The 228398-nt window shown below is 51.1% G+C and overlaps 9 protein-coding genes across 21 annotated transcripts; 4 read left to right on the plus strand and 5 right to left on the minus strand.

Annotated features, from left to right (window-relative positions):
- The first annotated feature begins 22365 nt into the window (after positions 1-22365).
- Positions 22366-88969, plus strand: UNC13A (unc-13 homolog A). 7 transcript variants are annotated; one of them, XM_036848803.1, is made up of 45 exons: positions 22366-22497; positions 31795-31824; positions 32422-32521; positions 34398-34515; positions 36166-36289; positions 36978-37051; positions 38224-38278; positions 40170-40205; positions 43769-43976; positions 50259-50798; positions 51310-51418; positions 53209-53255; positions 55743-55821; positions 55985-55990; positions 56475-56546; positions 56849-57068; positions 57652-57879; positions 58802-58943; positions 59238-59407; positions 60372-60487; positions 61800-61963; positions 62334-62484; positions 62795-62863; positions 63184-63273; positions 63500-63634; positions 65178-65311; positions 66417-66502; positions 66692-66818; positions 67492-67588; positions 67955-68098; positions 68971-69054; positions 69636-69713; positions 69969-70057; positions 70471-70623; positions 71613-71736; positions 72737-72742; positions 74287-74325; positions 75468-75497; positions 76894-76950; positions 77332-77412; positions 78315-78462; positions 79505-79561; positions 82525-82617; positions 83334-83493; positions 85207-88969. In XM_036848803.1, exons 1-45 carry the CDS (start codon positions 22476-22478, stop codon positions 85505-85507), a joined length of 5193 nt encoding a protein of 1730 aa, XP_036704698.1. In that variant the 5' UTR covers positions 22366-22475; the 3' UTR covers positions 85508-88969. The 7 variants fall into 7 exon arrangements, with proteins under 7 accessions (XP_036704698.1, XP_036704699.1, XP_036704701.1 ...); XM_036848804.1 differs by having other exon boundaries at positions 68971-69051; XM_036848808.1 differs by lacking the exon at positions 22366-22497 and adding an exon at positions 29729-29980.
- A 10431-nt stretch (positions 88970-99400) lies between these two features.
- COLGALT1 (collagen beta(1-O)galactosyltransferase 1) lies at positions 99401-119711 on the minus strand. 2 transcript variants are annotated; one of them, XM_036847932.1, is made up of 13 exons: positions 119397-119711; positions 117972-118082; positions 117114-117231; positions 112014-112148; positions 110660-110864; positions 109094-109213; positions 104325-104401; positions 104145-104251; positions 103746-103878; positions 102325-102452; positions 101252-101458; positions 100929-101024; positions 99401-100111 (listed from the first exon to the last, which is right to left on the minus strand). In XM_036847932.1, exons 1-13 carry the CDS (start codon positions 119657-119659, stop codon positions 100081-100083), a joined length of 1731 nt encoding a protein of 576 aa, XP_036703827.1. In that variant the 5' UTR covers positions 119660-119711; the 3' UTR covers positions 99401-100080. The 2 variants fall into 2 exon arrangements, with proteins under 2 accessions (XP_036703827.1, XP_036703826.1); XM_036847931.1 differs by having other exon boundaries at positions 99401-101024; positions 119397-119710.
- A 16-nt stretch (positions 119712-119727) lies between these two features.
- NIBAN3 (niban apoptosis regulator 3) lies at positions 119728-138296 on the minus strand. Its single transcript, XM_036847933.1, is given in 16 exon segments — positions 119728-120715; positions 120717-120774; positions 123120-123203; positions 124961-125072; positions 125871-125978; positions 126059-126175; positions 127223-127381; positions 128841-129031; positions 129640-129802; positions 130025-130129; positions 130213-130328; positions 130929-131096; positions 132954-133068; positions 133704-133829; positions 136792-136922; positions 138224-138296. Coding segments are annotated over 16 exon segments (1977 nt in total). The 5' UTR covers positions 138279-138296; the 3' UTR covers positions 119728-120546.
- A 2883-nt stretch (positions 138297-141179) lies between these two features.
- On the minus strand, positions 141180-147219 carry PGLS (6-phosphogluconolactonase). The gene is made up of 5 exons (XM_036849079.1): positions 146871-147219; positions 143102-143209; positions 142543-142644; positions 142101-142241; positions 141180-141538 (listed from the first exon to the last, which is right to left on the minus strand). Exons 1-5 carry the CDS (start codon positions 147156-147158, stop codon positions 141401-141403), a joined length of 777 nt encoding a protein of 258 aa, XP_036704974.1. The 5' UTR covers positions 147159-147219; the 3' UTR covers positions 141180-141400.
- A 5450-nt stretch (positions 147220-152669) lies between these two features.
- On the minus strand, positions 152670-183832 carry SLC27A1 (solute carrier family 27 member 1). Of its 4 annotated transcripts, none has more exons than XM_036848105.1 (13): positions 183647-183832; positions 181561-181728; positions 165950-166344; positions 165662-165823; positions 165497-165566; positions 164637-164728; positions 164455-164564; positions 157615-157824; positions 156345-156471; positions 156118-156255; positions 155881-156045; positions 155331-155477; positions 152670-154087 (listed from the first exon to the last, which is right to left on the minus strand). In XM_036848105.1, the coding sequence occupies exons 2-13, from the start codon at positions 181725-181727 to the stop codon at positions 153930-153932; spliced, it is 1941 nt and encodes a 646-aa protein (XP_036704000.1). In that variant the 5' UTR covers position 181728; positions 183647-183832; the 3' UTR covers positions 152670-153929. The 4 variants fall into 4 exon arrangements, with proteins under 4 accessions (XP_036704000.1, XP_036703999.1, XP_036704001.1 ...); XM_036848104.1 differs by having other exon boundaries at positions 183597-183831; XM_036848106.1 differs by lacking the exon at positions 183647-183832 and adding an exon at positions 182453-182473.
- Positions 183833-190099: 6267 nt separating this feature from the next.
- NXNL1 (nucleoredoxin like 1) lies at positions 190100-193820 on the plus strand. The gene is made up of 2 exons (XM_036848724.1): positions 190100-190710; positions 193502-193820. Exons 1-2 carry the CDS (start codon positions 190385-190387, stop codon positions 193818-193820), a joined length of 645 nt encoding a protein of 214 aa, XP_036704619.1. The 5' UTR covers positions 190100-190384.
- Positions 193821-198704: 4884 nt separating this feature from the next.
- TMEM221 (transmembrane protein 221) lies at positions 198705-205872 on the plus strand. 2 transcript variants are annotated; one of them, XM_036848934.1, is made up of 4 exons: positions 198705-199227; positions 201494-201579; positions 204416-204646; positions 205302-205872. In XM_036848934.1, the coding sequence occupies exons 1-4, from the start codon at positions 198908-198910 to the stop codon at positions 205361-205363; spliced, it is 699 nt and encodes a 232-aa protein (XP_036704829.1). In that variant the 5' UTR covers positions 198705-198907; the 3' UTR covers positions 205364-205872. The 2 variants fall into 2 exon arrangements, with proteins under 2 accessions (XP_036704829.1, XP_036704828.1); XM_036848933.1 differs by lacking the exon at positions 205302-205872 and having other exon boundaries at positions 198908-199227; positions 204416-204885.
- Positions 205873-215204: 9332 nt separating this feature from the next.
- MVB12A (multivesicular body subunit 12A) lies at positions 215205-218930 on the minus strand. Of its 2 annotated transcripts, none has more exons than XM_036845313.1 (9): positions 218742-218930; positions 218514-218612; positions 218287-218383; positions 217162-217288; positions 216684-216803; positions 216489-216595; positions 216197-216258; positions 215811-215867; positions 215205-215601 (listed from the first exon to the last, which is right to left on the minus strand). In XM_036845313.1, exons 1-9 carry the CDS (start codon positions 218829-218831, stop codon positions 215539-215541), a joined length of 822 nt encoding a protein of 273 aa, XP_036701208.1. In that variant the 5' UTR covers positions 218832-218930; the 3' UTR covers positions 215205-215538. The 2 variants fall into 2 exon arrangements, 1 of the variants encoding a protein (XP_036701208.1); XR_005019158.1 differs by having other exon boundaries at positions 215220-215601; positions 216082-216258; positions 218742-218918.
- A 4348-nt stretch (positions 218931-223278) lies between these two features.
- LOC118892607 (transmembrane protein 241-like) lies at positions 223279-225680 on the plus strand. The gene is given in 3 exon segments (XM_036847350.1): positions 223279-223458; positions 223460-224068; positions 225638-225680. Coding segments are annotated over 3 exon segments (816 nt in total). The 5' UTR covers positions 223279-223294.
- The last annotated feature ends 2718 nt before the right edge of the window (positions 225681-228398 follow it).

The following is a 228398-nucleotide window of genomic DNA, read 5'->3' on the forward strand; positions in this document are numbered from 1 at the left end:
GGCTTTGAGGGATGCATAGGAGTTTGCAAGGTGTGGGTGATGGGACAATGACATGTGAGGCATAAGTTAGATCATGTGCAAAGTTTTAAAGATAGGAAAGTACATGTGAATTTGAGACACATTCCAGAGCACTCTGGGCCTGGAACAGGGCACACTTATTCTGCACGTACTATATGCCAGGCATTTTACTCCCTTAGCTCACTGAATACATGCATAAACCTATGAAGTCGGCACTGTTATTACGGTCATTTCAGAAAAGGATGGAGAGGAAATAGACTTGGAGAGATGAAGTCACCAGGCCCATAAGAGGTAGAGCAGAGATTCAAATCCAGGCGGGTCTGATTCCAGATTTAGTCTGTGGCAGAGACTGACTGCCTGGCTCACATGGGTAGCACTCCTTCCCCAGACAATTGCATTTGGCCTTTTTACCCATGGTGGCCACTACCTGGAAAATTATATTGCAGCAAACATTTTTCTTTTATGAATTTTATTTTTATTTATTTATTTATTTTTGGCTGTGTTGGGTCTTCGTTTCTGTGTGAGGACTTTCTCCAGTTGTGGCGAGCAGGGGCCACTCTTCATCACGGTGCGTGGGCCTCTCACTGTCACGGCCTCTCGTTGCGGAGCACAGGCTCCAGACGCGCAGGCTCAGTAGTTGTGGCTCACGGGCCTAATTGCTCCGCGGCATGTGGGATCTTCCCAGACCAGGGCTCGAACCCGTGTCCCCTGCATTGACAGGCAGATTCTCAACCACTGCGCCACCAGGGAAGCCCCTCAGCAAACTTTTTGACAGTTGCCCATGTCCAGGAAGGGCTGGGCTGTCTCCCTGGGGAGTGAGCTCCTCATCTTTGGAGGTATACAAAACCAATCAAGACAAATGAAAAGATCTGCCAAGAAGGATCAGCCTCCCACTGCCCTTCATTATCTGTTCAGCACAACTTCCTCCCTGGTCAGTGTGTAACAGTCGCTGGCCACGTGCCATCTAATGTCTAACATTTGGGTGCTCCACTTCCTCTCTCTCTTTTTGGCCCTGGCATCTTTCCTCTATCCTGGTCCCTCCCCCTTGGCTCCCTTCCCTGTTTCCTGCCTGCCTGTGATTTCTTCTATTATTGCTCTCAGCAATAATGGGAATGGAAGTGTCTGTGTCAGGTTCTGTCTCCCCCAGCAGGATAGGAGATTGTTGGAGGCCAGATCAGGCTGAGGTTTCTCTGGGGTCCTGGCCTTTTGCAGGACAAGGCTGAGTATCTGGGAAGTGCATGATAAAGGGTTGTGAAATGGGGGTGAAAAGCTAGTTCATCCACCATTCATCCATCCATTCATTCATTCAGGTGTATTTATTGATTGGGTCAGGACTGGAACCAGGACCTTCTGCCTGCAGTCTATGCTCTTCCTTCTGCCCAAGGCTGTAAGTTATGATTGCTAGTGTTCATTCTAGTTGGTCTTAAAGGGCCCTGAGGTGCCAAGATGTGTCTCTACCAGGGGATCTGGGAGCTGATGTTCTGAGTGTTCTGGAGTCCTGAGGTTTTCCTGTCCCAGAATGTCCCCCCGTCTGGGGACCCTGGTCTGCGGAGTGTGGGGAGCATCTCCCAAGAGATGAAAAAGCATCTGGGAACCATTTCTGAAATCCCAGGCATCAGACTCCAGTCACTGCCCTCCTGCTTTTGTCCACACCCAGCTCCATGCCTGTTTCCAAGTCATCAGTCCCTAGAGGGATAAGGTGATGACATTTGTGGGGGAAATGGAAAACCCTCGACCTTCAGGACTGCTGGATGCTCTTGTGTCCTTCCCCTGGCAATTCTTTTTTCTCTCTCTCTCTCCCTCTTTTTTTTTTTTGACCACACCACACGGCTTGTGGGATCCTAGTTCCCCGACCTGGGATCGAACCCATGCGCTTGGCAGTGAAAGTGCGGAGTCCTAACCACCGGACTGCCAGGAAATGCCCCTCTTTTCTCTTTTTAACATTTTTGTTGAGGTTTAACACAGGCAAGGTTCATGAGTGTCAGGATTGGAGGTTGATTGAGGTGATGATACTTGGGTCAGGATATAGGACATTTCCAGCCCCTGCTGGTTCCTTGGACCCTCCGGTTGATTCTCCCCTCCCTCAAGGTGACCACTACTCTGACATCCATCACTTTGGTGAGTTTTACCTGATTCTGAATTTCACATATGGGATCGCAGGGCGTCCACTCTTGGCTTCTCTTGCTCCTCTTGTTGTGTGGAGCAGGTAATTGTTCCTTTTCATGCTTATGTAATATTCCTGGGTATCATTTCTTTCTTTCTTTTGTCTTATTTATTTATTAAAAAAAATTTTTTTTGGCCGCGACGCACAGCATGTGGGATCTTAGTTCCCTGACCAGTGATGGAGCCCATGCCCCCTGCATTGGAAGCGCAGAGTCTTAACCACTGGACTTCCAGGGAAGTCCCCATTTTTTTCTTTTTATATTGTGGTGAAATAAATATAACATATTACTTATCATTTTAACCATTTAAAGTGTATAATTCAGGGATATTTAGGACTTTCATGATGTAGCATGACCCTCACTAGTATCTAGCTCCAGAATACTTAAAAGAAGACCCCATGCCCATTAGCAGTCATTCCCATCCCCCCTCCCTCCCAGCCACTGGCAACAACTATTCTGCTTTCTGTCCCCGTGGATTTGCCTCATCTGGACAGTTCATACAATATGTGGCCTTTTCTATCTGGCTTTCTTTACTCAGCATGATGTTTTCAAGGTGCACCCACGTTGTATCATGTGTGACCACTCTATTCCTTCATGTGGATCTACCACATTTTGTTTGTCCATTCATCTGTTGGTGGACATTTGGGCTGTTGCTACCTTTTCGCTATTGTGAATAGTGCTGCTGTGAATATTCACATGCAAGTTTTTCTTGAGCATCGCTTTCAATTCTTCTAGGTCTATACCTAGGAGTGGAATTGCTGGGTCATATGGTAAGTCTATATTTAGCTTTTGAAAACTGCCACACTGTTTTTACACAGCAGCTGTAACATTTTACGTTCCCACTGGCAGTGTACAGGGGTTCCAGTATCTCCACCTCCTTGCAAACACTTGGATTTTTTCCTTTCTTATTTTAACCACTGGGTGCCAATTTTTCATGATTTGTCCATTTTACCTGTTGGTGGACATTTGGGTTGTTTCCAGTTTGGGGCGATTATGGTTAAAGCTGTTTTGAGCCTTTTTGTTCATGTCTCTTGGTAACTATACTCTTTTCTCCCCCAGTAAATGCCCAGGGGTGGAATGGCTGAGTCATGGGGTAGGTCATGGGGTAGGACATGGCCAGGCTATTTTCTCAAGTAGCCTGTGAGGGAGGCAATGCCACCCATGTCCTGCCAACACTTAGGTTTCAGCCTTTTTTTGTTTGTTTTAATATTTTATTTTATTTTGTTGAAGTATAGTTGATTTACAATGTTGTGTTAGTTTCTGGTGTTCAGCAAAGTGATTCAGTTATACATGTATATATATTCTTTTTCATATTCTTTTCCATTACGGTTTATCACAGGATATTGAATATAGTTCCCTGTGCTAGACAGTAGGACCTTGTTTATCCTTTCTATATAAAATAGTTTGCATCTGCTAATCCCAAGCTCCCAATCCATCCTTCTCCTACCTCCTTCCCCCTTGGCAACCACAAGTCTGTTCTTTATGTCTGTGAGTCTGTTTCTGTCTCATAGATAAGTTCATTTGTGTCATATTTTAGATTCCACATAAAACTGATATCATATGGTATTAGTCTTTCTCTTTCTGCCTTACTTCACTTGGTATGATAATCTCTAGTTCCATCCATGGTGTTGCAAATGGCATTATTTTATTCTTTTTTTATGTCAGCCGTTTTAATATTTGCCTTTCTTCCCTTCCTCCCCCATCTCTCTCACCAACCCTGTTCTTCAACATTCATTAAGCATTTGTGTTGACAACACTCTAGTTCTGAGTGCTGGGAGAGGAACAAAGTCCTTGCTCCTGGGTACAAATCGCTCTCAATCTGGGACAGGAGGGAGCCCGAGGGCTGTATGCTGGTATGTCAGTTCATTTCATTCTTGCAACAACTTGGGCCATAAGCTCTGCGAAAACACACTTAATACATGGGAAAAAGGGATTTGGAGAGTCAAGGGACAGATCCAGTGTCTAGCACCCCAGCTGGGATGTGAACCCAGGGTATGTGACTCCAGGCCCTGAAAGAGGCATTCATTCATTCATTGTTTATTCATTTGTTTATTCATCCATTCCGTAAACACTTCCTGACAACTTTACTGTGCCTCCAAGAGGTCTCAGTCCTGGTCCCCAAGGAAACCCCAGTCTGCAGGAAGAAGAGCTGGCCACAGATGCTCCCCAGCTATGGATTCAGAACTGGGCTAGAGGGTGCACCTGGAGCTGGAGGAGTCAGGAGTAGGGCAGTGAAGGCTCTGTGTGGGGAGACAGGGAAGGTATCCTGGGACAAGGGACATTGAGGCTGGGCTTTTGAAGAGTGCACAGGAGTTCATCAGGCAGATGATGGATTCATTAATTCGACAAACACCCTCAGCCAAATCCTCTGTGCCAACCTCACCTCAGCCTGGTCCCAGGGAGTCCCCAGGCTGGGTGAGAGAGTGCCAGACACGGACTCCCCAAAGGGTCATGGATGGGCTGGAAGGGGAGGGAGGGGCTGGTGGTGTCCCAGGTGGAGGAACATAGAAGTTCTTCAGCAGACCAGCAAGGGTCTCCTGGGAGGAGGACGTGGCTCCAATTTGCTCCCCCAGAGCAGAAAGAGCTGATGCTGAATGTTTTTGTTTTGGAATATATTGCTTGGGTTAAATGAGGCCAAGACGACATGATTCTGCCTCAAAGAGATGCTTGGATTTGCTCCAAGGCACCTCCCAGAAGTGGAGCCTCAGTTTCCCCGAGTGAGGAATATGGGAGGAAAAACATACAGCCCCTTACCCACGAGCCTGGCATGGTGGTGATAGAGGAGGACCTCAAATTGTTGCCTGTGGGTGGAGGTTCACGCATTTGAGATAAACAGGGATCTGTGAATGGAACAGGGTTGTCTCAACTACACCTGAAAGGATCTAGGAGGACTTCCCAGGGGAAGTAGCGCTTGAGTCAGTCAGGACCTCAGCATGAGTATGGGACAACAAGAGGAGAAGCACGTGGAGAAGGAAGAGCATTTCCTGTGCACGGGAACAGCATGTGCAAAGGCCCTGAGGCCAGAACAAGCTGGCTGTGTTGAAAGACTAAAGAGGACCACAGAGTGGCTGGCTGGTGTGACAGGGAGATGCAGGGAGGGGGAACCAGGGAGGTTGGTGGGGGTTGGGCCATGCAGGGTCACAGGAAAGGGTGTGGGTTTTACCCTGAGGGCCATGGGAGCCATGGAGGGTTTGGGAGCAGAGGGGACATGGAAAGTGAACCGCAAAAAGGACCATGAACTGGTTCCAGGCATTTTACACCATTAACATGTAACTATCCATCCCATTTTACAGGTGGGGAAACTGAGGATTGCAGAGAGTAAGTCACGTGCCCAGGATCACATAGACATCACATGACAGACCCAGGATTTGAATCCATATGCCCTCAGTTTTAGGGGCTGGGCTCTTAAACACCACACTATGGGGCAAAAAGGAAAGAGGGGTCTGGGAGTCCCCTGACAGGGGTGGGTGCTCACTTGCAATCAGTTTATTCTATAAAATCACCAGGATGTGAGGTGGGGTGGAGGTGGGGTGGGATAGGGGGAGGGAGGCTCCATTTTGTTTACAATACAGTCCTCTCTGGGTGGGGGAGCTCTCAGCCCCTTCCCATATCCCCCAATTAGTGCAAAGAGGCCCCCAAATGACAGTAACCTCCCCTCTCCTCTTACCAGCTCAGGGTCCTGCCAAGCTCCACCTCCACAGAGGATTGGACAAGACAGCCCACTTTGGACACCTAACAGCAGCTCAGGACATGAATGCCCCCCCCTTCCTCCCCCTTGGGCCACTCTAAATCTCACCTCAGGGCAGGCCCTAGATAGAGGGTGAGTAGGGAGGGAGGTGACTGGCTAGAGTGGCTTGGATCCCTGCGAGCTGCAGAGGACCATGAAGTGGAGCCATGAGTCATTGAGCACATACTGTATTCAATGTCATCCTCAGAAATGACCTGCATCCCTTCCCTCCTCTGTTCCACACACATGTATTGAGTGGCAGACCAGTAGTGGGTGAATCTCGGTCCTGCCCTCATCAGGAGCTTCTAGCTCAGTGCTCCCAAGAGTGTTACCGAACTGAACTCGGGTCCTCTCATCCAACACGCTGCAAAGCCAGTCTACTGACACCAGGTTGTGGTGAAGGAAAGTACAGCATTTATTCTCAGGGCAGCAAGCAAGGAGAACAGGCAGCTAATACTCAAAAGACCCAATCTCTGCAATGGCTTCCAGAAAAGGGTTTTTAAAGGCAACATTAGGGGTGAGGATCACAGGGTGTGTGACCACTTCATGGACATTTTTCTGATTGATTGGTGGTGAGGTAACAGGGTGATGTTTCAGGAATCTCAATCATCAACCTTCTGCCTCCAGCCAGTTTAGGGTCTATATGTTTGTGGTCAGCAGTTTCCATCTGGTGGGATCCTGGTTTCTGCAAAAACAACTTAAGAATGTGTGTCAGAAGATTATCCATATCCCTCAAGGAGAAACTAGGGGCTCTGTGACTCTTTTTATGGCTGACCTACTATTTAAGTTATTGTTATTATTTTCCTGCTTGACTGCTTCTCCTTTGTCCCTGCTTTTCCACTTCTCTAATCATTAACTGCTTGAATCTGCTCTTGAGGAAGGCCTGAGAGACTAAAGCTTTTTCTACAAGCAAGAAGTGGGGCACACAAGGGTCTGTCACTGGGAAGGCCCCCACAGGGTCCATTCTGTTTCATGAGGGCTGAGAGCTCCCTAATCTTTGATAACAGATTCATTCATTAATTATTCCAGTCGACATATATTTCTTGAGCACCTCCTATACGCTAGGCAATGGGGAGACAGTGTCCTCTGAGACCCCGTTCTAGCTTCTAAAGAACTTGCTGCCTGGTTGGGAAACAGACAAGAAAACTGGTATGAGAACACAGGATGCCAAAGGCCCAAGGGGCGGTCTCCACCCAGCCTTGGGCATCAAGGAAGGTTTCCTGGAGGAGGGGACATTTCAGTTGAGAGAGGGAGAGAAAGTAGCTTATACAGGAGAAGAGAAAGGAAGGGGTGTTTCTGGCAGTGGGAACAGTGCATGCAAAAGCAGGCAGGCGAGGCCTGTTGGAGGAATTAAAGATATTTAGGGAGGCCTAGTCTGGAGGAGGATGCAAGAGAAGGGAAGACCGGTTGCCAATCACTGCGCAAGAAGAGCCTTGTGGGCAGAACTTTCGAAGTGCGTCCTCTCATTGGCTACCAGCTGTTGTATGAAGGACTGCCCAAGCGGTTACACCTGTCCTGGTCCAATCAGCGACGGCCAACAGGGCGCAGTCAGGGGCGGAGCTACATCCTGTCAGGCATCCAGTCCAGGGCCGGAGGCAACCTGCCTTGGGTGGCTTGCAATCCGGGGAGGAGGAGGGGGACTGGAGGGGATTGACAGGAGTCCTGACCCAGTTTCCCACCATCGTCCAGATCTGGACCCCCAAGCGGTGCAGTGTCCTGACATCCAGACCCTATTCAAGTCAGACGGTCACCATTGTATCCGCATCTCCCATCCCAAAAATAATGCTGCCGTGAAACACAAGGTTGAAGACAGCACAGGGATCAAGGGTGCAGACCCCAAGCCTGGTGAGGTTCAAATCCCAGCTGTGTCCCTCCGCAGTTCTTTGACCTCCCTGTGCCTCAGTTTCCCCATCAACTGAACCTGTGTCATAACAGCCCCACCCAGTAGGGGCGCTGTTGGGATTAAACGAGTTAAAACACACCCAACAAGAACCAGATGCTGCATGTGCCAAGTGCTCACGCGGTTAGTTCTTTTCTTTTTTTTTAATTAATTGTTTATTTGGCTGCGTGGGATCCCAGTTGCTGCACGCGTGATCTTCGTTGCGGCGCGTGGGCTCCAGAGCACTGGGGCTCTCTAGTTGTGGCATGCGGGCTCCAGACTGCGCAGACTTAGTTGCCCCACGGGCATGTGGGATCTTAGTTCCCTGACCAGGGATCGAACCCGTGTCCCCTGCATTGGAAGGCAGATTCTTAACCACTGGACCACCAGGGAAGTCCACCAGTTAGTTATTCTTGTAATTTATCTTTTTGCTTTGGAAATAGACTGGCCACATGTAGCTCTCTAGGCAGCTGGAGGCCATCTGCCTGGGGTCTTCCCAGGGAGAGCATTCCAAACCCAGGCCTCTTTCCAGATGCATCCATTTTAACCCCAATAAAGTTGACATCCTGTTCCTAAACATGGTTAAACATCAGTTCATTTGGACTTTGCAGTTCCCCTTTTGCATACTAGAGCCCAAGTGTGTACGCATCTGGGTCTCAAACCTTTTCAAAGGACTCTGGCATTCTTGGGAGCCCTGAGCACCTGGGGACTGACACAGCCTTATCCTAGAGGTGTGGCTTCGGGTCCAGCTGTACCTCATACTATCTGCGCAGCTTGGGCAAATGCTTTGGCATGTCTGATCAGTTTCCCACCTGTCAAAGATGACATCATTGAAGCCCCTTTGTCGAGTGTTCTCAGACCTCTCCCCAGGCTGGGCGGGAGTCCACTGGGTCTTCAGCCAGTCTGGGGTGGGGAAGCAGGACTCAGAGGGGTGGCATGAATGGGGGTGCAGCTCTGAGTTGGGGCACGTCGAGGGGCTTGGCTGGGGCAGTGGTGGCAGCAGGGGCCTGGAGGCTGGAGAGGGCAGAGACCTGGGGTTCCTGCTGGCTTCTCCCCTGAGCTGGACCCAGACCCAACTGCAGATGAGCCTCACAAGCTCTTGGGATTTTCACTTTGGACATACATCCATCTCAACTCCCAGATGCCTCAGTTTTCCTGGAAAATGGAAATGACTGTACACACCTGGAGAGATGGCACATAAGTAAGGTAAACAAGAAGAGCTCAATAATTGTTGAGAGGGAGCCCTTACTTTAAACAAACAAACAAAAACAAAGCAAAACAAACAAAACTATCATTTTAGAGGATTTGAGAATGTAGGTGTTAAGGGTCCCAGCTGGATTCCCTGGGTTCACACCCCAGCTCTGCCACTTCCCTGCTGTGTGACCTTGGGTATGAGACTGAACAATTTTGCTCTCAGTTTCCCTGCCTGTAAAATCAATTTGGGGATTAAACGAGTGAACATTTGGAGGGTTCTGTGCAGCACCTGGCACACTGAGGGCACTTGCTGAATAAGTTAACTCCCCTGGAGGTGGTCCCTGGCTCCAGGTGACCCCCAGCCTTAGGATCGTCTATTGGCCCAGTACTGCCCCCTGCTGGTCACTCTGGGGACTTTGGGCTGAGCCCGCCTTGGAGGCCAGAGCCCCTTCTGCCATCCTGTCTGAACCAGTCCCATTTCTTTGCCCCCTTCGAGGCCTCATCCTCTTGACCAATCCAATCACTCTCTTTTATTATCAGCACTCTCCAGGCCAATCCAATCCCTTCACTTCCTCGAGTTAGTCACGCCCCAGAGTGATGCTGATCAGGGCTGGGAATTTGCAAGGGATCAGCACTGACCTTGTCCCATTGGCTTTCTAGGAACCAATTATTTTATAGGTGATAAACCAAGATTGCCCTTATCGATTTCTCTTTGTTACCACCGGCCTGAAAGCCACAACTAAGGCCATCAGAAGGTCCAGCCTCAGAGCATTTGCACTTGCCATGCTCTCTGCTAGGAATGGCCTTCCTCCAATTCCACCGTGCTTAGCGAGACCTTGCCACTCTCCAGCTTCCTCTCTTCTAGGACGCCTTTCCCAACATCCCAATCAGAGTCTCCATGCCCCTTAGTCATCTCCCTTCCTTTGTCCCAGCACTGACCTCAGAGACTGGGTTCTGTTGCCCCACATCCTCCTTCCAGACTCTAGGCAGGACCCCCACCCCCAGCCCCGCCCCGACCATGGACGTGGCATGGACACGAGTATGGATCCAGGCTGCGTTTGTTGAATGAATGAATGAATGAATGAATGGTTACATGAATATCTGTGTTGCAGAAACAGCCTATTCTGAGAGTTGGTCCAGCCTCACTTCATAACCCAGCCTTGTCTCTCCAATCTCTCAGGAACTCAGTCTTCCTATCTATAAAAAGAGCACAGTATTGCACCCACCTCTGGTTGCAGAGGACTGAGGGAAATAACATATGTCAGGCAGGCACCCAGCACATTGCCAAGCACACAGTAGGCCTTCAGGAACCACATGAATACTCTTCTCCTCTCCAATTATGAGAACCCTGGACTCGGGACTCATGTCCTGCTTCATCTACTTCAGTTCTCCCCCATGCCCCACCCTGCCCCAGTCCCCAGGGCAAGGCCATTGACAACAGAACTGTCAGGGGAAGAAGATGAGCACATAGGATAGTCCCAAGGGCTCTGAATTCCATGTTCCCCACACATCCCATTGCTTGCTACCCGGATAACAGGGACTGGAGTCAGAGATAGACAAACAGGTGGAGGGTGGACCCCTGGGTTTGATGTCTTGATTTTGGTCCTAGAAGCCAGGAGGCCCTTTACCCTCTGTCTACACTCTGGTCCCAAGTGGCTACACTCTATCTCATGTTGATGTTTCTTCCATTTGTATCACCAGCCCAACCTCTCCCCTGAGCTTCAGACTCCAATATCCAACAGTATTGGGTATTCTCATTGGGTGCCTTGTAAGTATCTCACATTCAGCAAGTCCAAAGCACTGGTCCCAGTTTCTCACCCTGAGATCTGCTTCTCCATCAGCATGGTAGATGGATGGCTCCACCATCACCCATGTGCCCAGGTCCCAAACCCTGGACTCATTCTTGTCACTTCTTTTCCTTTACCCCACATGTCCAGTCCATTGGCTGGTTGTGTAGGCTCAGACTCCAGAATGAACCCGAACCTTCCCTGCACTCCCATGGGCCCCGCCATCTCCCGCCTGGATTCTGCCCTGGCCTTCTGCCACCTACATTCCTGCCCTGACCATCCCTGCTCTCCTGAGCAGCCTTAGAAAGATTTTTAAATTATAAATCAGATCATGTCCCTCCTCTGCTCAAACCCCTCCCATGGCCACCCATTGGCCTTCAAGGAAAACCCACAATCCTCCCTGTGGCCAGGAGATCCCACTTGGACTGTACTCCTACCCACTACCTCCTCCCTTCCTCCCTCCCTCCAACCCTTCCTCTCTCCCTCTGACAAGTACTGATTCATTCACCTTTATGGAGTTCCAAGTGTGTGCTGAGACTGGTCTCAACACAGTACAGTAACCCCCCGCCAGTGCAGTTAGGGCATCAGAGAGGGGTCTGGGGTTAAGGTTAGGGTTAGGGGTTCATGGGTGAGGATGAGGCCTCAGTGGCCACAAGGTGTCCATGGAGCCTAGGGTCCTGCTGGGCCTATGTTCTGCCCCACAGAGCTGAAGTCCCCTGTCTCCCTCTCACTTAGTCTCCTTCTCTCAGTCTCTTTCTCTCTCTGTATCTCAGACCCCTCCCCATATCCCCCAGGCTCCTCACAGCCCCTGCTCATCTCCTCCGTCTCTCACTCTGCTCCAGCCACACCAGCCTCCTCGGTATTCCTCCAACACACCAGGCATGTCCCACCTCAGGGCCTTTGCATCTGCTCTGCCCTCTGTCTTGAATCCCCCTCCCCCAACTCTCCCCATGCCTGGCTCCTTCTCCTCCCTTGGGTCTTAGCTCATGTGTTGCCTCTGCCAGGAGGCAGTTACCCTCTCCTCCACCATTTCTCTCTATTGCGGGACCCTCCCGGTTTTCCTCATAATTTTCCTTGATTTCCTCTGTGCGTGCTTATTTGTTTGTTTCCAACTCTCGTGCTAGGGACCACGTCACTTGTTGGAACCTGTTGACAAGAGTAGTTCCCAGCATCACGGTGCCAACAAATATTTGCTGAACAAATTGATTGACATCTGATTTATATCTGTCTCCTCCATGGAGCTTTGCTCAGTGCCAGAAACCTTGCATGTACTCATCAAGGATTGGGAATTATTTGAAGACCAAGCAATGTTGCCCTGTGTTGGGACTCTAGAAGCAACTCCACTCCTTCCCCAGTAAAGAGCTGAGCTCAGCAGATGCTGTGGAGGAGGAACTTTCTCATCCAAAGACCAAATGTCTCCATAGGTTCTCTTGGCACCGGGGATTGGCAAGTTTTAATAAGAGCAGGGCCCCTGGGGATGGCCAGGAGCTTGGATGGCTGGGAGGGATGTGTGTGTGCATTTGGTGGAGTGGGAGGGGGGTCTCTTTGCACGCACATGTGTGTGTGTGTATGTGTGTGTCTGCTGTACTTTTCACCAGTCTGTGCACTATCTCCCATCACCTCTCTTTCAATAATTTTTATCTGTGGATTTCATAGGATGGTGGAGAGAAAGTGAGACATCAGAAGCTAAGAGAGATGGAAAGACAGACAGACAGATGGACGGACAGTCTGAGTTTGCAAAAGACATGAATGTAGATGCACAGTGAAGAGAGCTAAGGAAAGAGGGAAGAAGAGAGAAGAGAGGACAAGAGAAAACAGCAGGGCAGAATTAAATGGAGGGAAGAGATAGCTCAAATATGTAATTTGGATTGAGCTGAGTTGTTGGTGGTAGTGAAATGGGACACTGGGACTTAAAAATTAATTGGATCTGAGTGATCAGTTTATCAGGGGCTTTGGCAGAAGGAGGGAGATGAGGTGTGGGTAAGAGAGAGAGAACAAGAGATAGCCTCATCCAACAGAGGGCAGACAGCAGAAGCAAGAAGAACTACAATCCTGCAGCCTGTGGAACAAAAACCAGATTCACAGAAAGATAGACAAGATGAAAAGGCAGAGAGCTATGTACCAGATGAAGGAACAAGATAAAACCCCAGAAAAACAACTAACTGAAGTGGAGATAGGAAAAATTCCAGAAAAGGAATTCAGAATACTGATAGTGAAGAAGATCCAAGACCTCAGAAAAAGAATGGAGGCAAAGATCGAGAAGATGCAAGAAATGTTTAACAAAGATCTAGAAGAATTAAAGAACAAACACCTAGAAGAATTAAAGAACAAACAAACAGAGATGAACAATACAATAACTGAAATGAAAAATACACTAGAAGGAATCAATAGCAGGATAACTGAGACAGAAGAACGGATAAGTGACCTGGAAGACAGAATGGTGGAATTCACTGCCATGGAACAGAATAAAGAAAAAAGAATGAAAACAAATGAAGACAGCCTAAGAGACTTCTGGGACAACATTAAATGCAACAACATTCGCATTATAGGGGTCCCAGAAGGTGAAGAGAGAGAGAAAGGACCAGAGAAAATATTTGAAGAGATTATAGTTGAAAACTTCCCTGACATGGGAAAGGAAATAGCCACCCAAGTCCAGGAAGTGCAGAGAGTCCCAGACAGGATAAACCCAAGGAGAAACACGCTGAGACACATAGTAATCAAATTGACAAAAATTAAAGACAAAGAAAAATTATTGAAAGCAACAAGGGAAAAACAACAAGTAACATACAAGGGAACTCCCATAAGGTTAAGAGCTGATTTCTCAGCAGAAACTCTACAAGTCAGAAGGGAGTGGCATGATATATTTAAAGTGATGAAAGGGAAGAACCTACAACCAAGATTACTCTACCCAGCAGTGTTTTTATTCAGATTCGATGGAGAAATCAAAAGCTTTACAGACAAGCAAAAGCTAAGAGAATTCAACACCACCAAACCAGCTCTACAACAAATGCTAAAGGAACTTCGCTAAGTGGGAAACACAAGAGAAGAAAAGGACCTACAAAAACAAACCCATAACAACTAAGAAAATGATAATAAGAACATACATATCGATAATTACCTTAAACATGAATGGATTAAATGCTCCAACCAAAAGACACAAGCTCGCTGAATGGATACAAAAACAAGACCCATATATATGCTGTCTACAAGAGACCTACTTCAGACCTAGGGACACATACAGACTGAAAGTGAGTGGATGGAAAAAGATATTCAATGTAAATGGAAATGAAAAGAAAGCTGGATTAGCAATACTCATATCAGATAAGATAGACTTTAAAATAAAGAATGTTACAAGAGACAAGGAAGGACACTACATAATGATCAAGGGATCAATCCAAGAAGAAGATATAACAATTATAAATATATATGCACCCAACATAGGAGCACCTCAATACATAAGGCAACTGCTAAAAGCTATAAAAGAGGAAATCGACAGTAACACAATAATAGTGGGGGACTTTAACACCTCACACCAATGGACAGATCATCCAAACAGAAAATTAATAAGGAAACACAAGCTTTAAATGACACAATAGACCAGATAGATTTAATTGATATTTATAGGACATTCCACCCAAAAACAGCAGATTACATTTTCTTCTCAAGTGCGCATGGAACATTCTCCAGGATAGATCACATCCTCGGTCACAAATCAAGCCTCAGTAAATTTAAGAAAGTTGAAATCATATCAAGCATCTTTTCTGACCACAATGCTATGAGATTAGCAATCAATTACAGGGGAAAAAATGTAAAAAACACAAACACATGGAGGCTAAACAATACGTTACTAAATAACCAAGAGATCACTGAAGAAATCAAAGAGGAAATCAAAAAATATCTAGAGACAAATGACAATGAAATCAAGATGATCCAAAACCTTTGGGATGCAGCAAAAGCAGTTCTAAGAGGGAAGTTTATAGCAATACAAGCCTACCTCAAGAAACAAGAAAAATCTCAAATAAACGATCTAACCTTACACCTAAAGGAACTAGAGAAAGAAGAACAAACAAAACCCAAAGTTAGTAGAAGGAAAGAGATCATAAAGATCAGAGCAGAAATAAATGAAATAGAAACAAAGAAAACAATAGCAAAGATCAATACAACTAAAAGCTGGTTCTTTGAGAAGATAAACAAAATTGATAAACCATTAGCCAGACTCATCAAGAAAAAGAGGGAGAGGACTCAAATCAATAAAGTTAGAAATGAAAAAGGAGAAGTTACAACAGACACTGCAGAAATACAAAGCATCCTAAGAGACTACTACAAGCAACTCTACGCCAATAAAATGGACAACCTGGAAGAAATGGACAAATTCTTAGAAAGGTAAAACCTTCCCAGACTGAACCAGGAAGAAACAGAAAATATGAACAGACCAATCACAAGTAATGAAATTGAAACTGGGATTAAAAATCTTCCAACAAACAAAAGTCCAGGACCAGATGGCTTCACAGGTGCATTCTATCAAACATTTAGAGAAGAGTTAACACCCATCCTTCTCAAACTCTTCCAAAAAATTGCAGAGGAAGGAACACTCCCAAACTCATTCTATGAGTCCACCATCACCCTGATACCAAAATCAGACAAAGATACTACAAAAAAAGAAAATCACAGACCAATATCACTGATGAATATAGATGCAAAAATCCTCAACAAAATACTAGCAAACAGAATCCAACAACACATTAAAAGGATCATACACCACGATCAAGTGGGATTTATCCCAGGGATGCAAGGATTCTTCAATATACGCAAATCAATCAATGTGATACACCATATTAACAAATTGAAGAATAAAAACCATATGATCATCTCATTAGATGCAGAAAAAGCTTTTGACAAAATTCAACACCCATTTATGATACAAACTCTCCAGAATGTGGGCATAGAGGGAACCTACCTCAACATAATAAAGGCCATATACGACAAACAGCAAACATCATTCTCAATGGTGAGGAACTGAAAGCATTTCCTCTAAGATCAGGAACAAGACAAGGATGTCCACTCTCACCACTATTATTCAACATAGTTTTGGAAGTCCTAGCCATGGCAATCAGAGAAGAAAAAGAAATAAAAGGAATACAAATTGGAAAAGAAGAAGTAAAACTGTCACTGTTTGCAAATGACATGATACTATACATAGAGAATCCTAAAGATGCCACCAGAAAACTACTAGAGCTCATCAATGAATTTGGTAAAGTTGCAGGATACAAAACTAATGCACAGAAATCTCTTGCATTCCTATACACTAATGATGAAAAATCTGAAAGAGAAATTAAGGAAACACTCCCATTTACCATTGCAACAAAAAGAATAAAATACCTAGGAATAAACTTACCTAGGGAGACAAAAGACCTGTATGCAGAAAACTACAGGACACTGATGAAAGAAATTAATGATGATACAAACAGATGGAGAGATATACCATGTTCTTGGATTGGAAGAATCAACATTATGAAAATGACTATACTACCGAAAGCAATCTCCAGATTCAGTGCAATCCCTATCAAATTACCAATGGCATTTTTTACAGAACTAGAACAAAAAAATATTAAAGTTTGTATGGAGATACAAAAGACCCCAAATAGCCAAAGCAATCTTGAGGGAAAAAAACGGAGCTGGAGGAATCAGACTCTCCGACTTCAGACTATACTACAAAGCTACAGTAATCAAGACAATATGGTACTGGCATAAAAACAGAAATATAGATCAATGGAACAGAATAGAAAGCCCAGAGATAAACCCATGCACCTATGGTCAACTAATCTATGACAAAGGAGGCAAGGGTATACAATGGAGAAAAGACAGTCTCTTCAATAAGTGGTGCTGGGAAAACTGGACAGCTACATGTAAAAGAATGAAATTAGAACACTCCCTAACACCATATTTTATTTTTATTTATTAATTTATTTAAAAAATTTATTTATTTATTTACTTACTTACTTATGGCCGCGTTGGGTCTTCGTTGCCGCGCGCTGGCTTCCCTAGTTGCGACAAGCTGGGGCTACTCTTCGTTGCGGTGTGCGGACTTCTCATTGAGGTGACTTCTCTTGTTGTGGAGCACGGACTCTAGGCGCGTGGGCTTCAGTAGTTGTGGCACATGGGCTCAGTAGTTGTGGCACATGGACTTAGTTGCTCCACGACATGTGGGATCTTCCTGGACCAGGGCTCGAACCCGTGTCCCCTGAATTGGCAGGCGGATTCTTAACTACTGTGCCACGGGGAGGTCCCACAATTGCATTTTAAACTCCTGTTTTTTTAACAGGTAAAAAAAAAAGTAATTTAGGCCATTTACTCATATCGTCAAATACACAAAGCATCTGGAAAGAAATCTAAAAAACAAAGATGTGCAAGGTTTATGGAGAAAGTTGTCAGCTTTATTGAAAGATAGATAAATGGAAAGACTCATTGTATTCATGCTTTGGAAGAGTCAATATCAGAAAAGATGCTGATTCTCCCCCTATTTGGTTTGTAGATTCAATGCAATTCCAATCAAAGTCCCAACTAGGTTTCTCCATGGAACCCAACAAGCTGAGGAAAAAAAGTGAAGAATAACCCAGATGCTCCTGAAGATGGGGGACTGGCATTTTTAGCAGATATCAAAGACTAGTATAAAGTTTTGTAACAGGGATAGATGGTCCCAGGACAGAAGAGAGAGCCAGAACGGACCCCGGGTGGGGCAGACATCCTGAAGCACTGCATACACTCTGATTGACCTGTGTCCACTGTTAAGTCCACACGTGCACACAAAGTTGCTTTGTGGCAGTTTCATCAAAGAGTGTTGGGATGATTGATTACCCACATGGAAAAAAATACACAATTGGACTTTATCTCACTCCACACTCCCAAATCAGTTCCAAGAGAGGTCAAGGCTCAACTGTAAATGACAGAACTCAAAAAATGTAGAAGATGCTATGAGAATATCTTTATGATTCCAGGGCAGGAAAGAATTCTTTAAACAAGACACAGTGTGCATTCATCACAAGGAAAAAAACCCCTGTAACTATGTATGGCAATGGATGTTAACTAGACTCACTGTGGTGAGCATTTCAAAATGTACACAAATGTCAAATCATTATGTTGTACACCTGAAACTAATATAATCTTGCATGTCAATTATGCTTCAAAAAAAGAAGTGTGTGCAAAGGAAAATATTGATCAAGTTGAAGAATTTAAAATTAAATCCATAGAGACAGAAAGCAGATTAGTGGTTGCCAGGGGCTGGGGGATGGGGATGGGGAGTGACTGCTAATTGGGATGGGGTTTCCTTTCCAGGTGACGGAAATGTTTTAGTACTAGATAGAAGTGGTGGTTGCACAGCGTTGTGAATATACTAAATGCCACTGAATTGTACACTTTAAAATATATAAATGGTGGGACTTCCCTGGTGGCCCAGTGGTTAAGAATCTGCCTGCCGATGCAGGGGACACGGGTTCGAGCCGTGGTCCAGGAAGATCCCACATGCCACAGAGCAACTAAGCCTGTGCGCCACAACTACTGAGCCTGCGCTCTAGAGGCTGTGCTCCGCCACAAGAGAAGACACCACAATGAGAAGTCCGCGCACCACAACGAAGAGAAGCCCTGTTTGCCACAACTAGAGAAAGCCCGCGTGCAGCAACGAAGACCCAATGCAGCCAAAAATAAATAAATAAATACATAAAATTAAAATATATATATATATAAATGGTAAATTTTGTTATGTGTATCTATATATATATATTTTTTGGCTGAGCCATACGGGATCTTAGCTCCCCAACCAGGGATCGAACCTGTGTCCCCTGCACTGGGAGCACGAAGTCTTAACCACTGGACTGCCAGGGAAGTCCCTGTTATGTGTATTTTACAGCAATAAGAAAAAGGAATTTAAAATTAAGAGCTTCCGGGACTTCCCTGGTGGTGCAGTGGTTAAGAATCCGCCTGCCAATGCAGGAGACTGGGTTTGAGCCCTGGTCTGGGAAGATCCCACATGCCATGGAGCAACTAAGCCAGTGAGCCACAACTACTGAGCCTGCGCTCTAGTGGCTGCGAGCCACAACTACTGAAGCCCGCGTGCCTAGAGCCCGTGCTCCACAACAAGAGAAGCCACCGCAATGAGAAGCCCGCACACTGCAACGAAGACCCAATGCAGCCAAAAATAAATAAATAAATATAATTTTTTAAAAAAATTAAGAGCTTCCTAGAAACTTCGCTCAGGAGATGAATTCCCTCCCTATGAGCATGGGCTGGGCTTAGTGATTTGCTTACTAACAACAGAGCAGGGAAAGGGAAAAATGATAACTTGACGGTGGATAAACTTGGCAGACAACACCTCACCCAGGTAATCAAAATTAACATCCTCTGTGATGTCATGTGGACATCAGGGACCTCTGGTATGATGTGACAAGGAGGGAACCCCACTTCTGTGATCTTCCCCCCAAACTCCATAACCCCAGTCTAATAATGAGAAAACATTAGATGAACACAGTCAAGGGACTTTCTACAAAACATCTGACCAGCACTCTTCAAAGGTATCAAAGTCATGAAAAATAAGGAAAGACTAAGAAACTCAGAGAGGAGGAGACCAAGGAGATAAGATGACTAAATGCAATTTAGGATCCTGGATTGGATCCTAGGCTAGAAAGAGAACATTAGTGGAAGAACAAGTGAAATATAAAGTCTGCAATTTAGTTAATAACAAGTGCCAATGTTAATGGCACTTATTTTGACCTATGTACCGTGTAACCATATGTAAGATGTTAACATTAGGGAACACTGGGTGAAGGATATACAGGAATGCTCTGTGCCTTTTATAGCTCTGTACCTTTGCAACTTTTTTTGTCCATCTAAAATTTTTCCAAAATAAAAAAGTTATTTTAAAAATTAAGAGTTTTGCAAAGCAGAAATAGAGTCACAGATGTAGAAAACAAACTTATGGTTACCATGGGGGGAAGGGGGGTGGGATGAATTGGGAGATTGGGATTGAAATATATACACTACTATATATAAAATAGATAGCTAATGAGAACCTACTGTATAGCACAGGAAACTCTACTCAGTGCTCTGCGGTGACCTAAATGGGAAGGAAATCTAAAAAAGAGTGGATATGTGTATATGTATAACTGATTCACTTTGCTGTACAGCAGAAACTGACACAACATTGTAAAACAACTATACTCTAATTAAAAAAATAAAATAAGATAAAAATTAAGAGCTTCTGATCAGAAAATGACACCATGAATAGAATGAAAACAAGCCACAAAATTGGAGATTTTTACAACATGTGAAATTAACAAAGGATTTATATCTATATATGGATAAAGAACTATAAATCAATAGGAAAACACAGTCACATTAAAAAAAAATAGATAAAAGACTTCAACAGGCATTTCACCCTAAGAAGAAACCAAAAAATCACATAGTGTTCCACCTCATGAGCAATCAGGAAGCTAATCAAAACCAAAATGAGGCACACTTCACCCTCTTATTTTGGAACAATTCAAACACCCAGACAATTCAAACTGTTGGCAAGGATGTGGAGCAGCTGAAAGCTTATATGGTGCTGATGCGATGTAAATTGCCGGAGCCACGTCAAAAACAAGTTGAATGTTATTTCATGAAGCTGAGCATATAGGTGCCCTATGATCCAGCCATCACTACTCGTGTGCACCAGCCTACCTTCCTGAGAATGGTTATAAAAGCTTTGTTTGTGATAATCCCAGAGTGGAAACAATCTTAAAGTCCACCAACTGGGGCTTCCCTGCTGGCACAGTGGTTAAGAATCCGCCTGCCAATGCGGGGGACATGGGTTCGAGCCCTGGTCAGGGAAGATCTCACATGCCACAAAGCAACTAAGACCATGCACCACAACTACTGAGCCCACGTGCCACAACTACTGAAGCCCGCACGCCTAGAGCCCATGCTCCACAACAAGAGAAGCCACCACAATGAGATGCCCATGCACTGCAACGAAGAGAAGCCCCCGCTCGCTGCAACTAGAGAAAGCCCGCGCACGGCACCGAAGACCCAATGTAGCCAAAAATAAATAAATAAAATAAATTTATTAAAAAAAAAGTCCACCAACTGGAAAATAGATAATCAAAGATGTACTAATTCAAAGGAACACTATACAGCAGTGAAAATGCATGCATTACAGCTAACCACAAGAAACTCAGATGAATATCAGTAAAATCATGTTGTGCAAAAAAACCAAGTTATAACAATGTGAATGTTTTATTTTAGTTATGGACAGTTCAAGAACACACAAAACTAAACCCTGTATTGTTTGCTGATAAATATGTGGTAAAACTCTAAGGAAAAGTAGGGGAATGAAAAACAAAGTTAGATGTAGCTCTTCCTTCAGAGGGAAGGGACAATCGATTGGGGAGGGACAGTGGCCTATGGGGTCTACCATTATGATGGTATTGTTCTTTATTCAAGCCTGTCATTGCTGCTTCTTACTCCTTACCTATGGTTAATCAATATGTAATAAAAATTTTAAAAGCAATGAGAATCTCAGCAATGGTTAACATTATACATTACTATTCCAAGTGCTTTCAGGTGTTAACTTATATAATAACTCCTGCAACTCTGTGAGGTAGGTCCTGTTATCTCTGTTTTACAGGCAGGGAAACAGGCAGAGTGGACACATGACTTGCCCAAGGTCATGCCAGTGATTAGAGGCAGAGTTGGGTTTTGAACACAGGCCTCCCTTGTGACTAACTCCATATACATCTTGTGTTTATGAATCTCCGTCATGTGTGCTGGGGGCTGGGGACTCTGTGGGCCTCAGCCTCTGGGACTGTTCTAGGTACTGGAGATACACAATGACCAGGTTTGTGTATTAGGTGTGTTAGGGCACCGGCTCACACGGAACTGTCTGGTTAGATGTGTGGGGAGGGGTGGTGAGCAGAGCTGTGTTGGGGTCAGGGTCCAACCAGAGGAAGAGTCGGGGTCTGGGGGAGTCTAGAAATGTGGAGTAAGGGCTCAGTTTGGGGGAATTAGGTAAGGCTTTCTGGAGAAGAGTATATTCAAACTGGGCATTGATGGATGAATAGCAGTTTGCCAGTTACACAAAGGCGTGAAGGGTGGAATCCAGTCCGAGTGTGTGCCAAGATCCACAGGCTGAGAGAAACAGGGACACAGAGAGAGACCTAAACAGGACGTGGCAGAGACACAGAGAGATCGAACAGAGAGAGGCTCAGAGGGAGACACATGACCGAGAGACACGGCGAGACAAAGAGTCAGGGGAATAGAGAGACAGAGAAACAGAGGCAAAGAGAACGAGACATAGAGACAGAGGAATAGAGATACTCAGGGAGAGCAGAGAGACAGCAAACGACTCAAGATTGAGAGCTAAAGGAGAGACGAAAACACGCAGAACCAGAAGGGAACCTGCGTGATGGCCGCCCTCAGCTCCCACCCCGCTCCGGCCCTTTAAACCCCACCCCCACCCCCGAGCTTGCAGCACCCGCGCCCCATCAGGCTCCGCCCGCCAGCCCCGCATCAGCACCACGTCAGGAGCTGTCCGCGCCCCCGGTGCTGAACCAAGATGGCAGGCGGCGGAGGCCGGGCCCCGGCGTGAGCGGAGCGCGGGCTGCAGCCCCCGCCATGCCCCAACCCAGCGGCAGCTAAGCCCGACCTGACAGAGCCGGCCCGCCGGCGACTCTGGAGACATGTCTCTACTTTGCGTTGGAGGTAGGAGGCGAGGTTGCAGGGCGGGGAACCGATGTGGACCAGGGCTGGGCTCGGGGTCCGTGTGGATGCGGCTGGGCTCCTGAGGGGGTGACCCGAGTACACGCGGCTGGGTTTTCAGGGGGTAGCCCTTGTAGACGCGTCAGGGCGCCTGAGAGGGTGATCAGTGTAGATGCAGCTGGGCTCTCAGGGGGTCCTGGTTGCCGCTACCGGGGTCGTGTGGACACGGCTGAACGCGGAGGCCCGTGTGGACGCGGGCAGGGGTCTGGGGCTCCATCTGGAAACGGTCTAGACTGGGTCGTCTGTGTAGAACAGGTTATTAGCGGGTTCGTGTGGAAGGAGCCGGGCTGGGTAGTTCGAATGAATCTTGCAGGGTACTTGGAAGGAGTCTTGTGCTGTGGGCTGGGCTGTGGGCAGGGCTCGGAATTCGGAGAGGGGTGCAGGGGGAGCGGTCGCCAAGCCCTGAGCGTGCAAGATTTGGGTAGAGGGGCTTGGCCATTAGGACTACCATGAGCTCTAGGTATCCCTCACCCTGGGAGTGGAGAGGACTGGGGTGGGGGAGACCCCTTCCAGCATTATGAGAGGGCTGTGACTGGGGGGTCTGGGGGCACTTTTCCGGTTACCTCTTTGCCGTCTCTAGTGGAGGCTGGGGCGGTCGCCCGAGGGCCTCCCCCTCCCCGCCCTCTCTGGCCCCTCCGCACGCAAATCCGGCCTTCTCCGCAGGGAGCCGACCCTTTGGAAGTGCAGTACCACCTGCACCCCTCACGACCCATCCTCACCTCACCCACTTTGCGCTGGAGGGAGGAAAGGAGAGGTGGGGTGGAGCTATTTTGGGGCCGGAACGCCATCTGCATCGAGGCCCACGCCCAGGCCCACGCTCTGCGTTGGGGTGGGTGGAGGGAAAGAGACTCGGGAGGGGCATCACTGCGCCCCCCTCACCCCGGAGGCAGGGTGGGGGAGAAGCCAGCCCACCTGGACCAAGGCGTCTGGGGCAATTCTGAGTTCTCAGCAGGGGACCTTGGCGGTAGGGGTGGTGGTGAAACAGGGCTCAAGGCTAATAGACGTCTCAACCTTGGATTTTAAGGGTTGGGGTCCACCCCCTTCGCCTCTACTCCCTTCAAGAAGGCTGGGGTGGGAGAAGGGGTGTATCCGCCAAGCCTGAGATGGCAGGCTTAGGGAGACCTTAGGCAGCCGGGAGTGTGCTGTGTGTGTGTGTGTGTGTGTGTGTGTGTGTGTGTGTGTGTGTGTGAAAGAGAAAGAGAAAGAGAAATTGGGGGAGGGAGAGAGAAAGAGAGAGAGAGAGGGAGAGAGATATGGACCCCAGCCTCCTCCTGGACCCGGGTGGGCAGGCCCAGGAGCCGGGAACCTCCCCCACTGCCCCTCCCCCCTCCCCCCTCCTCCTGTGCCTCTCCATTCACAAACCCAGCCCCGCCCGCCCGCTCCCCGCCGCGGTGGCTTCCCGTGTGCTGCTCGCGCGGGGCTGGGCCGGCGTGGACGGGGGTGTTCTTAAAGGGACAGGGGCCTCCTTTCCTTGAGCTCGTTCCCAACGGTCGGGGCTGATGGTGGGAGAAGGGCCAGTAAGATCAAAAGTCAACTCATTCAGCCCCTAGCCTAGGGAACTAGGGGAGTCGGGAGGTGGAGTGGACCCCCATGAACCCCTCACAGACTAGGCCCAAGGGGAGGGGGAGGTGAACGTCCAAACCCCCTCCTGGCCCCTCCCCATCCTCTGAGCTGCCTAACACTTGGGAGGGGATAGCACTGGAGGAGGGGGTATGTGGGTTGCTGGCTGACTCCTCCAAGCTTGCTCTCCTCTGCCCCTCACCCCCGTCTTCGGAGCTGGGCTTCTCTAGAATCTCACCCTTAACTCTGATGCACACTGGAGTCTTGGCTGCAGGGGTGGTGTGAAGCGCAGGCAGTAAGAGGGGTGAGGCTTCCTAAATCGGAGGCCTAGGGGAATAATAGTGTTGGATGATTCTGTGGAACTCCTTATAGGGATTTTGTGGAACTTATAAGGAGTCAGCAGCTGAGTAGAGGGGCGTCGCTGGGAGGAGCAAGGCTTGGGATGAGGTGGGAGGTAGAGCCCTGAGGTGTAAAGGGAGCAGTGGATGCTGGGAGAGGCTGGGTGGGGGGAGACTGGGAGAAGTGGGGAGAGGGAAGTGCTGAGAAGGGTGGGGGAGATGCCCAGAGTGGGAGACCTTGAGGGCTGAGGGGGAAGGAAGAGGGAGCAAGGCAACTAGGCTGAGAGGGCTTTTCTTGGATCTGAGTTCATCCTCAGAGTTGAGGAAATAACCTGCCCCCGAACCAGGGGCCCACCCATGATTGCCCACATCTGCATACACTTGGACTGGTACGTTCAAACCCAGACTTGCCTTGTGTGGACAGAAATGCTCAGAATTCACCAAGTCTCTATGAAGACCACGTGCCTGTGACTGCACATTCATGGACACATGTACAGGTTCACATGCCCATTTGAACACACACACATACATATATACTGGACACAGTCACTCTACGCCATAGGCATTGTTCCCACAATACAGGCATGTGTGTCTGCACACATGCACACACATGGATATGTATGATTAATGTTCACAATAGCCATGTCGCCTAAAGATCTACCCATGCCTTACCCCTCAGGCATGTACATATATATATAGATAGATAGATAGATACCTGTTAGGGCCCCAAATCCCAAGAAACACATGTGTACACATGATCAAATGCCAAGGCCATATATGTACACACATGATAACACTTGCCTGGACACTCAAAGCAGTCACTTTGAATAGGTGAATAATGATGCACACATGAGTGTGTACATGTATGCAAGTAAACAAAAATACACAGGCTATACAACTGCATATCACACACCCCAACATGTGTTTCTACCTAACATATCACTCAAAAACCTGCACGTACCTAAACTCACACAAACCGGCCTGTCCCACATACAGTCACACCCCACTCCCCAGCACATACGTGCAGACCGTCACTTGCACTCAGATGGTGCACATGAGTACATGTCCCTCTACACATGCACACATACACCCATATACACTCACTTGCCTGCCCTGGTAACACGAGCAAATACACATTCAAGAACACACAAATGCAAGTTCTTGTGTGCATATCCTGCACTAACACATGGGAGACCACCCTGTACAGACCTTGCCTCTGCCCCCTCTCATTTCTTTATCTATGTGGAGCCCCATTGCCCCCCCACCTTAATCCACTTGCTAAGTCTTGGCAGAATTCTGAGGCTGCTAAAAGCAAGTGCCACCTTGTTCCTTTGTGAATTCATTCATATATTTACTCAGCAAGCATTGAGCACCCACTATATGTCAGGCACTGTTCCTGGCTCTGGGGACCCAGCCTTACTCCTGGCCTCATGCTGGTGGGGTCAGAGTGGGAGAGATGGGGAAAGGCTGTGGAAGATGGGGAGGAGCATTTCTATGGCTCTTTTCCTCTGGGAAGCCTACCCTGTTCCCATCATCACCATTTGCCTGAGTCTCAGAAGATGAGGGGGAACAGAGCAGAAGGGAGACCATGCTCTAAGTGGAGGGCACAGCACGCGCAAAAGCGTGGTGGCAGGGATTTGGTTCTAGACTTTCCTATGTGCATCACGACATTTTGCCAGGCCACTCAATGTTTAAAATGTTCCATAAATATTTGATGACTGAATATTGCATATAAATTAGCAAATGCGTTTGAGAGTGAGTTTACCGCACAACTAATAATAATATCTACAACAAGCCCCATCTATCCAGCATTCTATAGGCACACCGTTGAGGACTTTTATGCCCATTGCCCTCTTTAATCCTCAGAGCAACCCATTTTAGAGATGAGGAAAACCGAGGCTCTGGGAAGTTCAACAACTCACCTGGTGCCACAGAGCCAGAGGTGTAGCTGCCTGACTCCACAGCCTACTGGGAGTGAGAAGTGAAGGTCGAGCCTCCCCTCAGCCCCCAGAACCTGGAGACACCTAAGTCCCTACCATGGGGTGAGAATCTGTCCTGGGATCACCTTTTTCCTTCATCCACTAAGCAAACAGACATATCACGATCTCCCCATTCATCATGGCTTTTCCTCTGCCCCTCTCCCAGGAAGCCTTCACAAATCCCTCTGTCTCTTACTGCCCTGTTTCTGATACCACACAGCCAGGGGGGCCTGCATCTGATCTTTGCTCTCAACAACCTCATAGGATGCCTCCGGTGTTGGCTCTGATTCATCTTCAGGGCTGCAGTCTTAGCCACCTCCCTATCTTGCACCTCACTTGCCTCTCACACACAATGAACTTCCTCTGTGAGGTGTGAACCAGGACATCCTGAGTCCAGGAGGCCTGGGTTTGAATCCCTAAATCCACTACTTCCGGGAAAGTCCCATATCTTCTTCATTCCTCAGTGTGTCCATCTGTAGAATGGGCACACTAACAGTGCCCGCTGCCTAGGTTTGCTGGAACTCTCCAGTCATATGAGGCACGCAGAGAACTTGGCATGATGCCTGGCTTGTGGAAAGGGTCAATAAGTGTGAACCAAAGACAGGAAAAATCTGTGATGGTGTTTTTATTAATGGGGACTAAAAGCTTTCTGGAAAGAGGTCCGTGAGTGTAGGACATTTCCTGAGAGCTCACGGCGTTCTCAGGCCTGAGGAGGGCTCAGTAATACATAGGGGGCAAAAGAGGTGCCAATTCTTTGGAGGTAAGTGGGCAGGGATGAAAAGTTCAGCACCGTGGACAGTTCAGGGAGGAGACGCTGAGTTCAGCACATTGGACAGCGTCCGCTCCGCGGGACCAGGTCTTAGCGTAGGGCTGCTGGAGGAGGCAATGACGTCATTCCTTCAGTGAACACTATTTAATGGGCACGTACTATATGCCAGGTCTAGTTCTAAGTGGTACCTGGTAAACAACACAGACAGAATATCTGTCAAGTTTCTTGGTGTGTTTTACATCTAAGGCTTCAGTCTGGCTCTGGCTTATTTCTGTCCATGGAGGATGAGAGTCCTCATTTATCCTCTCCCAGATGCAAAGCCAGAGAGACCAGTGTCCTTATCCCAAAGCCCTTGTCTGCTATCGACATCACATATTAAATACCAAACATCCTAGAATCTATTTCTGAATTCTCTATGCTTTCCTTCCACCACTTGTAGTGTCTTCTGACACCTGATAAGCATGTCCTGTGGGTGGGCTTTCAGCCGCTTCCCCTGATGGCTGGAGTTCTCTATTCCCCCACTCCCACTCCCAGGGCTGGCAGGTTATGGGCCAGATGCCCCAAGGACTGGAGTCTACCTCAATTAGAATCCAGGGTCGTCCAGGCCAGGGGCACACTTCGAACTCAACCAAATCATAAAAATAGTAATGATACTAGTAATGGTAATGATAATAATAGTAGTAATAACAGTATGATAATGCTGATGCTAATAATAATGAAGAAGAAAGGGGAGAGGGAGGAAGAGGAAGGAAGAAGAAGGGAAGAGGAAGGGGAGAAGAAAGTGAGACCAACTAGGCTTGCCTTGCCCCATTTCCCAGATACAGAAACTGAAGCCCAGAGCCTGGCAGCGCCAATGAGCTCCTGCTCCCACTTCCACCGATTCTGCCCTGGGCCACAACCGCCTGTGCAACCACATTAATCAGTCAGCGCTGATGGGGGCGGGGGGTGGGCGGGGACCGGGGAGGCCGCGCGGTCTGCTGACCTGGCGTGACGCGGTATCTCCTGCCCGCCCGTCAGTGGGCACCTCCCCCACTCAGCACTCCCCGCGGTCGCGTCGCTCAAGCCCTCCGCGCCCACGTTATAAATAGCTTCGTGCTTGTGACCAGGAGCTCGTGAAGGAGGGGCGGCGCTTCCGCCCTGGTGACCCCGATACCGCAGGCAAGAGGAAGGCAACGGGCAGGGGGAAGGCAGCGGGGCGGAGATGTGATGACGATGACGGTGGTGAAGGCGACAATGACTCGGGTTCCGCTTGCTGATGGGGAAGAGAGAGGCAGAGAGAGACTCGGCTCTTTCTCTGAGCCCCATCCGACCCCCACCGCCCCGAGCCCCTACCTCCAAGCCCTCTTATCCCCTGAGCCCCTTCCCTGAGGCCACCCACCCTTCCGTTCCCCTCTCCCTTCCTGAGTCCCCTCCCCCGTCCTGAGCCTCCTCCAGCTCTCCGAGCCCCCTTCCCTTAGTCCCCTACCCTCCTCCTCCTTATCCCACACCCTATTCCCCGCCATGAGCTTCCTACTCTGAGGCTCCTTCCCTGACTCCCCATTCTTCTCTGAGCCCCGTCTCCCACCCTGAGTCTGCCCCTCCTCCCTCTGAGTCCCCAGTGATGAACATATATTGATGTCCTCACCCTGAACTTTCTGAAGGGGCCCGGGGGCTTACTGTTAGAGCCAGAGCTCTCCGGCAATCTCCCACTGCTTGTGGACCCCAACTGAGCCCATTACCCTCTGGCCCAGAGAGACTTAGGGAGGAGGAAAGGGGGAGAGATAAGGGAGTGGGAACAAGAAAGACAGAGACAGAGGGAGGAAGGGAAGAAGAAAGACAGAAAGACGTGACAAGGGGATGACAGGGCTGGAGAGAAACAGAATCGGAAGGAAGGAGACAGGGAGAGACTGCCTCCCTAGAGGAGAGGATGGAGGACAGACCTTGGACAACTGGCTTCCCCTCTGAGCTCTGCCCCTGGTCTGTAAAAAAGGGACACAGAGAGGGAGTTGCAGAGTGGGGCACAGGTTCGGTTATACCCCAGTGAGTCCCTCAGATCTCCCAGGGCCTGGCACCTACCTCCCCTCTGGTTCCCACCCCCAGCTTTTCTCTCCCAATCCTGCCTCTCCTCTCTGCAACATCTTCCCTGCCTGCCCTCCCTAATGAAAATCTGTGTGTCTCTCTGTGTCTCTGACTATCATGTCTTATCTCCCCTCACTTCTTCCTCCCTCCTTTTCCTTTCTCTCCTCATGTTGGTCCCTCCGTGTATGTGCCTTTCTGAGCCTCTGTGTCTCTCCCATCATTCTCCCTCCCCGCCCTCCCCCTGCACCCTCCTCCCCCTTCACAGAGTCATCAGGTTTGCAAGCTGGAGGTCCCCCAGGAGGGAGGCCTGGAGCTACTGCTGGACACAGTCCTAAGTGCCCCTGAGCCTCACTCAGTCCCAGAGATGAGGGGCTGGGTGGCTGAGCTCTCTGTGGTCTGGGTGGGGCTGAGGCTATGAGAGGGGGCATGTGGGACAAGGGTAGGGACCCTCTCCCGCAAGAGAGGGACTCTTGCATGTGCAGTCACGTGCCTTGAGTGGGAAGGTGGGGAAGACAGGACTCGATGACTGATTTTGGATGTGGGGGAAAGAGAAAGAGGGAGACAGAGATGGAAGCCCAGGGGGGGGGGTTCACTTGCCCAGGGTCACACAGCACCATAATCTGAACCCAGCCCCACCTGACTCCATGCTGAACAAGGGCTCACCTTTCCCGATGACCAGTCAAGGGCTCTATCTGTGTTCTACCTCCCAAACCCAAGCCCAGGTATGGTGGGCATAATGCCCAACCCATTTGCATTTAAAATCTGGGTCTTGGGGTGGTGGTGGTGTTGGCATAGGAAGGCACTCATTCCCTCTTCTGCTCTGCAACTCTGGGGAGCTCACTCAGTGTTTCTGGGCATCAATCCCCACCCCCAACCTCATCCTCCCCACAGTCTGTCTGCAACAGGAACAAATAGTATTTACTGACAAGTGTTTAGAACCACTCTACTTCCCCCACACTTGATGAGAATTCTCTCTTCACTGGCTCCATTCAGGTGCTTTTTAGAGGAAGAAATTCAAGTGATGAGGACAGAGAAATGAACCCCATATGGGAGGCCGGATCCCAGATAGGAGGCTGTGACACTTGCCCAGAAAAAGGCTGAACTTGACTCTCAAAAAAAAGAGGAAAGAATAGAAATGCAATTCTTATTCTAGGAATTTATCCTTCAACTTACTAGCACACCCTCTTTCAGACATACTGAGAAAAAGAAAGGTTCTGCAGAGGGTGTAGAATGCTACCATTTGTGTAGGAAATAAAATAATGCACATATGCACATGATTGCTGATGCATCTCTAGTACCACAAGGAATTGGTACTGTTGATTGCATCCAGGAGGGAGAGTGAGAGCTGGAGTAGAAAAAGCCTATCTTCATTGTATGATCTTTCAGTTGCTCTGGATTTTGTAAAATGTGGGTGTATTGCCTACTCAGACAAAAATATTCATTTGAAAATGTTAAAGGGAGAAGAAATATAGAAATCAAGAGAGAGGTCTCAGTTTGGGAGCAGGTTTCAGGTGCGAGTAGAGAGTAATGGTAGAGAAATGCATTGGGGGCAGATGCAGAGTTTGAGAGGTAATGAAAATGAAAGTTTAATGTCCTGTGAGAAAATCTAGTAAAGAGTGGAATTGCTTTGAATCACTTGGGGTTGTGGGGTTATGTGAAATATGAAGAGACTGGACCACGTGGAACCCTGAGGTATATTTGGGTTGCACCTTTCACGGGCAAGTTGGGCTGGACAAGCTCTAACAACCTACTGGCCAGGACTGGGATATCTCTATGTGCACTATGGAGTCAGCTCTCTGGGTTGTTTTTTCCCACCTTGCCCAGTCCCCTTTGAATATGGGACTCTAAACCCTGGAAGCATTCAGTAGGACAGGCTGAGCTGGACAATTCACGGAGAAGTCTCACTGGTCTAACAGGGGGATGGGAATCATTGGAGATTATTTTCTCCTTTCTCCCCTACCTCCTCCTCCCCAACCCCCCTCCTCCTTCTGAAGCAATCCTAGAGGACTTCCTGTAAGGAGCCTCTCCTGCCACCTGCCCAGCTCCTTCTTTTGAATCTTGTTCAATTTTGGTGAAGTCACAACCGGAGGGAGGGAGCTCTAGGGGAGTTTGATGGGGAGTAGGGTGGAACATGGACTGCTCCCAAGGTCCAAACTTCCTTCCAACCCAGGTCTGCCTGTGCTCATCTGTCTGATGGCTTCTCTCTCTCTCTCCCTCTCATCCCTGCCTCCCTCCTCTCCCTATTTCTCTTCCTCTCATTGTCTCTGCCTCTGTCTCTGATTTTGCCTCTGTCTTTATCTTGTTTTTGTCGTTGTTGCTGTTGTTGTTGTTTTATTTTGTTTTGTTTTTTAAATCTGTTCGGTCTCTTTATTGGCCTCTTTTGCTCTCTATTTTTTGCCTCTCTTCTCTCTGTCTCTTTCTTTCTATATCTCTCTCCTCTCTCATTATATCTCTATTTTCATGTGTCTCTCTGTCTCTTTCTCTCCTCCCCAACTCTCTCCCCGTCTCCCTTCCCTCTCTCTGTCTCTCTCCACAGTCAAAAAAGCCAAGTTTGATGGTGCCCAAGGTAAGTGGCCTCTATTCCTGTCCTCTCCTGTGTTGTCTGTCTGTCTGTCCATCTCTTGGAGAGACAGGAGAGGGGGTCTGAGCCAGTGACGGGGAACTTGGGCTCTATGTCCGCTGAGTGTCACAGAGAGTGTCAGACTTGATCTAGGGTCCCAGCAGTCTTCCCAGCCATCCCCTAAAGACTCCAGTGGGAGTGAGGCTCACCCTGAGCCAATGGTGCTTCCCAGGATCCTAAGAGATAGGGTGGGGACACTTAGATTAGGCTGCAGGTGAGAAAAGTGAGGTTCAGAGAGGCAAAGGAAGTTTCCTATGTCCAAGGATATTGGACGTAGTCATTTCTAAGCATCAGGATTAGGTATCCCCAAATTCCACATCTCCCTGCACCAAGACCCCTCCCTTGTGCTCTGAGGGGCTGGGGGTGGGGCTCTGGGGGCCTGGCCTGGGAGTGGAGGCACAGAAGCACCTCAGGGTGTTGGACCTGGGATGGGCCCAAGAACTCACAGCCCCTGGGGGATCATAGGGGTGTTATCGAGAGCTTGGAAAGGGGCATGGGGGAGTCCCTGAGCCCTTGCACTGACCTCTGTTCTCACCGCCACAGAGAAATTCAACACATATGTGACCCTGAAGGTGCAGAATGTCAAGAGCACGACCATTGCCGTACGGGGCAGCCAGCCCAGCTGGGAGCAGGATTTCATGTTGTGAGTCTGCAGCGACTGGACCTGAATGGCCACACCCCCTGGCACAGCCGGGCACTTTGCTGGTCCTGCAGGGCACAGCCGGACACCCGGGTGTCGTCTGGGACTCCCTTTGCTCTTCCTTCAGCCCTGTGTCTAGCCATCAGCTTTGCCTCCAAAGCACTTCCCGAATCCAATCACTTCCCTTTGTCTCCGAGGCCACCAGCCAAGTCCCCTCTGCCCGCCAGCCTCCACCCTGGCCTCCTGCTGCCATCCACCTCCTGCAATCTGTTCTCTTCCAGGCAACAAGGGGGATATTTTTAAAATTGCAAATCACATCCGGTCACTCTCCAAACTTGCCTGGGGCTTGTGGCTCATCAACCTAAGAACAAAACCCATATTCGTCCCTGCAACCCCCCAAGGCCCGGCCCCTGTGACCTCACACCAGTATCTTGCTTCATCTCTCCTGCCTCACCTGCCCCAGATACACCCACCTCTGCACTGTTCCTCCAACATGTCCAGCTTGTTCCTGCTCCAGGACCTTTGCTCTTGTTCTTCTTTCCCCCTCTTTCCCCATCCCAGCTGACTCCTTCTGTCCTTTGGGTCTCAGCTGTGTCACCTCCTCAGGGAAGTCTTCCCTGACCACCACCCTCAAGCTGCAATTGAACAGTAATTTCAGGCCTTGCCACCAATTGTTATTCTATTCATTTGTGTGATTTTTGACACCTTTCTGGCCCCTTCCCCTGGACTATGGGCTCCACGTGGGTAAGGCCCTATTGGTCTCTGTTCCCACTGTGATCTCCATGCCAAGCACAGAGCCTGGCACACAATAGGTGCTCGATAAATATTTGTCTAATAACTGAATGAATTCATGACCTGGACCCTCCCCTCAACCTGGAGCTACTCGGGGCCTCCTATTACATCCCACCTACTCTGATGATGGCCAACATGTGCCATGCCTTCTTCTAAGGCTTTGATTAAATCAATTTTGCTTATAATCCTGGGAGGGAGGGTGCTAACATAATCTTTATTTTACAGGTGAGGAAACAGAGGACCAGAGGGGCAAAGCCACCTGCTCAGTGTCATACAACCTGTACCTGGCAGAGCTGGGATTTGGACCCAGGCAGCCCTCAATCCCTGAGCAGAGCCTGGCTGGGGACTGTCACTAGTGGAGGCCATGAGGGAATCTAGAGTTGGGATTCTGGAGCAGAGGAGCACCTGGGGAAGGAAGAAAGGAGCTGGCTCTACAATTCTAGGAAAATGTGAAGGGGGCAGGACACAGTGGTCCCCAACTCCCCCTAAAGCCAGTTACTGAATGACCAGGTCACGGTCAACAGATATATTCAAGGAGAACATTCCTTGAGATAAATCTTTGGTAAATTGGTAGATTCAGTGAATTGAACATTCACCAAGGTTTACTACCAAATCTGCATATTTCCAGGATGGGGCCTGCAGGGAAAGTGCTTAGAGGTGTAATCATTCATATGCTCAAGGGTGTCTTCATATGATTGGATAGAGATGACACTGGGAAGGATGGAGTCACCACGAATGCCCTTATCTTGGGGTAATAGGGAGCCATGGAGGGCGTTTGAGCCTCTTCCTCACTTAACCAGCATTCTCAGGATCTGAGGGCTAGAGGAAGGGCCAGGTGATTTGGGGCTACAGGAGACATGTGACACCTGTCCCCATTCCTTCTTTCTCAGCTTGGAATCCTGGTTCTGCTGTGATACCCTGAGCATGTAACTTAGTCCTTTGGCCTCAGTTTCCCCTCTGTAAAACAAGAACTACTGTGTTACCTTCCTGACTAGGACTCACCCAGGCCTGGGTTTGAATTCTAGTTGGTCTGTATCCAAAGGTGAGTGAACTGACTTTTCAGAGTCTTCATTACCTCTCTCCACAGCGAAATTAACCGCCTGGATTTGGGGCTGACGGTGGAGGTATGGAACAAGGGTCTCATCTGGGACACGATGGTGGGCACTGTGTGGATCCCTCTGCGGACCATCCGCCAGTCCAACGAAGTGAGTGGTGGGATGAGGGCTGGATAGGAGTGCCTGGGAGGGGCCCAGAGGCCAGTGGTCTAAACAAGATGGACATCTATCTCCATCCCCTGACAATGTTCATGTAGACATCCAGGGCTGCAGTGACAGCTCCAGTCACCAGGGTTTAAACTCCTTCCATCTTGTCACTCTGCCTTTCTCCTCATGTGGCTTCCATCTCATGGCCCAATATGGCTGCTCAAGGATTACCATTACATCTGCATCCCAGTCAGGGGAGGGAAAGGTAACAGGGAAGGGGTTTGCACTCCTAATTAAGGGCCCAAACTGGAAGCTGGCTGTCATTGGCCAGAACTGTCATGTGGCACCACCTACCTGCAAGGGAGTCTGGAAAATGTAGTCTTAAGCTGCATAGCCCTGGGCCCAGGTAGAAATGCATCCCTATGGAAGAAAGGAGAAGGGATATTGCAAGCAACTAGCACTTTGTGCCCAGATGGGCATCAGGGAGTTTACGCCAGTCCCAAAGAAAATAACCTTGGCCTCCTCTCTAACCTCCTGGCCTTAAATTTCACCCTCTCCACTTGGCACCTAAGATCCAATCCTGCCCTCCCTGCCCATCACCCTTGGGAGGCCTTCCAGATGACACCAACCCACTTTGCGAGCCTTATTTCCCCCACACCTCAACCTACACTCCTCACAGGCCCCAGGGATAGCTTCTGAACTTTCACATATGCTGTTCGCTGGGTTTCAGGTGTCCTCCTTTCCATCACCCTTAAGCCCAGCTCCCTTGCCCTCTCCTCCAGGAAGCCCTCCCTAATTTCCGCCTGGATGCCTCACCTCCCCTCCCTCCTTCTGGCCTGGCCCTGACTTCATAGTGTTGCGGGTGTCTGTGTCAGGCTCTATCTCCTGTGACTGTGGGCTTCTCAGGCATTGCCCAATGTGGACCAAGCTTAGAGCAGGCACCAGGTAGGGTTTATTTTTTAATGAATAAATGGAGATGGAGGAAAGAGGCGCAATAGTCCAGGCGAGTCCAAAAGGAAGGCTTGTGTGTGACCCAAAATTTCCTCAGTGACCCTCCAAGTGTGAGGAAGGCCTAGTCACCTGGGACAACCATGACCTATGCAAGGGACCCTGGACTACTCCCCCATCACTGCCAGCCTTTCCCTGGGGCTGCAGAAAGAAGATTCTGCAGAGCATCATTCTCATTTCAGAGATGAAGAAACTGAGGTTCAGAGTGGACCCCACCTGCTTAAGGGCTCATTTCCCTGAACCAAGGGGGACTGGTTCATTCACTCAGGGGGTATCCTCCCTGAATGGTGGGAGGATCAGGTCTTTTATCTGAAGTTGGGGCCCCATAAGCCCTCATTAGGGATGAGGAATGCTGTGCAAGGCCGGGACCGCCCCTACCTGACCGTACAGGTCTCTCTCTCTGGGTCCTTGCTTCTGGGTTCCCTGGACCCACCATGTTGCCCTGGATTGAGACCTTCCTTCTCTGAGTCTTGGTTTCCTCATCTAAAGTGGGGACATGGCCCTTGCTCTTGGGGTAAGGGTAAGATGGGGTGAGGGAGACATTTCATTTGAGAATAGGGAGCCTGTTGGTCGGTGTGCAGCAGATACGTTACCCACCACGCCTCACCCGGAACCCTAACCCCTGTTACCCCACCCACACCCCAGGAGGGCCCCGGAGAGTGGCTGACCCTGGACTCTCAGGTCATCATGGCGGACAGTGAGATCTGCGGCACTAAGGACCCCACCTTCCACCGCATCCTCCTTGACACCCGCTTTGAACTGCCCTTAGGTGAGTGTGGCGGGGGGTTGGGTGGGGTGGGACCCTCACCCAGCCCCAGGAGAATGATCAGGTCTAGGTGGGTCCAGACAACACTTTATTCTGAGGATGAGGTTCCCCCTCCCAAGAGGAGAGTCTCCTGGGCTACAGCAAGTCAGCAGAGATGTATGCCTGCCGCACGCAGAGTACACTCCAGCTCCTGCAGGTCACCAGTGGGCTGCAAGTGCTTTTCAACGTATGGGGCTCAGGTCTGAGCTGTTTAGCTGGTCCTTGGTGAGGTCTTAAGCTGCAGAAGTGAGCTGGATATGGAGAAGAGACAGACAAAGGCAGAAAGACAGAGACAGAGAAGTGGAGAGAGAGAGAAAGAGAGAGACATGTAGAGATCAACAAAGGCAGAGACACAGAGAGGCCTCTTTACCTTTCCTGGAAGCAGCTCAGTTCTCCCACATCATCCTTCCAAGAACCCATGATGTCCCCGTCCTGGTAATGCTAGGATGCAGCTCCTCTCCCATCCTCCACCCATTCCCAAGGCAGTTCTGGGTGTGTGGTGGAGGGGGGTTGTCAGGGGTCCTCCTTTCCTGTCCTCCTTTCCTCTCCCCCACCCACTGGAGACCAGCCCCATAGGCCTGCAGGATGCCCTGGCTGGAGGCTGAGGGGCAGGGAGGGGCTTCCAGGTTCATGGCCAGGTCTCTGCTTCCAGACATCCCTGAGGAGGAGGCACGCTACTGGGCCAAGAAGCTGGAGCAGCTGAATGCCATGCGGGACCAGGATGAGGTGAGCGTTGGCATGGGGGCTCTTTTCTCCCTCTCTCTCTCTCTCTCTCTCCCGCTCTCTCTCCGTGTCTCTCCCTGTCTTCCACTCTCTGTCTCTGTTTCTCTTTCCACTTGTCTTTCCCTGTGTCTGTGTCTCTAACTCTTTGTAACCTGACTAAATCAGTGACCCATGTGGTCCAGTCTCGAACCAATGATGGCATCAAGGAACATACGGTCCACCAATGACATGACAATTTCAATCGAGTCGAGTTGTGTATATACCAAATACCGTCAAGGAGATACACCCCCTTTCTGCCCCTCACCCCTCAACTCCTTGAGTCACACTTTCAGGCTTTCTTCTTTTTATAAATTTATTTATTTATTTATTTATTTTGGCTATGTTGGGTCTTCGTTTCTGTGCGAGGGCTTTCTCCAGTTGCGGCGAGCGGGGGCCACTCCTCTTCGCGGTGCACGGGCCTCTCACTGCGGCGGCCCCTCCCATTGCAGAGCACAGGCTCCAGACGCACAGGCTCAGTAGTTGTGGCTCACGGGCCTAGTTGCTCCGTGGCATGTGGGATCCTCCCAGACCGGGGCACGAACCCATGTCCCCTGCATTGGCAGGCGGATTCTTAACCACTGCACCACCAGGGAAGCCCCAGGCTTTCTTAAAAGTTCTCCTCCCCCAGCCCCAGCCCTAGCCTCTGTACCTCTGTTCTTCCATGCCATCCCCCTTCTTCTACACTCTATATTTTCACAGTTCAAAGACCCAATGTGGCCCAGAAGACAATCTTCAGAAGGTGAGGGCAGGGAAGAAATAGCAGGCAAGGCTAGAACACCCTTTAGCGGGAGGTGGAGGGCAAAGGGGCAACGCTCACATGTTAGCAATTTTGGTCCAACCTGAGTTCTCATCACCGCTCTTCAGCTCCCCGCGTTGGTGTTTTCTCTCTCTTTCCTCTGTTTCTTTCCCTCGTCTGTGTCTCTTTTTCTTTTTTCTATATCTGTTTCTCATGGTCTCTGTTTGTGTCTCTCTCTCTCCCTCTTTCTTTCTCTGTGGACATCTGTATGCTTCTCCTCCAGAAGGAGAGGATTTAGGAGGCGGGGGAAGTCAGGATAGAACAGAACAGAGGACCATCTTGATCCCCTGGCTTCTGGCACCCCCCTGAGACAAACCCTCTCTCCTTCCCTCCCCCTCAGTATTCATTCCAGGATGAACAAGACAAGCCTCTTCCTGTCCCCAGCAACCAGTGTTGTAAGTACTTCTCAATTCCTTCCTGGGCTTCAACTGAAGGCCTCCTCCCTCCTCTACCCCATGACTGTCCTGTGTAATGAACGGGTCACTCGTCTCCAGAGATATGCGTCCTAAGAGCACACAGTATCCCCTCACAGTGCAGTGGAAAGAAAAAGGGATGTGGCACTTGGGTTTGAGTCCTGCTGTACTGTGTGGCCGCAGGCATGTCAGGGTCCCTCTCTGATCCTTAGAGTCCCTCGCTTTGAAACAGGGGCACCTGACAGCCCCCCGCATTCTGATGGTTTTTGGAAGGGCCCAGAACATCTGGAGGCTTGAAAAACAATTTGCAGACTCTTCAGTTCCATTCATTAGATCCTGGATGAGGACTTATAACTCATTCATCAAACTTCCATGAGGCCAACACAGACCACCCCCAAGCAGCCCACACTCAGATGGTGCAGACAATTCTGCCAACACATGTATAATAGGCGCCCATTTACTTAGATAAAGAAACTGAGGCCCAAGAGGAGAAGTGACTTGCCAAGGTCCCACACCTGGCAGGAGACAGAGCCAGGGTTTGAACCCAGGTCGGAGGGACTTACAAGTTTGCTTCTCTCTCCAGTGTGCTACATCTATTAATTATGATGATGATCACCATGTTTCTCTGTATATTGTCCCTCCACCAAGGCAGAAATTTTCAGGAGTGTCTATCCTCCTGTGGACACTCAGATGCCCCCCAGAGCAGGTCTCCACGGGTCTAGATGACTTTCTCCTAAAAGTGCCCTCCAAGTCCTCTGAAGTGAGGAGGAAGTGAAAATCATATAGTCTCAGGACAAAACCCCCACCCATGACACTTGGCCCCTACCCCACACTTCAACCTCTTTCTCCTTTTCCATCTGCTTCCGCATCCTCCTTTCCTCCCCTCTCACAGTCTCCCCTGTATCCGTCGTCCACCTCCCCCTCCCCCATATGCCCAGGATATGTGATGATGGAGCCTGGTGGAGGGAGGGGCTGGGGGAACTGCAGTTGGGAGACCTCATTCCTATACTAACTTGGGGTGTGATATGGAGAAAGTCCCTTAACTTCCCTGCCTGGGGAGGGGTCATCACTGCCCTGAAGAAATTACAAACCCCCTCTCTGGTGAATGGGGTCACTGAAGGATTTTGGTGGGGGCAGAGCCAGGCACGGCGGGGGCAGGAGCTGATGACAAACAGCACCCGGGCAGGTGACCTGAAGCAAGAAGTGGGTTCAATTTGAGAATGAAGACCTACCATCCAGCGTTTACCTCCGAGTTCTCTTGGGACTGTTTTACCATCCCCATTTCACGAAGGAGGCAGCCAAGTGTCAGAGGAGTCAGAATTCTGGTCCAAGTGGTTTTTCTGAGATGCCAGATGCTGGGGATGAGGTGATGAAGATGTAGTTCTCTCCCTGGTCCTGATGCTCAGGCTGTGTGACTTTAGGCTTTTCACTCTACCTCTCTGAGCCCTCTTCACCTATAAAAGGATAAGAATGATTAAAAATAAAACCCCACCCAACAGGGGTGTTTCAAAGTTGAGGATTTCCAGTTCAGTGTTTCTTTCATTATCTGGGGGATGGGGGAGGGAAGGAATGAGGAGTGCTGACCCCAAACTTCAGAGTTGGAAAACCCTGGGTCCAAATGCCCTCTTTATTACGTCCTGGCTGAGCCCGTGGTCTTGTCAAAAAATGGGGGTATCCTGCCTTCCTCCCAGGGTGGTGAGTGAAGGTATAACAAAAGTCAGTGGTTAAAGTGATACTCGGGGAAGATACACAGGGCAGAAGGGGATGGGGTCCTGGGTTGGGAGAAGGAGATGGGGAGGATGCGGGAGCCCCCCTCCCCATGCCTCCCCCTCTGCCTTCTCCCTTTTATTGTCTCTGCCCCTTCTCTTTGTAGGCAACTGGAATTATTTTGGCTGGGGTGAGCAGCAGAGTAAGTACTCAGCTTGATGTTCTGGGAGGCCATGGGGAGGTGGGCGCCTCGGCGACCCTGAAGCCCCTGCCCCATTGCTCAGGGAAATGGGGAGCCTGTGGCTGGCACACTGGGGCCAGAGGACTGGCACGACCCCTCTTGTGCCCTCCTGCCCCCTGATCACTAACATCTGTTTGAGGGTCCTGCTCTGTCTGGTGGGGAGTGGGTAACGCCAGTCTGGGTGGGAGGATTCAGCTGGGAGGAGTGGGCATATAGACGGGAAACCTGCCTGTCTCCAGCTGGGCACTGTGAGCCCCCCACCCCCTTGCTCCCCATGTATAACCTCATCTCCTCTCCTGTGATTCCCTTCCTCTTTTTGTCTCCCCACCTTCCTCCTCTGCCTGGTGCCCTCCTCCAGCCCCAATGTCACTCAGAGGCTGGTGGGCAGGGAGGGAAGAGGGTCTCAGACAGAGCAGCTGGGCAGAGACCCCCCAGACAGATATCACTCTGGAGACCTCAGCTCCCAACGCCCCCCCAACACACACACACATCTTCCTCCAATTTCCCCCCAGGGGAAAGAGACAAGCTACCTCCCCCAAAACTGGATGACCATTTTTCTCCTTAAGGAATAGCTCCCTTTTCCCCATGCCCTTTTCAGAGAAATCCAGTCCTCTAGTCTAAGCGTGAATCTACCTCCTAATCTCTACTCCATCAACTGGGGGGCCTTCCACCCCACCCCCATATCCTGATGGACAAGTTGCACCCCACCCTCCCTCCAGGAGCAGGAAAACTGTTTACAAATACAGTTGACCCTTGAACAACATGGGTTTGAACTGTGCGGGTCTACTTATATGTGGATTTTTTTCAATAAATACTACTACAGGACTACACAATCCCTGGTTGGTTGAATCCATGGATGCAGAATTGTGGATCTGGACGGCCGATTATAAAATCACATATGGATTTTCCACTGCACGGAGGGTTGGCGTCCCTAACCCTTGCATTGTTCAAGGGTCAACTGTATTTTGATCCAGAAGAATTTGTCAAAAACAAGTCAATCAGAAGCAAAGTTAGCCAAAATAAGCATTTGGCAGACAGCTAAGCTTGATCAAAACCAGTTTGCCACAAACAAACAATAGAGTAAAAAAAAAAAAAAAAAGACATTTTGGATTAAAACCAGTTTAGCAAAAGCTCATAATTGGGTCAAGAAGAGCAAAGACAATTAGGCCAAAAGCAGGCCACTTTGTCAAAACAAAAGTGGCTGAAAATGCCTTATCCAGAAGCAGGCAATTTGGTCAAAAACTATTTGGTAAAAAGCAGAGTCTGGGTAAAAGCAGAAAGAATCCAAGAGAAAGCAATCTGCCCCTCAAAAACAGACAATTTGTCAGAAAAAATTAATTTGGGGAACATGCACAGAGCCTCATGTGATTTGGTTGGAAACATCTCAGTCCGGTCAAGGGCAATATGGTAGGCTATAAACCCAAATAATTGGGTAGAAAACAACTTGGTCAGAGGGGCGATTTGGTGATATTGACAAATTGTCCCCAGTTTCATGATCCCCCACTTTAGGCCTTTATGGCTTCACAGTTTCACCCTGACGCCCACAAATCTGAGTTGCGGAAATTCACATCTGCTTCTGCCCTTGATGCCAGCGCTGTCAGAGCTCAGCGCATCAGAAGGTGGCCATATGGCAGCGGCAGGATAAAAAGCTTGCCGGTCACAATGGCTCAAGTCAAATGAGAAACCAGGAAACCAGAGCTACTTTGGTAAGGCCGGCTTTGCTGGCTAAAAATGAATTTAAGGTTTTTCTGAAGGCAAAATAGGGAATGAATCAAATAGCTAGATCTACATGAAGTACGAAATTAATTTTTTAACAGTTTACCACATTAAAATTTTTTGACCTATTCTTTTAATATATAGAAGTAGACTCTATTAGTGGGAAAAGAATTAGAAAGTTAAAATCAAGCAAAAAAATTGGGAAAAGAGCAAAAATACTTAAAGGCGTAAAAAGTACAAGCCACCCCCTTGGTGTTTTAAATCACCAGTAAATTGATACCATGGCCAAGCACACCGTGGGCTTCCCAGTCGGGTAGTTAATTTTGGGGATGCTCACTTCTTTTCAGCTCAACGGTTGTTTTCTAAATAAATTCAGTCTTTCCTGTTCCCACCACAATGCCACATCCTTTGAGACTGTTTTCTTTTTCCTAAAAAAGAAAATCTGTCTTCCATTTACTAAGGAAAGCAAACCGAACTGAAACATCCTTTAATTCTTACTAAACACTTGAAGTTTGGCAACCCCTCCCTGTTCCGTTTGAGTGATAGATTCTGGGCATGTGGTAGTCTTGCCAACCTAAGAATCTGATCTTTTTGAGGGAGGCAGCACCTTGGCAGAGCCCCTTCTTTGTTCCTGCGCATGTGAGTTCCGGGCTTGGGTCCCCATCCTCGGATATCAAGGAATCTCTGAGGGTTAAAGGGCATTTATATTCTACCTTGTGCTCTTGATCCTTCAACTTCCCCATGAGAGTCTGTGTGACTCCTGTTATGGGAAGCCTGATGGAAAACCCAATATTGTTTTCAGAGACCCTGGACTTCATTGAAAGTCCATTTTCACATTTGAGCCAAAAGACACCTTCCAATTTGTCCCTGTCCTCCTCACATTGTAGGACCTACCGTGGACCCCAGACTCTAGGTCCAGTTTGACCCACATACAGCAAAGCAGGGTTTTCACTTCCCTTCTTCTTTTTTTTAAATAGATGTTTACTGGAGTATAATTGCTTCACAATACTGTGTTAGTTTCTGTTGTACAACAAAGTGAATCGGCCATATGCATACATATATCCCCATATCCCCTCCCTCTTGAGCCTCCCTCCCACCCTCCCTATCCCACCCCTCTAGGTCGTCACAAAGCACCGAGCTGATCTCCCTGTGCTATGGGGCTGCTTCCCACTAGCTAACTATTTTACATTCGGTAGTGTATATATGTCCATGCCACTCTCTCACTTCACCCCAGCTTCCTCCTCCCACCCCATGTCCTCAAGTCCATTCTCTATGTCTACGTCTTTATTCCTGCCCTGTCACTAGGTTCATCAGTACCATTTTTTTTTAAGATTCCATATATATGCATTAGCGTACGGTATTTGTTTTTCTCTTTCTGACTTAACTTCACTCCGTATGACAGACTCTAGGTCCATCCACCTCACTACAAATAACTCAGTTTCGTTCCTTTTTATGGCTGAGTAATATTCCATTGTATATATGTGCCACATCTTCTTTATCCATTCATCTGTCAGTGGACACTTAGGTTGCTTCCATGTCCTGGCTATTGTAAATAGAGCTGCAATGAGGACTGTGGTACACGTCTCTTTCTGAATTATGGTATATGCCCAGTAGTCACTTCCTTCATTCTAAAGCCTATACCTCTATTAAAATGACCCAAGATCCTTCATTCCTTCTGGTAGATTCCTCTTCTTGGGTTAGCAATCAGTGAAGACCCCCTAAACCTGAGAGACTGTGTTGGCCTCCATTGCGTGCTCTCCCTCTCCCTCCCCTCCTCACTCTCTCCCCTCGCCTCCTCTCTCTTCCAGATGAGGACCCTGACAGCGCAGTGGATGACCGTGACAGTGACTATCGCAGCGAGACGAGCAACAGCATCCCGCCACCCTATTACACTACGTCCCAGCCCAATGCCTCGGTCCACCAATATTCTGTCCGACCACCGCCCCTGGGTTCCCGGGAATCCTACAGTGACTCCGTGCACAGTTATGAGGAGTTCTCTGAGCCGCGGGCCCTCAGGTAGTCACAGTGGAGTGAAGGATTCGCGTGTGTGTGTGTGTCCAGCTCTATCTCCTGGAGGGGAGAGAGGAACAGGGGGTTGGAGGGAGCTGGGGGTGAAGGTAAGTGGGTTCTAGGAAAGCAGCGTCCATACTTTCTTACAGGCAGTAAAACCTTTTCACCCAAAATCTTGCAAGAAAACTCCCCAAGCTTGATTAAAGGGGGTCTGCTTTGGCTGAAGAAAGAGACGGAAGTCAGGAAGCCCCTGAGAGTTTCCCCTGAAATAGGGGGGGCTCTTTGGCACTCTGCTTAAAAGCCCCTGGTCCCTTTGTACTCTCTAACTGTTCAGGGGAGGAGGTGAAAGGAGGAAGAGATGAGCGTTAATAGTGGTGGGAGGTGAGGCACAGTGATGTTGGAAAGACTCCCAGCAAGCAGCTGGCTCGTGGTCCTGGGGTGGTCCTACCTAGCCCTCCTGGTGACGCCTGACTCTGTGTTCCTGACCAGCAGGCATGGGCACAGTGACCTGGGAGCTGCTCAGTCCAGCCACCATCACTACTCTTTTCAAAGTAGGCTGTCCCTAGACCTACCCCATAGGTGGGTCCCCTGGCTTGCAAGGGTGCAGTGTGTTGGTCCTTGAGCCTGTGAGACTGAAACTTGTGCCTGCTGCTGCCCCCCCGCCCCGCTGACCTGATCGCCCCAGTCCTGGTTTCGTAACAGAACAATAGCAAACATGATATTAAACAGGTTGGCTATTTGTAAAGCACTTAGGGTGGTGCCTGAAAGTGCTACGTAGTGACTGTTAGATAAACAGCGCAAATAATAGTATTCGGAGCTAACTATGTGCCCAGCTCTGGTCCAGCATCTTCCCTTCATCATCTCATTTCATTCTCTGGCTGGGAGTATTATTGGTTCCATTTGACAGATGGGGGATCAAGGCACAGAGGGGTTAAGGCACTTGTCTGAGGTCACACAGCTGGTAAATCATCATAAGGACTAGTGTTTATGGTGAACCCACTGGGTGGAAAGCAGTGGCCTGGTGAATTTTTTTTTTTTTTTTGATTGTTTTGATTTTTGGCTGCGCTGGGTCTTCGTTGCTGCGCGCGGGCTTTCTCTAGTTGCAGCGAGTAAGTACGGGGGCTACTCTTCGTGGTGGTGCCCGGGCTTCTCATTGCAGTGGCTTCTCTTATTGCAGAGCACGGGCTCTAGGCGCGCGGGCTTCAGTAGTTGTGGCTCGTGGGCTCTAGAGCGCAGGCTCAGCAGTTGTGGCGCACGGGCTTAGTTGCTCCACGGCATGTGGAATCTTCCCCGACCAGGGATCGAACTCGTGTCCTCTGCATTGGCAGGCAGATTCTTAACCACTGTGCCACCAGCGAAGCCCCGCCTAGTGGATTTTGGGTCATGGGTCTTCTTGCAAAATATTTGCTCCCCAAAGAATACATTTCCTCCATTAAAGTATGAGCAGGATGAAAACTTTGAGGGCTCTTTACTCCCTCGATGTTGAACCTATACTTCTATTAATATGACCCCCCAAATCTCTTTAAGATATTAGGCTCAGTTCACACATACACCAGGGCCTCCTATTTGTGTGAGATCTTGATATACCAGATTTGGAGGTTAACCCTATAACTTAGGTCCAGCACTATGCTGGGGTGAGTGTGGTATGCTTGAAGTTGCCTCAAGTACAAAGCTTAAGAGGGTGCCAAGAAACTCAGTCCTCAAGATAAATAATAGATTAATGCAATATTTTAAAAAATCAAAATGGATGCCAAAAAAATCCAGGAAAAAAATATCACCAAAATGTTCCTTTGTAAGAGTAGATTTTCTTGTATGTAAGTTATACTTCAATGAAATTTCTAAAACTCCATGACTAGCAAAATATACAAATTTAAGTTAAAACATGATCTGACTCTGCACTTGCAGGACTCAGCCTCACCTACTTCATTCTGATCCTGGTCCTGCTATATCTAGTGTATAAGCAAGAAAAATAATGATGGTTAATTGAGCACTTACTATGTGCTAGGTATTCTAATGAGTCCCAAATAATATGCTTATTCTTTACACCAATCTTATGAGGTGAGAATTTACCTCTTCATCTCCCCATGGCTTTGTAGATAAGGAAAATGAGGCAGAGAGATTAAGTTACTTTCCTGAGGTCACACAGCTAGTAAGTGGCTGAGGCAGAATTTAAACCTTGTAAAGCAGGCTTCTGAGTCCACAGCCACAACGCCACACTGCCTCTCAGCCCTAAAAAAGGCACCTGGGGACCTGCAAAGTTAGCCTCCCAAGGTCCTACAGCTGGACAAAAGTGATGTTCCCTCTACATCATCAGCAAAGGACTTCAACCAAGGAGACTGTCCGTTCTCTGTGTTCCCAGCAGCATCTCAGAATCACCCCCATGTTACCCCACATTCAAAAATTCAGGGGCAAACTCGCTATTAAACATAGCTATCCAGGCTCCCGAATTGCAGGCCTTCTCCAACTCTTGACGAAGAGGTTAATTACGCAAACAAGTGTTTGCATCTGGTTGAGATTTGGAGAAACCCTCAGAATCGCTTTATTTCTAGTGCAGTAAGAAAAGAAATTTTAAATGGTTTATCTTTGTGCCATCAAGGTAAATGAGCTTTCAGAGCTATGCTGTCCAACATGGTAGCCCCATGTGGCTTTTTAAAGTTAAATTTAAAATAATTAAAATAAATAAAATAAAATTTCAGTCCCTCCATCTTACTGGACACTTTTCAAGTGCTCAAGAGTCATGCACATGTGGCTCGTGGCTACTATGTTAGATGGTGAGGACAGAAAACATTTCCATTTGCTGTGGAGAGTTTGGGTAAAACATAATTTGAAGAAAACCTTCATAAGCTCCCTACTCAGTCTTTACCATCATCCAATATAATATTTTTCTGCAGGTATTTGAACAACTTTTATATTGAATTTTCCTATGTTTTGTATATACCATAGAAAGTTTGGATAGTTAATAGATGGAATGTTTTAGAAGGAACTGTTTTAAAAGATTGAGCATTTTGGGTGCAACTAGAGATTATCATACTAAGTGAAATAAGTCAGAAAGAGAAAGACAAATATCATATGATATCACTTATACGTGGAATCTAAAATATGATACAAATGAACTTATCTACGAAACAGAAACAGACTCGCGGACATAGAAAACAGACTTGTCATTGCCAAGGGGGAGAGGGTTGGGGGAGGGATGGGGTGGGAGGTTGGGATTAGCAGCTGTAAACTATTATGTATAGAATGGATAAACAACAAGGTTCTACTCTATAGCACAGAGAACTATATTCAATATCTTATGATAAACCGTAATGGAAAAGAATATTTTAAAAAAGAAGGTATAGGGGCTTTCCTGGTGGTCCAGTGAGTGGTTAAGACCCCATGCTTCCAATGCAGGGGGGCGCGGGTTTGATCCCTGGTCGGGGAACTAAGACCTCTCATGCTGCGCGGTCGGCAAAAAAAACAATCAATAAAAAAGAAGAATATGTATATAGTATAACTGAATCACTTTGCTGTACAGCAGAAATGAACACAACATTGTAAATCAACTATACTTCAAAAAATGAGAAAAAAAAAAAGATTGAGCATTTAGTCTAACCTCTTTATTTTTTAGGTCCAAGGAAATGAAATGCCATACTCAAGGTAAAACATTTAGTGGCATAGGAGGGAGTAGAATTAGTCTTACCCTGGATTTATTCTAGCATTCTTCATTCAACTCCTTTGTGCTTGTGCTATCCTGAAAGCGAAAAACTAGATCCCTTTCCATTTGTATTCATGACTTCCTTATTCAAACTATCTTCAGAAGCACTCCTGTCTCCCTAACAGTTTCTCCTACCATTTTTGTGACTGCTACAATTTGTAAAGCATCATTCATTTGCACATTCAAGGTGGCTCAGACTTAAGCAATTACTGGAACAAAGTTTCAATGCACTGGAAGCAGTTGAAAGGAGAGTAAGACATCAAATATTAAGAAAATATTAACTCTTAGTAGATGGAAAAGTCTTCTCTCTCAGAGATGAAAAGCAGAAGGGTGCCCATCTTACAGATAGGGAAACTGAGGCTCAAAAAGTGGCAACGAGCTGCTTGAGTCTCAGAGCAGGATGTGCACAGAGCTGGTCCCAGATTGGCTCCCATCCTGTGTGCCTGGCCGTGTCTTGTCCTTCTCTGGCCTTGGGTGTGTCTGTCTGTCCTGGGGGGAGTCTATTTATTGTAAGCATTCCTGGGATGGAATGGGGGAGTGGAAAAGGAGGAGAACTCTCCACTCTCACCATGAACAAGTCACATGGTGGGGAGGGGATGCAGAGGCAGAGTTCCCCTGAGAGTGACTCAAGCCACCATCCCAGGCCACCCTGGCCTTGCTGCCCAGCGCTGGATGATGCTGGGCCCCCAGAGGGACAGGCATTCCATCCCACAGGTCAGGATTTGACTGGAGGGAGGGACACAGCTGGACACACTGGCAGAGGGGAAGGGCAGGGAGGGTTTCCTGGAGAAATGTGCCTGGGAGCCAACACTTGAAGGATAAATGAAGAGTCTTAGGAGAGGAATTCCAGGCAGAGAAGACAGCTCAGCTAAAGGCTGGAGAGGTGAACGGGGCCAGATCATGCAGGGAGGCCCTTGGTGGCTGACTCGAGGACATGGCATCCAGGGGAGGCACCTGGGGTCAGAGCTGTGTTGGGCCCCAATGTCAGAGCTGGGGTGGGAGGAGTCTCGGGGACCACTGGGTCCCGTTCCTGGGGCAGTTTACGTGGCGCCCAGGGTCACAGATGGACACATCCAGGCCTGTGTGGAGATCCCAGTCCTAGGCTGCCCCCATCACTTGGGACCCCAGAATGTGCTGGGGTGGACTTCGGGGGTATTCACCAGCAGAGGGAGTTTGGAGTCCTTTCCAGGCAAATAATACCTGCTGATCCCCCATCCCAGCTGTCTACAAAGACAGGCACTAAAAAGCAATCAACCATATACATAACTTAGCAAACAAGGACTAAAGGACTGTAGGAATCAAACCCCTGTTTGATTCCTACAGCATCCCAGGGCCTGGCCAGGGAAGGGGGTCCCAGTCACTGAGAGTGGAGAAAGTGTTTAAGACAAGGAATGCTGTTTATTGAATGACTGAATGAGTGGTTAGAAGGGGGATGAGAGGTGGCCCATGTGTCATGCTGTCTGCCCTCAGGCAGAGACAGATATTTCTTCCTGGTCATGTCGAGTGTGATCCAGGGTGCATATAAGGAGCATATAATGTGGGTGGGCGTGGGCTTGACCTGGCTGGAGGGTGGGGGAGACTCACTCAAAGAAGTGCTATTTCAGTGGGCACCAAAGGATTTTTCCAGATAAAGCAGGCAAGAAAGGATGTTCCTGGCAGAGAGCACAGCAAGTGCAAAGGCCCAGAGGTGGGTACAACTTAGGGTGCTGGAGGGACAGCGAGGATGGATACTGATGTAGCTGGAGCAGGGGGAGAGAAGGGAGGATGGAAGGAGATGAGGATGGAGACGTTGGAGGATTTGGGCCACACAGGGGTGCAGAGCACGGCACAGAATTTTATTTCAAGGGAGCCGTGGTAGGGTTTGGAACAGGGGAGGTCCGTGTTTGGGTTTATGATTCCAATAAGCCCCTTTGTGGCTTCTATGCAAAAAGGTACTGTCCAGGAGAGAAGTGGATGTTGGGTAGGGCAGCATCTAGTGGAGATGGCGGAGCCTGGGCTAGGGTGGGGCCCAGGGTGCAAGGAAGTGGATGCATTGCACGTATGTTTACAAGGTGGAGCTGAAGGGACCCGCTGCAGGATCAGCTGTGAGTGGAGGTTGGGGAAGGAGTGGAGGCAGGGAGGCCCAGGTCCCTGATGAACGGAGGGGGCTTGGCAGTGGGAGGACCAGGTTGAGGCGGAGGGTAGAGGGTACATCAAGAGACAGGGGCTACTATGTTTGTTTCAGGAGCGCTAGGTCTCCAAGGGGGCTGTGGCAGGGACACTGATTCGGGGTCCCAAACATGTGGGTGAAGGCTTTGCAGCCTCCACAGTGCATGGATAGGAGTGGTGCACAGTAGGTCACCGATGATCACTAATGTCACTGATCTGGTTTTATTGCCTGCCCCCCAAGATGGTAAATGCCCCAAGAACAGGTGTTTTTGTCTTTTGTTCACGGCTGTGTTTCCCTGGCAGCCAGAGGAGCTCCACCAATGCTGGGAATCCAGGGAATGACCAATCCAGGGAATGACTGGGTGATGGAACCTGTGTGACCGGGGCTGGGATGGGCAGTGGGTCTGTGCCCCAGCCCCTGAGCCCTTGGCCCGTTCCTGTAGCCCCACAGGCAGCAGCCGTTACGCCTCCTCAGGGGAGCTGAGTCAGGGCAGTTCGCAGCTGAGCGAGGACTTCGACCCGGATGAACAGAGCCTACAGGGCTCTGAGCTGGAAGACGAGCGGGACCGGGACTCCTACCACTCCTGCCACAGCTCGGTCAGCTACCACAAGGATTCGCCACGCTGGGACCAGGATGAGGATGAGCTGGATGAGGAGCTGGATGAAGAGCTGGATGAGGACCTGGAGGACTTCTTGGAGGAGGAGGAGGAGCTGCCTGAGGACGAGGAAGAGCTAGAGGACGAGGAGGAGGTGCCGGATGACATCCGAGGCTACACTGAGCGCGAGCAGGTGGCTGTGGCCGAGCCCAGGGACTTCAAGCGTGTCAGCTTTCCACCCGCCACCCCCAAGAAGGAGGACAAGGCCCCAGCCGTGCCCACCGAGGTCCCTGACATAGCCAAGGTGGCCCCTGAGTCAGCCGCCCCGGAGGAGGCACCTGCAGCTAAGCAAGAGCCTCAGCCTGAGCCCCCCAAGGCTGAGGAGAGGTAACGGGAAGGGGTTGAGGGCCTGTCACAAGGTCACAGGGTCAGTGGTGCCATGATGGAGTCAGTGTAGACCTGGGGAATGGGGGGAGAGGTTGTCACAGGGTCCTGGGTTTATTGAAGGGATCGGGATGGGTCTAGGAGGTCAGAAGTGGCTCAGTGGGGTCAGAGGGGGTCAAGCAGGGTCATGAAGGAGTCTTAGAGGTTGTGAGGGGCTGGAGGGTTTGCCAGGGTTAGAGAGGTCACAGAAGCATCAGAGGAGCCCTCGGATAGGGTTACAAAGTTGCAGAGGGGCCAGGAAGGTGGCAAAGGGACCCAGGAGAACTGAAGGTGTCAGAGAGGTGATGGGCATGTGGGAAGAGGGGGGAGGATCACTGAGGCTGGTCAGAGGGGTCACAGGTGGGTCATTGTGTCTCCGAAGTGTCAGGGAGGCCAAGGAGGGCCCAGCATCACTCGGAGGGTGGAGGGTGGAGGGAGTGCCGGCCCCGGAGCCTCATGAAACCGCTTGCCTCAGTTTCAGGCCACGAGAAGATGAGGAAGGCCAAGAGGGTCAGGACTCCATGTCTAGGGCCAAGGCCAACTGGCTGCGAGCCTTCAACAAAGTGCGGCTGCAGCTGCAGGAGGTGAGTGAGAGCAGCAGGGGGCTCACCCCCAGCCTGGCCGTGCCCAATGCCCCACCCACCCTCATTTCCCCACTCCTTCCATGCCCCAACCCACTCTGGTCCTTTCCCTGGCCCTGCCCACACTAGCCCATGCCACTCATGAGCCACCAGGCCACGCCTACTTCGCCACTCCGCCCACCACCATGCCTCCATACATCCTGGTTCTTCTATGGCTCCGCCCACCCCAACCTGTTCCCATCTGTGCCCAGCCTGGCCCTTCCTTAGCCCCACCCACTCCTGCCCTGGCCCCAGCCCCACCATTCCTGGCCCAACCCCTGCCCAATCTGACTCCTCCCTGGCCCTACCCATGCCTGCCTACTCTCCCCTGCAACCAGCTGGCCCCACCAAGGTCTAGTCCAGCCTCCCCAGGGCAGCCTGGGATTTCTAAGTGGGGAAGAAGGAGAGGCGAACTGGAGCCTAGAGCTGAAATTAAGCTGAGGTCATGGCTATGGCCAAGTTCAGCGGCCAGGTTCATGGATAGGGATAGAGGTTAGTGATATGGGTTATAGGTCAGGGTTAGGGCAGCAGTCAAAGATCAGAGTTCAGGGTTAGACTTGGTGATAGCGGAAGAAGTCAGTGCTTGGGCTCACAATGGGTGTCAGAGTTGGGGTTTGGGAAAGGTCTGAGATCTGGTCAGTATTGCAGAAGAAATTAGGTGAAAAATAAACGTCAGGGTCAGGATGACTGTTCAGATGGGCAGCAGGAATGAGGCCGTTCATTCACTCCTTCATTCACTCAACCTGCTCTGGGCTGGACACCAAGCAGTGTTATTATCCGGGGTGACCTTCCAAAGTGGGGTGAGGCTGGCAGGAGGAGATCCTAAACAGACTCCCAAAGTCTTAAGTCATCAGTTATCAGAGCCACAAAAGTTTCAAATCAAATTTCTTATCAGTTGTACAGTAGAATTTTCTTTTACTATACAGTCTCATGGTTCTAGATTCAAACAGTAGAAGAAAATATACTGTGAAAAATCTATTGAATAACTTTCACTAAGTCAACAAATTAAATGAAAAAGACAGCAACTACCCTTGTAATGGAACTAGCAATATGACAAGAAAAATAAACATGAGCAGGATCTCTGGGTTTCATAGAGGGGGCATAAAACTAATCCAAGGCAATCAGGAAGACTCACTGGAGGAGGTGACACTTAAAGTGACATGATATCCAAAATACTTAAACAGTATTCCAGAAGAAGGTGTCAGACCCTTCTCCCTGTCCCCCCCACCACCATGCCACCCTTTAGTTGCATGGTAGGGGGTGTTGACTCTGGGTCCACACTGAGACCTGAATGATAGATGGAGGCTGGTTCGGGTGCAGGAGGTGGGAGAGCATATATACAGGTGGCACCGCTTGGGCAAAGGTCCTGGGGCATGAGATCAGATAATCAGGTGAGGCAGGGGGAGTTTAGCGAGTGATAGGATCTTATGAGTATCGAGCCAGCCCCTAAGAATCCCAGGACTATAGAGCACGAGCTCTTGTTCAAGATGATGTTAACAAATCCTCAATTTTGACAGACAAGGAGACTGCAGTTCACTGAGGTTGGTGTCAGAGAGTATCTCCTTTCTTCTCATTTTACAGATGGACAAACTGAGGCCCAGAAAAAGCCAGTGGGCTCCCTAAGGACACACAGTGAGGACTAGGACCCAGGCCTCCTGACTCCCAACCCAAAGGGGAGACAGTTGTGGGTGTGGTACATGTGCTGCCCTGGGAAGGGGCAGCTACACTGACCATATCTGTCTTCTGTCCTGCAGGCCCGGGGAGAAGGAGAGATGTCCAAATCCCTGTGGTTCAAAGGCGGGTGAGTATCAGATCTTGGGGGTGAGGGAGAGGAAGTTTTGAACCCAGAGCCTAAGGCTGGTTTGCACCATAACCTCAGCCCAGCCAGGGCAGGGAGAGGGTCCATTTAGACAGGGGACAGATTGCACATGAGTGAAATAATGTAGCCACTGTAATAAGGCACTCATGACCAGCAGGAGCCGAAGATAGTAACACATTGAATCCTCACAACAAACCCATGGGGGGCCCACTACCCCTATTTTACAGATGGAGAAACAGTCCAGAGAGGCCTTGCTCAAGCCGCTCATATAATTCAAGAACATTTCCCCCTAGAAATAAATGTAAGGTAAAGAAGAAACCCATTTCCTGCACGATACATCTGCAACCCTGGAGTGAATTTTTTGCTTTGATTCTGCTTTTACATTTCTCAGATTATTGCTACAGTTGCTGGCTGTTTCATAACGATAGTTGTTGGTCTTACATGGAGCATTTGTCATATCTAATTTCTTTTTTTTTTTTTTTTTTTTTTTTTAATGTTTTAATTGTAGTAACCTTTATTTTTTTATTTTTTTAATTTATTTATTTATGGCTGTGTTGGGTTTTCGTTTCTATGGGAGGGCTTTCTCTAGTTGCGGCAAGTGGGGGCCACTCTTCATCGCGGTGCGCAGGCCTCTCACTATCGCGGCCTCTCTTGTTGCAGAGCACAGGCTCCAGACGCGCAGGCTCAGTAATTGTGGCTCACAAGCCCAGCTTCTCCGCGGCATGTGGGATCTTCCCAGACCAGGGCTCGAACCCGTGTCCCCTGCACTGGCAGGCAGACTCTCAACCACTGCGCCACCAGGGAAGCCCTCTAATTTCTTAAGTTATTGCTTTTCCAGGGTGTTTTTTCAGCACTTGTGTGGTGAGGTTAGAGGATGCAAAAGATATTTGTAAATTACACTAATGTTTTAAATAACAGCTGGAGAGTGACTGCCTTCCCTTGTACATCCTTTTCAAACAGAGGCAGGGACACAGGAGCTGTGACTCCCAGAGGGGCAAGTGTCCCGTGTGGGGAGCCCTGGAAGTGGGGTCTGAGATGGGGGCTCCTGTGTGCATGATTTATACAGGAAGCACTCTCAGGAAAAGCCTGTGAGGGCTTCCCTGGTGGTGCAGTGGTTAAGAATCCGCCTGCCAATGCAGGGGACACGGGTTCAAGCCCTGGTCCAGGAAGATCCCACATGCCGCGGAGCAACTAAGCCCATGCGCCACAAGTACTGAAACCCATGTGCCTAGAGCCCGTGCTCCGCAACAAGAGAAGCCACCACAACGAGAAGCCCGCGCACCGCAACAAAGAGTAGTTCCTGTTCGCCGCAACTAGAGAAAGCCCACGCACAGCAACAAAGACCCAATGCAGCCAAAAATAAATAAATAAACTTATAAAAAAGAAAAGAAAAGCCTGTGAGGCAGGCGGGACCAGGTAGGAGAAACAGCCAAGCAGAGAGGTAGTTCAGGAGTCACCAAGCCTCTGCCTGGTCCTTCAGGGAGCGCTGGAGCATGAATAGCACCCCAGGGCTTGTCCAGAGTCACTGGCTGCCAGGCATCACTCTCATTGGCCACTGAGAACTTTCTGGAGAGGAGCCACACCTGAACCCTCTCTGGGAACACCTGCACCTCTCAGTAGAGTAGATTTGGACAGACCACCGCAGCATCTGCCACAGCCCTCATTCTGATTAGCCAGATACGGCAAAGCTGCCAGGAGGCAACAGCACGAATACAATTTCCAGTTCCCTCTTTCTCATGGGCTTTGAAATCACTTCTTCCAGGATAGACTTTAAATATACACAAATATTTCCAATTTTGAGCATAAAGAAAGATTTCATTGATATTTTTGCATATTATTTAGATTTGCCTTAATTCAAATGTTCATTCAACGTGGGCCACTGTATCATCTCCCCATTTCTCAGATGAGGAAGTTGAGGCCCAGTGTCTTCATTTCTTAGGGCTGCCATAACAAACTACCACAAACAGAGGGCTTAAAACAACAAAAATGTATCTTCTCGCAGTTCTTGGAAGCCAGAATTCCAAAACCAAGGTGTTGGCAGCGCCACACTCCCTCTGACTTCTGTAGGAGAGAATCCTTCCTTGCCTTTCTAGCTTCTGGTAGTTGTTGGCAATCCTTGGTATTCCTTGGATTGTAAACGAGTCACTCCAATCTCTGCCTCTACTATCACACCACTGTCTTCTCCCTGTGTGTTTCTCTTCTTATAAAGACACCACTCATATTGGATTAGGAGCCCATCCTACTCTAGTATGAGCTTGTCTTAACTAATTACATCTGCAATGACTCTATTTCCAAATAAGGTCACATTCTGAGGTACTGGGGGTTAGGACTTCAATGTATCTTTTCGGGGGACACAATTCAACTCTTAATACCTGGGGAGATCAGGTGTCCTGCCCAGGCCTCAGGAGATGTCTGTTGGAGGAAGGGGAACTTTCCTGGGCCCTTGACGTCCCTGGGTGTGTCTTGCAGCCCTGGCGGTGGTCTCATCATCATCGACAGCATGCCAGACATCCGCAAGAGGAAGCCTATTCCACTCGTGAGCGACCTGGTGAGCGCCTGTGCCCTCCCCTGCCCAACCAGAGCAGCCCTGCCACAAGCGGTGCTCAACCTGTACAACTGCCCATGGCAGAACTGGGGCTGGGGACTGGCAAGGCATTCTCTGGGACTAATGTGATCTCATTTCTACCCTGCGTGCTGCGTGGACACTTCAGGCCATGGTGAGTGATGGCAACCCAGGTCCTTGAATCTCCTCCCGAGACCCCCGCCCCCCACTGGGATCTTCCAACTGGTCCCCATCCCATGGGTTCTGGGGAGGGGACCTTGCCATGTCCAACAGTTCACGGGTGGGGAAGAGAGCAGGTGACTCCCCACCTTGGTTCATGGCCTGGCTGGTGCTTTTGCTCTGTGGCTGTTGACCACGGCCAAGTGCAGTTCCCCAGTCCGGTCCATGGTGGTGGGGAATGGGTGAGTCAGAGGTGTGGGGCTGCTCCCTTTCCAGGGTCTCTTCTAACCTGGAGCCTCTGTCACCTCCCAATTCTTTTCTGGTTCTGCTCCCGCTGCTGTGACCTGTTTCCGATTTGTGGCTGTGGCTTGAATCCGTGGCTGGCGGCCCCAAACCATGGCTGGGGATTCTGCTCGCGGTGACAACCCCCCGGGTGCCAATCGACCCCTCTGGCTCCCTTGGTGACTTCCCTATTCCAGTCTCTGGTGCAGTCCAGAAAAGCAGGCATCACCTCGGCCTTGGCATCCAGCACTTTGAACAACGAAGAGCTGGTGCGTGGGGCACCTCCCCCTCCCCAGCTTGGAGGGTGGGCGGGGCTGGGGGGCTCCCGGAGGAAAGGAAGGGGGTGGGGCAGAGACAGGCACTCCTCGCTTTCCAGAATTCCGACAACGCAGCCGCCAGCGAGCACAGTCTGTGTACAGGAACCCGTGGATTCCGACAGTGTGGGGCGGGGGACGGACCGGGACTTTACCATACTCAGAACGGGGCGGGGGGCTGGGGGATGAGGGCGGGGCAAGCCAGTGCCCCCAGGTTAAGGCTCTACGCCCATGTCGCATGCCCTCCCTCCCCGCAGAAAAACCACGTTTACAAGAAGACCTTGCAAGCCTTAATCTACCCCATCTCGTGCACGACGCCGCACAACTTCGAGGTGTGGACGGCCACCACACCCACCTATTGCTACGAGTGTGAGGGGCTATTGTGGGGCATCGCGCGGCAGGGTATGCGCTGTACCGAGTGCGGTGTCAAGTGCCACGAGAAGTGCCAGGACCTGCTCAACGCAGACTGTCTGCAGCGTGAGTGCCGGGCTCCCGCTGGAGCGGAGACGGAGGGACAGGACTGTTAATGGTTAGGGGGCGGGGCTCTGACGAGGAGAAGGGGGCGGGACAGGGGGCGGGGCTGTGGGACGGGACGGGAGCGACAGGAGGGGAATGGAGAAGTGAGAGGGGTCCTAGAGGGGTGGGGCGGGACTCAGGGAGGAGCTAAACTGTTCACGGGGAGGGCTTAATGGGAGGCAGCGGTTTCCATGGAGAAAAATAGGGTTAGGGTTAGGGTTAGTTCAGAGGTGGGAGGGGGCTCAAGTTGGGGAGAGGAGTCCGAGGAGGGGAGGGGCTTGGAGAGGGCAGGGTGTCAGAGGGGAAGGGGACTCACGCGGACTGGAGGGGCTAAGACAGGGGGTGGGAACTTTAGGGGGAAAGGCCTGGTTGGGGGAGGATTCAGAGAGCAGGTAGGAGCTCTGGCAGCTCTGGCTTTGGGGGGAATGATTCACCTGAACCCCGTGTCCGTGGCAGCAAATGAGGAAGCCCTGGAGCGGGAATCAGGGCTCTCGCTCCTGGCAGGGAGTGCTCTGTGTACAGTGACGGCTGTCTTTGCGCGCAGGGGCGGCGGAGAAGAGCTCCAAGCACGGGGCGGAGGACCGGACGCAGAACATCATCATGGTGCTCAAGGACCGCATGAAGATCCGGGAGCGCAACAAGCCCGAGATCTTCGAGCTCATCCAGGAGATCTTCGCGGTGACCAAGACCGCGCACACGCAGCAGATGAAGGCCGTCAAGCAGAGCGTGCTGGATGGAACGTCCAAGTGGTCGGCCAAGATCAGCATCACCGGTGAGGCCGCGGGGGGGAGGGGGAGGGACGGCCACGGGGGTCCCTTCTTCTCGGCCCCCTGTGCTCCCTCCCACGCCCCTTCCTTCCCTTTGCTGCACATATTTGAGCGTCCCCGTGACTTTCTCATGTCGGTGTATATGCGTTTGTGCCCACAGCCTGGGCATATATGCCTCCAAACGTGTTTGCATGAAACTATCTGGGTGCATCTCGCTTGGGAGCCCCCAGAACCAGACCTCAAGAAGAGGAGTTGAGGGCACACAGTTTTTCTGGGAAGTGAACCCAGGAAGCCCCCAGGGGTATTGGGAAGTGAGACCAGGAGGGAATAATCCCTACCCAGGGTGCCACCGAGCAGGCGAAGCAGTGGACACCTAGGACCACTGGGGGACATTATTGACCTCCCAGGGCTGAGAGGTCCTTCCCAGGGGTGGGGGCCTTGTGGTGTTTATCCATTCCTCGCCGTCACTGGGATTTCCCTGAAAACAGACTCCAAGATGAGGATTTCAGGGCAGATGGGTATCCAGGAGGTGGTCCCAGGGAGTGCCAGTGGGAGGCGGAGACATGAGTTTGAGAGCCGGGAGGTAAAGAGCCCTGCGGAGGATGCCAATGAGTAGGTCATACTGTGGGCAACTGGGGGCTCAATCCTGCTGGGGACCTTAGGGGGACACTGTAGAGCACACACCCGAGTGTCCCACCCCAGGGGTGACCCTGGGGCACCTTCATATTCTTCATTGGGTGAGGGTTCCCTGGATGTTAACTCTAGCAAGCCGAGCATGCCCAGTGGGTGTGTCCATGGGCTCCTGTGGCCAGAACAAAGCCCTCAGTCCTTGTCACAGGCGTTCCCTGTGGAGCCTGTGACAGTGTCTGTTCTTGGCATGCCTTGCTCCTTGAGCCCACATTTATATTTGTTTTGTGTGTCTTCCAGTGGTCTGTGCCCAGGGCTTGCAGGCAAAGGACAAGACAGGATCCAGTGACCCCTACGTCACCGTCCAGGTCGGGAAGACCAAGAAACGGACAAAAACCATCTATGGAAACCTGAACCCCGTGTGGGAGGAGAACTTCCACTTGTAGGTGTCTGGCTGGACCCCCAGCCCCCTAGATGGAGCTCCCTGTTGGAGCAGCTGAAGGGTGGGCTTCAAGACACCTGCCCCGGGACTTCCCTGGTGGTCCAGTGGTTAAGACTCCATGCTCCCAATGCAGGGGGCCCGGGTTCCATCCCTGGTCAGGGAACTAGATCCCACATGTGACAACTAAAGATCCCACACGCAGCAAAGAAGATCCTGCGTGCCGCAACCCGGCGCAGACAAAAAAAAAAAAAAAAAAAAAAGCCCCCTGCCGCAACCTCCTCTTCCCCCCTGCAGTGAATGTCACAACTCCTCGGACCGAATCAAGGTGCGTGTCTGGGATGAGGACGATGACATCAAATCTCGCGTGAAGCAGCGGTTCAAGAGGGAATCCGATGACTTCCTAGGGCAGACGATCATCGAGGTGCGGACACTCAGTGGCGAGATGGACGTGTGGTACAACCTGGGTGAGCAAGGGTGGGGTTCTGCAGGGGAGAGGGGAGGGGGTCCCGGGGACCCAACCAAAGTGGGGAGCCCAGCTGGAGGGGAGAGACAGTGTCAGCAGGAGTTAATCTAGGAGCCCAGTCTAACAGAAGAGGCAGAGTCTGTGAGCCCAGTCTGATGGGGGCAGGAAGCACCAGGCTGAGACGGTGAGCAGAACCCAGGACTGTCTTATTTCGGTGTGGGAGAGTGAGGGAGGGACAGAATCTCCATATCTCATTCTGATGAGAAAGCAGGAAGCAAGACCTGAGGACCCTAGTGTAAGGAGAGAGGCACAGACCCAGGAATCTAACCTAAGAAAGGAGATTGAACTTTGAGAATCCAGTCTAAGGGAAGAGGTAGAGTTTGGGATTCCAAATCTGAGAGGGGAGCTACATACCCAAGAGCCCTGTCTAAGAATGATGAGGAGAATCTGTGAGCCCAGTCTGAGGGCAGAGGAAGAACCCAGTCTGAGAGGGGTGAGCAGAGTCTAGGAACGTCTTAGTTTGGTTAGAGGAAATCTAGATATCCTATTCTGATGGGGGAAGCAGGAAGCAAGACCTGGGGATCCTAGTCTGAGGAAAGAGGCACTGACCCAGGAATCCTGTCTAAGAAGATGGGTAGACTCTGGGGAGCTTAATCCGATGGAGGAGGCAGAATCTGGGAGCACAGCCTGGGGAAGAAACAAGGCTCCTAGTCTAAAGAGGGAGATGCAGACCAAGGAAATTAATCTGAGTGAGGAGCCAAGATCTGGGTTCCTAGTGAGATGGGAGAGACAGGGCCTAAGAATTCTAGTCTAATGGGGGAGACACAAGTCTAGGAAGCCAATCTGAGGAGAAACACCTCGGCCTTAATTCAGGGAGTCTGAGAGGGCTGCAGTTACGCATATGTTAAAATAGTCCAGGGCTATATTGGGAAGTTCTGACACTGCCATGCCTTTCTGCCCTGCAGACAAGCGGACTGACAAATCTGCTGTGTCGGGTGCCATCCGGCTACACATCAGTGTGGAGATCAAAGGCGAGGAGAAGGTGGCCCCCTACCATGTCCAGTATACCTGTTTGCACGAGGTGAGGCCCACTGCCCCACCCTGCATTTGAAGTTCACCTTTGTCTCCCACGTTACCTCCACTCACCATTCCTGCCTGCCCTAGCTCCTCCTTCCTCTTTCTGACCACACCATTCACATTCCCCTGGGCCTCTGAGACTGTCCCCTATGCCATTCTCTGTGCTCAGAAAACTCCCCGTCAATCAAGGTCCAGCTTCAGGGCCCCCTCCTCTGGAAGCCCTCCATGACCTCCAGGCAGACTCTCACTACAGAAATCCAGGTCTTCCAACTGTCCCAGCCCTGAACACTCAGGGTTAGGTTTTGTGTGCCTGGGTTTGTCTCTTCCAGCTGCCTAGGGGTTCCTGGAGAGAACTCAGTATGTTGAATGAATAAATGATTGGATGAATGAGTATTGAGTGAATAAAAGAATGGGTGGAAAGATGAAAGGATGGGTGGATGGATGTGTGCTTGATCTATTGGAAGTATAGATGAGTTGGATGCGTGAATTGGGGGTAGTTGGATAGATGGATGGGTGAATAGATGGATGGACAGATAGATGAAGTATGGAAGGATGGATGGATGGATAAATTGATGGGTGGATAGATAGGTGATGGATGGATGGTTGAATGGGTTGATAAGTTAGATGGACGGATTAAGCTGTGGGTAGTAGATGGGATAGATGGGCGTGTGGTTGAATTACTAGACAGAAGGATGAGTGGATAGGTGAATTTGGGGGTAGTTGGAATGGTGGGTAGGTAGGTTGGTGGATAGATGGATGGATGGAAGAAAGGGTGGGTGGATGGATGTATGGTTGAACCATCCACAGGTGTATGGATGGGAGAATTTTGGAGTAGTTGGGTAGGTGGATGGATGAGTAGATGCATGGACAGATGGATGATGGCTGGGTGGCTTGATGGTTGATTGGGTAGAAGGATGAATTATTGGATGGACAGGTGAAGTTGCGGGTAAATGTATGGGATGGATGGATGTGTGGTTGAATTACTGAAAGAATGGATAAAGTGAACAGGTGGATTTTTGGGTAGTTGGATTGACGGGTAACGGAGTAGATGGTTAGAGGGATGGGTGGGTAGATGGGTGGATGGACAGATGGACAGATGGATGGGTGTGTAGTTGAACTATTGGGAGGATGGATGAGGGATAGCTGAAATTTGGGGTAGTTGGATGGATGGACGGGTGGTGGACGGCTGAAAGGGTAGATGAATGAATTAATGAATAAACAGATAGATGGATGATGTAAGCTGCCCTATACTTGGGATCTCTGACCCCCGGTGTCCCCTTGCACTCTCTATGACACCTTCTCCCTTGTGGTGGCAGAACCTGTTCCACTTCGTGACAGATGTGCAGAACAACGGGGTCGTGAAGATCCCAGATGCCAAGGGTGACGACGCCTGGAAGGTTTACTATGATGAGACAGCCCAGGAGATCGTGGACGAGTTTGCCATGCGCTATGGCGTCGAGTCCATCTACCAAGCCATGACGTAAGGCTGCAGGCTGTGGTGGACATGAGGACGAGGTGGAGGAAACTGGGGGGAGGGGTGGTTACCAAGTGGACACTGGCAAATCTGGGGTGGAAGGGATTCTTGGGAGGAGGAGCCAGAGAGGAAGTGAGTGTGGTGGGGGTTATGTAATTTCCCTGGAGGTTAGACAAGTGCCATTGCTGGGGGCTAGAGTGACAAGGATGAGAGCTGGAGATAAGAGGCAGAGATAGGGCAATTCAGAGAGGAGACAAACTCAGAGGACAGAATCAAGCAGAGGAAAGGGGGACAGTTTGGGGGGTTGTGAGGGCTGTCTTAGAGGAATTCTGGGGGCTGGACACCAGACCCAGTGCTTCCCATTCCCTCCTACCAGCCACTTTGCCTGCCTCTCCTCCAAGTACATGTGTCCTGGGGTGCCTGCCGTCATGAGCACCCTGCTTGCCAACATCAACGCCTATTACGCGCACACCACCGCCTCCACCAACGTGTCTGCCTCTGACCGCTTCGCAGCCTCCAACTTTGGGGTCAGTCCCAGGGGTGGGGGCCTGGAGATGAGGGAGAGCTTGACCCTGTGCTGGTCACACCTCGTGTGATTTCCAGATCCCCAATCTGGACCTGACTTGCTGTGTGACTTTGCACCAGTCACTTCCCCTCTCTGAGCCTCATTTTATCCCTCTGTTGACCGGATGTTATGAGGGGTCAGTTCAACAGCGGATGGGGTACACATAACGTATAGCAACCACTTAGCCAATGTGGCAGCCACCTTTAGCTGCTACACTTGATCCCCAAGTGCCTGCTTTCATCCAACCTTCTCCTCCTCCTCTGCCTCCTCAGAAAGAACGCTTTGTGAAGCTCCTGGACCAGCTGCATAACTCCTTGCGGATTGACCTCTCCATGTATCGGGTGAGAAGAGCATGCATGATGATTTGCTCACCCCAGGCATGTGTGTGCCTGGAGGGGACAGCTGCCAGCAGGCATGCACATGGCAGGACCCATCTTAACATGTAGAATGTGTTCCTCTGACACATGTACACATATGTGGGCAGCACCTGCCCAAAAAGTTTGGTGTATCCAAGCAGACACCCCCAGTTACTTCAAGGTGTTCTCAATGACCCCTAACACACCTCCTGAAACTTGGAGGCTCTTGTGTCTCCCCTAAAACGCTGTCTCCCATCATCCCCCGGCCTTCTTCCATAACCCCACCTCTCTTCTCCCTTCCATAGAATAACTTCCCAGCCAGCAGCCCAGAGAGACTCCAGGACCTCAAATCCACGGTGGATCTTCTCACCAGCATCACCTTCTTTCGGATGAAGGTTGGTAAGGGGACTCAGTTCCATTAGCTCTCCAGGGAGGATACTCCAGGACTGTTAGCTCCTAAATGAGTAACATTTCTCCTGGAAAGCAGTGCCCTTTCTCAGTGACCCTCTGCTTTCACATTGCTACAACATTTCCTTAAAACCAGCTCCACTTGTAGCCACTTCCTGGGTACCCCCTGTCCCCACTGTGCACACCCATGCCCATGTCACTTCCTCCTGCCAGGTGCAAGAACTCCAGAGCCCACCCCGAGCCAGCCAGGTGGTGAAGGACTGTGTGAAAGCCTGCCTCAACTCCACTTATGAATACATCTTCAACAATTGTCATGAACTCTACAGTCGAGAGTACCAGACTGACCCGGTGAGGACCCCAGATGAGGCAGAAGGGACTAGGGGACTCCAACCAGACCCTGGTCCAAGTCCCAGATCTGCCCCTTCCCAAGTGATTTAACTGTTCTGGGCCTCAGTATCTCCGCCTGTAAAATGGGGTCATAAACCCACATCTCAGGATTAAGGAGGAGATTCAATGAGATACAAGCTTCAGATGAAACATAGTTAAATGCTTAGCACCTGGTACACAGTAGGAGCTCAATAAATTTAGTTTTAGTTAAACTTAGTTGAGTCCGGCATAATACAATGTGCCTAGAATAGAGTCCCTGTTCAATAAATATTGAGTTGAATTGAATTTCTTCAGTTCAGTCTTGAACTCAATTTATTTGAGATCTTTCAACACGCTGTGTACACATATAATGTCCCAGGATTGTCAGTAAGGTTTCCAGGAACTTATACTCTATTAGGAGGGAAAAATGTATAAATTGGAAATTTACAACCTGGGGTGATTAGCACTGGAAGGGAGGAATTGCAAGAGGCTGTGGGAGCTGAGCCCCTTCCTCAGCTTGGGCTTCAGATAGGAGATAACACGTAAGCTGAATTCAGTTCAATTTTATTTCATCCTGTTCATTTACATTCAGTTGAGTTGAAATCAAGTCGTTCTTAACTGGGTTGAGATGAAGTAGATTAAATTGGGCTGGGTTTAGTTCAACTATGATCAGTTTAGATCTATTTATTTCTGTTTGCTTGACTTAAAATTGCTCTAGGCTAATTAGTGAGCATCACTGAGTTGGACTGAGTTGACTTTAACTGAGTAAAAATGTATTCATCTCCATTCAGTTTACTTGAATTGAAATTGTTCTTGACTGGGTTGAGTTGGCTTGAGTTAGGATGAGCTAGGTTGTTGGATTAGGTACCCTTGAGTTCAACTGAGTTTGGTTGAGTTGGACTTGTTTCAGTTGAGTTTAACTACTTTCATTTCCATTGATTAACTAAAGTTGGATTGAGGTGGCCTGAGTATGTTAGGTTGAGATAAGTAGGTGGAGTTGGATTGGGTTGATTTGGGTTGAGTTGAATTAGATTACGTTGGGTTGGGTTGAGTTCAAGTTGATTTATTTCCGTTATTTTGATTTAGATTGATCTTGATCTTGAACAAGCTGATTAGGTTCAATCCAATTGGGTTCATTTGAGTTTAATTCAATCCAGTTAAGTTTAATTCCACTAATTCAGTGTAATTGGCCCAGTTCCACTGAATTAACTCTGAAAACTGCCATCTGTTAAGCTAAGTGGTCCTGATTTGCATTCATTTCAGTTCTGTTTGGTTTAGCGGGCTTGAGTTCGTTCAACTAAATTCAGTTCCATTCAGTTTTATTAGTTGAGCCTAATTAAGCTTTGTTGAGCTGTGTTGGGGCCAGTTTATGGGAGTTTAGCTCCTTTTCATGCAGACCTCACACCTGAAATTTACATATGTTAATGGAGCCCTTCCTCACCAACCTCCTGGCCCTCAATAATGAAATGTCTGAGCTCCCCACCCCTGGATCCTTTGTGGCCAACATCCCCACTGTTCTTTCCAGGCCAAGAAGGGGGAAGTTCCCCCAGAGGAACAGGGCCCCAGCATCAAGAACCTCGACTTCTGGTCCAAGCTGATCACTCTCATAGTGTCCATCATTGAGGAAGACAAGAATTCCTACACTCCCTGCCTCAACCAGTGAGTTCTGTGTCTGTGCAGTTAATTATCTGGAGGTCATCATGAATGTGTGTCACAGTTTTGTGTCTTGTGTGTAAAGGCAATCGTATCTAATTACATATGAAATGTTGTATATGTGGGGGCAGTTGTGGGTGTGGCTGTGCATGGATGAAATATGGCATAATTTGCAAACAAACAAAATTGTGTGCATGTACACAATCACTGGTCTAATCAGACATGTATTTTGTATGTGTTGATTTGTGTAACTGTGCACATATGTATGTAATTTTATATGTGTCTGTAGGTTCATAAATAACAATAGATCGTGTTGTTCAAGTATTTACTATGTTAGATACTCTACTAAATGTTTTGCATGTACATCACATATATATAATATATAATTTTGTGTATAGTTGTGGTTTATGGATTTAATTGTTATTTGTGTACAATTGTGGAATGTACTTTAATGTGCAATGTTGTGTATTGTGTAATTATGTGTGAATGTGTGCACAGTTTTGGTTTGTGGCTTTACATGTCTGTAGAATTTTCGCCTGTGTTAGCTGAATGAGCTATTGTGTTTTACTGCTCCCTGAGGTGAGCGCTAGAAAGGCTCCTGTCTCTGGGGTGCCAGCACCTCTTGGTTACTTAGATATTGAGTTAAGATGAGGGATTTTGGATGGATGGACCAAATGATGGATGGATGAATGGATGGATGGACAGATGAATGGAGATGTATGGATGAATAGATGGATGGATGGATGGACAGATGGATGAATGGATGGATGGATGGATAGATCGGTGGAAGGATGGGTGGGTGGATAAAGGAATGAATGCAGGGATGGATGGAGAGATGGACAGATGGGTGAACAGACAGATGGGTGGGTGAATGGATAGGTAGATAGATGGATGAATGGGTTAATGAGTGAATGGGGGGATGGGTAGGTGGAGGCTCAGAGAGAAGCAGGGCCCCAGTGCAGAGTCACTCGGCAAGTCTGTAGCTATGAATGAACTTGAATCCAGATCTCTTGCCTGTCCCGCACTACCCTCTGGGGCTGGGAAGGCCAAAGCATCCTGTGCCATCTGCCTTCTGTCTCCCAAGGTTTCATACTTTCATGGCCTTCACCAGGTTTCCCCAGGAATTGAACGTGGGTAAAATCAGCGCTGAAGTGATGTGGAATCTGTTTGCCCAGGATATGAAGTATGCAATGGAGGGTGAGTCCTCCCACCCCTGTATCTCCCAGCCTGGCTACAGCAGGTAGCTGTGCCTCAGTGTCCCCTCTAAGGCTGTGAGTGCCCTGGACCCTCATACCTGAGGCCATCAGTGATGGCCAGAGTGGGCACTACCAAGACAGAGAGTGGCAGACCCTCCCGGCTAAGCTGCCCCCTTGCTTCCCCCACCAGAGCACGATAAGCATCGCCTATGCAAGAGTGCTGATTACATGAACCTCCACTTCAAGGTCAAATGGCTCTACAATGAGTATGTGGCAGAGCTTCCTGCCTTTAAGGACCGAGTGCCTGAGTATCCTGCGTAAGTCCTGTGCCCTGAACCCAAGCCAGAACTGTAGCGCTGACAGCTAGACTGAGGTCCAGGGTGGGAGGGTTGACCTCCTCAGAGTTCCCTGGGCATCAGGGGCACAGGTGGGGTACAAACCCAGTGTTCTCCATTCTCAGTCATTGGACTATGGACTCCTATAGCCAGACAATGAATGATCACAAGTATCAGGAACCGAGCTGAGCAGTCCCACTTGTCTTTTCTCATTTAATCCTTTCACCAATTCAAGGAGATGGGAGTGTTGTCATTCCCACTTTGTGGATTAGGAAATAGAGGATAAAATGCTGAAGGATTTGCCCAAGGCGATGTCTAATTAGTGATGGAGCCGGGATTCAAACTCGGGATGTCTGACTCTCAGGGCTTTGTTGGAGAGTGGGATGATGGTCACCATTTACCAAGGACCTACTGTGTGCTGTATCAGGATCTCAGAGAATAAACCCACTTGCCCAGGGGCAGTTTATCCACCAGGATTTCCACATGTCTGGGCCTTGCTCTGACAATAGTCACATCCTTCATTTCAAGGATGAAGCAGCCAAGGCCTCGTGCAGGAGGGGAGCTGGGGAGTGGCCACCCAGGCCATAGTGTGAGTTTGAGCAGAGGGTTAGGGGGACAAGAGACGGCAGGGCCCCATCCCGTCTCGCCATTCCAGGTGGTTTGAGCCCTTCGTCATCCAGTGGCTGGACGAGAATGAGGAAGTGTCCCGGGATTTCTTGCATGGAGCCCTGGAGCGAGACAAGAAGGATGGGGTAAGAAGGTTGATCCACCACCAAGGTCCCAGTCTGCTCACAGTGGCCTCACTACTTCTGGGGTCCATTGGGATCCAATCTGGGGGCAAAAAAATGCCCTTGGGATGAGGCCAGTCTCTGAAAGCTGCCAGCCATCTTTGTCTTGTTCACAGTGTTGACGGTCTTTTGTTCATCCAACAAATGAATGACGGTTTATCAAGCCCGACCCCTCCCCCCTGTGTCCGCCTCTAAGTTCACCTTGCACACTGTCCATCTCATTATCATCCCAGGGCATTCTGGCTCTCTCTGTGGAGAGCAAGAGGGTTGGGCTCTGGGAGCTGTCTGGCTCTGACCTCTCTCCTCCCTCCTGTCCTCCTCCCAATGCAGTTCCAACAGACTTCAGAGCATGCCTTGTTCTCCTGCTCCGTGGTGGATGTCTTCTCCCAGCTCAATCAGAGCTTTGAGATCATCAAGAAACTTGAGTGTCCTGACCCCCAGATCGTGGGGCACTACATGAGACGCTTTGCCAAGGTTCGGGAGCGTGGATGGGGTCCAGGTGGGGGATGGAATAGGGTCAAAGTTGGGGTTGGAGTTGAGGTTAGGATTGAGGTCAGAGTCAGGGTTGATACTGAGGTTGGGACTGAGGTCAAGGTTGGAGTTGGTGCTATCACTGGTATTAAGGTAGGGGTTGAGGTCAGTGTTGGAGTTGGTCATGCCATAGTGATTGGAGTTGTGGTTGAAGTTTGAGGTTGAGGTTTGGGTTGAGGTTAGGGCTGGTGATATCATTGGGATTGGAGTTGAAGTTGGGATCAGGGTTTGGGCTGAGGTTGAGTTTGAGGTTGCGATTGAGGTCAGGGTTGTGGTTAAAGCTGGAGTTGAATTTGGAGCTGGGGTCAGGGTTAGAGATGGGGTTGAGATTGGGATTAGTTTTAGGGTTACTATTAGGACTGAGATTCAATTGGGCATTGAGGTTGGAGTGAATGTTAGGATTTATGGAGAATGCGGGTGAGTGTTGGGGTGAGTTTGAAGGTTGGGACCATTGGCCTGGGGTTGAGGTTCAGATGGATTGACTTTAACCTGGGGTGAAGTTGAGGACTGCAGGTAGGAATTGGGATTCCATTTGGGACTGAGTTATGCTTGTGTTTGGGGCTGGGTTAATGTGATTGTTGGTTGCTCTTGAACCCAGCTTAAAAAAGAGCTGGGTCTATGTAAAATAATCATCTTCACCTGGTGGTGTCTCCCTTTGGCCATGATGGTCATCCTGGGTGGAGAATTCACCCAGCCCAGTGGTCCATCTTAGGTGCTAGTAGGAGTTCGGGTTCATCCCTGATCTCACTAGTGGCTCTTGATGGGCCCATCCAAGCCCAGCCCCTTGTCTCACCCACCCTCTGTGTCCCCCCCAGACCATCAGTAATGTGCTCCTCCAGTATGCGGACATCATCTCCAAGGACTTCGCCTCCTACTGCTCCAAGGAGAAGGAGAAAGTGGTGACCTGCGGGGATCCCTGTCCTGTTTCCCCCTAACCCCATTCCATACCCCCAGAGGTCCATCCTTCCCTGGGCTCTGATACCTGTGTCTGCATGTGTGTCCAACTGTGTGTGTCTTTGTGTTGGACTATGTGAGTCTGGGGGTATCTGGAGGTGAGGGGATGTGCCTTCATGTCATTGTCTGGTTGTTGTGAATGAACCCTTCAGGATGTATGCTTCAGGGTGTAAGCTCAAAACTTTGAGCTTACAAAGTTTTGAGCCCATGTAGAAGAATACTGGTATGTGACAAGAACTCCCCTTCCTGCTACCCCCAGAGGTCCAGCCCCTCTCCTGGACCCACCAGGTTCAGCCCACTGGGGAGGAGTCCTTGCCCCTGATGGTCTCCAGAGGCACCCCCCCCCCACAACACTCCCAGAAATCTGATCCCAAATGCTGTCTTCCATTCTCAGATGACCCTGTGGGACCCCAGCTTCCTCCAGACCCAGACCCTGTAACCGTCTGAGGTCCCTGGCAGTGCGGGCAAGGGGAGGCTCTGGGGAGGGGTCCTGAGCACTGACTCCCTGCTCTGTTCCCATCCCCAGCCCTGCATCCTCATGAACAACACTCAGCAGCTGCGAGTTCAGCTAGAGAAGATGTTCGAAGCCATGGGAGGAAAGGAGGTGAGGCAGGGCCCCCGTGGGGTCACCATCATCCCCGTATCCCTGCAGGCCCCAGAGCTTGTACCTGATGAATTCCACTTCAGCTACTCCGTCAAACCCAAGCGAGCGGCTTAACTGTCTGGGCCTCAGTTTCCTCTCCAGCTCCTTGGTATCCCTTTCCCTGGATTGCATCCCTTTCCCTGGGTTGGATGGGAAAATGCCCCATCCGTGTGGATGCCCTATAAACCTGACCTGATGTCCCTTCTCCCTCCTCAGCTGGATGCTGAGGCCAGTGACATCTTGAAGGAGCTACAGGTGAAACTCAACAACGTCTTGGATGAGCTCAGCCGGGTGTTTGCTACCAGGTGGGGGCATCTCCAGGGCTGGGAGCAGAAGGGAGGGGCAGCTCTCAGACCTCTGAGCCTGCGGCATCTGGAGACTCAGCAGATGTAGTGGCGAAGATCTCAGGCTAGGCGTTAGATGAAGTTGAGTTCAATGCAGGCTTCACTGCTTACTAGCTGTGTGGCCTTGGGTGAGTTGCTTAACCTCTCTGAATCTTAGTTTACCCATCTGTAAAGTGGGGATGATGATAACAATAGTACCTGAGTAGGACTGTGTGATGAAATAAACAACACAGGTAAATATCTTAGTCTGATGTCCATTTCTGCTATTAAATCCCACCCTGGCTGTTATATGCCATCCACAGATCAGCCTCATCCTGCCTTTCTTCCAGAGGCCAGGAGAGTCTGACCTGAGCTCCTCCTCTCTGTGTTCCCAGCTTCCAGCCACACATTGAAGATTGTGTCAAGCAGATGGGTGACATCCTTAGCCAGGTGAAAGGCACAGGCAATGTGCCAGCCAGTGCCTGCAGCAGCGTGGCCCAGGATGCTGACAATGTACTGCAACCCATCATGGACCTGCTGGACAGCAAGTGAGCCAGGCTAGGTGGACTGAGTCCACCAGGGAGGGCTCCGGGGTCGGGCCTCAGAAACCTGGGGACTGGCCTGGAAAGGACACTCAGGGCATGTTTGCTGGGTGGTGGTTGAATGGTTTGGATGGGTGGGTGAGTGGAGGCATGAAGGGATGGAAAAATGGGTGGGTTAATGATTGGAAGGATTGGTGGGTAAGTATTTGTATGGATGAATGGATGGTAAATGACATGAGGGATGGGTGGGCAGATGGATGTGTAGATTGAAAGATAAATGCTTAGAAACCTAGATGGAGGGTGTATGGGTAAAAGGATGGTTGGATAGATGAATGGATGGATGGAGAGTTGGGTAAATATTTGGATGGATGAATAACTGGAGGATGGGTGGATGGATGTCTGGGTGGGAGGACGAAAGAAAGGAAAGAAGGAAGGTAGGGAAAAGTGATGGAGGAAGAATTAAAGAAGGTTGCGGGAAGGATGGTTTGGTGGATGGGTGGGTCAGTTGTTGGAAGGATGATGGTGGATTGCCCTCTCTCAATCCCATACAGTCAATCATGAACTCTGTTGTTTTCCCTCTCATTCCCTTCCTCTCCCTTCTGAGCATGGCCTCAGCCCCCTCATAGTCCCTGGTCTCCAACCTTCCTATTCCAGATCATCCCCCACTATGTTCTTTCAAACAGGAAAGTCTGGCTGTGTCCCTTCTCTCTTAAACACTCTCCCCACTGCCCTCATGCTAAGGCCCAGGCCTTCCTCCTAGACTTTGAGGCCCCTTCCAAGTCTAGCCCCTGCTCACCTGTCCAACCACCTTTGACTCTTCTCCCCATGTGTCATGCATCATAGCCCCATCAGACCACCCAGGGGTCCCTGTACAGGCTCTGTGCCCTCTTGCGTGTCCATGGAATGCCTTCCCACCTTGCCCATGTATTGAGGGGAAGGGGCTGCTCAGGTTAGGTCCATCTGGGCACTCTCTCAGCCCTGTCCCTTGCCCCCAGCCTGACTCTCTTTGCCAAAATCTGTGAGAAGACGGTGCTGAAGCGGGTGCTGAAGGAGTTATGGAAGCTGGTCATGAACACCATGGAGAAGACCATCGTCCTGCCACCCCTCACTGACCAGACGGTGAGGCCCACAGGGGGCCAGAGGGGACACCTGGGCTTCCTCCTCTTTGGGAGCCTAGAGAGCTTGGAATCAAAGGCATTGGGGGCTTAGAGGTCATCCAGGCACAAGGGCCATCTGAGGGTATAGAAGCCACCGGAGGTCAGTGGGGCCATTCAAAAATCAGAGAGGTCACACATGGGTCAAAAGTCATCAAAGCATCAAAGAGGTCATTCGGGGGTCATTTAAACGTCAAGTAAAGAGATGTCTAGGGGACACAGGGGTCACATGTGGGTCAAGAGATTATTCAAAGGTCAGAGATCACCCAGAAAACAGAGAGGTCAGCTTGGGGATCAAGGCCATCCATGGGTTACAGAGGTTATAGGGGCCAGTGGGTTCATCAGGGGGCTTTGGAGGTCAATCAAGAGACAAGGAGAGGAGATACCCAGATTTCAAAGATCAGAGACCAACAGAACAGAGAGCTCCAGGAAGTCAACCAGAGGTTATGGAGAGCACCCAAGTTCGTAGAGGTCAAGCAGAGGTCAGCGGTCATCCAGAGACCAGGACCGTGCCTCTGGGACTCTTCTGGGAACAGCCCAGAGATGGCGATCTGCAGGGTTGGCCGGGGGGGGGGGGGGGGGGGGGGGGGGGGGGGGGGGGGCGGAGGGCGGCGACATCTTCAGAGGGGTGTGGCTGGGCGTGGGTTCCAGCGGGGAGGTGTCGGTGGCCTGAGGACAGTGATGGCACGAGGTTGATGGCACAACACATAATGGGAGGACATTCCTGGGTGGATGAGAGAGGCTTGGGGGAGGTGGGGGGGCGGGAGTCCGCCTAGAGGCAATGATGGGGGAGGTGCCGGACCTCCCGCTGCCTGCCCGCCTCCTCCAGGCTGCTAGGCTGGGCTGGGGCACGGAGTCCGGGTCCGTCCCTCGGTGCCTTCTCCTCCCCTTCCCTGGCCTCCCTGAAGACTCATGGTGACTTATTCCCCCCTCCCCCACCGCCCTGCCCCCATCACGGCTGACAGATGATCGTAAGTAGAGGCCCCTCTGTCCGTCTGTCTGTCCATCCGCTCTGTGTCTGGACTCGGCCCACCGCGTGGCTGCACCCCCCCACCCAGTGCCCCCTCCTCACCCACTGGCCCCCCCATCCACTGTCCCACCTCCCGCCTAGATGTGCCTGTGTCTGTCTGGGGCGGGGCATGGGGAGGGGCGGGGCTGGGAGGGAGGGAGGCCACACCCACCCCCAATTATAAGTACGAAGGAGGGACCTCCCGCCTCCCAAAACCCAAAACCCGGGCCAGCACCTTCACATCTGCCCACATCCTTTAGTTAGAATTCGCCCTTACTCCCATGCTCAGACACCACCAGGATATCTGGGTCCCCGAAGCTAGAAGGAAGTTCAAAGTCAATGGAGCTCCTCTGACCTCTCTTTTCAGCTCTGAACTGTTAGTAGCCGCCTAAAATACAGGTCCTCACCACCCCGGTCTGTATAGCTGATCAGTGCAGACCCCACCACCAGCCCTGCTCACCGCCCTTCCACCACACATACTAACACACAAGAATCCCAGACACACACCCAGGCACCCAGGTGGGGGACGATGTTGTGACTCCTTGGTGTCAGGCAGACTTGGCATCAAATCTCAGCCCAGCCATTCTCTCTGTGACCTTGGGAAGTCACTTCACCTCCCAACCTCCATTTCCTTGTCTGGAAAAAGAGGTTAATTGTAGCAGCTCTCTGAGTGTTGTTGTGAGAACCAAATAGGATGATGCATTAAAGTGCTCGACTCAGTGACAGACTGAGGCAATGCTCACTAAATTAGAACTAATATTATTGGTGGTGGTGGTAGTATGTAGACACATAGGAGGGCAGAGATCAGTTAAAACCACTTTAGAGTCCTCTTTTGTAGGCAAGACAAGGCTGTTACAAGATTTCACCTTGTCAAAAGTTTGCTAGTGCTCATCTCACTTCTTGTGGCTGCAGTGTGGGTCTTTGGCTGTAACTACATGGTGGCAGCGTACCCAACTACAGACAATGCATTTGTGGGTAGACAGCTAAGGGAATTCACATTTATTGAGGATTTCCTGTATTCCAGACCTCATAGCTGTTGTTTCAGCTCACCTTCATGACAACCCTTTTGAGTGAGATGGATATTATTATTCCCATTTTGCAGATGAGGAAAGCTGAGGCTCAGAGAGTCACTTGCTCAAAGCCATATAGTAAATATATGCCAGAATCAGGATTCAAATTCAGGTCTGTCTGAATATGGAGCCTATTTGCTTTCCTGTTGACTCAAGAACCAAGAGCCTCATATATACAGTAAATGTAAATGGATTATATTTTGGCAGCAACTTCTCTCTCTCTGGCTCTTTCTCTTTCCTGTCTCTCTGACTCTCTTGCCCTTTTTAAGAGTCAGTCATTAAGGCACACACACAATCCCCCCAGCAACCCTGTTACCAGCCCTCTGTGCAGTGCAGATGCCCTTTACTTCCTGTCCCCATGAGTATGTGTTATCACTCTGGATTCCCATCCCACACAGCTTGCTAGGTTGATCACCTTGTGACATTGTCTCTGCAGGGCAACCTCTTGAGAAAACATGGCAAGGGATTAGAAAAGGTAATGAGGGCCTCGTCTGCACTGAGGTCCCAAGCTCTGGCGTCTGGGTGTGTGTGTGTATGTGTGTGTCCATTTGCATGGGCAGAAAGGCCAGCTGGGGGTCATGGGTAGGAGGAGGGTATCCTAACGAAGTCCCACAAAACTGCAAGTCAGAGACAAAGTGATTCCCCAGGGACATGGCTTAGAGTGTGTGTGCGTGTTGGTGCGCAGACAGCTCCTGCCCTCTCATGACAATACCCAAAGGGCTTATCCCAGCCCTGTGCTCAGCTGAAATTCTGTGGCTTCAGGAAGGGCCCAGACACTGGACAACTGCCCTGGACTGAGACATGTTTTGTTTTGTTTTGTTTATTCTAATGGGTGTTCGTTATAAGGAGATAGGAGCCGTGGCAACACGTGAATAGTTGCCCTTGCTGTGCAGTCATACAGGAGGTATCATGCCTGTGTGCATACAAGTGGGGTCTCCACTTCATGAACATGGGTTGTAGGACTTCCCAACTCACTCATCCAGCCCTTTGGGGAGCACATGCAATATGTCAGGCTCCATATACATGTACATACATCCCTGGGGGGGGGTGGAGAGTGTGTGGGTTTATGTGTGTAATTGTGCACGTGCGTGCAAGTGTTTAGTAGTGCACGTGTGTATTTTAGCTTGTGAATTCTTCTGCACATGTGTGTGTCTTTGTATGTTGATCTGGGGGTTTGTGTGTGCATAAACTTTCTGCACACCCATGGATGTGCCTGGGTGTGTGTCTATGTGTTGAGTGAACTGGTGATACCTGTTAGTACGCTTCTTTTAGAGCCAGGCCTGCTGGGGTAAGGTCTTGGGAGTTGGGGGAGGAGAGACTCTGAGCCTTCTCTTCTTTCCCCTCCCCAAGGCACCCCATCTTGGGGCAGGCTGACTGTGGGATTGGGCACCTGTCCCCAGGTGATGGACTGATTCTAGCCTCCTGACAGTCCAGAGTCTGGCCCCAGGTCCCCACCAGAGGACAAGGGAAGGTGCCTAGCTGGGGAGGGGGTCCAGCATTAGACCCAGAACCTGGGAGGGAGCTCGTGGGCTGTGCTTTGAGGGGGGCAGGGAAGTCCCACTGAGTATCCTCTCAGCAGCCACCCGAACTCTGACCTTCGCCTGATTCTCTCCACAGGGCAGGGTGAAATTGCCAAGCCACTCAGATGTAAGACCAGCCTCTCCCTGTCTGTCTGGCTCCCACCCCAACCCCTACCTACCCCCCACCCCACCCCGTACCTTCTTCCACCTCTGTGATCCGTGCCATCTGGGGGTGTACCGTGACCCTGTCTGTTGGTCTCTTCTTCCTTTGTCTGTCTGGCTTGTTCGTGAGGGGTGGCGCGGGGAGGGTGGCAGGTGGGGAGGAGGGTGCTGCAGGGGAAACCAAGGCCCAGGCTGGGCTCCCGAGTGACTGTGCCTTGTGACAGCCTTGCGGAATCACAGACAAGGAATAAGAAGAGTAGCGACAGCCAGGATGCTAATAATAATACCAGTAGTGACAGGGTGACCAGATCCCACTGGCCAGCTTGGAAAAGCATCAACTTGATTCCAGACATCCCAGCTGTAAATGGCCCTCCTCCCTGTCTAGCCCTGCCTAGGACCCCCATACCTCCCCAGGACCCAGTAATTCAGGACTCATAACTTCACTGATACTCAGCTCCCCCCACAGCTGTTATCCCCTAAGCTAGTGTAGGTGCCCCTATTAGCCAGGGGAGGAAACTGAGGCCCAGAAAGGGCCAAGGACATGCCTCAGGTCACCCAACATAGTGATAGAGGAGGCAGGACATGCAGCTTCCAGGCCATGACCCCGTCTCCCCTAACACTGCCCGTGACCTCGAAACCAAGTGATAAGAACCGTGAACACTGAATAAAGACACGATTAGTCCCAGCTAAGCTGGGATATGATTTCCCCCATCAAGATGGGAAAACTGGGGGTCAGAGAGGTTAAATGACTTGCCCAGGGCCACATAGCAGAGCTGGGATTTGAACCCATGCCCACCCGGTTCATCGGAGCCATAACCAGGATGTCTTATTGCTGATGTCTGTTTTGGGGAGGAGTGGGGGCGGGGTACTGAGGTGTGTGTTAAGGGGGAGGATTCTTCCTTTAAAAGGTCAGATTAACAGGCCCCCCAGATTACTGGGGGAATTCTTCTACAGAGGGAATGGGCCCATGGTGGGTAGTGGTTTTCACTACGCAGAGCCCATCCCATAGTTTTCGCAAGGCTCCATGACTTGGGGCTGGCAAGCCCCACCCATACCCGCAAACACCATCACAGCCCGCTCTCTGTTTTCTTCTCTGTCCCACAAACCTGGGGTCATGGTGGAGGTGGCAGGATGGGTAGCACCCCACGGGACTGAGATTTCTGGAGACAAGGTCACCATCTCCTTCTCAGCACTTCCTGGGGGGCTCCAGACCTCTGTCCCCAGGACACAACCATTGCCCTGCCCAGAGCCTTTGGACAAGAACCAAGATGGCGTCCAGGGCTGGGGTGTCAGTGGCGGCTTGGGCACTGGGCAGAAGGACCCCCCACCCTCACCCGGGTTATGTCTGTTGTTACCTACAGGGAACCCAGATGATCTTCAATGCAGCCAAGGAGCTGGGTCAGCTATCTAAACTCAAGGTGAGGCCAGGGGTGGGGGCAGGAGATTGGGGTGGGAGGCTTCTTAGGGAAGAGGTCCCAGAATAGTGGCATGCTTTGCAGGCTCAAAGGACAGAGACCCTACTCAGACTGGCTTAATCACAATGTATTTGCTCAGTGTATTGAAAAGAGGTGCAAGGTTCACCTTCAGACACAGCTTGATCAAGAATACAAATAATTTATTTGACAAATATTTATTGAGCACCTGCTGTGTGCCAGCCACATGCTAGGCACTGGGAACACAATGATGAAAAGACAGACCCACTATCCAACTCCTCAGAGTTTAGCAAGAATGAGACCCATAGGCAGATCCCCAAGGCAGAATTTGCTCTGCCCACCTGGACACTCTCTCCATCCATCCAGGACCACATGGTACGAGAAGAAGCCAAGAGCTTGACCCCGAAGCAGTGTGCAGTTGTTGAGCTGGCCCTGGACACTATCAAGGTGAGAGGCCACACCCCTGCCCATCCCAGATGGGGCAGGCAGAGGGTGTGGCTGGTGTGTGGACATGGACCTAGGCTCAAACCCACCTTAATTCATTCCATTTATAAACACTCCCTGATGACCCTTCTATGTCAGCTCCAGGCTGGCTGATGGCAGGGACTTGAGGAGCCCCAGGCTGGATGTCAGCTGGATGTGGACATCCCCAGCCCTGTGGGGTCAGGACAGGGTAGAAGAAGAGATGGGAGAGCCCAGGGAGGGGGCAGTAAGGGCTTTCTGGATTAGAAGGCATGTGGGAGGTGGTGGGGTTTGAGGAATGCATAGAAATTCACAAGGCAAAGCAACAGCATTCTAGGCAGGGAACCAGTCCATGCAAAAACATGGAGACATGAAAGGGGACGTGGTCTCCATGAAATAAAAAGCGTGAAAACTACTCTGAAGGAAATGTTTTGTTGAAATGGAGAATTACAGCACAACAGGGTTGGCAACACATTAAGTTGGAGTGGTTAAGGAAAACTCCTTGAAACCTTAATCAAAGAAAGACAGGGAGCCAGCCATGGCAAAATAGGGAGTGGGGGTGGGGCTGGGAGGGCCTTCCTGCCAGAGAGCATAGTAAGTGCAAAGGCCCTGAGGCAGGTATGTTCTAGGGAAGACTTTTGGAAAGAAGGGTGGGAGGGGTGCAGGGCATGGGTGTTATTCTGAGGGTGCTGGGAGCCCATAGGCGCGTTTGGGGCAGGGGTGGAGGTGAGGGAATAGCAGGACCTGGGTGTTCTGAAGATCTGCCCTGTCATGGCGTATCACAGCAGAGGGCAGCGGAGTGGGGGAGGGGGAGTTGGGGCTGCCCAGCCCGATGCGCGGGTAGGGGGTCCCGCCAGCCTTACCTCTCTCCACCCTGTTCCCCACAGCAATACTTCCATGCGGGTGGCGTGGGCCTCAAGAAAACCTTCCTGGAGAAGAGTCCAGACCTGCAGTCCCTGCGCTACGCCCTGTCCCTTTACACGCAGGCCACCGACCTGCTCATCAAGACATTCGTGCAGACGCAGTCGGCGCAGGGTAAGGAGCCACTGGTTAACGCGATGACAATCCCCGCCTGCAGGGGCAGCCGAGCCCCTTTGACTCACCTCCTCTGTGATGTCATGGGTCCGGGCCGAATTAACAGCTCCGGGGCGCACCTGAGCTCCGTAGTGTCACCAGGCCAATGAGCGATCTACAGCTCTTAGGGGCGGAACCTATGACGTTATTGGGCCAGGAGGGGATGATCTCTCCTGGGAAAATCCATGACGTCATGGGGTCAGGATGTGATTGAAAGCTGTGGGGCGGGATCTCTGACGGCCAGGACTAGGGAGTGATTGACAGCTCTGGCAGGGGCGGGACCTCTGACGTCATGCGGCCAAGGCCTGATTGGCAGCTCCCGGGGAGGGACCTCTGGGGGAATGGTTGAAAGTACCCCAGGGAGGGACCTCTGTACTGTCAGGGGCTAAGGAATGACAGCCCCAGAGATGGGAGGGACCCCGACCTGGAGGGGGCGGACGGAGAGGGAGTTCTCATTTCTCAAATTCTCTCTTTCTCTCTCTCTTCTCTTGCCTCTTTCTCCTGTCCCTCTCTGAGTTCGCACACAGCAGCTGGGGCTGGGGGGCAGAACTCCAGGGTCCTAGTTCCCCTCCCTGGGGACCACCCTTTTCAAAATTGGCCCTAAGAGTGCAGACAAGGGAGAGAAGTTTGGCCGCTGACCCAGGTTTAGTTCCGGCAGTGGAAGAAGAGGCCGGGGTGAGGGGAGCTAAACCCTGTGGCCGCAAGCGGCCCCCTTCCCCCCGAGTCAGCCCAGGGCCTAGGGCCCTCGGCTTCGTGCCCAGCCCACGCTGCTGCTTTTAGTGTCCCTGGTGTCCCCCCGGAGCAGGAGGCTGTCTGTCTGTCCTTCTGCAGCTGACGTTTCTCTCTCTCTTGTTTCTCCTCCCTCTCACTCGCCGCCCCCTCTCCGCGCCTCCCCTGCTCCCCGTCACGCACACTCGCCCTCCATCCTCGCCTCTCGCTCGCTCGTCTCTTCCCCCCACCACTCCTCCCTTCCCTCCTTTCTCCACCTCCCCACCGTGATTAGTCCATGGTGGAAAAGGGACTAGGTTTACCCTTAGTGAAGACATTTATCCTGAGAAGGGTACGTGCTTCCGCCGCCCACCCGCGCCCGGTGCCCGGTGCCTGCGCCCCTCCCGGCCCGGCTAGTAAAAGGCCCGTCCTTCCGTCTCCCAGGCCTGCGGGGCCCCGCCCAGACCCGACTGGCTGCGAGGGGGCCGAGGCGGACAAGGGGGAAGGACGGCTTGCTGGTTCCGCATGGGGAAGGAGAAGCGATTCGAGTCGGAATCCGTTTCTCCCTAGGTGCTTCTCTTAAACCAGATCCCGGGTCCCCCAGACAGGCCCCTGCCCGGTTAAGAGCGGGCTCAGATTACAGCTCTGCCACTCCATGGCTGGGCGCCTCTGGCAACAGGCTGCCTCCCTGAGCCTCAGGTTTCTCATCTGTAAAATGGGAACAGTCAAGGACCCTAATTCATAGGATTATTTTTAGGATTAGATGAGTTAAATTTAGCCCTGAGACTTTCCTGACAGGAAAGTTCCTGACGTGTACTGGGGGGCAACAATTGTTAGTTGTTTTATTATTATTGTTTATATGATTATTATGATAATGATTATTATTATTATTGATGTCACTTTTCCGAGCATAGAAAACCAACATTTTTTAGGCTCTAACTCTGGGTCAACCCTTGTGCCAAGCATTTCTCAGGGATTCTCAAAAACATTCCTCCTGGTCGCTCCACAGGGCGTCCATCATTCCATAGATGAGGAAGGTGAGTCTCAGAGGAGATTAAGCCCTTTGCCCAAGGAACCTTCCCCTGTAGGGGGTGTCCGGGACTTGGGGAGTGGGGATGGGGTTGGGGAAAGCACAGAGAAGCCCGCGAAAGACCCTTCCCCTTGGAGCCAGCAAACCACGGGATGGGGGTGCCCAGCACTGCCCCCCTCTCCCTTCTTACTAGCTTTGGCCATGATCTGACCCCTCACCCCACCCACCACTGTCCGACTCTCCCCTGGCACCCCTCAGTCTGGCCCGGATTGAGCTTGCTATGAAGCATCAGCCTGGGGGTGGCGGGTGAGGCTGAGCATGTGACTGGTTGGGGGAAGAGGGGTGGGAGCCTGAGATGACAAGGAAGGCAGCCTGGGGTGGGCAGCGAAGATGAGGGTGTGCAGGGTCTTCAGGCCCCTCTGACCCCTGAGCCTCGGTCACTTTCCTCCCAGAGACAGGTAACCCGGTCAACCTTGGACTGACCCGTTCTCCTTCCCCTCACCCACCCCTGCCTTTCCCCCTGTTCCTCCCCCCATGCATGGGGTGCTCCAGGTGTGGGGAGCTTCCTGAGGGGCAGGGGAGGGGACTGGTGGGGGTGCTGATGGTCACAGGTCCCCAGGCCCCACAGGATGCCCTTCCCAAGAGTCACAGAGGGAGGAATGGGGACAGAAGCTTTTAAACTGCTCCTTCAATGATCCCCATCAGAACTAATCAATCAGGATGCTTGTGGTGGCCAGAAACTGAAGCGTACCTTATCCTGACTCAGGCAGACTAGAGAATTTGTGAACCTGTAACTGAAAGATTAGGAATTGATTTGGCATCAGTAATAGCTGGATCTAGAGTCTCCAACAATGCCATTGGTCATTGGTCTCTGTTGAGACCTCTGTGGGGTGGACTCTCCCCTCATTGGGTAGAGTCAGCCTTGCCAGCCTAGCCAGAGAGAGACTCTTTCCTAAGAGTTACAGCAAAAGTCTCAGGGCCAATTTCTATTGGCCCAGCTTGGGTCACATGACCATCCCTGAGCCAATCACTGCAGCCATGGCTGGGGAATGCTCTTATTGGGCAGCCGTGGTTCGTTTAGCCTTACCTGAAGTGTGAGATGGAGCCACAAGGTCTGAGGTGAGGTAGGGACATTTCTCAATGGAAACTTGAGATGGTCTATTGGAAAAGGAATGGCAGGGAAAATGAAAGATTTCTCTACAAGCTGTCACTTCAGGAGAGCTGAGGATTCTGGGTCATGTTATCACAGTGTGTTGGAGGAGTAGTAAGGAAGCCTGTGAGGCTGGAGCCGACGTGGCAAGGGTAAGAGTGGAGGGAGGTGAGGCAGGAGAGGTAATAGTGACACATATCAGGAGTGACACTGAAGGTCATAAAAGGACTTTGATTATTTCAGAGTGAGATGGGAGCCATGGGAGGATTTTGAGCAGAGAAGGGACATGATCTGAGTTAGGATTTCTCTGGCTGGTGTATTGAAAGAAGCTGAGAGGAGGGTGCAGGGAGACAGGGAGGAGGCCACTGCAATATTCCAGGTTGGCCTAGTTGGCCCAGGGACAACTCCTATTGGCCTATCTTGGGTCACATGACCATTCCTGAGCCAGTCACTGCAGCCATGGCCAGGGAATGCTCTGATTGGGCAGCCATGGTTCATTTAGCCATACCTGAAGTGTGAGATGGAGCCAGAAGGTTGATGGGGGCTGGACCAGGATGGAGGCCAAGGAGGTGGGCCAAATTCTGGATGTATTTTGAAGGTAGAGCTGACAGGATTTTCCACTGTACCAGTACTTAGGGAGGAAATGAAAACAAAAAAGGGGTTGAGGACTAAGGCACCGGGTGCCCCAACAGTCTGAAGATCAACAGAGGAGGAGGAAATGGCAAAAGAGGGTGAGAAGGAGTGACTAATCTGTAGGATGAGAACCTGAAGAGTGTGGCATTGTTGCAGCCAAGAGGAGAAACTGAGGCACAGAAAGCCAGGGTATCAGGTGCTGCCAAGATGGTGTGAAAGATGAAGGCTGAGTTTAATGACAGGGAATGAGAAAAAGGACATTAGGCTCAGAGAAGTTAAAGAGATCGGCCTGAGATCACACAGTGAGGCAGTGAAAGGCTAGAACCCAGGATTCTTGGCCTCCCTAAGAACACCCATCTTCCCAGCCCACCCTCAGTGCCACCCTGTCACGGCTGATGACCTGGTGCCGCCAGCACATGGTGGGTGGGAGGCAGTCCAGGTCCTTTCTGGTGGGTGGGAAAGAATGAAGCTCATGCCAAGCATCCTCCCCTGCCCCGCCCAGGCTCAGGTGTGGAAGACCCTGTGGGTGAAGTCTCCGTCCATGTAGAGCTCTTCACTCATCCAGGAACTGGGGAACACAAGGTCACAGTGAAAGGTGAGTAACCTGAGGTGGGAGGGAGAGTGCCTCAGCCAGGATGCACTAGGTTCTAAGACAGAAAACCAAACTCAAAACTGGCATAAGGAAGAAATTTTTTTCATTAAAAAAAAATGTTTTTATAAAACTGAAAATTCCAGAAGTCACCACCTTCAGGCATAGCTGGATGAAGAGGTACAAAGAGTGTTACAGAACTCATTCCACTTGATCTCTCAGCTCCGCTTTCCTTTTGTTGGCTTTTATTTTCTAATTAGAACACAGATTGGGCTGTCTTAGCCAAGGCCTAAAATAACGGTGGCTTAAACAAGATAGGTGGAATAAAGCTTTCTCTGAGGTAACTCCGAGGACATTCAGCCCAGAATTGATGTAGAGGCTTCACAGTGTTGGGGATCCAGGCCCCTGACATCTTTTGTTGTACTTTTATCCCTAACGTGCGTTCTTCCTCTGTAGGGTCCCAAAGAACTCAGCCCCCATCAGCACCCCACCTTGCAGCTAGGAGAAGGAGAAAGTTTAGGGCATTCTCCCTGCCTTTTAAGCCACAACCTGAAAGCTGTACGCATCACTTCCTCTTACATCTCATTGGCTGGAAGTTAGTCATATGGCCACGCTTGGCTTCAGAAGCATTCTGGGAAATGTAGTCTTTCAGACAGGCTTTGAAAACCACAACTGTGTACTGGGGGACCCTAACCAATCTTACCTTCTAATTCCCCCAACAGTGGTGGCTGCCAATGACCTCAAGTGGCAGACTTCTGGCATTTTCCGGCCATTCATCGAGGTCAACATCATCGGGCCCCAGCTCAGTGACAAGAAACGCAAGTTTGCGACCAAATCCAAGAACAACAGCTGGGCCCCAAAGTACAATGAGAGCTTCCAGTTGTAAGTCTGGGATGCTTTGAGGAGAATGGCAAGGGGACATCTGCTATCTGAACCTCAGGGCCCACCAGGCAGGGGGGATGTCTGGTGGGCCGGTGGTACCTAGGGACAGGAACAGGAGGGATCACATCCTAGGCGGGTATGCTGGGAAGGGAGGCACCTTAGTGCAGGAGTGACATCAGTGAGGGGACACCAGGATGGAGGTGACCACCTTGGGGGGCAGACAGGTCCCAGAGGGCAGTGAGTGTGATATAACTGCATGATGAGGGCTCTTGAAGGGGAGGAGTCTGGCCAGAAGGAGCATGTTGGGCAGGGGCATTTCTGGGGCTGGAGATTCTGGTCTGTTTAAGAGGCGTGGTTGGTCATGATGGGGCGAGAGGCTTGTGGGTGAGGGGCTGAGGGGCATAGGCATGGACCTGCTCGAGTCAGCAATGAACTCTGTCAGGGCTATTGGGGCAGGTCATCTGGAGGAGTCTGCTCTGGGGGACAAGAGTGGAGTGTGGCTTGGTCCAGGTCATGCGGATATGTGTCATATGGGCAGGGCTGTGGTCACATCTAGGTGGGGCTTCCTAGGTCAGGGGCATCAGGGTCTAGAGGAGCAGATGATTTATGGGGAACATAAACAAGTCTGATCAAGATGTACAGAGGGGTTATCTGGGGGTGGGGGTGAGGGTCGGCGGATCTTTGGATCAGGTGTGAGCCTCACTGGGACAGGGTAACATTGGGGGGTGTTCTTGGGGGACAGAGTACAGTGGGGTAAGGGTGCATCAGAGCTGGGGGGAAGTGGGGGCGCCTGAGGGACAGGAGCCTGGCCAGTCCTGTGAGGGGAGAGCTCTTGGTCAGAGGACTTTGGAGAGGTAGGTCACCTGAAGCAATACTTGGGAGCGAGAGCACCGCCTAGGAGGGGGCAGATGTCTCCTGGGGTGGGCCAAACTAGTTGAGGGCTAGGAATGTAGCCTGGGCAGGAGATGCAAGGGATCGGTGTGCGTGTAGCCTGAAAGAAACGAGTTCTTGACTAGCCAGCATCAGGTCAGGACCCAGCGGCACTGGGGACTTCGTAGCCTGGGGGAGGGGGAGGAGTGCTGGAGTGGGTAGTCACTCATGGTGAGACATCTTGGCAGGGTTACATGGAGAGGCATCTTGGGTGTAAGAAGGGTAGGCTAGGGAGCAGGGGGGAGGGGTCACGTCAAGGGGAGAACTTGGGTTCAGACGGGAGCCTGGTAAAGGGGCTTCTTGGTGTCATATCTGGGGTAGGGTGGTGGAGGCAGCAGCTCAGCTGGCTGAGAGTGTGGGTGCTGGTATCACGGGGCGGGAGCATGGCCTAGCCAGAGGAGTCTGGAGGAGGGGTCTCTTGGGGGTGGGGATGTGGCTTAGCTGGAGGCTGGGAGTAGTTTGATGGGGGCGTCCTTGGGTGAGGGAAGGAGGAGAGACTTGGCAGGGACAGTGCTGGGGATGGAAGTTGTCAGCTGATGTGGGCGTGTCCCAGCGCGGGGCTATGGGGCCGGACATCTGGGTCAGGGGTGGGGCCCGGCCTAAGTGGCAGGTTATGAAAATAGGAGGCCACTCAGTGTGGGAGTGGCCCACCTCAGAATGCCCCAGCTCAGAATGCCCGGGTGTGGGCCTGACGGGGGGGGGGGGTGGGGAAAGCGGGGATCACCGGTAGGGGCGTGGCTGGTCAGTGGGCGGGACCTGTCCTCACGCCCCGCCTTCCCACAGCACGCTGAGCGCCGAAGCGGGCCCGGAGTGCTATGAGCTGCAGGTGTGCGTCAAGGACTACTGCTTCGCGCGCGAGGACCGCACAGTGGGGCTGGCCGTGCTGCAGCTGCGCGAGCTGGTCCAGCGCGGGAGCGCCGCCTGCTGGCTGCCGCTTGGCCGCCGCATCCACATGGACGACACGGGCCTCACGGTGCTGCGCATCCTGTCGCAACGCAGCAACGATGAGGTGGCCAAGGAGTTCGTCAAGCTTAAGTCGGACACGCGCTCCGCCGAGGAGGGCGGTGCCGCGCCTGCCCCCTAGCGCGGGGCACGCAGACGGGCACCACTGCGCCTGCGCAGAGCGCGCGGGGCGGGGCGGCGCCCGCGCGCTGGGACCTCCCAGAGGGCGGGTCTGTGCGCTCTGTGCTGAGGTTGGGCTGCCCCGCGCCCTGGATTTAGTTCCCCCTCTGGGGAAAGGTGAATGGCAACGCCCCGCCCCCTCAGGAGGCCACGCAGTGGGGCACGAGGAAGGAAGAAGCCACGTCCCCCTACTTGAGGCCACTCCCCCAGCGTCTAGTGGGACTTTCGAGCTGGGATGGGAGAAAAACCCACCCCCTAGTAAGGAGGCCAGGTCCCAGGGCTCTGGTACCGGGAGGCTCTATCTCCTGCACCCTGGCAAAGCCATAAGATGGGTCCCCAACCCCTGGGGCCCAAGATCAATTTGCCAAGTATGGAACTCTCAGCTCCCTCGAGGGGCGGGCCCTGGGCAAGGGGCAGGGCTTCCTGGAGCGCCCCCTAGGGTGGTCTGGGGCCTGGAGGGACTAGGGTGGTGGTTGGAGGGCCCCCGGGTGTACCAGAGTCCCTTTTGATGTTTGTGCAAAAAATAAACAGGGAAGGGGGGAGGATGGAATTTCAAAAGCACATGCGCCCTTGGGCGCCCAAACCCTGGGGACCAAGGGGTCGGCTCTGGGGCACCCGCGCCGCCCCCACTTCCCTATGGGGGTTTGCCTCCCTTTTTCCCCCCGCATACCCAATCCTCATATCATAGAGTTCAACCCACCCATTTGACGACAAAACTGAGGCCCGGAGAGCTGCCTGAGACAATGCCGAGGGTCCCAGTGCCACACCCTCTCCCCACTCCCTTTGGCCTGTGTGCCCCATTGAAGGGTGGGCTGAGATCGGATGACCCGATACAGCTCCCCATTGCTGCTAACCCCCCTTAGGGGACCTCCCCCAACCCTTAAAGGGATGGGGGTCCTGGGCCAAGGCCCCCAGTGCCCCCTCCCACCTCTGGTTGCCAAGCAAAACCCCTGCCCTCAGCCCTTTCCAGTGGGACCCCAGGGGGAGATACCCTGAGAACTCTTGACCTCTTGCCAAAAAAGAGTGAAGATTTGGGATTCCCTGGACCCAGTCCCCTAACCCAACCCCTTCTTCCTCCCCCAGAATGCTCCAGTCAGGAAAGAACAGAAAGAGACCAGAAACTCTAGGGGTGTGTGTGTGTGTGTGTGTGTGTGTGTAAATATACAAACTTGCTGGGAGCTTCCTCCCCATAATCCCATTCATTCATTCAAACACACAGGTCACAGGATACCCCAGGTGGGGCCTCTAGCTGTCTGAAACTCTTCCTCCTGCAGGGATGTTGGGGCAGTTTGGCCAGAGTCAAATTTCCCCATTTTAGCGCATGCAGGCATTTTGGGAAACATTTTGGGAAAGGTTGGCACAGCTTATCTTTGCCCAGAATCTGCTTTTCCACGTTGGACTAGCGTGTGTATGCCATGGGATTTTTTTCTGCCAGAATGATAAATACAGGATTGTGCTGTGCTAGGGAGAAATTAAAACAGAGGGATGAGATGAGGATTAGCTGGGCTCTTGGAGTGGTGGAGGCAACATCAGATGGGGAAGGTGAGGGAGGGCTCTCTCTGGAGGTGAAAAGTGGGAAGGAACCACCCATTGGAGAGAAAAGAGCTCCAGGCAGCTGGAACAGCAGGTGCAAAGGCTAGGAGGCAGGCTGACTTGAAGCATAGCCAGGTCGGCGAGGCTAGAGCTGAGCCAGCGCGTGGGGTACTGGGGGATGGTGATGAGGTTGGGGACACCTGCAAAGGTATCAAACCAGGTCTTGTACGCTGCCCTGAGGAGTTTTGATTTTACCCTCAGAGGCTTAGAAGGACCCAGGAGATTTTAAAGCTGAGGAGGGTCTGATTTCAGGTTTTGGAATCTCCCTCTGGCTACGTCATGAAGAATGGACTGATGGTGCGGGGGAGAGGACAAAATGCTTTCAGGACACTGAAATTAATTTTTGGAAAGACTTTGGAGTATATATTTAAAACTCTGCCTTAGATGAGCCCCAGGGTCCCTGGGTACAGATGTCCCAGTTGTGCACTGCCGAGGGGTTGAGCATCTCTAAGGAGGCCATGTGCAAACTGAGTGTTGTATGTTTATGATAATGGTTTCCCCATCCGTGAACAAGAATCTGGAAGAAGCGACACTGTTTTCTAATTTACCTAGAAGTATTTGTGCGTTCCTCTAAATTCAGGCAGGTTGAAGTGACTGAAGGTTCTGAACCAGAGATTAGGACGAAAGTTCTCATTCAGGATGGTGGGGGAGGTGGGTCCCAGCCAGGGGCAAGGGACAGCCTGGGAGGTGGCTTGGGGAGAACATGGAGTCTTGGTCAAAAGGACTGAGAGGAAGATTTGAACTTCAGACCATCCAAGAGGTGGAGGTGGGCTGGGCGGTTCACTTGGAGTTGAAAACACCAGCAACACCCAAAGGGGAGGTAATCTGTGATCTGGGGTGGGTTCTGAAAGATTTTTTGGATGACTAGCAGGAAAAGAGGGAGTTGAGCTTCTGCCGGAGAGAGCCAAGGTATTTCCCAAAAGATTCATTGGGAGGCTCTCTGATCAAAGCGTGTGTGTTTGTGTGTGTGTGTGTGTGTGTGTGTGTGTGTAGGATTCCCCAGCACTGGCCCAGGCACATGGAGGAAGCCTCAGGGAGTATTTGTCGAATGACACTTTCTGACTCCCAGGCTAGAACTGTTTTGGAAATTTCCTCCCTCTTCTTTCTCCCAGAGAACTCCTACTCATTCCTCGAAACTCATCACAAATTTTCCCTTCTGTAGAAAACCTTCTCTGATCCCCCTCAGGACTTCCCCAGCCTCTGTCCCTCCTCCTCTGTCTGTCCCTTCCCCAGCCTCTGTCTCTGGTGCCATGGGGCTAGGGGTGTCTGTGAAAGGCTCTCTGGGCACAGGGGGATGGCAGGGAGGGGATGCCTAGTTGAATTATGTCTCGGGCAGGGGGTTCTGTGTGTGCCCATGCATCCACATGTGTGTCTGTCCATACCAGCCTTCCCCTCCCACACAGATATGGGCACTCAGGAGATCTTCCAGCCAGACTGGCTGAGCCACAGGGCACAGGGTGAAGAGAGGACGAGAGGGGACTGGAAGTGCTTGAAATCAGGATGTCCCTGTATTGGAATAAGGAACAGGGCTTTCCCCAAGGCCACTCAGCATTAGATGATACCTTTGGGCTTTCACCACTTCACCTGAGGTTCCTGGGGTTCTGGGCCCAGGTGGGGTCTTGGGGTTGCATTTGGACCTTACTCCATGCCAGGAGCTCGCCCCAGATTTCCATGGATCAGGGAAATAATAAAGTAGGCTTGTACTGGGATTGGGGGGATGTAACATTGAGGGACATCTTGGACAGAGCCAATCCCCCCTCAGAAGGGACAGAGACAGAGTAAGGACACAGAGAAGAGCAGGGAGGGAAGGAGAGAAGGGGGGACAGACAGAAGAACAAAGGAAAAAATCAAGAGGGTAAGATCACGCCAGATAGGGACAGCCAGAACTTTGAAATGGAGAGAGAGAGATTCAGAGATGGGGAGATGCAGAGACAGAGAAGGGAGAAAAAGCAAAAACAGGTTTCTAGAAGGAAGAGGGTCCCCTGCTCTCTCTGGCTCTCACCAGTCTGTCCTCGAAGGATTTACCTAAAATGAGGAGGCGCCCAAGTCCTGATTCTCAGGCATCACAGCCTGAAACCTCACCATGCCTCCATCACAGATGAAAAAAAAAAAAAAATTAGCCAACTAGAAATCCTTGGGACCTCTCTCAGCTGCGACCTCAGAGACCTTTCTGTCCCCCCCAGCGCTGTCCATCTTACAGGTGGGAACACTGAGGCACGAGGCAGAGTGGAGACAGCCTGGAGTTGCCCCAACTCTGCTGTGCAGGCAGAGAATGGGGGAGCTCACTGGGGGGCTGGTCCACATCATGACCCCTGCTGTCCCCTGAACATCCTTTCCTAAGTATTGTCAAGGACCAAAGTCGTTTTCACTGATACGTGTTGCTCTTCTCTTTGCCTTTTATTTTTTTTAAAGAGACAAATCAAGTTGATGGTGTTAGGTAAGACTCCCTCCATCTTCCCCCTGACCCCCACCCAGCCACAGTGGCTCTCTCCAGGCACAGGTCACAGGCAGAGGGTCCCTATGCATCCCCGGCCACACAGCCAGGGGGATTCAGACCCCAGCCCTGGCCCCGGCCCCCTAAGACCCCCCCCAAACCCGGCCACGCAGTCCAGGGAGGTTCTTCCTCCACACTTCTCTTAGCATGTGATTGCAAATGTGAACTCAAGACGCTGTTTGTCTGTTTTAATTCCATCCCGTTGGTCCGGCATCTGCACAGATGCCCCCATTTCTCTATAAATATGTGACTTGGAACAAATGTTGAAAATCAACGAGAAGTGGTCATGAATGCATGGTGTTGAGATGTTTTGCACTATTCTGAATTTTTGGTCTCTGTAAAAATATTTTATTAACAGCAGACATTAAAAAAAAAGCACACAGCCTCAGATGCATGGTGGCCTCCTTCCCTCCCCTATTGGCAAAAAAATCACGTAGCATCTACGATGAGCAGCCACTGCTGAATACACTTCCCGCCCGCGAACGCAACTCATTACAACTACCATGGTCCCATTTTACAGAGAAGGAAAACAGGTCCCAGGGGCAGAGCCAGGATCTGAACCCAGGACACTGGGCAGCTGTTGCTTTTTAGCTCAAGCAAGTTAGGACACAAATGCCAGGGACACACTCAAATTCCACCCACACCCCCATGTTTGGAGGTGTTCTGTTTCATTTTTTTGCTGTAGCAGGTGAGAATCTCATTTCATAAACTTGGATGTGCAAAGAAGGAAGCTTCATTTTTCTACACCCGAATTTGACTTCTCTTTTGAGCCCCCATCCCACCAGGGAGCAGAAACGGAATCTTATTCAGCACAGGATTTCCTCCTAAGATCTGGAGTTGTTTCCACATTTGAGTGGCCAGGGCAGGGGCCATGTGATCCATCACTGGGAGTGAGTCTGATGAGTGCGTTTGGCTGCAAGTAAGAGACACAAGGACTAAAAGAAAGGGACTTTCCTGGCGGTCCAGTGGTTAAGACTCCACGCTTCCACTTCAGGGTGCACGGATTCGATCTCTGGTTGGGGAACTAAGATCTCACCTGCCACACAGTGCATCCAAAAAAAAAAAAACTACAACAAACACAGGGATAACCCATAGCTCAGCAACTCTGCCCTCAAGAGACTCTTGCACATGGGTAAGATTGGAAGCAGCCTCAACGCCGTGGTATCTTCACAAAGGGAGAATATGATACAGGTGTGAAGTGGATGAGCCACAGGTGTCTGCATGACGTCAGAAGGGGTAGCCTGCAGGTCTTGAGCTTCCCTGCATATTCTTGCTGACTGTGCCAGACTACAGACCTATACTTCTCCCAAGACCAAGCCGTTTCCGTAGCTAAGCACATAGGCTACTCAGCATGACTTTTTTTTTTTTTTGCCGCACGCTGTGCAGCATACGGGATCTTAGTTCCCCAAACAGGGATCGAACCCGTGCCCCCTGAAGTGGAAGCGCGGAGTCTTAATCACTGGACCGCCAGGGAAGTCCCCCCCACAGCATAACTTCTGAGTAACTGTTTGATCCCTGATGGAGGGAAGCTGGCTTGTTTGCTGCCTTCTACAAAAGGTGCTCAGCCCTTGACCCTGTGTCCCTCAGCATGTGGGGTCCATCGTGTCACCCATGGGGCTTGGGGACTGAGGCTCATGTTGCTTGCTGCCCTGTGAGGAATAAACCGTCTTGCTCTGATGCACTGAGTCCCACAGTTGACTCCAAACCTATGGATGAGGGACAGGCTTACTTCTCTAGGAAGTGAGCTTCTTCATTCTGACAAATGACATGAATGAAGTGTGATATTGAGTGAAAAAAAAGTCCCAGAAGGCTTCAGAGAGCATTACACTACGTTTATAAAGCTCAAAAGACATACAAGATACATCCACAGAGATTTTGTTTAAGGATAATTGTGTGATTAATAAAAAATAATAAGCATAAAACTAATGGTTAAAAAATTGAGGATTCTACCTCATACACATCAGGCTACTATCAAAAAACAAAAACAAAACAAAACAGAAAACAAGCATTGACAAAGACGTGGTGAAATTGGAACCTCTGTGCACTGTATGTGGGAATGTAAAAGGATATAGCTGCTGTGGAAAACAGTATGGTGGTTCCTCAAAAGATTAAAAATACGGAATGTAAATTGGTGCAGCCACTATGGAGAAGAGTATGGAGGTTCCTTTAAAAATTAAAAATAGAGTTACCATATGATCATGCAATCCCACTTCTGGGCATATATCTGGAAAAGACAAAAACCCTAATTCAAAAAGATACATGCACCCCAATGTTCATAGCAACACTATTTACAATAGGTAAGACATGGAAGCAACTTAAATGTCCATCAGCAGATGAATGGATAAAGAAGATGTGGTGTATATATACAATGGACTATTACTCAGCCATAAAAAGAATGAAATAATGCCATTTGCAGCAACATGGATGGACCTAGAGATTATCATACTAAGTGACGTAAGTCAGAAGTAGAAAGACAAATACCATATGATATCACTTATATGTGGAATCTATAATATGACACAAATGAACTTATTTACAAAACAGAAATAGACTCACAGACATAGAAGACAAACTTATGGTTACCAAAGGGGAAAGGGGGGTGGGGATAAACTGGGAATTTGGAATTAAGAGATACACACTACCATATATAAAATAGATAAACAACAAGGACCTACTGTATAACACAGGGAACTATATTCAATATCTTGTAATAACCTATAACTGAAAAGAATCTGAAAAAGAATATATATATAAGAATATATATATATATATATATATATATATAACAGAATCACTTTTTCTGTATACCTGAAACATCGTAAATCAACTATACTTCAATTTAAAAAATTAAAAATAGAATTACTGAATGATCCAGCAATTCCACTTCCGGGTATATGCCCAAAAGAATAGAAAGCAGGGTCTCAAAAAGATATTTGTACACCCATGTTCATAGCAGTGTTATTCACAATAGCTAAAACATGGAAGAAACCCAAGTGTCCATCATCAGAAGAATGGATAAGCAAAAATGTGGTCAATGGAATATTATTCAGCCTTAAAAAGGAAAGAAATTCTGCAATATGCTACAGCTGGATGAACCTTGAGGACATTATGCTGAGTGAAATAAGCCAGACACAAAAAGACAAATACTATATGATTCCACTCATACGAGGTACCCAGGAGTAATCAAAATCATAGAGACAGAAAGTATAATCGTGGTTTCCAGGGGTTGGGGGAAGGGGAGAATGGTGAGATAGTGTTTAACAAGTACAGAATTTCGGTTTTACAAGTGAAAAGAGTTATGGAGATGGATGGTGGTGATGGTGGCACAACACTGTGAATGTATTTAATACCACTGAACTGTACACTTAAAAATGGTTAAGATGGTAAATTTTAGGTTATGCGTATTTTAACACAATTTTTAAAAATGAAGGATTGAAAAAAAAGAAACACAAAACCAAGGGCAGTGATTGCCTCGGGGAGTGGGGGAGGCAGGGAGGTGGGAACAGGGAGCAGGGAAGTGTGTGTGATGATTTTGATGAAGATCTAGTGCTTAGTACACAATGCCATGTGGGCCTCTGCACAGGACAGCTCACAACATGGCATCTGGCTTCATCGGAGAGAGAGAGAAATCCCAGTCCTTTGTAACCTAATCCTGGAAGTGACATCCCATTACTTTTGTCATAATCTATTGGTTAGAAGGGAATCACAAAGTCCAGCCCACGTCAAGGGGAGAAGATTACACAAGGGCTTGAAAACCAGGCAGGGATGATTGGGGGCCATCTCGGGGGTTCCCTAACTATGGCCACATTCCCCTTGATTTCAAATTCCTGCCCTAACCCTGAGGCTTACAGGACTTTGGTTTCTGAGCCTGCGGCATTTTGGCCTGCTTTTTCTGCTGGAACAAATGCACTGGAATTGAATGACAATAGAGCACAACCCCCCATCAGAAATAAATTGGAAGGATAATCCTGCTACTGGTTTACAAGGGCTCCACTGATGATTTTCATTAAAAAAAAAAAAAGAAAAAGAAAAGACAGAAATGGAGTTTCTGTGTCAAAAAGTAAAAGTAAAGCATTTGAGGATCCTGGCCTACCCAACATGAAAGTATACACAAAACCCAACTCTGGGCGTATTAAAGATTTAAACGTGAAAAGCAAAATGATAAAGATTTTAGAAGTCAATGTAAGAGAATAGCTTCATGACCTTGACACCAGGAAAAAAATTTAAACAAGACACAAAAAGCATAAAAGGAAAATACAGGAAAAGATGATCAACTCAACACCATAAAAATGAAGAATTTCAGTTCATCGAAAGACACTGTGAAGAGAGTGAAACGACAAGGCAAATACTGGGAGAAGATATTTGCAACGCACGTGACCAAGAAAAGAATAGTATCTGTAAAGAACTCTGAATCAATAAGGGGCAGATCACATCCTGTTGAAAAATGCACTAAAGCATGAATAGGCATTTCCTGAATGGAAAACTTGATGGCTGATAAAAATATGGAAAGACACTCACCTCTCCTGGTAATCAGAGAGTGAAAATGAGAGCCACAGTGAAATTGTATTACCAGGGCTGACGTGGCCCTATGGGACCATCTTTCCATCTTGCTTCTTTCAGCTCAGGGTCCAAGATCGCTGCTCCAGCTGGTGGTAAAAGGGAAGGGTCTGAGGGGGGCAAATCTCGTCCCTTTAGGTAAGACTGAGAGGCTGTGACCATCACTTCCACTAGGAGTCGTCAGACCAGAACCTCATTACTGCATGTGCCTAGTTGCAAAGGATGCTGGGAAATGTATTCTTTGCCCTGAGCAGCCATTTCCCCAACCAAAGTTATAGTTCTATAGGAGAAAAGAATGCTTATTGGGGCAAAAGTAGAAGTTTCTACATGGTCCTACTGTATAGCACAGAGAACTATATTCATATCTTATGATAAACCGCAATGGAAAAGAATATTTTTCTAAAAAGAATGTATACATATATATGTATATGTATAACTGAATCACTTTGCTGTACAGCAGAAATTAACACAACATTATAAATCAACTATATCTCAATAAAAAAAATATTGATTATAAAAAAAACTAGACGTTTCTGCCAGCCGACCCAGCTCCCAAACTCATCCAACCAGGAGTCAACAAACTTTTTATGTAAAGAGTCAAATAGTAAACATCTTAGGCCATACAGTTTCTGACACCACTCTTCAACTCTGCCGCCGTAGCATGAAAGCAGACACACATAAATGAATGGCGGGGCTCAGTGCCCAGAAAACTTCACCTGGAAAAACAAGCAGCTATAGTCAAACAAATCCTTGTCCACACATGTTCAAGGCAGCACTGTTCACAATAGCCAAGGGTTGGAAACAGCCCAGATGTCCATCAACAGATGAGTGGATGAACAAAATGCATTCCATATAGTGGAATATTATTTGGCTTTAAAAAAGGAATGAAGCACTGATGCATGCTATAATGTGGATGAACCTCAAAAACATGATGAGTGAAAGAAACCAGACACAAAAGACCACATAGTATATGATTCCATTCATATGAAATGTTCAGAGGAGACAGAAAGCAGATTGCCAGAAGCTGCAGGGAGGAGGAACTGGGGAGTGACAGCTAATGGGTACAGGGTTTCCACTGGGGTGCTGAAAATACCCCAGAACTGGACAGAGATGATGGTTGCATAATTTTGTGCATGTATTAAATGTCACTGAATTGTACACTTCAATTGGTTACTTTGATATTATGTGAATTTCACCAAAATAAACACTAATAAATAAATATATATTTTTTAAAAGACGTGTAGCAGCTATGGAACACTGGATGAGAGTTCCTCAGAAAATTAAACATAGAATTACCATATGCTCCAACAATACATTTCTGGGTGTCTACCCAAAAGAACTGAAAGCAAATATGGAACAGATACTTGAACACCTATGTCCATAGCAGCTTTATTCAGAATAGCCAAAAGGTGGAAGCCATCCAAGTGTCCACTGGCAGATGAATGGATAAACAAAATGTGATCTATACTTACATGCAGTGGAATTGAGGCAGGAGATAGATGGACCCCAGGCTGAGCAGCTGTCCCCTGTGGACAGATAGATAATGGCAGGGGGAGAGAGAAGCTGAGTCCTGCCTGGATAAAAGATAAAGAGACCACATATTTCTCATTCTTAAGGTCAGGGAGAACTTCCCGATACACAAGCCCAGAAAGGCTCCTCGGGGGCCAACAAAGGAGGTGGGGGGGCGCCACCCCATATTAGATGGTGTCAACCTTCCCACAGGCCTCTACGCTGGAATCCATCTTGGCTAAGAGATGCGCGTGCACACAGGGGAGGACCCTGAGTTATACCAAATACGGACTCAGAGCCAGGCAAAGCAAGACGATTGACCAGAGGAAACCCAGCAGAAATGCCCTGTATAAATGATCTGAACTACCACGAAGGCGCAACTCTCTCTCTGAGCCCACCCGTGCGTGTCTATTCACATGTACTCTTTTTTTCCTGCTAGTAAACACTTTACTTTTTTCACTACTTTCCGTCCCATTATTGAAATTCATTTCCACAAAGCAGACAAGCCAGGGACTTGTCACCAGCCACTGGCCCTCGTAGTCTGGGAGCTAGGATTCAGCGCTCTCACTGCTGTGGCCTGGCTTCAGTCTCTGGTCGGGGAAACTGAGATCCTGCTTCAAGCCACTGCCGGCCGAGGCCGCCCAAAATCAGAATATTATTCAGCCTCAAAAAGGAAGGAGATTCTGGCTCCTGCTACAACATGGATGAACCCGGAGGGCTTTATGCTGAGTGAAAGAAGCTACATACAAAATGACAATTGCTGTATGATTCCACTTATATGAGGTCCCTAGAGCCATCACATTCATAGAGACAGAGAGTAGAAGGGTGATTGCCAGGGGCTGGGGGAGGGGAGAACGGCGACTTAGTCTTTACTGGGGACAGGCTTTCAGTTTGGGAGGATGAAAAAGTTTGGAAATGGATAGTGGTGATGGCTGCACAACAATGAGAGTACATCGACTGCCATGAGATTGCACACTTTGATATGGTTAATTTTATGTTACCTGAGTTTCATCTCAATAAAAAAACCGCTTTTTTTTTAAACAACAAAACATGGCTGGCCAGATTCAGGCCATAGTTTGCCAACCCCTGACTTAATCCATTCTTCTTCAACTTCCCCTCCTGTTTCTCCCCACTTTTCCCAACCTTAAGATAAACTCTAGCACCGCCGCCCTTATGCTCACCCCACCCTCCAGTCTCACCTGAACCCTCTGGTTCAGCCTCCCCCCCCCCCCCACCTTAAACTACCGTAATCCCGCCCCCACTATTTACCCAAGCCTCCTCCTCGCGGCACCTGCCAACAGGGCAGGACCACCCAGGGAATGTCAACAAAATGCACAGTCAGTTCCTGGAGGGTGTAACACAATTATGTGATTCACGACCTACGTAAGATTACATTTCATTCCATAATTTGTTAGATTGCATTATAATTATTCTGCTCCTAACCCTGCAATTACATAGAATGGTTGCTATGATTACGCAGCCTGCAATTACACCATCATTCTTACCATCACCACAGCGTACAGTCATAAACGAGGGGGAGTGGTGGGTTGACGTCAGCACCCACTCCCACCCAACCCCTTTCTGGGCAGAAGCTGCACACTGGAAGAGGTCCCTGCAGCTGTGCCTGTGCTCCGGTCCACCGGCCAGAGGTGTCCTGGGGGCGGTTTGGAAGGCAGAAGAAACCGGAGCTGTCTTGGTTTTGCTTCCTCTTCACTGGGCCGGCAGCAGGGCATGGAAGCATCTGATAGTTTGGAATCCAAATTCCCTTGTTCAGTGACAAGCTTGGAGGGCACTGAAAAGCAGTTGTGATGGAGGCGAAGACAGCATCCTATTCCTGAATCACAGAGACAGGGTGTGTGCCCCAAGTTGGAGGTTGCAAGGACCTCCCGACTGTCCGCCTTCTGTGAGCGTGGGGCGCCTCAGTTCCCCCGGTGAGCCAGTTCTGTGGAGTCATTCCTGTATGAATGTTCTAGAAGGAAGGATGCGGTTCTCCCGGATGTTCAGAGAGCAAAGGGGAGATCAGAGTTAGATAACTGGATGGGGCATCGAAAGAAAACTCAGGTTCCCAGGCACCACCTCCAAGCTTCTGACCCCTTCAGTCTGGAGGCAGAGCCCGAGAATCTACGTTTGAATCAGAGACATTTCATGGCAAAGGAAATTTCACTCATGCCACGAAGAAGACTCTTCTAGAGACTTCTGTCCCCAAATGGCTGAATGGAATTGGGTGTAGGGACTGTGGACTTTTGGGGCCGGATCATTCTTTGTTATGGGTCCCCCCTGTGCACTCAGGGAATTTAATTTCTGTCCACTAGATGCCAGGAGCACCCACCCCCAGTCATGACAACCAGAAACGTCTCCAGACATCGCCAAATGTCCCTGAGGGACAAAATCCACGCCCCACCCCCAATTGAGATCCACCAGGTTAAAATAAGATTTGGAAACATAACATGTAACGGTAACACATGAGAAACGACTCCAGTGTTCTACGAGAGGAGACTGGTTAATAAACTGGGATCATCCACCCTCGCAGATACATGATGAATAGCTAAGATTTAACAAGAAGAGAAAACATGGCAGCCTCTACTGAAACTTCAAGGGCGCATTTCTGTTAACCCAGCAATCCCACCTGTATCAACTTACCCAACTGAAATAAACACTCCAGGAGGAAAGATGGATTGTATAATACTGTTCACTGCCAGGCTGTGATATTCTTCCATCAGGATGATTGAATAAATGCTGGTCCATCCTGATCACAGCCTATTTTATTGTAACAATCCAAAAAGACCTGGTAGACATCTGCGCTGATTAGAATGTCTGCAATATGTTGTTAAATTTAAAAAGAAAATTGCTGAAAAAAATCCGGGTACAATTTGATCCCGTGTTTATGAAATTAAAATGTGTTGTGTGGGAGAAAAAGAAAAAAGCAGGTTGTAACAGAGTTTATGTAACACGAATTCTCTTTTTCAAAACATGTATATATTTGTACCATGCAAATGGGTAAGACTGAAAGGTTTGTCACTAAAAAGTTAGGAGTTGTCGTCTCTGAGGACGTGTGATTTAATTTTGCTTTTTTCGGTTTGTTTAGCTGTATGTTCTCGTTTTTCCACGAGGATCACACACCATCCGTTATTTTGTAAAAGCCTCAGGTATATGCCTGCACACCCTAAAAGGGCTTGAGAATCTTGAGAACCCTTATTTGACCCAGAAAATTCAAATGCTGTTGAGGATGGATAAATGCCCCACCTCCCTCGCCCCTGGGGTGGGACCACTCTGAGGTGCATGCTCTATGCTGCCCCTGCCCCCCAGTTGCCTCCCCCCACCCCGCCAACTGCTCACTGGCACCCCCTGAAGGGCTCCTTCCCTCTCTGCCTCACGTCCCCACCGCCATCAGGGTTTCCTGGGGTCACCTCTCGGATAATTCAAATCCTCATCTTGGGGTCTGTTTTCTGGAGACTCCAAACTATGACAGCCCCCCTCTTCATTCTGTTATTTGACCCCGCAGGACAGAGTGAGGTTGACCATCTGTCGCCCCCGGGCTATTCTGGGGAAGTTTTATGGGGCACACTGGAACCCCGGGGTCTCACTCCCCCCGCCGCACCTGGTTTCCTCCCACATCTTGGCCTGAAGCGGGGGGGTGGGTGGGGAGTGTGGGTGGTGCGTAGGTGGTGAGCAGAGCATTGGGCCAAGAAGGGAACACAGATGTATGTGAAAACCAACCGGGAACATTTAATAAAAAAATAAGCAAGTTATCCAGGACCCGACCCGGACAGCAGTTAGTTATCCCTCAGAGAATGAGGCACCGCTGGCCGGCTCTGACATTCGTTTCAGGCTGAAGACCCAGCGAGTCCTCCAGCCTGTGCCGGGGGACGTCCTGCCCGGGCCGTGGGTAGCACCCCAGTGCAGCGGAGCCCACGCGAGGCCCCAAACGCATGATCCCACCAAAGGCTTGGACAGAGGAACACCATCGAGCAGGCAGAGACCACACCTGACGTGCAGGGCAGGGCGGTCAAGCAACTGAGACCAGGAGTGGGCATGGGAGACCCTGCCCCCAGCTTCACCCCTCACCCCCTCCAGGGGGGGCTGGGTCTAGCAGGGGGGCCTTGCGTGAGGACATGGGGTTGCTGGAACCCATGGCTGCCCCTGGCAAGGGAAGAGCCACCCCCTCTCCTGGGCGGTGGACAGAGGATGTTATCTGCACACGGCTCGGGTGAAGGGGGGTGGCGGGAAATGAGGAATCAAACTCAGTCAGCCCCACTGGGAGTCCATGAGGTCAGGCACACAGCCAGCACTCAATAAATGCTTGCTGCATGAAGAAACGAAAGGACTCCTTCATCTCTGTTGGTGGTCAGATGCTGACTGAACAGCTGTCATCCTGCTTTGTATCACCAGTGCCCGGCACACAGGAGATGCTCTCTGGATGGGTGGGGAAGAAACCAATTAGGAGTGAAAAGCATCTTGTTTATCTTCAGCCCTAGCACAAAGCTCAGCTCCCAGCACACAGCAGGCACTCAATAAATGCACCGAGTCAGTAAGGACTTTTGTGTCACAAGTACAAGGCACATAGTAGGTGCTCAATATGTGTCTGAATAAATGAAAGTTTACCTCACTAGTCCCAGAGCCTGGAATGGTGCCCAGCATACAGTAGGCACTCAATAAATACTCGAATGAATTCAAACAGTGAATGTGTATCACTAGCACCTGCTTCTTGATGGGGGATCGATAATGCCTGACGACTGGATCCATCACCGAGGGAGGGAATAATCATGCCTCGTTCACTGCCGGAACGCAGGAACCTGGTACCCAGTACTCGCTTAAAGTGTTGGGCGCACGAATTGTTGCCACCCAATCCACCTGTTCCTGGCGTACAGTAGGCACCTCCGTTAATGCTGCCTGCGTGCACGTGATTGCTGAGCAAGAGCTGGCTGGACGCCGCCCTGTGTGGGGAGCCCTCCTTGGCCTGCCAGGGGTCCACAGGGGCCCCGCTGTCCCCGGCGGGCGTGCGGGGGCCGGGCCAGCGACAGGCTGCTTTGGATTCATGGCCACCGCCCCTCAGAGCTCTCAGAGCTCATCCCGGGCAGCGCTGTCCAGCGGGGACTGCAGCACGTCAGAGTTCTTGGCCTCGCGGCTCAGGGCCTGCTGCTCGCGCATCTTCTGGGATTTGGCCCGGTCCCAGTCGGTCTTGACGTGCTCGTTGTTCCACACGACCGAGGTCTCCGTGTCGCTCACGTACCCGTCGTCCCCTGTGTAGTGTGTGGGGTAGATGAGCAGGGGCTCCACGGAGAAGGCGCGCAGGTCCCGAGGGGAGAAGTGGGCCTTGTATTCAGACCTGCAGGGGAGGGGAGCACGGGGGCCGCAGTGGGTTGGGGGGTGAGAGACGAATGGAGACAGAAGTGGGTGGCAGGGGTGGGGGGAGGGCGGCGGAGAGGGACCAGATGGAGGAAGAAGCAGGCAGAGGGAAAGCCACCTCCCTGGGACCCACGAGCCTCACGCCCCCACCCAGGCCAGCTCCACAGCGAGACCCCAGCCCGCCTGCCCACCGCCAGCCCCTCTCACACTGGGTGCTTGTCGAACATGACCGGCAAGAACTCGTCCACGGGCAGCATCTTGGAGAGCGGCCGGGCAGCCAGCAGCTTGCGGGCGCCTGGCAGGGAGACCACGTAGGCCAGCGTCCAGTACGAGTAATCGGCCTCCACCAGGTTCCTCACGCGGGGCACAGCCTTTTCGGGGTGCTCCACCTGCATCCGCTTCCGGCCCACGTAGCTGGGGTGCAGGATGGGGGCCCTGTCACCTTCCTCCCGCCTGCCCACCCAAGAGTGCTAACGCAGAGATCCACTGAGCCCCTGTCAGGCCCTGGTGGGGTGGGGAGCAATGAGGAGGCTGGTGTGACTGGACAGGGTGAGAGCAGGCCCACAGGGGTCTGGGGCCGCAGGGAGGAGAGGGGGCTTTTTCTGAGGGCGCCAGGGAGGATCTGGAGCTGGGGAGGCTGTGCCACAGGAAGGAGAGCGGAGCTGAGAGGGGAGCTGCTCTGGGTTCAGAGGGCTGTGAGGCAGGCGGGCAAGGTGACGGATAGGGTGAGCAGTCAGGAGTGAAGGGGAGAAGCTACTGCTCCTATCAAGAGCATGGTCCTGAGTCTGAGGCCCAGAACCCAGATCAGGGCCCTGCACGTGGTGGTGGGGGCAGGGGTGGGGTGGGGAGGATGAACCAACCCACCTACGTGAGATGCCAAGGGACTGTTCCAGAAACATGCTGGCCATACTCTACCTAGCACTGGTCTGAGACCCAGGCTCCCGTGGGCATACCCCACTCAGCCAAGCCCCCAGGCTTCTGGCCCTGCATCCAAGCTCGGATCAAACCCACCCCAGGCCACACCCCAAGTTCTTTAGCCACGTTCCCCAGGCTTCCGGGTCAAATCTTAGCCTTATTCTCTACCCCACAGGCTCCAGTCAAGTCTCCAAACCCTGAACGAGCTGGCAGGCTTCCACCAGGTCCCTAGACTTCTGGGTCAAGAACAAGTCCTCCTGCCAAGCTCCCAAAAGTTGGCCCAACATATTAACCTGCAAAGGCCCTCCGACCTAGAGGCTCTAGGCCACACCTTTGAGTTCTGGCCCCTCCCAGGCCCCACTCACATGAGGTCCCAGTCCAGACCCTCCCGCTCCACATCCTGCATAAGGTTCATTAGGCGCCTCTTGAAGAAGATCTCGAAGCGCAGGTCGTCCTCGAACACAAGTGATTTCTGCAGCCTGCGTTCCACAACCTGAGGGAGGAGGCCCTGCTGAGATCTTGGAGAGATCAAAGCCAGGCCTGACCCCGAAGCCAGTTCTGCTTAAAAGCTCTGGGGCACCAGGAGAAAAGCAAACCCCACCCCCCCCCCCCACACACACCACCACCAGTTTGGATCTACCTCCCGGCCAAAACTTCCTCCTCACAACTTGGCAGCAGATTCCACAGCCTCACCTCAGCCTGGCCGCTCCTTCCCAACCCAGGGCCTGGGCCTACGCTGTGCCTTTGACACAGAGCACCCTTCCCCCACACAGCAGCAGACAGGTTCCCTCTCACCCTTCTGGCCTCAGCTCACCTGGCATCTACTCAAGAGGTCCTCCCTGACTATCACCCAAAGCTGCCAGTTGAGGATAATTCATAACCCTGGGCCTCTCCTGTAGATGCCTCTCACTTATTTCATTGTCATTCATTTCTTTGTGGATTATCATCAGTCTTCCCACCTCCCAGGGCTGTGAGCCCCCTGAAGGGGGCTGGGTCTATCTTGGTGGCTGTCGTGTCCCCAGCACCAGCAGCAGGCTGGGCACACAGTAGGTCCTTGACAAATGTTCCCAGAATGAATGAACTAGAGAATCTTCACGACTGCCCCTGAAGTTGTGACTCCATCATCTGGGGAAACTGAGGCTCAGATTGGGAAATGCCTTCCTTGCTCACAGAGCTCACCCCTCTCAGAGGCAGGGCTGGACTTGAACCTGGATCCCCCCTGGCTCTACAGCTACCCGGACACTGCAATCCCTGCCCCATGACCTCCATGATGAATATCAGAAAAGGAGGGCAACCTGGCTGAGCACCTGTCGCCTCAAACACCAAATGCCCCATCTGGCCTCACGCCTGCTGGTCCCAGGTTCCAGCCCGTGCCTGGCATCCTCGCCCATCATAACCTTTCCTTCCAAGGGTGTGTGATGAGCCTCTGGGGCTAATGGGGTACCAATGTGTGGGGTTTGCATTAGTTATCGTCGGGTCGCCATGGCTATTACTCCTACTAGTAAGCTTTGAGCACGGTGCCCAGGCTCTAGATATTTGACAGTGGGTGGACATAAAGAGGTTTTGCTTCGAGGTCCTGGGCCTCAGACCCTACCTGTTTCTAGAGTCAGGCTCAACCCTCCCCAGACTCAGGCTCCACATCTGCACAGGAGAAGGACGGCAGCTCACCCACCCAGGGTTCAGGTGACACATTCACTAAAGAGACAAGACTGTCTGGGGTGCAGGTGATTCCCTCCTTGAGCTGTTAAGAAGGCTGAGGAGGGCCCTGCCCCGCTGCGGGACCCACCTCTTTCCAGATGTTATAGTGGCTGAGGAAGCAGCCCAGTTCGCCCTTGGTGAGGGGCCGCCCGTGGTAAGGATCCTGGTAGCCGGGCAGCATCTGGATGCCCAGTGCCTCTACCTGGCTGGTGTTCATGGCTCTGCAAGGGGGGTCAGGAGGGGGTCAGTGGAAGACTCTCTCTGCCCACAATTCCACCATTAGCGACATTCCCCCTTGCCACCCCCCCCCCAACCTGCGCACCCCTCTTGGACCCAATGTGGGCTGCCAGGGCGTGGTCTACACCATGTGTGCAGACCTGCCAGCACCCCGCGCAGGGTCAGACTCACATCCGCTCCACAGCCGCCACCCGCGAGGTCTACACACCCACACATGGAGCCACCCCTCCCCCGCCGGGGTGGGACTCACTTGCCGTCCACAGCCTCCACCAGCCGGCACTCGATCTCCTGCTCCTGCAGCGCGCGCAGCATACGTTCCCGTCGGTCCTGCCGCCGCTTCAGGTTGATCATGAAGACCTGTGGCCCAGAGCCTCGGTTGGACCCTCCAGGTCGGCCCCCGGCCCCACCCCTGAGGGAAGGCCCAGCCTACCTCGTCAAAGCCCATCTTGTCTGGCGTCTTGGTGGGCGCCGAGATGAACCGCGAGGGCTCCGCGGGTGGGTGCTTCACTGGGTGGCAGAGAGAAGCCGAGGGGTCACGGGGGTCACTGCGAAGTGGGGGGGTGTCCAGCCTCTTTCCAACGCCCCCTCCCCACCCTCTGCGTGGCTCCGTCATCCCGAGCTCCTCAGCCTGGTGCTGGAGACCCTGTCCAACACGGCCCCACTCACAGCATCAGTGCTAGTCTCTCTCCTCCGCCTCCCACCCACGCTGGCTGTTGGCACTGCTCCAGACTTACCCATCCCCCATTCCTACCTCTGGACCTTTGCACACGTTGGGCCTCTACTGAAATACCCTTCTTTCCTCCCCTCCTCCCCCTGAGTTATCAGCTAAGAGGCCTTCTGGGACGGGGCGGGGGGTGGGCGGGTGGCAGCAGAGGAGTCTCCTGACCTCCCCAGGCTGTCAGGTACCTCTTCGGGGGTCCCCACAGCGCCTGGGCTTCCGTCAAAGCCTCATTCTGCTGTCCTACCTCCCCGGCTCCCTGATTATCTCCCATGAGCTCTGCCAGACGGATACCAGGTCTGTCCACTCACACTGGCTCCCTACGCCCAACACAGAGCTCAGCACAAACTCATAAAATGAACAAAGGAATGACCTTCCTCATCTATAAAATGGGCTAATAAATCTCTCAGAGGTTTATGTCATGATAAGATGCCATGAAATCACACACATTGTTTTGGGTGAAACTGTATCCTCCCCAAAAAGATACTTTGGCATCCTGACACCCCGGTACCTCAGAATGTGACCTTATTTAGAAAATAGGATCTTTAATGAGGTCATTAGGGTGGGTCCTAAGCAGTTTGACTGGGGTCCTTATAAAAATGGGAAATTCGGATAGAGACACACACAGAGGGTAGATGGTGTGAAGACACACAGGGAGAAGATGGCCATGTGACTGGAGTGACACACCTACGAGCCCAGGTATGCCAAGAATTTCAGGGTGTTCGTGATTGTTCCCCTTTTAGCTGCTGTGAGCAGTGCTCAGACCATATCCCCGGGGCCCTGTCTTGGTACATCCCTGACGGTTTCCCACAGAAGGATCAGATCCACAGGGGACTGTGGGCCTGGTGAGGCTCCTGGTCATCTACCAGGCTGGCCCAGAAAAGGTGAGTGTGGCATCTGCCTCCCCAAGAACAAAGGCCCTGTGTGAGCTCAAAGGACACACAGAGGCCCCTCTGTCTGGGAGAAGCCTGGGCGAGGCCCAGGGTCAACCTGGCACCTCCCACCTCGCAGCCCGGGCCTCCTCCAGGGACACTGTGCCCTGGGGTTTCTTCCTATCCAGGGCCCATCACAGCTCCCTGCCACCCCGTCCTCCTCAGGGGAGCCTAGGACCCAAGGGCAAGGCTTTGGGATCTGAAGACCCAAATTCAAATCCCAGGTGCCCTTTCCCTCTCTTTCTCAGCCTCTGCCTGCCCACTTGGGGTGTGGATGGTGAAAGGACCTGCTGATGGGAAGTGGGGGTATCTCTTCATCCTTTCTTATCAGTTCTGGGAAAATGGAGCATATTAGGGTCCAGAAGGAGCAACACAATGCAGCCTTTCCAGAGAGCCATGTCAAGAACTGCAACACCCCTAGACCCATCATAGGGTGAAGAATTAAACTTGACCACAGAGAGGTCTGGCCTTTGCTCCCAGCTCCTGGGAGGTTGAAGCCCTTGGAAACGTCTTTGTTTATCTCAGGGCTTGGGCCATACTGGGTATGTATGCCAACAGTGTGATTTAGGGTGGAGGTCTTGGGCTACTTGGTATTGGCTCAATTTCTGCAGGGACTGGAGATGGAGGTTAGCCACGTGGCAATCATCTGTATCTGTGTGTAGGAGCCCCAGTAAAAACCCTGGCCATGGAGGCTTGGGAAGCATCCCTGGTGGGCAGTACACCGTGCACGTTGTCACATACTGGTGCTAGGAGAAGCAAGCACTGCCCATATGACTCCACGGGGAAGGGACAATAGGAATCTCTGTGCTTGGGACGCTCCTGGGTGCTGCCCTATGCACCTTTTCCCTTTGCTGATTTCAATTCGTGTCCTTTGGCTGTAATAAATTGTAACTGTGAGTATAATAGCTTCCAGTGAGTTCTGAGTCCCTCTCGTGAATTATCAAACCTGAGCATGGTCTTGGGGACCCCAGATTTTGCAACTGGTGTAAGAAGTGAGGGCAACCTTGTGGATATTCCCTAACTTTGCACCCACTGATGCATGTCTAGAACTCTCTCGCACATGGCAATGTTGGGAAAAATGGGAAATGCCCCCCATGCCGCTCAGGAGAAGACTGGTAAAGTGACCTATGACACAGCCAAGAGTGAATGAATCTGGGGCTGAACATCTACATGGAATACTACGCAGCAAGACAAGAGAACGAGCCACAGCCACACGCAGCACCCGGTGACAGCACAGACGAGGACATGGGGCAGAAGACACCGCACTTGAGCAGCTTGACTGATGAGAAGCACAAAAAGGGAAAAAAACCGTCAGCTGGTGGAATCATGACAGTGGGGGACCCTGGGGAGGGCCAGAGCCTGGTCCGTGTCTGGTGACAAGGATATTAAAAACAGAGAACGGCGAGCTCCGAGAGGGAATGCAGGCTTCCTTACTGTTTTCCACATACCTTGCCCTATGCACCTCTTGCATCTGGATGTTCCTGAGTTGTTTGCTTTTAGATAAGGGTATTTTTTTGGTTGTCTATGTTTTAATTGGGCACAGATTGATCAATAAAAACATGATAACATTGAAAAAAATTTTTTTAATAAAAAAATTAAAAAATAAAAAACAATCATCATGCTGCACACACATGACCTGTCACTGCTGTGTATGCTAAAACTCAAAGAACAGGATTTACACTGAGCCAAGTTTATGGGGCCAACTGGGAAAGACACCCCGTAGTCCATGAGCAGGTAGGGAAGGAAGTTGCTGGATTCCCCACACACAGAGGGCATCACTCTGAGCTTTTCTCTAAGCTTGAAATTTCATTGTAAGAAAGATTTTTTTCTTTTTTGGGCCGTACCGCACGGCTTGCAGGATCTCAGTTTCCCGACCAGGGATCAAACCTGTGCCCCCTGCAGTGGAAGCGCAGAGTCTTAACCACTGCACTGCCAGGGAAGTCCCGAAAGACTTTTGAACACGTGAAAAATCACATGCACAGCCCTGGAACAGGTACCCACACAGAGGTGGAGAAAAAAGGTGGTTTTCACTAGAACTGTAAGGAAGGATTTGCACAAATATCTGAAACCTCCAGACCCTCCTTCCGTCTGTTCTGTGTGATTTGCTCTGGCGCTTGAGAAACAGGAAAATATTCACGCTTCTGTTGTGCCTTCCGTTTATAACGGCAGCGTAAACAGTCTTCTGACCAAAAATAACAAGGGAAATATATGTGAAAAGTTAAACTAGGAAAACTATGGCAGCCTGGAGAAGCTTCTCGGGTTCCGCTCGCCCACAGGAGTTGGCAAGAGGCACAGACCCACTTCTTATGACTACAGCCTGGTGGGTTTGCCAGGCTGAGCCTGGGCAACTACATGGGACAGACACTTGGGTGTCGCGGGGGTCTTCACACTGATGACCTTGCAGCCTCCAGGTGTCACCTCAAAAGACCCCAAAGCCCCCACAAAACAAAGAAGGCAGGGTGTCATTCCATCTTCAGCCACAAGGGGGAGCCACAAACAGAACCTTCTAGAAACAGATCAGAGCCGGGCCCAGGGGGTGGGGCACGGACTGAACCTCAGGGCAGGGGCCTGGCCCTCCAAGGCCCTCTCCATCTGTGCAGTGGGAGGACCGGCCATGCTGCTTCCCAGGCCTTCACAGGGATGTGGTCAGCACAGGGCAAGGCCCCTATGGAAGAGGACGCCGTACCACTATCCAGTTGCTTCAGAGACCCTCAGCTGGGGCAGAATCCCCTCCTCAAGCAGCATCAATGGCAGCTCGGCCCTGTGCGTTCAGCCCACCTCACCAGAGGGACAGCTGCTAGTTTAATAGTCTACGGATTTATCTGTATATGTGTTAGAAAGACATGAGCTTGCAACCACGGTAAAAGTATGTAGTCTCCAGGACCAGGTATAGTCTCCTTTTTAAAATGTATTCAAGTTAAAAAAAAAAAGTGTCCGTTAAGATAGATATTAAACAAACAATAGTGGGTCTGGAGGTTGGCAGGGACATGAGTGACAAAATGGCCCGAAATGGCTGTGTCCTAGACGCTGCCACGCACATGCAGGGCCATCAGTGAAACCTGCTGCCCTCACTGCTCCTACACCCTCCATGGCTCCTGACTGCCCCAGGGGAAAAGGCCCGCTCCTCAGCCGAATGTCTGAGGCCCCCGCCCTGGCCCTGCCTGCCAGCCCTGCCCAGCTCACCAGCCCCACTTCTGTCCCGCCGACCTCACCTGTTTCCTGAGCTCACAGCCCCTCCAGCCTCCCGGCCTCCGCACGTGCTGCTCCCTCCGGCTGCAATCCTCTTATCGGCTAACTCCTACTTACCCTGCATCTTAATGCCACCTCCGCCAGAAAGCCCACCCTCATTTCCCCGAGCATGCCGTGCACAGCTGCTTGCAAGCCAGCACTGTGTGAGACGGGGGACAACCGTCCACCTGTTCACACTGGGTTCCCAGTGCCCGGCGAAGAGACTGGCGCCCAGCAGACACTCAGTCAGTGTTCACAGATGCGAGATGGCAGGGAGAGGGAGGCGACTCAGCCCTCCCAGGTTGGCGCAGGCAGACTCACCCATGACCTCCAGCTGCACGTGCATGAAGCTCTCGGCCTCATCCTGGAGGGTGCTGTGTGCCCGCAGTGGCACCGGCAGAAAGCCATACACCTCCTTGTTGCAGACGTACATCTGGACCTCTGGGGCCAAGGAAACAACAATCAAAATTGAAAACAGAGCAATAAGGCAGTGGAGGCAACCTCCGAACAGAGCATTAGCCTCACGGCCCAGCATGGGGCCAGAGCGTAAAATGGGTCCAGCTGTTCCCAGCAACCGGCAGACCCCGCCCCCCCTCGGTGCTCCATCTGGGAATTGGAGCCAGAACAGGGGTTCGCAGTGCCAGGAAAGAAGACAAAAAACTCCAGAACTGTTAACGAGTGCCTTGCACCGGTACTGACTCAGTCCTTGCAGGATTCCACGACCAGGCAAACCGCAAAACTGCGGGTGAACAGTAAAGATGCACATTTATGCACAAAAATGAGATGTAGTTGGACAAACCATGAGTAACATTATCTCTGTGTTAGTGCTTTTCTGAATGGTTTCAAGTTTTATAATGAGTATATATCTTTTTTTAAAGTGATAAACCCAACGAAAACGATTTTCATTGAAGGGCCAGACAGTAAATATTTAGGTCTGTGGGCCAAACAGTTCTGTCTCAACAACTCAAGTCTGCCTTCGGACCATGCCCAGAGAGGGCGTGGAAGCTCTGCGCCCCTTCCCCCAAACCTTGCCCCGTGCACCTCTTCCTCTGGGTTGTTCCCGAGTTATATCCTTTTATAATAAACAGTAACCTAGTGAGTAAACAGGCTTCCCGAGTTCTGTGAGCTGCTCTTGCAAATCAGCAGAACCCAAGGAAGGAGTTGTGGGAAACTTTGATTTCTAGCCATTTGGTCAGAAGCACAGGTGACAACCTGGACTTGCGATCAGCATCTGAAGCGGGGTGGGGGACATAGTTTTGTGGGGCTGAGCCCTTAACCTGTGGAATCTGAGGCTATCTCCAAGTAGGCAGAGCCAGAACCGAGTTGGAATTGAGCTGAATTCTCAGACACCCTGCTGGGGTCCCAGAATTGCTTGTCGGTCTGGGGAATACACCCCCACCTCCAACCTACACACATAGGAATTGGGTCCAGGAACCCAAAAGACATTCTTAGCTTGCGTCCATACGAAAACAGACAGTGGGCCAGATCTGGCCCATGGGACATAGTTTGCTGACCCGTGGCTTAAAAATAAATGACAGGTCAGCATATGGCTATGTTTTCTTCCTCTTTAAACTTTTTTTTTTTTTGCCCGAAGTATACCACTAGGGAACAATTATGCTCAACCACAGATATTTGGGGGAATATAGGAAAATATCAAGATGGAAACAACTTTCAATAAGCAGATCTTAAAGACCTGGGGAGTGAAGCCACCCAGCAAAGCCAGGGCTGGAGAGATATCCTGGGGATATCATCTGAACACCTGGATACAGCTGCACCTGAAGTCATCACTGCACCCTGCAGTTCTGGTTCTGTGAACCTTCTGTGGGCTCAGCACTGGTCCCAAAGAAGCAGAGAGACACCCCATGATGGCAAACCCCATGGGCTCACCTGCCTGTTTGCAGGAGAAGGCAAAAACAATGATGTCGTCGAAGGACCAGGTATAGTCGGGGTGGGGAGGGTAGAACGCCAAGTTCCTGGATGCCGCCTTCCTCAGGTCAATCAGGAAGGTCGAGTGCACCATGGGGACTGCAAAGCAGCCCCGGCGGTCCCGCTTGCGGATGGGGATGTAGGCAGGCGTGCGCTTGTAGTAGCCCTGTGGGGAGGCGGGCAGAGTTTTGCATGGGGGTCCCTAAAGGTGAGGCTGGAGGCCCGGGACAACAGGAGGCACAGAACACCCGGAGAGTAAGACTGGGTGCCAGTTTCTGGCTGTGGTGGGCATTCCCTGAGCACAGGGCTCTGAGCAGGGCCTGTCAGTCTCCAGCTCCAGAGTCTCAGTTGCTGGGCAATGGCACAGAAACACAGGGAAACAGCCACTCATTTGCAGACCCAGCTCAATACTTCTGATCAGAAAAGCAGCATTTGAGAAAGGAAATTAAAAAGCTGAAAAAGGGACTGGATATTTGAGATCCTTTGATTTTAAAATTAAACATCAGAAGTGGGAATTCAAGAAAGTCGGGGGGCAATCTTTTAGAAGAGAAGTTTTAGAAGCTTCTGGAACAGTCCTCTCTCTTCCTCCTACCCTTTACGAACTGGAATTGTTAGCATATAACATTTAGATTTCTATGACATACTTTAAAATATAGAAACCACTGAATTATTCACTTTAAAATGGTGAACTTTATATTTTGTGAATTACACATCAATTCAAAACAAAAAGATAGGAGGAGATAGGATGGGTCAGTATCCTGGCTCTAGCCACCCAGCCCCCTTCCCCTGGCACAGCCCTGCTCCATCACCAGCCCCTCACTCTCCCTGGCTTTGCCTAAAACCCCACCCTCATCACTGGGTGAGACAATCAGAGCCTGACATTTTCCTGACTTCAGTAATTGGTTCAGGGGTAGGAGGAGACTGGACAAGGTTCTATCAGAGTGGACTTTGGCTGAATGCTGCTGGGATCATTCCCCAGGAGTTTGGAAATGAAGCCATGCAAGGCATGGAGGAAGAGGAATACTGTTTGAACACCTGGATCAAGCTGTGCCTGAAGTCCCATCCTGGCACCATCACGTCATAGCTATGTGAGCGCAGGCAAGTCCCTTCCTCTCTCTGCATTTGTGTTTCTGCCTCAGTAATGGGTGTAGGGGCAGGGGGCACACAATCGTAGACCCTCCCTCAAGGTCTATTTAAGGATTATCACAATAGTGTTTATCAGATGCTCACCATGAGGCAGTGTGAGGATAAGTTAGACTCCAAATCCAGCCCCCACCACCCCCAGGCCCCTGCCCTACCACGGTAACCCCCTGACCTGGGAGGTCATCCCACACCAGAAGTTGGAGTACGCAGCCCGGGAATCCAGCATGGGGGCCACCACCGTCTTGTTCTCAGCGATGAGCAGGGTCAGCGTGTCAGGGTTGAGGATCAGGTTGTCCGCGTCCACAAACTGCAAAACACCCGACATGGCATCAGTGTGGGCCGCCAGAGTGAGCCGGGCTAGGCCACAGCTTGGAACAGCTGGGGCAGAGGCCGGAGCCCTGGGGAGGGGGGGCGCCTGGAATAGCACGTGCGGCCCTGGAAGCCACCCGCTCCTCAACGGACAGCTCTGCCTAAGTCACCAGCAGAGTTACGTTCACACAATGAAATACACGACACTGCAAGAGAAGGGACGGACCACACAGCACGAAGCGACACAAATGGGTCCCACACACGGTGCTGGCGAGCCACGGGAAGTGACAGCGGGTGCATCACGTGGCTCCTTTTAGGGGAACTTTTAAGATGGGCAGCACTGGTCAATGAGGAGGACAGTCGGGGCTGGAACACACTTTTTTCTATGTAAGTTAAATGCCAACAAAAAAATTCGTAAAAATGGGATCTTTACATAAAGCTTTTTTTTTTTTTTTTTAACACCTTGAATGTTGGGGTAAAAAGATGATAACTTGTTTGCTGCAGCCTGGAAGGAAACTCACCAACCCATGAATAGGGTCATCATGGTGGGGGGTGCCTGCTTGTCCCCCCAAAACCGTATGTCACCAACACCTTCCAGAAAGGCCACACCAGAATATTCATGGCAGGGTTGGTCATCACACAAACTGGGAACGACCCAGGAGTCTAGCAGTGGAGAATCAGCTACAGAAACTTTGGCCCTGCCCTGCTGTCCCCTTGCAGAATGTGTCGAGACAACTGAAAAATCAAGCCACAGGAAACAATTAGGTAAGGACGTCCCTGTCTACTGGGATGTGAAAACACACACGGCATGATATATTATACAACTATTAGGAGGTGGGTTTTTTTTTTAATGCATCTGGTCCACAGATATGCTTTCCGTTACCCATGCAGGGTTTTTCTGGGTTTTTAAAAAAATTTATTTATTTTATTTATTTATTTTTGGCTGCGTTGGGTCTTCGTTGCTGCGCACGGGCTTTCTCTAGTTGCGGCGAGAAGGGGTTACTCTTCGTTGCGGTGCACGGACTTCTCACTGCGGTGGCTTCTCTTGTTGCGGAGCACAGGCTCTTGGAGTGCGGGCTTCAGTAGTTGTGGCACGCAGGCTCAGTAGTTGTGGCTCACGGGCTCTAGAGCGCAGGCTCAGTAGTTGTGGCGCACGGGCTTAGCTGCTCCGCGGCATGTGGGATCTTCCCGGACCAGGGCTCCAACCCATGTCCCCTGCATTGGCAGGCGGATTCTTAACCACTGCACCGCCAGGGAAGCGCCCCATGCAGGATTTTTAGAACGTATGAATCACTTGCCATAAACAAGAGCAAAAACTAGAATCCCTGCCTTCTCCAGCAACGCGGGAAGGGCATTCCCACGTGGCACGCCCCAGCTGGAGATGGGAGGTGGCTGTCCCTTGGGACAAGCCGTGTGGTCCTGTTATGTTCCTGCCCAGACCCCTGCGGACATGTGAATTTGTGACCTTGGAATACAGCTGCAGTGGAAACAGCCAGAACAGTCTGGCAGTTCCTCAGGAAGTGAAACATGGAGTTACGGCAATTCCTGTCCTAGGTACAGACTGAGAGAACTGGAAACAGGGACTCGAACAGACATCTGCACACCGCGTTTATAGCAGCCTTATCCACAGACGCCGAACTGTGGAGACAACCTAAGCGTCCGCTGACAGATGAATGGATAAACAAAACGTGGTCCATCCATACAATGGAATATCACTCAGTCAGAAAGAGGAGTGAAGCACTGACACACGCTACAACCTGGATGAACCCAGAAAACATCAGGCTGAGTGAAGCCAGACCCAGAAGGCCACATAGCGTATGATCCTGTTTATGTGAAATGTCCAGAACAGGCAAATCCACAGAAACAGACAGCAGATCAGCGGTCACCAGGGGCTGGGGGAGGGGATGCAGAGTGACTGCTCATGGGCACAGGGTTTCCTCTGGGGTGATGGGAACTAGTTTTGGAAGCACATAGAGGTGAAAAAACGCAGCCAGAGAGCAAGCCTCTCTGGGAGGTACGACTACAAGGTATGATTTTTTTCTTTCTTTCCAAGCTTCTTGTTGTTTCTTGTATATTTTCTTACAAGTAACACCCACAGTGTTTGTAAAAAGAGAAAAAAAGAGGCCATTTTAATAATAATTTAAAAACACTAGACAAATGATTTCACATTCCAATATGGATTACTGAAATCCCCGATTACAAAAATATACGGCATGTCAAAAGCTGCTTTGAGTTCTGAACCAAAACCTTGAGTTCCACCCAGGTTTGCTGAGAGAAAAAAGTGAAAACCAGCCAACGTCAAACCATGAAAGCAAAACCCAGGGAAGCAGACAAGGTGGCCCTGGGCTGGACGGTTCTGGGAGGTTCAAGTCCCACCTCTGTTCTTCACTGTTTCTGAGACCCCACCCAGCAGGCTGTCACTTCCCTCTCTAAGCCTCCACTTTCCCATCTATAAAATGGTCTGAGAAGGCACCAACTCACAGGAATCCCAGGAGGAGCCTCTTCCATCCTTCCTCCTTCCAGGAGATGGTGCCGTCCTCCCCACAAGGTTCAGGCCAGGACGTGAGGTCCTTCCGGCACCCACACATCCAGCAGGGCCTGTCCCCTTGGCCTCAGAACGCATCCTGAACCCACAGCCCCATACAGGCCCCCACCCTGGCCTCCTGCTGCCCCCACTCCTGCCCCACAGGCCCTGCTCCCCACGGCAGCCACAGGGACTTCTGAAAATCAGAAATCAGAAATCGGAACCTAGCCCTCTCCTGTTCACACACCCTCCATGGCTCCCCATTACCTTCAAAGTAAAAGCCACATCCCTCCCTTGGCCTGAATAGTCCGGCCCCCACCTACCACCTCAGCATTACCCCCTCCATCACTCCACTCTGGTTACACTGGCCTCCTCGCCAGTCTTTGAATGCCCCAGGCTTGCTCCCTGCTCTGTTTCCTCTGCCTTGGACACTGGCCCCCAGCTCCCGCTGAGGCTGGCTCCTTGGCTCCTTCAGATCTCTGCTAGGGCCCCCTCCTAAGGGAGGCCCCCAACCCCTGGTACCTGTGGCCGTGACCTTATTTGGAAATTGGGTCTTTGCAGATGTAATTAAGATGTAAATTAAGATGGAGTTCATCCCTCCTACACTGTTGGTGGGAATGCAAATTGGTGCAGCCACTATGGAAAACAGTGTGGAGGTTCCTCAGAAAACTGAACATATAATTACCATATGATCCAGCAATCCCACTCCTGGGCATATTCCCAGACAAACCTGTAATTCAAAAAGATACATGCACCCCTATGTTCATAGCAGCACTATTTACAATAGCCAAGAAATGGAAACAACCTAAGTGTCCATCGATAGATGAATGGATAAAGAAGATGTGGTATAAATATACGATGGAATATTACTCAGCCATAAAAAAGAAAAAATAATGCCATTTGCAGCCACATGGATGCAACTAGAGATTACCATACTAAGTGAAGTAAGTCAGAAAGAGAAAGACAAATACCATATGATATCACTTATACGTGCAATCTAAAATATGGCACAAATGAACCTATTTACAAAGCAGAAACAGACTCACATATATAGAGAACAGACTTGTGGTTGCCAAGGGGGCGGGGGATGGTGGAGGGAAGGACTGGGAGTGTGGGGTTAGCAGATGCAAACTATTATACATAGGATGGATAAACAACAAGGTCTTACTGTCTAGCATAGGGAACTATATTCAATATCCTGTGATAAACCATAATGGAAAAGAATATAAAATAAATAAACAAATAAAAAAATAATTACTTTAAAAAGGAGATGGGGTTCGTACTGGATTAGGGTAGGCCCTAAATTCAGTGACTGGTGACCTTATAAGGAGAAGAGACCACGTGACCACAAAGGCAGGGACTGCAGTGATGCAGCCACAAGCCAAGGAGCGCCTGGAGCCCCCAGAAGCTGGAAGAGGCCAGGAAGGAGCCTCCCCTAGAGTGCAGCCCTGCCTGCACCTTGATTTACACTGCTGGCCTCCAGAGCTGCAAGACAATAAACTTGCATTGTTTTAAGGCCGCCAGTGTTGGTGTTTTGCTATGGCAGCCCCAGAACACTGATATATCATCAAGTGCCTTTCACAGCACTGGCCGCCTTCTGATATTTCCTCATTCAGTTTTGTTTGTTTTCTGGCCACATCCACCTTTCCTGGGATGCTAGGAAGGTGGGGCTCAGCCTGTGCTGACCCTCACTGGGTCCCCAGGGCCCGGCACGAGGAGGGCACAGGGAGTGGACGATAGATATATGCTGATTAATAAATTAAGAAGGTAGAGACCAAAGCTTGAGGTTTGGCACGAAGATGGAAACCGACCGCGGGCACTGTCAAGCTGGCATCACTGCATTCAACCTCCATGGTGAACCAGGCTCAGCTGTCAATGCCCTGCCCATCGCACCAGGGGAGGGGACCATGCCCAGGTCAAGAAGCCAGGCTGAAGGAGCTCACAGGAGACCCGTGATCTATGTAACCCAACATTGCATTCAAAACCTCAACCGCCCCCCTCTTCCCAGAAGCCCAGGAGGAAGAAGTGAAAGTCAGGGCTCAGCAGCTCAGTGTCGCCAACATCCCCCAGCCCCCGCCCCATCCTCCTGCTTCTCGGAGTGACCCAGAGGTCATCATCGTGGTTGCAGAGAGAACTCACATCACTGGTGATGCTGATAAAAGTGGAGATGACCCAAGTGTGCAACTACAGGGGTCGGCTGGGGACACAAAAGCCCATTTGTTCCTGATGATTAAGAATCCAGGTGGCCGAGGATCAGATCCCAGCTCCTCCGCTAACCTGCTGTGTTACCTCTGACAACTCACTTCCCCTCTCAGAGTCTCAGTTTCCCCTCTGTAAAATGGGGTTAAGGCTGGTCTCCGAATCCCACCACTCTGCCTTCCCTTGGATACCCCAGACCCTCGGCTGGGGACCCATGGGTTGGCTGGCCAAGAAACTCACCAGGATGTAATCGGCCCACATGTCCCGGGCCGATTTCAGGGCTGCCTGGCGTAACTTCATGACGTGCTCATAGCGTGAGTCAGACCAGTGTTTGGGGCCCTCCTCGTCTGGGTAGGACCTGCGGAGAGGCAGCTGTGATGTAGGAAGCACAGGGCATTCTTGGAGCCCAGAGAGGGTTTGAGCTGGCTGAATGCGGGGTGGTCAGAGAGGGCTTCCTGGAAGAGGAGACGTGTAAGCTGGATCTGAAGGCTGGGAAGAAGCAAGGAGAAAATAGGAGAACAGAGGTGTGTCCCCAGTAAGGGGCACAGCATGTGCAAAGGCCCAGAGGGGAGGGGAAAGGGCCTCTACTGCCTTGCAGAGACATCCCTGAGGGTGAGGGGGAGCCACTAGGAGAGAAGACGCAAAGCACAAGAAAGCTCGGAGCCTGTCCTCCCAGACTCCTAATCTGGTCTGGGCAGTGGGTGGGTACAGACATTAATCCTGAAAGAGTGAAAGGAACCGAAGTCCACATCACTCAGGGGCTCACAGGCACGCTAAGCAGCAGAGCTGATGTTGCGGCTGAGTGACACAGGGAACAAAGCAGCGGGCGTCCACCACAAAGACCAAGGAATGAAGGAATTCCAGGTGGAGCGAACGGCGGGGGCAAAGGTCCAACGGGAGGCTTCTGACCCACTGGTGAAGCTGAGGTAGGGTCAGAGTAGCCACAGCCAGCGCTGAAGGCTGCAGAGCTGGGCTGGAGCATCAGGGACTGGGGGCGGGGGGCTGGCCCAGGATGATGGGGAGTCATGGAGGGTGTGTGAGCAGGGGCACAGCCAAGTCCAGCTGGGGGCAGGGGGCAGGGCAAGGCCTGGCACTCACGTGGGCTCCTCTGCCGGCCGCCACTCCACAGAGTGGTACAAACTCTTCATGGCCACCAGCCATTCCCGAAGCACGGCTGACGTGTTGTCTGAGTTGTGGTCCGTGGCCACCCTGCAGACAGCACAGGCCAGTGAGTGAAGTTAGGGAGACCAAGGCAGGACGAGCAGCAGCAAGGCAACAAGGGCTCCCACGACCTGGCTCGGCCTCCCACCAGCTACACAGCCCTGGGCAAGACACTTCCGCGCTCCATGCCCCAATTTCCTCATCTGTGACACAGGGGGTGAGGACAGGGCCCACTTCACTGGGCTGCAGAGCGGATTAAACAAGCTAATTTTGGAAACACACATTAGATGATGTTCGTACTATGGGGCATCTAGGATCTTATAACCACATTCACTGCTAAATATGTGAGATTTAATAAAAATACATATATATCACGCAGCCCTGCCCCACCTTCCTCAATTCTCTCCTATGAGCAATACCACTTTGGAGTGGGCTGTGGTCACTCATTCATTCAACAAACATTTCTTAAACACCAACTGTGTGCTTGGATTATCCGGCCTGGAGGGAAAAGGAATATTTGGAAGTCTAGTGTGACCATCAGCTGAGAGTTATTCTCCCAAAATAACTGTTATTTAGTCAACAACAAGGATAGCAACGATGACAATAGTAACAGTAATGATAATAATAACCACGGCTCTGGTCACTGATGCCAGGCGCAAGGGCTTCACACTCAGTAACCTGTTCATCTTCAGAGACAACCCAACTAGAATTGTATTTGTATCCCCATTTTCCAGATGAAGAAACTGAGGTAGGAAGCGGTAAGTCACCAGTCAGGCTTGTTCATGGCCCTGCCCCATTCTGCTTCTAGGAAGGATCCACTCCCCCCAACCTTCCGCCATCCGTCGCACACCCCACCCACCCACTCCAGTAGTCAGAAGGCAGGAGGTCCGATTCAGGCTGGGTTCAGGGAGCAATACAGCAGCAGGAGCGGAAAGACGTTCAGTTAGTAGACGTGCAATGTGGGCCACTGCAACGCCCCAACTGGGGGTGGGGGCGGGTTCTCAAGCTTCCCTTTGAAGCTGTGTGTGCTCCCAAGTGGATTCGCGGGTTAGTCCCCGGCAGTGTGGCACGGGTGATCCCGGATATGCCCTAATGTGGGGGCCAGAAGGCAGAGCTGTGGCCCGCCCCACCCTAAAGAGGCCAGCTTGCAAAGCGCCGTTCAGGCTGGTGCTAACGCGGCAGGGGAAAAGCAAGCAGGAAGGCACGCGTAGGTTTGTCCTGCCCTGATGGGGGACAGCAAGCAAAAGGCACGCGTGGGGCTGGCCCGCCCCGCCCGGTGCCAGGACAGCGGGCGGGGCGCGGCGTGGACCCGCCGGGATGGGGACAGCAGGCCGGATGCGGGGCCGCGGGCGCCGCGCTCACCACAGAGCTGTGCGGTCCCGGGGGTGCCGCAGCCGCTCGAGCGCGCCCAGCGTGGCAGGCAGCGCGTGGGCCGCGTTGCGCGCCAGCAGCGCGACGAGAACGCGCGGCGCCTGCAGCGGCGACTCGGGGCTCCAGCGCTCCTCTGGGAAGTAGGCGGCGGCGCCCGGCGGGCCCTCCAAAGGCGGCAGCGCCAACAGCAGCAGCAGCAGCAGCACCGGGAGGGGCCGCCCGTGCCCCCGGCATGCGCGTGGGGTCGCCGCCATCGCGCCACGCGTCGCCTTTAAGCCGCTTTTCTGCCGGCGGACGCGGACGGCCCCTTAAAGGGGCCGTCGGGACCCCGCCCCTGCCGCGCGCCTTAAAGGGGAGGAGAGCTCCTGGCGGAGTCAGCCGTCAGGGCCCGCCTCCAAACGGTCTTAAAGACACAAAGTGCCTCCTACCCTCCGCAGCGGCCCGCTCGAAGTGACGTCAATCTGCAGGCCTGCCCGGGAAGCCCAGCCGACCCCGACCCCCACCCCAAGACGCTGAGCGCTCTGAACTTGGGTCTGTGCGGTAAAGGTGTCAGAGCTCAGAATCTGCCCTGCCACCGAGCAACTGCTCCCGCCAGGATCCCAGCCTGATTCGCCATCCAACTTCCATTTGTATAAGACCCGGCTGTGTCACGAGTCGAACCTGGATAGTCAGGATCTGGTTTGGGACTCAAGATCTGAGCCTCAGTTTCCTCTGCTGCAACATGGGTTTTACCACTCTAGTTCTCGACCTCCCTGGGATGTCCTCAAGGGTTGTTGAGTACCAAGCGAGTGGGCCCTGGCGTCCCCAGACCTGGCTTCAAATCCAGTCCCCGCGTGGGCCGTCTGTGTGAGCCTCAGTTTGTCCACCTGTAGAATGGAGTCATAACGACCCCGCAGGCTTGTGTGAAGATGGAACGGGAGGGAGGTGGACGTTTCCAAAGAAATGCTACGAGGGGGCTGTTTTCCAGTAATCTAATGTGTTTTCTAATTCATCGTTTTTGTGATGCTCAGATATCTATTTATTAACGTGAGTGGTGGGGGTGGGGGCTCAATATTGTTAAGTAAAATTCAGGGCACAGATCGTGTGTCCTCAGTGTGTGCAAGAGACAGTTGGGCAAAAGGAAGGAAAGGTGAGGAAAATCTCATTCTCTTGGGGGAGGAAACCATGGAGTGTGCATTACCCACCTCTGAAAGCTGAACTGAGAAAAACACTGGGGAAGTCCCTCCCAGAACCTACTCCGGAAGCAACTGGAAGTCTTGTGATGTGAAGCTGCCAGCCTCCGGTGGACAGATGACTTTTCTGGCAAACAGGAAGGCAGTAAAAGCTCTACTCTCAGCTGGGAAACTTGATACTAAGTTAAGATTTTGGAGCAAGTAAACAAACCCAAAGGCCCACAGCAAGCTGAGAAAAAAACATCTGTAGTGTATATCAGAAAGTGTTACTATCCTTAATATACAAAGAGTTATTAGAGATCATTAAGAAAAATATAAATTCTCCTGAAGAGAAAAGTAGGTAAAAGCTATGAACAGGCAATTCACTAAAAAAGAAAAGAAAGGAAAACACAGAAACACACAAACAGTGGTAAAGAATCCACCTTCCAATGCAGGGGACACGAGCTCGTTCCCTGGTCGGGGAACTAAGGTCCCACATGCCACAGGGCAACTAAGCCCAGGCGCCTCAACTAGAGAGAGAAAACCCAGATGCCACAACTAGAGAGAAGCCCGCGCACCACAACGAAAGATCCCACGTGGCACAACTAAGACCCGACACAGCCAAAAATAAATAAATAAATAAATAAGAAACAAACATATTAATGGTCAATAAACATATTTTTAGGTTCAGTGTAGTCATCAAAGAAATTTAAAATAAAACAATGCACTCTGTGTGTGTGTCTATCAAACTGGCAGTTTTTCCTTTTATGAAAAGTCCTAGTGTTTGGAAAAGAGAATATGTACAAATGCTGCTGGTGAGAGTGTTAAAAGGCATAGCCTTTCTGGAGAGGAGTAAGGCAGAGGTGTGGGGATTATACAAGCCTTGAACTGGTACATATGCTTTGACCCAGAAATTCCACTAGTAGACATTTATCCATTGAGAATGACGATGAATGTGGGCCAAGCTTCAGCTCTGGAATGTCCCTGGAGGAGGCAGTGGGCAGAGTGGCTAGACCTCGGTGCTGGAGCCTGGTTGCCTGGAGCAAGTGCCTCTCTGAGCCTCAGTTTCCACATCTGTAAAATGGAAAGTGTCATAAGGATGCCAAAACATTTGGGCACATCAAATGCCTGGCACATAATACATACTCAGTAATTGGAAGCTTAGCAAGAATAATTTAATAGAAATGTAAAAGCACCCAGAAGATAAGTGGGCCACGGAGAGAAATGGAGGTTCACAGAGAAGCTCCTAAACACATGAGAAGACTCTCCACCTCATCCCCAATAAGACATGCTCATTAAAATGATGCCAAGACAACATTTTTCACCCAGAAGATCTGGGAATCCCAAGTCAGCTGACAGCCTGTGGGGAAATGGGCCACCTCCACACAGATGAGGGGGCACCAGGTGAGACCACTCTGGTGGAGAGCACTCTCAAGACTGCTATTGAAATGACAAACACGCATGCTCTAAACCCTGAGATTTCACCTTGGGGGATTTACCCCCTTGCATGAAAAGTATGTAAAAGGTCATTCACTATGGTGTTAGCTGTTAGTGCAAAAGATTAGAAGCAAAACCCCATCATCAATTAAATTCTGGTTAAATAGATTAAGGAGCCCATCCACAATCCTTCATCCCCAGTTGCAAATCCCCAAATGTTATGACACCCAGAAGTCTTTCTAAGATTGTTTAATCTTCATGTATCCCAGTGAGTGTGAATATTCATCAGTTTATCTGCAGCAATTGACTATGAGATGCTGCCCCCAATCAGCTAGGCAGTGTATTAGTTAGCTATTGCCACATAACAAATGACCCCCAAAGTTAGCCACTGAAAACTATACATGTTTATTAGCTCAGAGTTTCTGTGGGTGAAGAATGTGGGAGCCACTTAGCTGGGTGGATTCACAAAGCTCTCATAACAATGATACCCAAGGGGGTTGAGGAGCTGAGAGCCGCTCCAGAATACCTGCATCTGCCCTGAGTCCTGAACATCCAGATTATAAACATCTTGCCCACTGGTCCGCTTCTAGTTGGACCAGTTGCTTTCTGTCCCATTTCAGGGAAGTCCCCATGAAACATTTCCGTCTTAGGGATGGAGTTCAGGATCCCTGCACCACCAGCAGTGTCAACCTCAGCCCTACACACATTTACTGCTGCAACAAGGAGGTCTCTGTAGGGTCCTATAGTAGGAGGCCAGGCTGCCCTGGTCCTGAGCACAGCTCCATGCACCCATTGTTAAGGTGAACCCAAGGCTCCCATCACCACTATCTCCCCCACCAGTGTTGGGAACTGGTAGCCGTTGGGAGAGGCCCTATAGAGGCCTGGCAAGAAGAGATGGGACACAAATTCATATGCATGTCAGAGGATACCTCTGACACTCAGGCACACTCCGTGGCTCCCCATTGCCCTAGTTCACCATGAGCTTGGCCAACCTGGCCAAGTCAGGAGACAAGGTGCATACTGTTCCATCCAGGAACCCACACTCACAACCCTCTTGTATCCCCAGCACAGGCCCCCCGACCCTGGCAATTCACTGGCATGGGCCAAGAACCTGTGAGGTCCTCACCTGTTTCTGCCTGGTCCCATGGAAGCTCCGAGCAGCCATCCAGAGTGCAGGACATGTTGCTGGCACCAAGGGCATTTTTCAATTCTAAAATAAGAGATAGGGACTTCCCTGGTGGCGCAGTGGTTGAGAGTCTGCCTGCCAATGCAGGGGACGCAGGTTCAAGCCCTGGTCTGGGAGGATCCCACATGCACTGGAGCAGCTGGGCCCGTGTGCCTCAGCTGCTGAGCCTGCGCTCTAGAGCCCGCGTGCCACAACTACTGAAGCCCGCGCGCCTGGAGCCCATGCTCCGCAGCGGGAAAAGCCACCACAGTGAGGGGCCTGCACACTGCAGCAAGGAGTGGCCCCTGCTCGCCACAACTAGGGAGGGCCTGCACGCAGCAACGAAGACCCAACGCAGCCAAAAATAAACAAATTTAAAAATAAAATAAAATAAAAAGATAAACCCCTGGACCCACCTGGATAAGCCCCAGAATCCCAGGGCTTCCATGTATTTTCCCAGAGAGGCCACAAGAGGGCAAAGGATGGAAGAAATGTCTCAACCAGGAACTCTAAACAAGTGGCTCACATGAGCCTCTCTCCACACCTGTGCCCATGGCAGACATTGCTAGCAGATCCCCACACCTTCACTGAGCCTGGATGCTACCTACCCCACCTTCCGGCACAATGCTTCAAGCAGACATCACAAATCAATTGAGGAGGGAAACACCCCACCCCCACCCTGCCTGCAGTACATGTACAACTTCTAGGAATGGAAACCTGTTTCTGAAAATTTTTTTCCAATTAGAGATTAGCCTTTTTCCATTTAAAATGTCCCCTATTCTAAAGGAACTCGGTTCTTTTCGTTTGGCCACCCACAGAACAAGGACACTTCTCACCCTTACTTCCTGGCTCCCAGAACACTGCTATCTCTGGGTCTCCCACCTCTCTGACTGCTCCTTCTGCCTCCCTTCTTCCTCTTTGTGTCCTTCAAATCCAGGCTCTTTGGGACTCCTCTCCTTTCTCTCTACACCATCCCCAGGGTTGTGGTCCCTCCCATGCACCCAGTGACACCCCAGGCCAACAACAACCTCTGACTTCCATCTCATCTTCAGGCCTGGGCTCCGTCCCCTTGGTTGCTGCCCCTGCTCGAGTCCATCCTTTTCCCCCCAGGACCAGGCCCTCAGCCTCCTCCCTGGCTTCCAGTCTAGCCACTGTTGCCCTCTTGCTAACACACCCTCCGTGGCTCCCTATTGCCTGCCACAAAATGTCTAAACTCCTCTGCCTGTCATTTAAGGCCCTGCACATCTGCCCTGGCAGCCTGCAGCCTCCTCTCCTTCCTTCTGTGTCAGCTGTGACATTCCCTGAATAACCATTACACATTGCTCATTCCGCTGTTAGTACACGTCTCAGCAGTCATAGGCATTGGGTCAGGAAGGAACAGACAAGGCAGGAGGGAGAAGAGACAGTCAGGAGCCTCTTCCCAGCCCAGGAAATCCTAAGAGGCCTACCCCAAGTCCAAGTACTCTTGAGGCCTCAATGCCAGCCCAGAATAAAACATGGAGAGGTTGTTGAATGAGTAAATGTAAATGTCTATCCCCAGTTTTTAAATTTTGTCTCCCTTCTCTCATCCTAAGAACTCCTGCATATCCGTCACAACCCCACTCCAATGCCCCCTCCTTCAGGAAGCTTCCATCACTGCCCCTCTAGGCTCGACCACCCCAGACCCCCTCTGTCCCAGTCCTGGCCCTTAGTCAAAGGACTAGTGTTCACAGGCAGTGAGAGGCGATGGGGACCCTGGTAGGGCTCAGTATACACAGCCAGGGGTCACCAGGCTCCCCTGAGCCGTAGGGGGTGGGGCTCACCTCGATTGATCCTCTGCAGCAGGACCCCCCGGATGACATCCTCATAAATACCCTCAATGGTCAGAGCAGGGCTGCCCACAGCAAGGACGTCCCCTTCGAACTCAGGCAGCTCCTGTAACCGATGCAGGTGAGGGGCTGGGCTGGAGGGGTGGGCTATGTGTGACATGGGTTTGAGCCCCAGCTCTGTCACTGATTAGCTAGGGGAACCTGGGCCTCAGTTTCCTCATCTTTAAAATGGACTCCTTGACTCATTATTCCCTCGGGTTGTTGTGAGAATTGGTGAAACAAAGCACATCACACCTCAATGGGAATAGTACAGGTGTTTCTGCTGGGACCCCTCACAGCTACTTCCTGCCTGACCCCTGATGCAGACCCCTTCGTGGTGCCCCTAAGCCTGGGTAGCAAGGCCCCTGTGACCTCTCCCCTCGTCTACTTCCTACCCCCTTGTTCGCTAAGCTCCAGCCACACTTGCCTCCTCTCTGTTTCTCCAACACACCAGGCACAGACCTACCTCAGGACCTTTGCACATGCTGTACCCTCTGCCTGGAATACCCTTCCCCAGGACATGGCTCATGCCTTTAGTTCACTGCTTCTCAAGCATCATCTTCTCAGAGAGAGGCCCCCTAACCACTCAGCACCCTCACCATACACACACATACACTCCCCCTCTGCCTCCTCCCTTCTCTGAAGCCTGTATCACCTGCTGCTATGTGATGCATGGGACCCCACGCCAGCTCTGCAGACACAGCATTGTCATGGGAGAAGCAGAGGGCATTGTGAGGTCCCAGAAGAGCCATCCGACCCAGCCCCTTGGCTCAGGGAACAAAAGTCTCTAATCATCAAGGTGGTTCTATGAGTCTTACAGAAAGATGCTTGGTTGTTCTATAGGACCCGTCCCCCGTCAGCTCACCGCTTTGCAGCTCAGCTCCAGCTGGCTCAACACAAAGGGCAAGAAGATGCAGAGCAGCCAGCCATGGATGAACCTCCTCCGCGCTGAGCCACTATCCGACTGGAATTTCTGCAGGACACACACGGCAGCTGGTTTGACAACCCCCTGAGCACCCAGGCCCACTGCCAGGCCCTCCCCGCAGACCCCACCTTCAGCACGCGCCCCCTGACTTTCTCCAGCTGCTGGGCAGCCTGGTCACAGTCCAGAGCCGTGGTCAGACACTGGTCGGCCAGCTGCAGGAAGGTGGCCACGGCGTCAGCCATGAGCTGTGGGAAGAGATGCTGGGATGAGCCCTGGGAATCCATGCTCTTTCTGGGCCCTACGCCTGCTCGGTTGAACCCTTCTCAGCATCCAGCCTGCCCTGACCAACTGCTTCCCTCCAACCTCCTTCTTGTCCCAAGAAACAGCACTCTCTTCCTCTCAGGACTTGGGGCTCATCCAGTCAGTGCCAGGATGCCCAGCATGGGGAGCAGAGAGCCATCCATAGTCCAGGCTCCTTGGCTGAGCGCCCTTGTGCAGTATACAAACTGAACAACCGTGCCGGGCAGCACTGGGTCTTCTCAATTCCTGTCTCTTTCAGTCACCATGTCGATTAGCAGGTCCCAACCCCTTGGCTTTCAAAACACACCCTGCGCCTCTCCACCAACCCATTCTGGTTCAGACCTCCTCCCTGCCTCCTCCACTTCTGCCCCCGACAGCCCCTGCTCCCCAGGGCAGGCAGGGCTTTCTAAAAAACCTTGAATCTGGCCATGCCCCTCCCCTGCTCACACACCTGCTGTGACTCCCATTGCCCTTGGACACAGCCCAGCCCCCTGAGCCCCATACTCAAGGCCCTGACCCATCTGCTCCCCCACCTCGCTGGCATATCTCTCACATCTTTGCCCTCCCTTGAAATCTACAAGCCAATGTCTCTAAATTGCTTCACTTTCCCCAAATGTGGACATGCTCTCACACCTCCCAGGGCTTATCTACACTGTTCCCTCCACCCAGGACATGCCCCCATTCCCATTCCTCCCCCAGCTGCCCCAGCCTGGCAGTCCTCTCCTCCTGGAAGCCTTCCCAACCCTGGAGATGGATCAGGTGCCTCCTTAGGGTTCCCGTAGCACCTTGTGTGTCCCCATCATAGCCCTGTCCATCACGTGTGACTACTGCCTGCCTGGTCATGAGCTCATGTCTGCGTGACACTGGGAGTCCAGCGAGGGAGGGCCAGGTCTGTCTGGGTCATCGTGGTCTCCCTGGCACACACTTGGCACCTACTCATTGGAGGCTGCCATCCTTGCCTCGCTTCCTCCCAGCCTCCCACTCACCCTTACCTGCTGTGCGAGATCCTGGGCCCCAAACGCCAGGCTCTGTGTTCCAAAGAAGCCAAATGGTGCTGCCAGCTGCCCCAGGCGCCCCCGGCTCCGCTCCGCCTCTCGGTAGCAGGTCTGCATCAGCTCTGGGTCCCATGGCATCTCCCCAAATGAGTAAACCTGTGTTCCCATAGCAGTCAGGTAAGAAAAATACCACCAGCCAATGGAAGAGCAAGGCTAAGGACCTCATAGACAGTTCATCAAAGAAGAAACACAAATAGAAACACATCCCGCCTCAGTTGTCACCAAAATAATGCATAATAAAAGTAACTGTGAGGTATGGTGTGATGGACATAAAATGGTAAAACTTGAAACAAATGATAACATGTGGTGCTGGCATGGCTGAGGGGAAATGGGCACACTCAGCCCTTGTCCCACCTGATGTTCTCTTTGTGCTGGATCCTGGGGCTGCAGAAGTGCAATAATCCAAAGTGGTATTTGCCCTCAAACTGCTCACAGAAAAGTTGGGGGAGACAGAGTGTAGATGAACAACTGTAGTGGTGCGTTAATACTTCTGTGAGGAGGGAAGCACGTGCAGCTGCAGATGCAGAAAGGACCAGGGAAAGTTCCTGGAGGAGGTGATTATGAAATGGAGATGTGAAGATTAATAAAGGGAAACCTCATTTAAAATAAAGTCATGGCAGTTCCCTGATGGTCTAGTGGTTAGGATTCGGCACTTTCACTGCTGTGGCCCAGGTTCAATCCCTGGCCAGGGAACTGAGATCCCACAAGTTGCGTGGCCAAATAAATAAATAAATAAATAAAAATGAAATCGTTAAGTCCTGAAAGGGGTGGGGGGGGGGCTCTCGTGCACTGCCACTCCTTGCCCTCTGCAGACCCCAAACTGGAAGAAGGTTACTACTTTACCACTCCAGCAGGAGGAAGATTTTCTCCTTATGCAGTTAACAGCCCCAACCAATGAGAAACTACCACCACTCAGCCAATGAGAAACTGTCACCACCCTGAACTCTCGCTTTCCTCCAATGGACTTCAAAGCTGCCTCTCCCAATTTTCTCCTTCTTCTCTATAAAGTAATGTTCCTCCCCTTCGTTTGCCAGACTTGCCTCTGGTTTTGCCATAGCCTGCATGTCCCGAATTGCAATTCTCATGCTGCCCTCCCTTCCCAAAATGTTCTGCTGATAAAATAACTGGCTGTTTCATTTTAAAGGTCAACAGACACTTAACAAGTTGAAGGTTTCTTGGCACATAGTATGCTCTCATTTAATATCGGAAGAAAAGAGCTGACCTGCGTGGAGCAGAATTCTGTCCCAGGGAATGGGGTGGGCTGTGGCCAAACAAGGGAATGGGAGGAGGAACAATTTGTGGGGAAGGTGACTCCAGACTGATGTTACTAAAATGCTAATCTTGTCACCTTACTCCTTCCCGCCCATGTTATTAACCGTGCCCCAGTGACCATAGCATAGTGGACCACCGTAAGTAAAATGCAGCCTAGAAGAAAGTTCAGAGATTTTTAAAAGAGAAGGTTTTCAAACAAGAAAGATTCAAGGTTCACACAACTCTTCTATAAAGTTAACACACTGCCCATAGGCCCGATGAAACACGACCCACTGGACCTCACCTCCTTCCGCAGCCGGGTGCTGGAGGGGCTCCCACGCAGGTGGCGGGACAGGCAGTCCATGCCCTGGGTTAGGAGGGTCTGCACCGCCGCGAGTTCGGCTTCCACGGCGCTCAGCAGCGTCTGCGTGACCCGGGGCAGCTGCGCATCCACCTTCCTGCGCAGGCACGACTCGAGGGGACCCTGGACGTTGGCTGCGAGTGGAAGACACTGGCCTGGATCTCCTCCTCGAGGTGCTCCGCAAATTGGGGGGTGGGGGGCACGGAGTGAGGCCATGGGCTCAACAGGGTGAGGTAGACAGGAGTGCTGACTCTGAGCACCCTCCTCTACCCCATTATACAGAATAGAAAACCGAGGCCAAGTGCGATGGGGATCGGCTCAAAGTTGCACACAGAGGCAGAGTTAGGATTCCAACTCTGTTCTCTTTGTTACTGAGCTGAGTGAGAGCTATCTCCGCCGCCTGACTGGACAACCCACAACCGGAGTCAGGCCTGCTACTGCCAACGCCTCTGCCCCTCTCCCCACCCAGTCTCGGTCTCCGGGCTCCCCAGCTCCATCCCTGGCCTTCCCGCCTCCCAAGCACCCGCCCTCCCTCTTGACCCCGTCTTGAGATCTAGTCTCACCACCAAAGCATCAAGGCCTCCCCCATTTTCCCAGTTAGGCTCCACCCTTTTCTTTTCCGGCCCTGCCTCCACCGGGTCCCAGACCTTGGGCCCCTTCCCTTACATGCAAGCTGTTCCCCTTCTTCCTCTCAGGCTCCCGGCCCCGCCCCTCACATCCAGGCCACGCCCCCGGACCTCACCCTGCAGCCTCCCTAACACGCGCTCCCGCAACTTCAGCATCTGATCTACGTCTGGGCGGATAGTCTTCTCCAGGGCGGCGAGCAACTCCTCCTTTTCGGGCTGGAAGGCGCGGAGCCCAGCGGAGGCCCCGGCCAGGACTGCAGCGTGGACGGCGTCCAGTAGCTGCCCAGATCAGCCGAGGGGACCCCACACGGGCCAGGGGCGCGGTAGAGAGACGAGATGGGGCGAGGGTAGGAGGACAGAGAGAAGACAGACGCACAGAGATGGGCGGAGAGGTTGGGCGACAGTCGCAGGGAGGGCGAAGCTGAGCACCCAGGTCCGGCTCCTATCCCCATCCGCGGCCTCCCGCGTGTCCCTGCCCCACCTCCTCGACCCCATGCGTACCTTGGCCCAGGCCCAGGCCCGGGCGCGGCCGGCCCCCCGCAGGCCGGGCAGGGTCTGGGCTCGCAGCGCAGGCAGCAGCTCCCGCATCAGTACCGCAGTCAGCACCTGCGGGGGAGGTGACCATGGGTGCTTCAGTGGTCCGAGAAGGGGTCCGGGGGATCCCGGGTGCGGCCTTGCGCGGCACTGACCTCGGCGTCCGAGCCTAGGGTCACGTCGTCGTCGCCAAAGTGGCCTTGCTGCTGCCGGTAGAGCCGTATGGCGTCCAGGAAGGCACGGGCGGCTGGGGCTTGACTTCGCTGCAGGACTGAGGGGCGGCTCGTCAGTGCCCGCCCACCCCTCCCCTGCTCTCAGGCTGCCTGGCTCCCCGTCGCCTGAGAAGGAAGCCCTCCGCCTCCTCGCCAGGTCCCAAACAGCTAAGTCTCACCCACTTCCAGACCTTTGCGCAAAGAAGTGCCCTCCGCCGGGAACACGCTCCCCTAAGATTATCACCAGCCCGTAAGGGGCCTGTATACCATTTTGCAAAAGGCATCCCCTGCAGGCAGTCACAGCCCAGATCCCACTGCGGTCTCCAGTTGCCTCTCCAGTTAGGTACGCTTGTTCAGTCAACAACCTGCCCAGATGTGTCCGTCCTAATTCCTCTTCTTCACCTGGCTGGCCCCTCATCTTTTTTAGACCCCAGTTTGGACATCCCCTCCCTGATCCCCCAGGCTAAGCTCCCATGGGGCTGTGCCCTCATTACAGCCCTGGCCATGCATAACTGCCTGTTTCCCCTCTGTCATCCCCCACGATCCATTTGATAAATAAGGAAACTGAGGCTTGGAGAGGATCCCACAGCCAGCAGGAGCAGAACCTTCCGACTCCAGACTCTGTGCTCCACCACTGCCTGCCCTTTCCCAGGACCCACCTGTGCCTCGAAGCCGGATGCCGCCCTGCAGGGCTAGCCTCCAGGCACGCTGCGCCTCTGCCGTGGCTGCAGAGAAACAGAGGTGCCGGCGGAAGGGGTGCTGCAGGAACAGGGGGAAACTCACAGGCATTTCCAAGAGGGGGTCAGGCTCTTCCTGTGTATGGTGTCCTGAAAGCAGAGGAGGTCGCATCTTCATTCATTCATTCACTCTAAAATCATTCATTCACTAGGAGACAATAACCATGAAATGTGTAGAGAACCCTTACTTCAGCTCAGTCCCAGGAGGAGGTGTGCCCAGGGCAGACATCAGCAATCCATCCCAGCACTGTTTCCCAGCCTCAGCAACATGCTTAACACAGCAGCCCTAGGCAGCCACCAACAATCTCTCCTAGTTGGCATGTGGTCTGAGCCCTACTTGCTGTGGGGTGCTGGAGTCGGCTAGGCCCAGGTTCAAACCTGGCCAGACCATTTTCTAGCTCTTTGCACAGATTTTCATCTCCCTGAAAAACCTCAGTTTTCCTACCTGTAAAATGGGCTGAAAAGTGATGCCAATGACCTAGAACTGTTGGGAGGACAAAAATGAGTGAATTTATTTTGATGAATTAAATTGGAGTCTCCCAAATCCTCAGTGTTTTCTTCAGATTTCCAGAGTAATACATACAGACTGCAGTAAAATGCAATAATGCAGAAACGGCTTCCCTGGTGGTGCAGTGGTTAAGAATCCGCCTGCCAATGCAGGGGACACGGGTTCGAGCTCTGGTCTGGGAAGATCCCACATGCCGCGGAGCAACAAAGCCTGTGCGCCACAACTACTGAGCCTGCGCTCTAGAGCCTGCAAGCCACAACTACTAAGCCCACGTGCCACAATTACTGAAGCTCGCGCGCCTAGAGCCCATGCACCGCAACGAAGAGCAGACCCCACTCGCTGCAACTAGAGAAAGCCCGCACAAAGCAACGAAGCCCCAATGCAGCCAAAAATAAATTTAAAAATAATAATACAGAAAAAAGGTGGACATCCCTTGTCATCCAGCCCTTCGATCGCAGCCCCCAGAGATGATAGTAGCTGTTAACAGTTTGGGGGACATTATTCCAGATTTTAAAATCTGCACAAAGCTGTATGGAGTGCTTTTTTTTTTTTTAACAATGTGGAGTTTTCTGGTTTATAACTGGCCTTTTGCCTCCTGCATATGTCTGGGACACCTTCAGAGGCTGCACAGCTTTCCTTCCTAAGGGTCAGGCTGTAATTTATTTAATCAACCCCAAAGGATGCGTATTTGGGTGGATTCCCATGTTTTCCACATCATCAACATTTCTGCAGACTGTTCTTGTTGCTACATCTTTGCATGATTAAACAGCAGGATAGCACTGCAGTGAAGCAAAAGGTGTAATTCTGGCTCTGTCCCTTACTAACTGTGTGACAGTCCTTAGCCTCAGTGTCCCCCTCTGTAAAATGGGGTGGTTACTGATGGGGCTGCCTCCTGGGCAGATTCAATGAGATGATGCAGGCCCTCATCAGATGCATGCCAGCCCACTTATGCTGCTCCTTGCCTATTCAGAGAGAGAAGGAGGAGGAGGAGGAGGGAAGGAAGGAGAACCATCCTGGAAACACTGGACTGACCAATTACACGCTGTTAACAAGTCTGTGCAATTTTCCTGCCCACCACTGCCCATCTCCCCACATGCTTGCTGACACCATATTTTATCGTTTGTATGCTTTGCTGCTTTGATTCTGGTCCAGTGACCTAACTCCTTCACCCTGACAAGAATAGGCGTTTCTCTTTCTAGAGCGAGGCTGCTCACCCAGAGGCAATGCCGCCCCCAGGGACACTTGGCAATGTCTGGAGATATACTTGGTTGTCGCTCTTGGGATGCAGAGTGCTACTGGCATCTGGTGGGTGGAGGCGAGGGCTACTGTTCAGCATCCTGTGAAGCACATGGTGGCCCCCACTGCAAAGAATGATCTGGCCCCAGTGTCAACAGTGCTGAAGTAGAGAAACCTGCTCTTGGGGTCCCCGGGAGCCTTACCTGAGGATTCTGAGCAGAGAGTGTCCAACAGGTGGAGATATTCACTCTGGGAAGTCAGGACTGTGTACCCTGTCAGGACTGTGGAGCCCAGGGGACGGTCCCCATTTTCATATTCCTGCAAAAGGCATCCAAAGAACCGTCTTGGGACAGGTCTAAACTGTGGCTTCCATATCCCAGTGTGGGATCAGGGGAAGGTTTTGGGTTAACTGGGGAAATCCTCCACCTTACCTCCCTGCCTCCACCCTCCCTCCTTCTGTCCACCCCTCCCTCCACCCCTCCCTCAATCCCTCCCTCCTTCCCTTCCCCGTAGTAGAGCACCCAGCACCTGCTGTGTGCTAGGCCAGTCCCAAGTGCTATATGAGGACTAACCCATTGAATCCTTACAGCCCCATGTGGCATAGACCATCATCATCCCATTTCACAGAGGCGAAAACTGAGTCCCAGGGAGACAAGTGACCTGCCTGAATTCCCCAGCTGGAAAGCAGGGCACAGGTGGCATGTGCAAAGGCCTTGCATGGTTTCAACCTCAGCTCTGCTGATGACCATGAGTGAGCCCCTACCCCTGGGCCTCAGTTTATCCACCTGGCACAGCAGGAGATGGTCGGCCACCCAGGGCCAAGCTTACAGGTTGGCCCTACTTGATGATTGAAGAAAGGAGGGGGGCTATGCTGGGAACTGGACCCCAAACCCATACTGGGGAGGGTGGGATGGAGACGCCAGAGGTAGATGGGCTGCAGGCCACTCACTCACCTCCCTGTGACTGAACCACTCCAGGCGGCCGTCCCCACGCAGGACACAGAAGATTGGCTGCCACTGAGGTGGGTGGCCCTGCAGCTGGGTCAGGGGCCCTCGGTGCTCCCGGACTTGGGGCAGCTTCTGTGGGAGGAGGGGCGGGCGGATGTCAAGAACATGGGCCAGTGTCCCGGTGTCCAGACCACCTGGACAGCTCCTCCTGTGTCCCGGGTGCCACCAAGTACAGTAAGTCCCCTACATACGAATGAGTTCCGTTCCGAGAGCGAGTTTGTAAGTCCAATTTGTTCGTAAGTCCAACAGAGTTTGCCTAGGTATCCAACTAACACCATCGGCTCTGTAGTACTGTACTGTAGTAGGTTTACAATACTTTTCACACAAATAATACATAAAAAACAAACACAAAAAAATAAATAAAACATTTTTAATCTTACAGTACAATCCCTTGGAAAGTACAGTAGTACAGTACAACAGCTGGCATACAGGGCTGGCATCGAGTGAACAGGCAAGAAGAGTGACTGACTGGAGGAGGGAGAGGAGGTGGGAGATGGTAGAGCTGAAGGATCATCAGCAATAGGAGATGGAGGGCAAACTGCAATTTGACTCACACCTGACGCTGATGGAACGCACATTCACATCTTTGAAAGTTCGCAACTTGAAGGTTCATATGTAGGGGACTTACTGTACCGGTGCTTGGGCGCTGCTGGTGTGGTGTTATATTCTTTATCAAGAACGCTCACAGCCTGCACTTCCAAATATGAACTGAGGCAGACACTTTTGTTATCTCCAATTTACTTGCAAGCGGACCCTTCCCCAGTTGAGTCTCAGATGAGACCCCAGCCCTGGCCAACATCTTGATTGCGGCCTGTGAGAGACCCTGAAAGAAAGGACCCAGCAAAGCCCCATCTAGATTTCTGATCCACAGTAACTGAGATGACAAACATGTGTTGTTTGAAGCATTGATTTGGTGGTGTATTTTTACACAGCATAGCTAACTGATACAGGTGGGATTGCTAGGTCGTGGAGCAGGTGTAGTTTAACTTTATGAGAAATGGCCAGGCCTCTGCCCACAGACCCCTCCCTCAGGCAGGATGGGACATCACCCTGTTTCGTTTTCTTTGTCCCTCTTCTCACTACCTGGCCACCTGAATTGTGTGCGTTTGTTTCACTAATGGTCCCAGAGTAGCTCCTGCTACACAGCTGGTGCTCGGTAAATATCTGATGACTAAATAAACAGCATTTGTGATGTTTTGATTCTTCAGCAGGTAGTGGGAACTCAGAGGTTTATTAAATAATTCTCCATCTCTCTTCCTAGGTCTGAGATTTTTCATAGTAATAGTGTTAAAATGTTATAATAGAAATGATATACATAATGCAAATAGATAAAACAAGTATTAAAGAAAATGTTTCAACTGAAGTGAGGGGAAATCCCTCCACGCTGCTTGAACCCCAACGTCAGCTGTGCCCTGGCCCAGGGCGTTGGGACCAGCAGGAGGCAGAAGGTGCAGGTGGGGATGATGCCCAGGCCCCATGATGCCCCAAGCAGGACAAGGGGAGTCCCAGGTGGCAGGGGGCTCTGTCCATGGTGCCACAGAGCCCCCACCCCAGGGCAGGCACAGCTGGGAGAAGGGGTGTCCAAGAGAGGAAATCTCAGAGCCCTGATCGGGACAGGGGACCCAGTATCCCTTGTAAGGAGTATGGGCTCTGGGTTCAAATCTCGCCTCTGCATCTTGCTGGCAGTGTGACCTCAGTCAGGTCGCTTCACCTCTCTGTGCCTTGGTTTCCTCATTGGTCAAAGACCCATCCCCTGGGCTGGTGAGAACTAAGTTGTACAGGGCACATGGAGATCCTGGACACCATTTGCCAGCTCAGGAGACCTTTGGAGCTGGGGCTGGGCAGCTCCAAGCTCTTTTGTTCCATCGATAAGCCCTTCCTGAGCCCCTACTAAGTGCAGGCACCATGTGGGCACAAGGGGTCAGGGGGAAGGGGAAATAAGGCTTGGACCCTGTCCTCACAAAGCAGACAAATGGAGGTGGCAGACGTGTGAGCCCGGGCTGCGTCGGAGAAGCAGACAGACAGGGGTTCCAGAGGAGGTGCCCGACTCAGGTGGGGGTAATAGTAGCCAAGGAAGGCTTCTTGGAAGAAGTAGCAGACAAAGTATGGGATAGAATGGGGAGGGTGGCACATGCAAAGGCTTGGGCGTTCAGTGGGCATGCTGTGCCCTTGGGTGATGCACTCAGCCAGGCCACACCTCTTCCAACTTCAGGGCTTTTGCATTGCCTGTGCCCGCTGCCTAGAATGCCCTTCCCACTCTGGGCTTCAAGTCTGGCTCCTTCTCATCCTTTACGTCTCAGCTCAGAAGGACCTCCCTACACCCCAGCTTCCAGCCCCCAACACCGCCCTTCGTTTTGTCTTCCTAGCACCTATCAGAAGTTATCTTGCATCATGATATGTTAACTTGACAACAAACTGGTCATTTTCCCCAATTAGACTGTGAGCCCTGGAGGGCAAAGCGGGATCTGTCTCAGTCACTACTGTGTCCCCAGCATCCAGCCAGGGGTGTGGCACGCGGTAGATGCACAGTGAATGTTTGCTCAAAGAATGAATTTTGGGGACGTCCCTGGTGTCCAGTAGTTAAGACTCCATGCTTCCACTGCAGGGAGTGTGGGTTCGATCCCTGATCAGGGAACTAAGATCCCGCATGCCACGTAGCATGGCCAAAAAAAAAAAAAAAAAAAAGAATGAATTAAAAAAATTTTTTTAAGCATTTATTATTATTTTATATATTATATATTTATTTATTTATTTGGTTGCGCCGGGTCTTAGTTGTGGCAGGCGGGCTCCTTAGTTGCAGCATGCATGTGGGATCTAGTTCCCTGACCAGGGATCGAACCTGGGCCCCCTGCATTGGGAGCTCGGAGTCTTAACCCCTGCACCACCAGGGAAGTCCCAGAATGAATTTTTAATAGTCACGCCAGGTCGTGGCACCAGCAAGGACAAAGGTGTGAGGAGGGACCCTCAAACGAACGAATGAACGGCCTCCCCAGCCTCGCCCACTCAGCACCCCCTCCCCCTTTGCGGCACCCACTTTGCTGTGCAGCAGCTGGCATCCGGCTGGCTCCTGGGGGCCCAGCTCTCGGGAGATCTGCCACAGGACCGAGGCTGCCAGCTGCCCGCGGTAGCAGGGCAGGAAGTTCCTCAGCAAGGTGTCTACCTGGCCTGCAGGGACAAGAAGATGGTGACGTGGCTGAATCAGGTCCCCCCCAACCTGCCGGAGGTGGGGACAGAACAGGCAGAAAAGCCACTTACGGATTCCTATCCGCACCCCAAAGTTGCCCCAGAAGACATGCTCCAATTCCATTCACCCTTAACCCTCCATTGCCTGTTTTTATCCACATGGGGGTTGGTGGGGGGCGGGGGAGTTAAAGGATTCTGGCTTAATTTATAAACAATGTACAACACACCTTAAATGTATAAAGCATAGAAATGAATGAGTTTGACACATGTACACACCCGTGACACCATCACCGTGACCCAGATAAAAACAGATCAACTGTACCTGAAAGTTTCCTTGTGCCCCTTACTGGGGGAGATTTTCAAAATCTTTTAAAAACCTCACCCAGCACAAGGGAACTTTCTGGGGTGATAGAAGTATTCTGTATCCTGATCTAGGAGGTGATTACACAAGTGTTAAAGTTCTTTAAGCTGTTCCCCTAATATGTGTGCACTTGACTGTGTGTAAAACACATCTATCTTGCTGCCTGGAATGTGGGTCCGATGACTGGAGCTTCAGCAGCCATTCTGAGTCATGAAGTGACCTCAGGCACAGAAGCCACGCATGTTAGAACCATGATATGGAAGGGGTTGGGTTGTCTGACTTTTATCAGGCTGCCTGCCACTGTTCCCCTCTATAGGAGCGAGAAACAAATCTTTATCTCGTTTAAGCCACTACAGAAAAAAAAAATTCCAACACTTTGCAGAGTAGCTTATTAAATCCATTCATGTAATGACAACTTGGCCTTGTTTCTTAGTCTAGATCATGAGCCCCCCCCTCCATATCCCCAGTGCCCAGCACACCGTAAGTGCTCAACTGTGTGTGTGGAGGATGGAGGACACTGGCCCTTACTTGTCTCAAATCAAGAACTGTGACTTAGTCCCTGGGGTCCACACTGAGTGGCCTGTTGGTCCTTGCCCACCTGGGAGGATCATCCCACAAGATCTGGCTAGGCTTGGGGCACTTCCCACCTGGCTCTATGCCCTCCACCCCAAACCCATGCCCTGAGTAGGGTTACCAGATTTACCAAATAAAAGTACATGACACCAATTAAATTTGAATTTCAGGTAAATAAGGAATACATTTTTAGCATAAGTATGCCCTCATGCAAAATTTGGGACATAATTATACTAAAAAAAGTATTCATTGCCTCTCTAGAATTCACATTAATAGGGCATCCTGTGTACCTGACAACCCAGCCCTAAACCCCACCCGCCAAAACCTGGCTCCTTCCCACTCCACTCACCCCTCAGGTGCTGTTGCTGTCGCTTGTCCAAGGGGCTCGAGGGCCGCCCACCCATCCTGCTACTGTGTCCTGGGCTCCCCTGAGAGTGAAGCAAACACCCCCCTCCTCCCCACAACCCCCCAGGTTCCTCAGCTCAGGGGCACCCTGGGAGCAAGGTGACCTGAGGGGCCTGGACGCTGCGGAGACCAATGCCTGGGGTCAGAAGCCAGAGCATGGTCCTGGTGAGGTGTGGGATGCCTGCTCCCCGCCCAGCCCCGCCCCCTGCCCCGCCCCACCCTGCACCTGTGTTCTCCCAGTTCCCCTGTGGCCAAGTTCCCTAGAACTGGTGGCTTCTGTAGGGGCTGCCCCAGGTGGGAGGCGGGGTGGTGGGAGACAAAAGTCCTAGCTGGCCTTGGAGGACGGATGCAGGGCAGGTATCTGGCAGGACCTGAGAGCAGTTGTTGGTGTGGGGTGGCAGGGAAGGGGGGCTGGGCAGAGATGGGGCAGCTAAATCCTGTACCTATCCCTTCCTGGGTGACTCCGGATCCCAAGAGGATCCAGCCCAGGCCCAGCACCAGGCTGGGAAGACAGAAGTGGGCTGACACGCCGGGTCCCTGGGGTCAGTGCTGGGGTAGGGGGAGCGGGTGGGGAGCCACTGCTGTGCCGTGGACTCGTGGGCTGCTTCCCTTCGGTTCCTGCTTCGCCAGTCCATTCTCTATCGGCGCATAAAGCCCTGGACTGGATCGGATTAGTTGGGTCTTCCCGCTAGTGGCACCTGCTGTTGCCCAAGCACGGCCAGGCTGCTTTCCTTCCAACCCTCTACTCTGCTCTTCTCAATCTGTTTCCGCTCAGCCCCGTCCCACTTCCTCACTCTCACATCTGAGTGATCAACCCAGACAAGACGTTGAAGGAAACTTCACTTTCTGTGGTTTCGGCTTTAAGGTTTCAATTCCCACGTGCCTCGCCCACCAGCCTCCCCTGGTCCCTGGAGCCAGGCAGAGCTGATAGGTGGGCCATGAGCAGACGCACTCTGGGCAAATGCTGCAGCCCTGACGCAAAGAAGCAGCACCTCGGCGCATTCAAGGCTCTGAGCAGGACTGCAGCATGGCCAGGTGCAGAGGTCACGACTGGCCCTGGGTGTGCAATGGGAGCTCGGCCAAGTGAGTGGGCAGGGGATTGAACTGTGTCCCCCAAAAGGATATGTCCACAGGCCACTATCAAAAAAACAGAAAACAAGTGTTAGCAAGGATGAGGAGGAATTGGAACCCTTGGGCACTGTTGATGGGAATGTAAAATGATACAACTGCTGTGGAAAACAGTATGGAGGCTCCTCCAAAAATTAAAAATAGAACTACCATATGCGTTATGAACCAGCAATTCCACTTCTGGACGTATATCCAAAAGAACTGAAAGTAGGCTCTCGAAGAGATATTCATCCACCTGTGTTCACAGCAGCATTATTTACAATAGCAAAAACACAGAAGCAACCCAAGTGTCCACTGACCGGTGAATGGATAAATAAAATGTGGTATATCATATCTTAAAGAGGAAGGAAGTTCACACACGCTACAACATGGATGAACCTTGAGGACGTTATGCAGAGTGAAATAAGCCCGTCACAAAAAGGCAAATACTTTATGATCCCAATTACATGAGGCACTTAATAGCAGTGAAAATCATAGAGACAGAAAATAGTATGGTGGTTGCCAGGGCCGGGGAGAGGGGAGAATGGGGAGTTAGTGTTTAATAAGTACAGAGTTTCAGATTTACAAGATGAAAAGAGTTATGGGGACGGATGATGGTAATGGCTGCTTAAAACTGTAAATGTATTTAATACCACTGAACTGTATACTTAAAAATGGTTAAGATGGTAAATTTTATGTTATGTGTATTTTAACACAGTTTACAAAAAAAGAATATGTCCACATCCTAACCCCTGGAAACTCAGAATGTGATCTTATTTGGAATAGACATCTTTACAGACAAAATGAGTTAAGGATCTTGAGATGAGCTCATCCTGGATTTAGGGTGGTCCTATATCCAATGACAGGTGTCCTTATTAGAAGAGGACAGGAGGGAGGGCTTCCCTGGTGGCGCAGCGGTTAAGAATCCGCCTGCCAATGCAGGGGGACACGGGTTCAAGCCCTGGTCCAGGAAGATCCCACATGCCACAGAGTAACTAAGCCTGCAAGCCACAACTACTGAGCCTGCGCACCACAACTACTGAAGCCTGCACACCTAGAGCCCATGCTCCACAAAAAGAGAAGCCACCGCAATGAGAAGCCCACGCACCCCAACAAAGAGTAGCCCCCGCTCGCCACAACTAGAGAAAGCCCATGCGCAGCAACAAAGACCTAATGCAGCCAAAAATAAATGATAATAAATAAAATAAATATTTTTAAAAATCTTATCTATAAAAAAAAAGAAGAGGACAAGAGGGAGTTCCCTGGTGGCCTGGTGGTTAGGATTCTGGGCTTCCACTGCCATGGCCCGGGTTCAATCCCTGCTCTGGGAACTGCAAGTCAAGCGGCATGGCCAAGAAAACAAACAAAAAGAAAAACAAAAAAACAAGACAAAAAAAAAAAAAAAGGAGGACAGGACACAGAGAGACACACAAAGAGAAGGCCATGTGACAACAGAGGCAGAGATGAGTGATGTGTCTACAAGCTAAGGAAGGCCAAGAATTGCCAGCAGCTACCAGGAGAGAGACCTGGGATAGATTCTCCTGCAGAGCCTCCAGAAGGATGTAACCTTCCTGACACCTTGATTTTAGACTCCTGGCCTCATGAACTGTGAGACAATAAATGTCAGTTGTTCGAAGCCACCTGGTTTGTGGTACTCTGCTATGGCAGCCCCAGGACACTCATCCAGGGTGCCCTTCCCTGCCCTCCACGTGCTGGGATGAGGGCTGCAGGTCAGGCCCTCCACCCAGGGACCAACGGTCCCACTGCCCACCAAGGACCACGAGACAGCGGAGACTTCAAAGAGATGTTCCTTTTAATAACTGAGTCACCCAGAGGCACGGCCCATGGGCTGAGCCCCTGGGCAGGGCTGGTGGCCAGACCCTATCAGCTTCCAGTGGCACCACTCGGCTTTTCTAAAATGAAGCCTGGGGTGGGCTGGCAGCAGGGCCCAGACTGGGAAGATCCCGGCCTACTCGGGCTGTGCGTGGTCCCAGCTGTAGCATCTCGGCACCAGTTACAAAGTGGAATGCTTCTCGAAGGGCACGGTCAGGAGTCGGGCTGCTGCCTCGTCCAGGAACCAGCAAAGTTTCCCAGTGCGGGGCTGGACCAGGGCGGCGGGGAGCGGGTTTTCCTCCTTGTCCTCCAAAATGCGCTGTGTGGAGAGGGCAGGAGCGTGGGGCCCTGCCCGCACCCCGGCACCCTTGGACCTCTCCTACCCTCAAGAGGTGATATCGCCCATCCCGGATGTCCTAGCTTCAAGCAATCAGGAGGGATGGGGTCTCTTCCTTTCTATCATCTGTGACTGTTTAATATGGGGGTCAGCACACCTCTTCTACAAAGACCAGAGAGTCACAATTTCGGCTCTGCAGATCACACTCCGTCTCTGTTGCACCTACTCAGCTCTCCTGTTACAGGGCAAAAGCAGCTTTCTAAAGTGCTTGATTTCTTTATTTCAATGGTTTTCTATTTAACAATTAAATATATATGTATATGCATTAAGTGCTACAAATTTACCTCTGAGCAGTTTTGGTCTCATCTCGTCCATTTCATTTCATAATTGTTAACTCCTAACTAGCCTGTATTTGCAGTTTTCATCTCCCCTTCAACCCAAGAATTACTGAAATATCCTGGGATCTGGTGCTTTCAACACAGTAGTGTCTAGGGCCATATTCTATGCCTACAACCTTCTTGGGAAGGGGGCCCTCAGCTGTTACCTTCAGAACAGCTGCCTTGCCTTCTCCAGTTGCCACAAAGATGATAGTTCGAGCTGCGTTCAGCACAGGAAGTGTGAGGGTCACGCGCTGTGGAGGTGGCTTCGGGGAGTCGCTGATGGGGGCCACAATCTTCTCCCGCTCCTGGGGAGGGAGGCCCAAGGTAGAGACAGGAGGACAATGTCACTTGACCTCTTGAGTACTCACACATGCCAAGTACTGTCCATCCATCGTTCCATCCCGCCCTGCTAATCCTGTGGTACTTGATTTAAGGTTCCTGTTTTAAGATGGGTGAACTGAGGCTCAGAACGGTCAAGCCCGGTGGGCATGCCTGTTGGCAGAGGCTGACTCACAGCATGCTGTAGGCACCTTCCAGCGCTCCGGAAGCCCCAGATGGCAGAGGCTGGGGCTCAGACGTGAGCAGGGCCTTCGTGGGTGTGCTCACCTGCAGGAGGGGGTGGTCTGGGAAGAGTGAGCAGGTGTGACCATCGGGACCCACACCCAGAATCAGCAGGTCGAAAACCGGGATGGCGTCCCCTTGGAAGGCCTGGGTGAGGAAAGAAGACAGTCCCAAGAAGTTGTGAGGGAAGGGCGCAGAGGACACAAAGAAACAGTTGTCAGAAAAACAAGTCGCTGTAACCCAGTGAGAAACGCTCAGCCTCACCTGCAAAAAAAGGAACCCTTATCTACAAGGTTCCACATTTCACTGTCCAACTGGCTGACAGTGTGGGTATACAACTGTCCCCAAGATGTGAAGACCCAGGCCCACTACCAGGGTGTCAGAGACCAGGCCGCCTTTGGGGTCTCCCAGGGCAGGGCTGTGGCCTCTCAGAGTGGGGATTCTCAAAGGGGGCTCTGCAGGGTGAGGCTGGGTCTGCTGACCGCCCCCAGGGAGAGTTTCTGCCAGTGATGAGCACACAGTGCCCGCAGCGGGGCGGCTCCGGCACTCTGGGAGAGGCCATCGGATGGACGAGGGCTCGCCGCAGCTGCTCCGAGGGACTCACCTGTCTCAGCTTCTGGGCATAGTCCTCAGCTGCCTCCTCCACGGGCAGCTCGGGGTTAACGGTGATCACCTGGCTGTCGGGGATCGGCAGCCTGGAGAGCAGGTGGGTCTGCGGCAGACGGAGGCACGGTGTCACCAACAGAAACACACAGTCTGTGGTGGCGTGGGACTTGCACCTATGACTGCCTGGATCCTCCAGGTGAGGACATGGCTGTCATTATACCCACTTCCCGTGTGAGTGAGGGTCCCAGTGGATCCCAGCGGCATTCCGCCAGGGGTCTTTCAAGTCCATGGTGTTTGGGGGTCTCCTGGCTCCAGCCTGCACCTGTGTGGCCACACCACAGCCCTGTTCCTAAACCCCCAGGGTGGGGGAAGGGGGGGTGTGGGATGAATTGGGAGATTGGGATTGACACATACACGCTACTATGTATAAAACAGATAACTAATGAGAACCTACTGTAGAGCACAGGGAACTCTACTCAGTGCTCTGTGGTGACCTAAATGGGAAGGAAATACAAAAAAGAGGGGATAAAAACAACAACACCAAAAATAAATAAATAAATAAATAAAAATAAAAATAAAATAAAATAAATAAATAAAAATAAAAAAGAGGGGATATATGTGTACATATAGCTGATTCACTTTGCTGTACAGCGGAAACTAACACAACACTGTAAAGCAATTATACTCCAATAAAAGTAAATAAACAAACAAACATACCCCCAGGGTCCTTGGGCCTTCAGGATAAAACCTAGCCCCTCTCTGCCCTCCACGAGGCCCTGCTGACCTTCCTGCCTCAGTGGGTACACCAGCTGCTGACCCTGCCTGGGAAACTCTTACACATCCCTCAAGCTGCCTCGTCTGAGCAGCCACTCCTGCCTGCACCTCCCCCATACTGCTGCCTGGTGGCGTGACACGTAATTGTGAAAAGCACTGATTTCTCTTCTGGGCTGCCACTACGGGGTGAGCGTGCCCAGCACATAGCAGGCACCCCAACCTAGGATCCGTGGGTTTAATGCAGAAGCACCTGGAATCAGGCCTCCCGCAGGCAGAGGGCTCTAGCCCTCTTTCATGAGATGAGCCCCAGAGCCTTGGATCTGCTCTGGGATGGACGCTGGCAACCCCCACCTCGGTGCCTCCTTTTAGGCAGGGACTAGCTCAGCCCAGGCAATGCTGAGCTGAACCACAAAGTAAAAGCAGGTAAACAATATAGTTTTTGGAGCAGTGGGGGAAGGCGGCAGGGACATGGGATAAACCCGCCAGAACTTATGGTGCTGACCCCCCTGAATGCTGGCCTGAGTGTGGGCTCTGTGTTGAGGGTAATGGGGAGCCAAGGAGGGTGTGTGAGCTGGGGAGGAGCACGATCAGATCCATTGTTGGAAAGACCTGCTTTGTCCAAGGTCCCCATCTATACACACCCTTGGAGATTGTACTGAGCAAAGCCGGATGGAGTACGGGTGCCCCATTTCTGTCACGTGAGTCCCCTCCTTAGCTGCCCTCCCCCACAGGGTCAGAGCCATTCCCTCCTCCTCAGCTTGGACTTCCAGGGAGCCCAAGGCTGGGCATCGGTTGGGCAGGTTCCTAGAAGTGGAACTGCTGGTTGATCGGGTGGGCTCTCTCTAAACACTTTGTAGGTGCTGAGGAACCATCCCCGGGAAGGTGGCCCCAGCTAGTCCTCCCAGCCTGGACAGCAGAAGGCCCATAGAACAGGGTGAGCCATTCACGCTTAGAGAGCCCCAAGGTGCCCGGGGTCCATCCTCAAGGAGAGGAATACCTCTGCATCCCTGTACCAGGTTGCTTAGTGGCCCCCCCAAATTCATGTCCACCTGGAACCTCAGAATGTGGCCTTATTTAGAAAGAGGGTCTTTGCAGTTGTCATTAGTTAAGATGAAGTCACAGTGCATTAGGATGGGCCCTAAATCCAATGACTGGTGTCCTTATAAGGGGAGGACACAAAGAGAAAATCAGAGGAGAAGATGATGTAGAAGCCGAGGCAGAGGTTGGAGCGATGCAGCCACAAGTCAAGAAACGCCTGGAGCCACCAGAAACTGGAAGAGGCAAGGAAGCATCCTCTCCTAGAGCCTTTGGAGGGAGCATAGCTCTGCTGAAAACACCTTGATTTTGGACTTCTGGCCTCTAGAACTGTGAATCAATGCCTGCTGTTTTAAGCTACCCATTTGGTGGTACTTTGTTACGGCAGTCCCAGGGAACTAATACGATTCCCCTCACGGGGGAAATGGCAGGAGCAAATCCTCGCCCCACGTTTGTTCCCACCGCACAGCTTTTGCCTCTACTCTACGCTCTGCCCCAGCTCACCTGTGGCGGGCTCCTCACATCCTTCTGGTCACAGCCCAAACGTCACCTCCTCAGAGCCCCCCAATGCCCAGCATCCTGGCTGAAAGATGCTCCCCCCTCTTCCCCGGCACTTCCTATCATCTTACACTATTATCTTTCGTCCAAACTGCATTACGTTATGGCTCTGAGTGGATTTCCCTTATTTATTGCCTTGTGTGTTGGTGCCCCTTGCCCCACGACGAGCCCTGCGAGGGACCTGTCCCTAGTGCTGGATACATGGACACGCATTGAATATCCGTGCAACTTTCTCTTTGACTGTTTTGTTAGAATTCTGTTACTTGAGCAAGTACGGCTTTTCTAATTAAAAGTCTTTCAAAGTCACGCAAAGTAAAAAGAAACAAGAGCCCACTTTTAAATTAGGCTCTGGGGGAAGACACACAGGAAAGCAGACTTAAGGGTGGCCCCTGTCCCTGCTATGGGTCCCAGGTGCTATCTGGGGGGCTGGGCCAGGCAGGTTCATACCCCGGCTCCCTCACTGGTCACTAGGTGACTCTCCTCTTCTGGCCTCAGTTTCTCCATCTATGAAATGGAGGTACTAACAGCCCCCGCCTCATAGGCTATTGTGGGGTTTCATCAGGTGATGGATAAAGCGCTTAGTAATCAGTAAACCTTCCTGCTTATTACCAAAACAAACAAAAAACTATCAGCTCAAGCTTCTTTGTGAAGAGAACTTAACACATCCAGGACCTGAGCGACCTGAGGCTTCTGGCCAAACCTGCCCCTCCCACACTTTCCTGGGCGGGTTTTCCTCCTCCATCCATGGCAAGAAGAGTTGACTGAGACGCGGGGGGCTGCGGGGGAGGTGTGGGCACCCAGCTCAGACCAGAGATCCTCCAAGCCTCAGTTTTCCTGCTTGTAAAACGGCGGGCAGGGGGTCCCCTGATTCTATAGGAGTATGGGGCCCCAGGCCAAAGATAACCAGTCACGGAGTCATCAGCGCCACAAACTGTGTGGAGACCATCGAGAACTCGTCCAGGTTACAGATGGGGAAACTGAGGCCCAGGTTCCACACCAGATCCCTCCTACCTGGCTCTTCCCTACGAGCCTGCGGCGCCTGACCTTCTCTAGGTCCCTGGAATGGACCACTCTGTTTCACCTCCACGCCTTTGCCCATGCCATTCCCTCTACCTGGCTACCGGATAAAGCATCAAGAGAGACTTCAAGGTCCCCACTTTCCACCCGGGTGGCAGTGGAGGTGCAGCCCAGATGGGACCTCAGGGCACCCAGCAGACCATTCCCAGCTCCAGTCCAGATAGAGGCAGACGGCACGGTGTGACCCTGCAATACCCCCCGTAGCCTGGTTCAGGCGGTGGGCGCGGCCTTCTCGAAGTGACCCCCGGTGGCCCCCGTAGCCGGGCTCAGGCGATGGGTGCGGCCCTCTCGACGTGACCCCCGGCGGCCCCCGTAGCTCTCACCCGGTAGAGGCCGTACGTGCTCTCGGCGTGCTCGAAGGGCACGAGGCGCTCGTCGCAGAAGCCCAGCGTCCAGCGCGCGAGGCTGGCGGGCCCGGCGGGGGCAGCGGCAGTGGGCAGCTCGCGGGCCAGCATCGAGACGAGGCTGCCGCCTGACAGGCCGAGCGTGAAGCGGGCGCGGGCCCCCGCCAGGCAGCACGCTGCCTGCTGCGCCACCAGTTGTGCCAGCGACGCGCCCAGCTCTTGCGAGCTCGAGAAGACCGAGATGAGGCCGGGGGCCGGCGCGGCCATGGCGACGGCGGCAGCAGGAAGGCGGAAGCCCTCCCGGCAGCCGCCAGTGCGCCTGCGCAAAGCCTGGTCCTGGTACACAGCTCTCGGTGCCTTTGGGCGGCTGCCTGTAGCACATGCGCAGTCCCACGAGTGAAATCCCGGCGGGGTCGGGCAGCCGGTCCGGCCGCGCTCATTGATTCTTTGCACGCTCATCGAACTCTTTCCTGGGCTGCGGCAGGCGGAGCAGGTGCAATTGTGCTCAACCTCCCGGTATCAGGGCGGGGCCAGAGAAGGGAGCTCAGAGCTTCCAGGTTCGGGAAGAGGGGGACCTGGGGTCGGGTGGAGGGAGGTGATTTCCTGGAGGAGGGCGCATTTTGGTGGACTTTGCATTCCTGAACTTATGTTTGTCTTGCTGGTATTTGTTGTCTCTCTCTTTAATTAAAATATAGACTTGATGAGGACAGGGATATTTGTTGTGTTCACTGAGTCCTCCAAAGCCCACTGAACTATGGCACAGTGTAGGGGCTGAAAATACACTTGTTGAATTTCTCCTGCATATTCTCTCTGGAGACCTCTGTGTCTCTCTGAGGACTCAGAGAGTCCTCCACCCTGGCTCTTGCCTGGAGAAGCTCCCAGACTGAGGCAAGTGGGCCTTGGCTGATAAGATAGAATATTCAGGGAATAACATGGGCAGGGAGGACTGGAAGGGGCAGGAGGCCTGGTGGGTCAAGGCAGCTGGACCACGTCTCAGAAGCAGAGAGTTTAGGAGAGTGTAGTAAGTGCAATGAGGTTTGCATAGGTAGCGCATCTTTAAAAGAAGTAGCAAGAAAACAATTCCATTACAGTAGCATCAACGAGAATAAAATACTTAATAAATTTAGCAAAAGAGGTGCAAGACTTGTACACTGACAACTATAAAACTTTGCTGAAAAAAGTTGAAAGATGATCTAAATGAATGGCAAAACATCCGATGTTCATGGGTTGGAAGATTTCATATTGTTAAGCTAGCAACACTCCCCCAATTGGTCTATAGATACAATGCAATCCCTATCAAAATTCTGAGAGCCTTTTTTGTAGATATTGACAAGCTGACCCCAAAATTCACATGGAATTGCAAGGGCCCCGAATAGCCAACCAATCTGGAAAAAGAACTAAGTTGGAGGACTCACACTTCTTTATTTCAAACTTAACTACAAGCTACAGTAACCAAACTGTGGTATTGACATAAGGATAGACATATATATCAATAGAATAGAACTGAGTTGAAAAACAGCAACAACAAACCGTATGTCTTCAACAAGGGTGCCAGAACCATTCAATGGGAAAAGAACAGTCTTTTCAACAAATGATGTCACAATTAGACAGTCACATGCAAAAGAATGAAGTTGAGGGACTTCCCTGGCGGTCCAGTGGTTAAGACCCTGCTCCCAACGCGGGGGCATGGGTTCGATCCCTGGTCAGGGAACTAAGATCCCACATGCTGCATGGTGCAGGCAAAAAAGAAAAGAAAAAAAAAAAAAAGAATGAAGTTGAACCTTGTAGTAGGCAGAATGATGGTCCCCCTAAGGTGTCCACACTGTAATTCCCGAAACCTGTGAATATGTTAGGTTACTTGGCAGGGGGGAATTAAGGTTGCAGATGGAATTAGGTTGTTAATCAGCTGTCCTTGAAAGAGATTACCTGGATGAGCATAATGTACTCACAGAGGTCACTAAAAATAGAAGAAGGAGGACCAGGGAATTGACAGCATGAAAAAGACTCAACCCACTGTTGCTGGCTTTGAAGATGGAGGAAGAGGCCACCAGCCAAGGACTATTGGCAGTATCTAAATGCTGAAAAAGGCAAGGAAATGGATTCTCTCAGAAGCTCCAGAAGCAATGCAGCCCTGCCAAACCTTGATTTTAGTCAAGTAAGATCCATTTCTGACTTCTCACCTTCAGAGCTATAATTGGTGTTATTTTAAGCCACTAAGTTTGTGGTGATTTGTTACAGCAGCACTAGAAAACAAATACAGATCCATACCTCATGCCGTATATAAAAAGTTAAATGGGTCAAAGACCTAAATGTCAGAGCTAAAACTAAAAAATTCTTAGAAGAAAACAAATGCAAAAATCTTTCTGTCCTTGGGTTAGACAATGATTCCAAAAGCACGAGCAACAAAAGACAAATACATAAACTGGACTTCATCAAAATGAAAACCTTCTGTGTTTCAAAGGATACTACCAAAAGAGTGAAAAGACAACCCACGGGATGGGAGAAATTTGCAAATCATATATCTTATAAGGGTTTAGTATACAGAACATATTAAGAACTCTTACAACTCCAAATAGACAACTGAATTAAAAATTGGGCAAAGGGTCCGAATAGACACTTCTCCAAAGAAGGTATACAAATGGCCAATAAGCACATGAAAAGATGTCCTATTTATTAGCCCTCAGGGAAATGCAAATCAAAACTATAATGAGATATCACTTCATACCCACTAGAATGACTACAATAATAAAACAAGTAGTGCTGATGAGGATGTGGGAAATTGGAAACTCACACACTGCTGCTGGTGGGGATATAAAATGATGCAGTCACTTTGAAAAACAGTCTGGCAGTTCCTCAAAAGATTAAACATAGCGTTACCGTGTGACCTAGCACTTCCACACCTAGGTTTATACCCAAGAGAATTCAAGACATGTTCACACAAAAAACTTTTGTGTGAATGGTCACAGCAGCATTACTCACGATAGCCAAAAAGTGGAAATAACTCAGTGTCCATCACCTGATGAATGGTTAAACAAAATGTGGTTTATCCATACAATGGTATATTGTTTGGCCATAAAAAGGAATGAGCTACAACTTGGATGAATCTTAAAAACATACTGAGTGAAGTAAGTGAGACACCAAAGGCCACATATTATATGATTTCATTTCTATGAAATGTCTAAAACAGATATATCCGTAGAGATGGAAAGTAGTACTTGCCAGAGGCTGGGGAAGGGGAATGGGGAGTGACTTCTAAGGGACATGAGATCTCCTTTTGGGGTGATGGAAATATTCTGGAACTAGACAGAGGGGACGGTTGCATAACCTTGTGAATATACTAAAAGCCACTAAGTTGCACATTTTAAGAGGGTGAATTTTATGGTGTATGAATAATAGCTCACTTAAAAAATAAACCAGTGATTCAGGCACATGAGACAGCAGGAGCGAAGGCACTGAGGCCAGACACAGGCTGGAAACAACCATCCGTGGTGCAAGGAAAAAAGCCTGCAGGATGACAGTGCTAGCCAGAGCCTGGAATCTTCCCCAGAGTGATGGAGACCCTCAAGGGGTGTGGGGCAGGGATTCAGCCTGCAGCCGCCCATCCTCAGGAAGCTCTTGGCCCCCAACTCTCCTCCTCCATGTGCCCTCTCGTGCAGCTGCTCCTCCTTCCTGGTCCCTCATGCACTTCTCAGCCCCTGCCTCTCAGTGTACTTGCCAACGCCAGGCTGGGGCGTTTTTCTTCCCACATCACAAATAAAGACATCCCCTCTGTGCACATCCTTCCAGGGCCCCTCCAAAAAGGAGAGGCTCGGGGCACAGCACCTTCAGATCCTAGCTCTCTTCCTGATTTACCGAGGGTCCCAGGGGCAAGTCACAGAGCTTCTCATTTGGTATAAAAAATACATAGCTATCAAGCCACGAGAAGGCATAGAGGAACATCAAACGCATCTTGCTGAGAGAAGCCAGTCTGAAAAGGTTACACATGGTGTGATTCCAAGTCCATGACACTCTGGAAAAGGCAAAACTGTGGAGACAGTAAAAAGATCAGGGGTTGGGGTAGGAGGAATGAAGAGATGGAACATGGGAATTTTAGGACAAGAGAAACTATTCTTTGTGATACTATAACAGTGGATGTATGTCTTTATGCATTTGTTGAAACCCACAGAATGTATAACAGAGCGAACCCTAATGTAAACTGCGGACTTGGCTTAATAATAATGTATCTACATTAGTTCATCAAGTGTAACAAACGTAGCCTACTAATGCCAGATGTTAATTATAGTGGAAACAGTGGCGCAGAGGTGAGAGGGTATATGGGAACTCTGTATTTTCCGCTCATTTTCTTGTAAACCTAAAACTGCCCTAATAAGTAAAATCTATTAATTTTATTATTTTTAAATAAGTTTATTTATTTATTTATTTTTGGCTGCGTTGGGTCTTCGTTGCTGCGCGCGGTCTTTCTCTAGTTGCAGCGAGCCGTGGCTACTCTTCATTGCGGTGCGCAGGCTTCTCATTGTGGTGGCTTCTCTTGTTGCGGAGCACGGGCTCTAGAGCACAGGCTCAGTAGCTGTGGCGCACAGGCTTAGTTGCTCCGCAGCATGTGGGATCTCCCCGAACCAGGGACTGAACCCGTGTTGCCTGCATTGGTAGGCAGATTCTTAACCATTACGCCACCAGGGAAGTCCCCTATTAATTTTAAAAAGCAAACAAACGCAGAGCCTGATCCTAGGGGGCATCAGGATTATTTTCTTGCTGGTCTGGAGAGAACTTCTTACACTGCTGCAGCTAGCGTCACAGGCTTTGCAATGAGAAAGGTCCCCACTGGGCCACTTTCTCACCAGAGCCCCTGACAATGAGTTCATTCCCCTCCCTGTGCCTTCAGTTTCCTCATCGGTACAACGAACGGGGACCATGATGATACCTTTGGAGGTGGTTGGATGTCTGAAGGGATGTTACCCAGAATGCACTTGCTTATCAGCACACCAGGGGAGCTCCATCCCCACCAGCAACAGATCCTTCTCCCACCCTCACTGGGCATCTCAGAGGCTATACCTTACATCCCCCTCCTTGCACTGTGGGCAGCCAAGGACCAGCGCCACACATCAATGGTTCATCCATCCTTGAGCTGGCCGAGAACTCATCCACCCCCCTAACCATCCCCAGGGTCGCCCCCTGGGTGCTCCTTCCTAGCAAATGCTCCATTGTCATAAGACTTTCTTCCTCTGTCCTTTGAAATGGAGATGAGACAGACGTTATAATTCTGGAGGGGGGACAGCAGAAGGTGGGAGCTGAGAGTATGAACTCTGGAGCACAAGGTCCTGGGTTCAAATCCCATCTCAGACAGCTACCCTTGCAGGCTCAGTGGTTCTCGCCCAGAGCTATGGCCGTATGTGCTGACCCCACACACAGAGGGACACCCTTCCTGGGGCAGCCGGACATGCCAGGACACACCCTCTGTCCCCGGCCATCCTGTGCATCTGCCGGAACCCATAGGCAGATAGGCTGTCCCTCTCCTGGGACCATCAAGGTCAGCACGGGGCTCCGGGAGGACCCAGAGGCTGCAGGGAGGTGGCGAGAACGCTAACCCCTGTGCCCCCCCCCCGCCCCCATCCCCAGACCCCTGAAGCCTTGCAGGTGGGAGAAGAGGCAACCGGAGCTGTAAGCAAAGGCTGAGTGTGTTTTCCTCATGTCTGATGACTGTGTGTTCCCCGGGGAGGGGCCTGAAACACACAGGGTTCTGGGCCACGTGGGGACAAATGGTGAGTGACTGAGCTCCCATCAGGCACCAGACACTCCGCAGGTTTATTTCTTAAATTCAGCTAGGAAACAAAATCTCAGTGCTTAGAAAGGCCCATGCAAAACAGCATGAGGTCACCTGCTACTGGCCTTGCTGTTCTAGGTGCGGGACGGTGCTGCCGGAGGGAGGGACCGAGGGGCAGTTTGGGTGGCGGGCCCCAACGATGGGTGTCCGGGATGGGCCATTGACGAAGCTGATGGGGATGTCCGAGCCATCCTGGCAGGGTTGTCTCGGGATGTCACCAACCCAGGGTCCAAGCTGTCACTAGCAAGGCTAGCGGGACATTCAACAGGCTGGAACGCCTGAGGCCCAAGAGACCATCTCAGATGCCACCCCTGGCCCGGAGGCTTCCCCCAACCCCACTGCTGCCACTCCCATGGGTCCCTCCAGCAGCCACACCAGGTAGGATCCCCAAGAGGCCTCTGCCAGGGTGAGCCTCTGAGCAGTGGGCCACCCAGAGCCATCTTCAGGGCCCCTACAGCAGAAGCTCCGTGCAGACGCCTGAACAGGGATGTCTGGGTAGGGGAAACACCCAAGTGGTCACAGTCAGTTCCACAAGTTTCTGGGGTATCAGGAAGGGCAGGCAAGGCAAGGGAGACCCACCAGGGACAGGAAGGGCAAAAGGCAATTGGCCCGGCCAGGGAGAGACTTCCTGCTGACCTGCATCCCTGGCCGAGGCCCCCCTGCCCCCGGGCTGGCCAGGCGGACCACCCCCGGCTCCTCAGTTCAGCAAGGAGAGTGGAGGGCCTGCCTGGAGCTCATGCAGGGCTACAACGTCCTGGAATCCAGCAGCCTAGGGAGGTCTGGGCTGGGTGGGCCTTGTTAAGGCACAGCTGAGAGGGAGGCGGAGAGGCCCCACTTGGGTTTACCACCCAGTGGGGAGGACCCGCGGAGGCCCCCAGGGCAGCTGGGCCTCCGCACAGACCCCAGCTCCCAGGAAATGTCTGTTCTACTTTTGGCAGGAAGAGGGCAGGGGAGGAGAGATGGAGGAGAGAGGTGAGGGCAGTCAGGGACAGCAGGGAGGCCGAGAAGCAGGGAGCGGAGACAGACACACACACAGACACAGGAGTGGAGGACAGGCAGGGGGCAACCAGACGGGGAGAGGAGGAGGGTGAAGGCAGGGAATACAGGCTCCTCCCGGGATCCAGTTTCTCTGCCCCCAGGACAGGGCAGGGCTGTCTGGCTCAAGCCCCTCTTGCTTGCTGGGCCTGGTGCAGTCTCTGGTGGGCCGAGGAACAGCGTCAGAGGGAGAAGGCGCCTGAACAGATGCGGGTGTAGACACCCTGATCCAGAGGCAGGTAGTGGCCCTGCTTCAGGTCCAGGAAGAAGAGCCGGTCTGAGGTCTGGCGTGGGTCGAAGCCCTCGTGCTGCAGCCTCGTCTTCTGAATCTTGAAGGTGCCTGTGGGGATGGGGGTGGAAGTGGGGGTGGGGTGGGGACTCGGCAGGGGGATTCCAGGAATCCCCCCCCTCAACTCGCCATCCTGTCCTGCACCTCCAGGCCTCTGAAGAGGCCTCTGCTAGGAACATTCTTCCCCATTTTGCCTGCCTGACTCCCCCCTGGCCTTTGGATCTCAGCTTCATGCCCTCTCCTCCAGGGAGGCCTCCCTAACCACCCTCATCATGGCCTGAAACTCTGTGTACCCCCTGCCTGGTCACGTGCCGACACCCCACAAGACCAAGAAGGTGACAGGGCTGGGTCTGTCACACAGTAGGTCAGGGGTCAGCAACTTACAGGCCCACGGCCCACCCCACGGGCCAGATTCGGCCCACCATACGAGGAAGCCACGCCCATTCACGTACACACTGTTTACTATTGCTTTTGCCCTACAGTTGCAGAGCTGAATTATTGCTGCAGAGGCTGTGGCCCGAAACCGAAAATATTTACTATCTGGGACTTTAAGGAAAAGTTTGCACTCCCTGCGGTAGACTAATAAAGAAGGGTTTTGTGAAAGACAGGGTTAGGGTCGGTAGAAAAAAATAGAGGGAGAATCCCTGTGTGCTCTAGAGTTGGGAAGGTTTTTTTTCTTTTCAAATGAAACTTCAAAAGCACAAACCTGTGTGCATTGGTGGCAGAGTGGTGAGCATAGCTGCCTTCCAAAAGCACAAACCACAAAATTGAAAACGCAGAGGTGGTAGTGGTGGTGGTGTTTAAGTTTGTATCAAAATTAGAGGCTTCTTTTCAATAAAGGGCACCATGGACAGAGTTAACAGATTCCAAAACAGAAGAGATTTAGAAGGTCTGAAACCGCTAAGGAATTAACATCTAGACTATTATGGGAAATTCCCGTAAATCACAAAGAAAGATGAGGCAATACAAAGACGGGTCAAAGATACGAAGAAGGGTGATTTACAGCAGAGGAAACCTCAGAGGTGTGAGATGATTTGCTCAAACTTCCTAGTCATCAGACAAAATGCTGAATATGAAGAAATGCACCAAATACTGCAGGATGCCCAGTGGGAGAGGGAGTGAGAAATGGAAAGAAATAAGTATGTAAATAAAACAAGAAAAGGGCTTAGCCCACAGTGCTGGCTGGCCATGAACCATTATGTCGGACCTGGCACAGGGACTGAACCAGGACAAATAAGTAAATGACTGAGGAACTAACAGACAGATGGATACACGGAGAGACAGGGGGCCGCACCTGTGGTGTCCACCTGGGGCAGGAGGCGCAGGAAGATGGGCCGTGCGTAGGGCGCCAGCACCTTCTGCAGCTCCTGGTACAGGGCATTGGGGCTCAGCTGGCCGTGGGGGTCCGCAATGGCCGCCATGCCTGCTTTGCCCTCCACCCCTGGAGACAGAGGTTTGGCTGAGACCACCACCCTTCCCCCCTCCATGGGACCAGATCCACCCTCCAACGGTGGCCCCTGGCTTCTGATCTCCAGTCCCTTCCACCTGGAATAATGCTTGCCAAAGCAGCAAACATTTTATGGAGCTCCTGCTGCACTCCTTGTAGCCCTGAGCCACAGCTGATTTCATGAGCCCATTTTCTGGATGAGGAAACTGAGGCTCAACATCAGGCACGAGGAGAGATTCCAGATCCAGGCCGCCACCCTGTCGGGTGCAGTTGTCCAGGTTGTGCACTGCTTTAGCTCCTGCCTACAAGGGTACCTGTACCTCCAAGCTCCTCCTGGCTGGGCTCCTCTGGGGCTGCTCCCAGGACCCTAGAACCACCCCCAGAGCCCCCAGCTTGCCTGGCACGGCCACCCCGTACACGGCCACATCTGTCTGGCCCAGCAGGCGACTCAGCACGCCCTCCACCTCAGTGGTGGAGACGTTCTCCCCACGCCAGCGGAAGGTGTCCCCGCTGCGGTCCCGGAAGTACATATAGCCCAGATCATCCATCACCAGCACGTCACCTGGCAGAGAGGAGAGGGGGAGGTAAGACGGTGACCTGCCATCCCTACAGCCAGCCCCCAGGGTCTGCACACCTGAGAGGTAGGCGCTGTCACCCTTGCGGAAGACGCTGTGGGCGATCTTCCTGCTCGTGGCACTCTCGCTGACGTAGCCATCGAAGCGACGCAGCGGGTCCTGCTGGTTGATCTGGCCCACGAGGAGGCCGGGCTCCCCTGGGGAGGAGGCAGCGCTCAGGCTGTGCTGGGTGGGCAGGAGGAGGGGGGCCCCAGCTCCCCGGGGGACTGGGCGGGACCCTGCTCACCGGCCTGGCATGGGATGCAGAGGCCCTGGGCATCCCGCAGTAGTTCCATGGTGTCCTCATTGACCTTCACCAGGCGGATGGGGTACACGTTGGGCAGGATGCGGCTGTTGAAGCCACAGGAGCCGACCTGGGATGCGGCCAGCCGAGTCAACGAGGAGCCCAGGGTGACACGGTGTCCCCCCCACACACACACACCTTGCCTCTCCTGCCCCAGGGCCTGGAATTAGCACTCCTAGTGTCACCCAACTCTGTGACCTTGGTTGATCTGAAAGAGGGGGGGTATTAAGTGCAGCATCCTGCCAGGAATCATGCCCCCTCTCTCACCTTCCCAGCCTCCCTTGCAGTCATGTGAGGAGACCTGCCAGCTGGCCGCCACTTCCTGGTCCTTAAAACTTTCCAGGCTGGCAGGAAGTGGATGCCCAAAGTGATCCTGAAGCCACGTAGGGACGCTGGCAGAGCTTCTGCCCACTGCCCGCTGCATGTCACCCTGCCTGGCTCAGTTCTCTGAGCAGGAAGGCCTAATGGGTTTCTGCCGCTGCACACGCTTGGGTATGTTTGTTACAGCGGCAACCTCTGCTGGTACAGCCACAGTGTGCTCTGGGGCTGTCCACTCAACAGATGTGCGTGGTGGGGACTGTGCCTTGTCCTCAGGTGCTGGGGACCCAGCAGCGAGAGACAGAAAGAACCCCTACCCCCTAGGGCGCTTTATTCTTCTTCTCATTCTCTGTTCCCGACTTTGGATGGGAAGGGCTTGATAAGGGAGAAGGAGGGTCCTGAGAGGGCAGAGTGGAGATAATAATTGTTAATCATAAAAGCATCTGTTTGCAGAGTGCCTGCTGCATGGGGAAGGGATGCTGTGCTCAGCTCATGATGTTGGGTGATTAGAACAAACCTAGTAAGTTGTTAACCCCATTTACAGATAAGGAAACGAAGACCCAAGGAGTCTGAGTGACTTGCCCAGTAGGAGATCAGCACCCCATTCCTGGCCCTGGATCCCCCAGAGCCCTGCTCTCCCCTGCCACCTCCACTGCTACAAATTGAGGCTCAGAAAGGCTGAGGCGCTTGCCCAGGGCAACACAGTCACGCTGTGAACTTGAACTCAGGGGCGACAGTCACATGACTGGGCAAGCCAGAAGAAAGCAGCCGAGTGCCCTGGCCGAGCTGCCCACCACAATCCAGGCTGTTCTTTGGGGACACGGGGCCGGCGACGCATAGGTAGCAGCGATCCCTGAACCCCGAGACCTGCCCGGGCCGCCCCGCCCGCGCCCACCTTCCCGTCCATGTTGGCGATGCTGCAGTTGCACTCGGTGGCTCCGTAGAACTCGCCGACCTGGCGCACGCCGAAGCGCTCCGTGAACTCCTCCCAGATGGCTGGCCGCAGCCCGTTGCCCACCGCCAGGCGCACGCGGTGCCGCCCTTCCGCCTCGCTCACCGGCTGTTTCAGCAGGTAGCGGCAGATCTCCCCGATGTACTGGACCACCTAGGTGGGTGGGAAGCGAGCAGTGGGCGCCTGCGCTGGAGCAGAGAGGAGCCGGCTGGGGGCGGAGGCTGCCGCGGGCCAGAGACCCCCAGACCCAGCGACCTCCCCCACTCCAACCTGGGCACTAGGAACAAAACGGCCTTAAAGATGATAATAGCAAGGAAACAGACCAGGCCTATCCATTCCCTCAATCCCCAACGTGCCTTCCATCTGAGTGGATGCATCGCGTCCCCCATGCCCCTCCAGCGGTCCCTCTATCCCCTCCGCTGCTTTCTGGGGACACCACGTGTGGTGCACGCAGGCAGGAAGGTGAGCCGTGGCGTTGACACTCCACAGGGCAACGCTCAGCCCAGAGGCGATGTGCTCTACACTGTCCCCCAGAGCCCCAACCATCTGAGCTCAGGGTGCCCACAGTCCTGATCCTGGGGTGGGACCACTCTCAGGTGCATGCTCTTCGCTGCCTCCTTGAAGTCACAGCAGGGACCCAGCCCCAGTTGCTCATGGAGTCATCTACTCACTGCCCCCCCCACCCCCGGCACCACCGCCAGGGCTCCTTCTCTCCCTGTCTTGTGGCGCCACTCCCTGGGGTCAAGTCCCAGATACCCCAGGTGCCCTTGAGTCCTCATCTCCAGGATGGCTTCTTAATGATACCCTCCCCATTTTACAGATGGAGAAACTGAGGTTCACAGACAGTAAGTAACCACCAAGGCTGATAATGTGGTAAAATCTGATACGTATCTGGGCATCCTGGCTCCAGAGTCTCAATGAAGCAGTTACATGTTCAGAATTAACCACCATGGCAATCAGTACAGCTTCAAAGTACTCACTAGATGAAGTACAAAATTCGACCCGTGATCAATTCCATCTGGCCCTGCCGCCCTCACTGCCCCCTCTCCTTCTAACTCCTATGCTCACTCGGCTCTGCCACGTGGGTCTCCTCAGGGCCTTTGCATATACTGTGCCCTCTGCCTAGAACACTCTTCCCCCAGATGCACCTGGGTCCTCAGGTCTCGGCTCAAATGTCACCGTGACTGAGAGGTATTCCTTGAGCAGGACTTGATAAGTATCTGATAAATACAAGCGCACTGAGCACTCACTACCAGCCAAGCAGAGAGCTCATCTGTTTAATCTTCCTGAGACTCCATGTTGGAGAGGAAGGCACTGAGACCCAGAGAGGGGACACAGGTGGCCCAAGATCACCAGCTGCTGACCAGGAAGCAAGTCCTGGGCAAGGCAAGATCAGAGTCCATGATGGTTTCTCTCCCTCTGCCCCCAGGCTCCCTCATGTGCCTTGGGTGTGGCCCAGCCCACCCCATCTCCAGGACAGAACAAGTCATACAGCTTGGCCAATCAGTCCAGTCCATCCCCAGACACTGACTGGTTCAAGGATAAGTATGTGACCACAGCTAAGCCAATGAGAATCAGCCTTGAGACTTTTAATGGACTGGTGGGAAGACAGGCTCTTTCTCAACTAGAACTGCAGGGAACACTCCTGGAGAAGCAGGGGTGGGGAGGAAGCCACCCACTAAGGAAAGAAGAAAACAAGAGGAAGAGGAAAACAAGAAATAGAGAGAGAGAGAGAGAGAGAGGCCCTCCTTGATCAAGGTGTGCCTGAAACTGTCCACCATGTGGCCTCCTCAGTTCCATAAGCTAATAAATCTCTTTCCTCAAGAAAGCCAGAATTTAGGTTAGGGCTGGGTTCAGGGTTTTGGTTTTACCTGTCAACTGACAAAGTCCTGCCTAAATACATAGCTGCCCTCCAGACCATCACAGGTAGACGCAGCCACACTCTGAGCAGCTCTCAGCTGTCCTCTTCAGAAACCAGGCTGGGGAAGGGACAACACAGCCACAGTTGAGGCAGCTGAAGGTTTCAATGACCCTGTGGCCCTGAGGCCACATCTACATACTGAGAGCCAAACAGCTGATCTTTACTCTGGCCTGGGCCCTCGGACAGACCCAGGGCTGAAGGGAAGACAACTCAGGTCAGCTCAGAGAGGCAGACACCAGGTGCCCCAGCCGAGACCTCCAGCCTGCAGGGCAGCACCTGGACAGACGCTGGCAGTGAATTGTCAACCTGGGACCCCCACTACAACTCCCGAGTCAGGGTGACCTCGTACACCAAATGTACACACCCAAGTGGGTATGGGGAGACACAGGAACTATACACCCATGGATGGATGATGGGTTGACTTACCTATCGCCTGCCCATCTGCTTTATGCGCTAAGAAAGGCGAGTGCTAGATTACAGCCTGCCGCCTCCCAGGAGGATGGCTGGGCAGTTGATCTGGGCCACGCCCACTGCTGCAAATAAAACAGCCACACAGTTTCCGCCATCCTACAGCCAGCCACAAGATGGGATTTCTAAACCCAAACTCATGCTCTTAAGTCTTTTTGGCATCCTTGTTAAACTTGACCTTTGAGGATTCCATCCTCTACTCCTTAAAGAGCCCCTCAGTGCCTTCTCCTGGTCACAGAAATACCCCTTCAAGGAAACAGAATGGAATTTCAGGGGCCCAGAGACAGTGAACAAAGCCCGATGCAACACAGCATGTCAAAGACAAAGAGAGGGACCGCCAGACACCACAGGCCTCCCGGTGGAGGGCATGACACCACCCACAGGGAACCCTTGCCAAAAAAGTAGAACTGGAAGCAATCAAATATCTAGATCAGTGGTTCTCAACCACAGTCAAGACACCTGAGAATGTCTGGACACGTTTTTAATTATCACAGTTGGGAGGTGGGGTGCTAGTGGCATCCAGTGATTTTAGGCCAGAAATGCTGTTAAATAACCTACAGTGCACAGGACCTCACCACAGAGAATGATGCAGCTCCAAATATCCACACTGCTGTGGTTGAGAGATGCTGTGCTTCCACCATGGAGAACAGTATAGAGATTCCTCAAAAAACTAAAAATAGAGTTACCATATGATCCTGCAATCCAACTCCTGGGCATATATCTGGACAAAACTCTAACTTGAAAAGATACGTGCACCCCTATGTTCATAGCAGCACTATTTACAGTAGCCAAAACATGGAAGCAACCTAAATGTCCACTGACAGAGGAATGGATAAAGAAGATGTGGTACATACATATACAATGGAATATTACTCAGCCATAAAAAAGAATGAAATAATGCCATTTACAGCAACATGGACTGACCTAGAGATTATCATATAAAATGAAGTAAGTCAAACAGAGAAAGACAAATATCATATGATATCACTTCTATGTGGAATCTTTAAAAATGATAGAAATGAACTTGTTTATGAAACAGAAATAGACTCACAGACATAGAAGACAAACTTAAGGTTACCAAAGGGGATGGGTGGGACAGATAAATTAGGAGTCTGGGATTAACATATACACACTACTATATATAAAATAGATAAACAACAGGACCTACTGTATAGCACAGGGAACTATATTCAACATCTTGTAATAATCTATAATGGAAAATGGAAAATAATCTGAAAAAGAATATATATATATATATATAATGTTCATATATATAACTGAATCACTTTGCTGTATACCTGAAACTAACACAACATTGTATAAACTAACTATATGTCAATTTTAAAAAGTAGTTAAAAAAACAAAAAAAACAAAAAAAAACGCTATGCTTGACCCTACTCCCAGGATACAGGAAGTGACCAGGGAGAGAGAAGCACGTCAAAGGGCCTCCCAGCAATACCCAGACTGGGAAAACACTACAGGCCAAACTTCATTTCTTCAGTAAATAAATTACAAGGAGGGGTGGGAGGAGAATGAGGGAGAGACAAGGGGCACCTACAGATGAAAGGATTCTTACAAGAAACATCAACTAGTTGCAATGTGTGGGTCTTACCTAAAAACTGATTTTTTTTTAAAAATACAGAAACAAAAAAAACCCCATATTTTGACATGGTAAAACACTGGGGATCAGGCCATTGTCCGGATTCCTGATAATTGAGAAATCACTGGCACTTTCTGGCTGTGATAATGATACTGAGGTTATGTGTTCGTGGGGGTTTTTTCCTTCTTTTTTACTCTTTCTTTTATTGGGGTAAAATACACACAATATAAAATTTACCATCTTAGCCATTTCTTTTCCATCTTAGCCATTTTTAAGTGTACAGTTCAGTGTATTAAATACATTCACATTGTTGAGCAGCCATTACCACTATCCATCCCCATAAATTTTTTTTTTTTTTTTTTTTTTTTGGCCACACCACGTGATTTCTGAGATTTTAGTTCCCTGACCAGGGATAGAACCCGGTCCCTCAGCAGTGAGAGTGCCGGGTCCTAACCACTGGACTGCCAGGGAATTCCCCCCCAAAAATATTTTTACCTTGTAAATCTGAAACTCTATGCCCAGTAAACACTAACTCCCCATTCCCCCCTCCCCTGGCCTTGGCAACTACCATCCTACTTTCTATGATTTTAGCTACTGTGAGTACCTAATATAAGTGGAATCATGCAGTATTTGTCTTTTTGTGATTGGCTTATTTCATTCAGCATAATGTCCTCGACGTTCATCCATGTTGTAGCCTGTGTCAGAACTTCCTTCCTTTTTAAGGCTGAATAATATTCCACTGTAGGGATGAACCACATTTTGCTTATCCATTCATTCTGCTGATGGACACTTGGATTGCTTCCATGTTTTATTTATTGTGAATAATCTGCTATGAACATGGGTGTACAAATATCTCTTTGAGACACTGCTTTCAAATCTTTTGTTTCATTTTTTTTTAATTAATTAATTAATTTATTTTTGGCTGCGTTGGGTGTTCGTTGCTGTGTGTGAGCTTTCTCTAGTTGCGGCGAGCCGGAGCTACTCTTTGTTGCAGTGCATGGGCTCCTCATTGCGGTGTCTTCTCTTGTTGTGGAGCATGGGCCCTAGGCGTGCGGGCTTCAGTAGTTGTGGCATGAGGGTTCACTAGCTGTGGCTCCCGGGCTCTAGAGTGCAGGCTCAGTAGTTGTGGTGCACGGGCTTAGTTGCTCCGTGGCACGTGGCATCTTCCCGGACCAGGGATCGAACCCGAGTGCCCTGCATTGGCAGGCGGATTCTTAACCACTGCGCCACCAGGGAAGTCCCAAATCTTTTGTTTTAAAAACAGCCCTCACCAGACACAAAAGGCCACACAGAGATCCCATTTATAAGAAATGTTCAGAACAGGCAAACCCATAGAGGCAGAAAGCAGATTCATGGTTGTGCCAGGGGCTGGGGGAAGGGGAATGGGGAATGACTACCAGTGGGGACAGCATGTCCTTTTGGGGGTGATGGAAATGTTCTGGAACTACATAGAGGTGGTGACTGTACAACACCGTAAGTGGACTAAGTGCCACTGAAGTGTCCACTTTAAAATAGCTAATCTTGGGGACTGCCCTGGCGGTCCAGTGGTTAAGACTCCGCCCTTCCACTGCAGGAGGCACGGGTTCCATCCCCGGTTGGGGAACTAAGATCCCGCATGCCGTGAGGCGTGGCCAAAAAATAAATAAATAAATAAATAAAACTAAAAAGTTCAAAAATTAAAAAAAAAAAAAAAAAAAGCTAACGTGAATTTCACCTCAATTGAAAAAAAAAGACCAATCCTCATCTTTCAGGTTTTACTGACATATCTATGCAGGAAACACGCTGCTATCTGGGGCTGCTTCACAACAACCCAGAAGGAGGGATGTGCTGGGGGCGTGGAGGGGGCAGGATAGGGTAGCTGATGTCCTTTGGAGCCGAGTGATGGATACCTGGGAATCCCCTAAACTTTTCTGTCCACATTTATGTATATTTGCAACTCTCAATAGTTAATAAATGGACTGTCTTTATTTTCAAGATTCAGATTAGCAGTTTTCCCCAGACCACCCCCCACCACCCCAAGCAGAACATAAAATCCTCAAAAGCACAGCAGGGCAGAGTCATCGCCCTGAGGGATCCCCCAGGATGCCCAGCCCAGAGCCCCCACCCTGGCCAGCTGTGTGATCTGGGCAAGTGGCTGAACATCTCTGGGTCCCACCTCTTCAAGGTTCAGCACCTGCCAATTTGCCAGTCCCTGGACACACCCCCTTCTCTCCCCTCCTCACTCCTTCTTCCACCTGGAGGAAGGTACTAGGCACCTGTATTTCCACCCCCATCACAGCACTGAAATCCTTGGCCTGCTCTCCTCTCACTGTGGAGGGGAGAGGAGAGGAAGGGACTTGTCTTAACCCCTACCTGCTCTGCAGGATAGTGGATGCCCTCCACCTCTGCTTCATGCTTATCCCACCGGGAAGCCCTGGGCTTTGTGGCTTTAACCAGCCCAGCGAGGTGACTGCACCCGTTTCCCTGCAGCCACCAGCAGGGAAGACCTTCGGGGCACAGGGAGTAGGGAAGGCAGCATCTTAAGGATCTCAGGCAGTCTGTGTCCAATCCCAGCTGCATTAAAAGCCTCAGTTTCTCCACTTGCAAAATGGGTATGAGGCCTTTGCCCGCTCCCAAGCAGCTGTGAGGGTCCAATGAGTTTACATGTTCAAGGTTTAGCCTTGGGCTGGGCCTTGAGCGAAGCACTGACTGCCCCCTCCCAGCCCCACTGAGTCCCTGGGAGGCAGCCATTCAGAGCCATATACTTGGAAGGGTGGGAGGAGGGCTGGAGGTGCGAGAGGGGGCGGGGCCTGACCGTGCAGTTGTACTTGATGCAGTCATCCCAGAAGCGGCTGGCTGAAAACTTCTTGCGGAGGACCACGGTCAGCCCGTAGATGAGACACTGACCCACGCCAATGATGTTCCCTGCAGAGAGTGGGCTCGATGAGGGGTCCCCAATCCCCTGCCCCCTCCCCCGCCCAAGCTTCCCTGTGGTACCTGCCGAGTGGTACAGGGGCAGACAGTCGTAGAGCACATCTGCCGTCTGCATGCTGTAGGAGTGGTGGGCAAATGCCGCTATGCGGTAGTACCTGCAGGGGCAGGGAGTGCAGGGGCTGGGACCCACACCCACGAAAAAAGCATGGAGTTGGGGGAGCGAGCTGCATACTGAGGCAGAGCCAGCCCAGCTCATAGGGGCCTTATAGGCTGGCAGAAGAGGAACATGCAACAAATAAAGGAAACGGTGCTTGCTGCCACGAGGGATATAATAGAGCAAAGGGACAGAGAGAGGCTGAAGGGGACAAAGCCAGGGAGGGTGGGGTAACCTGCCTGGGGAGGTGACACATGAGTTAAGGTCCGGCAAGAAGGAGCTGTAGGGTGAGCTAGGGAAGGGCACCCAGGTGAAGCGCAGAGTATATGCAAAGGTCCTGAGGCCAGAAGGAGTCTGGCAGGTTTGAGGAAGTGTGAGGGGTTGAGGAGGGAGGGAGCGAGTGAGAGGTGGAGAGGAGGAAAATGGCATCAGAGAAGTGGCGGGTGCCGCACAACACGAATACGGCTTTTATTCTGAGGGCCAAGGAGGGTACAGGGAGGTTTGGCACAGAGGAGGTCTGATTTAGGATTTTAAACCTTATTATGGTCGCTGATGAGAAGGGGACTGTTGGGGGCAGGAGTGGGGACAGGAGGAGACTGAGGAGGGGCAGAGGGCAGCACGGTGTCCTGAGATGGGCTGTGGGTTTTACCCAGTTGGGATCAAGATGCCCACAAGACCCCAACAGGAGCTGGAGGTCGGGGGGATCAGGCCGTAGAGAGAACCTGGAGTGGCTCTCCTGCGCTGGGGGCAATGCCCACGGGCCCCTCACCTGCTGTGTACGACGATGGCAGCCTTGGGCAGCCCCGTGGTCCCTGACGTGTAGATGTAGAGGAGTCGATCTAAGAGAGATGTGGGTGTTGGGGACTGGAGGCTGGCGTGAGGGGGACAAGGGGACTGGGTGGGCATAGGCAGGGGGGATCCCACCTGGACTCACCATCCATGCCCTTGCCAGGGGGCTGGGCCAGGGGGGCTGTGGAGGCCTCCTTCAGCAGCGGGTCCAGGAGCTGGGTGTCCGGCAAGAAACCCTCGGGCCCCAAGTCTCCAGAACAGAACTTGACCAGGCTCTTGCCCAGCTGTCCACTCACCTCGGCCACCACTGCGGCCCAAAACATATGTCACGGTCAAGGATGGGCAGGTCCCCTCCCAGGCCCGGGGAAGCACCATCTCCCTGCCCTGGGCGGCCCCAGGCCCCCACCGAGATGCTGCCCACACCCGGCCTCACCCGCTGCCAGCTCCCGTCCGAAGACCAGGGCCTTGGCGCCCGAGGTGCCCAGGCAGAAGACCAGGGGCTCCCGCCGCAGGTTAACGTTGAGCAGCGCGGCCTCCATGCCCGCCTTGGCCAGACCCAGCCACAGCCCCACAAACTCAGGCCGGCCCTCCAGGAAGATGGCCACCACGTCGCCTGGCGTGTAGCCCAGCTGGCAGAATAGGTTGGCCACGGCATTGGAGTAGGCGTCCAGCTGCGCGAAGGTCCAGCACGCGCCGCTACCCGCGTCCACCAGCGCCAGGTGCTCAGGCTGCCGCCGTACCACCTCCTGGAAGATCTGCGGGATGGTGTGGCGGGCGCGCTGGTGCCACCGCAGCTCCAGGCGCACGCGCATCAGCACGATGAGGCCGCTGGGAGGGGGGACGAGGGGACGGTGTCACTGAGTGTCCTGCCCGGCTTCCAGGAGACCACCCCAAGCCTCAGCATCCCCTCGTGGAGAAAGCGGAGGAAAAGGTCCCTGTATTCCCAAGGGTGGCAAGTGTTCAATGAGAACCCTTGGGTTGCTGGGTCTCTTGGAGAAACTAAGGGCAAAGGGCCATTTACCAGTCAGCCCAGAAGTAGGCGGATTCTCACAGCTGGCCAGGCCATGCAGTGTAAATCAGAGTCACCCTGTCCTCCTCCACCACAGCCTGCTTGGTGACCCTGAGGGAGCCAGGCCCAGTCCTTTCCTTGTTTTTCTCTCCTGGGGCAGCCCAAGTGCCCCATGCTGACCCCCCACTGCCTCCAGCTTGGACTCCTCATGCCCCGCCTGCCTCAACCGGGCCCTGGGGTCCACCCCCTGAGCTGGGGGGCCGTTCCACTCCCAAGTTACTCAATGGCACTAGGCACAGATGGCTGAGCCATCCAGCACGTGTGCCCCCACCCAGGGGAGGAGGTGCCTCTGCCCCAGGTGAGGCCAGAGACGGGCTAGCGAGAGGCCCTGAGGGCAGGTGTCTTGTTCCTCTGTCTCCACCTGCTAGTAGAGACAAGGGGATCAGAGGCCCCAGGGGAAGACAGAACCCCCGTAGAAGGAGCCAGGTTCCTGAATGACCCTGTGGAGATGAGCAGCCATCACTGATGATGCCAGGCTGTCAGATGAGTGAGACATGAACTTGTTTCTGTTGTTTTAAGCAAACAGAAATGGCTTTAGATCACAGAACCAAGAAAGCTAGAATTCCTCAGTGCAGGAGCTCAAGAAACAAGTGGTCTTCTGGCTTTACCTGGCTCCCTGCCCTGCCACCTGACTCTGAGAGGTAACTTTGTGCTGGGTTAAGCCACTGTCAAGTGGGGACCTGTTTGTTACAGCAGCTTGCTCTGCCCTGACTGAGACAGGCGGTCCTCACTCTGCCCCCAGGAAGGTTACCCGGGGGTGGTTCCCCAAATCCTAAATGAACACTTAGAACGGGTGCATTTTATTATATGTAAATTACACCTCAAAAACAACCCATGAAGACAGAGCAGATTGGTGGTTACTAGGAGCTGGGGGAGGGGGAATGGGGAGTAACTGCTAATGGGGACAGGGTTTCCTTTTGGGGTGATGGAAATGTTCTGGAGCTAGATAGAGCTGATGGTTGCACAACACTGTGAATGTACTCAATGTCGCTAATGGTAAATTTTATATTATATGCGTTTTACTACCACAAAAATGAATGAATGAATGAAACTCATGAAGACTGTCTGTGGCAAGGTTAAAAACAGGAGTCCTTACCTTCCAGATATACACCCTGGAAAACTAACAGATAGAAAGATGTGCCACTGAGATTCAGACAGAGGAGGAAGTGGGTGGAGGTGAGGAAACAATCATATGAAGATCACGGAAGCTGGGGGATGGGCACATGGGTTTATTACATTATTCTCTCTACTTCTGTAAGCTTGAAATTTTCCATAGTAAAATGTTTTTAACACAGATTTTTAAAAAATAAAATAAAAAAATAAATTTTAAAAATAAAAAAATTTTAAATAAAAATTTAAAAATTAAAATTTGTAATTTAAAAAATTTTTAAATAAAAAATTTTTTTATTTTAAAAATTAAAATTTTTTAATTAAAAAGTTTTTATTTTTTAATATTTTTGGTCACGCCGTGCAGCCTGCAGGATCTTAGCTCCCTGACCAGGGATTGGAATGGGCCCCCTGCAGTGGAAGTGTGGAGTCCTAACTACTGGACCGCCCAGGGAATTCCCTAAATTTTAAAAAATTTTTTAAAAAATCAAAAATCAAAAAAAATGTTTTTAAATAATGTTTTAACCCTCCAAAGGCTCCCACTGTTTCTTCGATCAAATGCTTCCCCGTGGCCTGTGAGGCCCAGCACGGCCCAGCCGCATGCATCTGGCCACCTCATCACCCTCCATTGCCCCAGCTTGCTCTTGCCTCCTTCCCTGATCTTCAGCAGGGCAGAGGTTCCTGCCCCAGGGCCTTTGCCCAGCTCCCACTGCCTGGAATACTCCGCCCCAGGCCCCTCATCTCGGCTCCTTCTCATCCTTCACCTCTCAGCTCCAATGACACCTGCTCAGAGGGGTCCTCCCTGCCCTGCCCAGCTTGGATCAGTATGGCTATTTTAAAATATCCCTGCAAACCCTTTGACTGTCCTCCCTTCGAAAGGTGGGTTCTATTTCCCATCCACTTGAGTATGGGCAGACTGAGGGGCTTGCTTCTAAGGAAGAGAATGTAGCAGAAGTGATGCTATGTGACTTCCGAGCCCAGGGCACAAAGTCAGCACACCTTCTTTCCAGCACGCAGGAGCCCTCATGCCTTCTCGTTTTCCCTCTCTCTCGGGACACTGGCCCTGGGAACCCAGCACTGAGCTGTAAGGAAGCCTAGACATAGGAGATGATAATGATCATTTTTTAAGCCCCTAGTTTCAGGGGTAATTTGTTACACAGCCATAGGTAACTGATACATTCCCAGTACCCACAGGCCCCCACCACCATCGTTTTATTCCTTCAAAGTGATCATCACAATCTAAAACTGCCATCTTCCTTTGTGGGTTTCCTGAATTCTTTGTCTTTTTCCATGAGAGCAGGCACCCTATCTGTCTATTGTGTCCAGGGCTGTAGTCCCAGCACTAGAAAACAGGGCCTAGAATGTAAGGATGATGCTGGTGTCCCACAGGCTGGCTCAAATGCAGCCCAGTCTCTTCTGCCTGTGTGACTGCAGCTGTTGAAGAGTGTCTCCAAAAATTCATGTACACCCAGAACCTCAGACTATGACCTTATTTGGAAACAGGGCCTTTGCAGATATAATTAAGGTAAGTATGAGATGAGGTCATCCTGATTGCCTAGGTGGGCCCTAAATCCAATAACAGGTATCTCTACAAGAAGAGAGAGGGACTTCCCTGGTGGTCCAGTGGTTAAGACACTGCACTTCCACTGCAGGGGTTGTGGGTTCAACAACCCTCAGTTGTGGGGAACTGAGGTCCCGCATGCTGCGCGGTACAGCCAAAAAGTAAAAAAAAAAAGGAGAGAGAACACAGAGACACAAGGGAGAAGGCTCTGAGGAGACAGAGGCAGAGACTGGAGTGATGCAGCCACAAGCCAAGCCAAGGACGCCTGGACTCCCCAGAAGCTGATTCTGGGCTTCTGGTCTCCAGAACTCTGAGACAACAAAATCCTTTTGTTTTAAGCTACCAAGATTGTGGTAATTTGTTACGGCAGCCCCAGGACACTCATACTGTGGGCACGGGTGGGTACATCCCTCTCTGGGCCTCCTGGTTAATGGGGACAATAAGATCCCATGCCTTCCAGGTCATTATGGGATAAAAGAGATGGATGGAGACTTCTAAGGACAGGGCCTGGCGTGTCCTACATTCTCAATAAACTCTGTTGCTATCCTCTCCCCAGGGAGGTATGCACTGTCAGTAAGAAAACAGAATTGAATTAGCATTTTATCTGCCCAGCAACTTGACTCATACCTACCCTGTAAGGAAGAAAGAGGAACAAGCAAGTTCCAAGAGCGGGGGGGGACCAGCCCAGGAAGTCCCCTGGGGGTAATGGTCCAGGAGAGGAGGCAGGACATGATCTGAGGGCCTTGTGCAAACACTGATTCCTCAAGTGTCTGTCCCGGAGCTGTGAGCCCCAACAGAGCCCAGAGGAAAGAAAAAGTGCCCTGGAGTCAACGGCCTTGGTTCAGATCCTACTCCACCGCTTACCAGCTATGGCACCTGGGCAGACCCTGCCCTCTCTGGGCCTCAGTTTCCTTACTTGGAATATCAGGAGACTGAACATAACAAGCTCCAAGGTGTTCTCCAGCTCAGCAAAGTGTAGGTACTGCCATTGTCCTATTTACAAAGAGGAAGCAGGGCCCAGAACAGCAGTGCATCTGTAAATGGGGGAACAGTGCAATTCTCGGCCTAATACCTGTCAAATGTATTAAGTGCCTAACCAAGAAGAAGGGTTGAAAAAGAGGGATTCATTGTTACTCTGCCCAGGAGGGTCGGGTCCTGCCTCTGGGCTTTGCACCTGCTGTTCCCTCTGCCTGGAGCACTCTTCCATCCCCCAGGTCTTTGCATGGTTGGCTCCTTCTCATCTGACCACCTGTGCTAGGTGCCCCACACCTACCGCCCTGGCTGCAGTAGTCATGCACTATCCTTGCCTCTCCCCCACGTGCTGTATTCTTCTTGTCACTTTCTGATGTTTAAATTATTTCCTCATTTCCTTCTCGAGCATCCTTCTCCCTCATTAGGCTGTGGGCTCCATAGGACAGGAAAAGCATCATCTGGTGCGTTCATGGCATGTCATGGTGACCATGGCATCCCCGAAGCCCAGACAGGGTGTGGGGCACAGGAGGTCCTCAAGGATGGGTAGAACAAATGACTTTCTCCAATGCAGACTAGCTGGAATCTGGTTATCTCACAAGCACGGCCAAGACCCCACCGTCACAAGCATGAAGCAGTGCAGTCACCTCCCCCTGGTCTCCCGCCTCCACCCTGAGCCAGGCCCCATTCTCTGTGTAGTAGGGTGAATGGTGGCCCCAAAAAGATACATCCAAGTCCTGATCCTCCAAACTTGTGAATGAGCCCTTATGTGGAAAAAGGGTCTTTGCAGATGTAATTAAGTTGAGGATCTTCAGATGAGATCATCCTGGATTTAGGATGGGCCCTAAATCCAATGACAAGTGTCCTTCTAAGAGACAGAAAAGGAGACACAAACATAGAGAAGAAGGCCATCCGAAGACGGAGGCAGAGATTGGACTGAGTGATGCAACCACAAGCCAAGGAACTGCCAAGGATTGCTAGAAGCCACCAGAAGCTAGGAGAGAGGCATGGAACAGATTCTCCCTCAGAGCCTCCAGAAGGAACCAACCCTGCCCACACCTTGATTTCAGACTTCAGGCCTCTACAACTACGGCAGAATAAATTTCTGTTGTTTTAAGTCCCCCAGTTTGTGCTACATTGTTATGACAGCCACAAGAAACTAACACACTCTGCTTCATCTCCAACCTTTGTCTATCTTCCTTACCGCTCTCACCCCAGTGCCCCATTCAAGGGGGCAGAGGGGGTGTGTCTCCATTCCCCCTGTCTGGGAACAAGTGCATTTCCTGCCTGGCTGCCCCAAACTCTCCTCACCAAGCCACCCTCTTCCTCCATGCAGGCCAGCCTGGCTGTGCTGCTTCCCTGCTCAGAACACTTCCCTGGGAACATAAGACTGTCTTCTGCTCAGTGTTCAAAGCTCTGGAAATCTGGCTCTAACTCCAACACTGCCCAACTCATAGACCTCCCGCCATCACAATAGCCCCTTTCACACCCCCTGCAACATGGGGCCTGGTAATCCCATGTTCACTTTCTTCTATCAGCATGTGATGGCTGGGGCCACAGCAGCCAATATGAGACCATGAGGGTAACTAACTGGAGACGCCAAGCCTTTGAAGCAAGGATGTCAGAGCAGAAAGGCAGAAGGAACTTGGGCCAATGATAACATTCTGAACACAAATTGATCAACCTGAAGCCACCTCATGTCCCAATACCCCATTGCACATGGCTATAAATGTGCTTTACTGTTGATGCCACTTCTAGTTGGGATTCCCACTACTTGCAGCTGAAGCCTCCTCATGGAGAACACCTCCCCAGAGGAGCTGATCCACAAGTGCAGCACACCTCCACAAAGTACCACCACATGCTGGACATCATGACAGGAATGGGGACACACAGGTGACCAAGGTAGGCGTGATCCCTGCCGCTATGGGTTTACAGTCAATAATCAAGGAGAAAACAAACAAAAACAATGACAGTTTTATACGTTTCCTAAGAAAAAAGCAACAGGATGATGTGATCAAGCACGACCAGGACAGACTTCACCCACGGGGCAGGGGAGCCTTGTCTGAGGAAGCAACATTTGCACTGAACTTTGAAGGATGAGAAGGAGCCAGCCATGGGTAAAGCTCGAGGGGAAGTATTCCAGGTGGAGGGCACCACGAGTGCAAAGACCTGGAGGCAGGAAGGAGATTGGCAGGTTTAAAAGAGAGCAAAGGGCTTCCCTGGTGGCGCAGTGGTTGAGAGTCTGCCTGTCAATGCAGAGGATACAGGTTCGGGCCCTGCTCTGGGAGGATCCCACATGCCGCGGAGCGGCTAGGCCCGTGAGCCACAACTACTGAGCCTGCGCGTCTGGAGCCTGTGCTCCGCAACAAGAGAGGCCACGATAATGAGAGGCCCGCGCACTGCGATGAAGAATGGCCCCCACTTGCCGCAACTAGAGAAAGCCCTCACACAGAAACGAAGACCCAACACAGCCATAAAAATAAATAAATAAATAAACCCAACGTTTAAAAAAAAAAAAAAAAAGAGAGAGCAAAGGCCAGCGGGAGGAGAGGAGTGAGTGAAGCAGAGAGTAGGAGGAGACGGCCCAAGGTCAGGAATGTCTCTCCACGGCTCTGAATCGCTCCATCAACGGGTATACTGATTTTGACACATTAAAGTCACACGGGGGAAATGACGGCGCATTATTCATTTGTAGCTTCCAGTGAGCAGAAGATGGGAAAGAATCCAAACATCCTGCAGTAAGCGAGGGGTTAGATGAACAACGGCTCGAGCTGAAGCTTACAACAGAAGGCTGCGCACAAGAATGGCACCCCAATGCAAGGGATGAGGAAGGACCCTAAAGGTAAATGGGAAAAGTTACTGCTGACCTTGTGGCAAAGATGGCAGATTGAGCACTCAGACACTGACTGTTCACAGTGCCTCCCAAAATGGCTAGTAAAAGGACTTAAGTGTGAACTCACAAGGACTGGGAAAATGGAAGTGGAGACCAAATCACCCCACTTTGGGAAGCTGGGCAGCAGCACATGAGAGGTGGGGGCCCCAGGAGGAGGGGGAAAGCAGAATCCTGGGCTGCAGTGGAGGATTGATGGAAATCTGTTTAAGAAGGCCCCTCTGTGAAATAAATGTCATGGGGATGTAATGTACAACATGGTGACTATAGTCAATAACACCTCATTGCATATTTGAAAGTTGCTAAGAGAGTAGATCTTAAAAGTTCTCCTCACAAGAAAAAAATTTTTGTAACTATGTATCGTGATGGATGTTAACTAGACTTACAGTGGTGATCATTTCACAATATACCAGTATCCCTTACTTTTCAAAAATTCACTTTAATGCCGCTTCTCTCTTGTGAAAGACCAAAATTAGTACCTGTTTTTGCTAACCGAAAGAAATCCAAAGAGGATTTTCGTTTTTACAATAAAAGGCAAAAAGTAAAAATAGTGTTCGGTGTTTGTTCTGCAGGGAGCTGTTATAGGGGCAGCGCGCACCCAAAGCAGTGAGAGAGGCACTGCCGAGCTCCTTCCCTGGGAACTACACTCAGGATCCCAGCATCAAGCTGCCATAGCTCTGAACTGTGTCTGTGAGCATCTGAACTTTATCTCAATTTATTTTGTGCACCCGTTAGCAAGATGCATCCTAAGGTAACTGCTTCTTCCTTTTACACCATTTAGGCTTATGAAAGGTTTCAGAGGAATGCTCTATTTTCGGGTAGCAGGAGAAACCTTTATGCAAATAGCAAATCATTATGTTGCCCGCCTGAAACTAATAAGAGTGTTATATGTCAGTATCTCAATTGAAAAAAAAAAAAAAGTGGCCACCCAGGAGAAGATTGAAAGTCCATCCACAGGAGGGTTTCTGGGTGGGGCACCTCCCTGCAAATGGGTGTTAAGTGAATGTTTACCTGCCAGATGCCAAGCCTCCAGCCCTCTTCCCCGCTGTGTTCCTGGGATGCTGCTGGTGGGGCCTGTGCCCAGGCCTGGAGGAAAGACCCAAAGACACTGCACTGGACTTTCCCCAAAGCACCACCTGGCCAGGTGACCCCATCATGAAGCTCAGTTGACAAGACCCCCTCAGCCCCTACACACATCCATGCTGAGAGCTTCTAGTTGGCTTTACAGCCAAGGACTACCAGACTCCTGGGGATTTCCTCTAATAGGGATGATGGAGACTAAAATAAACAAAGAAGAAAATCTTTGAGGAAAAAGAGATTGTGCAAAGAGAAAAAAACTAATAAAGTCATTAATATCCTTGAAAATGTAAGAAGATATATTGCATCCATGAAACAAGAATAGGATGCTATATAAAAGCTTTCAGGGAATGAAAAAAAAAAGATCCTGGAAAATTTAAATGTGAGGGCACAAAGAATGTACAACATACACATGAACCCTAATGAAAAATATGGGGCTTAGTTAATAATCATGTATCAACAATGACTCATCAACTGTAACAAGCGTACTACACTAATAAGAGATATTAAAAACAGGGGAAACTGCAGGGGAGAGTAAGGGGGTATATGGGAACTCTCTGTACTTTCTGCTTAATTTCTGTAAACCTAAAACTGACAATAAAAAATGAAGTCTATATAAAAAAGAAAAAACAAAATTAAAAAATCAATTAAAATAGTCTATTAATTTGAACAAAGAATAATCATAATAAAAAATTTTAAATGTGAGGGCATAAGTTAACCATTAATAGAAGGACTGAAAGATATATTTGAAGAAATATCATAGAAAGTAGGATAAAAAGACAGAGATGGAAAATAAAAAAGATAAGAAGATAGCTGATTCACTTTGTTATAAAGCAGAAACTAACACATGATTGTAAAGCAATTATACGCCAATAAATATGTTAAGAAAAAAAAAAGATATGAAAATTATAGAACCAGTCCAGAAGATCCAACATCATATTCATTCAATAAATGTTATCAAGCTAGACACTGTTCCAGGCACTCAATAATGGGAGTTCGAAGAAGAACAAAGGAAATAAAGGTGAGGAAATCACCAATGATAACATCAAGAAAACTTCCTTGACCTGAAACCCACCAACAGATCATACAATGGACGGAAATAACCCACCATCTTGAAAAGATCCCACAAGCTTCCAGAAAGAAAAAAAAAAAAAGTCACTGCAAAGGATCAGGAATCAGAGAGTTTTAGTCTTCTCAACAATAACCATGATGTGAGAAGAAAATAAGAAATGCCTTCAATTTTGAAGGAAAATAATATCCAACCTAGAAGTCTATACCCAGACCATCAGTCAAGTGTGAGTGTGGAAATAAAGATATTTTCATACATGGAGGGTCTCAAAAAATTAAATTTCTATACATGATTTCTCCCAAAGCTAATGAAGATGTGTTCCAACTAATTAAAGGAGTAAACCAAGGAAGAGGACTATCAGGGACCCAGGAAACAGGGTATCCAACCCAAGATAGAAGTGATGCTAATCCTCAGGAAGATGGGTAGGAGCAAGCCTGGTGTGATGGCTGCCCACCAGGTAGAGAGAGCAACTAGACCAGCCTGGACAGATTGGAGGCTAAAAGAGAGACTTCTCCAAAAAGGTGAAACTGAAAGCCCATCTGATGCTATAAATATTAGAGGAGAGAGAGACAAATATTGTGGAGTTTGGCTTTGAAGTAGAGATAAATACATAGAAAACTAGCCAATACGAAGGCAATCAATAACTCCAGACAAAAATACATAAAGTTGTTTAACTCATATTATAAACAAGCATGCTTTTGGCAGTCTATTTAATGCCACATTTTTTGGTGTTTTTGTGCTTTTTGTTGTTGATTTTGCTGTTTAAAATGGGCCCCAGGCATAATGCTGAAATGCTGTCTAGTGTTCCTAAGTACAAGAAGGTTGTGATGTGCCTTATGGAGAAGATACACATATTAGATAAGTTTTGTTCAGGCATGAGTTATAATGTTGCTGGCAGTGAGTTCAATAGTAATGAATCAACAATATATATTAAATGATGTGTCTTTAAACAGAATACACACAAAACAAGATTATGTATTGACTGGTTGATGAAAATGTTGTGATCAGAGTCTTGCAAGAACCTAATCCTGTATTTTCCCTAGGAACAATGGTTCAGTATTTGCTAATTCAATGTTCGCAGCAACTTTGTAGAACAAAACTATCACAGGGAATTCCCTGGTGGTCCAGTGGTTAGGACTCTGCTTTCACTGCCGAGGGTGCGGGTTCAATCGCTGGTGGGGGAACTAAGATCCCGCAAGCCTTGCAGCATTTCCAAAAAAAAAAAAAAAGAAGAAGAAGAAGAAGAAGAAGAAGAAAACTACCACAAATAATGAGAATCAACTGTAATAATATTGGGACAATGAAGGGATGGAAGAACATGTGTGTCTGTGTACATATGAGGGTGGGTATGTATACACCATGCACAGGGACAGAAAGAGAGTGAGGACAGGGGGATAAAGGGATGCCAAATCCTCATCTTCCATGGAGTGAGATGACAGATCAAGTCTTAAAGTGAAAAAATGCAGATTTGTCACATAAGCCATTTAGAGACGTGGCGGTGAAGTCCAAAAGACTCAAAGGAGAGGTAAGAATCACTCCTGGAAGGGAAGGGAAAATGTGGGTAGAGGGTGGGGCTGGCAGCTGCCACTTGAGGTAGAAGGCTTAGAGTCTTTCATCTCGAAGCCTGCGTGACTTTAATAAAAGCAAAAATTTCAAGTGAAAGTGGAGAGAGGAAAGAAAGCAGGAGGTGAAGAATATGATGGAGAATGCGTGGCCCTTTGTGAGCACCAAGAACAAGAAGAGGTCTGCATATATTTCTTGGGAAAGAGACACAAGATGCCTCTGAGGAGGGGAACTGCAGGGCTGGGGGCAGCGGAGAGAGGGCAACATTCACTGCAAACCTCTCTCTAACATTTGAATTTTGTACCTGTGTTATGTATTAACTGTTACAAAAAAATAACTGAAAAATGTAGAATGTTAAAAGTTAGCTGTTTATACATCCACCTCCCTGGTCAGACCCTGATATCTCAACCATTCAACGAATAAATAGAGTTGCTACGGTGAGCAGCCTCAGCATTTACTGAGCTAACCTTACAGCCACCCTCCAAAGTAGGGTTCTAAAATCCCCATGTCAGGGGCTTCCCTGGTGGTGCAGTGGTTGAGAATCTGCCTGCCAATGCAGGGGACACGGGTTCGAGCCCTGGTCTGGGAGGATCCCACATGCCACGGAGCAACTGGGCCCGTGAGCCACAATTACTGAGCCTGCACGTCTGGAGCCTGTGCTCCGCAACAAGAGAGGCCACGATGGTGAGAGGCCCGCGCACCGCGATGAAGAGTGGCCCCCACTTGCCTCAACTGGAGAAAGCCCTCGCACAGAAATGAAGACCCAACACAGCCATAAATAAATAAATAAATAAATAAATAATAAATAAATAAATAAAATAAAATAAAATAAAATCCCCATGTCAGATGGTGGATGAGCTGGGAGCTCAGAGAGGTGAATTACACACTCAAGGTCACACAGCAAATAGAGGACAGAACAACCCAGACCAGGCCCCCTGGCAGGGTCCCTCTGCTCCTCCTCAGGCTTGCCCCCAAACATTCACCATGTACCACGTGACAGACCAAGTGCCCGTGCTGCACACAACAGGTGCTCAATTCACGTTTTCTTAAAGAAGAGAGGATGCACAAGGTGTACTCTTAGAGACGAAGGAACTAAGACTCAGAGGGTGATGTTTCATGGGCTAGCAAGGAGCAGAGTGAGGGGCACAGCTAGACACTCTGGCTCTAGCCACCAAGCACCTAACCTCTGAGGTACCCACTGCTGGGTGAAGGCAATCAGCACCAACAAGTCTGAGTGCCTACTATGTGCCCAGATCTCCTCTAAGAGCTTCAATAGAGCACCCCAAGAACCCCATGAAGGGGTACTAGTGTTACAGCCATGGGGAGAGGGCCATCAGCAAGGGTAGGAACCACAGGAAGCAGCTCCCACAGGGGTGCACCCTGTCCGCAGACAGCACAGCAAAGAAACTCGACTGAGGCTGCAGCGGCTCGTGCTCAGGTTACTCAAGCATTCACAACGGGGCCCAGTCTTCACGGCCTGTCCCTCCCGCCCTCGCCCCCAGCCTCTCTGGAGCACACCCACACAGGCGGGCAGTGGACTTCAGCACTGGGCTCCAGCCACATGTCTGGGCCACCCTGCCTGGCAGCAGCACAAGCCACCCCCACCCTGGGGACAAAGAGGCCACTGTCCACCTTTGGGCCCTTCCTGAGGCCTTTTCTTGCCCCTCTGCTCCTTCTGCCCCTTCCTGCTTTCACCCTGAGCTCCAGGGCACCGGGGCAGGAAGAAATAAACACAGATGAATGTGATCAGACTTCATGAGGAAAATAGAAGATGAGTTAGAAGAACTGAGGCAGGGTGCTTAAATATTTCTGAACCTAGGTTCTAAATGCAGCCAGCCTGCACCACCACCCCCGCACAACACAGCAGCTAAGAACACATACTCTGGAGTCCTGCCGCTCCTCGGCTCTGTGTTCTTGGGCAAATGACCTCCCCTCTCGGTGCTTTGGTTCACCAACCACAAAATGGGATTAGTAAGCATTCCTTCCTTACAGGACTGTGAGAACACTAGAACAAAACCTGGTACAGAGGTGGGTGGGTGTTATATAAGCTGCATTAGTTAGCTATTGCCGTGTAACAAATTGCAGCCAAAATTACTAGCTGAAAAGAGCAAACATTGATTATCTCACAGTTTCTGTGGGTCACAAATCCAGGAGCAGCTTAGCTGGGTGGTTCTGGCTCAGGGTGTCTTGTGAGGCTGTAATCAAGGTGTCAGCAGGGGCTGTGATCATCTCAAGGTTTCACTGGGAGAGAATCCATTTCCAAGTTCACTCATGTGAGACTCTCCACAGAGCTGCCTTACATGACAGCTGGCTTCCCCCAGAGGGAGTGACCCACGAGAGAGCACCCAAGATGGAAGCCACAGTCTTTTTTATTACCTAATCTCAGAAGTAATATCCCATTGCTTTTGCTGTATTCTGTTCATTAGAAGTGAGTCACTAGGTCCAGTCCACACTCAAAGGGAAGGGATCATACAAAGGTGGGCAGACTGGGAGGTAGGGCCATCTTCCAGGCTGCCTCCTACAGAAAGTGTGTCAAGCTCTGTGTTGGGGACTCGGAGTGGACCCAGCTTCTGTCCTGTCCCAGGGGAGACAGAGCTGGTCACAGATATCCCCTGCCCCATGGTGCCCAAGGAAGGAGTGAAGACCTGCCATCCAAAAAATATATCCTGCGCTCCTGTTGTGTGCCGCCCTGACGGGAGACCAGGGCCACAGGAGCACAAAGTCCAACACAGTCTCCATCTGTGCTGGCCCCCCAACAGGGCCCACAGTTTAGTGGGGGGAAAGAGACCCTAAAATTAAAAGGCAAGAAAGCAGACACGTATGATAATTACAAGTGACTGATGCCGCTAGTGGTTACAAGTCAAGCTCTGGAGCCACACTGCCTGGGTTCAAATCCTGCCCCCACTACTGGCCAGCTGTGTGACCTTGGGCAAGTGACAAAACTATGCTGTGCCTCAGTTTGCTCATCTGTAAGATGGGACAAGAGAGTACCCACCTCTCAGGGTGGTTGGGAGGACTTGAAGAAGTCATGCTTAGCATAGCGCCTCACACAGAGGAAGCCCTGTGTAAATCTTGGCCATTCTGCCAGAGAGCGACAAGGTGGGAGGGTCTACAGAGACATAGGGTCAGGTGAGGGCTGTCTGACAAGGTGACATTTAAGCCATGGCATGATGAAAATGAAGCGCAGGGAAAGAGTGATCTGGGCAGAGGGTATAGCAAATGCAAAGGCCCTGGGGCTGGAATAAATACGAGTGTGTTTAGGAACAGCAAGGAGGCCAGTGTAGCTGGAAGAGTGACAAAGGAAAGGACAGGAGGTTGGGAACATGGTCAGAAACCTCATGTGGTCTAGATTCTAAGAGCAACAAGGAGCCATGGGAGGGTGCTGAGCAGGAAAATTCAGCAAAGGGTCCCCTGAGGGAGGCAACATCATAAGGCGTTGCCAGGCAAAAGGAGGGCCAGTGTATTCCAGACAGAGGAAAGCAGCCTGAGCCTGACAAAGCAAGTTGATCTGGGGGCCAGATGAACATATGGAGAGGTGGGGAGTGGCAAGTGGGCAGGGAATAGATTGGCAGGACCTCAAGTACCCAGCTGGAGGCTGAGTCTTTTCTACTGCAGAGGATGGAGGTCGTGGAACGTGTCTGAACAGAGAGCACAGTCCAATCGGCATGTCAGAAAACCAAGGGCAGGGGCAGGGTCCAGGGCGTGGAAAAGAAAGGTCAGGTTCTAGAAGGTTCAGAACCAGTCAATTTGCAGTGGAACTTTTCCCAGCTGCACACCATCCCTGCTGCTCACAGAGCCTCAGTTTCTTCACCCTTACAATGGGTTAGTCCTCCCACTTCCCCATGGGCACCAAGACTGGCAGACCCATAGCAAGTGCTCAGGGACTTCCACATGGAGGCTGTTCCTGAGATTTGGTCCGGTGGTAATGCCCAGAAGCACTTATTTCACTCCAGGAGGACTCCCAACAGCTTCTGTGAGCAAGCCCCTAGAGATACCCCAGAGACCTTCCAAGGATGCCTGCAAACACCACCAGAATCCCCTCCCCAGAGATTCTCAGTCACCAGAGACCCCTAAGCAAATCTTGGAATACACAGCAACCTCTCCACAGACTCTGAACAACCCCCAAAGTCACGCACAGACCTCAAACTCTCAAAGAGCACCCCGACCACAGAGAGACCTGTAAATGGCCCTGAGGAGACAAAACACCCTTCAAAGACTCCAAAAGCCCTTTACACATGCCCCAGGAAGCCCCTTCATTCTCCCTGAGAAAGTCCCCCTGAGAACTCCTAGGGACCTACCGGAGTCCCTGAAGACCCCCCAGAGCCCTCCCACAGTCACCAAAGCCCCATAGAGACCCCACCAAACACGCACGGCCTCCCAATCAGCCTCAGCTCTCTGGAAGTCCTATTCGCTGCCCTAGTACCCCCAAGTTGCCGTCCAGAGCCCTGAGGTCACCCACGCAGGCTCAAGGACATTGAAATCTACTCATCTCCCTCCAGGGAATCCCTCAAGATGTCCCCTGCTGGTGCCCTAGGAGTCCCCCAACCCACTCTTTTCAGGTCCCAGCCCCGCCCCTAGACCCGCCCTCACCCAAACCCCGCCCCCAGTCTCCAAAACCTACCCCCCCCAAGCCCTCAAGGTCCCCCACTCTGCCCTTTCAGCCCCCTCTGTTCGCCCCCCCCTGGGCGCTCAGCCCGCCCCCGACCCCAGCCCTTGTATCAGGCCCGGGCTGCACTCACAAGAGGTCCCGCCTCGCGGTTTTGCAGACGATGCGCAGGAAACGCCAGCCGCCGCCGCCTACGTACACGCCGAGCGCCACCGCTGTGCTCCAGGTCCACGGCAGTCCGAGCAACCACAGCAGCACCAGTGAGGCCACGGAGGCCGAACCCGCACCTGGAGCCCGCATCCTGTGGAGGCGGAGAGCTCTGAGGCCACGGCCCGCCCGGGCCCCGCCCCACGGCCAACCCAACCCCGCCCAGAAGTCGCGCTCCGCTCCCGCTTCGAGCCGGGCCCCGCCCCCATGCCTGGGATTGGGCACGTCTCAGACAGGCTCCGCCCCATCCCAAAGTGGGCACAGGCCTCCTTGCTCCTAGCCCGGCCCAGGCTTTTCTGCCAATCATTAGTGTATCTCCACGCCCCCAGGCACAGCTCTTCCATTCCGTCAGTCACTGGCAAGCCCTACCCCATGCCTCGACTTAGCAGCTGTACGCTGGACCCAAGCTCCATCATAACGACTTGGCCCTCAAGCCTAGAGTCCACCTTGGCCCCACCACAGACCCAGATCCTGGGCTTTCCTCCAGGTCCCACCTCTATCCGCCCCACCTCCACTTGCTTGACCCCGCCCCCAGGTTAGGTCTCCGGCCCCGCCCGTAAGCACAAGCCCCATTCCGGAGCCCCGCCCGCCCTGGACCAGGTTCTGCCCCTAGGTTAGGCCTATGGCCCCGCCCACAAGCACACGCTGCACCCACTCTGGGCCAGGCCCCGCCCAGAATAGCTCAAGCCCCGCCCCCAGTCCTGGGCCTAGCCCGTATTCCCAGGCCCAAGTTCCACCCCGGTCACCGGCCCCGCCCTCAGGCTTTGGCCCAGTCACCACTCTCCGCCTCACTCCTAGCACCCTAGGCCCCGCCCCACCTGCCCTCCCAGGCCGGCTCTCTTCCGACACGTCTGGCTTAGAACCGCTCTGCCGCACAGCCGCATAGCCGACGCCCGCCCCCTTCCGGAGTCCACGACCATAGAGAGGCCACCCTGGCCAGAGTGACGACGGCCAACGAGACCCAGGGGCTAGAACGCCTGGCGAAGAAGGCGGCTGTCTCCATGACAACCAAACTTCGCCAGCCTCCCAGCTCCCCTGTCCCATCCCTGCCGGCGATTAGGAAACATGTGCATCCCTCAGCCAAGAGGCGTGGCTCCCGGGCGCTCCCGGCCCAAACCCTAGATGGAAACCAGAATTCCTACCCCGGGGGACTAGCAACTCTCAGTTCACATTCAGGGCCTATCTGTACTGGGTTCTTGCCCCAGCTTATTCTAAATCCAATCCCCAAAGCCTCTTCGGACTCCAGGGACCTGGGGAGTCCTAAACTCACAGCCTAGGGGCCCCAGAATATCCAACCCCTACCTCATCTTAAAGATATATTCCAATGGACTTCACTGGTGGCACAGTGGTTAAGTATCTGCCTGCCAGTACAGTCGACACGGGTTTGAGCCCTGGTCCGGGAAGATCCCACATGCCCCGGAGCTGCTGAGCTCCTGCACCACAACTACTGAGCTCCTGCACCACAACTACTGAGCCTGCGCTCTGGAGCCTGCGAGCCACGGCTGCTGAGCCCACATGACACAACTGCTGAGGCCTGCGCGCCTAGAGCCCGTGCTCCTCAGCAAGAGAAGCCACCGCAATGAGAAGCCCACGCACCACAGCAAGGAGTGGCCCCCAGCTCGCAGCACCTAGGGAAAGCCCATGCTTAGCAACGGAGACCGAATGCAGCCAAAAATAAAAAATATAAGTAAATTAATTAATTTTTTTTAAAAAAGCTATATTCCAAGGACCCAATTAATCCCAAATCCATATCCTGAAATCTTGTCAGTTAAGTCTCACAGCAGCAGCCCAGGGAGGGCAAAATCCACACACCAGTTCCCCACCCTTCCACAGGAACTCCACAGAGTCCCTTATTTGCATCCCAAGGTCCTAAATGCTCACCTAGAGACCCTAAAGCCCTCCCCCTGATCAAGTGCAGGCCAGTGCTGGCCTCGCTGCCCACCACCCTGTTCCCTGGCTGACCTGGAGCCGCTCACAGACCCTCAGGCTTTAGCTGCGCTGTCGAGGGTTACCAGAGCTCAGGCAGTAGGTGGGCAGCGACAATGAGTCCAAGACAGAGGACTCCCCTCCGGGGCTTCTGCTTCTGCAGACTCCTGGGACCTGCTCTGACTGCGTTGTGCCCATGTGGGCTTCTGCTTTGGCTCCTTCTCTCCAAGCTCTCCTTTCCTCTGCCCCTCTGCGCACCCCACCCTGCTTGTTTTCTGCACAGCTTGGCCGACCTTCTCAGCACTCTCCTTGGGAGGTGGCCAGGGCCTGCTTCCAGCACCATTTAGAGGACAGGACCGGGCAGGCGCTCCCCTCCACACACACACACACACACACACACACACACACACACGTGCACACGCCCATGCTGCCATTGGTCCCTGCGGGCCACCTAGGGTGGGTAAAATGGGGACGAGGAGGCAGATCCGGAGGACAGGCCCAGAGCCAGTCACTGGTCCCCTACTTTCTCAACCGGGGGTCAGTGGAGTCAGCAATGCCCAGTAACTACAGCAGCACTCTTATCCTGCCAGGTAGCACTATTGTGATCACCCCATTTTACAGGTAAAGAAACTGAGGCCTGGAACTGTCACACTAGCTGGAGTTGAGATTCATTCATTCACAAATGTGGGCAGAGAGCTTGCTCCCCTTCCTCACCCTCCTCCTCCCCTTTCAGTCTTCCTTAAACTTCTCCTCCCTCTTCTCCATCTTGCCCTGATTCCCCCTACTTCCACCCTTCCTCCCTCTCTCCCCCTCCCCCTTCTCCTTCGCCTCTTCAAGGCCCCCCCTTAGCCTTCCTCCACTTCCCCCTTTGCTCACCTTCTCCCCCTCCTCCACCCACTCCTCCTTCCCCTTCCCCCCTTCCTCCTCCCCACTACTCCTCTTCCCCTTCTTCCCCCATCCTCCTGCCTTCCTTCCTCCTCCCTTCTTCCTCTTTCTTCTTCCCCTCCCTTTCTCTCCTTCACCCTTTCTTCTCTCTCTTCCTCTCTCCATCTTACCAAGTTTACTGAGCCCTGACTAAATAGTACACGTGGGACTTCCCTGGTGGTCCAGTGGTTAAGACTCTGTGCTTCCACTGTAGGGGGCGCAGGTTCCATCCCTGGTCGGGGAACTAAGATCCCAAATGCCACGCACGGAGATACTCTTCTCAGTCAGCAATCCCCAAATCCCCAGAAAGGCTCTGCAAACCCAACTTTTTTTTAAGGTAGTGCCAGTACTCCAGCGGAGGGACCACTTGCCCGGCACTGACCCTGGCTGTTTTCAGTGATCAATGATCCCTTTTTACCCCTGTTTATCCTTTATTTATCCCTTTACATAGGGGGCTTCCCCACACCCCCCAGGGACATCACACAACACATGGCAGCTTTCACCCTGTTACCTTCCTAAGATCTGAAAAATTCCCAATTCCAAAAACGTAACTGTCCCCAGGGATTCCAGATGACTGGTTAAGGAACGGTCCTATCCCTGTTTCACAGGAGGGGAAACTGAGGCCTGGACAGGGGGACAGAACTCAGCTTTCAGGGCCAAAGCAGGCTCTGAGCCTCTCCAGTTGGGTGGCCTTGGGCAGGTCACCTCTCCCGTCAGCACACTGGTCGCCCTCTGGGTGGTAACGCCCACCTCCCGCGCGCTGTGCAGAAAGGCTCACAAGGGGCTTCTCATCTGGAGAGTGAGCAAGCACACAGTAGGTGGGGGGCACAGAATGATGGGTATCTCCCTTCCCCGGCTGACCACATGGGTCTGCAGGCCACTGCAAAGGGAGTTCTTGGAACTTTCTGGAAGAACAAGAGAAATGAAGCATACGTTGAAATAAAATAACCGGAAGATCAAAGCATGGGAATTGCACTAGCAGAAGAACATGAGCACCGTGTGGGAGGGAGCCATTTCTCTGCACCAAATTCAAGTACCCACTACAGTAGGGGTATTAGTTTATTGGGGCTGCCATACCAAAGTACCACAAACTGAGTAGCTTAAAATAACAGAAATGTATTGTCTCTCAGTTCTTCCTGAAGCCAGGAGTCAGAAATCAAAGTGTCAACAGCCTCATTCCCTCTGAAAGTTCCAGGGACCCTTCCCTGCCTCGTCCAACTTCTGGTGGCTCCAGGCATTCCTTGACTTCTGGCCATATCACTCCAATCTCTGCCTCTATCTTCACATGGCCTTCTCCCTGTGTGTCTGTGTCCTCTCCTCTTCTGCCTCTTATAAGGACACTTGTCATTGGATTTAGGACCTACCTAGATAATCCAGGATGATCTCATCTTGAGATCCTTAATTTAATTACATCTGCAAAGACTCTTTTCCAAATAAGGTCACAGTCACAGGTTCTGGGGGTTAGGGCTTGGATATATCTCTTTAAGGGCCACCAGTCAACCCAATATAAGCAGGGTAACCAGTTAGAGCGGTGATTATCATCTAGGGGGCAATCCTGCTCCTTTGGACACTTGGTGACACCTGGAGACATTTTTATTTGTTACAACATGGGACCAGGTGTGGTGGGGATAGGGGTGTTATGGCATCTAGTGAGTAGAGGCTAGGGATACTGCTAAATGTTCTGCCATGTTCAGGACAGCCCCACACCACAGAGAATGACCTGGCCCCAACTGCAAGGGGGCTACAGTTTGGAAATTCTGGGATAGCTGAAAGGCCCAGTTAAGTTGGAATGGACTCTGCAGCCTGACAGACATCATTTGCTGGGTGACTTCTCCCAGGCTCTGTGCTTCACCTGTAAAAGGGAGTAAAACCATACAGACCTTGTAGGGCTGTTCTGAGCACACAAGCCTGGCACCTATGTTGACCTGAAAAATAAAACAGTTATTTTACCAGCAAAGATGGGTTTATGGGGAAATAGCATGGAATTGCAATTCAGGACAAGCAACCCACAGCAAAAACCATAGACAAGTCCAACAACAACAACGACAACAAAAAGGAGAGGAACGTTATTTTATAAAGAAAAAGGAGGGGACTTCCCTGGTGGCGCAGTGGTTAAGAATCCACCTGCCAATGCAGGGGACACGGGTTCGAGCCCTGGTCCGGGAATATCCCACATGCTGCGGAGCAACTAAGCCCGTGTGCCGCAACTACTGAGCCTGTGCTCTAGAGCCCACGAGCCACAACTACTGAGCCCGTGTGCCTAGAGCCTGTGCTCCACAACAGGAGAAGCCACCGCAATGAGAAGCCCACCCACCGCAACGAAGAGTAGCCCCCACTCGCCGCAAGCAGAGAAAGCCCGCACGCAGCAACAAAGACCCAAAGCAGCCAAAAATAAATAAAAATTAAAATTTAAAAAAAAATTTACTTAAAAAGAAAAAGGAGGAAGTTGAGAGGCATTGTTTGGAAGGAAAATCCACTGGAGAAAAGTGAGTGTTCAGGGTGATGAGAGTTTCTCATTGGCTGAGTTCCTGGGATAGTTGATTTCTTGTAGGAGATGCAATGTACATCCTTTCTTTTGGTGCCTGTAATTGGTGATTCCTTCCTATTGATGATTCTTCTGTTGGGGCCTGTAATTGACAGTTCTTCCTGTAATTGACCTTGAGTAATACTGCATGAGCGCTCCCCCTCTGGCCTCCCAACTCCATTTTTGTGAGGTTTCCCTTTATTTTCGTACCTTGTAAACATCTTAGAAGAGTTCTCCACTGTTGAGATAATTTTGCTCTCAGTAATCTCTTGAATTCACAATAATTTGGGACTTCCCATGGTTCTGGCAGAGAGAGGAAAATCTAACCAGGAAATTTTAAACGGAATTGAAACCGCACACCTCAGATGGGACTCCAACCCACAATCTCTGGCAGATGGGACTTGAACCCACAATCTCCCAGCTGAAACTTCACGCCTGGTCTCAGGGCTTACTGAAGTTCCAGTTCTTGTGTCTTGGTGCAGAGAGAATTCAACGAGAGGCAAAGTAATAGGTAAGAAGTGGGTTTTTTGTGTTTTTTTTTTTGGCTGCGCCAGTCTTTGTTGCAGCATCCATGTGGGATCTAGTTCCCCGACCAGGGATCAAACCCAGGCCCCTTGCATTGGGAGTGCGGAGTCTTACCCACTGGACCACCAGGGAAGTCCCAAGAAGTGGATTTAATAGTATAGGACTCTTGTGAAGGATACAAGCAGGCAGGCAAGAGAGCTCTGCTGTCCTGAGAACAAAGGGGGCTACATCTTCCTAATCAAAGAAAAAGCAGGGAGGGAAGAAGACCCCCTTCTTCCTCATTCTTGGGTAGATGTCAAGGCTTACCTCATTAGCTGCTCCTTTAAGCTTGTGTGGTCTAACTGGGACTGTCATAGCGCTACTTAAATCATATGTATTGGGTTGGCCAAACAGTTCGTTCGGGTCTTTCCATAGCCTCTTACAGAAAAACCAGAACGAACTTTTTGGCCAACCCAATGTATTAGTAAAAAGGTGGTAACATATACTAAAATATGGTAATTCATCTCAGATTTCAGTGTAATGTCACCTTTCTCCTAGTTTCTTTCACCTTTCCCCCATATTCTTCTGTAAGCTACCTGCAGGTATGCCGTTTTTCGGGGCAGGTTATGTTACAGAGCTCACAAAGCCAAATGCAGGTCTTGTATCCATTTTTTCCATGGTAGTGGCCCAAGTAAGTCTGTTTAGTTTCAAAATGTTCTGATTGTTGTTTAGCTGCCAGATGACCTGGGCATTTCCTGGTTGGTGTCTAGTTGATGGTGATCTCCTGAAGTCCCTCTCTTATCTATCTTCCCCTAGTGGGATTTCTAGCTGTGTAAGTATCTTACTCTATCCCTATCAGAATGAAAGGCGGACCCATCAGGGATGGGCCCAGTCACAAAGCCTTGACAAGGTAGGTTAAACTCTTGAGGATGAGGATTTTGTGGTTTTCTTTTTCATTGTTTAAAGCCAATACTAAGTTTCTTTCTGTCTCTCACGTCTCCCTAGGTCCAGAAAAGTCCTCAAGACCTGGTGTTCTGGTTACCTACTGCTGTATAACAAATCACCCCAAACTGAGTGGCTTCATACAAGGCTAATCAACTATTTCTCAGGATCCCATGGGTTGCCTGTGAGACAGGCTGGGACCTGGGACCTGGGACCTTTTGCTGCAGTGCTTGCACCTGGACAACAGTCTCCTCAAGCAACAAGATATTAATATAAAGAAACTATAAGGGACTAAAAAGAACTGCTTGCACGCACAGTTGGGGCAAACTATGGACAACAAGATACAAAAAGATCAAACAACCTCAACTGCCACTTCTGAAGAGCTGGGAGCAAAAGCAGGGTACTGCGCATGCGCCCTGCACACAACCCCACCAGAGGGGTGGGCAAACAACCTAAGCCACCCCTCCGGCCCAGCCCCTGGACACACCCCTCCCCTCACCCCATATAAGGAACCAGCTCGCCTCGCTTCAGCAAGCAAGCCAACGAGGGAAACTGTTACTTGTTCTGCAAGTAGGGGCCTGCAGCAGGGGCCCCAATAAAGCCTTGCGTGAACTTCTTGTCTGGCCTCTGATCAATTTCTATTGATTAAGGAGGCCAAGAACCCTGGTCGGTAACACCTGGGCGGTCCCTCTGCTGGTCTCACCTGGCACAGTCGCTGTGCTACATTCTGTCAGTGGCTGGGCTGGAAGATCACATGTGTGGCAGTTGGTGCTAGCTGTTGGCTGGGCATCTAGCTCTTTTCCATGTGGCCTCTCAAACAATAGGCTAGAACGGGTCGCAGGTCAAATCCTGCTCACTGTGGGCTAAGAATGGTTTTTACATTTTTAAACGGTTGAAAACAAAAATCGAAAGATTGATGTCTCACGACATATGAAAATCCTACGAAATTCAAATTTCAGTGTCTGTACATAGAGTTTTATTGGAACCCAGACACATAAATGAATTTACATATTGTCTAGAGATGCTTTTGCACAATAAGAGAATTCAAAGTTGTAGCAGAGACTCTATGGCCTAAAATGTCAAAAACATTTACTCCCTGGCCCTTTACATAAAAAGTTTGCCAACCTCTGGGCTAGATCAGCTTCCTTACATGGGGGCGTCTGGAGGCCACATTCCAAAAGAGTGAAAGTGGGAGGTGAGAATAAGGCTTATCCTGCGAACTCACACCTTCCACCACATTCTGTCGGTCAAAGCAAGTTAGGAGCCAACCTGGCTTCAAGGAGAGGAGAACTAGTTCCCAGCGCTTGGTGGGAGAGGGCTGCAAAATATTGTGACCATGATTTTCACCCTTACTCACCATGGAATCTTAAGGTGGGCTGTTCAGACAGAACTCAGGAGGGAGAAGGGAAGAAAAAAAAGTTTATTCTTATTAATTTCTAACTGGAATTTAGCATGTTTTCTCATGTCCTATCAAAGCAGATATTGGCCAGCTCTGTGACTTTGTCACCTGTGTAAATCAAAGATAATTTCACAGGACATCCTGGTCATGGCAGGCGGACACCTTGAAATATCATTTATGCTCACATCGACTTAGAACAGTTATTAATTAGTCGAGCCCTGTGATTTAGGATTACCGAATGCATTCATGAACAGGCACGTATCTTTTTACATCACAATTTAACAAAATATTTTCACACCAGTATGTCAGTCTGTTTTTTTAATGCCTTAGCAGCTGTCTGCTGAGACAGGCCCATGAGCAGCTGGTCCCCTGCCCTCAGAGGCAGCAAAGAATCAGGTCGAGGTTAGGCAGATTAGCGAGGTTCTAAACTGGCCTCCTAAGAATTCCTAATCCTGCGACAGCAGCCAGCCAGCGGGCTCGGGGTCACACAAGGTCCTTGCGCCCTGTCCCCAGCACCCAGCCAGGGTTGCCATGGCCTGCCTGTTCTCTGGCCGTGTCCTGATCCGAAACAACAGTGACCAGGATGAGCTGGACACGGAGGCTGAGCTCAGCCGCCGGCTGGAAAACCGACTGGTGCTGCTGTTCTTTGGTGCCGGCTCATGCCCGAAGTGCCAGGCCTTTGCACCCATCCTCAGGGACTTCTTTGTGCAGCTCACGGATGAGTTCTACGTGTTGCGGGCAGCCCAGCTGGCCCTGGTGTACGTGTCCCAGGACTCGACAGAGGAGCAGCAGGACCTGTTCCTCAGGGACATGCCCAAGAAGTGGCTCTTCTTGCCCTTCGAGGATGACCTGAGGAGGTGAGGTGAGAGGAGAGGTCAGGGAGGGCTTCCTGGAGGAGGGGCTGTTTCTGCTGAAAGTGAAGTATTTGTTTACTGACGTATCTGTTCCATTTGAAGTTGATGAGCACCCTCTGTGGGCCAATCAGAACAGAGAATTGGGGGGGAGGGGCGGGGGAGGGGTACATATGCCCATTTCCATCCAGCTCCCTGGGGAGTTTACAACCTGGGAAGGGGGGAGCACAGACGTGAAACAAAGACTCAAACACTCAAATAAATACATAATAACGAACTGCAGTAGTTCCCAAGGACAAAGGGAGGATGTCATGTGGAAATATCATGGGGAGACCTTGCTGAGATTTGGGGGTCAGGGGATGCTTCCCAGAGGAAATGGCTTTAAAGAGAGACACCCCCCACACCCCCACCAAGGACAAGGAGGATAGGAGGGTAAAGAGTGAGGAAAGGGAAGGGATTCCAGGCAGAGGACATAACCCAGACAAAGGCTCGGAGGATTTCAGAGAAAGAACAGCCAATTCAGGGAACAGTAATACCAGGAGTAAGAAGGCAGCATGTGGAGCAGCGCCCCAAATGCCACCTAATGAATGTGGATGTGATCCTCAGAGTAGCTGGGAGCCATGGAGGGCACTGGAGCTGAGCGAGGTGGTTGAGTTCAAGCTGTCCAAGGAGCTGCCCAATAAACAGTGTGATCGTTTGTGGCTATTTGCAAACTTTCCCCTTTTCAACAGTGAGACTTTCATTCTTTTTATTTATTTATTTTATAAATTTATTTATATTTTATTTACTTATTTTTGGCTGTGTTGGGTTTTTGTGGCTGTGCGCGGGTTTTCTCTAGCTGCAGCGAGCAGGGGGCTACTCTTTGTTTTAGTGCCCGGGCTTCTCATTGCGGTGGCTTCTCTTGTGTTGGAGCACGGGCTCTAGGTGCGTGGGCTTCACTAGTTGTGGCATGCAGGCTCAGTAGTTGTGTCTCGCGGGCTCTAGAGCACAGGCTCAGTAGTTGTGGCGCACGGGCTTAGCTGCTCCGTGGCATATGGGATCTTCTCGGACCAGGGCTTGAACCCATGTCCCCTGCATTGGTAGGCAGATTCTTAACCACTGTGCCACCAGGGAAGTCCCTCATTCTTTTTAAACCCCAATTTTTCAATATGAAAAGTTTCCTGCAAGCCATGTGGCATGGCTAAAGGAAAAAAAAAAGAAGAGAAAAATTTCAAAGATACCAAAAAGTTGGAAGGAGCACACAATGAAACCCTTGGGCATTTTTGCCATTTGCTTTATCTCCATGCACGCGGAGTTTGTGCTGAACCATTTCAAAGTGAGTTGCAGACTTTGTGACATTTTACTGATGTCATCAATTTTGTTACAAAACTTAGAAGTTTCTGGTCATGGAGACCTTCATCCCTACCCAACATTATCAGAGTTGGCACACTTGCTCACTCCCACAGCCTTCTGCAGCTGAGGAGGTTCTTTTCCCCAAATGGTGAACATTTCCCTCCCCTGGGGGAAGAAATGCCAGCTGTAAGGGCATCATAGCCAAACATTGACCTTGTCTGAGGCAGGGTCCTCTCAACAAAACCTTCACCCAGGCAAGTATCCAGACAGAGTGAGCGAGTCCCCACCCCCCACCCCTCCCACACACAGGGTTGCCAGATAAAATACAGGACACCCAGTTGAGTATAAATTTCATGTAAACAATGAAGAATTTTGAGTATAACTATGTCCCACATAATGCAGGGACATACTTATAAAAAGTTATTTGTTGTTTACATGAAGTTCAAATTCATTCACACAGGGTGTCCTGTATTTCTAGTTGCTAAGTCTGGCAACCTACTCCTGTGGGATTTTGCAAGTATCAATACTATGTGTCTCTGTATGGAGGCCACCCAAGAACCCCGTGGGTGGAAGGTAAGAATCATGGGTGATGGGCCCAGGCTAGTAGCCTACTTGACTCCATGATGACTGTGTGGGGTTTTGGCCTAGATGGGAGATTTGGTCTGGGAGGTCTCCTGTGGATGGCTTTTCACTGGCGCTCTCTCATACAGAAAACAAAATCAAAAACTCCTTACCATGGCCCTGCGGGGCCTTTATGATCAATGCTGCACTCCAATCTCCCTCTGACCTTCAGGCTTTTGCACCAGCTGTGCACTCTGCATGGGAAAACTTTCCCCAGTTCTCCCCTTCCTCTTCCTGCAGATTTCAGCTCCAGGGTCACCTCCTTAGAGAGATCCTCTCTGACCATAAGTCCTTTACCCAGTTTAGTATCTCTTTATGGAATCTGTCAGTATTTGTTCATTCATCCCACACACATTTCCTGAGCATCTACTCTGTGCCCGGCACTGTTTCAGGCACTGGGGACACTCGTGAATAGGGACAGAAATCCGTGCCCTAGTGAAGCTACTTTCTATTGTGGGAGAAAATGACAAACAGGAGAAATAAACTATGCAGTGTGTTGGATGCTGAGAGCCACGCATCAGCAGAGAGGAAGAGAGGCGTTGAAATTTAAGGTTAGGTGTCTGCAGCATACAGGGTCTTAATCCGCAGATGTCTGGGGAGAGTGCTCCAGGCAGAGGACATGACCAGTGCAAAGGCCCTGTGGTGGGAGCATGTCTGGGGTGTTGGAGCCAAAGCCCGGAGGCCAGTGTGGCCTGGCCTGTTCTGGTTCCTGGGCACCCCCAGAGGCCGGCATGGGACAGTGCACACAGAAGGCGCTCAGTAAGTACTGGGAGGAGGGATGTGGGGCTCCTCAGCATAGGGTCAAGGACGAGGGTCCGACCGGACTGACCCGCCCGCTCCGCAGGGACCTCGGGCGCCGGTTCTCCGTGGAGCGCCTGCCGGCGGTCGTGGTGCTCAAGCCGAGTGGGGACGTGCTCACGCTCGACGCGGCCGACGAGATCCGGCGCCTGGGCCCTGCCTGCTTCGCCAACTGGCAAGAGGCGGCTGAGGTGCTGGACCGCAGCTTCCTGCTGCCAGAGGACCTGGAAGACCCCGCGCCGCGGAGCCTCACCGAACCACTGCGCCGCTGCAAGTACCGAGTGGACCCGGCTGCGCGGGGCGTACGAGGCCGGGGTAGAGGGGGCGGCCCCAGGCAGGAGGGCGGGGCCGTGGGGCTGTTCTGACCCCTGGAGGCGTGGACCGGACTGGGGGTTCTATGATGAAACTCCCAAGAGGAGGGCGGGGGCGGGGCCGGGGCGGAAGCGGGCTGTTCTGATCCCTTTGGTGGGAGAGAAGAGAGGGGCGTGTCTATGAGGAGTCCTTCCCCCTCCCTAGCGTGGGTGGGGCTAGGGGGTGGGGGTCTGTTCTGAATCCCCCGGTAGGAGAGAACAGACAGACAGGGGCGAGTCTGTGATAAGCCCTCATCCCCCCCCACCACCTCCCGGTAGTGGGCGGGACCGGGGGGCTGTCCTGAGCCCCCAAGGTGGAAGGCTGACGGGTAGAGCAAGCAGAATCTCTGATGAGCCCCAGCGGGGCGGGAAGTGGGGGCGGGGTGAGGGGAGGGGACCGTTCTGAGTTCAGGCCAGGAGGAGGGAGGGGACGTAGCGTCAGGCCGGAGCCGCGGGCTGGGGGGGCGGTCTCTATTCTGAGCCCAGCCCGAGGAGCAGAGGGGCGGTGAGGGTGGAGCTGCTCTGAGCTCCCCGGATGCAGAGTAAAGGCCGAGACGTGGGGAGCAGGAAGGGTCTTTTTGAGGCCCACCCTCCACACCCTCAGGATTGAGCGAGAGCGAGGGGCTGTGTAATGAGATAACGGGGGAGAAGCAGGGCGGGACCTGAGCTAGTCAGTTCGGACGCCCCCACCCCCTCCACAGGTGGAGGGTGAGACCTAGCGCAGGGCCGATGACGGAGGTTTCTATGTGAGGCCCCCCTCCACCCCCCCACCCCTCGCCCAGGACCTGGCAGGCCCAGGACCTGTCTTGGTTCTCCAGCGGCATGTCTGAGCCTTCCAGGCCGGGGTGGTGAAGCAGGGAGACCTTTTCAAGGGCCTCTAGAAATATTTTTAAGACTTGGGGAGGTGGGGTGGTTACAGGTTCCAGAATGGGAAAATGCAAACTAAAATCAAATGATCGTGCTGAGAACGCTCGGCCCACCGTGCACTAAATGCGTTGTTCACATGCTTCATGCGCAAAACTACAGCAATCCTTTAACAACAGATTTGTAGTTTGCACGGGATGCGGTTCAATATTTGGTGCCGTGTGCGCTGGGTCCAGGACCTTCAGCGAGGGCTCAGAGTCTCCCTGTCCCTGGTGAACCCTGGGGATTCACGAGGGAGACAGCAGAATATAGAAATCAAAAACTCTAGTCTGGAGCCCCTTCCCGGCTGTGTGACTGTAGGACAGTCACCTTCCCTTTCTAAGCCTCCTTTCTTTCCTCTGGAAAATGACAATAAGACAAGGTCCTACCTGGCAGGTCAGCCAAGGACCTAGAGCCGAAGCTCGCTCTGCGCACGAACCTCTTCATTTTGCCTCTGGCGCCGCCTGGCGGCGATATGGGGAGGTGCGTCCTCGGGGCGGGGCCAAACATGCAAATGAGGTGCAATCCACACCTGTTCCCAGTCTCCGGAAAGGGTGTGCTAGGAGGGCGGTGCGACTCCGGGATTTGGGAGGCCCTAGAGGCCTAGGGACTGGACAAGTGCCTAATTTCTTGCTCACCCCTAACCCCCAATCTCCAGGTGAGGAAATTGAGGCTCAGGTCGGTGATGCCACCTGCTCTGGTTCCAGACACATCTTGCCCTTCGTGGACCTTAATTAGGCCTATCTGTGAAATGGTTGTGTTAAACCCTGTGTGGTAATGGCTCTTAAATTCTTAGGTCGCTGGCTCACTGACAGCCTTTAAAAGAAGTTAAAAAACATCCTTCCCGAGAGCAAACCACAGGACACACAACCCATCAATATCTTTACTATTATTTCAGCCAGCACGGAAAGAGAGTGGCCAAGTTTTGCCACCTGGGCAGTGAGGTAGGGAAGTCCGCTCCCTGTCCTGTCAGGCTGTGTGATGTGGGCAGGTCACTGGCCCTCTCTGAGTCTCCCTACTGGTAGATAGGGATCAAACCTCCCATCCCCATCTCTACTCCTGCTTGTCACAGCTAAGGTGAGGAAGGGACAGCTTGGCGCCTGGCCAAGGCAGACAAGATCACTCTCAGAGTGTCACCTACAGAGTGTTGCCAACTTGCAGGGTTAAATTTCCAAATTGAAGCCAGACACCTCCAAACCAGAGAGTCACCCGCATATTCAAAGGGGGTGCCAGGTCTTGGTATCTGTGACACTACCCCCCAGCTTCCATCAAATAATTGTGACGTCTAAGAGAGGGCTGTAATGACCTTTGGCCATGGCATGGAATTGTCCCTTTATTTGGCTGGTTTAGCCTGTGTTTTCACCTCCTCCCCAGAAGGGCAAGCTGGACCTGCCTTTGTCACCACTGGGTTCCCAGAGCCAGGGGGGCACAGGTCCTCATCAATGTTTGTCGAATGAATAAATGCCACTATCTCACTTCTGTGTATCCCCAACACCCAGAACAGAGCAAGGACTCTGTTCCAAACGAATCACTGAGTCCCAGCTATCCCAATGTGAGACTTTTTCTTACCTGTAAAACATGGAAAATTCACTCTAACTTTGGCGATGATGAAAAAGGCTGGGTGTGTTGGGCCAAAGCCTAGTGAATAAATGAATGAATGAACTGATTCCTGTTACAGATGAGGAAGCCCAGAGAGGTTAAGGGATTTACCCAAAGCCACACAGCAAAGGAAGAAGCCACCTGTTGCTGAAGGGTCACCCTGTTCTCTCCCCTGGGGTCATTTTACCCATCAGGCACTGGGCTGAGGGCTCAAGGCCCACAAACGGTTCCCAGAAGACCCCAAAATTTCAAAATCTGAAAAAAAATGACTCCCCAAATTAGAGAAGAGACCTGGAAATTCAAAACCAGTGGGGTCTATAACATTTCTGTGAAGCAATATAAAGCAGTGGGTGGGAGCCAGGCTGTCTGTGTTTGCTGTGTGACCTAGGGAGTTACTCAACCTCTCTGTGTCTCAGTTTCCTCATCTGTAAAGCCTAGGTGATGACTATGCTGTCTTTCAGGCCCAAATGCATTAAGACAGAGCCCTGCTTGCAGGAGGCCATGTCGACCTCGTTCACTCTTATATTCTGGATCTATCAGGAATGCATTAACTTTGAAACCATTTTCAGTTTTGATATTTCAAACTTTGCAAGAATTACAGAGCAGGAGTACAAAGCGATCCGTTCACTCATGCGTGCAACAAGCATTTATTAAGAGCCTACTGTGTGCGAGGCGCAGACCCAGACACAAAGGGGACACAGCAGTGGACACTTGAAGCAGACATTCTGCGGTCTGGAGCAGCCACCCCTCCCCCACTACCGGGCCACACATAGTGGGAAAATGCATATGGTGCGCTGCCAGAGATGCACAGTGCTACAGGAAAGCAAGGAGACAAACAATCTAAATGAGCAAAGGAGATGAAGAGACATTTCTCCAAAGAAGATGCACAAATAGACAACAAGGGCGTGAAAAGACACCCTACTTCAGTGGTTATTATGGAAATGCAAATCGAAATTGCAATGAGATACCCATTCACACCCTGTAGAATGGTTATAAAAAAAAAACAAAAACAGAAAATAACAAGTGTTGGAAGGGAAATGAAGAAATTGGAACCCTGGTGCACTACTGGTGGGAATGTAAAATGGTGCAACTGCTGTGGAAAATAGGCAGTTCCCCAATAAGTTAAATATAGAGTTACCATATAACCCAGCCATTCCACTCTAGGTACAGACCCAAAAGAAATGAAAACAGGACTCAAATAAATCGTTGTATGTGCACGTTCATAGGAGCACTATTCACAATCGACAAAAGGTGGAAACAACCCAAATGTCCATCAACAGATGAATGAGTAAAGTAAATGTGGTCCACCCATACAATGGAATGTTATTCAGCCATAAAAAGGAATGAAGCATGGGCATATATACACTACCAAACATAAAATAGATAGCTAGTGGGAAGTAGCCGCATAGCACAGGGAGATCAGCTCGGTGCTTTGTGACCACCTAGAGGGGTGGGATAGGGAGGGTGGGAGGGAGGGAGATGCAAGAGGGAAGGGGACATTTGTATATGTATAACTGATTCACTTTGTTATAAAGCAGAAACTGACACACCATTGTAAAGCAATTATACTCTAATAAAGATGTTAAAAAAAAAAAAGGAATGAAGCACTGACACGTGCTACAACATGGATGAGCCTTAAAAACCTTATGCTCAGGGAAAAAAGCCAGACACAACAGGCCACATATTGTCTGGTTTTGTTTATATGAAATGTCCAGAAAAGACAAATCCTTGGAGACAGAAAGTAGATTGATTTGTGGTTACCAGGGGCTGAGAGGGAGGAATGAGAAGTGACTGCTAATGGGGGAGGTGGGGGGAATGGAAATTCCAGAACTAGATAGAGGTGATGGTTGCACAACGTTGTGTATGTACTAAATACCACTGAATTGTTCACTTTCTAATGGTTAATTTTATGTCATGTAAATTTCACCTCAATTTTTAAAACTTAAAAACAAATAATATCCCCCAAAATGTGTCGTGGGAAGAACAAAGGCTAGCAGCGAAGGACAGGTGTGCTGCTTGGGGAGGGGATGCAGGAGGGCCTCTCTGAGGTGGCTGACGTTTCTGAAAAGCCTTGAAAGAAGGTGAGCAGAGGGGGACTTTCCAGCCAATTGCCGGATCCGCGGGTAGAGACCACATATCAGAGCGAATTATTTAAAAATTCGTTCAAGTTTCTTTTCTTTCTTAAAAGACAGCAATGAAACAGGTGCTTGGGGCAGCGGGAGGGGAAAATGGGGGCACTTGAATGAGTTTATGGATTTGTGAGGCTCTCTGGATCCCGCCACTGCACCCCTATCCCACGTGGGACCGCCTCCGCCCCTTCTTCGCCCCGCCCCTCGCCGGCCACGCCCCTCCAGAACTCTGAGGCCAAGAGCTGTCGCTCACAGAGAAAGAAAAGACTGTCTCAAGTTTTCCCAGAGCTTTCTCGTCCTCACTGCGACTGGCATCCCGAGCCCTCTGCGGCCCCGACAATATTCAGAAACAACCCCCCTGCGACCCCACCCCCTCTGGACCGCCGAGGGCCCTCGGACGCCCCTCAACTCCCCTGCCCCCTAAAATCTCTTTGATTCCTCAACTGTCCCCTAGGCCCGCAGGACCCCTCCATGGCCAGGTCGTACGGCGGCCGGGTGCTGGCCGCGATGATCCTTTTGGGCATCCCCGCGGCCGTGCTGGCGGCGCTGAGCGCGCAGCTGCTGTTCCAGCTGCAGGCGGGCCGCGCGGAACTTCGAGGACCGCGAATCGACGGGCTGGGCCCGGAGCTGGGCGCCGGCCCTGGGCTGCCGGAGGACGCGGCCGGAGCGCTGCTGCCGCTGGCAGCCGCGCTCGCCGCGCTCGCCCTGGTGCTGGGTCTCACCTGCCTGCTTCTCGCCGCGCTCTGCGGCCACCTGGGCGCCGAGATGGCGCGGGCACCGGGCCCCGGCAGGTAGGAGGACCGGCCCCTCTACGCGGCTGGGGGCTGGACAAGCCCGGGGGAGCCGCTGCCCTTCTCTGGGCCTCAGGTTGGGGGAGAGCTTTCCTTCCTCACCCCCTCCATCCATCTTTCCCTTCCTCCTTTCTTCCATCCCTCCCTCCCTCTCTCTCTCTCCTTCTCTCCATCCATCCCTCCCTCCATCCTATATTTGTTGAAAATTTACAGCAGGTACAACTACAGCTGGGACCCCCTTTTCAAAGATGTGGAAACAGGCTCAGAGAGGGCCTGGGGTCAGTTAGCCCCAGTGTTGATAGTGTTTGTCATTTATGGAACCCTAAGCTCTAGGTTCCCCCCACTTAATGTGGATTAACACAGTGAAGCCCCCTGGGTGGCTGGTGCTGTTATTATCTCCCTTTTTAACAGTGTGTTAAAAAGAGTCTGCTCTCTCTAGGCTGCCAGGATTGGAAGGGGGTGGGCTGGATTTGAACTTGAAGCTGGTAGAGCCAGAACATGTGCCCTGGCCCTGGGTGGGGTTCCTTGTCAGGCACCTGAGCTCGGAGATATGGGCACTGGACAGGGTGGCCGGGGGGTGCATGTGGAGCGAGGAACCTTCCTTGAGCCAAGGACTTGGCTGTCCCACATCTGAGTGTTTCCTTCCAGGACGCTGGGGGAGGGGAGCTGGGATCCTTGTCCAGGATTCCATGGATCTGAGCGGATGGGAAATTCCACCATTTGATCCCATCCGAACTGTGCACCCTCCATCTGATAGTTCAAGGGGTGCTGAAAAGCATGCGTTCTGCCAGTTGACAAATATGTGTTGGGCACCTGCCGGGGGCTGAGCCCAGCATTGGGTATTGGCGACCCAGCAGGAACCAGGAGGACCTGGACCCACCTTCATGGGGACACAGATAATGAAGATACAAAACAGATCAGTAATGTCAAATGATGATGAATGCCGGAAATGGATGAAAATGGGGTGATGTGGTGCAGGAGGACAGGGTGGGGAATGAGATGGGACCATCAGGGGAGGCCTGTGTTGAGACTTGAAGGAGGAAAGGAGGCAGAAGAGCTGGGGGACTGTGATCCAGGCAGAGGGAACAGCATGTGCAAAGGCCCTGGAGCAGGAATGAGCTTAGGGTGTTAGAAGGTGATAGAGGTGATTGGTGTGGCTGGAGGGTACATAAGGAAGATGAGGGCCAGGAAGTGAGAGGTACTGGATTTTTTTTTTTTTTCCTCATCCTGTGGCATGCGTGCTCTTAGTTCCCCAACCAGGGATTGAACTTGCCCCCCCTGCAGTGGAAGCACAGAGTCTTAACCACTGGACCACCAAGGAAGTCCAAGAGGTACTGGATTATATAGCGCTTCCTGTGCTGTGGTGAAGACCTTGGGTTTACTCTGACTGAGAGAGTTGTGAGCCAGGAGGGATGTGATCTGACTTAAGTTTGAAAGAACCCACTCTGGCCACTGTGCAGAAAAGGGGTCAGGAGGGGAGTTGGAAGGCAGACCAGGGAGGAGGCCATTTCCATGGTATTGGTGGGAGGTGAGTGATGATGGAAGCTCTCAGAGCTTCCTTTTCCTGATCTCACAGGACTGGAGAAGGGCATGCACACAGCGGAAGCACTTAGCATGGGGCTGGGCTCAAAACTGAGTCCTCAATCCATGTCAGCTCTTGGGAATCTCTGTTTCTATTGTCACTGATAACAAATTAGCCTCAGTTTTCTCACCCCCAAATAAGCTTATGGTCTTTAAAATAATGGAGGTCAGATGTTTAGCAAGTGTCCGTACACAATAGCTGCTTCATTAGTGTTGGATGTTCGAATGGACTGATGTATATGGATGGGTTTCGGGGGAGGGGAATGGAATGGATAGTGACTGTGGATGGATGAATGGACAGATGGTTGGTTTGCTGGATGGATGGTGACTGGGAGATAGACGATGGATGGATGGGTGGGGGGGATGGATGGATGGATGGATGGATGGATGGATGGATGGCAGATGACAAATGGATGAATGGATAATGACGGATGTTTAAATAAATGGGTGGATGGATGAACAAAGCATGGTTAAATGGATGGATGGCTGTATGGTTGAATAATCGATGGGGATGGATGGATGGTAAAGGATGAATGAGTGGGGGGATAGATGAGTGGATGGCTAGGTCCTCACATAGATCTCCAGTTCCCCAAAGCTGGACCACTCCTCCTACCTCTCCTCCCCAGCCTTATTCCACCAGCTCTGCCTCCTGAGCCCATTTTCTTCCTGCCCCCCTCCCTGCCAGGTCTGACTGGTTTCTCTATGACTGCCGCCTCCTCAGACATGTGGCCCTCGGCCTCTTCTGTTGTGGGGTCTCCGTCTACTTAGCAGGTATGTGCTCAGGATAGAACATGGGGTGTAGGGCCCTGGGTTGGGGTGACCAGGGGTAATAGCCCCACAACTGGGGTCAGCTCCAGAGGCAGCCTGCCTGTTTCACTCTTGGCTCTGACACTTTAGCCCATGGCTGGCATCTGATCCCAGTGGGGATTCCATAAATGGCAGTTGTCTTCATCACACTTCTGATTCATCAGCTTTCTACATTTGGTTTGAATAAAAGTTTCCAAGTCCTTGGTGGTTTCTGGAGATAGTGTTTCATAGGTTGGCCTTAGCAAAAACTGTTTTGGTCACAAATATCTGAATCCAGCTCAAGAAGGGCTTAAGGAAGAAAATACGCTTCATAAACCAGATATGCAATTTTAAATCCCAAAACATGAAGCAGAGTAAAAACTAATAACCTGAGTGCCAGAAGGACACACTGCACTGTCTTTCTTCCTTCCCGACTTATAACTTTTCTTTGATCAACATTCTTTCACCCACACATGCTGGTAAAGGAATCAAATCATCACCTTTCTTAAAGAGACTCCTGACATCTTGTATTTTGTTCTAATCTTGAAAAATATGTTGCTGGTCCTGGAGACTCAGCGCTGAATCATACATAGATCCTTGGCAGCCCTATAAACAACCTGTTTCACTGGAAGAAAAAAAAATCAGCTGACTGAAAAACAAGGGATTTGCTATTACTATTTTTCCTTAGTACCACAATAGAGAAAGAGAAGTTTACAAGATATATTTAAAAGATTTATTTATGAGATATGAGCCTAGGGTTCATTGTGGGAATTTGTATGTACAGTGCAGCGAACTCTGCATAACTCTTGTTGTTTGACTTCATAAAATGCTCTGGATTTTATTAAGTGTGGAACATCCCTGGCGATCCAAAGGTTAAGACTCTGCGCTTCCACTGCAGGGGGCGTGGGTTCATCCCTGGTCAGGGAACTAAGAACTAAGATCCCACGTGTCACGTGGCCAAAAACAAACAAAACAAACAAACAAACAAAAATGCTCTGGATGTGGGTTTTTTAAAAAGGAGAGTGGATGGAGTGACTCGTGTATCTGAAAAGATCAGGGGTTATTGGCCTCAGGTGTGGCTGGATCCAGGCACTCAAATGAGGTCTTCAGAAATGCTTCTCACTTCATCTCATCACCTGCCGTGCCCTGAGAAAGATGCCTGTCTCTGTAAGCGCTTCAACACAATACCTATGATCTCAAGCCTTTTCATAAGCCAACAAAAATGTTGGAGACTTGGAGAATAAAATATTCTTATTCTAAAATACAAGAAAACTCACAAAGGGCAATAAAAGGTAACTATGTCAGCCTCATTAAGCATTAAATTAAGAATTTGTTCAGCTCCCATTTAGATTCTTTTTGAGGATAGGTGACCTCACTCAGCAAGAATTCCTGAGCATGTCCAGCCAATCATTCATTCATTGCTAACCAGAGCCAAAATAATAGTTATAAAGATCTTTCAAAAATGTTTAGAGCAGGGACTTCCCTGGTGGTCCAGTGGCTAAGACTCCGTGCTCCCAATGCAGGGGGCCTGGGTTCGATCCCTGGTCAGGGAACTAGATCCCACATGCTGCAACTAAGAGTTCACATGCCGCAACTAAGACCCAGCACAGCCAAATAAATACATAAATAAAAATATTAAAAAAAAAAAATTTTAGAGCAAAAAAAGTCCTTGGCCTCGCCTTAATATGTCAGACATGATGCATTGTGGCATCTTCAAAAGCAAGAGTACAGAGCTGGAGAAAGCATTAAAACAGCCCACAAAGTGCCAAGAAGTCCTCCATCAGCTCTGGGCTTCTCTCCTACCAATTTCCTAATGGCTGCAGTTAGAAAATAACCCTGTCCTCATAGGCCAAGCAAAGGTCCCAGGGCTGACTCTGATTGGCTGAGCTTGGGTCATGTGATAGCCATGCACCAATCACTATAATCAGGGGAAGCAGTGCTCTGATTGGCCTAGGACCATACATGTCACTGATGCCAGAGTGGTGGGTCAGTCCTTCTAGATCAGTGACCAGGGTAGGGGTAGGGACTGGACCAGCACTTCTCAATGGGGGCTGATTCTGCCCCTGAGGGAACATTTGGCAATCAACATCTGGAGACATTTTTGGTTGTCACGATAGGGCAGGGGGAGGGTACTACTGGTATCTGGTGGATAGAAGCTGCTAAATGTCCTACAATGCACAGGACAGTTCCCACCAAAAAGAATGGTGGTGCCAACTGGACATCGGACAGGGCAACAGAGAACCAGTACAGGTCCTCAAAGCCAGGTCGCCAACTGTCTTTTTTGTTTTTTAAGATTTATTTTTTAAATTTTATTTATTTATTTTGGCTGCGCTGGCTCTTAGTTGCGGCATGTGGGATCTTTTTAGTTGCGGCATGAGGGATTTTTAGTTGCGGCTCCTTAGTTGTGGGATGCATGTGGAATCTAGTTCCCTGACCAGAGGTGCAACCCAGGGTCCTCTGCATTGGGAGGGCGGAGTCTTACCCACCGGACCACCAGGGAAGTCCCCGCCAACTGTCTTGTTGTTCAGATCAGCAAACTGAGGCCAGAGAGAGACTGTGATTCACTCAAGGTCAATCACAGGGATTCAGAAAGCCTGAGATCTGAGTTGTTTCAATCGTGGTGAAGTACAGATAACACACAATTTACCATTTTATAGTAAAACAGATGTGATGATGATGTATTTGTCGGGTGTGAAAGGGTTCGATGAGTTAGTCTATGTGCCTATCATAATGTACAATTTTCTATAACTGCTCTCCATTTGGGGGAGCTCTCCCAGGGGTTGGAGAACAAACATTGAATGAGAGCCGTTTCCTTCCCCAGCACTGTCCATCTACGCCCTGCTTCTCTTCGAGATCGAGACGGGTGCAGCAGCTGCCTCCATCCTTGGCTTGGGTGCTCTGGTCCTGGTGGCGGCGCTGACCCACACTCTACTCCGGGCCGCCCGGGCCACCCGCCGTGGCCTCCATGAGCTGTCCCCACCGCACTTTGAAGACGACCCTGTCTGCCCTGCTGAAGTCTCCAAGGCCAGCCCCAGGGCTCAGCCCCAGCAGGGTACCCATCACTGGACCCCCTACTCATCCTGCCCAAAACCTGGGGACTCCCTCAGATCCATGGTTACTGCCACAGCACCTGCAGCCATAGGGGGAGGCCGGGAGGGCAGCCTGCCTGCATCTCGCATGCACCGGACGCTGTCTGCCACTGAGGGGCACTGGGAAGAGGTCACGCATGAGATGCGCAGCATCCTGAGCCACAGGCCAGGGGGTTCGGGGAAGGACTCCACTCTCGTGTGAGCCCAAAGATCAAGGATAGAGACCTAGTGTCAGGCAGCAGGAAGAGGACTCTTGTAGAGATAGCTCCAGGCTCAACCACAGTAGCAGTATAACTTGATTTCTCTCTCAGTTCACAGCATCCCTGACTTGTGTCCTCAAGGTTGCCTCATGGCACAAAATGGCTGCCAGGGCTCCAACCTTTGCCTCCTCACTCAGAGAGAAAGGCAGAGGCCAGGACTTCTCAGGAGATTTTGGAAGTTTTCCTGGGAGGCCTTCTGCTTATACCCCATTGGCCAGAACAGAGTCATGTGGCCACACTTCAATACAGAGGAGACAAGGAAATGTAGCTGCCCAGAATGAATAAGATTCTGTTATAGGCAGGAGGGGAGGGGAGAGCTCAGGCAGCGTTTCTCTAAACATCTCCGTCCATTTTACAGATGAGGAAACCGAGGCCCAGAGAGGGGCAGTGACTCACCAAGGGTCCCACGGCCAGTATTGAGCATCAGAGCCAGGATTCGAACCCGGGTCCTGTAACCCCCATGCTGCTGATAGTGCAAGTCTCAGACTCTGCGACTCCTTCCAGGCTGTGAGCGTTTGAAACCTGTGTGTGCGGAGCTCAGAGCAGCCCAGGGCCATGGGCGCACCTGGAGGCCTGGACCCAGACTCCTGGCTGTGGGCCTGTGGTTGAGGGCTTCACCGCTCTGTGTCTCAGTTTCCTGGTCTGTAAAATGGGAACGGAAGCGGTCCCTCTTCCTAAGGCTCCCGTGAGACTCCGTGTGAGCCATTCTGGGGGCCTGTGCATAGCAGGTCCTCAAGGCTTGTCAACCTGTGCTTCTGTCAGTCGGGGTGCCTGGTGGCAGGAAAAGGTGGGTTGATGGCCAGTTTCTGGGACTCTTGGAACTGACAGAGCTTGGAATGGATAACTCAGAGCCTCAGGGGGTCTCTGGAGGCCCTGGTCCCACCCCCGTCCTGCACAACCTGAAAATAAACTCCATGTCACTATTTCCATGTCATCTGAGCCATATCCAAACATGCTGCGTGGCCAAGTGCAGACCCAGGATGAGGGGTAGAGTGAAAGGAGTGGGGGTGGAAAGGGCAGGAGTCAGGGGACAGAGAGTGTGCCCCTTGTAGAGCCAAGTCTGGGGCCCATGCCCCACAAATCTTCATGCATATACATTTCACAGGTTGTGGGGATGGCCTGGTCCCTGCCCCAACCCCAAATGGACAAATGTCCCCAGCAGTCTCCCAACCCATCCCTTCCTGGGCCACACAGGGACTCAGGGGCGGAGGAAGCTCAGCCACACAGTGGCTTGAAGTCCCCCAGGACCCATCTCCATGGGCAGAGAGGTGGCAGCACCCAGCAGGGAGGCTGGTCCCCAAACCTGACCTTGGATAAGGATTCTGATGATCAGGTACAGAGTTGGGTGCCCCATTGGCCTGGATCACCTCCTTCCTGAGCCCCTGGGAGGCTACACAGACCTCCTCCTCCCATATGGCACCTGTCACAGGGGGTGCCCAGGAAGCACAGGCTCTTGGTGAGCATGAAAATATCAATGAAGAGGATCAAGTCAGAATGAATATCGTGTCACATGCCTAGTACTGCAGACACACACCAGGCACTTCCGGCTTTAGTTAATCCTTAGGACAACCCCACTCACAGATGGGCAAACTGAGGCCAGAAAAGCAAGGCCACTCATGTGAGAACACACGGCGGTGGTGATGGCTGGAACCTCATAACCCTGTCACGTAGGACACCAGGACATATAGCTAGTGCCCGGGAAACACTGGAGACTCCAGTTTCTGAGAACTCTCTGGAATGGGGGAGGCCCTGGGGACTCTTGAGGGTGGGCAAGAGAGTTAAGGAGGAAGGACCCAAGCTGGCTGTGTGCGAGGAGTACCTGGTGGACTGGTCAGGAGAATTAGAAACTAGACCTCTAGGCCTAATCTTCAAGGCCAGGACTAGGGTGCGGGTACAAAATTTAAGGAGGCTCAAAAGAATTGAAAACAAGGGTTCAGACAAATCCTTGTACATGTGCATTCATAGCAGCGCTAGTCACAATCACCACAAGGTGGAAACAACCCAAATGTCCATCAATCGATGAATGAATAAACAAAAAGTGATCCATCCATACAGTGGAATATTAGCCATAAAAAGGAAGCTCTGTCACATGCTACAGCATGGATGAACCCTGAAAACATAATGCTGATTGAAAGAAGCCAGACGCAAAGGCCACATAGTGTATGATCCCATTTATATGAAATGTCCAGAACAGGCAAATCTATAGAGATATAAAGTAGATTAGTGGTTGCCAGGGGCTGGGGGAGGGGGAATGGGGAGTAATGGCTAATAGGGATGAGGTTTCCTTTGGGGTGATGGAAATGTTCTAGAACTAGATAGAGGTGATGGTTGCACATCGTCCATGCACTAAATGCCACTGAACTGTACATTTTTAATTGGTGAATTTCATCTTATGTGAATTTCACCTCAACTTAAAAAAAAAAAAGAAAATTTAAGGAGGCACTCACTCTCAGGTTCCTTCACGTGCAGGTGGGCCCCAAGTTTGAAGTGAGCACCTCCTTAAATGTGGGCCCTACGTGCTCACTAGCCTCATCCCAGTCTGATCTCTGCGCACCCCCCCTGGGACCAAGAACTGGAGCCCTGGAAAGTCTGCAAGGTTACAACGTGGGAGGCTGGCTGGAAGTGCTGCCCACAGTCCCTGCTGAAACCTGGCCCTGTTGTCGACACCGCCCTGGATGGGGTGCTGAGCACCTTTGTATTCTGATCAGAATCTGGCGAGCAGGGAAGAGGCTGGTCCTAGGGCTGGAGCCAAACGCTCTGGTCGCTCCCTGTCCTGGGCACCTGATGAGGGTTTTGTGTTCCAAGAGGCGGCTTGGACAGACCTGGCTCAGGGAGCAGTCATGCGACCTGCACTTCAGTTTCTTTCTTCATAAAATAGGGCTAATCCCCCAACCCCATCATAGTACAGCTGTGAGGACCAAATCGGAAAGAGTTTCAATGACCCCGTTAGCTCCACGGGCCTCACCGACACAAGTAGCTGTCGGCATCCTGGTACATTTTGAGGTGTAGACACATCTGTTAAAGATGTTGCCTTGGGGACATCCCTCGTGGTCCAGTGGTTCAGAATGCACTTTCCAATGCAGGGGACCCAGGTTTGATCCCTGGTCGGGGAACTAAGATCCCATATGCCGTGGGGCAACTAAGCCCATGCGCCACAGCTACTGAGCCCGCACGCTACAACAAAGAGCCTGTACACTGCAACGAAAGATCCCGCATACCACAATGAAGATCCCGCATGCCGCAACTAAGACCCGACACAACCTAATTAATTAATTAATTATAAAAAAGATGTTGCCTTGGTTTGGGGTCATCAGAACCAAAGGCTGAGATGATTGCCAAGATGTTGTTCACCTGGGAAGTGACCCCAGGACGCCCCGGAACCCTGCAGGGGGCGCCAATGAGCAGATGGTGCTAAGGGCAACGGGGGCTCCATCCCCCTGGGGACCCCAGGGAGACAGCATAGAGCACACATGGCAGCTGGTCCCAGCCCAGGGGCGAGGAGGCTGGGATATTTATCCTCCTATTTCCATCAGGCATTAGCTGAGAGCTGTTCCCAGAGGGACTGACCCCTCACACTTCTAGCCTTCCCTGTGCACCAGCTAGACACACTCCTCTGGTCACAGGAGGCCCCAGGCAGGGTCACAGGTACTTGCTGCAGAGGGGAGGGAGGCACAGATAGCATCTGCTCCAGCTTCATGGCATTTTTGCAACAGCAGGCATAAATGGGATATTGAAAGCACTTAACTGTGCTATTTGTGGTTGAGAAGAGCTGTTGGTTTTTGGATGCCCGCCATGTGCCAACACCCTGCCTAACTCACACGAGGGTCACCACTGTTGCCCCCTCATCACACCCACTGGTCTCCCTCCTTTACTTCTGCAGGTAAAATCTTCTGAAAGTGGCAGATGGAGTTGGGGTCCTCTGTGCTGGTGACATTTAGAACAGAAGGTCAGATGCCACCTTGAGGGAGATTGCTCAGAGCAAACAAGGGGCCCGTTTCCCCCAGAGAACACTTTATTTAAAACACTTTAAGGGTTTCCCTGGTGGCGCAGTGGTTAAGAATCCACCTGCCAGTGCAGGGGACACGGGTTCAAGCCCTGGGCGGGGAAGATTCCACATGCTGCGGAGCAACTAAGCCCGTGCCCCACGACCACTGAACCTGTGCTCTAGAGCCCGCGAGCCACAACTACTGAGCCCACGTGCCACAACTACTGAAGCCCGCCCGCTCTAGGGCCTGTGCTCCACAACAAAGAGAAGCCACTGCAATGAGAAGCCTGAGCACCACAACAAAGAGTAGCCCCCGCTCGCCACAACTAGGGAAAGCCCACGCGCAGCAACGAAGACCCGATGCAGCCAAATATAAATAAATAAATTTATAAAAAGAAAAATAAAAAAGATTCAACAAGGGTAGGATCTGCTTTCAAGTTCACTTTGTGGTTGTTGGCACGATTCAATTCCCTGTGAGCTGTGGAACTGAAGTCCTTGGTTCCTTGCTGGTTGTTGGCCAGAGGCTGCCCTCAGTTCTGTGACATGTGGGCCTCTTTATAGGGCAGTGTGCATCAGTGTAGCCAACAAGATGGAAGCCTTGTATTTTAAACCTACTCACAGAAGTGAAGTCCCATCACCCTTCCTGTATTCCATTGGTGAGAGGTGAGTCTACACCAGATCCAGCCTGCCCTCAAGCGGAGGATTACACAGGCCTGAACACCAGGTTACCAAGACAAAATGTTCCCAAAGGGAACCATCTCAGAAACTACTTAATGTCTTGTAAATTCCCTGTGGGCTCTTCCCAATGACAAATAAAAAGGGCAGGTGGATAAGGAAGATGAGAAAGCGGTGTTTTCTATACAGCATGGGTCAGCTTTTCCAGTTCAGATTTCTAAGCTGGCAAGAGTGTACATGATACCTAAGAAATTCAAACTGGTGAGACAAATGGCCAAAATTAACAAAACTGACAATGCCAAGTGTTGGTGAAGACATGGAGCCACTGGAACTCTCATTTGCTGTGGGTGGGAGGGTAAATTGGTGCAACAGTCTTAGAAGTCTGCTTGGCCGTATCTGCTTAAGCTGAAGATAGGCCTCCCTTACCACTTAGAATTTCCACTCAGGGTATTTACCCAACAAGAATGAGTGTGTATTCATCAATCAGGCTCCCTGACTTCAGACTATACTACAAAGCTACAGTAATCAAGACAGTATGGTACTGGCACAAAAACAGAAATATAGATCAAAGGAACAGGATAGAAAGCCCAGAGGTAAACCCACGCACATATGGTCACCTAATCTTTCATAAAAGAGGCAAGAATATACAGTGGAGAAAAGACAGCCTCTTCAATAAGTGGTGCTGGGAAAACTGGGCAGCTACATGTAAAAGAATGAAATTAGAACACTCCCTAACACCATACACAAAAATAAACTCAAAATGGATTAAAGACCTAAATGTAAGGCCAGACACTATCAAACTCTTAGAGGAAAACATAGGCAGAACACTCTATGACCTACATCACAGCAAGATCCTTTTTGACCCACCTCCTAGAGAAATGGAAATAAAAACAAAAATAAACAAATGGGACCTAATGAAACTTAAAAGCTTTTGCACAGCAAAGGAAACCATAAACAAGACCAAAAGACAACCCTCAGAATGGGAGAAAGTATTTGCAAATGAAGCAAATGACAAAGGATTAATCTCCAAAATTTACAAGCAGCTCATGCAGCTCAATATCAAAAAAACAAACAACCCAATCCAAAAATCGGCAGAAGACCTAAATAGACATTTCTCCAAAGAAGATATACAGATTGCCAACAAACACATGAAAGAATGCTCAACATCATTAATCATTAGAGAAATGCAAATCAAAACTACAATGAGATATCATCTCACACCAGTCAGAATGGCCATCATCAAAAAATCTACAAACGATAAATGCTGGAGAGGGTGTGGAGAAAAGGGAACCCTCTTGCACTGTTGGTGGGAATGTAAATTGATACAGCCACTGTGGAGAACAGTATGGAGGTTCCTTAAAAAACTAAAAATAGAACTACCATACGACCCAGCAATCCCACTACTGGGCATATACCTTGAGAAAACCATAATTCAAAAAGAGTCATGTACCACAATGTTCATTGCAGCTCTATTTACAATAGCCAGGACATGGCAGCAACCTAAGTGTCCATTAACAGATGAATGGATAAAGAAGGTGTGGCACATATATATAATGGAATATTACTCAGCCATAAGAAGAAACGAAACTGAGTTATTTGTAGTGAGGTGGATGGACCTAGAGTCTGTCCTACAGAGTGAAGTAAGTCAGAAAGAGAAAAACAAATACCATATGCTAACACATATATATGGAATCTAAAAAAAAAAAAAAATGATCATGAAGATCCTAGGGGCAAGACAGGAATAAATACGCAGACCTACTAGAGAATGGACTTGAGGCTACGGGGAAACGGAAGGGTAAGCTGGGGCAAAGTGAGAGAGTGGCATGGACATATATACACTACCAAATGTAAAATAGATAGCTAGTGGGAAGCAGCCGCATAGCACAGGGAGATCAGCTAGGTGCTTTGTGACCACCTAGAGGGGTGGGATAGGGAGGGTGGGAGGGAGGGAGATGCAAGAGGGAAGAGATATGGGGATATATGTATATGTATAACTGATTCACTTTGTTATAAAGCAGAAACTAACACACCATTGTAAAGCAATTAGACTCCAATAACGATGTTAAAAAAAAAAAAAGAATATATACGACTAGTAAGAATCAAAAAAAAAATGAGTGTGTATTCATCAAAAGACATGTACAAGAGTACTCAGAGCAATTTCTTTCAATGGCCAAGAACTAGGGACAATCCAAATGTCCATCAACAGATGAACAGACTCTGGTACATCCATACAATGGAATACTACTCAGCAATTAACAAGAGGGAATTACTGATACAGGCAACACAGATGAATGTCTCAGACCTAACAGTGAATATGATTAGCCAGGCTCAGAAGAGAAGAGGACTTGTTTGGGCATTGCACTTAGCTCAAGTTCAAGAACAGGCAGAATGGAATTCCCTGGTGGTTCAGTGGTTAGGACTCAGTACTTTCACTGCCAGTGACCCAAGTTCAATCCCTGGTCGGGGAACTAAGATCCCGCAAGTCAAGCAGCATGGCAAAAAAAAAACAAAACCAAGACAAACAAACAAACAAAAATATAGGCAGAATGAATGATGGGGTAGAAGCCAGCAGCTTTGGGGGTTTGGGTGGGCGGGTGTCCAAGGGGATGCTGAAGGCTGGCACAGATCATTGCTCTGAGCTGGGGGTGGAGAGAGCAGTAGGGGCCACAGCTGGGCTCTGGAACACTTGAATACAAGAAGTGTGGGGGTATGCCACTAGTAGAAGCCACTAGGACTTGCATCTTCCATTCACTCTGCATGGACTTTGGGCTGCAGAAGGCTTCCAGCTGAGAAGAACTTTGAGAGCCAGGAAGAGTTTTTGCAACAGTCAGCAGAGGCAGCGGAGAGACACAGTCCCACAAGAGCTCTCCCTCAGAACTACCGAATGAGGTGAGGACCTTTGAGATTCCCATTGTAAAGATGGACAAACTGAGGTATAGAGAGGTTAAGCCACTGCTCAGGGTCACCAGCTAGTGAGCATTGGAGCTGGGACCACATCTCCCCAGAAATGTCCCTCTCAGTCCCCAGGCCCCTGTGATGCCCGGGTCTCAGCACCTCAGAGCCGGCTAAAGGCAGAAGGATAAGTCTTCCTCTTCTTCTCCCTTCCCTGTAGCCCAAGAGGATGCAAGCTTAGTTGGAGCTGTGAGGATTGATGTGGCCCAAGTCAGGAGTTGGGGGCTAAGGGGACAGGCTCCACCAGGACTTTCTGGCCCCTTTGTGAGGCTGTTCCCAGGCCCTGTTGCACTCAAGAGGGTTGGGATTTTGCAGAGTCAGTGACCTGGCAGTGATGGTTGATCCAGTCGGACCCAAGGCCAGTATGGGTTGTCCGGGGGCCCCTGGTCAAACACAGATGCCCTGGAAAGTGATCTGGGGCTGGTTTCGGGGTGGCCAAGATCACAACCAGAGAGAACAAACAGCCTTTGCTTCCCAGCTGGATCGGATTCCATGGCCGGCGCCAGAGCAACCTGGGTGGGACCTGGCAGGTGCTGGCTGCGCCCAGAGTGGAGAGATTCGGGGAGATATCTTAGCATCAGAGGCCTAGTTTTTCCAAGGCAGCTGAAGTGTGTGGGGGAGGGGGTATCATCTCCCCCAACCCTCCCCTCCAGGATAGTTCACTGTCTCCACCCTCAGACTCCCAGGGCAGGGGACTCTTTTCCCTCAGATCCCTGTGCAGGGCAGTGTCTCCCCCTTCAGGTCCCCAGGGCAGTGTCATTAGACACAAGTGCCTGGGTGGGTGGCACATCCCCTTGGGACCCCGTGTGACTCCTTCTGGCCAATGAGCTGTGAGCAGAACTTTGACAAGGCACTTCCAGGCCAGAGCACTTAAGTGACAGCGTGAGACCCTTCTGAGTCCATCCCCACTGTCTCGGAGAGATGCTGGCCACCCCTTCGGGTGCGTTTCCTTGCAACTACGACCAGCAGCCTGTTGCCGCCCTGCCATGGGCACGTAATGTGGACGAGAAATAAGCCTTAGCCTTCCTACGCTCCAGAGATCTGGGGAATGTTCCTGATCTGGGCCACCCTGACGCTATGGGTACCTGGGGAAGAGAGAGCAGAAGAGGAAGCACATGCATGGGAGAGACAGTGTGAGCCTGGGGTGGTTCATTTCACAAATACAGTTTGTGGAGTCCGTATTTGCCAATTCTCCTACTGGCTCAAATCTGTGACCCCCAAATCAATACTCACAGTGCTTTTGTGGCTATTGGTGGACACGCACAGTGCCGGAAAAAATCTGAGTCCTCAGAGGTGCATGTTCCCAGCTGTGGTAGGACAAGGCGATGTTCTGCCTTCCTGTTCCAGCTCTGACTGTAAACAGGCATCCTTCTTGAGGTCTAGCCAGTGGCCTATTTTGCATTTTTGTGCTTTTTCATTGGTGATTTTTGCTGTTTGCAAAGGCCCCCAAGTGTAGTGCTGAAGAGCTATCTAGTGTCCCCAGGTGCAAGAAGGCTGGGATGTGCCTCCGGGAGCAAATACTCTCCGATGAGCTTTGTTCAGACGTGAGTTATACGGCTGGTGGCCGTGAGTTCACCGTTAACGAATCGGCAGCATGTATATTAAACAAGGTGTCGGGCTTCCCTGGTGGAGCAGTGGTTGAGAATCCGCCTGCCAATGCAGGGGACACGGGTTCGAGCCCTGGTCTGGGAGGATCCCACATGCTGCGGAGCAACTGGGCCCGTGAGCCACAACTACTGAGCCTGCGCGTCTGGAGCCTGTGCTCCGCAACAAGAGAGGCCGCGATAGTGAGAGGCCCGCGCACCGCGATGAAGAGCGGCCCCTGCTCGCCGCAACTAGAGAAAGCCCTCGCACAGAAACTAAGACCCAACACAGCCAAAAATAAATAAATTTTAAAAAACAAAAACAAAACAAAAAAAAACGACTGCTTCTGGCAGTAATAAAAACACAATAGTAACACATAAAAAAAAAAAAAACAGGAGGGGAATTGTAATTAAAGCTGTCATATTAAAAACAAAAAACAAAAACCAAGGTGTCTTGAAATGCACAGAAAACAAGGTTATGTATTGATTACTTGACCAAAATGTGACCAGAGGCTTACAAGAACCTACCCGTATCTCCCCGAGGAATACAGTATTTCCTAATTCAGTTTTCACACTACTTTAGAGGAGGTAACTACCGCGATTCATGAGTATCCACCGTTTGTGTCTACCACACAGCGGAGGAAAAGGGACGCACAGAACAGAACAGCTTGGTGGTTAAGAGAGCAGGCTCTGGGTTGGAATCCTAGCTGTGGATTTAGCCGCCTCCTGCTTCGGTTTTCCTATCTGTGAAATGGCCACACAACCAGGGCTTCCCACTGAGCTGGGGGAGGACTAAATGAGATACTGTACATCAGGTGTTGGTGAGGAGGTCCTCGGAGTATAAACGGTAGCTGTTACTATTATTACTGTTACGCTCAATGATGGAGGGGCGGGACCCGGTCTCCTCTGTGATTCGGAATCCCGGCTCAGGCACTCGCTGAGCCTCAGTTTCTCCCTCTGTAGAATGGGAGTGGCGGCAGCGCCCCCTCCCCTCCAGGATTTCACCCGCTTGCTGGGTGTGCGTCCGTCCCTGGCTCCTGCGAGCCACAGAGACCCACAGTCAGAATGGAGACTACAGACGGCCCGGACAGCGTGGTGTTTATTTCCTGGAGGGAGGACGCCCGCGTGGCCTCCAGGCACCAGCAAGTTTTGACACAAATGACTTGAAGGCACTGGTTTCCGTCCAGCCCCTCCCCCTGCCTTGCCCATCAGGGCCCGGGGGGCAGGAGACCCATCACCAAGCAGACCGCTCCCAGCCCCTCCTCCAGGGCTGCTGCTCTGCTGGGTGGCCGAGGGTCCGGAATGCCTTGTGCCGCCAAGGCTCCCGAGATTCAATGCGGTGGGCAGCTGCCAGTCCGGGGGTGTCAGGCAGGGGACTCTTCCCTGGGGCCGGCGAGGGGCTAAGAGACGCTAGGGGGCAGGCGGGCAGCTGCCGTCTTCTCCACCACGAAGCCGTAGTTGTACTGGGGGGTGGGGAGTGGGGTGAGGGGAGAGCACAGAGCAAAGGAGGAGCCACTGGGGTGCCGGAGAAATGGTGGGGCATGGGGTGGCACTTAGGGACTGGGGGATCTGGAGCCCTCGAGGTGGGTTATAGCTGGGAGAGAAGAGGGACCCAGAGAAGACCGGGGGGCCTGCACCCCCCAACCCCACCGCCTCCCTACCCTGCACCCACCTCCTCCTCAATGTCCGCCAGTGACTTGATGGTCAGATCAGCAAAGGCAGAGAAGGCCTGGCAGGCAAGGGGCAGGTCAGTCTCAGGCAGGGACCCCAACGTGGAACCCCCGTTCCCTCATCTTCAAGGAGGGCCCCCTCAATATTTGCCTGAATGTCCTCTCCCCTTTCCTGCCACCATCTCTCGCCCCCAGCATCCAGCTGCCCCTCCTGACTCCCCCATTCCAGGAGACCCTCCCGCCCCCTTGCCTTGGCCTCCAGCCTCCTCTCACCCAGGAACTCCCCTCTGTGCTGAGGTGCTCGTTACACAGACGATGCTCCCTGATTCCTGTTGCCTAGAAACGCAATGGGGAGGGGCAGACCCAGACTCCCCGGGACCGGACTCACCAGGGGACCACAGCTCTTGCCCTCAAATCGGGGGTGCAGCGTGAAGGGAACCCCATCCATGGCTGAGGAAAGCAGGTGGGGGGAAGGAGCTGAGGCCCAGGAGACTTGAGGCCTGCCCGCTCCCCACCCCGAGAAGCCCATCCTGGAGGTCTCGGCTCTTCCCAGTCTTGACAGAATGGGGGAAGCCCAGGCCTGGTCCATCCCTGCCCTTTTGCCTTCCTGGCTGTACAATCTCGGGCCAGTCTCGCCCCACCCCCACCCCAGTGCCTCAATTTCCCTGCTCTGCGGTCACCTGAGATGCCGTAGAGGTTGGAGGCCTCGTAGATGGAGTCGCTCCTCCGAAGTGTAGATGCCCGAGAGCCCAGCCTCGAAAGTGTCCGCTCCGGGAAGCCACCCTTGCTGGTGGAGGCAGGATGACCCAAGTCAGAGGCCTGATATCCACCGCCCCCCACCATGGCCGCTCCCATCCCTGAGCCCGAGGACTCACCTGGGCTGGCCAGGCGGGCCCAGGGAGAGGTCTCTCATGTCTCGGCTGAGAGCTCGGGGCTTGGGCACTGGCCGCGGGGCCTTGGCCTTCTTGCACCAGATGGCGAAGCCCCCCATGTCCCTAGAGGAGGGGGAAAAGAGAGAAGGGGCTCTGGCCCAACGTGCAGCCAGGGCTGAGAATAGCTGCCAGGGGAAGGCAGGCCTCCGGTGACCTCACATCTCAGCCCACACGCTCGGCAACATACTAACTAGTATGCTGGGTGCAGTCACCGTACCGGATGCTTCAGACACACCAACTCATTTACTCCTCACCAGCACCCTACGAGATTGGTACAACTGTCCCCACCTTAACATGTGGAAACTGAGGCACAGAGAGGTGGCAGAAGGGACGGAAGGACTCATGGGAGTCCCTGAGGGTCAGAGGGGTAGGTATGGGGGTTGGGAGGGCAAGGAAGGAGGGCTGGGGGGGGTGTCCCTACCCTACTCGCAGGTATCCAGGCACCGTCTTGGTTTTCCCACTCAGCCGGACGTCAAAGACAGCTGTGTCCGCGACCCCCAAGGGCACCAGCTTCACACACATGCGTTTCTTCTTGGACACGGAGGCCTCTGGGAGTGAGGGACAGGGGAATGAGAAAAGGGGAGAAGCAGGAAGGGGGTCCAAAGATGGCTCCAGGAGAACGCTCACCAAGGTGCTGTTTAAGGCAGCCATCTGGATGGCGCTGGGGCAGTGATTAAATCCTGAATGGTAAAGCCATAGGAGGGGAATCCGTGAAGCTTTTAGGAGCCATTGGGCCAGCCTCATCTTTGGTGACATGGAGGAGCATTCATGGGGTGGCCATGGGCACCACAGGGAGGGTGGGTAGCTGTGGGATCAGACAGAACTGGGTACCCATCCTGGCCCTCCAAACACACTTTCCCTCAGCCCTCTAATCCAGAGGTCAGCAAACTACAACCTATGAGCCAAATCCAGCCCAAGGTCTGGCTCATGAGCAAAGCATGGCTTTTACATTTTTAAAGGGATATATATTATATATATGCAACAGAAACCATCTGGCCTGGAAAGCCTAATATATTTACTACCTGGCCCTTTACAGGAAAAGTTTGCCAAGTCCAGTACCAATAGATACATGCTGAGAGCCAAATATAAATGACAAGACATGGAGAGGGCATGAGAGGCAGGGAGAGCCTGATGGTTAGAAAGCAGAGCAGTCGGGGCTGGGAGGGCAGCACCAGGGCAACCGGAGCCCGTGTGCAAAAGCGTGGAAGTGGAAAATAGAACTGCGCGTGGATCAGCTTAGCTACAGTGTAAGAAGAAGGCGTAGTAGTAACAGTAATAAAACAGGTCGCATTGACTGAACACTTACTCTAGAACAGAGACTGTACCAATCGCACATTTTTACGCAGGGCGAGGTACATCGTCCCGCCCTAGACCAGGGATCTGTGTTCTCAGTCAACACTGTCATTACCCAGTGCATCGAGGGGGTGGCCAAAATTCAAAAATCTCACGCCTGTGGTCCCTCCATTCCCTTCCTGGACCCTCCCCGCAGAGACGCGAACGTGCCCCTGACCCCCCACCCCACTCCCGCCTTCGACAGGGGACTCACTGGAGTCCAAGGGCTCGCAGACCGGGGAGAATCCCGGCGGGAGGGGGCTCTTGTCCACCAGGACCTGGATATCGACCACCACGTTCTCCTGTGGATTCTGGCGGAGCGGGGGGGGGATACATCGAGAATCACTCAGCAGCAGGGACCGTGTGCCTAGCATAGAGCCCAGCGAATGGACAAGGGGGAGTGGGAGGACCCCGGGGATTCCGAAGGTGAGGGCCCCTTACCTCTAGGCTGCCCAAAGGATTGAGGCACAGGAAGTAGCCGGATTTCTGCCCGAAAGTCTTGCCGAAGCTGGCGGGCGCCCCCTCCACAGTGCAGGAGATCTACAGCGCGGACGCGGGTCAGCGCCAGGCTCTTACCCGGCCGCAGCCGACTCTGCCCCTATTCAACCCCCGGCCCCTGGTGTCGCCGCCTCTCTCCCTATTCGTCCCTGGTCCCCTGACATCGCTCACCGCACTGAATCCCCGAGGCGGGGGCGCCGAGGCCGACGACCAGGCCAAACCAGCCAACGGGGCCGCCTCGGCCCCGGACCCCGGATCCATCCTCCAAGCCAAGGACCGAAGGCGGTGGACAGCCTCTGACCTCCTAGCCGCAGCTGGACTACGGAGTTCGGGCAAGAGTCTGAACTACAACTCCCAGACGGCCTTGCGAGACCGGGGGCCCGGAAGCGCCGTATGAGCGTGCCGGAAAAGCCGCCGGCCAATCGCGTAGGGACAAGCAGCCACACCCTTCATGCCCACCCTCCCCCCCAACACACCCCCAACCCCACGGTGGGCCTTTGAGCGACGTTTGCGGAAAACTGTCTCGCTTTCTTCTCACGCCCAGCAACTTCTGCCGGAAATGTCTCGCTAGCTGCAAACCAAAACTACATTCCCCAGAATTCCTTGCGTTATCAGCCTCTACTGCAGAGATACGGTTGGTGTTTCACGGAAATTTGGGGGAGAAATATGAAAAACTCGCAATTCTAGCTCCAGCAGGTCATCCAAAAGGACACTTTCATGTGTTATGCTGCAATTAGTTTAAATAACGAAAAATATGGACCAACTTGAGCCATGAAGTCTTGATGTAACTTGAGGAATTATTCACAGATACAGTTAGGTTTTTTTTTTTAATGGTATACAAGTATTTAGCATGGCTACATGCTTTTACACGCCTCAGGGGGAAATATGGAAAACTAGGGAACAGAATATTATCTACTCCTGTATATTTTCCAATTTTTTACGATATCCTGGGTTAGCCCACTGCCTGGTTTTTGTACCACCTGTGAGAAAAAAAAAAAAGGTTTTTATATTTGTGATTAAATAAAATTGTTTTTAAGGCAGGACAAACAAACTTTTAACATAAAATTCTCTCTGCCGGGCTTCCCTGGTGGCGCAGTGGTTGAGAGTCTGCCTGCCAGTGCAGGGGACATGGGTTCGAGCCCTGGTCTGGGAGAATCCCACATGCTGTGGAGCAACTGGGCCCGTGAGCCACAATTACTGAGCCTGCGCGTCTGGAGCCTGTGCTCCGCAACAAGAGAGGCCGCGACAGTGAGAGGCCCGCGCACCGCGATGAAGAGTGGCCTCCGCTCTCCGCAACTAGAGAAAGCCCTCGCACAGAAAAGAAGACCCAACACAGCCAAAAATTAAAAAAAAATTTTTAAATAAAATAAAATAAAATAAAGTAATTCTCTCTGCCGTTTGGGCCACTACCTGCTCCCCTTTAGCGTGCATTGCGCATCTGCATTATACGATAACTAGATATCCTTAACACAGGAATGCCTGCTTGAAAGAAAAGAGGGATTTTCTTCTGGCACCAGGAAGGTAGCTCCTTAGGAGATAACATTTCTTTCTCAATCCTGTAAAGTGTCATGATAACCCACTACTCACCTTGTACGTGCAGATCTGGACTACATAAACTTTCAAAACCTTGACTCAAAAACTATACAACTGTGCTTTGACCTCTAACCGGTGGAACAGTCTTCAGAACTTTCTGAAAGACTTTCTTTCACGTTACAATCTCAAGACTATGGGGTCCTCTTGAAGTACCCCATTATTCCCACTGCTTAGGAGGAACGTTGGTTCCCAACCCCAGGAGTTCCCCAGGTGAAATTTGAAACTGACCCCCATACACAGAAGGCAAGGAGAAACCAAAGAAAGAGGCAGACCACTCCGGATTGGTAGGTGGCAGGTTTAACAAACGAGGGACTTATATACGAGGCTTGTCTCAGGCAGCCACAAGATGAGTCCATCTCCACACTGAGATAGGAAAGGGGCAGGGCACAACCTTTAAAAGAATGACATAGCCGTTGAGGACACGACATTAACTGGTTATGATCTCGGAGAGACAGTAGTGAGTGGTCCTGAAGAGAGATCTCAGTTCCCTGCCCAGGAATTGAACCTGGGTAGCCTGGATGAAAACCAGGAATCCTAGCCACTATAGCACCAGGGGCTAGAGGCTAGAAGCAAAGGGGCCCTGGCTCTTTCCCCCGTTTGAAAGCAGGAATGTTTCAAGGAGGCAAAAATTGTAAAAAACAGGTACAAAGTTTATTATTAGAGACACAGCACCGTGTATGGGAGAGCACACAGAGAAGAAGTTTATTTATTTAAGTCAGAAGCTAGGCAGAAGTACACACCCAGAGAGAAAGGGTGTGGGCATCCTTTCTAATGAGGAAAAGCGCAGTAAAGAGCTGATACAAATCCCTTATATAGGACAGTCCTTCCGGGTCTTTGTTTATCTTTGGCCAATTATCTCATTTCTTTTCCCACATCTGACCTGTTCTAGGACACTCCCCAACATGCGTGCACAACTTTTTGCTAAGATGGATCCCACCGCAAAGGACTGTGGGTGCATGTCCACACTTATGGGGTGGTGCCCCCTCCCTTTTTGACCCCCCAAGGAGCCTTCCTGAGCATGTGCAGACAGGGAAGTTTTCCTTAACCTCAGGAGTTGTCATCTTATCTCTTTACTTCAGCAGAGCTCGGCTTCTGCCACCAGCTTTGTCCTTGGAGTGTCTGGGTGAGAACAAAGCTTCAATTTTACTCCACTTGACAAACACCAGCTGTCCAGCCCAGGGGCCCATCTATCTCCTACCTCAGTTAGAACCAACTAGGTCCAAGATGGCGGAGGAGTCGACTTCCACTAGACCTTGAGCCTCGGTATACACTAATTATAATACATCAGTAAGCTAAATGTCACACCCACAGGTGCCATGACCGTTCTGAGGCCGACCGTAAAAGGCCAAAAAGTTGGCGGTGGCCCAATTCCTGGAAATCCCCTCCCCTTCCCCAAAATAGTGGGAATAATCTTCGCACTCATTAGCCTATGAAATTACCCACCCCTATAAGAACTGACAACCCCATATCCTGGGGCCTCTTGCCTTCTGAGATGGCCCACACTCTGTCTATGGAGTGTGTATCTCCCTGAACAAACCTTCTTTCACTTTACTATGGCTCGCTCTTGAATTCTTTCCTGTGCAAAGCCAAGAACCCACACTTGGTGGCCGTCCCAGGGATTCACCTAAGACCTAGGACGTGACCATCCTCTCACACCCCACTTTCTCTCCTGCAGCAACACTGTTTACCAGAATCTTAAAAGTTTATATAAAGGCCTTAACAGGATTCAGTCTCATATACCATTCAGATTGTCTCAACAACACTTTACTCTCTCAAGGCTGCATCCTTGAAAATGGCTCCCTTTGTGAGAACAGTGGGTGGAACATACATTCCAAGGATGGAGAGGGGGTGAGGGGCCTCTGGTTCCCTGGGTCCACCTCGAGGGTCAACTGGTGGCCATGTCCTCTCAATGACCTCCTCCTGAAACGGAGCAGAACCCTGTTGTCAGTCCTTCCCCCCCATGTCCTCAGCCTGCCTTTTGTTTGTGGAAAAACTTTAGTCAAAGAATAAATTTAATCAGAGAAATGAGAAAATGCAGAAACAAAGGAAAACAGTCTAGCAAGACTAAATAATAATAGTTTAGTCATTAAGCATAGTCAAGGACTTTCATTTCCTTCTCAAGGGCTATAGATAATATTCTGAGCCATATCCTGTGAGCTGTCTTGTAGATACCAAAACCCCCCACCAGGTGGAAGAAGTTAACTACGTGATGAGCAGACTGCAGCCAGGACATAAGCTGCTCCAATTTACACAATTCCAAGAACTGGCCTCAAAGAAATGGGAACAAACCCTGGAACTGAAGATTAACTGTACTTAAAACAATCAAGGTGATGCTGGTCAGACCACCGCATGACCAATTTCAAGATGACTGTCAGAGCTGACTGTGCAGTTTCTGCATGCAGCCCCTACATGCAGGGACCTGAAAGGGAGTTGGCCTTTGGACGGGAGTCCATCCTCCCCGCCTCCCGGTTGCCGGCATCCAAAATAAAGCAAACTTTCCTTTCCACCAACCTTGTCTCTTTATTGGCTTTTGAGCAGTGAGCAGCCGGACCCCACCCTTGGTTACACTCCAACACTCCACCCCTCATGACCGGCTCTTACAATTTCACATGGCCCCCTCTTCCACAACGTGCACTGAGTCGTCAGCCAGGGATTTCTTTAGCACTGGAGATGGCTCGTTAGGCGGTTACCTGGCTGCTCCGGAGGCAGACAGCACAGCGACAACATAGGTATGTGCGAGAGGAAACACAGATTAAGATAACGATGCCCAAAATAAGTAACAATTTTTCCCACCAAGCGCCCCATTGAGGCAGGAGATAGATGAGCTCCAGGCTGGACATTTACAACTAGCCTTCTGTTTACATTTCCTGAGGCAAGAGGCAGGTGGGCTCCAGCTAGGTATTTACAACTGGCTTCCTGTTTGCACTTTGAGATGGAAATAACAACAGGAACAGGGTAAATAGCTGGACTTTGTCTCCTGTGGACACTTTAAGATAACAGTTATGGCAGGGACAGAGAGAAGCTATACCCTGTTTAAGTGAAAGATCAAGAGGTTGGCCACTGGGTGGCCCGGCTTGCACGGCGGCCCTGGGGCTCCCGCGGGTTCCTGGGGAAGGGGCGCAAATTAACAGATGTGCATGAGGAGGTGCCTGGTCGGCCTCCCGTTTTGTACCTGCTACCTGGCTTCTTACCTCACGAACAAGTATGTCCTGTCTGTCTTGAAATTTACCTACCCTACGTTATTCCAAGGGTGGCAGACATTAATTGGTGGACTTTTGCTTCATGTGTCATGGAAACGGCTGGGCGGAGATCAACAGCAGTTCAAGATCTGATGTTTTGACATGGCTTCCTGCTTCAGTGCTGTTTGTGGGTATCATCTGTGCTGGGTCCAGAGCACTGTCCAGACTGGCCATTCCTGTGTTTCTCATTTTGCATAATGTAGCCGAAGTTATCATCTGTGGGCACCAGAAGTGTTTTCAGAAAGAGAAAACATCTCCTGCAAAGATCTGTAGTGCCCTCTTCCTCCTGGCTGCCGCAGGGTGCCTGCTCTTCAGCGACTCCCAGTTTGATCCAGATGGTTATTTCTGGGCTGTAATTCACTTATTCTGCATAGGGGCTTATAAGATACTACAGAAATCCCAGAGACCCAACGCGTTAAGTGACATTGACCAGCAGTACTTAAACTATCTATTCAGTGTGGTGCTCCTGGCATTTGCATCTCACCCCACAGGTGATCTCCTCAGCGTCCTGGACTTTCCGTTCCTGTATTTCTATAGATTCCATGGCAGCTGCTGTGCCAGTGGATTTTTAGGATTCTTACTCATGTTCAGCACAGTGAAGCTAAAAAGCCTTATGACCCCAGAGCAGTGTGTAGCCTGGATTTTCTTTGCTAAGGGACTTCCCTGGTGGCGCAGTGGTTAAGAATCCACCTACCAATGCAGGGGAGGTGGGTTCGAGCCCTGGTCTGGGAAGATCCCACATCCCGCGGAGCAACTAAGCCCGTGTGCCACAACTACTGAGCCTGTGTTCTAGAGCTCGTGAGCCACAACTACTGAGCCCGCATGCCGCAACTACTGAAGCCCACGCGCCTAGAGCCCGTGCTCCGCAACAAGAGAAGCCACCGCAATGAGAAGCCCGCGCACCGCAACAAAGAGTAGCCCCCGCTCACTGCAACTAGACAAAAGCCTGCGCGTGACAACGAAGACCCAACGCAGCCCCCCAAAATATAAATAAATAAATAAATAAATAAATAAATAAATAAATAAATAAATAAATGAATGAATAAATAAATAAAACACCAAACAGGAAAAAAAAGAAAAAGAGCTTGGCCACTTCCCTGGTGGTCCAGTGGTAAAGAATCTGTCTTCCAATGCAGGGGACACGGGTTCAATCCGTTGTCAGGCAACTAAGATCCCACATGCCGCAGGGCAATGAAACCCACACACCACAACTACCGCGCTGGCGCACCTCGACTAGAGAGACCACGTGCCGCAAACTACAGAGCCCACGTGCACGAGAAAGAAGCCCGCACGCCACAACAGAAGATCCCACATGCCTCAACGAAGATCCTGCATGCCGCAACTAAGACCCAACACAACCAAAAATAAATTAAAAAATAATAAATCTTAAAAAAATAATAGATCAAGAGGTCACATATTTCCCATCCTTTGCGCAAGAAAGACACTGCACATGTGTTGAAAGGCTTCTTGGGGCATCAAAAGGCATGGGACAGGGACCTCCCTGGTGGTCCAGTGGGTACAACTCCACACTCCCAATGCAGGAGGCCCGGGTTCAATCCCTGGTCAGGGAACTAGATCCCGCATGCATGCCACAACTAAGAGTTCACATGCCGCAACTAAGAAGTCCACCTGCTGCAATGAAGAAGTCCGCATGCCGCAACTAAAGATCCCGTGTGCCTCAACAAATATCCCCCCTGCCGCATCTAAGACCCAGTGCGGCCAAAATAAATAAATAATAAATAAATAAATTTTTTTAAAGGGGGGCGGCCAGGGGACACCAGACCGTAATAAGTCATGTCAATCCCCCCCCCCACCCAGAGGCTCTTGCGTTAGAATCCATCTTGTCTGAGGGCTGTGCACACCTACGGAGGGTCCTGAGGCAAATCAGCCATGGGCCCAAAGCAAGATGATTGGCCAGAGGGGAAACAAAGACCCAGAAGACTGCCCCCTTATAAAGGATTGAAACTTCCCAAAGGCACGACTCTCTTGCTGAGTTCACCCGTCCGTCTGTCCACATGTACTCTGCTTTTCTAAAAGACGCTTTACTTTCCTCTCTACCTTCTGTCTCCTTGTCAGAATGTTCTCTTTTCAAGGCAGACAAAGACTGGGGCCCAGACTCTAGCCACAGTCCCTCGTGGTCTAGTGGTTAGGACTTGGCAGTCTCACCACCATGACCAGGGGTCAATCCCTGGTCAGGGAACTAAGATCTCACTTCAAGCTGTTGCTCACTGCCAGCTACCACTCACTGCTGTGTGTGTTCGAAATCACCATGATCTGAACCACTGATTTACTGAGTCCCTGAGGCTGGGGATCACTCAGGGCATTCACTTGTGTCCTCATGTGCTTTATTAAAGATGCTAGGGCTTCCCTGGTGGCGCAGTGGCTGAGAATCTGCCTGCTAATGCAGGGGACACGGGTTCGAGCCCTGGTCTGGGAAGATCCCACATGCCACGGAGCAACTAGGCCCGTGAGCCACAACTACTGAGCCTGCGCGTCTGGAGCCTGTGCTCCGCAACAAGAGAGGTCGCGATAGTGAGAGGCCCGCGCACCGCGATGAAGAGTGGCCCCCGCTCGCCACAACTAGAGAAAGCCCTCACACAGAAACGAAGACCCAACACAGCCAAAAATAAATAAATAAATAAATTAAGAATAGAGGAGAACTAATGATATGTTTAAAAAAAAAAAAAAAAAAGATGCTACATTAGCAGACTCAGCAGGTATGAACACACAACATTCTGCTTGGATAATGGCCCAGGTGCCTCCTTGCAAGGCAGTAGTGATGTCCAAGGCCATCTTATTTTGGAGGACAGCTTTTCTCCTTTAAGGCTTGCTGGGTGTATTGACTAAGGGCTTCTATGTGTGCTATAACGTCCTCCAGGCCAACAGAGGGAATAAAGACAGTGGCCAAATGATCGTACCAGTGGAAAACAGAACTTGCCCACCTGGGAGATAGCAGATGAGGGGAGGGAAGTTGGCAACTTTTGTTACTGTAGGGTGGATTCTCCCCATACCCAGAGTGTAGCAGCTCAACCATCCAGGTGGAAGCCACGGCCAAAGAGTTTTCCCACACATCATTGGGTCCTGTTTAGGATTACCCAATAAATAAGTGGGTGACATGACCAGTCAGTGCCAGACCAGTTGCTGTTCTTTAATATGACAGAATACCTGCACAGTTCCAATGATATCCTCCCCATATTCCTGGTACAACTGGGTTGGTTCTGTTGAAAGTGTTTTTTCTGTTCCCAACATAGGGGTGCCTAGGTGCTCAAATATCCCTAACCCGGGGTAAGCCACATGAATCCATTCCAAATCTGAGCGTAGCCACCCATGCTTCTGATGGTGGTGTTTTTAGGACCTTTCTGGTCAGCAGTTGGCTGGGCTGCCTGTGTTGATTGATTGACAGAAAAAGAATACCCATGTCCAGTATTACTGACGGTTTGTGCCCCAGGCAATATTGGTAATATCAGATGAATTAAGAGCATTCATCCTAATTTGTTTTTTTCTGTAATGTCACGTACTGCTTTAGTGCCTTCTTATTTCGTTCCTGGAGTGTTGGTACCCACCGTGACGATCCCAGTGAACTAGAGAGGAGCAGCTGCCCACATAGCCAACAGCTGGATTGATTGCTGGGCATATTTTTGGGCCCACCGTAGGAAGGTATTTCCATCGTGCCCCCATCCTGTGACCGAACACCATAGGAACAGCAGAAGTCTAAGGTCACAAAGACAGATTATTTAGTAGGAACTGGTACTGGGAGGTCTTCCCTTCTAGAAGAATTACACTTGTGGCCTGATCCTTAGATGTTAACGTGGCTGCAGCTTTAGGAACTTGACCTGGTTGTACGTAGCATATATGTTGGCCAGCAGGGGCGGCACTGTCAAGCGTGAGACGGACTGGGGGTGGGATATGTCAGACCAGGACCACCACCTTTTCGTCCCTCTCAGTGGTACGTGTTCCATTCCAGGGACAGTGCATTTCCATGGGCACAGCTTGTAGCAGGGACAATGCATTTCCATGGGCGCAGCTTGTAGCAGGGACAATGGGATTCCTCCTCACCTGGGGATGTGAACTAACTCACCCATCCCTATGGGACGCCCCACTGCAAAGTCCGGTAGATAACGTCTGTCTCAGGTGTGACAGGGCTTGGTGATCTCAGCCACACAGCGTGGTGATCCACCACGATGAGAGTCGGGGCAGTGTCTGTCTCCCGTCACTTCCGAAACTTTACAGTGTTGGGTGTCTTGGCAGGGCTCCCCAGTCTGGCATATGAGGCAACAGGCCCTATTGGTCAATCATTTAAACGTCTTAAAGCCTGGGATAGTACTTAAGTCGAATCGGCCAAGGTGGTTTTACCTGTTAGTCATTTAATCTGCTGCTTTAAAATTCCATCCTTCTTTCCTACCAACCCTGCTGCCTGTGGCTTTTAGGGGAAATGGAACTTCTGTTCCACATCATGTGCTTTTGCCTAATCTTGCACAACATGACCCTTAAAATGTAACCCCCGGTCACTGTCTATTCGAAGAGGGTAGCTGTACTCCGTTTCTCTAATCCCCTAATGGTGGCAACCTGGTTTGGGCAGACACAGGAGAAAGCTTGGGTTAGGCTAGATGCCGTGTCCACATAAACCAAGACATTTAGAACCCTCACTTGGAGGGAGGGGGCCAATATAATCAATTTGCCAATCCCTCACTGGTTGGGAACTCCAGTGGATGGCACCAGATTCCTTTGGCAGTTGCCTGGGGTGTTGTTTAGAACACACATGCTGTTATGGCATTAACCAGGTCACTTTATTTCAAGGGCAATCCAGCATCCTTGGCAATATGCCATCCCAGTCAGGGACTGCGGCGGCTGCAGTTCCTATGCACCCCATCTGCTGTATCTATTGGGGGGTCCATTAGGGCTCATACTGGGCTAGAGCATCAGCTTCCCATTTGCCAGGGGCATCAGCACCTTAAGAACCAGGGACATGGAAAACAGTGAGGGCTGCCTCAGGCTG

Source organism: Balaenoptera musculus, chromosome 3 (assembly GCF_009873245.2).
Source record: "Balaenoptera musculus isolate JJ_BM4_2016_0621 chromosome 3, mBalMus1.pri.v3, whole genome shotgun sequence".
Lineage (NCBI taxonomy): Eukaryota > Metazoa > Chordata > Mammalia > Artiodactyla > Balaenopteridae > Balaenoptera > Balaenoptera musculus.

Coding starts and splice junctions, on each gene's coding strand:
- UNC13A (XM_036848803.1), top strand. CDS start 22,476: ATGTCTCTACTTTGCGTTGGAG. Junction 51,419..53,208: donor TGCGGCTGCAGCTGCAGGAG/GTGAGTGAGAGC, acceptor TCTGTCCTGCAG/GCCCGGGGAGAAGGAGAGAT. Junction 68,099..68,970: donor ACATGAGACGCTTTGCCAAG/GTTCGGGAGCGT, acceptor TGTCCCCCCCAG/ACCATCAGTAATGTGCTCCT.
- COLGALT1 (XM_036847931.1), bottom strand. CDS start 119,659: ATGGCGGCGACCCCACGCGCATGCCGGGGGCACGGGCGGCCCCTCCCG. Junction 102,453..103,745: donor ACTATAACATCTGGAAAGAG/GTGGGTCCCGCA, acceptor CTCCTCCCTCAG/GTTGTGGAACGCAGGCTGCA. Junction 101,459..102,324: donor GGTCTGGACTGGGACCTCAT/GTGAGTGGGGCC, acceptor CCTGCACCCCAG/CTACGTGGGCCGGAAGCGGA.
- PGLS (XM_036849079.1), bottom strand. CDS start 147,158: ATGGCCGCGCCGGCCCCCGGCCTCATCTCGGTCTTCTCGAGCTCGCAA. Junction 142,242..142,542: donor CAGACCACCCCCTCCTGCAG/GTGAGCACACCC, acceptor CTCCCTCCCCAG/GAGCGGGAGAAGATTGTGGC. Junction 141,539..142,100: donor GCAAGGCAGCTGTTCTGAAG/GTAACAGCTGAG, acceptor CTCTCCACACAG/CGCATTTTGGAGGACAAGGA.
- SLC27A1 (XM_036848105.1), bottom strand. CDS start 181,727: ATGCGGGCTCCAGGTGCGGGTTCGGCCTCCGTGGCCTCACTGGTGCTG. Junction 157,825..164,454: donor GCATCAAGTACAACTGCACG/GTCAGGCCCCGC, acceptor CCACCCACCTAG/GTGGTCCAGTACATCGGGGA. Junction 155,478..155,880: donor GTACGGGGTGGCCGTGCCAG/GCAAGCTGGGGG, acceptor CTCTGTCTCCAG/GGGTGGAGGGCAAAGCAGGC.
- NXNL1 (XM_036848724.1), top strand. CDS start 190,385: ATGGCCTGCCTGTTCTCTGGCCGTGTCCTGATCCGAAACAACAGTGAC. Junction 190,711..193,501: donor TTCGAGGATGACCTGAGGAG/GTGAGGTGAGAG, acceptor CCCGCTCCGCAG/GGACCTCGGGCGCCGGTTCT.
- TMEM221 (XM_036848933.1), top strand. CDS start 198,908: ATGGCCAGGTCGTACGGCGGCCGGGTGCTGGCCGCGATGATCCTTTTG. Junction 199,228..201,493: donor CGGGCACCGGGCCCCGGCAG/GTAGGAGGACCG, acceptor CCTCCCTGCCAG/GTCTGACTGGTTTCTCTATG. Junction 201,580..204,415: donor GGTCTCCGTCTACTTAGCAG/GTATGTGCTCAG, acceptor TTCCTTCCCCAG/CACTGTCCATCTACGCCCTG.
- MVB12A (XM_036845313.1), bottom strand. CDS start 218,831: ATGGATCCGGGGTCCGGGGCCGAGGCGGCCCCGTTGGCTGGTTTGGCC. Junction 217,289..218,286: donor CTGCGAGCCCTTGGACTCCA/GTGAGTCCCCTG, acceptor CCTCACTCCCAG/AGGCCTCCGTGTCCAAGAAG. Junction 216,596..216,683: donor GGCCCGCCTGGCCAGCCCAG/GTGAGTCCTCGG, acceptor TGCCTCCACCAG/CAAGGGTGGCTTCCCGGAGC.